Below are 243793 nucleotides of genomic sequence, written 5' to 3'. Positions count from 1 at the left end.
TATAATATACATAATTTATTAGGTTTTAGACAAAGCGGGCGAAGCCGCGGGCGGTAAGCTAGTATTTAATATAGGTATGTGCACGTGAATTATAATTTGTATTAAAGAAAGTAGGTTGTGTTAGTTCCATTTTTTGTAAAATTTAAAAGTTATTTTAAAACTAAAAATCATTAAAATATTTTCAGCCATTTTTGAGTTTTAAACTACATAGTTACATATACATAACTACAATGTCTATTTTATATGTGTATTGTGTAAGATAGTATAACCACGTATAACTATGTAACTTATACAATGTCTTTTTATATGTGTATTGTGTAAGATAGTATAACTATGTAACTACAATGTCTATTTTATACGTGTATTGTGTAAGATATTAGAAAATTGACATAAGCTACTTTTAACACGCTTCTATTAGCTTCACCAGTATGTTTGTGGGTAACCGTATTTTTAGACTTGATTTTGGCTTTATTTTGAACAGACAGATTTAATTCAAACCTTGTACACTTATTAAGGACTAGCTGTTCCCCGTGGTTTCACCAGCATTGCTCCACTCCTATTGGTCTTAGCGTGATGATATATAGCCTATAGCCTTCCTCAATAAATGGGCTCTCTAACACCGAAAGAATTTTTCAAATCGGACCAGTAGTTCCCGAGATTAGCGCGTTCAAACAAACAAACTCTTCAGCTTTATAATATTAGTCTAGATTTGTAACAATCCAAAATTTCATAAGTTTAAGCATGTTTTTTTAGTTTTCTTTTCTACCTTAATTATTACCAGTAAACCATTTACCAGTGAAGAAACAGGTTTTCATTTGTATTATTGTAACTTTTAATGATAATTCACCAGATAATTTTAATACATCATGATTCAGTTATTAATTATGTATTCATATGCTACAGTCAAAACCCTGAACCAGTCAATATCCTTATTGACGGTTATTAAGGTTATTGACTATGGGCGTCGGTTAATATCCTTATTGACTGATTTTATTTGACAAAATCAGTTAATAAGGTTATTGACCGACACCCTTAGGGCGTTTGTCCACTACAAGGAATTTTACGGTCCGGCATTCCGATTTTTTACGGTCCGGTATGGCACGCAATTAATCTAAATACTAGCTTGTGCACTATACGTAATTTTACTGTCCGACATTTTACTTTTCCCTATTCCGGATGGTTTTTTGAGTTTACGAGTCGCTGTAGGTATAATTGTTTTCGAGTGCCCACTTGCTTGGATTTTACTCTTTTTATTGCATATGCCAATTGAAAGCAAGCTCTTGTTTTACTTTCTTTTAGCTAGCAATGAGATTTGAGAAGTCGGTATTGTTATTTTATATACATTGACCAAGCATTGACCTATAATTATTATCTAAGTAAGTGTTGGTAAGTTAAAGTTCAAGTGGGAATAGATTTAGCTCCTCGTCACCGATTAAAATAAATAAGTGAAACACGCATTTTAAATCTCTTACGGAACTTTACTTTTTATTATAACGAAGTAATATAATATTTCACCTTCTATGTTTTTACTCGTTTCTTGTAAAATGCGAAAACAATCATTTATGATAGCATTATACCGCCATACTTCCTTGAACTGTACCGCACTGATCCGAGTAAAGACGGACAGGTGCACAAGCAATTCATCGGTTTTTTCATGCCACACCGGACCGTAAAAAATCGGAATGCCGGACAGTAAAATTCCTTGTAGTGCACAAGCGCCCTTAGTCAATAACCTTATTGACTGATTTAAAGAGCAGACATTCAGTCAATATAGGTTTTAACCAACGCGAACGTACTGAATAGATTTTAACACTTAAATCTTTCTGTAATGGGCAAGTAAAACAATAGCGAGTTTTACTTGCCCATTATATATGCCCAGATAACATATGGATTTAATTAACGCTTTTAAAACTTGTATAGCTTTCTGCCACCTAAGTTGGCGCAAAGCTCTCACTTCATTTCGTCTGTTACCAAAATGATATTGTAAGTAAAAAGGTTGTAGACAGGGTACCAACACTACATGCGATCTTCAGCCGATGCCCACGCGATTTAAACATCAAAGTGAGATGGCACGATTCAACTATCGTGAGCGAGATGGCACGATTCAACTATCGTGAGCGAAAAAGAGACAACTTGAGTAACATATGGCTAATTAGCCACACATTTTGACGTGCCATTTGTGAGGCACTCATACCTATGTACACCTTTTTACTTGTAATATTGTGTTTGTGTAGTGTTTCCATTAATGCCTTAAAAAGTTAAATTACGTGTTCTTTTTTCTATTTTTTTTTCTCAAAACATTTCTCTTATAAAAAAATGTGTACTAATACTATTTATGTATTAAACATACTTAAATAGTATCTATTATAGTAATAATATAATAGTATCTATTAGTCTGTTAAAAAAGAGCACGTCTTTTATGTTATTTATGCTTTTTCTTGTACTGCTTAATATCATCATTTTCATGCATGGCTTTTTTCAGACTACGCACAGCAACATGGATTCATCGGGCACATCATGTAATTATTCTGACAGCGACGAATGCGTCACGACATCGGAACACACGACGACCGACACGAGCATAATCTCAACCGCGTCTGATGCATCCAGTAACAACGACATGTCTGACAGTGACGGTGCAAGTGACAGCAACGGTTTTGACGACAACGAGTCGAACAGTGACTCGTACTCATCTGTCATTGAGTCCAGTTCGAATACAGAATCATCTATCACGTCCGGATCGTACACAGACGTCGATGAAAACGGTAACCTGACGTTGCCCAATGATAATAGTGACTGGGAGGAGATGACGTCAGATGATCTGCCCCGTAGGGTTTCGTACGTGCGTCCCAATGTATTTTCGGGGCTCACAGATTTAATCGGAGTTAAACGTAGATCGCGACGATCGTAAGTCATTTTTTTATTTTTTGTTGCCAAAAGCCTGGTTACATATTATGACTCCTGTCAGTCAGTCCTGACCTGACAGAATTCTCAGTCAGATTTATGACGGCGTTCTAGAAATGTTGTTATTAATAATTTATTAGAAGGACGCTATATTTCCTTTTTTCTATGTTATATAATAAAAACTTACCAAGAGGGATTAAGATCTTGAAAATTGGGTTATATTAGCTTGAAAATGTCTGCTCATAACCATCATATTCTTCAACATCATGATCATAATGCATGACGGTCGAAACTCGACCATCTCTTCCGCTTCCCAATGCACGCATCGCGATGAAACACACATTCGACACCCGCATTGTGATACGGTTACGACGATATGTAGCCGAGCAATAGTGCATCCAACACTATTGATAAATAAGATAAAATGGTCATTAAAAGTTCATGCCGATTGAAAGTCCAATGTAAATGATTACATACATACTTTCTCTTCTTAGAAACTATTTTTTAAAACGTGGATTTTCTTCATTTTTAATACGTTCAAGTCTAATTCTCAAAATAATATTTCAGAGGTGAAGAATCTCCGAGGAAGAAGAAAAGAAAATCTCGAAGAAATGAGGCGTTGTAAGAATTTTTTATTTTAAGTTTGATTTGATACTAACATAATGCGATCTAACAGATAACTCTGAACACCTATGTTCTACATTTTATACTTTCAAATAATTAGAAATAAATCAATTTGTGTCCAGAATGGTGTGGACATGTAAAAAAAAAACATTTTTTTTAACTATATAAAAGAAACTTTGAGCACAATGTCTATTAGATTGGCATTTTATAGTTCTGTTGTTATTTGTGTTTGTGTAATTTACTCCCACCTGACTCTAAAATTTTTAAATAACATTAGGAGGCCCTCTGCAAATGTTCACGGGTATTGGCTACTTAAAATATGAGAGACACATAGAGTACAAGTATATGCCCTCTCTTTCTAAACGTAACCGTAAGCTTACAGTTTATATGTAGATAACTGTATGATTTCTCTGTTGTATTAAATGAAATGAAATGAAAATAAGTTTATTATGGACACAAAAAAAAAGATACAATTTAGTTAAAAAAAAGGAACTTAAAAGATATACGTATGCCATAATTAGGCCAACCACTCAGTGTGTTATCACTGATTTTCAGTGGCCGCCGGATGTCTTATTGACAGTAGATGTATTTCCGTTCAGACTAAGGTATCCAACAATATGCAAGTATAAATATAATTGAATCGATATATATATACTTTATAAATATAATAAGTAAATGAATAATATATAATATATTGTGTATTAAATTAAATTTGTGCACATTTAATATACATAGATAAAAGTCAGCAATAGGTATAATATATTCAGATATTGATACATACATATTTATATTTATATGAAATTTGTATAAGTGAGTGTATTTTGACAAAAAGAAAATTAATCAATAAAGGACAATTGGATGGGGTTAAAATTTCTGATTGCGCTTTTGAATGTCAAGAAGATAAGACTTCAGTTTGTTTTTAAAAGAGAATACGCTTTGTTGGGAACGAATAGGCGGCGGTAGGTCATTCCAGCATTTTGAAGCTTGGTATCTAAAACTCCCCCTAAATGCGGATGTTCTGTGAAGAGGTATTTCTAATAAAGAAGTTGCGTGACGAGTAATTATTTATTTAATAATTAATTTATTGACTGGTGTGTGTATTGTGTGGCCATTTTGTTTTAGTGTACAAAATGCAATGGTAGACTAACAGGCATGTTGTTTTTAGACTTTGGTGGTTCCCTTCTAAATGGTTTGTATTTAATTACAATGGTCAACAATTGATATAATTTATCTGTTTGTGTACCTTAATTTTTTGTTGTTATTTGTATTATAATTTTTAACTAACATTTCACTGCTGTTTGGTGGCAGTTGCGTTTTGACGAAGAGATAGGAGACTATAATGACGCGGGTCAGATGCATGCAGTGACGGGGTACAGATACCTTTCAAATGATATGTCATTCAATAATGTTTACTTATACCTACCTTTTGACTTATACCATTGCTTAGCCCTAATAAATTTTTACAAAATTTATGCAGGTTGGAAATGTTTAATGGACCCTGGAGGGGAAGTAGTGGAAGTAGGGTTCGATTCCCGGTCGGGGCAAGTGAATTTTCTAAAATCTTTAAAGAGTAGTTCCATTTCTTTTAAAAAATAAAGGAATGTTTCATTTCCGCAAACTTTGCTATCTCCAGTATTTCAAGTACTTTCCCTCCAGGGCCCTTTGTAAATTTCCACACTGTATATATGATGATATAATGATGATACGAATAATCGGTCGAATATCCTGCTACAAAAAAGAGCGTGTGTACCGAGCACACGTGTCAGAAGTGAAACTTCCTTGGCAACATTCAAATTTCAAATATACCAAAATCGTCGCCTTACTCCACAACTTGATGGTATTGCCAGGACGCGACCTTGAAATTTTACTCTCAACGCGCCTAAAGAAGTTTACTCCAAAAAATGGTTAATGATACTTGTGACTTTTTTATTTCTTGTGCACTGCGTATCCTTGTCCACCACTCACCAGGTTGTCTGGAAGAGATCGCTGTCTGAGCCATAGGACCGCCTGTTGTGCTCTTTTATTACTTATGTGTATTTGTACTTTACTCTGTGGTGCACAATAAAGAATTTTTGTTTGTTTGTTTGATTGCTCTTCCAGCCGCGAACGTTCCTGGACCCTCGAAGAATGCACCATCTGTACCGAGGTGATCCTCAAGAACCAGGAGGTGATGTCACTGCCGTGTACTCACAACTTTCACTCGGCTTGCATCATGCCGTGGCTTCAGCAGCAGCAGACTTGCCCCAACTGTCGGACCAGCGTCAATTGATCTCCTTGGTAGGTATTGTTAAAGGTATATATTTTATGGGATTTTTTGTCATTTTTTAAATTATATGATAAAGAATCCAAAGTGTAAAACGTTTCCCTATTTTTGAGTCTTTGTTGTCTGTATGTCTGTTCGTCCGTCTGTCACCAATATATTAAAAAAAAGGAAAATTGTCCACTACTGTGACGACACCCATTAGGCCGATGATCTGGAATTCTCGAAATTCTGAAGGATCAAATAAACAAAACAAAATCGTAATTTTTCAATAAAAAAAAAGCCAAATAATATCGGATGAATTCTTTTGGCTCACCTTGTAGTTATTATAATTATAATAAAGTAGATTTCCACCCGCGGCTTCGCCCGCGTTTTCAAAGGAAAACCCGCATAGTTCCCGTTCCCGTGGGATTTCCGGGATAAAACCTATCCTATGTGTTAATCTTAGTTACCCTGCATATGTGTGCTAAATTTCGTTGTAATCGGTTCAGTAGTCTTTGCGTGAAAGAGTAACAAACACACACACATCCTCACAAACTTTCGCATTTATAATATGTATTAGTAGGAAGGATAAAATAAAAAAATGATAATTTACTATCCAATGCTCTAGTAATTTTCTTATTCGGACCAGTAGTCAACAAAATCTTATGTATTAATAGATTTGACGACGCGGTTGGCGCAGTGGTAAGTAACTGCCTACTGAACCGACGGTCCCGGGTTCGATCCCCGGTCAGGGCAAATATTTGTCTGATGAACTCAATTATTTGTTCTTGGGTCTGGGCGTTATCTATATACATATGTATTTATTAAATATTATATCGTCGCCTAGTACCCACAACACAAGCCTTAATTGAGCTTACTGTGGGACTAGGTCGATTTGTGTAATAATGTCCTATAATATTTATTTATTTATTTATTTATCTATGTTTATATACATATAAGTAACTTCAAAACACACGCACATCACCACCCTTAAATATTTTCAAAAATGACAGCATATTAAAATAACTTTTTTTTCTTTTCAGATTTGAAGGTAGAAATCAGCAGGATCTGAATTCGAATTATGGCGGGAAATAAAGATTTTTTTTTACGAAATTGCACCTTAACCCAAAAATGGAGGGAAGAAGACACAATATTTTTTTTTGGGTATATTCATCATAATGAGACAAAATATGTATTTCATAATGTATAAAAAATTAATTGAATCAACTATTTACTATACAATTGATTTAGAGACTTATGGTATTAATTATTATTATCACAAAATTATATATGAAATGAACTAATTATTTTTTTCAATGATTTTTTTTTTAATAAATTTTTGTATGTCGCCACTAGCATTGTAGTTATTTTTTCTATTTAGATGTTATAAGTATGTATTAAATCGCATAAGGATTTTAGAAACTTTTTTTTGAGGAAAATTATAATGTTTGTAATTCGAACCTATTATTTAAATTAAAAACATTTTTTGTAACGCATCAAATTATTTAAAATGATGTCTTTAATTTATTCATGTTTTTTTAATCTGTGGTTAAATGTCAAAGTCGGTTAAATAAATAAGCAATAATAATATTGAAAAAAATGTTTTTATAAGTAAGATAATGAGGCACTTATAAAAATGTAGTACGAATAAGTAGCTTAAAATATTAAAATCCTGTTAGTTTAAGAGTGATCAAAGTTTTTTCAGTTTGTAAAGTTACCTTTGCTTTGTTTGTTTTTTTTATGAATTACTAACTTGTTTCTTTATATTTATTAATTTATTTCTATTTAATATTCAACGTTTTTCTGTGCTCTCTTTTTCAGTTTAATATACAGGGTGTCCCACTATTGGTATACTAAGCACGAAAGAACTTGTAGTTTTTCATACACTGATCTCGAAAAAAATACATACTTAAACAACAAAATTACGTCAAAAATTGTTTGCTAAATTTTTCCTAAAAATCCATGTTTTCTTCTCTAGCATCGCGCAGGCGACATATGTACCGCTTCGCTAATATGAGCATTTTGTCTATGAAAACATAATCTTAAACGATAGCTCACGTGCGGGTGGCAAAACTGGGCGGGTTGCTTGTTAGGGGTGTACACAAAGAGTTTTAAGAATTCATCTATGTGAAAAAAAAACATTAATTTTATAAGTATTTTTTACGTATTCAGCGTATGCAAAACTATAACCTCTATTGAGCTTAGAATACCAACAGTGGGACACCCTATATATACTTTAATCTATACTAATATTATAAAGCTGAAGAGTTTGTTTGTTTGTTTGTTTGTTTGTTTGAACGCACTAATCTCGGGAACTACTGGTCCGATTTGAAAAATTCTTTCGGTGTTAGATAGCCCATTTATCGAGGAAGGTTATAGGCTATATTTCATCATTAATAATCCTCATTCCTTTCTTACTAATACTGTTACTTGACTTCATCTTTATTAGGCAAAGAGTTTTTTGTAGATGTGACTTATAAAAGTTTGAATATCAAAAATGCTGTGATCTTAGCAATATATGGTTTCTTATTGTATATCAACTAGAAATTAGTGAATTTGAATTGTAAATAATACCTATGTTATAGCTATTGAATAAATGATATAGATTTTGAAAGAATTGTTTTATTTTTACCAACCTTTACAAGAATACATAATATACAACATTAATTTTTTATATAATAATAATTAAACACATTCTAATTCAATATCTATACCAATATCAGACCGCCTCCTTGGTTACAGTGGTTGACGCCTGAGCGTAGAACCGAGAGGTCCTGGGTTCGATTCCCGGTGGAGACGAAGGAAAAAAACGTCTCGGTCTGGTAGGACACAGAAGGCTGATCGTGATCACCTACTTGTCCCTAAAGAAAATCGATCAATGAAACAGATGTACACATAATGCATCTGCCCCTTACCCCACTTGGGGACACGGGACTTCACTATACTAATATTATAAAAAGGAAATTTGTATGTATGTTTGTAACGAATAGACTCAATAAGTACTGGATGGATTTGGATGAAACTACAGAAAATTTTTAAACTGTGCTTGGTTCTACATCAGAATAATACACAGTAAGTAAAAGCCTACTGTGTGTGTGTCTGATATAATCATAATATTATGTATTACACATATAGACAGGCCTCCTATGAGGGTAAGGGTGCTTTTCCACCAGAGTTGTGCTATGCTACGTTGGGGATGCGTTTGATATCCACCATTCATATTCATGGATGCAATTAGCTTAGCACTGATAGAAACGTACTCAATTACTAAGATGTGTTTACTGTTTATATGGAAGAATGTGAACTACATGTGAATCCAATAAAAACTCAATCAATAATTGTCGGTAGTTCACAATACATCCAAAAATTAGATTGGGAAAATCTGCCGCCAATAACTGTTGATGGTGTTGTGGTTCCGTACAGTAAGAATGTTAAAAATTTAGGTCTCTGCATTGATCGTTCTCTGTCTTGGAATGAACAGGTAAAGCAGGTCAGTAAGAAAATATATGCCGCATCACATTCGCTTAAACGAATTCGTAACTTTCTTCCAATTCCGACTAAAATTTTGCTGGCTCAATCCCTCCTTCTCCCTATCCTAGATTATGCCGATGTATCCTACCCCGATCTCACGAGCGCTTTCAAAATCTATGCATTAGATTTATATTTGGGTTACGCAAATATGACCATGTATCCGATTATCGTGCTAGACTCAGATGGCTCCCTATCAGATTACGCCGGGATACTCACATACTCCATTTGCTTTATAAAGTTTTGTTTTATCGTAACACTCCCTCATATCTCAAAGATAAATTTCAGTATTTATGTACTCACGGACTGAACCTGCGCTCTCATGAAACTCTATCTCTATGTATTCCTACACACAAATCTTTCTACAATTCTTCATTTACTGTGAAAGCTATTAAACTGTGGAATGATCTCCCTGTCACAATTAGAAAAGCTCAAACTTTCGAGACTTTCAAACGATTACTGAATAATCATTACAATAAAAAGTGAGAACTTATTGTATTTAGGTATATATTTTTATTATGATATTTATTTAATAACTATATGCTTTATGTATATATATATAATATATATATATATATATATGTATGTGTGTATGTATGTTTTTATTTATAATAATTTGTATGTACTTATGTATGTGTATGTGTAGGTATATTGGTTTTTGAATTTGTTTTTTAATTATTAATCTAATATAGCTTTACCACCACCCTCTGTCATGATTTTATGTTTTTTTTTATCTTGTGTTTGGTTGCCTGGAAGAGATGGCTACTAAAGCCGGCATTTGTGCATGTTTCTCTTCTGTATATGTATGTCTTTTTCCTGTTTGTAATGGTGTACAATAAAGCGTTTTCATTCATTCATTCATTCAAGAATGCGTGCTATGGGTGCATCGTATAGCTCGAGCTGCGCATCTTCCTCGCGCAGCTACATAGCATAATATAAATGATCTCATACTTTAACAGCTTAGCTATTAAAATTTTCGCATCATAGATGCATACTGCATAGCATACCTATAGTAGAAAAACACCCTTAATTCCATAATATTTCAATGCTAGCCACAAAGTATACATGTTTAGAAAACTTGTTTGGGAGTGGAGATGTGTGATGTGTTTAGAAAAACAGTCCTATAAAATGCGTAAGGTCTGCATTTTCTCATAATGTTTACAAATAAAAAAACGTTGTATGGTTTTATGAAACCACGGTAAAAGTGAAACTTACGCGACATGCGCTACACAGATCAAAGAGTTTGAGACGATGTAATAAAAGTTTCACTTTAAAATTATATTGAATCAAATGCGTTTCAGAACATTGATCATAATGTACTGGTGCATTTCTTAGTGCATTTTGACCAAACGAACATAGAAAGAGCTAGAGCATTCTTTCGCTTCGTGTTCATCTTTAGTGTAAATGAAAGCTCGTTATATTAAAACATTGCGTAGAATTTTTTCGAACGCACAAAGAACAACGCAAGAATGCTCTACGCCTGTGTACACAATTTGACATAGTGGGTTTAGAATGCGCATTGCGAATTCGCTTGTTCGATCTAAATGCACTGTTATATATGTGTAACTCCTGTTACCTACTTTAATAAATAGGATTAGCATAAAAAACATCAAGGCTGTTCTTTATAATAAAAAAAAACGAATTACTAACCTTGACCCTTAGATTACAAAATAAAATACAGATAGAGCATGTCAATCATTCATCGCCCTTGTCAAAGAAAATACGAAATCAAAAACGAATACGTTCCTCCGCTAGTGCTATAGCGATTCTAGTGTCATGCAATACGTCAAAAGGGGTTTGATATTTTAGTAAAAAATGCTGTCTTGTGATATTAAAACGCTGTAAAACTTGTTCCCGAAAACAAACAAAAAGATAAAACATCGTTTTACAGATTTTCTGTAGATTATTTGGCTTATTTAATTTTGTATACAAATAATAATTTTACAAATACGAAGGAATTCAAAACTTCAACGTATGCTGCCAGTATTTTGAAAATGAATTTGCCATTTTTAGGGGTAAAATGGTTAAAAGATATTCGGGGTAGTGATGTTGGATTTTTCGATCGTGAATGTGATTATTTGTATAGTGCAATAAAAGTTCATGGTCATTATTAGATTATTTTAAAAAGCATTATACATTTTTTGTTACTTTTATAAAAAAGCGTCATTTTCGCTTGCGATTTAATTCATGTGAACTCCATGATGGATATGATGAAAATAAAATGTCCCGCATTCTCGACTAAAAATGTTGTAAACTAAAAATGTGTAAAGATATTCGCATTCATATGTTTTGAAAAATAAAAACTTTTTTTAATGTAATTTATTTAATAAATTTAATGTAATTTATTTAATAAATTTAATGTAATTTATTTAATAAAAATTGAATAAAATTATTTTGTCCATGTATAACTTTAGTAGATAGGTGCTATATGTAACAAAATAATTTTTACAATATTATAAAATAATATCAAAAACCCGAATTTATATTAAAATAAAAATTAAAACATGACTGCTAATTATTTATGTAGCCTACGTCACTACCACCACAGCTACCTTCATAATTCAGATGATTGCAATGACACCTCACAAGTCACAACTCAAAATCGATCCAACAGTTTATACTGCAGGGCGTGTCAAAGAAATATTATACGTACATACCTACACTCGAAAAACATAACCCTCTTTCTTCCGTAGTCGGGCAAAAATTTGGGAAATTTTTCATTATCTGGTAACATAACACGCACACAGAAGCACCGTGTTCGTACAGTGCAGCGGCGAAATGACAGCACACATAGCTTTATGGAAATGACGATAAATCTTTCGGTTTAATTCGGCATCGCTCCATCTGTCTTTTATTTTGTAATCTAAGCCTTGACCATATTTTTTATAACATTATAACTTATAAGCGTTAAAAAATAAACAGGTAGTTAGGTATTTAAATAAAAAACAATTTAACAGAATCAGACTTTATTAATCAAAAGAGTAAATCAAACCAATAATTCCTTATTATTAAATAAAAACAACAAATTAAATTTAACATAAAATAAAACATGCTACAGTGTATAGAAATTTGATATTTAAATTCACAAGTTCACAAAATTTCTGAGTAGATTTTGATCATTGATGGATTTTGACATGACAAAGATATAATTTATGCAAAAAGGTGTAGGTAGATAGTTTATGAATAATTATGATCTTTCCATTAGTGGCAGGTCGAAATGTGGCTAATTAGCCACATTTTAATACAGTTGTCTCATTCGCTCATCAATCGTGCCATCTCACTTTGACGACTGCCTTTTTGAAGATCGAATGTTGTATTGGTAACATAGCTAGGTACATTTTTAACAATATCATTTTTAATTTTTAACATTGATAGAAAATAAATAAGATCCACATAACAGTCTTGCATTCAATAAAATTATAAACTTACACGAAAAAAAACAAATTCTTATTTTATTATAAGTATAACTATTAACTATGTATAATAATTAGTTCATACTATATTTGTTTTTTATTTGTTTCCAATATTCAATGCAATACTTCAACATTATGCTCCATGCGCACGTGGTGAGTCCATGCGTCGATGTTTTGAAATAGCTGTAAAAGATAATTTCTTTTAAAAACATATTAATATGGTCTTACCACAAAACAATTTCTAACTTTAAACTAGGGATTTGTCACTTTAATAGTTGTCTATGTGAAATACAACACAAGTCAATAACTGCGTTAAAAACAACCGACTTCAAACTTGCACTTGCAACATTTACAAATACAGACAAAAATGCTCATAAAATAAAAACTACTGGGCCTATCCGAATAAAATTTTTATGGGACCAATTCGACACCATCCCGCATCGAACAAAAAAAGAATCACGTAAATCGGTTCAGAAACCACGGAGTAATCACTAATCGGTGTACATACATAAAAAAAAAAAAACATACCAGCCGAATTGATAACCTCCTCCTTTTTTTTTGAAGTCGGTTAAAAACCTCTCAGTGCCCAGTGTCCTGTGCCCAGTGTCCTGTGCCCAGTGTCCTGTGCCCAGTGTCCAGTCCCCAGTGCCCAGTGCCCAGTGTCATGTGCCCAGTGCCCAGTGCCCGGTGTCATGTGCCCAGTGCCCAGTGTCCTGTGCCCAGTGTCCTGTGCCCAGTGCCCAGTGTCCAGTCCCCAGTGCCCAGTGCCCAGCGTCATGTGCCCAGTGCCCAGTGCCCAGTGTCATGTGCCCAGTGCCCAGTGCCCGGTGTCATGTGCCCAGTGCCCAGTGTCCTGTGCCCAGTGTCCTGTGCCCAGTGCCCAGTGTCCAGTCCCCAGTGCCCAGTGCCCAGCGTCATGTGCCCAGTGCCCAGTGCCCAGTGTCCAGTCCCCAGTGCCCAGTGTCATGTGCCCAGTGCCCAGTGCCCAGTGCCCAGTGCCCAGTGCCCATTGCCCAGTGCCCAGTGCCCAGTGCCCAGTGCCCAGTGCCCAGTGCCCATTGCCCAGTGCCCAGTGCCCATTGCCCAGTGCCCAGTGCCCAGTGCCCATTGCCCAGTGCCCAGTGCCCAGTGCCCAGTGCCCAGTGCCCAGTGCCCAGTGCCCAGTGCCCAGTGCCCAGTGCCCAGTGCCCAGTGCCCAGTGCCCAGTGCCCACCTCGTGGCAGTACTCGCACGGGTACAGCTGCAAGCCGTGGGCCGCTACATGCCGCCGCAAGTGTTCCGCCGACTGCATGTTCGCGCCGCAAGTGTCGCATATGAGAGACTCGCTGTCGTTAGTGTCTTCTGTGTCTATGGGGGGAGGGTCGCGGGTTTTAGCGCGTTTCGGTTCGCGCGGCTCGTAGTACGGACACGCTGGAAAGGATGATTCGTACATATGAATACGAGACACATATGATATACGAGGACCTATATGTATATTGTATATGGATATCCAATATATTATATGTTTATGATATATATTTTTGTTTTTAATGTCATTGAAATAAATGTTTTTTTCTTTCTTTCAATGCCATTACACAAGCTTCTTGCATTACACACTACAAAACCTTACACTTACACACACACACACATAATATATACACATAAAACGATACAAATAATTATATTTTAACAATAAAATAAAAAATTCCTTTAAACTTTCGGAACTAAACAAATGTCCACAGTCCAAAGCTATATAATTTTAGACATGCACTTTGCACAAACACCATTTAACATAAGTAATATTGATATGACGTAAAGTTATGCGAGCACACACACAAACAAAATCAAATACTCACTGCCATGGCCGACGTGCGTCTTATAAAACGTCACCAAAACTTTATCCAAAGTTTCCGTAACGATCATATGTGCGGGACACGCTTTGCCAGTTTTGTATATCTGCCTTTCAGGTGCCGGACGCTTGCCCTTGCCCTGTTTTGATGGTGTTTTCAACATTTAATAGGCAAACATATAACTTTAAATTTGGTAACACTGAATGGAATTTACAAATTTTACAGAATAGAAACAATCAAGGTCGAATGTTTTCTGCTTTTTCTATATACTAATATTATAAAGAGGAAAGGTTTGTATGTATGTAGGTATGTATGGTTTTCACGCATAAACTGCTGAACCGATTACAATGAAATTTAACACACATATAGAGGGTAACACGGATTAACACATAGGATAGGTTTTATCCCGGAAATCCTACGGGAACGGGAACTATGCGGGTTTTCCTTTGAAAGCGCGGGCGAAGTCGCGGTTGGAAATCTAGTTCTCTATAATTTAAACTACAATATTACCTGGTAAACATAAATGCCAGACTGGCTACACATATAGTGCGACCGAACACCCTCTATAGTCTGCTTGCTGGCTGTAGTCTTGCGAAAGCGGTACTTTGTCTCTTCTTGTATCGCGCTCTTGTATAGCATGAAGTCTAGGAAAATTTGATTTTTTTTTAAATAAAATTAGAGTTTTTGTGGGCTTTAACCATGAACATTCTAAGAGTTCAATATAACAATGCTTTTAGGATGTTTATGGGCCTGCCGCGTTACTGTAGTGCTTCCTTGATGTTTGCATTATATAGAGTAAATGACTTTTATGCAATTATGAGAAAAAAAATTTTTTCTATTAGAGACCGTAAAAATTCAAATATTGTCTTAAAGGTGTTAAATTATTCGGATAATATCATTAGTAAGCATTGGATTTGTAAATTAAGCTGTAGTAATAAATGTATGTAGGTAATAGGTAATTGTAATACTAACACTAGGATAAGATTTTACTAACATTTTATGGGCTATGTAGCCTGAATTAAATTAATTTTATTTATTTATTATTTATTATTTAAATATTAAAATTTCCTATTAGTTAATATGTGTGCAGTGTGTGTGTTTCGCGTGTATTCGTATGCACCTTTTTTGTATACGTATAAATATTGTCGTGTACGTACGTGTGTATGCATCAGCATATTATGTCTATGTTTGTGTATGCGCATGCAAGTGTGTGTGTGTGCGCGTATATAATATGTGCTTTTTTTGTTATATATTGGAATGCGTGTGCGTGAGTGTGTGTATACAAGTGTATACTCTAGTAGATTGTGTGTGTGTGTATAATCACCATCCAAGTGCTGAAATACAGTTGTTCGACTTGTTCAGTCTAATGTGTGCTTGTATGTGCATATAAGTGTTTTGTCGTTAAATGTGGTAATTTGTCCACTTATGTGCCTGTGCGTGTTTTTGCATGTGTATACATGAGAATACATCAGCATGCTTATGTGTGTGTATGTATACTCACCGTCCATAGTGCTGAACTCCAGTTGCTCAACTTGTTCAGTCAAGTTGTGTTTGTGTAGCAAGTGTGCGCTAAAGTTGGCGCCGTAGCTCACTCGCTCAGAGCAAAGTGGGCAAAAGAACGCTTTGCGCTTTTCCACCTATATTGGAATATATTTGATATTTAATATTTATATATACTCAATCCATTAAGATTTTGTTTGTTTCGCAAAATATATTCGAACGATTTAAAAAACATAACTTGCTATTAGAAAATCACATCTTTACTGATACACAAGTCAATAGCAATGCTTCGCCCGCATCAATGATATTTTCTTTTAATCAGTATAAAAAGTAGCCATAGTTACTCCTTATGAAAACAGCTGTTTGTTAGTGATAGTGCTGCCAAAATTGGTTCAGCCGTTACAGAGATTAGCCGGAATAAACAGACAGGCAAAAACTTAGAGCTTTAATACTCTAATGATGAAAATGGGGAAAAATGCGATTTTGGTATATTATGTATGTCTCGGTCTGAAATCTGAACACAGAAGGAATCACCAACTTGTAAGAAAGTAAGTAAATAAATAATAAAGAAAATCGATCAGTGCAACAGATGTACGCATAATTCATCTGCTTACCCCACTAGGTTTCGTCACTTATACCATGTATATGTCGTGGCCATATCGTAGATTTGCTCATTTCATGAAATGGCCAACATAGTTTGATCAGATCGTTAATCGTCAACGTTTCACGATTTGGTCATCGACATTTGGCCAGATCGTATAAAATATCTTAGAGAGTCTATAAAACATTAAAAAATTCAGAATATTTTAAGAACTTGTTTATTGTCATTTAAGTTAGTGCCGCGGTAGCGCCGGCGAATACCAGAAGCGAATGGTTTTTTCAATAGAAAACAGTTAGGTTAGGTTAGGTTAGACTTTAATAAACAACCAGAAGAAGCGAATCGCTTTTTAAAAAAGAAACAAAAATGGTCGCATTTCGTGAAATGGTCATCTACATTTGGCCAGATCGTCGATCTGATGTGGATGCCAAATGTGGATGACCAAATCGTGAAACGTTGACGATTTAACGATCTGGCCAAACTAAATTGGTCATTTCATGAAATGAACAAATCTACGATATGGCAACGACATATACTTCAATATGCATGTAGTAAAAAGCAGTTATTTTAATATTTAAACACAAACAGACTATTATTTCTATACTAGTATATGTACTTATAGATTAAGGATTACCTCAAAACCATGAGCTTTCCACAGGTGAGCATTCAAAACTTGCTTCTGACTGAAGTCTCTGCTACAAATGTGGCATTTCTTACGATCGCGAGACGAATATTTAGGAGTGTGGTCGTTGCAGAGTTTTACTAAGGGGAAAAAAGGAATTATTATCGATAGAGGATTCTATTCCTTTGCGTTTTGACGTTTGTCTCGGCCCTCTGATCATGTATGAAATGGGTTAATACATGCGTGTCACAATAATAAGTAAAATATAATAATTAATAGCCCATTTCAATTACATTTTCAGTCAAAAGTTAATAATTACTCACGTCCATGTTTCATTCTCAGGTGAGTGAAGCAAGCCTTCTTACTGTTGTAAACATTATCACAAAAGTGACAGGCGTACTGTCGGTTTTCGTTCTCCGATACACCGCTGTGACATCTGCCCATGTAAATGTTAATTAATTATAAATCGGAAAAAGTGTTGGATCGCTGGATAAATGCAGGTGAATTTGTTGCCAATTTTTTGCTGCAAAAAAGTCGTTTCGATTTTCGGTAGATAAACATAAAAAATAATTTGTTGCTGCTTACATTGTTCACTGTCACAGTGTACAGAGAAAATCGACAGTTAAGCTGGCGTGGCCAGTGTTATTTTTGGCGCTATTGAAAATAAATCAAAATCGACCTTGCTGATTTTCAGCGATCGGTTTGAGCAACAAAATCGTCATTATAGCAACTAATTAGCAACAAAAAAGCAACACATTCTGGCGTTGTTTTTTTTTTAATTTCGCTGATTTTTCATCGCCAGCTTTACAGACCTCAAATGCTCAGCCAAATGCCACACTTAACGACACTGTCTGTTTTCCAAACGCCTTCTATTCTTCAACCTTCCAGCTACTATTGCTATTCCTTAACTTTCCAGAAGCCTCTACCATTCTAGAACAGCCCAAAGCTATCTCCTAAGCCAATTTTTCAAACTATTTCCTAGATCCCACACTACACCACTATTTTCACTTCCCATTTAGCACACAACGCCACAATTTCAACTATTCCTCCTAACCCACAACGCCACCTGCTCATATGATCAGCCAGATCTCTCAACGAGGCCCCACAATAACCCTACTAAAATGCACAGCCAAGTTTCACACTACGCTAGTAATATTTCCACTTCGAACTATCGCACTATCCATTTTTTCCGCTTTTTCTCTTCCCTATATTAAGCCACATGCTATACTCAGCCATTTTTCACACTTAAACACTTTTTCCACTATCCAGCCACCATACTATGCCACTATTTCCTCTCTCAAGCCACTATTTCCTCTCCCAAGTCACTATTTCCTCTCCAAGCCACTATTTCCTCTCCCAAGCCAGTATTTCCTCTCCCAAGCCAGTATTTCTTCACCCAAGCCTCTTTTTCTTCTCCCCAAAAGCTACCTGCTCAAATGATCAGCCAGATCTCTCAACGAGGCCCCACAGATTCCACACTCCCGTACTCTCCGCCCAGTTTTAGGTTCGAGTCCGTGCACTAAGCGAATGTGATGGTGTATCTCTTCTACTGTATTCATTTGTAAGTCGCAATATATGCAAGTGGTTTCGTCGAGCGCTTCGATCTCGTGTTCTTCGTCGTCGTCTGGAGGGATTAAGATGAATTCTTTTGGTGTTTAAATTATGGTAAAAAGAGAAATGTCGATCATGTCGCGGGATTCATATGCTAAGTCGAACCGTGTCTTTCACCACTGTACTTAAGGAGAAAGACGCGATTCAAACTCAAAATGTTTGAGTTTGAAAAAGATCGAGATTTTTTTTAAATACCTAAGTAACTATTTAAATATATATTTTTTTAATATCTAACTATATAATATGTAGGTAAGTAAATAGTATTTAATGCGATATGAAATTTAAAAATTATTATCTATTATGTATATTTGTGTTTGTTTGTTGCTCTTTCACGCAAATACTACTGAACCGATTATAATGAAATTAAGCACACATATAGAGGAACTTGGATTAACACATAGGATAGGTTATATCTCGGAAATCCCACGGGAACGGAAACTATGCGAGTTTTCTTTGAAAACGCGGGCGAAGCCGCGGGCGGAAATCTAGTTACCCATTACATAACGTAAACTATGCTGAATCGAAATACGCAGCCAAATTCTGATATTTTAATTATGTAGGTAAGTTTTTCTATTTTCTACACAAAATCTAAATAAATCAGTAGTATGGATTCCCGGGTACTGCCTCACTCTATGCTGCCTCACTGTATGGTACGGTGAGGACGTGACTTGATTGAAAACCCCGACTAAAAAAAAAAAAAAAAAAAAGTCAACGCGTAGAAATTTATTACAAATAACAAAATGGAGGTAAGTTATTATTATTATTCTTCTCATTTCCATAATACTCGGGTACCACCAGTAGGACAGTACCCGGATCTTTGGAAGGCTTACGTGGGGACACGGATCCAACACGCAGAGGCCCTTTCGAGAATTTTAATGTGTTGTGGGACACCAGCCGCAGCCTGCCCATGACTGCACTATAGAGATACAGCCCTGGGCAGTCCGCGGCCGATGTAGGACTATTGCAGGGTATGGAAATTTAATGATTGGGCTATGGATTGGGATGCTAAATGGACTGGTACTGAGGACTATGGGAAACTATGGCACCTGCCTTTCTACTAAAAGAAAGTAAAAATATGTTGGCAGGTGGTGACTCGCCCTCTCACTGTATGGGCCCCCGAAATAAGTCGCTGCAATAGTGCGACAAGGGGACAACATATTGTGAGCAGCTAAGGGTGGAGAGGCGTCCCTGGACTTTAAACTACGATCACGCGCTCCCTGAGGGTCCAGCATCACGTGCCCACTCGCCACTTACGCTTCGCATCCACCCTTCGAGCTAAAAGCTCTCGCGACTCCACTCTGGCCGGCCGGTTAAGGCAAGCCAGAGGTGGGGGTCCTGTCCTCGTCAGGCTTCACTCCGACCGGCCGGTGAAGGCGAGCCGGAGATGAAGACAGGGGCCTCCCCCGGGAGCACTCGGTTCCCGCGGGGTCGCTACTCCCCGACACCCCGCCACAAGGTGTCCTGCGGGTTGACTGATTGCACGGGTGGAATATCTATTGTCACGTAGACAATAGATAAGTTATTATTATTATTAATATTATTTTTAATTATTACTTCAGTAAAATCTTTATTTATTTTTATCTTGTTAAACATATTTTTAATTATATATGTTATGTTTCAGGCTTATAAGCAAATAAGCAAAAATGTTTTTCATTATTTTTTTTTTAGGATGGGTGCCACTGATTCGCAGGTTCGCCAGTCCTGGCGAACCTGTGAATGTGCCAGCATCCTAAAAAAAAAATAATGAAAAACATTTTTGCTTATTTGCAAAAATCGAGCGGATGGTCTTATTTTGGGGTCGAGTTTTTAAAATTTTATCGTCGTCGAAAAAATAAATAGACATAATAAGAATATCAAAAGCAAAGAAAAAAAAGTATGAGGATATCAAATATTCGTAAAAAAGGTAAGTAAATATTAATGCATAGGTTTTTATTTTGTAATATAATATGATCATATTTTATGAAGCTTAACTTGAATTTAAACGTCTAATGAAAAAATAAAAACTATTATTAAGAAAAAAATCATTTGACATTTTTTATCTCATATTGTTTGGAAGGTGGAAAGATAAATCAAAAGAATAAATAGTACTTAATATTGTAATAAGCTCGCTAACCGAATACTGGATTGAAAATTAATCCAATAAAACATTCTAAAATATTTACATCATTCTCGAAAAATTAATTGACTTTGATTTTAAAATTAAATATGAATTAGGGTGCACTCACACACATCAGTCACCGTCACGGCACGTCACCGGACAGGATTAAAAAAAAATATGTATCAATAGTTCTAGTATGACTCTGTTCCCACACGACAGTCGCCGGCACGAAATCTATCAGTGACGTCACCGGTCAGGCACGTCAAATAATCTTTCCATACATGTATCATACTTTTATCCCCACTCACCCGGTGCCGTCACGTCTCAGTTCAGTCAGCGTCGTGCTACCGTCAATTGCTACATGTTCTCTAGCGTGACACACGTCTAATCACTGACTAACCTGATGTATGTGTTCAATGATTCAGTCAAACCGGCGACGTGACTGACGGACAACATGACGGTGACTGGTGTTTGTGGATACGTACACGAACCGTCCCCGATCAGTCATCGGTGACTTGACGGTGACTGATGTGTGTGAGTGCACCCTTATACACTTGCCCAAACTACACCTAATACAATTAGTTAAAAAATGTATTTTATATTAATATTTACATTTGAATGCGATAAACCAAAAATATCAATTACTGACATAGAACTTTTGAAATTTTCTTGAAGGTGAAAAAATAAAAAAATAAATAAATAAAAATACATTTTTGCTAACAATAAATAATCAATCAGTAAGTTTAAGATTCATAGATTCATTGAAATTTTTATCGTGTAGTTTAGATCAACTAGCTAAAAATCTTAATGATGATCAGTTTACAGAACTAAAAAGGAACTATCCTAACTCAATCTCTTCCTGTTGGTGGTTTCGAATGGATAGATTATAATACAGATTATAATGTGTCGGATAACTCTGATTTCGGTTCTGTTTTAGAAGTTGATTTGGAATATCCTGATGAACTTCATAATTTGCATTCTGACTTTTCGTTATGTCCTGAAAACATATGTGTGGGTAATACTGAAGAAACTAAATTAGTTCCTAATTTAAATAATAAAAATAAATACATCATTCACTACAGGAATTTAAAACAATGAATTGAAATGGGAATTGGATTAATTAAAGTACATAGAATTTTAAAATTTAAACAGAGTTCTTGGTTAAAGAAATACATAGACTTAAATACTAGTTTGAGAACGTTAGCTACATCAAACTTTGAAAAAGACTTTTTTAAATTAATGAACAATTCTGTCTTCGATATGACTATGGAAAATATTGAAAAAGAGTAAACGTTAAACTACTAACTCACTGGGATAATCGTGGTAAAGTTTTAGGTGCTCAGGATTGGATTGCAAAACCAGAATTCCATAGTTTATCAATATTTTCAGAACATTAATTAGTCGCAATACAATTACGGAAAACAAAATTAATTTATGATAAGCCGATTTATTTAGGATTTTGTATTTTAGATATATCTGAGACCCTTAAGAGTCCCTATCGATTTTAGAGTGATTTTGGCTTGTTTCTGTAATTCTTTAGAAGCTCGTTTAACAAAACTAAATTAGTAACAATGTGTGATGATATCTCAAATTAAAGATTCATTCAATATCTAAAATGCGTTCGAGACAATTTATTGATATTCATTGTCCAGTTTGTTTAATAGCCAATAACCTGAGCGTGTTTCAATTTTTTCCATGCGGGACGTTCGTGTCTTTGTATTTTACACAAAATTAATTAGAAGAAGTTTTCTTATAAAATATACAACAGTAAAGACACTGAGACATCCTAAAATATGTTCGAGGCAATTTAAGTACTTTTATTGAAAAATTCAAAGAAAATCTAAGTTAAAATAACCTTACTTTGATGAAATTTTATGCGTATATGGCGTCGAATTTCTAGTTCTTACAACAGAGTTAAAAAAAATAAAAATACACACTAAATGATAGGTTAATGCTTAAAAATTTGCAATAAAAAAATATATTATATGTTTTATGAAAGAAATGGAATAATTTAAAGTTCTCAAGAAGTATGCTTCGATTTAAGTCAATCAAACACACTATTTTTACACAAAAAATAAATAAAACATCTTTATCATATAATGATACCAATCGATGTATTATGAACAACAACATTGATACATTGGCTTGGGGACATTATAAATTACGCTAAGTGACTTTTTACTATTATTTCTGTGTGTATATACAAAATTTGTACCGCATGTAAAATTATGATATTGCTATAATGTTATATAATAGTTTATTACATATTTAAAATGTATTGTTTGATTGTAACTAATGTAAAATAATTGTAGTTTTTAAGAAATGTTACTGTAGACTATAGTAGTTAAGGTTATAATGTGTGTTATGTTTTAGATTTATGTGTTATGCTTAATGCATTTTATGTATATGTAACTAAAGGAAACATTATAAAATTAAATAAAACAAATTGTATACAATTTACTATTTTTTATTTCCTTACAAACTTCCTATTTAATTACTAAGCTACCACATGAAGAAACCTAATTTTTAAAGCTGTAGTGTTTTGCACTATCTTCCTCCGATATCTCCTTTGTTATGTTGTATACAATATCTTTTATTTGAAGATCTATGTTAGAATCGTTTTTTGTATAATATTTAATGCGAATATCAGCATTTTTCCAATGTTGCGACACCGGGATTTCTTTCAACTTTTTTAAACTATATAAATCAATTTTCACTAGTAGATCAGCATCCTTTCCGTCATCTTTGTCTGTTGAAATATATGAAATGCATCCCTCCTTCACTGAACGTCCAACAATTGAAGATAGTTTCGCCTTTTTCTTTTTCCGCTCAGGCTCTCGAAGAAAAAAGTCATCTAAACGACTGGTCCTCTTATTTTTATTTATTGTTAAGTTAGAAACCTCATCTTCATCCGATAAATCATAATAATTATAGGGCTTGAAACATTTTTCCACATCTTTGAGGTTGTAAGAAGCCTGAAACATAACATATATAATTAAAAATATGTTTAACAAGATAAAAATAAATAAAGATTTTACTGAAGTAATAATTAAAAATAATATTAATAATAATAATAACTTACCTCATTTATACTAGTAGATAAACTAATTACTAAGCTACCACATGAAGAAACCTAATTTTTAAAGCTGTAGTGTTTTGCACTATCTTCCTCCGATATCTCCTTTGTTATGTTGTATACAGGCTCTTGAAGAAAAAAGTCATCTAAACGACTGGTCCTCTTATTTTTATTTATTGTTAAGTTAGAAACCTCATCTTCATCCGATAAATCATAATAATTATAGGGCTTGAAACATTTTTCCACATCTTTGAGGTTGTAAGAAGCCTGAAACATAACATATATAATTAAAAATATGTTTAACAAGATAAAAATAAATAAAGATTTTACTGAAGTAATAATTAAAAATAATATTAATAATAATAATAACTTACCTCCATTTTGTTATTTGTAATAAATTTCTACGCGTTGACCTGTGGTTGAATTCGAAACACAATATACTAAGGATGCGTGCAGGGATATTTATATGATAGATTTGGGAAGGGGCTAGCACGACTTTGGAATCATTATCTTATCTATAAGGATTTCCGAAAAATGAATACATTAACATACTTAGCTAACAACTAATACACAAGACATGACACAACAAACACAAACAAAAACAACGAACATAGTTAAGCAATCACTTATGTACTTATAATTATATTGAGAATAATTTGGGAATCATTATCTTTGGACTTCAGTTTGTAGTGAATATTGCTTAATGTATGCTTAATGCATTTTGTGTATATGTAACTAAGGGAAACATTATATAATTAAATAAAACAAATTGTATGCAATTTACTATTTTTTATTTCCTTACAAACAATAAATATACATATAAAAATATTGCATATATTGGCCGGCCTGCATTTCTAAATAAATACATATAAAAATATTTCATATATTGGGATGACAATATAACATGATGTTAGTTTAGGTTGATGATTGATAGAAATTGGATGAGGTCAAACATGTAAAAATGAATACATTAGACCTGCAAATGAGTCTTCATAGAATACACCCCAGCCTCCAGTATAGCGTGTACCCCTCGAATCGCCTGCCAATGCATATACACATACCTGCATTTATTATATGCAATCTCGACCCTGACTCACAGCCAGGTTCTCATTGGGTAGCTATTCATATCAACCACGAAAGAGTTGGAGAATATTTTGATTCCTTCGGACGTAAACCGATTATAGTAATAGCGGAATTTTTAAGAAGAAATTGTCGCATGTGGGACTATAATACTGCTAGAATTCAGGATATCTATTCCACGTTTTGTGGAGAGTATTGCGTGGTATATTTGTACTACAAGTTCCGAGGCCTGAGATTGGAAGATTTCCTTACAAATTTTTCGTATGACTCACCAAGAAATGATATGACACTTGTTAAATTGTATTGTAGTGTAATGCGGGTGTAAATAAAGAAATAATATATGGAAATAATATGTTTTATTTTCAATCAACTCTTTTACAATCCTTGTCCTGCCGTAACAAAGTTCGATACATCAGATTACCCGGAAAAACAATTAGGTTAGGTTAGACTTTGATAAACAACGCCAGAAGCGAATCGCTTTTTAAAAAAAGCAACAATTAGGTTAGGTTAGGTTAGACTTTGATAAACAACGCACGAGCCGAGCGAGCAAAGCGAGCGTGCCGCGGCAGCGGCCGGCGAGTGCCAGAAGCGAATCGCTTTTTAAAAAAGCAACAATTATAATAATATAGTAGGATAATATATAAATATAGGATTTTAGACGTATTTTTTCTTGAATATAATAATACATCGTTTGGTTAGAATAGCGAGGTAGGTCGTAACAAAGAAGTTTAATACAAAAGCAGTGATAAGCGAGGTGCACAATGAGTAATAGATATGAACGCCGATAGATAATAGGAAAAGGCAAACAACCGGTGGGTCATTAGCGTCCCATTAATGACCCATCGATTAACTCTTATCTAATTGATATTTGATAAGAGTTAATCGATCTGCACACCTCAGCTATCTTTGGAACCGTGCATCCTATCGCTTCGGGAGTGAGTGCTATCGACTCAGCGTGGCCGCTTTAGTGGGAAAAGAGTCCAAACTTTTTTTTTTTTTTAGTCGGGGTTTTCAATCAAGTCACGTCCTCACCGTACCATACAGTGAGGCAGCATAGAGTGAGGCAGTACCCGGGAATCCATACTACTTAAATCGTAACAGTAATAAAAATTTATTCCCTCATATTTCCCATTTAAAAACCACTCCCATTCAAATATTCAATTAATGTTAAGATTTAAAAAACGGTGTTTAAATTAGTACAAGGTTTACTTACGCACATTTTTTTGAGTATATAATATACTAGCTTTCCGCCTGCGGCTTCGCCCGCGTTTTCAAAGAAAAACCCGCATAGTTCCCGTTCCCGTGGGATTTCCGGGATAAAACCTAGCCTATGTTACTCGTGGATAATGTAGCTTTCGAATGGTGAAAGAATTTTTAAAATCGGTCCAGTAGTTTATGAGCCTATTCATTACAATCAAACAAACAAACAAACAAAGTTTTCCTCTTTATAATATTAGTGTAGAAGTGTAGATTATTTAACTGTAAATTCAACACAGCATACATACCTTCCTCATCATTCCCACATCCCGAACTGCGGGAGCCACTCTGTCCTGGCATAGAATCTTCCGCTTCTAAGATTGTCTCATCTAGATATTCCTCATCTAAAAAAATATAAATTGAATTAAATATTTAGTTATAAATAAAAACTAGTTTTAAAATAAATGCAGATGGATAAAATACCGTTATATAACTATAAGACACACGTGAAACTACTTTAGAATCAAACATTCGTCAAACTGAAAGATTATCTTCGAAAGAAATACCATCACAATATAGCCGCCAAACATTATATTATAAACTTATGTATCTAAGTAGTAACAATCAACTAAAAAACCGTTCTCGTAAAGCCCTTCCGTTTCTTTTCCGTTTGGAAATTACGAAAAACGAACGAACATAGTTCAGAATCTTATAAGCCCGGTTAAATATTTTTAATTACTTAATAAGGTGAATTTAGTATAAAAGTCCAAGTTCCTAATTATGTACTAGGTTTGAGCAAAGTAGATTGCAAATCAGATTTTGTTTATTAAGAATAGAAGGTAGGTACATAATATGCAAAGTATAAATATGGAAAACGAAGTATGTACTCACTTTTAATACTCTGCAGCATTCTTATGTTTTCAGTTGTCTGGTTTTTAAAAAATAACGCCTTTTCTAACGTATCCACACAAATAGCACAAATATATTTAAAATCATTTGATACCTGAAAAAAATAAGAGAAAATTATGATTAAATGGCTTGATAAAACAATGCATTTAAAATTTCGTTGAACAACCTTTAAATCGAAACAAGTTTCAAGCATTTGCGCGTAAGTTTCGTCATTGTTTGAATAAATAGCAAATAGGTCGCATAAATCGTTAGTGCTCATGCAACTAATGCAACCTATAAAGTCTTCTTCGTCCTCCATTTTCACCTCCTTACATTGAAGTAAATTAAAATTATACTAAAGAGTTTGTCGGCCGACTGAATTTTACAATGTCGACGGTATTTCAAATTTGGAGCGCTTTTCAATTGTTTAAAAAAATTGTCTTGACCAACTAGAACTTGACAAACGATTTGCAATGCCAAAATTTTTACAAGTATTAAATACATTTTAAAATTGAGAGTAGGCATTACAAAACTTAACTGAATTAGATCTATTTTTAATAATTTCGTTTAATATTATTTACTCCTTTCAAAAATTTTATTCGTCTAGAATATTTTTACAACTAGCAACCACGTTCATTTATATGTCAAACAGCTGATAAAATCGTCAAATGTCATTGTCAATGTGTCATTCCCCCACAGTACAGATTGGGCTAGGTACATCGTTGACTGTGTAAACAAAAACATTAATATTTAAATTCATTTCGGAGCTTCAGCCATTAATTTATTAAACGATGTTGGATTAGAAAGTAGTTCGGGCACTCTGTAGTTCGTCAGTGATTAGTGCTTGTTAATGGCGTAAATACAAAAAAGGAATGTGAATTGTTCGCTTTGTTTAAAATTGTAAATATTTTGATTTTTTTTAAACATGAAGTTAAAAGTGGACAGGGGTCTCCTCCCCGTGAAGATACATTTTTTCTTTTTCTTTGCGGGTAAGTCAGTTTTTTATAGTATTTCTTTATAAGTAATTACGTATTTTAAATTGTAAATTAGAACTTGGCGCGCAATATAATTAATTTAAATAAAATATTTATGTAACTATGATAAGAATAAAAATAAGTGTATAACATGGATGAAAATGGAAATTAATGCAAAACACGTTCTACAAAACTTCTTCTTCTTCAAATAAAATAAAATCTTTATACTAAACAAGTGTTTTAAAATAATTATAGCTTTTGTTGCACTATTTTTAACGTCTATTTAAATAAAAAAATAAGCGCTTTGAAGGCAAATTTATGATCAACTTACATTAGATTATTTTAAAATTTTAGTTATTTTATACATATTAATTATAAATAGATAAGAGTTATCTTGGTCTCTCTTGTGTATCTGAATTCTGAATCCAAGCAGTTATTTACACCTTCTTTTTGCTGCAAATCTATACTAATACAATTATAAAGAGTAAAGGTTTGTAATTATGTATGTATGTAAGTATGGTTTTCACGCATAAACTACTGGACCGATTTCAAAAATTCTTTCTCCATTAGAAAGCTACATCTTCACTGAGCAACATAGGCTATATTGCATTTTCAAAAAAATTTGAGATCCTTACCAAAAATGCAATAATGTAAGGTGTAAAAAATTCCTTAATAAAAATTCTGTCATCGCATGCGCTGCTTAATCTATTCCTTGAAGTACGAGGATGGTTCTTATGAAAAAAAACGTAAACATATAGGTACCACGGGCGAAGCCGGGGCGGACCGCTAGTACCTGATAAATTTCTTGATAAACTGAGCCTTAACTCACATAGAATGAGAATCAAAACCTTCAGTTCTATACTTATACACTATTATCCTTATATATATTAACTCTTGTAATACTTTTATGGAAGACTAGCTGTCCCCCCGGTTTTACCAGCATTGATCTGTTCCTATTGGTCGTGGCTTGATGATATTATAGTCTATAGCCTTCCTCGATAAATGGGCTATCTAACACCAAAATAATTTTTGTAATTGGCATAGTTCCAGAGATAAGCGCGCTCAAACAAACAAACTGTTCAGCTTTATAATATTAGTATAGATACAAAAATCAAAATGCTATCCATTTGCCCCCTAAGAGCAGCCGTACATGGACCGCTTCAAGCAGATTTGACTGACGGCTTGAAGCCGCGACCGTGCGGTGAACTATAGACATTCATCCACTGCCATACACAGACTGTTAGAGCAGTCGCAACTGCTTCAAGCCGTCAACTGCATGGTTTTTAGCGACCGACCGCTCGAGCAGTCCGTGTACGTCGCTCAGCCGTTAACTGCTCGAGCTACCCGTGTATGGCTGCTCTAATATAAGCCAATATAAGTTGTCTATGGATAAATCTGACCGCCTCCTTGGTACAATGGTTGACGCGTGAGCATAGCACCGAGGGGTTCTGGGTTCGATTCCCGGTGGAGACGAAGAAAAAAATATGTCTCGGTCTGGCAGGACACAGAAGGCTGATCGTGATCACCTACTTGTCCCTAAAGAAAGTTGATCAGTGAAACAGATGTATATAATGCATCTGCCCCTTACCCCACTAGGGGACATGGGACTTAACTATGGATAAATCTACCACTATCTCTTAGAAAAGAAATTTCAACTTGACTTACTTTTTATCTATAATTTTATAGAATGGAGTCAATGTCACATTCTTATCAATGTTCTAATGTTTTATTTATCTTTTTATCTAAACTACTACATAATTAGTTGTAGTTATATCTCTTCTGTGCTTTTGTTTGTCACTGAACACCACCTAAATGGCTGAACTGATTATGATGAAAACAAAGTGTGTGTTCATGTTGATTCTACTGTAGTTTAGAATTTAGATTTAAAAAATAGGAATGCGATTGCAATAAAATACTTTTGACTAATCTATACTTCACTACATAGTATAAAACAAAGTCGCTTTCTCTGTCCCTATGTCCCTATATCCCTTTGCACGCTTAAATCTTTGAAACTACGCAACGGATTTTGATGCGGTTTTTTTTAATAGATAGAGTGATTCAAGAGGAAGGTTTATATGTATAATAACATCCATTAAATAGTGGAGAAGTACTGTTATTTTTGAGGTTTCTAATGTGATGTCGTAAAAAATTACATGTTTTCCGCTTACATTGCAAACGCAGGCTGAACCCTACGAGTTTTATCAAAATAATGTACTAAGCGTTGTACACATTGAAAAAGTCCACGATGGTATATGTCTATCTCTTATGGATAACCCACAATAACTTTTTTGTCATTTACTTTTTACGACAAATAATGGTTAATTTTCGAAGCGATTTTAACCAATACATTATTTAATGTTCAATTACATACATTGTTCATTTAATATAGATCTATATGGCCCTTTACACCGTATGATTTAAGTGAATATTTTCGAAGATATTACAGATTTAAAAATTGCGGGACGTAGCGTTTGCGGCGGTACCGGCCGGCCGCCATTGCACCCGTGCGAAGCCGGGGCGGGTCGCTAGTAATATTATAAAGCTGAAGAGTTTGTTTGTTTGAACGCGCTAATCTCAGGAACTGCTGGTCCGATTTGCAAAATTATTTTAATGTTAGATAGCCCATTTATTGAGGCTATAGCCCTATAGGCTAGTTGATCATTACGCTAAGACCAACAGGAGCGGAGCCACGTGGGTGAAACCGCGAAGCGCAGCTAGTTTTGATATAATTCTGTGTATATTTAGTGGGCCTAAGTAAATGTTGAAAATAATATTTACAACCCTAAGTGATAAGGGTGTCCTTTCAGAACAAAGTCTATCAGGTCAGCTAATATAATTAACTAGATGTGCCTCGTGGTTTTACCTGCATTGCTTCATTCCTAGCAATCTTAGCATGATGATAATATATAGCCTATACAGGAACCATGAGTCCGATATAATAAAATCTTTCGGAGTTGGATAGTCCATTTATCGAGGAAGGCTATAAGCTATATATCATCATGCTAAGACCAATAGGAGCAGAGCAATGCGGGTAAAACTGGGGGATGCAGCTGGTATTATAATGTGGGTAAATGATAAAGAAATTCAGGGTCAATGCCCTTTGCTTATCAAAGGCGCATGTTACCATTATTATGAATTATATAAAATTTATTTATTATCGATATACAGTTATAATTGTTTCATACGTATGAATTATATTATTGTGTGTTCTGTAAAAATACTGGAGCTGAAATTATCATATTTTGTGTATGATAAGTTAAATGTTGTTGTTTTTTTTTTTCTCTTTTCATTGCATTTGTTTTTACTTATTAACAATTTTATTTCTTTGTTAAATAATCTCTCTCTCTATATAAAAAAAAATAAAATCTACTAATACTTATATTATGTACATACTTAGATTAAAAAAGATGGTATTCTTTAGGCGCGTTGAGAGTTAAATTTCATTTTGTCATGGCCATTACCGTCAAGCCATGGAGTAAGGTGAAGATTTTGGTATTTTACAATTTTGCCAAAGAAGTTTCACTGACAGGTGTGCTCGGCACACACGCCCTTTTCACCATTTCGTTGGCCTTTTTTTGAACTCATTTTTTACTCATCATAACAACTGATCCTTATCCACGTTAAAATCCATCGAATACGCTACAGCCGTTGCAGCGTGTAAACGAAACACACACGTTTCTCACGAGAATACAGTAAGCGGCTATGTACCGCTAGTTCACGGCCAAGGTCTGCCAAATAGTGACTTCCTGAGTTGTCACATTTAATAAAATAATTGTGTAGTTCTGTATGTATGCGGGTACGTAGTTTAAGGCTTATACATGCGCTAATAACCTTGACCATACTTGACGGATCTCAAACCTCTCCCGCTGCACCTTCTTTTTTCCTCGCATTTTGTATTTAAAAAGATACCAATCAGTGAAACAAAAAATCCTCGTCAGGGACTGTTGTGTAACTGATAATTTATTAAACATAAAATTTTCAGAGCTCTAAGTCAGCAGGTTACGAAGTTTATAGAGTATTTGCGGAAAAATCGATGACCACGGCACATTTTTTTTCTAGAAATCTATTAACTTTGGAAAAAAGTCCTCGCGAGCAATTAAAGATCAAAGACCATCCTATTTTATATATTTTTTTCGGTATTGTGCTTTATGTTGTACCAGACTTTATAGAGGTTGAACATAGTCGAAATTGCCGGGAATTGCCGGGTAACGCCTTAAATGTCTGTAAATCAGAAGTGAAACTTCTTTGGCAAGATTCAAAGATACCAAAATGGTCGCCTTACTCCATAACGTGACGGTATTGCCATGATGTGACCTTGAAATTATACTCTTATCCGCCTAAAGAAGTTTCACTTCAAAAATCTATACTAATATTATAAAGCTGAAGAGTTTGTTTGTTTGTTTGTTTGTTTGAACGCGCTAATCTCGGGAACTACTGGTCCGATTTGAAAAATTCTTTCGGTGTTAGATAGCTCATTTATCGAGGAAGGCTATAGGGTATATATCAACACGCTACGACCAACAGGAGTGGAGCCACTGGGGTGAAACCGCGCGGAGCAGCTAGTATCACATAAAATAGCTTGCATCTGTTTATTAGATAGGTCAAGGTCGATCTTTCGTGGGCTCCCAGGCTATTCATGGAAAATAGTTTTCCGTTTGCTGTTTCACCCGCGGCCGCGTTATCTACAACTGAACAAATTATTTACTGAATCCTTCCTCGAGAACCACACTATAGTCACTATTGTAGAAAACAAAATTTAAAATTGTGAAGGTGTTTTGCTTAGTGTTTTGGAGTTTATAGCGAACAGAGTTACAGACAGATAGAGGCGGCAAGGGACTTTGTTCTACATAATCTTAATACCTATATAATATTTCGGGACAATTTTCACACACGGCACGATCTGATCCCATACTAAGCTTTCGCTTGAGTTTATCTCTATAAGAACCTACCTTGTACTGCCTTTGTACATTAACAAAAAATAGCCGAATTGGTCAAGCTGTTCTCCAGTTTTACACTTAACTTTTGGCGATTATTTTTTAATATATAGCAGGTATTAATACATCTACAGGAGTACATACTATCACCATCATTAAAATACCAAATAAAAAGTTAAAACATACATGTTTACAATTATTGCAGACGAGATCCAGCTATTAAATAATAATAATAACTCCATTGTCTAAAGATTAAGATAACAATTATAGTGTCATTATGTTTATCGGTTTATTATAATGCTAACATTATTGAGATAAAACTGATAATAGGTATGTGTATTTGTTCTTTGGGAAAGTCCGTTTTGAGATGAATTATAAAACATAGTTAGCTGTAAATAATTTTGAACTGAAGCTAATAAGTTTCACGAAATCAAACTGATTCACATTCACAATGATTTTTATTCATGTAAATCAGTTGATAAAGTACAATCTACTGATACAACCAGTAATAGGGAAGCCCATGATGCTAAATGTGGTTTTATTCACGATTTACTCGAGCGTCACGGGATGACGGGAACCTATTAGAATTGGTAGATAAATATATAGCGTATAGCCATAGCGAGAAGAAAAGGTCCTATAATGTTTTCACTTTCAGCGGTGGGGAAGGGTTTTTTGATTTTTCGCGTATTTTATTTAAAGCCTATAGTGATATAGATGTCCTGACAGAATGTTTGTCGATTCATCGAATATTCATCCATACTTAATATTATAAATGCGAAAGTAACTCTGTCTGTCTGTCTGTTACTCAATCACGCCTAAACTACTGAACCAATTTTCATGAAGTTTGGTATGGAGATATTTTGATACCCGATAAAGGACATAGACTACTTTTTATCCCGGGAAAATGACGCAATCCCGGAAATCCCGCGGGAACGGGAACTATGCGGGTTTTTCTTTGATTGCGCGGGCGAAGCCGCGGGCGGAAACCTAGTAGAATATAGAATTAGAAACTCATAATCCAAACGTACATAAAACCTTAAAAGCATGAGCTTCTTTGCAGTTGTGTAAAATCCGTAACAGTTGTGTAAAAAGGTAATTTAAGACAATGTATTGCAAAGTTGTAGACGACATTGAAACGTAAAACTACATAGGTATTGTGTTAAATAATTTATGATTACATAACCATTCTGAGGTTCTACATAATATAAATCTACTTACATAAAATTCTATATTACACTAGCTGCGCCCCGCGGTTTCACCCGCGTATAAAAATGGTCCAGCCATTTCGAAGATGCCATGGAGAAAATACGGGATACCATATCTTTTTGTATTATTATTAGACGGTCGGTTAAACAACTGGGTGGTAATGTCTCTGATAGTCTATTCTCTCTTTGACGTAGGTATAATATTGTAATACTTTTATTTAGAGACTAGCTTTTCGCCCGCGTCTTCGCCCTCGTTTTCAAAGGAAACCCCGCATAGTTCCCGTTCCCGTGGGATTTCCGGGATAAAACCTATCCTATGTGTGAGTGTCCTGTTATCCTGTATATGTGTGCTAAATTTCATTATAATCGGTCCAGTAGTTTATGCGTGAAAAGTGAAAACCATACATACATACATGCATACATACAAACCTTTCCCCTTTATAATATTAGTATAGAAGTATAGATAAGCTAAACAGAACAATTTCCATGTCACTACATCTGACGAATCTAACTTAACTATCATGAGCGTTTTTTGTTGGCAGATTATATGGTATACCAAAATCTTTTTAACTATGGAACCTAGGTAGACCACTTTTATCAATACTCAGTGATTTAAAAAGAAAAAAGACTACACAGACTACAGACAGATAACTCTGAATGATTTCGTATGTATAGCTATATTCTATACTGTGCCCCGTGATTTTACCCGCAGTGCTCCGCTATTGTTGGTCTTAGCGTGAAGATATTATATTGCCTATAACTTTCCTCGATAAATGGGCTATCAACACCATCAAAATATATTTTTGTGAGCTGTCTATTCGCGAGAGTTGCATCAAAATTATTCAATCCATCGCGGCTATCTGTTCAAATAAATAAACATCCAACCTTATCTAACACGTGTAGATCGCATGCTTCTCATATCTACAAGTATATTGTGATTGTAAAATTAATTTATTACTCTGTTTTATTGAAGCGAATTCGCTCGTTATAATTAACAATGTTTGTTTTGAAGCGTAGAAATCTTTGAAACTAGCTGTTCCCCGCGGTTTCACTCGCATTGCTCTGCTCCCGTTGGACTTAGCGTGATGATATATAGCCTATAGCCTTCCTCGATAAATGGGCTGTCTAACACCGAAAGAATTTTTCAAATCGCACCAGTAGTTCCTGAGATTAGCGCGTTCACACAAACAAACTCTTCAGCTTTATAATATTAGTATAGATTATATGAACTAGCAGTTTTCTTGGCTCGAATTGATTCTGAAATGCTATGATATATACATTGATACACAAACATACAAATAATCATGAACGAACTAGACGGCCTGATTTTCGATTGAATAACTGCACCCAATATACAAACAGGCATATTAAACTTCGATACAATCTCTGTTGAAATCGCACAGCTAGTCATACAAAATTCGCTCCGATGCGTATAGCTTGACCGCAACCGCTGTATCGCGCCCTAGGTATGTGCGGTTTCGGCGGGGACCGGGCAAGAAAGAGCACGTTAGAAGTTAGAAAGAAACGGAACGGTCGGTACTCTCACCCGCCCTCGCCGCGCACATCCCTATACAGCCCTACAGCCACTGTGGTCAAGCTATAATAAAGAATTTTTTGTCCACAGCATTGGGACCACTTTTGCCTCAGATGAATGTATTCGGGCGGCAGCTAGGCGTGTCGCCCGGGGTCATGGGCATGGTGACGGCGGTCCTGCCCCTGCTGTGGGCAGCCGCTAAGCCCCTGTTCGGGTACGTCGTGGACTTCTGGCCGGTGAGTAGCCAGGGTTCGGGTGGGTAGACCGTTTGGACCTTAGTGCTTTGGAGTATGAGTGTAGGATCAACAATATTATAAAACAAGTAGTCGTTTCGAATTTGTTGTATGGGAGCCCATGTTTATTTTACTGTTAAGCTATTGCATAGCTTCTATCGCGGGCTTTAAGCGTGGGAACCAAATCCAGAAATTTGGTAACGAAAAACCTCACGCTCCCCACTCCGACGGGCGCGGAGGTGTGGCTTGAAGGCATAGCATGCAATAGCTTTACCGCGGCAGTCACCGAGTGCCACACGTCTTTTTTTATTTTATGTTTGTTGTTAAAACAAAGTAAAAACATATTTACTGACTTTTTCAAATGTCTTACTTTCACGGTTCATGAGATACAGCCTGGTGACAGACGGACGGACGGATGGACAGACAAACAGACAGCGAAGTCTCAGTAATGGAACCTTACTATAGATTTTTTTTAAACCCCTAAAGTGCTAGGTATTGCCAAGTAAAAGGGAGACAAACGCTCTTTATTTTGTATTATTCAAGGCTTTGTGTTTTTTTTTTTTCAATTTCAGAGCCACAGAAAGCTAGTCTTCATGCTACTCATCCTCGTCATGTCGGGATCGTACTGTTGTCTCTGGTGCCTGCCGATGCCAAAAGAAACGAACGTCAGAGTTTTAGAGTCTGTATACAGCCTTAACGACACGATTTTTCTAAAGCCCTACGACGATAAAGAGCAGTTGAACAAATTCAACTGTCATTGGAATTGCTCCACAGATGATAAATTCAATGTGTACCTGTCAAACTCATCGTACATTAGCACTATGTATGTGGACGGAAACGTCGCTAATACATCTTGCTCGCTCTTACACATGCAAGTGAATAGCTTGCGAGAGGGAGACATAACATGTTTGCCAGTTAAGAATTGTAATTTGCTGTGCTATGAAGAGAACTTTAATAGGACTAAAAGGGAAGATTCGGGATTTAATAGTATGAATGTGTCAAGTGGAATTGATAAAGTTGTGGAAAATGAGGGTAGTTTTTATGTCACGGCCACGTTTTGGGCATTCGTCGTTCTGATGTGCGTGGGGACGGTCGCGTTTAATGTTGCTAATTGCATCGGTGATGCTGTGTGCTTTGATGTGTTGGGTGAGTGAAAATTTTTGTTTAATTTAAATATTTTCTGAAAATGTTGTTCTTATTGATAGTGAAATATTCTGTAGTTGTTTGTAAACATCCCTGTATGTATGTTCAGTTTAGTGTATATAAATGTATGTTCAGTCTTCAGGCCCAGTGCGCGGAGAACAGCGTTAGATACTCGATTACTACATTAGCTCGAAACTTCGGTTCAGTATTTGACTAAATAAATCACTATACCTTAGTTTAGGTTAGGTTTGTGACTAAAAACTGACAGATTTTAAATTTGATATTCCAGTGCCCAACCGGGGCTCCCAATACGGCGCCCAGTGCGCGTGGGGCACCTTTATGTAGAATAGATACACTGTAATCGCGTTAGTTCCTAAGCTTCGGCTCAGCATTTGACTAAATAAATGCCTATACCTAAGTTTAGGTTAGGTTTTTGACTAAAAACTGACTAATTTTAAATTTGATATTCCAGGGCTCAGGTCAGGTCAGGTGGAGGTCTCTGGAGGAGGCCTTCATCCTCGCAAACGAGGGTTTCTTATAATAGACTATGTTTACGATGTTAATAACTCAGGCCCCGGAACCACAGACACAATAGATAATCTATTGTGTTTGGGACCGATCGGGCCGCTTGGGGCTCAATGGGTTAAATTATTGTAAAAGATTATAAGTTTTTTGTATTTAACTTTTTGTGAGAAATAAAAGGCTTTTTTATTTATTCCAGGGCCAAACCGGGGCTCCCAATACGGGGCCCAGCGAGCGTGGGGCACCGCCGGGTACGGTATAACCGCTTTACTCGGCGGTTGGCTCATTGACATGTACTCGGGGACATATAAGGATTTCACACCAGCGTTCATTATAGCCCTAGTGGCTACTGTGGTTGATCTGGCCAGTTGTAGGGCCCTGACGGTGAGTCGTATATGTTTAAAAATAATAATCTATACTTCTATACTAATATTATAAAGAGGAAAAGTTTGTAATTATGTAATGATGTATGTATGTATTTGGCACAGACAATCTTTAGACCCTGAGAAAGAACATAGGCTACCTTTTATTGCGAAATATGTACCACGGGCGAAGCCGGGGCGGACCGCTAGTAATAATATTATAAAGAGGAAAGGTTTGTAATTATGTATGTATGTATGTATGATTTTCACGCATAAACTACTGGACCGATTTCAAAAATTCTTTCAATAAAAAAGCTGCATCTTCACTGAGCAACATAGGCTATATTGCATTTTCAAAAAAAAATAGAGATCCATACCAAAAATGCAATAATGTAACCCAAGGTGTATAAAATTCCTTAATAAAAATTCTGTCATTGCGTGCGCTGCGCAATCTATTCCTTGAATTACGAGGATTGTTCGAATAAAAACGTAAACATGTAGGTACCACGGGCGAAGCCGGGGCGGACCGCTAGTGTTTAAAATAAAGTTTAATGGTCCCTCTTCACAATGGGCAGCGTCTTTCTATACTAATATTATAAAGAGGAAAAGTTTGTAAGTATGTATGTATGTATGTATGTATGTATGGTTTTCACGCAAAAACTACTGGACCCATTTCAAAAATTCTTTCACCATTAGAAAGCTGCATCTTTACTGAGCAACATAGGCTATATTGCATTTTCAAAAAAATTAGAGATCCTTACCAAAAATGCAATAATGTAACCCAAGGTGTAAAAAAATCCTCAATAAAACTTCTGTCATCGCGTGCGCTGCGGAATCTATTGAAGATAGAACAAAAAAATGTTCTACGGTATTATAGAATGGATCAATATCTACAAGAAAGTCCGCGATACCATATGTCCATCTTCAGTAGTTATGTTACTACAACAACTTTTTTACGTTTTCAAAGTAAATAGAAGTGCCGACAGTAATCAAACCATGTTATCCATACACATATATTAATCCTTATCCCATTAAATGATGTTTTATTATAGACTGTTTCAATACCAGCAAAATACTTTTTAAATGAAAAGAATTGGATATTCCATTCAAAAGATATAACGAATTTTTAAAAGTGTCAATCTACAGAAAATAGTAGGTATACTGTTCGAACGGTTCGAGCAGGCCGTAGTGCGGGGGTCACGGAGGAATTCTACCAATATGCGTCTTGACGGAACACAGTGGGGTTTTGGTCGGTAGGAATCCGACATAACCCACGGCCCCTCCCCCGGAGGCCGTGGGTATCTATGAAAGATTTCCCCACTAAAACAAAAAAAAAAGGCCGTAGTGCGGGACGGGGTAAAGGTGATTTTCATGTGATTAAAATTTAAACCTATAGTCCGACCTATAGTAGACTTTTCACTGTTACGATATCGCTATCTATGCGGGTGAAACCGCAGGGCACTGCTAGTGTTAATATAAAGCTGAAGAATTTGTTTGTTTGTTTGTTTCAATGCGCTAATCTCAGGAACTACTGGTTCGATTTGAAAAATTCTTTCGGTGTTAGATAGCTCATTTATCGAGGAAGGCTAGAGGATCATCATCATCATCACATATCACGCTTTATAGCCTTGGCAACGGTAACGAAACAGGCATGTCATAGAAATAAAAAGATTAAGAACTTTCTAATTTACGATTTTTTAAGCTATCATGACCCACATGACTAAATCCAAAAAAATATGAATAAAAAATGCTTATCCGATTTTTTCACGGAAAATTAGCATTGCAGTTTATTCGTGCGTGCATTCCATACGCTACTTATTACTGACTATTATTTTACATAAAAAAGTAAGTCTTTTTCACGTATTTTTTTGTTTTTTCACAGCTACCCTCACTATCGAGTCCCGAAGACTCCGGCAAGGCGCTACGGGAAGTGTTGAAAATACCACGAGTTGTTGTTTTTATCATTTTCGCGGTTGTGGCTGGCACTTTTGATAGCTTCATCATTTACTATATGTTTTGGTAAGTACTTTTTTATTGTAATACTGTTGCCCGCAGCTTCGCTTGCGCGGAAAAGAAAAATTTTCATGGTATAAGTTTTCATCCCCTATTTTACCCCTTTAGGGGATGAATTTTCTAAAATCCTTTCTTAGGGGACGCCTACGTTATGACATCTACCTGCATGCCAAATTTCAGCCCGATACGTCCAGTGGTTTGGGCTGTGCGTTGATAGATCACTATATCGGTCACCTTTGAGTTTTATATACACATATATTAGTGTTTATAAGTAAAACTTCTTTAGGCGTGTAGAGAGTAAATTTTAAGGTCGCTAACAATACCGTCACGTCATAGAGTAAGGCGACGATTTTGGTATCTTTGAATCTTGCTAAAGAAGATTCACTTCTGACACGTGTGCTCGGCCCTTTTTTACGTTTTTAGGATTCCGTACTCAAAGGGTAAACGGGACCCTATTACTGAGACTTCGTTGTCTGTCTGTCTATCTATCTTCAGGCTGCATGTCATAAACCCATCAGCTGGAAAGCTGTAATTTTCACAAATGTTGTATTTCCGTTGCCGCTATAACAACAAATACTAAAAATTAAAAAATAAAATATAAGGGACCCCCCATAGTACGGAACCCTTCGTGCGCGAGTCCGACTCGAACTTGACCGGTTTTTTATAATATTTATTCGTATTTTTTCAGGTTTCTGGAAGATCTAGCCGAACAGACGGGATCTATGGCGCAAATAAAACTGATAGAGGGCGCAGTTGTAGCCGCGCAGAGTTTCATCGGCGAATTGTTGTTTTTTTTCTTTTCCGGTAAGTAAACAGAATGAAAATAAAAAATAGGTCAAGCGCGAGTCGGACAAATATCGTCGGTTGCAAAAAAAAGACAAAAAAATGTATTAAAATTTACCCCAAAATACACTTTGGAACAATATCAGCCAGCGGTGAAATCGGATTTTAGTGATAATTTTTTTATATTACTTACTAACTGTGCCCCATGGTTTTACCCGCATTGCTCCGCTCCTGTTGATCTTAATGTGATAATATTATATAGTCTACTAGAGGTCCGCCCCGGCTTCGCCCGTGGTACCTAAATGTTTAAACTATCCTATCTCTCAAGTTGGATCGAACTGCACATGGTGTGCGAATTTTATTATAATCGGTTAAGTGGTTTAGGAGTCCATTGAGGACAAACATTGTGACACGAGATTTATATATATATATATATATATATTAAGATATTTAATTAATTATTTAATAATATTTATTATTATAATTAAAAATTACAGGAAAAATAATAGACCGTTGGGGTTACGGTGCGACGATGACGTTTTCTCTTTTCTGTTACGGAATCAGGATGATATTCATCTCTTTCATACAGCATCCATGGCATTTGGTGTTTATTGAAGTGAGTATATGTAGCTATATAACGTGGTTTTACTCGCGTTTCATGTTATAAAACTATGTCAATTCTAGGATGTAAGTTTACAATGTTATGTGGCGTTGCTTCTTTTATTATCTATATTTTATTGTCTGTGGCGTTCCGAAACGGAATTCAAATAGATTTAATTTTCTCTTACCTCTCTCGACCGTTAATTTTCTCTAGTTAATACGTACCTAAGACCAAGACACAATTTCATTGTCTCATGTTTACCTGTATAGACTGAACTCATTGTGGTGAAACATTGTATAGTATTAACATAATATTGTAATAGTGAAAGATTGATTAAAAGTTTAATCTACAATCTACAACTTTGACGACGCGGTTGGCGCAGTGGTAAAGTAACTGCCTACTGAGCCGACGGTCCCGGGTTCGATCCCCGGTCAGGGCAAATATTTGTGTGATGAACTCAATTATTTGTTCTTGGGTCTGGGTGTTATTATCTATATATGTATTTATTAAATATATATTATATTTATCGTCGCCTAGTACCCACAACACAAGCCTTAACTGAGCTTACTGTGGGACTAGGTCGATTTGTGTAATAATGTCCTATAATATTTATTTATTTATTTATTATTATTATAACTTTCATTTTACATGGGTAACAAAACCCCATAGTTACTTACCCTATTTTAACTATTTTTATTTTTTCATTTTTTAATAAGTAAGTATATAACAATATTTCATAGTTCTATTCTTTAACGCAATATTATTTAAACTAATATTTCTATAAGACTATGCAATGCTTACTTTTCATTCTATACTTTATCAGAGATCCCCAGTCTATTATTTTTTCCAAATACCGAGCAGTATCTTTATCATATTTGTATTATTATCTCTCTCCATAATACACGGGTACCACCAGAAGGAAGATACCCGGTCCTTTGGAAGGCTTACGTGGGGACACAGGTCCAACACGCAGAGGCCCTTTAGAGAATTTAATGTGTTGTGGGACACCAGCCGCAGCCTGCCCATGACTGCACTATAGAGATACAGCCCTGGGCAGTCCGCGGCCAATGTAGGACTATTGCAGAAAAATGGAAATGAACAAAACTGGGTTATGGAAGGGGGTGTTAGATGGACTGGTATATTGGTTCTATGGGGACTATGGACGTCTGCCTTTTCAATATTAAAAATTGAAAATAATGGCAGACGGTGACTCGCCAGTTCGGTCGATGGGCTCCCAAAAAGGTTACCGAGAATGGCAACAAGGGGGCAACATCAGCTGAACGGCTAGGGGTGTAGAGAGGTGCGGCACCGGTTTCACCATCGCGGGCCCGCAGGCCCGGAGCGGGTTTCCCCGCTATTACGCCATTAGACACTTCCACCCCCGAGCATATAGCTCTGGCGGCTCCACTCTGGACGGCCAAAATATTATTTATTTTTTATTATTTATTTATAGATGCACCAACAGTAACTCAATTTGTAACATTATATAAGTAATCGTACATAAAGTCTTAATCTAAATTGGCTACTAATTATAGGTACATACAGCATTACTTGAGAATTGGATTGAATTAAGTATTTAATTTAAATAATTATACACAGAAAAAAAAATGTCAGATATAGAGCAATGTGAAAACAATATTGTCAAAAATAATTATTTAATAATTATTGTACTAGGATATCATACACTACACTATTTTATGTTTCAGTATAGATATTATATATATTCGTTCTATAAAATATATCACTTTGTTTACCATTTTGCAACCCTTTTCTGTATTTTTACGTCATTTTTCTACGGAACCATGTTATATAAATACTTTTGCTAGAGCATCCACTACCTTGCAATACATATTCTAATCCAACTTTTACATAATTAATTCCAGAATTACTTTATTCTCCTAAGCAACACTATACATTTTTCCTTTTTCACCTCTTTTACTCTACTCCAATTCCAGGGTATAATGCAAGGCCATACATACGCGCTATGGCCTATGCTATTCTACAATAGCAGGCTATGTTAACTTCCAATATCCTAACTTTTCTAGGGTCTTAATAAAAACATCTTTTACTCTAATTTCTCTACTTTATACCCCACTATTTATCCTACACACTCTACTATTGACCCTACTCTAATTCCAGGGTATAATGCAAGGCCCCACATACGCGCTATGCTACTCTACAATAGTAGGGTACGCGGCTCACGTAGCACCCGAAGGATATTCGGCTACCGTACAAGGGATCGTGGCGGGAATGGATGATGGCGTTGGTAAGAAATTAGTTTATTTTACAGCTATTTTTAATTAAAAAGAGCGAGTGTGCCGAGCACACGTGTTAGAAGTGAAACCTCTTTGGAGTATGGAAAAAAAATATTAGAATATACAACTTGAACATAGTTATCAATTTTATACCACCTAGAACTAACTTCATGTTTAAATTTAGGTGTCGGTGTGCGCGCGCATCGTAAAAATTCACTCTCATCATTTTTCTCCATCGCGCCAAAGATAGAGATATTTAGATATTTTTTTTTTTATTTTTAAAAGAAGTATAAGTTCAAAAATATATTTTTGGCGGTATAACCATGATACGATCTTGACATTTTACTCTCAACGCGCTAAAAGTTTCACTTCAAAAATTATTATTCAGTTTTACAGCATTAAAGCGAGATTTTTTAAGGAGTAGAAAAACATCGATGACTATGTTAATTTTAATTTAAGTTATGTACCTTATTAGTATTTCTAGTTACTTACCTTACTTATATAAGTTACTTAGGTACCTTAACAGGTTGGTATTTTTAGGTAAGGTTATTTTGTGAGTCTAACTTTAAAAGTTAGATCGTCTTATATTTTATGTTTATTTTTCTTTAAAATTAGGCTAGAATTAAGATTAAAATAGTGTATTTTATTTTGTTTTCTCTAATATATTTTTTCTTGTTTTAATTGTACTTCATTAAAATGAGTATATTTTTGTTTTTTCTATAGGTTTTGCACTGGGATCTCTAGTGGGGGGTCAGTTATACGCGAGTGCGGGGGAGAGGGGCTCGTTCCGTATACTCGCGGGGGTTGCTTTGATTGCATCAGTTTTACACGCGGTTCTGTTCAAGTTCGTTACTAGGAAACGGGGTGAGTTTTTTTTTATTATTTTTAAATATTTATTGTTATAGAATATATTTTATAGCTCTGGGGCCGTATTATGACCTCTTATTTCCAGACAGTTTACGCCGTAAATTGACTGGCAAATTCAATTTATGATCGCAATAACCAATCAGGGTGAATTATGGTATTATATGAATTTGCCAGTCAGTAATCAGTAATACGGCCCCAGCTCTGCTTTTGAAAGTTAAATTTTGAAAAGTTGTTAAGTAATATGTTTTTAATAATTAGGATATTTGGATTAGTTTGGCGAGCTCAAAATTGTTTTTGAATAGATTTAAATATAATAAAAAAATGCCCGCAAAATAAAATGTTAATTACATTTGATTTTGTTGATTTTTTTTTTATTTATTAAAATCTGTTCAGCCGTTGTAAGTGTAATGGTGTAACCAATGACTCTATTATACTAGTAGACGCGGCATACGCCAACATCATTGCACTAAAAAACAGCGTAATTAATACATACCTACTTACTAACGCAATATCACCAATACAGTTGTTCTCTCTTTCACTCTCACGCACGAGACATAATACATGTCTCACTCATGTACTTCGTAATAACAACTGCCGATTAAAATATAAAAAGAACGTCCAGCCACGACGCTGAATGGTGCGTGACTAAGTGAAACTCGGGCACTTAGCTGAGTTTTTTCTTGCCAAAATAGAGAGCGGGTAACGTATCTAGCTTTTTTATATATCATAGGGTGTAACAATAAAATATGCATATGAATTAACAACTAATATTCTTGAATTTATATTTTTGGTTTTATGGCATTCAAATGCTTTTATAAATATAAATTTATAAAGAATAGAAAAAATTCGATCACTCAGCGGGACTCGAACCCGCATCCTTTCGCGCCATTCCGGGGCGGATGCCTGACCAACTCGGCCACTCGTGACCCGCCAGAGCGATCGAATTTATTCTATTCTTTCAGTTTTATGTGTCTGAACTCTGAAGGGACACACCGCGCGCCATCTATTGAGATGATTAACAACCATTTCAGAGTTCCTTGAGAGAACCTTCAGAGTTCAGACACATAAAACTGAAAGAATAGAATAAATTCGATCGCTTAGGCGGGTCACGAGTGGCTGAGTTGGTCAGGCATCCGCCCCGGAATGGCGCGAAAGGATGCGGGTTCGAGTCCCGCCTCGTGATCGAATTTTTTCTATTCTTTATAAATTTATAACTAATATTCTAACAATAAAAAAAACTTCAAATGACTGATTTTCATTTTTTTGTATATTTTCGATAGATCTAGGAATAAAGTATTTCTTATACACTCAAGTGATGAGAAAAAATTTTTTTTAGTAAATGATTATATTTACAATGGCGACATTTTGATAATTAATTTTTTTTTATTTCAGTTGTTAAAAGACAGGATGTGACGCAAGAGGAAGGAGAGAAAATGTTGCCAATTCAACACAATAACTCTATATATAGAGAAACAGTGTTGCCGGCTGAGAAGACTGATAGATAGTGCTGTATCGATATTGATGCGGTTCCCCAATGTGATAGCGTACCTCAATTTTTGAAGGATTTTTTTTAATATACGTATTGTTGAATTTTGAGGTTTTTTCTAGGTTAGGAATGAAGTATTAAAATTTTTGTATTTGTGAAAAAGCAATAACTTTTTGTAAGTATTTTGGCAGTTTTTATAAAAATTGTATAAATAATTAAGATATACGCTATTTTATTTTGTTGGTATTAACTACGAGAAAACATTAAAATTATATCATTGTAAAACATATAAATTATTATTCTAAGAGCTTTCAGATAAATATGTATATAGAATATGTGGCTGTGTGTTGTTTGGTTCACAAATTTCATAGAAAGTTATTACATTTTGATCATATTATTTTCATTAAAATCGGTTCAGCAGTTCAAGAGATACGAACCAAATTATTATTTAAAGTCTGATATGGATTTTTTCCATATTGTTAACCATTGTTACCATATTTGAGGCTTTTTTAAATATTTTTCTTGAAATATCTTAAAGTAACTATTTTTTTTTAATAATAATTTAATTTTTTTTTGATGGAAAAATAGAAGATTTTTAGAGAAAAGAGAATTAAAGATTTCGGTTCTTGGGTCGCGGGTTCAAATCCCGCCAAAATGTGCCCGTTTTCGTTAAGAACAAAAATATTTTAATGCCCTTATAATAATCAATTATTTATTGTATATTTAGTTTTTTTCTGTACCTATTATGTACAATTCTTTGTGCCATGAATTCTTTTATTTTTGTACCGAATTTATTAAGAGGCTTTATTAAAAACAAATTTTAATATTTTAGTTGTTATATTTTGTATTAAAATGGATGTGTTATGTTGGAATGAATAACAGACGGAATTTTATAACTTTCATAATGTTAATACATTTTATATTCAATAAAAGACTTAATAATTTACTTGTTTTATTTATTTATAGATATATGTAATAGAAACTTTAAGCAATCATTGACTAGCTTTCCGCCCGTGTTTTCAAAGTAGAACCCGCATAGTTCCCGTTCCGCTGAGATTTCCGGGATAAAACCTATCCTATGTGTTAATCCAAGTTACCCTCTATATGTGTGCTAAATTTCATTGTTATCGGTGCAGTAGTATTTGCGTGAAAGAGTAACAAACGCAGATACAAACTTTCGCATTTATAATTAAACATTAAATAGGATAGATGGCGCTGGACTACTATAGATTAAAAATTAAAAGTTAAAAACTGTTCATGTTAAAGTCCTATGAAAATTATTTCTTTAAACAAGGCAATTAAATAATATACGAGTACTCTACTACTATCAATGTGAAAGTGAGTTTATTATTTGTCATTCTTCCCTTCGCAAAAGAGATAATATTGTATGGTATGAATTTTATGTGTGCATGATGTCTGACGTCATTACATTGGTTAACGCGTGATCGTAGCACTGAGGGAACCTGGGTTCGATTCCTGGTGGAGAAGAAGAAAAAACCATGTCTCGGTCTGGCAGGACACAGAAGACTGATCACCTACTTGTCCCTAAAGAAAATCGATCAGTGAAACAGATGCATGCATAATGCATCCGCCCGTTACCTCACTAAGGGACTTCACTTTTAGTTAGGAAGCTAGATAGTAATATAGGTTTTTTTTATAGTGGAGAATGTATTCAGGCATACCCAGAGCGCTCGGGGAAAGTACCCTGGGTTATGTCGGACTCAACCTGCAGAGTGCAGGGACCTACCGACTAAACTCCACTGTATTCCGCCGTGCCGCTGTACTGACGGAGCCGCGGGTATTCGGTAGAACCGCATCCGCAGAAAGTAATATAGGTTACGCTAAAACGCAGTAAAACATCTCATGCCTTTGGAAAGATCCATTATGATGCACATTTGATACACTTCGAAATTTATAAATTCCAATAGATGGCGCTGTATTAAAATGATGCATGTATGATTATTACTGCTAATTTTATTGACGGTGCTAGCAAGCCGTGGGCGGAATCAGCGGAATGCTGTAGTAAAATAGCATTGTATTCAACACTTCAACAAAACGACATTAATTAATCTTCATACATGTGTGAACAAGAAAGAAATGAATTACAAAACCTGGTAACCTATCGAAAATTTCTGTTAATCTTAAAACTCCGAAAACGATTGGTAACTTTTAAAAGACAATATGTAATGAATGACAACTTTAAAAAAGCGAGAGCGAGTGTGCCGCGCAAGAAGCTTATAGTGCCGCGGCAGCGGCCAGCGAGTGCCAGACCCGATTCGTAATTGTTTTACTTACCCACTTTAGGTAGGTAGGAGGTTTTTGCGTCAAATCCGATTCAATAAGTTAGGTTTGAGTTTGAGAAACAACATAATTTTTTGAAATATAGAACCGATCTGTATTAAAAAAAATGTGTTTTTAAAAAATCTGGCTTTCGTGCATATGTATTACGGTCATCTGGATTTTGTGCATTTAGATTTCGTGTGTCTGGATTCTGGATGGGCAAACGAAATTCGGAGTTGCGATTTCTTATATGGCAAACAACTAATGAAAAAATGTCCTAACGTTTTCAGGATTATGATACTCGGAATATTAAAATTCGAGATTAAGATAGGTAACCATACACATATGTCTTGTTACGGTATAGAAGTTCAGAGCATATGTACATTTATAGAAGTTGATTTTGTATACTCACTTGGGTAAATCTTATAAACTATCAGGAACTCTAAGGCCATTCTACTAGTCTCCGAGACTTGCAGGATACTTGAATCGCCTGTGCGTATCGCAATTCCAATCCCGTAGGATTTCCGGGATAAAACCTATCCTATGTATTAATCCAAGATCTCTCGTATTAATATTATAATATTATATAGGAATCCTACTAATAGGATAGGATACATTTAAATTCAACCTTATTCCTATGGTTTAAAGTTGAATTTACAAAGCATTTTTATATATGTGTTCGTAAGATGAACATTCATTTATATTGGTGGATCTATTGTATCATATTTAATAACTTTATGGATATAAATAAAACACAATATTTTCAAAATTATTTATTCAAAATGACAACTTATAATAATAATGTTTATCACAAAATAATAACATACACATTTACTTTTCTAGTATAACATGATTGAGAGGAATTATTGTATGTATTAACATAAATGAATGTAACAGCATTTATAGAGAATTCTTATACATAAACACAAGAATCTGAATTTAAATTTAAGAAAAAAATATGTAGTATAGTGGCAAAACTTAAAAAAAAAACAAATTTTATTCCTTTGTTATATAAAAAAATAAATTTCAAAACAAATTTTCTCACCCTTCAATGGCATTAGTTACATTAAAATACAAATTAAACACTACTTTCTTTACTTAAAATATAAAAACTATTGTGCGCTTAAAACACAAAAACACTTTAAAAAACTACTCTTACATCTAACAGTGTTCTTAAAACTAACGACGAATACAAAATATGGACGAAAATAAAAAAAAAACTTTGGCATAACATTCGAACCAAATATGATTTACCCCGGAACGAATACAAACCCTTTAAAAAAATAAACTATGTTTTTTATAAAATACTATAGATACCTAATAAGAAAATTGATATGTAATTTAATTTTTTTTTTTGAGATTCATTTAATTACAAAACCAATACATATTATAATGAAAATATTTAAATTTGTTTTTCTGGTTTGTCAATACAAGAGCAAAAATTTTAAAACGAGAACATCATGCAGAAATTTTATAGATTTACGGCCTTACTTATAAAAAGTTAAACAATGGATAAATTTCTACCATTTTCTACCATAGCTGTGTCCTGCTCTTGCATGAAACGTCAATCATAAAAACAAGACAGGTTATTGCAATAACTAATCCATTGCAAAGCGAATGGGTAACATTTTATTAGTAAGATCGTATATAAATAGACAGATAATAATAATATAATATGAAGAACTCCGTTCTCCTTCTATAAAATGTATAAATAATTTTCTACTTTCTCTTGAAAATATATTAATCAAGCTTAATAAATTCAAAAATATCTTTATTGTTGGAGATATAAACATCGATATTAAACCAGAGAATAATGACCCTAATAGCTCACCTTATCTTGATTTTTTACACGGTCAAGGATTTTTACCCGCTCATTTACTTCCTACAAGGGAAATGAATTGTCTTGACCATATTTTTATGAAATCGGATTATACTGGCACATCTCTCGTCTTTAACACATTTATCACCGACCATAAAGTTGTATTTCTTAACCTAAATTTTAAATCAAATATCAATATAAATAAAAACATACATAAAATTAACTATGAAGGTGCCATTAGTCATTTATATAATACAGACCTCAGTAAAATTCTCGATATAAAAAATCCCCATTTAGCTGCTGAATATCTCACTACTGCAATCATGAACTCCTTAAAAATAAATACCAAAATTATTTCTCTTTCTCGCAGTCAGAAAATTATTAAACCTTGGATAACTATTGGAATGTTACGATGTATACGTACGCGAGACCGCATGCATTTAAAATTAAAAAAGCAGCCTAATAACATGACCCTAAAATTAACATATTTAAGATATCGAAATTTTTGTAATAAAACTTTAAAAAATTTGAAATTAGCATATGAGAGATCGGAATTCTCAAAAGCAAGCAACAACAATAAGTTAATATGGAACAAATTAAAAGAGATAACTAATTGCAAACAAACGAAAACTCCTCCGATTGATTTACTCTCGTGCAACAGTGATCCTAAAATTTCTATTAATAAAGTTAATCACTTCTTTGGTTCGGTTGGGAAAAATCTAGCTGCTAATATTAAACTAAATTCTAATAATAATTTTGGTACTAATTTTCTTGAAAATCAGCAAACTAATCAATCAACATCTATGGTTCTCTTGGAAACAAATGACTTGGAAATCGATGGTATTATAAGTAATTTAAAAGATAGTAGTGCATGTGGTTGGGATGGTATCCCAACCAAGTTCATTAAAAAGGCGAAACACATAATAATTCCTTATTTAACTAATATATTCAATTCATGTATAGCTAAAGGCATATTTCCTAATGTTTTCAAGAAGTCGCTTATTCATCCTGTCTATAAGAGTGGGGACAGAAAAGATGCTAATAATTATAGACCTATCTCTGTGCTCCCTGTCCTTTCGAAAATATTAGAAAAAATTCTTAATAAACAACTTGTTAACTTCTTGGAGAAATATAATCTACTCTCAAACTTCCAATTTGGTTTTCGAAAGGGCAGGTGCACAGAAGATGCAGTTAATCACTTGGTTAATCAAATAGGTAATCATGTCGATAAAAAACAAAAGGTCCTAGGTATCTTTTTAGACTTAAAAAAAGCATTCGACACAGTTTCTGTTCCGATACTTTTGGAGAGGATGGAAAGGTATGGTATTCGTGATGTTCCGTTAAAAATTTTTAAAAACTACCTCGAAAATAGATTTCAGTGTGTTAAAATAAATGATCATCTTAGTGATGACTGTCCTATGTTATTCGGTGTACCGCAGGGAAGTGTGCTCGGCCCAACTCTCTTCTTAATATATATAAACTCTCTCTGTAACTTAAATCTTGCCAATGGCTCAATTATTAGTTTTGCAGATGATACTTCACTTATCTTTCATGGAGAGAGTTGGGCTGAAGCGTGCCTCCACGCGGAGAACGGCATTAGAACTGTTTCAAATTGGTTGCGAAATAGTCTACTCACCTTAAATCTGGAAAAAACTAATTTTATTGCGTTTAGTCCCACTAATTCTTCTCAACCACCTAATGATTTTATATTAAAAGTTCACAACTGTGATACATTCAATTCGAATATATTATGCAATTGTTCTACTATAAAAATGGTTCCACACATTAAATACCTAGGAGTTATAATCGATAACCTTTGTAAATGGAAGCAACATATTGAACTTATAACCACTAGAGTTCGGAAACTGTCGTGGATTTTTAAAAGACTTAGGGTATTACTGGAACACAATATCATATTTATGGTTTACAAAGCTCTTTGCCACTCAATTATCCAATATTGCATTTCGGTATGGGGTGGCACTTTCAAAACGTCGTTAATAATTCTCGAGAGAGCACAAAGAGGCATTCTCAAGGTCATTCTTCATAAACCTTTTAGATATCCAACTGACCAGCTGTATAGGGAAGCTAAAATTCTGAATGTAAGGCAGACATATATATTGCAAATAACACTTAGACAACATAAAATAACACCCCTTTGTGCTGTCTCTTCTGGTAAGAGAAGAAAGGACCTGGTATGCTCTAACCTTATTCCGCGTACTGGTTTCCTTCGTCGCCAATCTTCATACATGAGTATATTTTTATATAAAAAGGTCAATAAAAGCCTTTCTATACACAATCTTACCTTAGTAAAATGTAAAAAGAAGGTTACAGAGTGGTTGCTGACCCAGAATTATTCAGATACTGAACAATACATAGTTCAAATAAAAATTTAGCAAACCTCTATCTATGGCCACTACATCCACTCACGCGCTAACACACTCATACACACATACATTCACACACACACACACTCGTACATACACACACGCTCACACATACATACAAACACGCGCACTCATTCAAACACGCACGCACAACATATGAGTATATCTACTAAACTTGAGTAAAAAAAAATGTATAATTTAAATTTTATTTTGTATAATTTTGTATAAAAATAGCTAAATTACCTAAATCATTATTTAAGTTAATATTATGCTATAGTTCTGTTATTATTGTGTCATTAAGGAAGGTGGACCCCAAAATACAGGCTGTCCTAGTTTGGGGTCCAAATGTTACATGTTTGTACCTAACCCACAAATTGATCAATAAATGATTTTTATTTTTTTATTTTTTTTTTTTTAACTTTACGTAGTTCAGAAACTGAATAATAACTTATATGCTCATCAATTTATCCATGTTGAAATCCTTTTGGGAGTTAAAAACATAAATTTGGTGTCAAATAATAATATTTACAAGTGAAAAATCATTATAACTGTCAACTGTAATATATTTTTTCACTTAAATTTATCAAATTCCAATATTTTTTTTGTATGTTTCCAATACTAATACAGTTTAAAAATCATTCATTAACAGCCTATGTTTGTCCACTGCTGGACATAGGCCTCAGTCATGGCACGCCATTGAGCCCGGTCATTCGCTCGTTGTCGCCAGTTATGCCCAGCAACCCTGCGGATGTCGTCACTCCACCTTGTAGCAGGGCGTCCTACGCTACGTTTGCCGAGCCGCGGTCTCCACTCTAGTACATGTGTGCCCCAGCGGTTGTCCGTTCTGCGGCACATATGACCGGCCCAATCATTAAAAATCATTAACACAGATAAATTGAACGAACTTATAAGAGATAATGTTGCCAGGCTAAACAGGTTTGCAAAGTTTCGGGGTTACCATATGCAAAAAAAAAATAAAAATAAAAAAAATACTGTTTGCTAAGTTGGTCATGAGCTAACGCGTATAGCACCACGCAGGAATTATTGTTTATAAGAACTTAAGAATATGTTTTTTTTCTTCGTTTGTTGACTTTATTAAAAATTGTATGAAATTCTTAAAAAATAATAGACCAATGAAACTCAAACAAAAAAATAAATGGACGCCTCATATAACATTATAAAAGGATTCGAAATTAGTTACGAAAAGGATTATTTATAATGAAAGACTCGAAAGAAGAAAAAATCAAATAAATTATTAATTAATTAATTAATTAAACATTATAAAGCTGAAGAGTTCGTTTGTTTGAACGCGCTTATCTCAAGAATGGTTCCGATTTGAAAAAATATTTTGGCGTTACATAGCCTATAGAGATAGGAAGGCTATAGAGTATATATCATTACGCTAACAGGAGCGGAGCAATGCGGGTAAAACCGCAGGGCACAGCTAGTAGATAATAATTCTAACATTTGGAAAGGTTTTCTTTTACGATTCTTCAATAAACAATCGTCTATCAATCGAAATGTTGAAAACTTTCTAATATATGTCTCAATGTGTTAAAAAATTTGTTAAACTAAAAATACCGATTGTTCACACTCCAAATTTAATTTAGAAACATCAAGTATGGTTACTTTTAAGACCTCGATAAATAGCGATTCTTCGTAATAAAGAAATACGAGATTCATTGCTTTTGTTTTCATTTTTATCTATTTCTTCACTATCTGTATTTTTCATACAGTTTTCGTTAAGTTCCAAACGATTTTCACCATCAATTTTTCCTATATTACTTAGCCTATTTCTAAGTTTTAAAACATCAGATCTATTATCTATAACTTTATCAGAATTTTCTATATTCTTTTTATTACCTAAATTATTACCAGTATTAATTATCGACTGATTACTATCTAAATTCCTATTTTCTAAATTTTCTTTGACATCTACAAAATCGTGAGGTGTCCGTAAACTTTTATATTTACTTAAAATCTCACATCGACGAGCTAAATTAATTTTTTTAACTACTTCAACGTCATTCGATATTTTAAAATCTTTAAATGTATCTGTAATACCTTCAAGATAATTAACGTCATCTTTAAAATTATCTTTATTTATACTATTTCCTTGAACAAAACTATTTTTAGTGTTTATATTGTCAATTTTTGATTCTGTAGGAACACATTTAGGTCGTCTAAGATTTGGAATTGGCAGTGTATTGATGTTTAATGTTTTTTCATCTATGGCATTTGATAACTCACTATCTATACTACTATTTTTAACTACTTTAGGAAGCATTTTAGTAGAATTTTTAACTACTGTATCATTAGTTTTAGCAATATCGCATACACAATATTCTCTAAAATTTGAACTATTTCTAGGTTTTAAGCGATCATTACTATCTTCGCGTATATTATTATTGTAATTAACACTATTTTCTAAGTGATATTCATCATTTTTCAACCTATTTTTATTATTATAAATGAAATCTCTAGTATTTTCACCAAGTTCTTGGTTTTCATCATTAATTACCCCATTTTTGTCATAAACCCTATGTTTTTCACATTTTTCACCGTTATTTGTATTAACCTTTCCCTTTTTATCATATTTTTCTTGATTTTCATCATTTTTTGCCCCGTTTTTTGCACAATCATTAATTTTTTTCCATTTTTCCTCACAATTATCATTATTTTTTGTATTATTTTCCCAAAAATCCCCAAGTTCTTCCCCCCGCGTGGTGCTACAAGCGTCTGGCCCTTGGCCCGCCTAGGCGAACAGCAGGGAAGTGTTCGCGTTAACTATTTCGCAGTAGAACTGATCTTGCTCTATCGGTTTCTTCACCCATGTACCGAGTTGGGCTTGACAGAACGCCTTCATTAGGCAGTTTTTCGCCATCTGTAATTTTTAACATGTTTATTAAAGGAACATATTATAATTTATAGTGTATCACTACATAGTATAAAACAAAGTCACTTTATCTGTCCCTATGTATGCTTAAACCTTTAAAACTGCAACATATATTGATGCGATTTAATAGATAGAGTGATTCAAGAGGAAGGTTTTAGTATATAATTTATTTGGTTTTAGACAAAGCGGGCGAAGCCGCGGGCGGACAGTAAGTAATTATTAGCATAAGTAAGTATTAGCATAGGAGAAGAATAATATGTATTAATAAATTGCTGTTTGAGAGCCAAGTGGCTCAAAGATTAAGTAAAAATATAAGTTATTTTGACACTAAAGACATAAAAAAATCTTATCAAATTCGTACAGTTATTTTTTCCATACGTTTAAAATCAATGATGATACGAAATTTTTTTACCAAAAAAATTCATCAATTTGCTTTTATTAGCTTCACTTGTTTGTAAACTCTTTAGATTCGATTTGACCCACTTTAAACGGACAGATTTAATTCAAACATTCAAACAAATCAAGGATCAACTACAATAGAATATTTTCATGAGTTTTAGGGTGTTTTTTTTTAGTTTTTTTATACGTACCTGATAAGAAGTAGCCAATTCCTTCGCTTCCGCGTACAGAAGGCCGCCGGGATCCTCCAAATACAACGGTTCAGAGTCGTACTGGTTCAGCTGTGGACATTTTATAGCCGTAATCGTGTTTTATTAAAAAACGTAGTAAAAAGTTAAAAAAAAACGACTGCAAAAACCAAGTTTTGTTTCGAAGTATAAGTTATTGTTAAAATCGATCCAGCCGTTCCAGAGACAAACAAACAAGCAGGAAACAATTGTAAAATTTAAACGTTGTATTTAATTTATTTTTACTGCTTAAAAAAATCATATTAATTTGGTTGCCTCAATAGATTTTATAGCCTATAACTCTATACGCTTTATTTTAAAGCATCGTTATTTTAACAACAACAACACTGTAACAACATTGTTAGACACGACAGTATTGTATTTTTTAATCCTATTTTTTCTGTTTCATCAATTGACCAAATTTACCAATTAACCGAACCATTTTTTGACAATTTTTTGTCATTTTTTTACTTTTTATGCCACACAACCCTGGGGGCACATACCTGGGGCAGCACATGTTTTTTTGTTTGTTATTTTTCATGCTAAACTATTACTTCACCAGGTTTTTACCACCTATACCAATCTCGACTTAGACGAACTATTCTTTGGCAATTTTTTGGAATTTTTTTTTTGCCATATTTTTCCTACATAACCTAAGGGGCACATACCTGAGGCAGCACAGGCAGTTTCCTCACAATGTACAGCCATCTTGCGAACATGGCTTGTTTGCACAGCAGCGACGGCTGGTCGTTCTCCAGCTTGCCCGTTATGGCGTTTATTATTTCTGGCTTCTGGAAGGTGGTGGGGTTTTTTTGGTGGGGAGATTAATATTATAATGAATAGATATATACATAAATACTGCTGCTGTTTGTATGAAAGGGCAAAATATATGTTGGACAAAATCGCAAAAATGTTTTGGTTTAATTCTGTTCGATAAGTGAATAAATGAATGAACAAATATAATGATTGAAATAATTACTGAATGAATATTTTGATAAAATTGTCAATGAACAAAATCATATAATTTAATGGGCCCTCTTCACAATGGGCAGCTTGGGTAAGTAGAGGCAATCACGATAGTGCAGAGGGCCTAAATGGCTTTGATCGGCTGTCATTCCAGATGCTTATTCATAATCGCCGTAATGGCGACAATCATCGATGATCATTTGTTGGGCCAACATTACCCATTGTGGAGAGACCCCATAAGGTTTGGTAAGCAAGTGATTTGTAAATAGAGATTTAATAAGGTAAAGCAAGCTGGTTAGCAAGTGAATTAATAAAAGTGTTAATTAATGACATATACATGGACGTATAAAAAAAGACGGACGGTATATCGCCTAAACATTGAGTGAAGCCTAGTAATGGCGGCGAAACATCCATGTGTGTGTGCCATGTTGCCATGGCAACAGCTGTCCTGATGACAATGGCGGCTGTATTTTTTTCTATAAATTTTGCCGTAATCATTTTGTCATTAAAACATAAAAGTAATAACTTGCTTCCCTGTGGAATGTAATCCCTTGTGTTTTGTTATTTAAAATTGTACTCTTGCGACACCATTTAACCACGCAAGACGGCATTTTAAATATTTTTTGTGAAACAGTGACGCAGTTAATCAGTCGGTAGTTCACGACGTAATGACGGCCGACTAGCTTACTATGGTGAGAGTGTGTGCGTGTTTATTGTCTTTACACGATCGCTAGCTTACTATGGTGGCTTCACGTTGTTTGTTCGTAATACGGCGTCCGTCTTTTTTTATACGTCCATGGACATATAATAGATAAATAAGATACAGCGACTTCTCTTCCAGAATAAGTTAATGGAAGAGTGATTGAATTCACAAATGAATTATCAAATGTATGCATAATGTTAGTTATGATATACGTATTTTACCAGCAAATGGATCTTTGTTATTTGTATATTATGGAAAATCAATAAATAAATAATATAGATGATTATTATTCATCAAGTCACAAGAGTGTATACATATATGTGTGTGTGTGTGTGTGTGAATATGCTGGAGAGTCAGTCATCAAATAAATCCTTTAAATAAACAAAATACACGAATAAATAGACAAACAAACAAGTAAAATAAAAAAAATAGTATTCAAACTTAATGGCGGCTCTGAACATCGTACGATCCGATGCGCAGAAAACAATTTTAGGTATTAGCGGGACGTTAGGGACCTGTGCGCACCCGCACTCACACCTGCACTTAACGAACCGCCAGTAAGTTTGAGTCGTACCATAATTGTTATTATTTTCAGAAATAAATGTCTTTAACCGTAAATAAACACAAAGCAAAACTCACCGGCGAAGTAACACACCAGCAAGCTGAAAAAGATGGCGCTTTAGCCGGCATCCTTGACTCCGTGCTCGCGGCGCGGACCAGGTGGGGGGCGTGCAGCGCGTGAGGGGGGGGCAACGCTTTGAGATGGGCTTCGTAGCGGCCGCAGATCGCTCTAAAAGGGGGAAATTTCCTCAAGTTTAGGTAAGATTCTTATCAGTAGTATTTGAAGATAGCGGCCGCAAATTGCTCTGGGCGGAAGGAAGATGCTCAGATTTAAATGGGATTCAGTATATTTAAGAAGGAGGCATTAAAACGGGGTCGGAATCGGGAAAAGAATCGGGCTTTTCAGAGAGTAATGACTGTAGAGTGCTCTGATTGTGGGAGTAAATACTAATAATAGCGGGATTTAGTACTTTTTAGAAGGCAACAACTGTAGGTATGCATTGTAGAAGGTATAGATCGCTCTGGGTGGGAGGAATATGCTCTTGTTTAGGTAAGATTCTTGACAGTAGTAGGCACATTTGAAGTGAGTTTACTAAATTTTAGAAGGAGAGCTTTCAATCCCGGTAAGCAGGATAGAAATTGGCAAAAGACCGGGTCCTTGCCTCCGTGCTTGCGGGCGCGGACCAGGTGGGGGCGTGCAGCTCGTGCGGGGGGAAGGCAAATGTGTAGACACATTCTACGCGTATTGAGCTCATTCATATGCTCATGTTTAGGTAAGATTCTGTATAGCGAAATTGGCTTGGCAGGCCGGGAGGAATGGCAAGGAGGGATTTTAGTATTAGGTGGGACTTTATTGGTCAAAAGACAATACATATAAATATTGAACCTACATAAAAATACTTAAATTAGAACCTTAACCTAAAGAAAAAACAATCTAATACTACTCTCTACATAAAAATAATGCAATAATTGCAGGTGCGCTTTGTAGCTCCCGTGTTATGCTAAGTAAGGAAATATCATAATGATTCATTACATTTTCGAAAGCTACAATCATTACAATATTTCTTTGTAATTTTGGTTTAATCGGTCAAGTATCTAATCTTGGTGGAGTTAGCACTTTAGAAAGGGATACTTACTAATTATAGTTTAATTTTAATCGATTCAGCAGAAGTATCATATCATATCTTCTTCTTCTTCTTCTTATATATAAAAATGAATCGCAAAATGTGTTGGTAAGCGCATAACTCGAGAACGGCTGAACCGATTTCGATAATTCTTTTTTTATTATATTCCTAGAAGTACGAGGATGGTTCTTATGTAGAGAAAACGTAAACATGTACCACGGGCGAAGCCGGGGCGGACCGCTAGTAATCAATTATTTATATATCATATACAACATAGGATTCTACGAGGTTTAAGAGACCAAATGGATAAGTGTATTTATGGCAAAATTTAATCTATACTAATAATATTATAAAGCTGAAGAGTTTGTTTGTTTGAACGCGCTAATCTCGGGAACTACTGGTCCGATTTTAAAAATTCTTTCGGTGTTAGATATCCCATTTATCGAGGAAGGTTATAGGCTATATATCATCACGCTACGACCAAGTACCAACAGGGGTGGAGCCACGGGGGTGAAACCGCGCGGAGCAGCTAGTACATAATATGATGCTACAATTTATCTACGTAAGTCCCCTCTTTCGAGTGACTCCATCTCACACTCAACCGAGCAAAAACAATATATCATCAATACACAACGCAAACCAAGCAGTAATGAACAATTAAATAGAATGTGGGCTAAACTATTTCACACAGTTACATAACCCCTTTCCCCACTATATTGGCGCGAAAATCGAGCCCTATACGTTCTGAATCGTTCGAAGAAGCGCGCGCTAATTTGACAGCGCGCCATTTTTCAACTTTGACATTTCATTTTTTCTTTTTGTTTTTTTTTTCGGTGTTAAAATGCAGAACGCGTTGCCGATCGCCTGTTTCCTCTCTGTTATACGTAAGTACATTTTGTGTGATAAAAGTAAGTTTAAATTCTTTAATGCTGTTTGTATGTAATATTTTTATCTAAATTGTCAATTTTTTTTTAATTTTCGTATTTATTAATGATGAAACTCAGTAATCTAGTTGATCGTAATTTAGTATGAGGAATGCATAAGAAGGAAGGTATAACGGATACATTTCCTACTAACAAGACATCCCGGGTTTGTTCCGCTTGTGTCCTACTATTCATGCCTCGATACGGAAATTATAATCTACTAGCTGCTCCGCGCGGTTTCACCCCCGTGGCTCCACTCCTGTTGCCCGTAGCGTGAAAAAATAAATAAAATAAAAAAAAAAATAAAATAAAGCTGAAGAGTTTGTTTGAACGAGCTAATCTCAGGAACCAATGGTCCGATTTGAAAAATTATTTCGGTGTTAGTGAGCCCATTTATCGAGGAAGGCTATATACAGGGTGTCCCACTTTCGGTATACTAAGCGCAAAGGGACTTGTAGTTTTGCATACGCTGAGTACGTAAAAAATAATTATAAAATTCCAGACGCATTTGTTTTTAAATAGAGGAATTCTTAAAATTCCATGTGTACACCCCCAACAAGCAAACCGCCCAACTTTGCCACCCGCATGTGAGATATCGTTTAAGATTATGTTTTCATAGACAAAATACTCACATTAGCGAAGCGGTATATGCCGGCTGCGCGAAGCTAGAGACGAATAAGTACATGGATTTTAAGGAAAAATTTAGCAAAAAATTTTTCGTGTAATTTTGTTATTTAAGTATTTTTTATGTGATCAGTGTATGCAAAACTACAAGTCCCTTCGCGCTTAGTATACCGAAAGTGGGACACCCTGTATATCATTACGGTAAGACCAACAGGGGCGGAGCCACGCGGGTGAAACCGCGAAGCGCAGCTAGTAATAAATATAAATTAATTATATACAACAAATTAGACGTAGATTTAAAATAATTTGGAAAATCCAAAAGTGCACGCCTCATAGTTTTTTTTTAATAAATATTTATTAATTATTATTTTTGTTTATTTAATAACAATTAAACCACATCGAATCAGACCCTGAAAAATGAAAGGGTTCTATTCCTGAGCATACTCAAGCGTAAGAGAAAAAAAAAGACTCGATTAGTAAAGTATTTCGGTCGCTATCGTGTTAACAAGAAAAAGGATCCGCACATACAGACACACGGACGTCCAAGACAGAACTTTTTTAAACTGTTTTTTAACTAGTTTAAATAACAAAAATGACATCAAAAATATCATGAACGTTAAAAATAGTGTTTTTTCTTAATATGTGTGTGTATGTATTATCTTACAAGTGCAATGTATGATACATAAAGACATTTTAAGTTTGAAAAATCAGATGTTTAGCGCGAAGTGACAGTAGTACCCACCTCAACGCTTCGCTTATGAGGCGTGCAAAAGTAAATTTGCTGATACATAGTATTATGAAATGAGTTTAAAGTAAAATTTCATCATAAAACTTTGCTAATTTTAAGCTTTAGTCAATCGGCGAAAAATAGACATACCTATATTGTGTTTATTAGCGTATATAATACAATGACACTGAAATAATACGGCAAATTCGATATCGTGCTTCCCCTAAGGCCTAAACTAAACAGGATTTTTGAAAGTCGCTGAATTACTCTAAGGATATGTATGGATGTGCTATGACGTATTAGGGCCGGTATCACCAAGTATCGATAGAGTAACTGACAGCCTATTTGACTTTTTTGACGTGTATATTTATTCAGTCATTTTAACTGACAAATAAGCTAAAAAACACAAAGCCAGAAGACGTAAAAAAGCTCAACGCATCCAAAGTTAGTGCTATTGCACACTCCTCGTTACAACTCTACCGCAGAGATGTTTCACAATGACATATGAAGTATGACGTCATCAAAGCCGCAATGGGAACAAACCATTCCGATTTGTTGTAATAGTCCTCCAAAGACACATTTCGGATTTATGAAGTACTAGCTTTCCGCCCGCGGCTTCGCCCGAAGAAGCCCGGCTGAAGAAAAACCCGCATAGTTCCCGTTCCCGTGGGATTTCCGGGATAAAACCTATATTATGTCCTTCCTCGGGTCCCAAGCTATCTCTGTACCAAATTTGAACTAAATCCATGCAGTACTTTTTGATATTAGCCCGGTCATACATACCGACAGACAAACAGAGAAAACTTATAAAAACAATATTTTTGGCTTCAGTATCGATTGTAGATCACGCCCCAAGTATTATTTTTAAAAATATTCAATATACAGTTTCGACTTTCCTACTATTTTATTATATGTATAACTAGCGGTCCGCCCCGGCTTCGCCCGTGGTACATATTTCGCAATAAAAGGTAGCCTATGTTCTTTCTCAGGTTCAAAGATTATCTGTGTCAAATTTCATCAAAATCGGTCCATTAGTTTATGCGTGAAAACCATACATACATACATACAAACCTTTCCTCTTTATAATATTAGTATAGATGTATAAGTGATAGTGATACTATGTAGTGAAGCCGCAATGGGAACAAACCGCTGGTATGTTAGTTCGCATGTATCAGTTATGAAATGGATAATTCTTCGCACCACATCTTTTGTATGCCGTGTGGTGCAACGGTTGCGAATAATGCATTTACATACATACATTCTTGCGATAGCATATTGTTTAATCTAGGCCTAAACTGTATGAAGACTTTGGTTGACTGCAATAAGGCTATTTACTGAACCTTTGGAACTACTGCTACACATTTAATGTGTTGCATTATCTATAGCAATGTTGGATAGTCCATGGACAGTCGATCCTTCTAAATAAAAAGGAAAACACAAATAATGTAGCTGTCAAAAACTTTTAAGAAACCTACATTTAAAAAAAGAGCCTGTGCCAGAAGTGTTTGAAGTGAAACTTTTTTGGCAATTCATAGATACCAAAATCGTCTCCTTACTCTATGACGTGACGGTATTGCAATGACGCGACCTTGAAATTTTACTCTCAACGCGCCTAAAGACGTTACACTTTAATCTTACAATTCAACAAATACAAACACTTCACAAAATCCCTAAGTAATTGCGTTCCTCCAAGTCATTAATTATTGTTCATATAAAAAAATTACTCTAGTAGAAAAATCAAGTTATCCAACGGTAATAGAACAGTGTACTACAATTGCATGCCAACCACTGGACCGTTACGGATATGCAACAGAAATACTAACTTATGCACTATGGGAACTAATTTGTTATGGTCCGAGAGATGGCTGTATTATTATAATGAGTATCTTATTTCTTTATTTTTTTGGGTAATGTCGTGGGTGTGTATTTATTTATTTTAATGCATAATTCTTTTAGTTACTCCTGGATGTTGTAGTAAATAAACTAATGGTCGCGAAGTAGCATGAATTATTAAGTAATTATAAGTTGAAAGTTGTGTGGATCTCATTTTTGAATGAACATGTCGTGTTGCAGGGAGATTAGATCGATATCATTTTTGGCTTAACATTTTGCGTAGCTTAAAAAAATGTAATTCACTTGCATTATTTTAAGAAAAATACTTTTTAACCAAGTAATGGCGGATACAGATACATCTAATTCATTACAATTAGGATGTATTTCAAACAATAAAGGGTACCCAATATAATATTGTATGTATCAGATACCATAAGCTATAAACCTATAAGCTCCTGTACTATAATTCTAATATCAATTCATCGAGCAAAGATCCGATACGCCGGTAACAAAACGTAATGTATTACGAAGCTATTGTATTACAATTACATCTATTACGTGTACGCTAAATGATAGATCAGTTGTTAAAGGTTTCAATTAAAAAATACAGAATTCAAATAAAATGTGAGAAAAAACAATTCAAATTATCAACGAAAAAAACTTAGTTACATTGCGCTGAGAGGCATGCCTTACACCAATATTATAAAACCGAAGTTTGTTTGTTTTGTTATGAAAACGTGTTAATCTCAGGTACTATAAGCACAGAATACATAATACATAGTAGCTAAACGCTACAGAACGGACACTCTCCGCCTCCCGCAAAAATTAAACACTTACCTCACCCCGCACGATCATGATAAAAATGGGCCGCATTTTTCTGCAAGGACGATACGCAACGAAAAATTGACAACATTAATCAAATTGACATAAAGTAATTTTATTATTTTGGATTTGTGATTATCGTTTTTCGTAGAAAATGGTAAGATATTGTGCTGTTTACGGATGTACTTCATCAGAAAAACGCGAATTTTTTTTACGCTAATCACAAATGTGCCAACCATAAAGTGTTAACACACACATTTCAGTCTCTACAGTGTGACTGTCAAAACGATAATTTTGTATGGAGTGTCCGGGGTGTGCTATAAGTTTAAATTGATTTTTTTGAGGGATTCCATTACATGACAGAACAACCAATAGTACTGGAGAAGCAATGTATAATGTTAAAAAAGCGCGAAAAAAAAGTCTACAACAGAGCAGACGATGTTGATTATTGATTTTCTTTTCACTTAATAAAAATTATATCATAGTCTTGTACACAGGTTGACTTTGAAAGAGTGAAGCCGCATGCTTCAGCTAGCGAGCGTCATAAGGTTAATTAAATTTCAAAAATTTTCAATTTCGCTATAAGCTATTGCACATTGTTCCACTTTACTGAGCGATGGAAAATATAGTGATGAAAGCGACACCTTGTGAAAACGAAGCAAAAAAAGTTTAACAACATGTGACATTTAGGACGCTATTTCGTATCATATCGTAGTTCTCAATGATTTTATTTTAGCACTAGCATCGGCCCCGGCGTCGCCCGTGGTACATGTTTACGTTTTCTCTTCATAAGAATTATCCTCGCGCTTCAAGGAATTAAAAAAAATTAACGAAATCGGTTATGCTGTTCACGATATTTGCGCTTACCAACACAATTGGCGATTCATTTTTATTACTTTTATAGATTTGTATAATAAGTAATTAAATAAATTAAAATAGATAAGGTTTATACAAAATATATAAAAAATGCGTTTCGTGAAATCTCTTCAATAGTGTACATGTCATATGTTTAGGAAATTACTCAGAATATTAACAAAGACACAGATTGAAATGCTCTTTGAATAACTTACAAAAAAAACATGTATAAGAAAATACCACGCTAGCTCCTATACTACATTCGCCACAAATCACGATAAATCTTCATTTTCAAATTGGATACACTTGTAACACACGTAATCCTGTATAATATTTACACTGGCTTATATAATATACGATAAAATAATACATCGTTAATTTATAATTATTAATTACTTCCGCGTGCGGCTTCGGCCGCGTTTACCCGCATAGTTTGGGAATTACTGGATAAAACCTATCGTATGTGTCAATTCAAGTTACCCTCTATATGTGTGCACAATTTCATTGTAATCGGTTTAGTAGTATTTTCGTGAAAAAGTAACAAACATACATACACATTACACATACATCCATCCTCACAAACTTTCGCATTTATAATATCAAGTAGGAAGGATTAGTAGAAATTAGGATAGGATTACACCCTGCGGTTTACCCGCGCGCGCAAATGACTTTTTCCTAATGTTGAATATCGTTGTAAAAATAACCTAAGTTACTCACGGACAGACAGACAAAAATTTTAAAAATACTATTGCACGCCTCATAAGCGAAGCGTTGAGGTGGGTACTACTGTCACTTCGCGCAAAACATCTGATTTTTCAAACTTAAAATGTCTTTATGTATCATACATTGCACTTGTCTATACATATAATAAAATCGTAGCAAAGTCAAAACTGTACATTGAATATTTTTTTAAAAGAATACATAATCCATGATCTATAATCGATATAGAAGCCAAAAACATAGTTTTTAGAATTTTTGTCTGTTTGTCTGTTTGTCTGTTTGTCTGTTTGTCTGTATGTTTGTCCAGGCTAATCTCGAAAAGTACTGCATAGATTGACTTCAAATTTTGCATGAATATTACTAACAGGTCGAGTGAGGCTTTTTTAAACATATTATCATGCTATCACCTCCGGGGGAGGAGCTGTGAACCTTTTTTTTTTCTTACGTATTCCGTGTATTACGACAGCGTACAATCTAAAGACTCATGTTTAAATGTTGGTTTCGGGTAAGCCATGCTATTATCTAGCTTTACACAATAAAAACTATGTCATTTACGTAATTTGGGCAGAGAATCAGTTTAATGAATTTATTAGTATACAAATTTGAAACAGCGCCATCTATGAGATTTCGTAAAAATCAAATCAATTTACATGTTAACACTACTGGACACAATGTTAAAAATTAATAATTTAAATATAATTATGTTATTTATTTATTTAACTCTTTAACCCATATCTTCCCTTCCCTATAAGGTGCGCTTATAATTCGTGTGAACTGTGAATATACTACATTTTTAAAAGTGAGGGTAGATGTTTATTATTTTAAGTCAAACTAGACACCATTACAGTTAATCTAATATTGATTGTGTTCATTGGTTACATTTTTAAAAATCTTCGTGTTTTAAAAATTCGATAACGAGGCGGGACTCGAACGAGCATTCTTTAGTGGTCGAATTTTTTCTATTCTTTATAAATTTATTATTTATGAATTTATATTTATAAACAATAATACAAAAAGGTTAGTTCGTTGATAATTATTATTCCTTCATCATTTACATGTTGTAAGTAAAAATATACTTTGACTCTTAATACTTTTGTTCAGTATTTACCTGTATGATTATTGCTTGGTAATTAATATATTTTCATGTCGTATACCTAATTAAAAACATAAGTTTGATGTGAAACTAGCTGGATTTATTTTTACACACTCACAGTCTTATATTTTGTGTTAATGTTAAAATAGTATTAATAGTGTACAAATCATAATATTTTTTCACAATTAAAAATATTTCCTTTTTTTTGATGGTGTTGGCATCGAATTAAACCGCGCTGTCGTTTCGTTCACAAAAAGTGAAGTTATGAGGACCGAATATGTAGCCGCCTCAACTTACGGAAACGAGAGTAACCTGCGTTGTCTGTTAGTTATTGTATAGTCGAATTTAACGTTACATGGAAATTGGAATCTAATTATATGTATACTTATATACTTATATTAAATCTGTAGAGGTCAATTCTGTACATGAAATATATTTCCTAAATAACTATCACGAGGTGATTAGGGATCGACACTGACGCCAAAAATTTTTCCGTCTGTCTGTCTGTATAACCGTTATAGAAACAAAAACTACTCGACGGATTTAAACGAAACTTGGTACAATTATTTTTCATATTCGTGAGCAGAGCAGTAACTCCATTTTTAAGCTTTCGTCGCGTGTGCAACCTACGGGTTAAAGCTACACAGAAATCAAGTATGAAAGAAATGTTCTCCATATTATATAAAAAATATCTCCCGACATCATAAATGTCTATCTTTTATGGTTGAGCTTAGGAGTTCAAAGCTTTCTGATTATATTTGTCTACTAGCTGTGCCCGCGACTTCGTCCGCGTGGAATAGTGACCTATGACCATGGGCTCAGGGCAAGAATAATTGTTTTTATTTTCATGCTTCCACTCCCACGCCCACTCCCAGGCCCACGCCAACGCCTTCCTACACTTCACAATTGGTACCTACCAGATCAAAGCCAGGGTAAGCGCCCCACCCAGCCCCACCGTGGCTACGCCCATGCTGAATTACTACTTAACATACAATTATTGAGTAAATACGTACTACCATAAATAATTAAAAGAATTGTTTTTAAAGTTTCTTACTAAACTGAGCTAAAATACTTACGTACCAACTTATTAAAGAAAATCAAGAAATGAAATGCCTAACCTATACCAAATAGTTACTACATAATATTGTAATTAAAAATTATGATTAGTATATAATATCGAAAATCAAAAAAGAAATGCCTAACTAATTCTACGTAAAATTTATTTTAAACTAGCGGTCCGCCCCGGCTTCGCCCGTGGTACATATTTACGTTTTCTCTACGTAAAAACCATCCTCTTACTTCAAGGAATATAATAAAAAAAGAATTATCGAATTCGGTTCAGCCGTTCTCGAGTTATGCGCTTACCAACACATTTTGCGATCCATTTTTATATATAAAGATTATGTCATATTATTTTTTAGGAACCAGGGGGGGAGAGGAGCAAATTCTATTTCCTTCCTTTCTTAAATGGATGTTTTTAATAATGTATGGTGTAGCCACTGATCAGCTTAATCGATACTCAATTTTTATCAAATCCAGCAACAAATCCAAATTAGATGTTTCCTGTCTCACGCACGTAACTAAAGGCTGAAGAGAGAGAGAGGGAGCACGTAACTAAACCGTTTAATCGAAGAAAAGTGTATAGAAAAAGGAATAAATAATTTCATAAACTTCCCGACGATCTTTAAAAATAAATTATTATATCATTTTTTTCATTCCCACTTTTACCCCTATGTAGGTATAATAAGTGGATGAACCGATTTTGATACAATTTATCTAAGAACCAGCGTCGGAAAATATGCTGCCTAACAAAAAAAAAGCCGCATCTAATTCGGTTTACCTGTTAGCCAGCTACGGTGCCATAGACAGACACACACACACACAGAAATACATAGCAGTCAAACACATAACACCCGTCTTTTTGCGTCGGGGGTTAAAAATATAATACGACATAATTTAAAGGACATTTTATGTGGAAAATTTACCTATTAGAAGTAACCATAATGTTAATTTGACCCCGCCCCCCCCTACTACCTCAGCTTACCCCCAAACCCTTGGGGAATTTTGATATGATCATCTGGACATGTAAAGGAATAACTGTAGCGTATAACAGATAAATTACGTGATATCGTACACTGTACAGTGTACAATAGAATGCCTTAGCAAATGTTCGCCGTGATTACTTATAAATTGTCATAACTTTTTTATTTATGAACCGATTGACATGAATTAAACACTAAATGTTAAATAAAGATTACCACAATACATTAGTGAAAACCGCATCTAAATCGGATAAGCCGTTTCTGAGATTAGCGTGCACAAACATACATACAAACAGACAAAAAAAATTTTAACTACAGTTTTGGGTTCAAGATCGATTTAATAATAACACCTGCTAATTTTTTTCTACATATTTTTATTGTACAGACATCGCTTTTCCACAATTTTATTATATGTATTGATGATGATGATGATTGATGATTATAACACTCTCAGTCCGTTTCAACTTAATTTTTATTCACTCGCATCAGTGCCACCTAAAAAATCTTTATATCGAAATTCGAGCAAAGCTAAGAAAATGAGAAATAAGAGTTCTCAAGGATCGTTAGAGGTAAGAGGCTTACTATTGACCGAAAACAACATGTGTTATGCCGAGAACCTGAAACCGCTTCACAACGAGAATTGCGGCTCACAGCTGACCGCGAACGGCATGTACTATCCTGTGAGACCGAAATCTTCACTGAGAGGGTATAACGTCTCACAGCTGACCGCAAATGGCATATTTTATCTCGATAATCTGAAACTTTTACTCAATATGAAGACCGTTTGACAAATGATAGGGTGCACCATAATATTATTCGATCTCTTGAAGATGAACATGAGCATAAGCAATGACTAGAGTAGGGACGCGAATATTACCATTATTTGAGACAAGATTATTTGAGACAAGTACGATTAATAAGTTTGTTTAATGAAAGATTAAGAATTGAAACTATTTGGTCTCTTGAAACGGACGAATAGCGAGAGGCCCGTCTTACTGTAGACAGATTTCGAGTCTTAATGACTTAGAGGTAAACATAGAAGATCAATCTACGAATTCGGTGGTGGGGTCCGACAAATATAAAAGTGGGTTTGCTTATAACCTCACAATTGATTACAGATCATCTTCTGTATAGGCGATATTAACGTAGTATGTTCTTTTTGTAATGCTTTAAAGAGGAGTAAGGAGTCGGCTTTCGTTTGAAGATACACCAGAACCTTTGAAATCACTACTTTTAGAGCATGTGCAATCTAAACAGTTCTTAGACAATATTCGCTCTTATAGTAGTGCGTTTTAAATGATCCTTTGGTGCTCAACAATTATCAGAGGATCCTTTCATGCTTACTTTTAAGATACAAGGTCAAGTTTATCATTTGATAGGATCCCTTTTGCCTGAAGGCCAACCTAAGTTTCTTCAAATATATTTAGTATTCGACTACAACGAATAGTCGAATACAAGAAATCAATATTTCTCGAATTTAAAATATTACAATTTTTCCTACGGTAGGGCGACGAATGTATTTTCGCATAGTAACGGAGGGGAACTCACGGGGGGTCGAGTGACGCGGGCCACGTACCACAAACATGCTTAGTTTGTTGTACCGAGCGCGAAAGAAAGTCATCGTGTTTTTAGTAAAATTACTATGTAAACTAACGTAATTTAATACTTAGGTACATATTATATAATGATGCGCTCAAACTGTTAATCTACATTTAATTTAGATTATTATTTGAATTACTAAGTAATGTTGAATTTAAATCAAATTCACTCATGTTTTCCTCAGATTTTCGATGTCCTCCGATTTTAAGATTTTCTTATCAGAGTATTCAATTTTAATGTAGTTAATTTTTATAAGAGACAGTTAAGAACATTCAAAAATAAAGTGTCACGTATTTTTTTTAAACGACGAATGACGAAAAACGACGTAATCGCGGACGAAGTCGCGGGCAACAGCTAGTAAGATAATACATACACACACATATTAAGAAAAAACACTATTTTTAACGTTCATGATATTTTTGATGTCATTTTTGTTATTTAAACTAGTTAAAAAACAGTTTAAAAAAGTTCTGTCTTGGACGTCCGTGTGTCTGTATGTGCGGATCCTTTTTCTTGTTAACACGATAGCGACCGAAATACTTTACTAATCGAGTCTTTTTTTTTCTCTTACGCTTGAGTATGCTCAGGAATAGAACCCTTTCATTTTTCAGGGTCTGATTCGATGTGGTTTAATTGTTATTAAATAAACAAAAATAATAATTAATAAATATTTATTAAAAAAAATTATGAGGCGTGCACTTTTGGATTTTCCAATTTATTTTGGTATATTATGTACTGTGTATATGTTACGGGCAATTTGATAAGTCCGGGCACTATTAATAATGGCCGGTCTGTGTTCATAATGCCCTACTTAATTGGGTTATGTGATGCACAAAAGCATGATTTACTATCCCGGTCATTCTGGATAAAGCCCACCCTATTTTGGCCAAAGTAATAAAATAATAAAGCTGATATATTAAAGTTGAAGAGTTTGTTTGTTTGAACGCGATCTCAGGAACTACTGGTCCGATTTGACCAACATTATTTCGGTGTTAGATGGCCCATTTATCGAGGAAGACTATAGGCTATATATCATTACGCTAACCAACAGGAACGAAGCACTGCGGGTGAAACCGCGAAGCACAGGTAGTAATATATGTAATTGTTGTAACTTGTAACCCACAGGTCCACCCGGGGTGCAGTTCGAGAATGCCTTACTCCAGATCACGCCCGTTAACAAGGATAAATGCCCGTATGTGAGAGAGAAGAATGATGTCGGCTTTCAACTATATACAAGGTATGTTATACATATTTATAAAACATCCGTCGGAGCCCCGCTTGGCGGGACTCTTGTTTTTGTGAGCCTAACATAACCCACCCTTTATCCAAACCAAAAATTTCTGATTACGAATTGACGACATATTATAAAATGCCGAGCATTTGTAAATGACAAAATAATACAATTAGCCTGGGGCATATTCCACGGTCTATACAAATCTTATAAAGAGGCCTGACACTCGCCCGGCAAGGCGAAAGAAGCGTGTTCAAATTTTTTATTCTAAAAAAATATTCTCGTTTTTAAAGCATTTGAATGCTATAAAACTAAATATAAAACGAGAAATTTTTTAAACTTTATCCTGAATTGATATGTACAACTTTGGCATCAACATGACGACATCAGGGCAGAGTATATAATATTAGCACATATGTTAGTAAGGATTACTATCACATCGCGTGGTTTAAACCATTAAAATTATCTCCTAACCTTGCAGAAATATTTATTTAATATCTATATAAATTTCATCATTTCTCAGGATATATCGACATACTGATCCAATCTTTAACCTATAATTAAAATTCTTCTTTAAGTTTACAGCGATTAACTTTCTATTGACTAAATTCCATCTTAATCAGTCCTACCTTTTCTGAAGATGAGATATTTCACTGCGGTGAAAAGTAACCTATATTTATTTCTAGCCTCCCTAACTATGTCCTGACATAAAAATCATACCATAAAATTGTTCTGATGCTACGTGACTTAAGAACAAACATGCTGCTGCTTTTTATACCAGTAATTATCATCATCATCACATTCCAGGCACAACCCGAACGAGCCACAGTTCCTGGGCATCGACGACGACGAGAGCCTCTTCGCGTCTAACATCGACTTCCACGATGAAACCGTTATATACTTCCACGCATTCATGGAGACCCCTATGGATGGCAGCGCGTTGTTTGTTAGAGAAGGTAAGAAAGACAAGAAATAAAGAAGGGGAAAGAGAGAAAAAAAATTAAGAGGTTTCTATGTGAAAACGCCATTGCAGGGTCTTCGACTATTTTCATTCCAAATCTATACTAAAATATTATAAAACTAAAGACTTTGTTCGGTTGTACGAGCTAATCTCAGCAACTACGGGGCCGATTTGAAAAATTCTTTCAGTGTTAGATAGCGCATTTATCGAGATAGCATAGCGAGTAAAACCGCGGGGCACAGCTTTCATATAAGTATGAAAGCGTAAAGACAGATAAAATTATGTATTTTTGGTCTTGATCCTAATAATCCAATATAATTGAATGATGCAGAAATAAATAATTTCTTGACACTAAGCATAATTTACTTTGATTCCATGACTGAACCACGGTCTGGTCGATATTTATTTACATTCAAATGAATACAATATTTCGTGGCCGTAATGTTCAAAATCAAACTTAATTACTACGCTCATTAGAAAACTCTGCCTTTGTCTACAGGCAGACTTTTATTCCGGACAGCTTTAAGGTGTGATAGTCTAGTTGTTTATTATACGTCAATGTTGGTAATTATTTTTAGCCCTAATCCACCGTGGCGACACCAACGTGATCATGGTGGACGCCCAGCGTCTTGAAGCCGGTCCCTGGTACTTCACGGCCGCTGCCAACACGTGGTATATCGGCCGTATTGGCGGACAGTTCATTGACTATTTGGTTTCGAGGTTAGTTTTGTATATAGATTTCTTTTTAGAGAATTAAATATAAGGTGAGTTAGGGGTTTATTTTGTTTTGGTATACTGTGAAGAATGATAGCCTATCCTTACGGGAAGAGCTTACTTGCTAATACTCAAAACGCATTGTATTTCTCTTTTGTTTAAATTAACTATCCAAAATTTAAACTTATTATATTATGAAAGTGGTCCTAAATTTAACCAAACTGTCTGTCCTTTTGCTGTTTATCCTGTGCTTTTATAACTGTTTTCTAAACGATTCTGTCTTAATTAAAATCATTGTTATATTTTATTTTAACGTTATTATTATTATGCCTTATAATCAGTATATTATTAATCTCTCTCTTTTTTTTTAGAGGTCTAAAACTAAATCAAACTCATCTTGTGGGCCACAGTCTCGGAGCACATTGTGCCGGTGTAGCTGGACATAGCTTAAAATCAGGTAGGCCTTTCTTACTTACCCTTCATTCTTATATACTATTTTTTACCAATTTACAAGAAAAAAAGTTGTATTGGCAAGAAGCTAAAGAAAAAGCCAAATATCTCCAAAACTGAAGAAAAGTGAAGCCATATGCCCCACGAGTAATAATTTTCACAAATTGAAATGCAGTAAAGTAAAAAACATATAAAATAAAGGCGGGATGAGGTAAACCTCATCGTTTTAAAAAACGGAGTACCCATTAAATCAGTTTTTACAATTTATATAATTTCTTGTTTAAGAAGGCAACCCGACTGTTGCAAAGAAAAATGTAACATCACCTATCTCAGTGAAAGTTCCATTTTAATCGGTCTATACGTATAGAAAACAAAAATTAAAATTACTTATTATACGACTCATTTTAACTAGTTTTTAATATTTTCCACAGGTCGCGTGTCACGCATTACCGGTCTAGACCCAGCGAAGCCTCTGTTCGACAAGATACCGCTCGACCAGAGACTCGACCCTAGCGATGGCGAATTCGTCGATGTGATACACACGGACGCGGGCATTTTTGGTATATAGAATTGCAGATTGTTAGAAGTTGGAATGAGAATAGGTTAAATGATAGTGTACGGAATGTATTATTCTACAAAACAGCTTAAGTAGACAGAGACATCGTCCTAGGCAGTAGACAATTGATAGTAAATCTCAACCAGTCACAAGACTGTCATAAAATTTATTTTTTTCACAAATTATTATCTGTATCTCAAGCATGGAACTATAATATATACTACGTATGGAACCCACACTCCCTAAGAAAAAGTAAAGTCAAAAAATTTGACCTTGAATCTTATCGTTTCCCCTCCGTCTCTTTCTAGTTACGGTGAGTCATAATATATATAGTATGTCTATATTTCCGTGGGGTGAGTATAAATGTAAAAAATTCAGGATATTAAGGAAAAAAATAACGGATACATCAATTTTATTCGTATTAAAATTTTACTATAATACTAGATTTTGCCCGCGACTTCGTCCTCGTTGAAGTCATAAAACATAAAATCCCATTTATCCCGTGGGGATTTCGGAATAGCCTTTCTAAGTGCACCTTTAGGATACTCTAGATATACAGAGTGTGCCAAATTTCATGTCTTTAGGTCCAGTGATTTTAGGCTGTGCGTTGTCTGTCAGTCACTAAGTAACGGGAGAGTTTTATATTTATTGATTGATTGATGGTTGATGATTTATGGCGGAAATAAATTACGTAATTGCATTTATTATTCTAATATAGTTACTGTAGAATTTTTGCAAATAGATAAAAAATAGATGTTCAAGTATTTAACATTGGAAAATTGTAATGTTCCTTTCAGCGATTTTTCATGTTTGCGTCTTCCGTCTTGCATCTTCAGAACACAGGACCGCTATAAATTATGACAACATTTTGCTGTATAATTTGGCGTTACGTCCAGTCATTTGAGGAATTAATGAAGTAAAATATCAATGTGTTTTTATAATATTTATTTATCATTACAATGCCAACTGCCTTTACAAATTTGCAAATTATAAGATAATAACAATAAAAAGTAACGAAATCGGTTCACTGAAAATATTTTTATCATTCCATACCCTTAAGTATTTAAATAGTTTTAAGAGTACTTGAAATATGAGATCGTGGTCTAGCGCTTCCCTATCATACAATAAAAAACAAAATATGATATATTCAGGGTGTAATCGTTAAGTGTGCACAGGTGATTATTCCGTAACTATTGCAGGTATCAAAAAACTTTAAACTGATATCGATATGATACTGATATGATACTTTACCTAATGAGTAAAATAACAATAATAACTTTTTTTAAATATAACAAGAAATATCTAAAAATGTAACTTTAAACCCTCCCATACATTTTATTTCCCGTAACGTATATATTACGTTCCCACTGCTGGGACATGGCCTCCTATGAGGTTACAGCCACATCCACCACACTGGCCAAGTGCGGGTTTAAAATGAATGTTGCATATCTTCACTTTTTCAAAACAGGATATTTTTAATTCTACTATATTTAGCCATGTATTACGTTCCGCTAGATTGGACGGAAACCTGTAAAGAGAAAAGAAGATTATTTGCAAAATATAAAAAAAAAAATGTCATTTAGATACAGATAACAAAAAATTTGTGCTGTTGTCTTGTGCTTCTATTTCAGTAGGTACCATATATGTATGTACTTTGAGTTTTTGATTTTACAATATATCATTATATAAAAGTAGTAAACAACGTTTTTATACCATTAACTTTCACGCCAATTGAACTAACTCAAGTGGAGAAAGACTTCTCCTCATATAAAATACCATACCGAAATATATGTACACAATTTTATAAAGTATGGACACCCTAGTCTAATATTTATTACAATCATGAAACATTTAATAATAAGCAAATAACGATGTTAAATGGAAAAAACCTAATCAAAATTAACATTATAATCACAACTTCGATCTATTATTCCAGATTTAACAACAATTAAAGTAGAAATATTACTAAACTACAATTTTACATGAAGCGTAGTTTATGCATGGTTTTTTGTACTTACGAATGAAATATAATATCACATCCTGGATGCCATTCACTTTTGCAACCGCGCACAATATATTTACAACCATTTCTATTAATTTTGGCTCAGAATAATTCCAAAATACAAGAACAAACTCACGAAATGAACATAAACATCCGCCATTTTGCAGTAAACATTATTTGACACCTAGAATTGGGGCTGCCGCGCAACGATTTTCATAACATAATTCAAAATATGGGAAAAAAATTATGAGCGTGTTCGATAAGCAGTCCATTTTAAAAGTTGTAAACCTTTGTTATTTCAATGGAAAAGCAAACCTGCATGAATCTCGTTTAAATTTCATTTTTTTAGCGGATTTTATTAATGATTTATGTCATATAGACTATTATTACTGACAGTCGATTTTTTAATGCACGTCAATAGGGGAAAAATTTACAATCACGCTGGCTACCCTATGGGGTAAACAGGGGTTACTTGCGGTCATTCTATCAGTTTTTTATTTATTCTTAGGAGTTTGGGTTCCAGTATGACTATAGTTCCATGATCTCAAGTATAATTTGATAGATTAAAACATACAAAATAAATTATATAAATACTTTATTTCATTGTATGGAAAATATATTATTAGCTCTTCGAAATTCCTTCAGATAATTGAATAAGGCTACACCCAAACGTCTTTATTAAATACTAGCTTTCCGCCCGCGGCTTCACCCGCGTTTTCAAAGAAAAACCCGTTCCCGTAGGATTTCCGGGATAAAACCTATCCTATGTCCTTTCTCGGGTATCAAAATATCTCTATACCAAATTTCATGCAAATTGGTTCAGTAGTAAAGGCGTGATTGAGTAACAGACAGACAGACAGAGTTACTTTCGCATTTATAATATTAGTATGGATGTAGTAATTTGGCCTCGTAACCTAGGAAAGATGAAAGAATCCAGAAGACAATTTGCATTACATTTCTACAACAAGTGACTAAACTAAGCACACATTTTTTACAGGCTATAATCGTAACGTTGGTCACGTAGACTTCTACCCCAACGGCGGAGTGAGTCCGCAGCCGGGCTGCGAGCTGGAGGTCGTCGTGCCGCAACAGGAGTTGTTAAATAAATGTATGTATATAACGAACAAGAGATTGTGTGCGCAGCACACGTGTCAGAAGTGAAACTACTTTGGAAAGACTCAAAGACCAAAATTTTTCCCTAACTCCATGACGTGAGGGTATTGCCATGACGCGACCTTAAAATTTTACTCTCAACGCGCCTATAAAAATTTCACTTCAGTATAAACAAAATGTATAATCTATTTTAAAACATTTTTAGAATTATTGACGTGACAACGTCTTATAATTCGATAGAGCCGGCTGCATGCACGAAAAAACATGACTCATGCGGCGTTACCTCGCTCTGAGGCGTTCCATGTGGCTTGAAGTGCATGCGAGAGCGCGGAACGAGTGACAAAGAGGCACAATCGGTCTTAAGACGTTGTCACGTTCAACTATCGTCAGTAAACCGACTTTACAGAAAACCAATTTTTTTAATCGGGAGTAAATTTCTACATACCTATAACAATTGTTTGATTGACTACGTCTAGCCTTTCAGAATTAAATTATTAATAATTTTTACATCCTTAATATCTCCACAGCTTTACGAAAAACGATATAGAATCAAATAATATGTAGGTATATACAATTTTCAGGAGCCCCTTATTAATACAATTAATTACAAAACATTGTAACACTATCAAATCTATAACCTATTCATATTTTGATCCCAAACTAATCCTCAACAGATTTCTGCAGCCACTGGCGTTCATACAGATTCTTCAGCGAGTCAGTGTTACGACCTAAATCGTTTGTCGCATCCAAGTGCAGTTCTTGGAAGGACTTCTCTAAAGGACGATGCGCTAATGCCGAAAGGGCCCATATGGGCTATGGGGTGGATAGGAAGTAGGCATAATTACTATTAAAGCACATTTTTTGGCATGGGGGTGCACAAAAAATTTTGAAATGGATAACACATGTATATTCCTTGTTTTCTTGGAAGATTCACTCTGAGGGTCGCTGTGCTAATGCCAAAAGAACCTATTTTGGTTATGGGGTTGATAGGAAGTAGGCATAATTATTATTAAGGCACATATTTTGGCATGGGGGTGCACAGAAAATTTTGAAATGGATAACACATGTATCTTGCTTGTTTTCTTGGAACAATTACTCTGGAGGGCCGCTGTGCGAATGCCAAAAGAACCTATATGGGCTATGGGGGTGGATAGGAAGTAGGCATAAGTATATTTAGGCACATATATTGCACTAAGAAATTTTTAATAGAACAATAATTGAGTTATAAAAATAATGTATGTATTAGTTCAACCGTCTCGCTCTAACATTAAATGTTTTTGCACGGTTAGAAAGAGATAGAACATCCTCCACAAATTCCATATTGTATAATACACAATTTAAGCTTGCTTTGCATTACAGGTGAAGGAAACGAAGAATCTATACATCTAACTCAGTCGCACACACGAAACCCAACACATACAAACATACAATCCAACTTCAGAACGATACAGGAGATAACAAAACACAAACACACGAAGACATCATCAAACATCAAGAGAATATTCCAGAAACAATATCGAAAGAAACGATCAATACCATTTTTCAACCAATCAGAGGACGGCAATTTCCTATCAAAGTTATTTGGACGTTCCATAAATCCAATTCTATCTATAATGCGAGAAATATCCACTAGTAACGATATATTTAATAAGATTAGAGAAAAACACATTTATACGGCATCACTGCCGGGTTACCAGTTGAAAAAATTCAATTTGGAATTTGGTAAAACCCCCAATATTTTCATGAAACTTTTGGGTCTTGAAGGGGACATTTTAAAGATCGCCAGCGAGAAGTAATGTATGCATAAATGTTTAAAATAAAGTACCTCTTTCCAGTAGATTAACTCCTAACATAACACCTTACCATCTTAAATATCTGTAACTGGTAACAACATTAAAGCACTTATAATTAATTTTAGTTTCAAGGTGCACATTGTAAAACATATCTATCTAACTTCATTCAAAATTCAAGTACTTCACTTATAAATACTTTCATAATTATGTACAATATTATGTAGCATATTAAACATTATACAAAATACAGGTTGAGATATCCTTCTTCTACATTTTAAATCACTACATAGTATAAAACAAAGTCGATTTCCCTGTCCCTATGTCCTTATGTCCCTATGTCCCTTTGTACGCTTAAATCTTTGAAACTACGCAACGGATTTTGATGCGGTTTTTTTTAATAGATAGAGTGATTCAAGAGGAAGGTTTATATGTATAATAACATCCATTAAATAGTGGAGAAGTACTGTTATTTTTGAGGTTTCTAAAGTGATGTCGTAAAAAATTACATTTTTTCCGCTTACATTGCAAACGCAGGCTGAACCCTACGAGTTTTATCAAAATAATGTACTAAGTATTATACACATTGAAAAGGTCTATAGAAAAGTCCGCGATGGTATATGTCTATCTCTTATGGATAACCCACAATAACATTTTTTTGTCATTTACTTTTTACGAAAAATAATGGCTAATTTTCGATGCGATTTTAACCAATACAGCATTAATCCTTAACCAATTAAATACCTTGAATACATTGTTCGTTTAATATAGATCTATATGGCCCTTTACACCATATGAATTAAGTGAATATTTTCGAAGATATTACAGATTTAAAAATTGCGGGACGTAGCGTTTGCGGCGGTACCGGCCGGCCGCCAGGCTATCTATACGAAGTCGGAGGCCGGAGCGGGCCGCTATGTTTTTATATACAACGTTCACAGTTTTTCTGTAGTGTATTTAGTATCAGCATTGCACCCGTGCGAAGCCGGGGCGGGTCGCTAGTAATGTTTTAAAATAAATAACGTAAAAAGATAATAGGTGCTTAATAGTTTTTAACAGCAATACTTTAACAACATAATATAATCACTCAATATAATAATCTTCAAATTTAAAATATGTGTGTGTGTGTGTGTGTAAAAATGTAAAAATATTTTTTCTTTTTTTTTTATTAATATATTGTTTTATTTTCCAGGGCAAGAGGGACATATTTCTTAGTGACGCATCGGCAATCACCCTTCTCAATAGAATGATAGATTAGCAAAAAATATTATTATAATTATAATAGTAAATAAATTTTTAGCCAGTATTATGTTGTTTTATTTCCCTTTGATATCCGACTAATATTATAAATGTAAAGAGTAAGCTTATTAGAAATATTTTGTATTTGTTTGGATGAGCTTATCTCAGTAAGTACTGAACATCTTGTATTCATTAGTCCATTTTTGAAAAAAAGGCTCTGTGGTAGAGTAAAATTTTTTATGGACCCTGTAGTTAAAGTACTTAAAATATGGTTGACAGAAAATTCTGTTCAAAAGAATTATTCCATTATTTTTAAAAAGAAAGAAAACTGAGACTGGGAAAATAGATTTGTAAAATAGTTTGCCACACCCGGGAATCGAACTGACTAAAATTCAATAAAATAGCACAAACTAAAATTCAATAATATTCACTCCCACCCTGTATATAAAATCATGCTACGACCAATAGAAGCGGAGCATTAGGAATCCGCGAATCGACTCGCACGCGAAGGAAGACGCGGGCTCATCTTGTATACATAAATTATCATCATTTGCGTATAACGATTTTCCTTAGCCTAATAAATAATTATAAATAGATCAATAACTGTAAAATATCAATTAATTATTAACTAGTAATTTTTAAGCGTAATCCATACTTATATTATAAATGCGAAAGTAACTCTGTCTGTCTGTCTGTTACTCTATCACGCCTAAACTACTGAACCAATTTGCATGAAATTTGGTATGGAGATATTTTGATACCCGAGAAAGGACATAGGCTACTTCTTTTTCCCGGAAAAATGACGCAATCTCGGAAATCCCACGGGAACGGGAACTATGCGGGTTTTTCTATGACTGCGCGGGCGAAGCCGCGGGCGGAAACCTAGTCCATAATAAATGCGAAAGTAACTCTGTCTGTCTGTTACTCAATCACGCCTAAACTACTGAACCAATTTGCATGAAATTTGGTATGGAGATATTTTGATACCCGAGAAAGGACATAGGCTACCTTTTATTGCGAAATAATATGTACCACGGGCGAAGCCGGGGCGGACCTCTAGTAAGTGCATAATTCACTATCTATTTATCTAGCAAGCCACCGATATCAGTACCGCTGATTATTTACTACTGGCGGTCCGCCCCGGCTTCGCCCGTGGTACATATTTCGCAATAAAAGGTAGCCTATGTTCTTTCTCAGGGTCTAAAGATTATCTGTGCCAAATTTCATCAAAAGCGGTCCAGTAGTTTATGAGCCTATTCATTACAATCAAACAAACAAATAAAGTTTTCCTCTTTATAATATTAGTGTAGACGAATCGGTATCGGTATCGCATCGGCAAAATCATGTATCGCTATATCACTGGTAACTATATTATGCAAAAAAAATGTTTTTGAAGTGAAACTTCTTTACCGGGGTTGGAAAAAATGTAGTGTAAAATTTTTTCGTTACGCGTGACATTTTTCCGTTACGCGCCATCTTTTTCCTATCCCTACCACGCGTGATTCGACGTATTTCTGTTAAGTTGCATATAGTAAATTATTTTTTGAAAAATAAGGTAATAAAGAAGTTTCACTTCTTACGTGTACACTAGTACGTTTTTGTTTTTTATCCACTTAGAGCGGCACTACACGTGCGGATCGAGCAGTTAACGGCTGAGCGACGTACACGGACTGCTCGAGCGGTCGGTCGTTGACTGCTCGAGCTGTCGCTACAAACCGCGCAGTTGACGGCTTGAAGCGGTCGCGACTGCTCGAGCAGTCCGTGTACGGCAGTGAATGAATGTCTATAGTTCACCGCGCGCTCGCGGCTTCAAACAGTCGGTCTCAACTGCTTGAATGGCCGGCTTTACCTGTACATGTGGTCCCGCTGCAGCAGCGAGCCGAGCACCACGGACGTGAGGTACACGGGCTGCAGCAGCTGCGCGAGCAGAGCGCCCTGCAGCAGCAGTATATACACTCACCTGTACATGTGGTCCCGCTGCAGCAGCGAGCCGAGCACCACGGACGTGAGGTACACGGGCTGCAGCAGCTGCGCGAGCAGAGCGCCCTGCAGCCCGGACACGCACCAGCGGGCCAGCTTGTCCGAGCACGACATCGTCAGCAGCCGCTCCCCCTTGATAGTTAATTTATTTTAAAATAAATACAGACAATTTTCACACATGGCACGATCTGATGCCATACATATCATACAATACAGATACATCCAATACAAAAACAGATACATACAATACAAACACAGATACATTCAATACAAACACAGATACATACAATACAAACTCAGATACATCCAATACAAACACAGATACATTCAATACAAACACAGATACATCCAATACAAACACAGATACATTCAATACAAACACAGATACATACAATACAAACAGAGATACATTAAACACCACACACAGGTCAATACAAACACAGATACATTCAATACAAACACAGATAAATACAATACAAAAACAGATACATACAATGCAAAACAGATACATACAATACACACAAAGATACATTAAATACAAACACAGATAAATTCAATACAAACACAGATTCATTCAATACAAACACAGATACATTCAATACAAACACAGGTACATACAATACAAACACAGATACATTCAATACAAACACAGATACATACAATACAAACACAGATACATTCAATACAAACACAGATACATACAATACAAACACAGATACATCCAATACAAACACAGATACATTCAATACAAACACAGATACATACAATACAAACAGAGATACATTCAATACAAACACAGATAAATACAATACAAAAACAGATACATACAATACAAAAACAGATACATACAATACACACACATACATACAATACAAACACAGATACATTCAATACAAACACAGATACATACAATACAAACACAGATACATCCAATACAAACACAGATACATTCAATACAAACACAGATACATCCAATACAAACACAGATACATTCAATACAAACACAGATACATACAATACAAACAGAGATACATTAAACACCACACACAGGTCAATACAAACACAGATACATTCAATACAAACACAGATAAATACAATACAAAAACAGATACATACAATACAAAAACAGATACATACAATACACACAAAGATACATTAAATACAAACACAGATAAATTCAATACAAACACAGATTCATTCAATACAAACACAGATACATTCAATACAAACACAGATACATACAATTCAAACACAGATACATCCAATACAAACACAGATACATTCAATACAAACACAGATACATTCAATACAAACACAGATACATTAAATACAAATACGGATACATTCAATACAAACACAGATAAATTTAATACAAACACAGGTACATACAATACAAACACAGATACATTCAATACAAACACAGATACATACAATACAAACACAGATACATACAATACAAACACAGATACATTCAATACAAACACAGATACATACAATACAAACACAGATACATCCAATAAAAACACAGATGCATTCAATACAAACACAGATACATACAATACAAACAGAGATACATTAAACACCACACAGATCAATACAAACACAGATAAATACAATACAAAAACAGATACATACAATACAAAAACAGATACATACAATACACACAAAGATACATTAAATACAAACACAGATTCATTCAATACAAACACAGATACATTCAATACAAACACAGATACATCCAATACAAACACAGATACATTCAATACAAACACAGATACATTCAATACAAACACGGATACATTCAATACAAACACAGATACATACAATACATCTTTTTTGACATATTTCACACACGGCACGATCTGATCTGACTAAGATTTCGCTTGTGTTACGTAAACCAGATGGCTGATAAACATACATATATATAATTTTAAATAAATACTTATACCCAGGCACAGAGCAAACATCTACGTTCATCACACAAATATTTGCCCTGGATGAGAATCGAACCCACGACCTCTGTCTTGGAAGGCAGGGCCACTACCAACCACGCCAACCGGACAGTCAAATTTTATTTGTAAAAGGGCTTATTACCTTACGGCTTACTGTACAATAATTGTGTCGCCCGCGTAGTCAAAGAAAAACCCGCACAGTTCCCGTTCCCGTGGGATTTCCGATAAACCTATCCTATGTCCTTTCTCAGGTTTCAATCTATCTCTGTTCCAAATTTGAAGTAAATCCATGCAGAGATGAGATTAGCCCGGACATATTATACAGACAAACAGACAAAAATTTTAAAAATTGTATTTTTTGTTTTATCCCGGAAATCCTACTAAACTATGCGGATTTTTTAAGTGAAAACTACTTTAGCGGCGTTGAGCACTTTTTCTGTAATGGGTATAAAATCTTAAACTCGCGTCAGGACACGTGACCTGATCGAAAAAGCGTAAGACGGATACCATTCCAAAATATCAAACATGCTCAACGTTAATAATCAAGTTTTCACTTCTGCCGGCACTCCCGGAGTGCAACCCGTCTTTTTTATTTGACTGCGCAGGTGAAGCCGCGGGCGGAAAGCTAGTTATTAATAATTAAATACGTCAATAACAAGGTACACCATTATCAGTTCATCGTGACAAAAACAAAGAATTATAGAAACAGTTAAAGTACTTATAAGTTATAACTATACAAATGGGAATTTATTATTATAATTTAATGTCAAATTTTAACCCAAAACCATTTTTATACGTAACATTTGATAGTTCATCAAAATTCAACAACGTAACCTTGTTACGGCGGGCTGAAATAATATATTTTTCAAGTGAAAATTCTTTAGGCGCGTTGAGATTAAAATTTCAAATTCGCGTCATGGCAATATCGTCACGTCATGGAGTAAGGCGACGACTTTGGCATCTGTGTATCTCGCCAAAGAAGTTTCACTTCTGACACGTATGCTCCGTATACACGCACTTTTTTTTCTTGAAAACTCGGAAAAAGCCTCGTGCGGAAAGCTAGTAAGAGCGGCCGTACACGGGCAGCTCGAGCAGTTAACGGCTGAGCGACGTAAATGGACTGCTCGAGCGGTCGGTCGTTGACTGCTCGAGCTGTCGCTACAAACCGCGCAGTTGACGGCTTGAAGCGGTCGCGACTGCTTGAGCAGTCCGTGTACGGCAGTGAATGAATGTCCATAGTTCACCGCGCGGCTTCAAGCCGTCGGTCTCAACTGCTTGAAGCGGTCCGTGTACGGCCGCCCTAATACCTATATCTATAGAATACCTGTAAAACTCCATCCCACGTTTGTATCAAGCTTGCATTTTTCACTGGAATTGTTCCTTCCCCAGATTCTATTTTAGTACGCAGCTGGCCGCGAGAGAATCTGTAAAAAAATATATTTATTTTTTAACAAAATACTTATCCGCCTTGAAATTGTCAAATTTAAATGGAAACAACAAGGGAACAGGTTTCAAATTAAAAAAAACACCAATAAATTACAATCGAATCCGTTTATTAAATTGAGTTGACGTGAGATGAGTGTGAGTGTTGAGAGTGAGACGGTCGAATTTCGAACAACCCACTTACGAAATAGAGTTGAAATTCCCACTGCGTAATTAAATAAATTTTGTAACACGCTATGAAATACCGTAAAATTTCATTTCATTTCAATTAATAAAATTTAATTTAGTTAAAAAACTACATAACTCGTAAAACTATTGTGTTTTCCGACCTCGATAAATGTTTACATACAAAGTTTCAAATAAATCTGTCCGTTTATCGTCAAAATCGATTCTAAAGGAGTCGGTTACGTCCAAATATACAGTTGAAGCTAATAATAGCGTTACAAAATGAAATAAATCACGCTTTAAACCCGTCACACCCACCTGTTAGGATGTCTATCCGGTTCCATTTGTTCCTCATGCGGACTGAATATCCTGCCATCACCACACGGCGCTGTACTTATATATAAATGTATCTGTCTGTTCGCCTTTAGCCTGTAACCGGCGTGAGCGAGGGGTATGGGTTCGATGTCCGAGGATTCTATTGGTACTCGCGGCCCTGGAAGATTGAATGAAATTAATCTATTGTAAGAAATAACACGCGAGGCCGGGTTAAATATTAGTTTGAATGTAATAAGAATGTACTGCGATTCTACACAGCTACCTAATTGATGTAGGTAGTTGATAACAAATCGCAGAGAGTCAACGACTATTAGCAAAGTGAGGGTAGTTGGGTCGAACGTCGAACGTCCGAGCCCCTAGGCACGATTCGTACGAATGCGCCCCAAGTCAAAGGAAAGCGGCTTTTTATAGTATTCGACAGCTAAGCATGTTCAGACATGAAATAATGACAACTAACATTGACAACTATTCATCCACAAAAATATTAAATCAAAAATTATGTCTAACACTATATATAAATCCATCAATGAATCGATAATTAAATAAATCATGAACAAATTATTAAATTAATACTAGCAAACCGGGCGAACTCCGTTTCGCCAGAGACGCCTTTTCTTTGCTATAAACCTCACGGAGCCCGAGACATTTCCGAAGAATGCAAAACCGTGGAAATCGGTTCGTTCGTTCTGGAGTTATAGCGTCAGGAAGGAAAACCCGACTTATTTTTATATAATAGATATCAATCGTTACCATCTAACAAGCAATCAATCATTACTTTCTAACAAACATAACATTCAAATATAAATAACTAGCTTTCCACCCGCGGCATCGCCCGCGCAGTCAAAGAAAAACCCGCATAGTTCCCGTTCCCGTGGGATTTCCGGGATAAAACCTATCCTATGTCCCGGGATAAAAAGGAGCCTATGTCCTTTCTCGGGTATCAAAATATCTCTATACCAAATTTCATGCAAATTAGTTCATTAGTTAAGACGTGATTGAGTAACAGACAGACAGACAGAGTTACTTTCGCATTTATAATATTAAGTATGGATAGTAGATATCAATCGTTACCATTTAACAATCAATCAATCAATCATTACTTTCTAACAAACATAACATTATAATATAAATAACTAGCTTTCCGCCCGCGGCTTCGCCCGCTTTGTCTAAAACCTAATAAATTATATGCTAAAACCTTCCTCTTGAATCACTCTATCTATTACAAAAAAGCGCATCAAAATCCGTTGCGTAGTTTTAAAGATTTAAGCATACATAGGGACATAGGGACAGAGAAAGCGACTTTGTTTTATACTATGTAGTGATATTTACTTACTAGGTGAATCTGCATACATCAACAGCTGTGTATATAGATATCTTTGCAAGCAACGCCTGGCTGCAACCTGTAGTACAAAAAAGTATAAGTGCTTTAGCATATTTTGGAATAGTAATAACAATAAATTAAATGTTTTCAAATAAGATTTTTCTGACCAAATTGTATGCAATATGGTTTACAAACACAGATACAAACAATACAAACACAGATACATACAATACAAACAATACAAATGCAGACAATACATTTATTTTTCGACATATTTCACACACGGCACGATCTGATCCCATACTAAGCTTTCGTTTGTGTTATGGAAACCAGATGGCTGATAAATTATAATAATAAATACATATATATTTTTTTAATAAATACTTTTACAGATAATTAACACCAAGACACAGAGCAAACATCTATGTTCATACACAAATATTTACCCCGGGTGGGAATCGAACCCACGACCTCTGACTTGGAAGGCAGGGTCACTACCAACCAAGCCAAGCGGTCAGTCAAAAAATACAAATATAAATGCAATCTATCTCACCTCAGCGTGACAATCATTTACTGCTCGGCCGGATACGGACATTTTATCACCGGACACACACTTCGTGCCGGTTGTCACTGCTATAATCTATAACAAATAAATATAAATAAAACAACTATTTTAATTGAGAGAAACATTATTATTTATTATGAACTTTGTAATATCGATTATTCACAAATCAGTATCGTAAAAGTATTTATTTTAGTATAATTTTTTTAAAAATAAAATGTTAATAAAAATCGTCGCCTTACTCCATGACGTGACGGTTTTGCCATGACGCGACCTTGCAATTTGACTTCCAATGCGCTTAAGCAGTTTCACTTCAACATATACTTTTTGGTATATTTGAAACTTGCCAAAGTAGTTTCACTTCTGACACGTATGCTCGGCACACACGACTCATTTTTTATGACTGACCTTCAAACGACTAGACCGAAAAGTTTTTTATGTCTTCCGATAGATTCAAGCCTGTTTCAGGAATAAACACGAGCAAAACCGCGGGATGCATTAATCTATACTAATATTATAAAGCTGAAGAGTTTGTTTGAACGCGCTAATCTCGGGAACTACTACTACTGGTCCGATTTGAAAAATTCTTTCGGTGTTAGATAGCTCATTTATTGAGGAAGGCTATAGGCTATATATCATCACGCTACGACCAACAGGAGTGGAGCCACGCGGGTGAAACCGCGCGGAGCAGCTAGTAAATATATAAAAACAACAAACCTTAGCGCCTTCCAATTCATTGTCAATAGTCATCACAATGCCGGCCAACACCTTTCGTTTCAAATGTACCGGATCATTTTGCATTAGTTCCGTAAATTTTTCGTTCACCAATCTGTTGAAAAAATAACATTTTCAAACTCAAACATTTATTTATTCAACAAGATTTCTTCTAGAAGCAATTTTGAATCGTCATTACATATTTTTAACATTTACCACCGATTCGGAAAGCAGTAGGTGCCGATTTAAAAAAAAAAGGTGGAGGGTATTAAGGTTGATGTTCCGACCGTCCCTCCATACATTTTTGATTACCTCTAAACACTTAACACAGACACTATTTCTTTAAAACTAATCATTTTATCACTTCTCTATAATGAAATGTGTGCGCGTTCGACCTTTTTAATCAATAATTTACAATATTTACTTAGAAAAACAACAGTAAAATACCGGAAAAATTTGACACTTCTACAGTAGTGTGCGTGACTTTTGCCAAGCGAAACACGACATAAAGCACGACATCTAGCGCATAGACTATATACTTATTACAGATCTAGCGCGTCAATGTCTAAACGAAAGGCGATGTTTAGACATTGACGCGCTAGATGTCGTGCATTCGCGTTCGTTATCTTATGCATAATGAGCATAATTCTAATAAATCAAAGTTCTGTGTAAAAATTGAGTAATTTCATTTCCAATCGTTCAAAGAAAATAACAATAAAATAAAATAAAACTAATGACCTTAGAAACTATGTTTTTTTTTATTTATTACTCATTATTGTTCGTCCGTCGTAGGTCTGTAAACTGTATTGTACACTGAAGGTAAATGGTACTGTAGGTACTTTAGTTCGGCGTCGTCGCTCGTCGGCTTGATATAAAATTACATTCTTGATTTCATTGACACGCGCTATGATTTGCGCGCGGAATTTCTTGTGTTGTGAATTTATTTTTGTATGCTATGCATTTTAATTGATTCAAATTGCAATGTTTCTCTAGTATGCATTTGAGACTATATTGTAAATTGTAATAATTGATCGTGGGTATAGTAATTAATTATTCTAATAACGCAATTAGTAATATATGTATTTTCGGTGGGATTCAAAACAAAAAATTGGCCCGTGATTTTTATGAAATTTCACCACATTGCAAATCACATCAATCATAGTTCATACACATGTATGACGAAAGTGATTAGTATTGTGGCTAACATTGACTCATCAGTTCATCACTGAAACCAGTGATAAATCAGTACCTATATCATATTGTGTTTGAATATTTTTAAACAATGATATAAGTATACAATTATTATAAATCGGTAAACTATCAAAGTAATCACAAACTTGCAAACATTGGTAAAATGTCCAGTAGTTTATGAGCCTATTCATTACAATCAAACAAACAAACAAAGTTTTCCTCTTTATAATATTAGTGTAGACAAACACTATGAATACGATCACGAATGCAAATTCGGGGATTTTCTAATTATTGCTAAATAATAATTGAATTCGTTTTGAAATACTCTATAATTTTTAGTGTATAAATAGACATTTATAATGTGGTGCTCATTTTTTTTGTACTGCTAACGCTATTGTAGGTACCTATTTTCGTTGTTTTATTTCAAGTGAACACGGCCATACAATTTTGTCACGAGCCGCCTATGATTGTAGGTACTTTTGTTAGGCTCCTTCGTCGTCCGCGTCGGCTCGAAAGTTCTTGATTTCATTGTCACGCGCTATGATTTGCGCGCGGATTTTCTTGTGTTGTGAATTTATTTTTGTATTATTATTATTTTTTATTTTTTTTTTATTTTATTGATTCAAATAAAATATTTCACTAGTATGCATTTGAGACTATATTGTATTATGTATAATTTATCGTAGGTATAGTTATTCTTATAACGCAGTTATATTTTCGGTGGGACAATTTGACCCGTGATTTTTCTGAAATATCACCACGTTGCAAATCACATCAATCATACACACGTATGACGAAAGTATAGTGGCTATAATTGACTCATCAGTTCATCACTGAAACCAGTGATAAATCAGTATATCATATTTTATTGTGTTTGAATATTTTTTAAACAACGATATATACAATATTATTATAAATCGGTAAACTACCAAAGTACTTCCGAATTTTCAGACAGACAAACAAGTAGTTTGAACACGCAGTTTTCTTATACTAGTAGCAAAAATCAAAACCATAATATTATGTTTACCTACTATATTTTACTAAAAGTCGAGTGCGTCGAAATCGTAAATAATAATATGTTTTTCACCTTCCTGGTTATTTTCCCATAGTAAATAGTGTTTTAGGTTTGTTGTTGTAGGTAGGAATAATAATAATTATTCTTACATGTTGGTTATGAAATGTATATTGAAATAATTTACTTTTACAAATCATTAGTGATATGAGTTTTGAGTGAAAATGCTTGGATCAGCATAATATTATATGGTACTTCAAATACATGTTTTGATAAAAAAAACAATAGTGTAATACAATAAAACTGCGTTTTATTGTAATCAATGTTGACAATTTTAAATTCCAAAATTATTGATCAATAAAATAGTTTACACCAACAAATATAACTTTTATTTTTATAACAATCGTTCATAATATAAACCGTAGCAGGTGGCGTTTTGAAGTTCTGTCTACTCATACAGAAAAATGGAAAACTTGTTTTTTTTGTAAACAATTTATTACTCATGTTGTTTGGCAACTCGAAGCGTGGTCGTCCGTCGTAGGTACTTTTGTTCGGCGTCGCGTCGTCGTCCGCGTCGGCTTGATATAAAACATTCTTGATTTCATTGACACGCGCTATGATTTGCGCGCGGAATTTCTTGTGTTGTGAATTTATTTTTGTATGCTATGCATTTTAATTGAATCAAATTGCAATATTTCTCTAGTATGCATTTGAGACTATATTGTAATAATTGATCGTGGGTAGGTATAGTAATTAATTATTCTAATAACGCAATTATATTTTCGGTGGGATTCAAAACAAAAAATTGGCCCGTGATTTTTATGAAATTTCACCACATTGCAAATTTTATATTATACAATTACAATTACAATTATTATAAATCGGTAAACTATCAAAGTAATTACAAACTTGCAAAATATGCTTTTCCGAATTTTCAGACAGACACACAATTTTATTAGTTTGTTTTAGCAAAGTAGGTACCTATACCTATACGCTTACGTCGCGCGTCGCGTCGTCGAAAACGGTGCGCCCAGAAACAAACATACCTAATTCAGTTACAATCCTTTTTTTGTTCCGTAATTTATTGTATTTATTCTAATACGATTTTTTTTATTCGTCGGCCAGTTCTACTAGGTATAAAAAGATAAAATTGAAATATAATTATTGTAGCGACAGCCATATTATGTTACTATGTTTTCGTAAATATGTTTTTCACCTTCCTGGTTATTTTCACATAATCTTATTCTTATATATAAAAATGAATCGCAAAATGTGTTGGTAAGCGCATAACTCGAGAACGGCTGAACCGATTTCGATCATTCTTTTTTTATTATATTCCTTGAAGTACGAGGATGGTTTTTATGTAGAGAAAACGTAAATATTATGTACCACGTGCGAAGCCGGGGCGGACCGCTAGTATATATATATATATAAATGAATCGCAAAATGTGTTGGTAAGCGCATAACTCGAGAACGGCTGAACCGATTTCGATAATTCTTTTTTTATTATATTCCTTGAAGTACGAGGATGGTTCTTATGTAGAGAAAACGTAAACATGTACCACGGGCGAAGCCGGGGCGGACCGCTAGTCTAATATAAAAATGAATCGCAAAATGTGTTGGTAAGCGCATAACTCGAGAACGGCTGAACCGATTTCGATAATTCTTTTTTTATTATATCCCTTGAAGTACGAGGATGGTTCTTATAGCTAGAGAGCTAGTTAGTTTAGTTTTAGTGCAGTGGCAGTGTAAATGTTGTTGTTGAGGTTATGTAAATTTAACACTTTAGTTAACTACCAAGATATAAAGAAATGAGGATAGGACACAATAACTATTGGTTGAGGTATTTATAAACTCATAATATACTTTTAAAAAAATCACGTTTTAATAAATTTCTAGAATTAAATTAGAACAGCTGATTCAAAATAGCCTAAAAAATCTTAATAATAATAATTACGCTTCACAGCAAGAAGAAATGTACCATATGTACCCGCACAAAGTCGATATTGTGTTGCCTACCGTTCGACTCAATGGCTAGGGTTGTAACTACCTTTAATAATTATTACCAAACTAATAAACCGAGTGATGCGAAATAACCATAATTCTTTTAGAGTTTGATAAAATGATCAGGCAGGTATTTTCTTTAATCCTCTGAATTCTCGGTTACTAAATTGTATCGTTGAAATTATTCTTAATCGCGTAAATTTAATAAATAATCATATGGAAAACACTTTTCATTTGTTTTTTTACTTTCACGCCCAACTACTATACAATAATTACGTTGTTTCGGTATTTTGACGAGAAAACGCAGGAAACATCCGTTGTATCATTTTAGATAGATTGTATATTTTGTATCTGTAGAATTGAAATCAAAGCTATGTATATGTTGTCTCCATTCTTTTCTTATCGGATTGTTGATCCCAATGCGAATGTGTCACTTAAATTTTATAAAAGACAATTAAGAACATCAAAAATAAAGTGATACGTAAATATTTCACAGTGCAATATATTATGTAATTAATAATAATTATATATTTATGAAAAAATAATTACATCAGATTTAATAATAGCAATTGTTTTGAATGTACATAATATGAATAAATGATTACATCATAATAGTAATAATCACAATTGTTTTATTTCCCATTTGTTGCAACCCTAGCATATTTTCATGTAGCAGCAGAAGTACCTACACTGGCGGCGCGGCGGCATCGTGCGACATCAAAGGCATTCAAACTCAAACTCAAACTCAAACATTTATTTATTCAATTAGACTTCTTATAGAAGCACTTTTGAAACGTCATTACATATTTTAAAATTTACCACCGATTCGGAAAGCAGTATTATAAACTTACCTAGTAGCATTGCCTTACTAGGTAAGTTTATAATGACTCATTTCTTTTATTATATAATTTACGTTTTACTTTTACAGAATCCGATTCAATGGATTATGAAGACGAGTCACACAACGCCATACGATAGTGATGATGAATGAACATTTCAATAAATGCATGCGTGTTTACAAATGTATATTTAGTTTTGTATCATCAAATTTATAAATTTTATTCCATAGTTTTCAAAATTAAATGTAAATGACCATAAAAACATTAATAAAGTAAATCATTGATGTAAGGTCAGGGAACGTAATACATATATACATCTGACCATGTAGAAGCTAAGTCTTGTTGACTGCTGAAGTCTGTAAAGTTTTGTTGTCTGCTGAAGTCTGTACGCAATGAAAATGTCTGCCGTTTCGAAAATAAGTTTTTAAGACCCTAATAAATAAAATATATGAATGGCAGATCTGGTCAAATACTTTCAAAATTGTATTTTTTTCAGCACTTTCATAAGTGTCTGCCAGAATGTTATCCGCGTGATAATGGTCTGCCATTGTTATTTTCCGATAGTAATAATAATCTATTTTCAAATATCAAAATGGCAGACGTGGTCAAATGGTTTCAAAGTTCGCCAAAAATTTCCACCTGTCTTACCTAAGCGCGCGCCCCGTCCACCACTCTGGGCTTAGTGACTCCTCATCTCATGTATAGTAGGTATAGGGGAATCAACACACAAAAATCCAGGTCTGGTCATTTACATACAGGTAGCTTTGCGCTAGCTCTCTAGCTATTACTTCTTATGGAGAGAAAACGTAAACATGTACCACGGGCGAAGCCGGGGCGGACCGCTAGTAAATAATAAAATAATAAATAGTGTATTAGATTTGTTATTGTATCTTGTATACCTACGAATAATTATTCTTACGTCTTGTTGGGAAATGTTCAAATACCTACCTATTGAAATAATTTACTGTTACAAATCATTAGTGTTATTAGTTTTGAGTGAATAGGCATGGATCAGAAATTCAGAATATAATATGCTACTAACTACTCAAATACATACATGTTTACACAACAAACACCACTGACCTCTATAAGTTATAGAGGTCAGTGACCGTCAGTGACAAACACTATGGATACCTACGCTCGCGAATGCAAATTCGGTGATTTACTAATTATTGATACCTAGTCATTGAATTCGTTTTGAAATAGCCTGTACTTTGTAATTTTTAGTGTTATAGACATTTATAAAATGTGGTGCTCATTTTTTTTTTGTAATAAATTATCCTGCTACGCTATTGTATTTTCGTTGTTTTATTTCAAGTGAACACCCATACAATTTTGTCACGAGCCGCCTCTGGCCTCTGGGTGAAATCAACCAGTCAAATGATTTTTGTTCTAATTGTATTTTGGTAGTAGTTTGTTTAGAATTTACATTACCATTGTTTAATTTTTATTTTGTATTTGCAGTAAAATAAAAAGATGAAAAACTTCATTAGGTATATTGTACGACACCTCACTCTGAATCGCGCTAGCGAAATTTTTTCGTTACAGAGCACATATACAACTTTCGGACAATCTTCATTGAGGCCGGCCGGCAAATCGAGTATGTCGAAAAACTTCACTTATTCGATGGAGGTAGTCTACCTTCCTTCCTCCACAGTTGTGGGACCCCGACGTGCATTGAACACGCAGCTTTCTGATACTAGTAGCTAAAATCAAAACCACAGATATGTCTGTGATCAAAACCATAATAATATTTTTACCTATTATTTTACTAAAAGTCGAGTGCATCGAAAATCGAAATCGTAAATATGTTTTTCACCTTCCTGGTTTTTTTTCCATAGTAAATAGTGTTTTTGATTTGTTGTTGTATGAATAATTATTCTTACTTGTTGGTTATGAAATGTATATTGAAATAATTTACTTTTACAAATCATTAGTGATATTAGTTTTGAGTGAAAATGCTTGGATCAGCATAATATCATATTTGCTACTTCAAATACATGTTTTGATAAAAAAAAAACAATAGTGTAATGTAGGTAATAAAATAAAACTGCGTTTTATTGTAGGTAATCAATTTTGACATTATTTATTTCCCAAAATTACAATAAAATAGTTTACGCCAACAAATATAACTTTTATTTTTATAACAATCCTACTTCCTACTAATGCGAAAGTTTGTGAGGATGTGTATGTGTGTGTTTCACGCAAATACTACTGAACCGATTACAATGAAATTTAGCACACATATAGAACGTAACTTGGACACATTGAATAGGTTTTATCCCGGAAACCCCACGGGAACGGGAACTATACGGGTTTTTTTTTGAAAATGCGGGCGGAAAGCTAATCGTTCATAATAATATAAACCGTAGCAGGTGGCGTTTTGAAGTTTTGTCTACCCATAATGTGAAAAGTAAATCGTAATTTAAACATTATTTCAAAATAACATCGAACAATGCGTCGAACACATTCATTTGACATTTCAAATAGAAACTATGACATATGACGTTTGCAAGAGAGATAGATATAGGTATGTGTCAAAACAAAACTTTTACTTTTATTTCTATTTATTCGGTATAATTACAACTTAATAGTGATAAATATGATCATTATAAATACAAATAGGAATTAACAATATCACGAACACGACACAACTAGTATTTTACCGATTCCATACGTAGTCATACATGTTTCAAAAGAAAAACTTTTACTTTTACTATTATTTCAATTTATCTGGTTTAATTAAGACTTAATATTGATACATATGATCATTATAAATACAAATAGGAATTAACAATATAACGAATACGTGGCACAACTAAAATTTTACCGATACCACCCGTGGTCATTCTCCTTTGTGGGTCATTTGTAACAGGATGGCGGTTCTACAGCGAAAAAAGAAAAATGATGGTCAGAACGCTGATACCGAATACCTTAAGATACTGTAATATAAAATATTACTAGATTAGATAAAATATTATAGGTAGTATCTTCACCGTGTGTGACGCGCTTTACATTCACGCCATCTAGAGTTAAATCTTTATCATTTTTGTATACGTCTGTGTGTGTAAACGACCCTGTATGCAATGACAGATGTTATAATGCATTTTTTTACCGAATTGGGTGGATTTTAAGGCAATGATATGACATATTTCAATAAAATATAATATTCAATAACCGCCATGACTATTCCTACGACCTTAATCTTTTCCAATTACGCAAAAACTCAAATAAACTAGAAATGTAGAATTCAGCGCCATCTAGCGGGACATTGGCTGGGAACAGATCGTAGGAATCACCTTAAGTAGATCGTTTTTTTTGTTTTTACCGACTGGGTGAACCGATTTTGATGATTATTCTTTTTATTTATTTATTGATTTAAAAGAGTAGTAGCGGTTAAGTCTATAACGAAATATATTTTTAAGTTTACACTTTTGGTCCGGGTGATGATGATAAAGACATTTCTAAGTTATTTAGTTACACTTACTTATGACATAATATAATCAGCCACCGGCTTCGATGTCTGTCATCATGATATTTCTAAGTTATTTAGTTACACTTTTACTCCTGATGATAATGATGAAGACATTTCTAAGTTATAAACTTATACCAAGTTACTCACTTAGAAATATGATCAGCCAGCGGTTGCGGTATCCCCGAACTACTATTAGCTGTGATATTATCCACCACGGGCTCAGGGGGTGATGATATAATACTGGCCAACGCCGCTTTAGAAGCAGCCAGTTTCGCTTGTTTTTTACTTGAACCTGTAAATTTGTTAAAATAAATATAATAATTTTTTTTTGACAGTAAAAAGATTGCAGGATTTATTCATCACTTTTGTCTGCTTTTTTTGCTTTCTTATTGTAAATTGTGTGTTAAAATAAATATTTTTTGACAGAAAAATGGTTGCAGGATTTATTTGTCAGTTTTGATCTATTTAGCTTACATCTGTAAATTATATTTCGTGTATTATATATTGTTTTGACACAGAAAATATAGATTTAACTAATACCTGTGTATTAGTTACCACGGCATCTCTCTAGATATAACCTCTACATAACGCATAACAACGAATAATAACGAATATAAGAAAAAAAATATCATGAAGAGGAATTTGAATTAAATTTAATGTGAAACTTAACTGTATCGACTGCATCTATTGATCGATAAATTTTTCTATTCTTTACTATAGTTCTAAACTAAATGAAAAATTCCTCTCCTCATATATACACACACACACACAGACAAACACACTCACACAAGCATTGTATCAAGATTAAAAAGCCGTATCTATATTTTTACAAACTTCTGTCTTTTTCTGACAAAAACAGATTGAAGAAGAATTAAGAGAAATTTAATAACCATTTAGAATAAGATATTCACAAATTACACGAATTATTGAAGACATTTTGATTCTAAATAAATTGCGTTTAAAATTCGTTACAAAGAATATAATTTCTAAATAAATGTTTAAAATTATCTTACCATATCCTTCATATGTCATGCCATTAAGTCGACACACCACTTTAAAACGCATACTGTGGTTCAAATTCAGTGTCGCTGAAATAAAAAGACATATTTATAAATTAATTTACATATAAAAAAAGCGCGTGTGCCGAGCACACGTGTCAGAAGTGAAACTTCTTTGGTAAGATTCAAAGATACAAATCAAATCGAATCGTCGCCTTACGCCATGATGCGATGGTATTGCCTTGAAGCTGACTATAAATAAATAAGACTGCCAAATCTTACTGGAGTTTTAAAGCAGTCATATGCTTTTGAAGTGAAACTTCTTTAGGCGCGTTGAGAGTAAAATTTCAAGGTCGCATCATGTTAGTAACAAGTGTGCTTCGCACACACGTTCTTTTTTTGTCTATTTCTTGTTTTTTCAAGCGATTGTGCGAATGCGAACGTGAACGAAGCCGAGTATAAAAGCTAGTTTTAAATATACATATATAGCTTTCCGCCCGCGGCTTCGCCCGCGTTTTCAAAGAAAAACCCGCGTAGTTCCCGTTCCCGTGAAATTTTCGGGATAAAACCTATATGTTAATCCAAGTTACCCTCTGTATGTGTGCTAAATTTCATTATAATCGGTTCAGTAGTATATACGTAAAAGAGTAACAAATATACTCACACACATCCATCCTCACAAACTTTCGCATTTATAATATTATATTACTAGCTTTCCACCCGCGGCATCACCCGCGTATTCAAAGAAAAACCTGCATAGTTCCCGTTCCCGTGGGATTTCTGGGATAAAACCTATCCTATGACCTTTCTCGGGTATCAAAATATCTCTATACCAAATTTCATGCAAATTGGTTCAGTAGTTAAGGCGTGATTGAGTAACAGACAGACAGACAGAGTTACTTTCGTATTTATAATATTAGTATGGATTACTCACTTCTATCAACATCGAGCGTAGATCCATCCCCATATGTAGTAGCGAACTCGATAGTCGGATACATTTCATACAATTTGTTGATCGGACTCTTGTGCGACGGTATGCACGGCTTGGGCGAAAACAGGGACGGCTCTTGAGGGGCTAGAAGATAATTATTTAATAGAAAATTAGTATATTATATATAACTAGCTGTTCCCCGCGGTTTGACCCGCATTGCTCTGCTCCTGTTGGTCTTAGCGTGATGATATCATGAGCCTATCTATAGAGATATAAGGCCATAATACATTTTTAAAAATAAAACGAGAAAAAAGCTTTTTGATATCTGCAATAGGTACGGAATAATCGCTTGTGCACACTTAACGATTACACCCTGTATAATAGTAGAAAAAACTTTAAAAAGAACATTATTATGACAATTACATATAACCAACTCACTTTATTGCCGCGGCTTCACCGTTAACCCGCTTTCTCTAAAACTATATCTATACTATAACATTATAAAGCTGAAGAGTTTGTTTGTTTGAACGCGCTAATCTCGGGAACTACTGGTCCGATTTGAAAAATTATTTCGGTGTTAGATAGCCCATTTATCGAGGAAGGCTATGGGCTATATATCATCACGCTAAGACCAACAGGAGCGGAACACTGTGGGTAAAACCGCACACACAGCTAGTATTGCAATAAATTTTAAACAAAAATTGTAATAAATTGAAATAACTCACATGGTTCCCGTGGAACTATGGGCGCTTTCGGTTTTTCTTCAGCAACCGGTTTCTCCGATTTTTCAGATTTCTCCGATTCTTCCGAATTTTCCGAATTGTCTGATTTTTCCGAATTTTCACATTCTTCTGATTTCTCCGATTTTTGCGATTTGGGTTTCTTCGGTTTTGGCGATTTCCTACCGGTGATGCATTGGAAATCGGATGCTGTAAACAAGATGATACGTTTGGTATCCATGACGATTATAAAAAAATATACTCCTAATAAAAAAATGTCTGAAGCAAAACTCTGCTTACGCGTGTATTAAGCAGAGTTTTGTAAAGAGCAATGATGAACAAACTATACTCACAATATCCTATTTCAAAGTTTATTTAAAAAATGTATGCGTGTACTAGTGTACACACGTAACAAGTGAAACTTCTTTATGACCTTATTTTAAAAAAAATAATTTACTATATGCAACTTTACAGAAATACGTCGAATTACGCGTGGTAGGGATGAGAAAAAGATGGCGCGTAACGAAAAAATGTCACGCGTAGGGTCAACCGGGGCAAATGCAACTATGGGGCTATGGCAACTAGTTATCATAACTAATTTATTAGAGTTGTTGTAATAAATCGCCACCTATGATTCAATAACTCAACGACTAATAAATCTTACAAGTAATAGATGGTGCCCCTACGATGAAAACTATTTGATTGATAGGCCATTGTGTCAAACCGCTATTTTGAAGTTGGTGTGCGTAAAAACAGGTGTCGAGTTTTGCAGACAAAAAAATTGTTTAGGAGTGATTTTTTGCAGGTGTTTTTGATTGGACACGATTATCACAAGCCGTTAAGCTTATTTCATTTATATTTTTAGTGCGTTAGTTGACTCTATTTTGTGTTATTGATGCAGTTACAATTGCCTCATGAAAATTTCACTGTGGGGTTATTGCAACTGTGAGGTTAGTTACAATAGCCCCTTATATTTTTGTATGAAACTAAAAACACTAGTGATGTGACAGTGTCGATATTTTTATTATGTATCCTTCTTGGTAGTCAAAATATACTTTCTTTATGATTAATTAAAGAAGAACCATCGATTATTTCTTCGATATTATACCCAGAGACGGGTTCATAAGTAAAATTCAAATTAGATAAAGCGTGGTTAAAGAATATAAGTAACTAAAACGATAGGTAGGATAGTTCTGTGATTGTTCAAGTAATTTTTAGTAAACGGTTGATTAACTAATAAACGTATTTTGTTTGGTTTACGTTTTTAACAATATTTAACACAAAGAATATTATTTGTTCTGACCAAAAACTAAAATTGACTTAGTAGGTAGTACACTGTTATTTTTTTTTGTTGCGATTTAAAGTGGTAAATCAAAGTAGGTACATGAGTTTCTCCTCTAAATAATGCGGCGCCATCTACGATCGCAACGTTATTGTATAGATAACGTTATTGTATATATATATAGAATAATAAAAATATATCGATGAATAAGTTTTTTGCATTCCCCACACTAATTCTCTAACAAATAGTTGCATTTGCCCCACAATTAGAAAAATAAGATTTTTCCTGAAAACTCGTCCTTGCTACACGGTAATCCAGTTCAAAATCCTATGAATAACATGAAATCTCATAAATATACATATTCTATATTCGTTGTTTTATATGAAATAGAAGAAGAGCTATGGCAGTTAGTTGCATTTACCCCCGACTAGGGGTTAATGTAACTTTTTCTACCAATTTTAGGAAATATTCTCACTACCAGTTATGTATAAGACTACTGTATTGCTTGATTGGTTGAAAATAATCTTGAATAAATACAAAAATCACTAAATGGGTCAAATAAATGACCAAATATAAAAGGAGATAACTGCAACCGATCAAACTTGAAACTTGTTATTTTTTAGTTGCATTTGCCCCGGTTGACTATAACGAAAAAATGTTACACTAATTTTTTTTCCAACCCCGATAAAGAAGTTTCACTTCAAAAAAACTAAACCATCTTAATATAGTCAGAACTTAAACAACAAAATTAAAATGTAAATCGGAAGGCACAAGCTTTCAAATCTATACTAATATTATAAAGCTGAAGAGTTTGTTTGTTTGTTTGAACGCGCTAATCTCGGGAACTACTGGTCCGGACATGGGACTTTACTTTATTATGTCATATACTTACTAAAATCGATGTTCATCTTGACAGGCAAGGGCGACTGCCCCACTTTAATGAGCAAAGCATTTAAACAGGCCCTCGCTGCGTTTGCCCTTGCGTCTCTTTTGCTACTACCGTATCCTTTGAATGTCATGTCCGCTACCTGAAAGTTAATAATTGAAGTGAAAACTTCTGTAGCGGCGTTGAGCACTTTTTCTATAATGGGTATAAAATCTTAAACTCGCGTCAGGACACGTGACCTGATCGAAAAAGCGTAAGACGGATACCATTCCAAAATATCAAACGTTAATAATCAAGTTTTCACTTCTGCCGGCACTCCCGGAGTGCAACCCGTCTTTTTTTTTCTATCTATACCATTTGAACATATTGTAGGTAACAATTATTTTTGTTATATTTTGCAAAAAAAATGTGCTCATATATCGTGTTGTGTACTATATTGTGTTGTATTGTGCAACATATTTTATTGTATTGTGTAGAATTTTGTGTTACACTGTGTCGTATCGTGTATCGTGAAATATATCGTGTTGTATTGTGCAACAAGTTAATTAAATGACTGGCCGGTTGGCTTGGATGGTAGTGGCCCTGCCTTCCAAGCCAGAGGTCGTGGGTTCGATTCCCACCCGGGGCAAATATTTGTGTGATGAACATAGATGTTTGCGCTGTGTCTGGGTGTTAATTATCTATATAAGTATTTATTTAAAATTATATGTATGTTTATCAGCCATCTGGTTTCCATAACACAAGCGAAAGCTAAGTATGGGATCAGATCGTGCCGTGTGTGAAAATTGTCCGAAATATTTATTTATTTATTTATTTATTTATAACATGTTAATTGCTTTTCGGAACTCACTATTGCTGGTGTACATTCATATTATGCTGTATTGTGTACTATATTATGTTGTTATAGTGTGTTGTTAATAACTCATACACTGTGCAATGTGGTTTTTGCGCAACATTGTGTTTAGTACTTCGGATCTCACTTGTTTTTGGTGTACACACATACTGTGTCGTATTGTTTCTTGTATTGTATTGTACAACATATTATTATAAACATATTTTACTACACTATGTAATATATTATGTTGTATTGTGTAACATTTTTTGTTGCATTGTGTAACATTTTGTGTTGTATTGCGTATATCATGTTGTTGTATTATAATACTTACTGTAACAGCAACAGTGAAGTTGGGACAATGTGCCGGTCCCCTATGGTCGAGCAAGTTATACACCACCCTTACACCCAACTCGTTGAGGGCGGACACCGGCGACTTGCCGCCCTGCGCCACCGCTTCGGCAGCTTTTGTTAGCGCCTATTAATTTAAATAAATGCAGAATAAACCATAATTAACTTGAGATCGACTCAAAAATATGAAAAACCAAGAAAAGTAGCCTATCACCCTCGATCCTGAGCTATTTTTTATCCAAATTTCATCCAAATCCGTAAGTTTACGTATGGAAAACACAGAGACAGAAAGAAAAATTCGTTTGTTTGTGCGTACTAATCTCACGAACTACTAGAACAGTATATTTGGCACATCAAAGATCTAAGGAACTAGTGGTACAATGAAGTAAGGGTAATGAGCTGGTCCCCTATGGTCCAGAAAGTTATATACCACCTAAGGGTGGCCAGTTCGTTGAGAGCGGACACCGGCGACTTGCCGCCCTGCGCCACCGCTTCGGCCGCTTTTGTTAGCGCCTATACCATACTCATATTGTTATCGTTGGAACATTCAAAGAAAAATCGAAATCTGGTCATCAATTCGGGAACTACGATGCCACAGACAGACACACACACACACTCAAGTTATAAGACCTCGTGTTTTTTTGGGTGGTTAAAAGAGAAATTACGGGAAAGTAGCCTATAACCTTCGGTCCTTAACTAATAACAATCCAGTTTAATCGAAATCTGTACCGTAGTTTAGACGTAACAGCTTCACACACAAAAAAATATCCAGAGTTTCATGGAATGGTATACTACAATTAAGGCGATTAACACACGGCACCGCGCACCGCGGCGGTTGGCAGTGAATCCCTACGAGGAACGGACCGCTCGACCGCGCGGTCGGGCGGTGTATGTGTGTTTGGTATCAACGGATTTAATAGAAGCCAATGCAACTTGAGAACCACTTCACCGACAACCGCGGCGGCACGCGGCACCGTGTGTTAATCGCCTATAGTACAGATTACGAAGTGTAATAAACACTATTTATTACACTTCGCAATCTGTACTATTTATTACAATTCACATACAATATGAAAACAAGTAACTAAGAAAATATGAATTACCTGTAAATTCCACGTAAAACCAGCATCTAGATGAATGAGAGCCGATCGCTTCGTGGGTGGTCCCTCGCTATCTGTAAAAAGACAAACATATACAGATTACAGAGGGTTTAAAATCATTCAGTATGGAAAAGTCTGATAATACCGGTCAATAACATTCGCATTTCGTTCTTTAACTTTATTTATTTATAGCTATATTATTTACTAGCGGTCCGCCCCGGCTTCGCCAGTGGTACATATTTCACAATAAAAGGTAGCCTATAATGCTCTTTCTTAAGGTCTAAAGATTATCTGTGCCAAATTTCATCAAAATCGGTCCAGTAGTTTATGCGTGAAAACCATACATACATAATTAATCACAAACCTTTCCTCTTTATAACATGTATTAGTATAGATTTATGCCCGCTTTGTCTAAAACCTAATAAATTACATACTAAAACTTTCCTCTTGAATCACTCTATCAATTAAAAAAACACATCAAAATTCGTTACGTAGTTTTAAAGATTTAAGCATACAAACTGACATAGGGAGAGAGAAAGCGACTTTGTTTTATACTATGTAGTGATGTCGCTTCTACCGTGAAGAATCGATAAGCAATACGACCCTTCAAAAATCAAAATACAGTAGCTACAAACTAATATACCAGAATAACACAAGCTATAGAAGTACCTACATGATTTAATGAAACCGCAAAGCCAAAATTGTATCACTAAATAAAAAAAAAATATTATTGTATTTATTTGCCACAAAAGCGAACCCCGCACTAGGTACAACCTGTATCGCGGGGCCATAAAGCGATTACAATGAATATGAAGGTTCAAATAAGGTCCAATGCGTTTAATACAATGCAATGTTTAAAAGTCTACAGTCCAATACAAATTAGACAATTTGTATTATGCCCAAAAATATTAACAAAAAACTTCAATTCTATTTGAAATACGAGATCATCAACACATAAAAATTTAAAAAACAAACACGATGTTTATTAAAAACACGGTATGACTAAGCGTAAAATTGGTGAAAGCAAATATCCACAATGCGCATATTATTATGCTTTAAAACACGTAATTTATATTTTATTTAATAGCATTATCAGTATCTAAAAGGAAAAACATTTTAAAATAACTTACCAATGCTATTTGTGCCACTTGCAATGTCCATATCTTTCAAAAAAATAGTACGATGTTATTTTTCTATGAATTTGAATGTTTTGTAATATCTATTCACTTTAATATATTTGAATATAAAAATGTATTCAAATTATTTAAATTTAAAATATGGAATTTCAATTAAATTATCATTAAATAACAAAAAACAACTATAATTACAGTAAAAAAATGAGTTAGAAATTGGAAATTGGAATACGATTGACAGAATTATGTCATGTAAAATTGTATACTACCCGCAAATATTTTTTATTTATTTTTAGATCCATAGAGCTACCGTATATTAATTAGTAATACATGTTCAAGATTATTTTAATTAATTGATATAAAATAGATATTGATCAAAATAGGTAAAAATAGGTATTATTTCCAAATGGTATATTTCTGTAATATTTTTAAGATATTCTTCTGCATCTATTGTTAAGTACTACAATAGATGCAGCGTTACGTTATAGAGCCTTTCTCAAACAAACAATATTTTTATCAAAAATAGTATTCCAGTCAATAGTATTCAGTACTTATATTTTAATTTTCTTTTCAAGTAAAATCAAGTATTTCTATATCTCATGTGTTATTCGGATGTGTAACCTATATTACTGTAAAGTTTTGCCCAAATCCGTGCAGTAGTTTCTTGTGAAAGTAACAAACATACATTCATCCTCAAAATCTTTCGCATTTAATATTTTTCCCGCGCTTTTGACCGCAATAGTTTTACAAATCCGTGGTTCCTGAGATTCACATTCAAGCAAACAAACAAACTCTTCAGCTTTATAATATTAGTATATATATTATTAATTTAATAATTAATTATATAAATAAAACTCACCATATGTTCTCTTTCTTTCTATCATCTCCTTGTTAGAGTTGCTTATCTAAAGGAAAAACATCATTATAGGAAATTGTTGATAATAATTTCATAATATTATTAATATAGTATCAAAAAGAACGAAAAAAACACGCTAAACACATGAAATTATAGTATTGTCACTGATCCTTGATAAGTGTACAAAGTTTGAATTAAATCTGTCCGTATAAAGTGGGTTAAAATCGAGTCTAAAGTAGTCGGTTACATACAAACCTACAGGTGAAGCCTCGCCCGTGGTACCTACATGTTTAAACTATCCTATCTCTCAAGTTGGATCGAACTGCACATGCTGTGCGAATTTTATTATAATCGGTTAAGTGGTTTAGGAGTCTATTGAGGATAAACATTGTGACACGAGATTTATATATATTAAGATATGTATTACAATATTTTCCATTAATTTATTAACGTTTAGAAAACTCCACAGTGAGTGTGGCCGGGGTGGTGTGGTTTGACCGCCTCCGTGGTTCAGTGGTTGACGCGTGAGCGTAGCACCGAGGGGAGTTCGAATCCCGGTGGAGACGAAGATAAAAAAATGTCTCGGTCTGGCAGGACACAGAAGGCTGATCACCTACTTGTCCCTAAAGAAAATCGATCAGTGAAACAGATGTATAATGCATTTGTCCCTTACCCCACTAGGGGACACGGGACTTCACAGTGTGTGTGGTCTGTCTTTGACCAGGCTTTATTTCCGTAAAAAACAAACACTGACGATTAAAAAAAATATTTATTGAACAATTTGTGGGTTATATAGGTACAAACAAGTCACATGTAACACTGACAATCATAACACAATGTTGATAAAGTTTTGCAATTCGTTAGCAACCTCAGACATGGATACATTAATATTCATAAAACAAAAATAAAAGGCAATGATTTAGGAGAAAGAAACATTGTATACCTAAAAAAATAAATACTTACTGAATGTCCAGGGACGCCAGAACCTGTAAAACAAAATACTGCTATATTTAAAAAAAGACGTGTGGCACGCGGGGACTGTCGCGGTAAAGCTATTGCATGCTATGCCTTCAAGCCACACCTCCGCGCCCGTCGGAGTGGGGAGCGTGAGGTTTTTTCGTTACGGAATTTCTCGATTCGGTCCCCGCGCTCAAGGCCCGCGATAGAAGCTATGCAATAGCTTAAAATATAACAAGTCTGGCAGGACACAGAAGGCTGATCACTTCTTGTCCCTAAAGAAAATCAATCAGTGAAACAGATGTATAATGCATCTGCCCCTTACCCCACTAGGGGACATGGGACTTCACACCCCCAAGCATAGACCCAAGGGGATAAACCCGGGGAAGAAAGTTTGTACCATGAACATTATTTATCTTTTTTACACAGGAAAAGCTGCGGGCGACAGCTAGTAATCAGTAAAATATCCTATCTGTTACTAAGAAAGGTAGAATATAGCTTTGTATGTTTGCAAAAATGTATGAACATTTGATAACATAATAAATTTAACATGAAATAAAGAGACCTTGTTATCTTACAATGCAACTCAATTTAATATGAAAGACTATTGTCCAGGCATTTGACTATTGACCTACAATTCTATAGGACTTAATATTAATTATCACAGATAATATAAAACTAGCGTTACAAATATAGAGGCCTAGCTGAGCCCCGCGGTTTTACCTGCATTGGTCCGCTCCTATCGATCTTAGTGTGATGATAAAACCTATAGTCGCCTATATAGGACCTATAGCCTTCCTTGATAAAAAGGCTATCTAACACATATTTTTTTTTTTTAATCAGACCAGTAGTTCCTGATATTAGCGTGTCAAACAAACAAACTCTTCAGCTTTATAATACTAGTATAGATTTGAAGTAATTTTTTACATTAAATAATTAACATTTATAAACATTAACTTTAAAACTAAAATTTAATAGAATATGTATATGAAAACCACTGTTTACATAGTCATCTTCACTTTGACTATGTGAATCTCAACGTTCAAGGGTTTGCTTGTAACTAAAGATATTACAGTTACAATTGTATGAAACATTTAATTATTTCAATGTTGTTAAGACAACTAGTTATTAAATCATCATTTTAATTAAATTTTTCATAGTGGTTGATTCACAGATGTGATTTTATTCAAATGGTTCATTTTTCCTTGATAACATAGACTATATTTTTTTTTTAAAACCCGATACTAATCAAGGGATGGCGGGAGAGATCGTTATTGGACGATAAAAACATTAATAAATACATAAATTAAAAAATACCTGATGTGACATTGTTCCGGTTCTTCTTATTGTAGAAATAATTTCTAAACATCATTGGGTTCATCTGAGTGGTCCTATAATTATCCTTAAACAAAAAACATACACATTTGTGAATAAAACAACACGAAAAATAATCTGAGAACTCATTTCAACTAATCGTTACCGCGTTACCGCTAGTATGGCTTTAAATTCATAAACTAGGATATTTATATACGTAGATAATAATATGTATTAATTAATCTTAAACTTACTCTGTAATTTTTCATGTTAAATTCTGTGGTTTCTACACAATAGGTTAGAATTTGAAATTTCAATGTATACCAAGGGAAATCACAATGATTAACACAAATAGAAAAAATAAGAAGCAACTTGTAAGTTCTAAATTGTAAACCGCAAGTGTAAACAATGTAATCTACACATCCAAACTAAACAAAGATAATAATATGGTTTTGCCAAAGATTATTGCCAATTTCGTAATTCGTTAATCCAATTTCCGAATTCCGTTTACCAACGGTTTACTGTCACTTTTCTGTCAAAATCTGTCAAAATTCCGCAACATGAGTGACAGAAGTCACGAATGACGCATTGCAGGCTTTCGATTTCTCGTACTAGAAACCGGATCAAAATGGAATGAAAAGAACTTAGAGCATTTTAGTGCTCTAAGAAAAAGAAGGACATATTACATAACATGTTTATGTTTCTGTTGCTTCACCTGTTTATTTGTAACAGACGTGTTTCTATACATATAACTGATTCCTTTAGACTCGATTTTGTCCCACTTTAAACGGACAGATTTGATTCTTTGTACACTTATCAAAGAACAGCGACAATACAATAATTTACAGGTGTTTAAGCGTGCCATTTTTTCTATATTAAATATTTATGTCTAAGCTCGGATTGATCCAGGTTAAGAAGTTATAATAGAAGCACTTAAAAAATGACGCCTTAGTACTTTCAAATGGTGAAGGAATAATTGCTAAAATCGAACCCAATACTATAATAAAACAGTGATTTATTGTATGAACTAGTCGTTCACATCAGCTTCATCTGGGTTAAAAACAAAATAAAACATAGCCTACATAATATGATGATACACAGAAAACATAACATGGTACAGTAGCTCTAGAGATTACCCTCTTCATTCTAAAACTTTGTATAGAATTACCCATAACCCAATAGAATTATTATAACATCTATACAAATATTATAAAGAGGAAAGGTTAGTAATTATGTATTTATGGTTTTCACGCATAAACTACTGGACCGATTTTGATGAAATTTGGCACAGATAATCTTTAGACCCTGAGAAAGAACATAGGCTACCTTTTATTGCGAAATATGTACCACGGGCGAAACCGGGGCGGACCGCTAGTTGAATATAAATTATAATAAGAATTCAAATAGTCAAAAAAAATCTTTATTTTCTTAAAACAAAACTTTGGTTGAATACATGGCACATGAGTATTGTACATAGCTTAAATTAAAATTAAAAACACCTATCAATGAACAATAGTCCATTTAGAAGGTTTCTCACACTGCCCTTTATCTGGGCACAATCTATTAAAAGTTGTTCTACTTCCATGTCCTAGAATCTCTCTCTCCTCCTGTATTCTAAATGTGAAGGTACTTTCATGCGTTCCTATGAAGTATGCTGCGTGTGAACAAATGATTTGATCAATTATAGCGACTCCACCGTCTTTGTATTTGTCTAAATCAGCTTTAGAAGGCACATAATAGTGTATATGATATCCTAACTGCGTTAATTCAAGTTCTAACTGCCGTAATGATGTCATATCTGCGTCTGTAGCTATAAATACTCTATTTATGTATGAATTGAATTGTTTTATTTGCTTGTCTATCTGTTTTGCAGTTCCTTTGATAGATGGGACGTCGTTTTTACGGTATCGCGCGAAGTCCTGCCGTCTCCAGTGAACGCTAGCATAATTGTTACACAATTTTGTGTCGCAGTTCAAGTACTTTGAAATGAATTCTTCGGCCCTTGTAATGAGGTTGTCGCTAAATTTCATGCTTCGTCTACAATCCCAGAACTTCTTTGTTCCATACGTATCATGTAGCGGTATTTCGCCGTGTGCAAACATGACAAATCTGTCAGATGGGTGTAAAGCAATTAGCTCCCATAATTTCGAGATTTTGCCCTGAAAATTCACGCATTCAATCTCGTTTGCTGTCACATTGCTATAGCCCCAAAATCCATCATATGCACACCCACTGCTTATCTCCCATTTATCAGTAAAAACACCGTTTTCAAAAGCGTCAGCAAAATTTTGTAAAACGTAAACACGATCGATTTTTAATGTTTTTCCTTTTGTTTTATCAAATACTTCGTGTAATTCGACGACTGGGGCGAAGGATTTGAGAGAATTAATGTCAAAAAAGTGACTCCAAGACAGAGGAGGGCTTCTTGAAGACTGAGTTCTCCAATGATACAAATTCTTCCAAGGTGGCAAAACTAGTTTCCAATTATCCTTTTTGTTGATTTTATTTGCTTCTGCTAACATTATTGCGAATCTCATGTAAACATCGCGTCTCAAATTGAACCCTTCAGGGGGATTCACGTCGTAAAATATGTATTTATCATCGGAAATATCATGACCACAGGATTTGTCTTCAATACTACAGAAATCTTCAGAATTATGAGCAATAGTTATTGTAGCTAGTAGAAATACAATTTGTAATAATTGAGACATAGTTACACCTTTGATTTATTTCATATTTCATTCAAAAAAAGCGTAAAATAATGTAAATATTTTTATAAACACAAGCTGAAGAAAGACAAACTTTGACAGTATTCTTTTTTTTAAGGTTTTGCCAGATTACAATATTTTGTTATTTCTAAAAGAATAAAGATAATATAAAATAACTCTTTGAGACCTTATTAAAGGCTTATTAGCTATATAAATAAGTTAATGGCATAAAATAATAATAATAATACTGCAAACATTTTTGAGCATTTGAAAACAATTAATATTCGTATAGGAGCTACCAACGTTGACAAGTGAGCATTTTAGTATAGTTGGTTCTTTGATATACTGTTCCTCTTGCTATTTCGGTTAGAGTCCGGGCTGTCTGGCTGGTCGCAGTGGTTGCGTTTTTTAGTGCGCATCTCATCTGCACAGGATAATTTCCTTAATTTAAAGTCATTTTTTAACGCGTAATTTTTAATATTTTACCTTTAGATAGATCCATTAGACATAATTTTTTTATTGCAAGACGTTTTTTTCGTTGTTAAATAGGTGCCAGACGCAATTTTTTATTTCGTTTTTATAAAAAATTCAAATTATTTTAGAATGTCTGTAAATTTCATATTATGTTCTTCAAACATAATATAATCTAAAATTAATTAGCCAGACGCTAATTCGATTGTTAAGTATTAAATAATGTGTATAAATAAAAAAAAGTAATGAAGCATGCAGCTCATCAGCTAGTGTATTTTAACTATGCGACAGGAAATAATTGCAAGAATACAATATTATTTACACTTGTTCTTATAAATAAAAGCTAAAATGAAAAAAAATAAACATAAAAGTGAAAAATAAATTAAAGTTACCATACATTGAAAAGAATGGAATAAAAACTTTATCAATGAAGGTTAAACAATTACATTGTCAAATTTAAAAAGCCATCTTCATAATCATCATCATCATCATCTTTCCTCACACTGTCAGAATTATTTATGTTATCGTCTAAGGAATTGTTATTGTTTTCCAATATTCCATCATCTGTAAACAACTAGAAAGTTTGTTTCAATATTGATGTACACACATACACACACACAACACACACACACCACACCACACACGACACACACACGTGAACACACACACACTCGCATGTTTAAGCTTGTATTGAATTTAACTAAAGTAATTAGCATGAATTTATATAGGTATACTAGCGGTCCGCCCCGGCTTCGCCCGTATGGTACCTACATGTATAAACTATCCTATCTCTCAAGTTGGATCGAACTGCACATGGTGTGCGAATTTTATTATAATCGGTTAAGTGGTTTAGGAGTCCATTGAGGACAAACATTATGACACGAGATTTATGTATATATATTAAGAATTAAGATTAATGAATTAATATTGTTATCATCATCACTACATAGTATAAAACAAAGTCGCTTTCTCTGTCCCTATGTCTCTTTAAATCTTTGAAACTACGCAACGGATTTTGATGTGGTTTTTTTAAATAGATAGAGTGATTCAAGTGGGGGGTTTATATGTATAATAACATCCATTAAATAGTGGAGAAGTACTGTTATTTTTGAGGTTTCTAATGTGATTTCGTAAATAATTATATTTTTTCCACTTACAGTGCAAACGCAGGCACCCTACGAGTTTTATCAAAATAATGTACTAACTATAGTACACATTGAAAAGGTCTACAGAAAAGTCCGTGATGGTATATGTCTATCTCTTATGGATAACCCACAATAACTTTTTTTGTCATTTACTTTTTACGACAAATAATGGCTAATTTTCGAAGCGATTTTAACCAATACAGCATTAATCCTTAACCAATTAAAGACCTTGAATACATTGTTCATTTAATATAGATCTATATGGCCCTTTACACCGTATGATTTAAGTGAATATTTTCGAAGATATTACAGATTTAAAAATTGCGGGACGTAGCGTTTGCGGCGGTACCAGCCGGCCGCCCGGCTATATATTTTATACCCGTGCGAAGCCGGAGCGGGCCGCTATGTTTTTATATTCAACGTTCACAGTTTTTCTGTAGTGTATTTAGTATCAGCATTGCACCTGTGCGAAGCCAGGGCCGGGCGGGTCGCTAGTTAATATTAGATATATATTAGAAAATTTAACTTGTATTGGCAACACTGTATTTTGTCTGTGGTTCTTTTTCTTCTTGTACGCGGTGTGTAATGTGTGGTATTAGGCAATGTGCTATTGGAAACAATATAAATAAGTTTATGTAATCGCTGTTTTCATTTAAACCCATAACTTAATAGTTAAGTAATAAAAAAATTGTTTTGTATAGAAGATTGTTGATGTACCCTAATAGTTTATTTTTTAGCCTAAGGAATAAAATGTACCAATGGAAGGTACTTGTTCCCACAACACAGGGAATCCTAGAGTAGGGACAATTCAATTTCTATGTATCTTATATTTTCGAAAAAAAAAAGTTATTTTTTATTGTTATTTAATTTTCGCGGCCGACCCTTTCTATCTCTCTTGCACTTTAAACTATCTCTCCATATACACAATCATCAAATTGTTATACTTACCTACTTTCACTACGTTTTTATTTGTACGTATTTAATACTTAACAATCGAATTAGCGTCTGGCTAATTAATTTTAGATTATATTATGTTTGAAGAACATAATATGAAATTTACAGACATTCTAAAATAATTTGAATTTTTTATAAAAACGAAATAAAAAATTGCGTCTGGCACCTATTTAACAACGAAAAAAACGTCTTGCAATAAAAAAATTATGTCTGATGGATCTATCTAAAGGCAAAATATTAAAAATTACGCGTTAAAAAATGACTTTAAATTAAGGAAATTATCCTGTGCAGATGAGATGCGCACTAAAAAACGCAACCACTGCGACCAGCCAGACAGCCCGGACTCTAACCGAAATAGCAAGAGGAACAGTATATCAAAAAACCAACTATACTAAAATGACTTTTTTTTTAACGTTAATAGCTCCCGTACCATATATTAATATTGAATATATTTTCAATATGGCAAAGTTTGACAAATTGGTTAATTTATTCAAAATGGCAATACGTCAATTGTGATGTCATTTTTCAATACACCGAATGAATGTGTGATTAAAAATTTTCGGCTTCTATTAAAATTTACCATTATAAATAATATTTATTTGTCTTAACAGTGAAAATGGAGTTAAACGATGTTATAGTTAACCAACCGGTCGTTATAGATAATGTAAAGTAACCGTTTTATTTATTATTTTTATGCCGTATTGGCACACCTCAGAAGTATACTTTTAGGCAGTGTTTTTTGTTGTACAATATATAAAAATTATCTCTTTCTTATTAAGACTTCTAAACAAGGACATATATTTTTATAATACATTTCTGAATTCTTAACAAAGATGAGTCATAACTCATAACAGAAATCGTCTAGGAGTTACGAATTGAATATTAATTTCAGGGTTCCGGAGTTATAAAAGCAGGATTCGCTGGCGACCAAATACCAAAATGCAGATTCCCAAATTAGTAAGTTTTAAAGCACTATATTACTGTATCTGCAATATTAGATGATTTTTTTGTGTGTTATGAAACTCTATAACTACTGGGTCAATATGTATGGCTTTCACTAATAGTATGCTTCTATAACTAGCTGTGCTCCGCGGTTTCACCCGCATTGCTCTGCTCCTGTTGGTCTTAGTGTGATGATATATAGCCTCCCTCGATATATGGGCTATCTAACATGGAAAAAAAAATTAAATTTTTATTATTTTTTTTTTCTAGTATTGGCCGTCCTAAACACATTCGTGTGATGGCCGGAGCCCTAGAGGGCGAACTATTTGTGGGGCCACGGGCGGAAGAGCACAGAGGCCTGCTCAGCATTAAGTACCCCATGGAACATGGTATCGTCACAGATTGGAACGATATGGAACGCGTGTGGAATTATATTTATAGCAAGGTGAGCTTTATTACTTATGAATTTGAATTTTATGGATAACGGTTTTGGAAGTGAAACTTATTTAGGCATTGAGAGTAAAATTTAAAGGTCGACTTATGGCAATGCCGTCACCTTTGAATCTTGCCTTTTTTTTTCACTGTTTTAGTCAGATTCACTTCTGACACGTGCAGCGAATTTCCAAAAAAAAATTGAGTCACGATTCTCAAGTCTGACACTAATAGATGAGCTTTTGTGTATGCATATTACTCGACAAAACCTAATCTATCTCAGTTAAAAACTTGGCTCAAATATATTCGTAATTTAATTACCTATTTTATATATTAAAATAACAATTTCCATGTAACTATCCAAATATTGAAGCTGGCCATCGAAATATCATACTCAAATAGCTACATCCATAGCATTAGCAATAGCATTTGTTGCTGTAATGTTGGAATGAATTTATCTAACAAAGTCTATGCGATTTCGCTCAATTTTTGTACTGAAATAGATTAGGGTTTCGTTAAGTTTTCATACAAAAGCCAAGACATTTCAGTTTCCACTTTCACTAATGTTATATATGCCTTTGCATTTGCTACCTGGCACAAACAATCTTTTTTTAATATTGTAATTTTATTTGTTTTTTCATTTATTCCAGGACCAACTATCAACATTCTCAGAGGAGCACCCGGTTCTGCTCACGGAGGCTCCGCTAAACCCGCGCAGGAATAGAGAGAAGGCCGCGGAGGTTTTCTTTGAGACCTTCAATGTGCCAGCGTTGTTCCTGTCCATGCAGGCTGTGCTTAGTTTGTGAGTGTTTTTAATTATTAATAGCTTTTGTATAAGTTTTTTGTATTTTTGATGCTAATTTTCTGTGTCACACTGTCTCGCTATGAAAAATGGTATTAAGGGGTAATATTTTGTTATTGCTTTAAATAAATTACAAATTGTGTCTTAAGGGCTAGGATATTGTGTCTTATAATTGTGTCTTAGGGGCTAGGATACATTGTAATAAACAGCGGTCTTATAGCTAAATAGCGATTTCTTCCAGACAAGCGGTTGTACGTATATAAATTATTATAAAGCTGAAGAGTTTGTTTGTTTGAACGCGCTAATCTCATCTTGAATTACTGGTCCGATTTGAAAAATTCTTTCAGTGTTAGATAGCCCATTTATCCAGGAAGGCTATAGGCTATAATCTTCACGCTAAGACCAAAAGGAGCGGAGCCACGCGGGTGAAACCGCGGAGCACAGCTAGTAATGAATAAATCGCGTTTAAAATCACAATTTCTTAATGTGTAATAAAATTTTCGACATCACGCATGAACGGTAGGACCGATTTAGATAATTCCTATTTTGATGTGTTCATTATTGTCAAAGGATTATTGTTGAAGGATCTTATGTAAAAAAAACTCAAGAAATTTGCACTAAAAATTAAGAAAATTCGAAAATACCTTATATTTAAATTTCACGGGTTTGCCAATTTTCGCGAAGATAGGACGTCTGTCGGGTCATATAGTTACATTTATACATTTATCCCACAGATACGCAACAGGCCGCACTACAGGTGTGGTTTTAGACTCAGGTGACGGGGTCACCCACTCTGTTCCTATTTACGAAGGGTTCGCTATGCCCCATAGTATCATGCGGGTGGATGTAGCAGGACGTGACGTCACTAGGTATTTGAGGTGAGTAATCTAGAAATATTTAATTATTTTATACATTAATTTTTGAGTTGTTAAGTTGGCTTCACACTGCACAAACCATAAGCGAGCTTGATCGCACCAAAATTTCGGTATTCTAGTGTTACTCTTGCTAACTCGGACGCTGGGCTTGCTGACGGAGCTCTATTTTCATTTTGTATATTCTTATGACTTCGTGTAAAGTCTGGGGTCACCAATTTGCCTTTTGGTTAGTAGTTGTTGAATGAAAGGCAATTAGAAGAATAATATATATTTATAATATGTATATAAATTGTTTTACATTGTTAAGCAAGCAATAGCAAGATTCTTAAAAAAAAACAGATTCAAAGATACCGAAATTGTCGCCTTACTGTATGACGTGACGGTATTGCCATGACGACATTATACATGTGTTTCACTGATCGATTTTCTTTAGGGACAAGTAAGTGATCAGCCTTCTGTGTCTTGCCAGACCGAGACATTTTTATTTTCTCCCCCTCCACCGGGAATCGAACCCAGGACCTCTCGGTGTTACGCTCACGCGTCAACCACTGTACCAAGGAGGCGGTTAAAGCTAATATAAGAATGTTAAAAAGCTCATTTAAAAAAAAACCCTCTTACAGGCTGCTCCTCCGCAAAGAGGGTGTAAACCTCCGTACATCAGCAGAACTAGAAATAGTGAAAGCGATCAAGGAAAGAGCATGCTACCTGTCTCCGAACCCTCTCAAAGAGGAGACCCTGGATTCTGAACGAGCACATTATACACTGCCTGATGGGACTCAGTTGGAGGTAGATATATTTATTGAAGTGAAACTTCTTTATCGGGATAAAAATTTAGTGTAACATTTTTTCGTTACGCGCCATCTTTTTCTTATCCCTACCACGCGTGATTCGACGTATTTCTGTAAAGTTGCATATTATAGTAAATTATTTTTTTAAAAATAAGGTCATCAAGAAGTTTCACTTCTTACGTATGTACACTAGTACACGCACTATTATAATACTTATTGAGAATATCTATGCATCCTAACCTACTTCCTACTAATATTATAAATGCGAAAGTTTGTGAGGATGGATGTATGAGTATTGAGTATGTTTGTTACTCTTTCACGCAAATACTACTGAACCGATTACAATGAAATTAAGCACATATATAGAGGGTAACTTGGATTAACACATATGATAGGTTTTATCCCGGAAAACCCACGGGAACGGGAACTATGCGGGTTTTTGTGAAAACGCGGGCGGAAAGCTAGTATAATAAAATCGTAGGAAAGTCAAATCTGTACATAGAATATTTTTAAAGAATACTTGGGGCGTGAATTTTTGTCTGTTTTTCTGTATGTGCCATAAGGAATACAACTGTGTTTTTAGAGACAGTGTTTTTTCAAGTTTGTTGAGATAAAAGAGAACAAAAATAGCTTTAGATTTTTTTTATGGAGTTCTTTTGGAAACTGACTATTTTCTACAATTATTAATGTCGAAAATGTTGAAAATAAAAGAAATAATCGTATTGTATCAATTTTTATTTGCAATTTTTAAAACTACTTCTAAATAATTATATTTTATTCCTATACACAGATTGGACCAGCGAGGTTCCGTGCGCCAGAAGTTTTATTCCGACCAGATCTTATTGGTGAAGAATGTGAAGGTATGATTATAATTCAACCGTCACTTACACTTACAACTGATTCACTTAAATTTACACAGATAACTTACATTTAAAATTTACAGCTTATATTTAATCAAATAATTTTAAAAGGTGATTTTGAACATTGTAATATATGCAAAGAAATTAAATTCAAACTCAAACATTTATTTATTCAATTAGACTTCTTCGAGAAGCACTTTTGAAACGTCATTACATATTTTTAACATTTACCACCGATTCAGAAAGCAGTATCTACGGAGAAGAACCGGCAACAAACTCCATAGTTGCTCTTTTAAATCATGTTAGTTTTATATATATATATACATATATATATATATATATATATATATAATATGTAACATCATATATTATCATAATATGCCAAAGAACTGTCCTGTGGTCTTTACCCGACAACCCTCCATGGGTTTTTATCGTCCATATATTCCTTAATACTGTAATAGGCTTCGTTTTTTACTCATATTCATATTCCATATTAATACTGTTGCATTACACTTTTTGAAGCGGATTGAATAAAAGAAAATACTTTTCTGTTGCACTTTTGCACTATCACATAATCTTCTTGCATTTCCTTTCCTACCAGCAAATATTTAGTTATAGTAGTAGTAAATAGCAATAAATGTGTAATCTAATATCTAATATATATTATAAAGGCGAAAGTTTGTAAGGATGTATGGATGTATGGATGTTTGTTACTCTTTCACGTAAAAACTACTGAACCGATTACAATGAAATTTAGCACACATATAGAGGGTAACTTGGATTAACACATAGGATAGTTTTTATCCCGGAAATCCCACGGGAACGGGAACTATGCGGGTTTTCCTTTGCAAACGCTGGCGAAGCCGCGGGCAGAAATCTAGTACATTACATAAATATAAAATTTATTAATTTAAAAATAAGAATAGCCCTTTAGGGCTAAGTATTTGTTCTATAGCAGTTTTTTTTTATAACATTTCAAATTAAATATTCCAGGCCTCCACGAAGTCCTAATGTTCGCTATACAAAAGTCTGACATGGATCTGCGCAAAGTTCTCTACCAGAACATAGTGCTGAGCGGCGGTTCGACGCTGTTCCGCGGGTTTGGGGACCGTCTGCTCGCGGAGATCAGGCGTCTGGCACCTAAGGATATGAAGATTAGGGTAAAATACTGTTTAATATGATGTAGGCTGTAAGAAAATGGCATCAAGGGTCTGGTAAGATCCTCTGTTGGTGGAGATGAAGCGTCTGGTACTTAACGATATGAAGATTAGGGTATGTTTTGTATTATCTTGTGATTACAATTATGTCTATTAAAATGGTCTGATGGTAGATATAAGGCGTCTGGTGCCTAAGGATATGAAGATTAGGGTGAGAGTCTGATTAATTAGAAGTGGTCTGTAAAAAGTGGCTTAGTAGTAAAGTAAAGGAGATGAGGTGTCGGGCAAGTAGAAGAGAGATAAATCATATTATTAACATTTAAGAATATGAAAAGTAGGGTAAGGTTTTTATGAATGTGAATAACAGTGTCTGGTAAGATCGTCTGATAGTGGAGATAAGGCGTCTGATAATGTGGATATTAAAAATATGGTACAACTAGCTTGCGCCCACTACTTTGTACGTGCATCCCCGTTTTTCCCCGTTCCCGCAAGACTTTCGGGAAATCTTTTCTTAGCGGATGCCTACGTCCTAACATCTACCTGCATGCCAAATTTCAGCCCGATACGTCCAGTGGTTTGGGTTGTGCGTTGATAGATCACTTTTTCAGTCACCTTTGAGTTTTATATATATAGATTTTGATGAATCGGCTTTAAAAAAGCTGAATTTCTCACATTGTTCTACTTTTCATATTATTTTAATGTTTTCTTTCCAGATCTCAGCACCACAAGAGCGTCTATACTCAACGTGGATCGGGGGTTCGATTCTCGCGTCATTAGACACGTTCAGAAAGATGTGGGTCTCGAAACGAGAGTATGATGAAGAGGGCCACAGGGCTGTGCATCGCAAGACATTCTAATTTATTTTAATGTATTTAAATTATTCGCTATGAATTTAACGCCCGTTTATACGACACGATGTGTCGTGACGATCTTTTGAGTGAATCGTGAGATTGTTGTAGTTTCAATTAAGAAATGTTTTGTAATTATTCATAGATACTGGCATTTAAGGAAATATTTACTAGCTAAGGGTATTTTTTAAATAATAGCTTCTTCTACGCACTGATAATAAAGATTTCCATTGTTGAACGATTTTCAAAAAACAAAAAAACTACGTTCACATTTTTACCACTTCATTTTACATATTAATATTGTACTTATTTTGGTATTGTTAATATTTTTTCATTTGACATGCCTTATATTGAGGTGCTATTTTTACGATATGAAGCTTCAAACACGTATTCATACAATCGTTTTTCTCTGTCACACCTTAAGAATATAGCGTGAGGTAAAGTGAGATAGAGCAAGAATAGATAGCATAGCTCAAATATTTATTTATTCAACTAGACTTCGTTTAGAAACACTTTTGAATCGTCAAAATACACAAAATAAATAATTTACCAGCATATTTCAATGATAAGATAATTTGGCTTAATATTACTAGTTTTTCAATTACAAATACATGAAAAATAGTGTGTTATGGATGTTTCTTTTGACTGTATGCTTATGATATCGTCGAGTATGATTGAAGTATGTTTAAGGAGTCAGTGTTTTATAATATTTCTTCTACATAACAAACTTCTATACTACACTTTGTAGCAGACGGATAGTTCAATCGAAAACATAATTCGAAAGAATATGTGAAAAATATCGTCAACGATAAAAAAGGTCGTAACGACGTCGTATAAACGGGCTCCAAGTCACTTGGTATTGACTGCGGCGTTGCTTACTAGTTATACTAATTATGATAACACGAATAATAGCTTAATAATCGGAAATTAATCAACATTATTAATTTCGTTACAGTTTGAAATAAATAAAATAAAAAAAATATAAAATAGTAACGGTCCGCCCCGGCTTCGACCGTGGTACATGTTTACGTTTTCTCTATAAGAACCATCCTTGTACTTCAAGCAATATTAGAGAATGAATTAACGAAATTGGTTCAGCCTTTCTTGAGATTTGAGGTTAGAAACACGTTTGGCGATTCATTTTTATTATATAAAAGATTAGCTAAGAGTGAAAAAGACAAATTTAAGCATAAAAATGTTTTGAACTGTGACGTAATTTATAAATGTTACAATATCGCAAGGTTGTTATTTCACAGGCAGAGACAACTTAAGAAAACATGTATCATAGACATTTGTATGTCAATTTTTCATAAAAAAAGCATAAAAAGTATTTATATATTGTTACAGATAAAATATAATGTATGTATTATTTAAATTTTTCATACTGAGACGAGATCACGGGAAGTATGTTAATTTAAAACCAAGCTTATCAGTTGTTTGCTAATCTGTGTTTCTTCTGCTAATTTTTAGTCTACAATTATAAATTGTCTCTGTTATTAATTAAATAAGCAGCTATACACTTTTCTTTGCATAAAGACCAATTTTTTAGTTAAGTTCGAATAATGTACGTGCATGTATTTTTAACTGGCAAATTTTTGCTAAAAAAAAGTTAGAATGAATACATTTTTTAATCTGGCAATATTGTTAAAATGAAATAATTAAAATCAATAGTACTAATATATGCACGTAACACATAGATGTATGAAGCTCATAAAGTATTTATTAGAGATTTTTTTATTCCAATTAAATTATTTTTTTCTCTATGATTTTGTTTTATTCTATACGAGCGGTCCGCCCGGTTTCGTCCGTGGTATATCTAAGTTTTCTCTTCATACGAACCAGCCTCGTAGCAGCAGATCCATGATTTAGTATTAAAACCTAGTAAGACTAATTTTTAGCCGACATTTTGCTTAACTTTTTTTGCAAGACAATAAATAGAATTAGAAAATAACAGATTTCAATTTTTGTCTAATCTCCTAAGTACTTCCTAAATATAATTTAATATTAATTAATAATCTTAGATTAATCTAAAACTATTAACAAATTATTTCTAACACGGCAGGCTTATAATAGTAATAAAACATTTTTTTTACAAATTGATTAAAAACAAAATCGTTAAATTAAAAAAAATATTATTTCCCCATCCCTAGTTATAACATCCCAGCCGTGAAATCGATAAGTAAATAAAAATATCTTACATAATAAAACAGCCCATCAAATAAAACTGAGATAACCCGAATAAATAATAAAGATAATTTCAATTGATAAAAAACACGATTGAAGACTGAAGTTAAAGTTATTTCTCCTGTCAAACGCGCCGCAGACTGACGTGTGAAAATGGCGCCAAAAATTCCTGTTATTACTTTTAATAATGGAAAAACAATCCCTATCATGGGATTGGGAACATGGAAGGTAAGTTTTTTTTTATTTTGTTGTCTTAAAAAAGTAATGTCCAGAAATAGGTGAGTATCCGTAGTATTTGTTAGAGTAACAACATGAATAGATGTTTTGACAGATGAGGTTTAAAGTTATTTCAAGGCTTTTTCATTTTTAAAGTTATTTCTGTAGTCAAATGTACAATTTATCGAAATAATATAATATTATGTTAACCATGAAACATAATATGTAGGTATCTAATTATTTCCTCTCGAACAAAAAATATACTACCACAGTTTATTTCCGTTTTTTTGTCATCGATTGGTTGCCTTGAAAACTATTAAAAAGGCCCCCAATAACTGTAAAAATCCATTTCAATTATTGTAGCATAGGTACTTTTAATTTCATTTTGTGGAATATTATTTGTCTAAATTATTAAGTATATATCGTTCCAAATTTATTCAACTAATATGCCGGCGGACCTAGGTCATGACTCATAAGCAACGAAGGTCACTACATACTACATATGAAAAGTAGGTAGTTATTATTAATTATTACTACTTGAAAATTAGCGTTAGGGCATTCGATTTAAGAATTAGGCGCCTATATAAGACTTTATTTATTGGTGGACCCTGTACTTACATACTTACCACAGGTAAGTACATAATTTATATCTAAAGGTTTTGTAATCTAAAGGACTGGCTCAGAGCTCATCGCTAAAGGCTTGCATGCATTATTTACTTCGAGACACCAAAGTGGCACTAATTACGCACGGCAATAGAAATAAACCTTAGAAAATATACACTCAATTCACCCGTATAAACGAAAATCAGCCTGTGTAATGTGCCAATTTCGTAAATAGTTAATACTTAGTTATTGTAATCGTTTGAAATCTGTTTAAACATCACTACATAGTATAAAACAAAGTCGCTTTCTCTGTCCCTATGTCCCGTTGTATGCTTAAATCTTTAAAACTACGCAACGGATTTTGATGCGGTTTTTTTTAATAGATAGAGTGATTCAAGAGGTTTTAGTATATAATTTATTAGGTTTTAGACAAAGCGGGCGAAGCCGCGGGCGGTAACCTATAAATAAATTACCCGCATTATAAATTGATTGAGAAATATATTTACAGATTGTATAAGCTGTAATTAAATCTTGGATAAACTATAGAGGCAATTGTTTAAATCAAGGTTTTTATGCATAACAAAGTTAGTTTGTTGTCCCAGCGCTATGATGCAGATTAATTATTATAAATATTAATTAATACATAAGACGTGTTGAAGGTCATTTGTTGAGATTACAATTATAGTAATCACTACTAGCATTACAATAATTAATACTTAGGTACGAATGAAATTACTGTGCCTGTTATATTTTCACGCCATATCGTGTGTCCCACGTGTGTCCAGTGCCCAGATTACGAAGAAATAGGTATCCATACTAATATTATAAATGCGAAAGTAACTCTGTCTGTCTGTCTGTTACTCAATCACGCCTAAACTACTGAACCAATTTGCATGAAATTTGGTATGGAGATATTTTGATACCCGAGAAAGGACATAGGCTACCTTTTATTGCGAAATATGTACCATGGGTGAAGCCGGGGCGGACCACTAGTATTTTATAAAGGCGACGTTCGTTATTTTCAAATTATACTTTTTAACCGTTCTTAAAAACGACGGAGGTGCCAGTAGGTACACAGGTTGTAGATTTTTTTCTTAAGTTCAATATTTTATGTTATTTTAATTAATAACTTTAAATTACTATAGGAAAAATTCAGTTCAAATTTTACAACTTCTCTAGATAAGATCTGCCATAACCCCATGACTTGTGATAACTTATCTATGGCAAATTTATTACTTTTATCGGTTCATCGTACATGCGAGCGTGAAGTAACGCAAATAAAAAAATAACAATTAGGTATTATCATAATTGTTATTAATTTGTCTTTTGTTTCTATGTTGTACTTTTTTATGGACAATCAATTAACCAAACACGTACGTATGTGATTTGAACTTTCTTATCGAATTCATATAAGTATGTATTTATTTCTTTTTCGATTTACGTAGGTACATACTCAACGAAAAAACTTCCGCACATCGCATATATACACACACCGGCACAATTAGCGGAACAGAAACCGATACGCGAGAACATCGTCTGGGATTTGAACGAATGGCAGCAGGTTCTCTTTACTGATGAGTGCAGAGTTCTTTTAAAACAGATCAATAGGAGACAGCGAATATGGAGACACAGAGGAGAACGCCAAATATAGTCTAATTTTGAACACACAGTGGCTTATGGTGGCGGCTCGATTATGGTTTGGGGAGGGATATGTTTGAGAGCTCGCACGGAGTTAGCGATAGTCACAGGAGGGACCATGACAGCAGATAGATACATCAGAGACATTTAAGAAGAACATTTTGTACCATTTGCCCCATTTATTGATGACGACTTTATTCTAATGGAAGATAATGCTCGTGCTCATAGTGCACAATCGTTACAGACATATCTGAACCACGTAGGTATACCGGTGATGCAGTGGCCAGCAAATTCCCCCGATATGAATCCGATAAAGCATGTCTGGGACTTGCTAAAAAGAAGGGTTAAATCCAGAATGCCACCCCCCACCAATCTGAATGAACTTGGAAACGCATTACTTGAGAAGTGGGAGCGGTTGCCTCAAGAAATCATCGATAACATAATCTGTAGCAAGCCCAGGCGAATGGAAACCGTAATCAGAGCAAGAGGGGGAAACACTCGTTATTAATTTTGCTTTAATTTTATTGCCAAATCATTTAATGCTTACTTTTTTTATTTTTTTGTGATGGTTCATAATCATCTAAAAATTTCACTTATTCCAAATTTCTTTATTTTTCAATAAAAAATAAGGAAGACTTTTCAAAGTCGTTGTTAAAAGATGTTAAACAACTTGTTATTTTGTATCTAATTACATTTTCGTCAAATATATGCGTTATTATCTCATAGTCTCACTTTTTTTTCTGTTCCGCTAATTGTGCCGGTGTGTATATGTATTTTCAGCAATTTTAGTTATTAGAGTTACTCTAGCGAAGTCTTATCGCTCATCTATAGGTTCTTAACTTGTAATATGTATAATAATTGTAATATAGTGTTATGTTATCATTTATCTGTGACTTTGCTTGAATCAGTTGTTGAATGCCTCCTTGGGATGATTAAATAATGCATTATCATTTAATAACCCTTGATTATAATTGTTGTAATGGTTGTAATAATATTAATCTAGCTGTTAAGCTGGCTAGAGTGCTATTGCAGATATGCATCGACTACAGCACTCGGGGATCACCTACGTATTCAAAAGTCCTGAGATTTTAACCGCGTTCAAAGTTCAAGCAAACTATAGCTTTATCAGTTAGGTTTTTAGTCCGAGATTTTAGTCAAGGGAATTGCAGTTTCCAAAAAAATCTTGTTGAACAAGTGTCGAATACAGATTAATAGTTAAAAATTATGAACGTTTAAAAGTTGAACTATATTATATTATATCAAATAGAAACATTTAACACCAGTTATCACAAATATTTTACACGTATTGATTCTACAAGTATTACATTTTGTTTTTAAATTATATTTTAATAAATTTAGAAATGTTACCAATTGCAAGTAACACAGTGGTAACACTAAACACAGGCTGTCAGATAACTGTCAAACGTTTCAAGACATTGGCTTGTCAAAATTAAAAAAAAATATTTGCATGAAAGTGAACGGCGGCCGGTGTTTTCAATATCTTTTATTAGTTATTATTCGAACGGCTGGTAGTGTTACGCGCCGGCTTAATTGAATTATTTATTCATTACATTAAGCGGTTATAATAATGGCAGATAAAGTGCCCTTAGTTAAATTGGAAAATGGTTATGATTGTCCCATTCTTGGGCTTGGAACATGGCAAGTAAGTAATTTATAATTTCCTGCACTTATTGATTACCCTATAAGGCTTTAAATTATAATTTATGTCTATTAAATGATTATTGCGCCCTTAAAAATTTTTTACCAGGTAATAATTGGAATATAATTGCCTTGTATAAGGTTCTCATATATAAATTATATGTAATACAATATTGCCTAGCCAAATTGACTTCACATTTCATAATATAGGAATTAGGAACTACAGTTTCAATTTTTCAGTCTTAAATCAGATTCTTTCAAAAAATTTCCAACTCACACATTTGTTGTTATACATAAATAAATATACGAACTATTTTAATTTAATATTATAACTATGGAGCCAAAAAAACTGGTTGATAAAATCACTGATAGTCTATTTATTTGAAAACTAGATTTCCACCTGCGGATCTGAAAGTAAAACCCGCATAGTTCCCATTCCCGTGGGATTTCCGGGATAAAACCTATCCTATGTGTTAATCCAAGTTACCGTCTATATGTGTGCTAAATTTCATTGTAATTGGTTCAGTAGTTTATGTGTGAAAACCATACATACATACAAACCTTTCCTCTTTATAATATTAGTATAGAAGTATAGATATAGATAAACATTTTGATAATTTTAATTGACAGATAAGCTAAACAAAATATATCCAGAGGTTGAGATACTATAAAATTTACAACAAGACCTAGTAACAATACTTACGACACACATTTTGTTAAATAACAATTTATACAATGGCCTATTAATTAATAAAATTTGCAATGAAAAGCTATATTAATTTTAACTTGTTGAGTGATTGTTTTTAATTGATACTAAGTAGATAGTAAGTAGGTTAAGTACGCATTGGACTCACAACAATAAAGGTTCCATAGAAATAAGTTTAAGAGCAACTACAAAAAAATTGGGTCGCAATTTTTGGCGGTGCCAACCGTAACTATACTTCGATTTTTTAAGATTTTTTAAAGCCTATATAAAATTTTAGATTTTTTTATCAACAACCATGTAACATGTTACTTTGTTGAATAACATGTTTTTTGTCATCAAGGCTCAAATTATTCAACCAATAAAAAATATTAAAAAATCGAAGTATAGGTTGGCACTGCCAAAAATTGCGACCCAATTTTTTTGTAGTTGCTCTTAAACTTATTTCTATGGAACCTTTATTGTTGTGAGTCCAATGCGTACTTAACCTACTTACTATCTACTTAGTATCAATTTATACTATAAAATAAAAAACATACATAAAACGAACAATGTAATATATCTATATTGATAATAAAATCCTCCATAATCCTAAATCAATATAAGAGGTAACAAGCTTAACGTGTCTAGGATTATTGAAACACAGATAACATATCTGTATAAATAGTGTATTTTCTCCATGCAATATCTTTAAATATAGATAATGATTATTTTGATAAGAAAATTCACACAGAACCGATGAACAGATAACCGTTTTAAATAGATGTAGGCAGGAAAATGTAATTTCGCCAAATTTTTTATCATTTGATTATAATCTTCGGTTCTTTATAACTCAGGCCCCGGAATCACAGACACAATAGTAAATCTATTGTGTCGTGGACCAATCGGGCCGTTCGGGGCTCAATGGGTTAAAAGTAGGGATGGATACATGATTTTGCCGATACGATACCGATACCGATATTTGTAGTAATGTATCGGCGATACCGATACCGATACCGATATCGATGGCTTGGTAGAAAAATAAATAGTGAATTATGCATAAAAAGTTACCAACATTTAACAGAGACAACTGTTAATCGTATTCTTTTAAATAAAAATGCCAAATCAAAAAACAACAAAACCATTTATTTTAGTATTATTATTTTACGAAGTCAGTTAAACTTTAAGTAATACACATACAATCAGTACCTAATAAAAGTTTACTATAATATTGGTAGAGTTTTTTCAGAAAACAAAGTGCGCACGCGCGGGCGGCCTCCCGCATCGTTCATTGGGCGCGGATTTTTGAATTATTTGATATCAAAAAAATTGGTTGTTTGTAAAGTAGGTTTACGATCGAGATGTTTACGTGATAACATAATGCCACGCAGTGGCAGCGCTCGAGATGAAACGGGAGATCGGTCTGTCTCTCTCTCGTTATACCTGCGATCGCGCTCGTGAGGTTTTGGTGTGACACAAGTTTATGAACATGTCACCCGACTAAAACGATTTTAAAAACGTTATCACGTTAAAAATTAAAAAAATTCAAAATTATTTATTTCTTTCCTTTACATAAACAAATTTGTGATTGAAACACTCCTAGTAAGCAAATAAAATGCTTGTGTCAGGAGGTTCCGCTCTTCCTTAACACTATTACAGAAACAGAAATAAAACAATATGAATGAATACAATGCAAAAACATAAAAGAAAAGAAAGAATTTAATAAAAAAATATCGGTATCGGTTGATTTATTATCGGCGATACCGATATATCGGCTTGCCGATATATCGGCCGATATATCGGTATCGGTATCGGTATCGTTACATCCCTAGTTAAAAGCATTGTTTTTCCCATTTTTGCAATATTTTTCATCAATATGCTGTGTCTTTTGGCCTTTGCATCTCCTCTCTGTTTAACTGTAGGGCTACCTTTCTCCATAGTACCACAGTAAACAGACACAAACAGTAGTGTAACTCCCATAAAAAAAAGACGGGTTGCACTCCGGGAGTGCCGGCAGAAGTGAAAACTTGATTATTAACGTTGAGCATGAGCGTTGACCATCCGTCTTACGCTTTTTCGATCAGGTCACGTGTCCTGACGCGAGTTTAAGAGTTTATACCCAACTCCGCTAAAGAAGTTTTCACTTCAAAACGTTCGAAACCGCTAGGATGCGCATCAACTTGTATCAACGAGACTCCTAAGCTTACCAGAGGTCTCGTCAATGCGTTTGTTTGTGTGTGTGTGTGTGTGTGTGTTCTTTTTGTAGCGAATTTCGCTACTGTTATTGTGTTTATTGTGATAACACCTCTAACTATGCTTAAATGGTCTAATACTAAAGAATTACAATACCAAACGATTAGGCCATGACACATTTACAGTCGATACAAATTGTTCAGCCGTTTAATTGTTAAACAGAGCGAAAAATTCGCATTTCCTCAGTATAAGTTACTTGATTGATTTGCGTAACTGGATTTATAATTTAAGGCAATTAGAGCAAACTATATTTGTTATGTTGTAAATTGAAGAATATCAACTAGCTGTGTCCCGCGGTTTCACCCGCGTGGCTCAGCTCCTGTTGGTCTTAGCGTGATGATATATAGCCTATAGGCTTCCACTATAAATGGTTAGATATAACACCGAAATAATTTTTCAAATCAGACCAGTAGTTCCTGAGATTAGCGCGTTCAAACAAACAAACAAACTCTTCAGCTTTATAATATTAGTTTAGATTATTGTTATAGCAACATAAGTATTGATAATTAGCAAAATTTATATGTAAAAGAAACATTATTAGGATTAGTTCTGCTCTTATTGGATGGATAGCCTTCCTCGAGCTTTAACATACAGGGATTGTTACAATACAAATGAGTAGTTCCTGAGGTTAGCGCGTTCAACCAAAAAACAAATTTCATGATAATTTTATAGATTAGTTCTCTCAGCTTACGCGGATAGACTCTGAAAAACTAATTTTACTTGGATTAGAACCTTCCTTATCGTTTTTTTTTCAAGGGTCGAGTAGTTTTGATTTTTTCGTAACAAACATATACATATAATAAATCCTTTTTAAGATATAATTATAGATAACTAGCGGTCCGCCCCGGCTTCACCCGTTGTACATGTTTACGTTTTCTCTACATAAGAACCATCCTCGTACTTCAAGGAATATAATAAAAAAAGAATTATCGAAATCGGTTCAGCCGTTCTCGAGTTATGCGCTTACCAACACATTTTGCGATTCATTTTTATATTATATAAAGAAGATTATAGGGAAATGAATATGCATAACATATTAACAGAAGAACTATCATATCATCATTTTATACGATTTTCTCAGTAAAGGTCAGAAAATTATCTCATGGAGACGAAATCTGATACACATTAAAGAAAGTCTAGTAATTCTATATGATGTGAAGAGAGATCTAATGTGGGCCGTAGGCGCCGCTCTTGTTACCCGATTGCGTCATATACAGAGTGTCCCACTATTGGTATACTAAGCTCAAAGGAGGTTACAGCTTGCATACGCTGAGTGCGTAAAAAATACTTATAAAATTCCAGACACTATTTTTTTTTCAAATATATGAATTCATAAAACTCTATGTGTACACCCATAACAAGCAACCCGCCCAGCTTTGCTTACAGCACGTGAGCTATCGTTTAAGATAATGTTTTCATAGACAATATGCTCATATTAGCGAAGCGGTATTTGCCGACTGCGCGAAGCTAGAGAAGAGAACATGGATTTTCAGGAAAAATATAGCAATAATTTTTTGATGTAATTTTGTTGTTTAAGTATTATTTACGTGATTAGTGTATGTAAAACTACAAGCCCCTTCGCGCTTAGTATACCAATAGTGGGACACCCTGTATAGTTAATAGTTATGTTTTTCGACCATATGCATGTATATTGGGTAGGTTTTCAACCGACTTCAAAAAACGAGGACGTCCTGGTTTCGACTGTATTTTTTGGCTTCTTACCTCTTCTTATTCAAATTCTTCAAATCATTCGGCTGGATGCACCGATTTTGATGATTCTGTTTTCATGTACCTATACGTAAATTTGTTGAAATGATGATGGCGTGTCTACCGTCTACAGAGTATACAAATACTTTTAACATACATGAGATATTTTTAAAGAATGAAAAAAATTGATGACGTTGCGGGATTTGAACTCGCGTCTTCCGCGGAAGATGCCTACCTGCATAGGCGGCTATGCCTATGGTGCGGGTTCGACTTCCGTTTCGTGATCGAATTTTACTCTTCTCTTCTCTTCTCTATCCATACTATAATATTATAAATGCGAAAGTACGCATTCTGTCTGTCTGTCTGTTACTCAATCACGCCTAAACTACTGAACCAATTTACATTAAATTTGGTATGGAGATATTTTGATACCCAAGAAAGGACATAGGCTACTTTTTATTGCGAAATATGTACCACGGGCGAAGCCGGGGCGGATAACTAGTTGTATATAAAATTCTCGTGTTACGATGGTAGTTACCATCCGGAACGGTTGGAACGATTTTCATGAAATTTTATGTGCCTATTAGAGAATTTTCCAACATCTATTTTTCATACCACTAGGCCCTAAGGCCTAAGTGATAAGGAGTAAGGCAGAACAACATAGACTGAACATAGACTAGTTAGCTGTCGCGACGATGTCTTATTCATAAAAAAAATCATCTATAAAGCATTTGAATGCTCTAAAAGTAAATATGAAATTAAAGGTAACATGGTATTTCAGTCGAAGCCCGGTGAAGTGACTCAAGCTGTGAAAGATGCCATCGACATTGGATACCGTCACATTGACTGCGCGTTCGTTTACGGGAATGAGAAGGAGGTCGGTGAAGCTATCACTGCCAAAATCAATGAGGGTGTTGTTAAAAGGTGAGTTACTCTTTCTTTTTTCCTTGTCTTACTCTACTCTTTAATTCTTGCTCACTATTCCTATCTACATTGAAGAAGAGTTCGTTTGTTTGAACGCGCTAATCTCAACTACTGGTCCGATTTGAAAATTTCTTTCGGTGTTAGACAGCCCATTTATCGAGGAAGGCTATATAATATATTCAAATTCAAATTCATTTAGTTACAAGAATTTAGTTACAAAAAAGGTGTTATTACAATGTTAAGGCGCTAATACATTCTACCCACTTTCTGGCCGCTGGGTGTGCAAATATTTAAATGGAAATAAGTTAAATTACGGACAAAGCTAGTCGTCCGCTAAACGGATGAATAAAATAAATTAGTCGTCCGATTACCGGATGAATAAAATAATTTAATCGTCCGATAACATCTATTTATCTTGTATAGTTAGGTTATCGGGGTTTCTTTAGAGAACTGCCACACGTATTATAAGTTTTTTGTGGAGGGAGGAGGGGGGAGGAGGGCACTCGTTGATTTTTTTTTTGCGCGTCGACGGAGCCCCGCGAAGCGGGGCTCCTATTTCTGTGTAGTTTTTTTTTAAGAAACCTAACCTAACCTAACCTAACGGCTAACCTAACCTAAACTTGATTTTTTTTTTGCGCGTCGACGGAGCCCCGCTTCGCGGGGCTCCTATTTCTGTGTAGTTTTTTTTTTAAGAAACCTAACCTAACCTAACCTAACCTAAACTTGATTTTTTTTTGCGCGTCGACGGAGCCCCGCTTCGCGGGGCTCCTATTTCTGTGTAGTTTTTTTTTAAGAAACCTAACCTAACCTAACCTAACCTAAACTTGATTTTTTTTGCGCGTCGACGGAGCCCCGCTTCGCGGGGCTCCTATTTCTGTGTAGTTTTTTTTTTAAGAAACCTAACCTAACCTAACCTAAACTTGATTTTTTTTTGCGCGTCGACGGAGCCCCGCTTCGCGGGGCTCCTATTTCTGTGTAGTTTTTTTTTTAAGAAACCTAACCTAACCTAAACTTGATTTTTTTTTCCGCGTCGACGGAGCCCCGCTTCGCGGGGCTCCTATTTCTGTGTAGTTTTTTTTTTAAGAAACCTAACCTAACCTAACCTAACCTAAACTTGATTTTTTTTTGCGCGTCGACGGAGCCCCGCTTCGCGGGGCTCCTATTTCTGTTTAGTTTTTTTTTAAGAAACCTAACCTAACCTAACCTAACGGCAAACCTAACCTAAACTTGATTTTTTTTGCGCGTCGACGGAGCCCCGCTTCGCGGGGCTCCTATTTCTGTGTAGTTTTTTTTTTAAGAAACCTAACCTAACCTAAGCTAACCTAAACTTGATTTTTTTTTTGCGCGTCGAAGGAGCCCCGCTTCGCGGGGCTCCTATTTCTGTGTAGTTTTTTTTTTAAGAAACCTAACCTAACCTAACCTAAACTTGATTTTTTTTTGGGCGTTGACGGAGCCCCGCGAAGCGGGGCTCCTATTTCTGTTTAGTTTTTTTTTTTAAGAAACCTAACCTAACCTAACGGCTAACCTAACCTAAACTTGATTTTTTTTTGCGCGTCGACGGAGCCCCGCTTCGCGGGGCTCCTATTTCTGTGTAGTTTTTTTTTAAGAAACCTAACCTAACCTAACCTAAAGGCTAACCTAACCTAAACCTAACCTAACGAATTAAGGGCGACTATCTCGGCCATTTTTGATTTTAGAGAAAAGTTGTTCCTATAAAACATGCTTATATTAGCGTAATCTTTACGATAAAATAATAATAAATAGGTGTTATAATGACACCAACTCCATCAAAAATTTTCTAAGTCCTGCGCCCCCTTTGCTTTAGTCCAACCCAACTAGCTTTAGTGTTAAAAGGTTATCTATTAATCCGAATAATCGGACGATTAAATTATTTTATTCATCCGGTAATCGGACGATTAAATTATTTTATTCATCCGGTAATCGGACGACTAATTTATTTTATTCATCCGTTTAGCGGACGACTAGACACTTCGTTAAATTACACTACACCAACACTACACAAATTCTTCGCGTCACTAATCACTATTGTTAAACGTCAATATAGTCACGCTAAAACCAATAGGAGCGAAGCAATGCGGGTAAAACCGCAAGGCGCAGCTAGTATATTATAAGTAGCGAAACTATTTGACTAAATATCAAGTTTCCATCACCCCAGGGAGGACCTGTTTATCACCTCTAAGCTGTGGAACACGTTCCACCGACCTGACCTGGTGAAGGGAGCCTTACTGAAGACGCTCGAGAATCTCAATATCAAATACATTGACTTGTATTTGATCCACTGGCCTCAGGGTTATAAGGTATGTACAAATAAGTGAAAAAACGGTTTTTTAAAGGGTTTTATTCCCCTTTTGCGTCATCTGTGATGAAGTGTGGCCATAGTCGATTTTTTTAGTGAGCTATCAAGCAAAATAGTCCAATTATTATCCAAATAAGTCGCAAAAGTGTCAAAGGAAACAATTTTATGTTCTTGTGTACTTTATGTAGATTATAATCTATATTCTATATAATATACAGACTTCGAATAACCTTGTGACGAAAAAAATGCTCTATCTCAAAAAATACTGTTTAGAATTTAAAATGAAATTAATTTTACATTAACCATGATATACGGGGTGTCCCACTTTCGGTATACTAAGCGTAAAGGGACTTGTACTTTTGCATACGCTGAGTACGTAAAAAATACTTATAAAATTCCAGACACATTTTTTTTTCAAATAGAGGAATTCTTAAAATTCCATGTGTACACCCCTAACAAGCAACCTGCCCAACTTTGCCACCCGCACGTGAGCTAACGTTTATGATTGTTTTCATAGACAAAATGCTCACATTACCATTTGATATTTTTCCCCATTTTCCACGATTTTTTCCCCACATTCCACGATTATTTCCCCACATACCACGAATTTTTCCCCGCACATCACGACTTTTTCCCCATTTTCACGCCCTTCTCCCCACATTCCAGGAGGACGGGGAGCTTTTCCCCGCAGATGCGTCCGGTAAGATCCAGTTCTCGGACGTCGACTATGTGGACACTTGGCAAGCGTTGGAGCCCCTTGTTGGTGAGGGTCTCGTGAAGAGTATCGGGGTGTCGAACTTTAACTCGAAGCAAATTGAGAGGTTGTTGAAAAGTGCGAAGATTAAGCCGGTTGTTAATCAGGTTAGTAGAAAAAAGGGATAGTTTTAGTGTTAAATAAAAAAAGGGATTTCATTTAGTAAATAGGGTATATTTTAAATTTTTGGGTAGAATATAAAAAATGGGGATTTTTTTGTGAAAAATGTTTAATAATTAAATGTGTTATGGTGTAAACGTAGAAAAAGGGAGTCTTTTGGGTGGGTAGGTGCTGTTTTAGGTGGTTAAATAAGAGATTTATAAAAATAAATTTCATCTTTAATTCTTATCTTTTCAAGTGTATTTTATTTTTTGAAACTGAACTTTTACTAGAACTTTAAGTGATAGTAACCTATTTTATTGATCGCCTCCTTGGTACAGTGGTTAACGCGTGAGCGTAGCACTGAGGGGTCCTGGGTTCGATTCCCGGTGGAGATGAAGAAAAAAAATGTCTCGGTCTGGCAGGACACAGAAGGCTGATGACCTACTTGTCCCTAAAGAAAATCAGTGAAACAGATGTATAATACATCTACCTCTTACCCCACTTGGGGACATGGGACTTCACTTTCACCTATTTTATTATATTGATGTCTTAAATGCTGCCTTATACAATCGTCAAAGAAAAAAACATTTTTAAAGTGAAACTTTTATTACATCGTCTCAAACTGTTTGGTCTGTGTAGCGCATGTCGCGTGTATCGCGGACCGTCACGCGACATGCGCTACACAAAGCAGTGTTCGGAACCGTTCGAACAGTTTCACTTTTACCGTGGTTTCATAAAACCACACAACATTTTTTTTTCATTCATTTCGAATTTTCCAACTACCCACTATAAACCCACCATTTTAATTAAACTAATTATCATTTCTAACGAAAATTGAACATTATTACAGGTGGAATGTCACCCATACCTGAACCAGCAGCGCCTAATCCAATTCTGCGAAGCCCGAGGCATCAAAATCACGGCTTATTCCCCCCTGGGGTCTCCAGACAGGCCCTGGGCGAAGCCCGAGGAGCCCCAACTCATGGAAGACCCCAAATTAAAGGCAATTGCCACAAGATTAGGCAAAACAGTCGCTCAAGTGTTGATTAGGTAAGTTAAGTTTAGAATTATTTCGTCGCAGTGAAAAGAAATGCATAAAAAATGCCGAGCACACGTGTCAGAAGTGAAACTTCTTTGGCAAAATTCTCAGATACCAAAATCGGCGTACTCCATGACGTGACGGTATTGCCATGATGCGACCTTGAAATTTTACTCTCAACGCACCTAAAGAAGTTTCGCTTGAAAAATAACGTTTTATCGTGAAAAGGCCACCATATGCTGAGTAAAACCGCGGGGCACAGCTTGTTTTATTATATACTAGCTTACCGCCCGCGACTTTGTCCGCTTTGTCTAAAACCTAATAAATTATATACTAAAACCTTCCTCTTGAATCACTCTAAAGTCCGGTCGCGGGGCAGAAAGAATTTCGTACAATGACCTCTTTACCTACTGACAGTGGTCACAAACATTTTTGAATGAAGTGCAGTTTACATGAAATATTTGGAGGAGAAAATGTTTTTTACTAATTTATTAAATAAATGTCCTTTATTCATTTACAATACTTATTCGTTAGTTATATTTTAACTTTTTCAATAACCACGATATATTATATAAAAAAAGTGTGCGTGTACACACATAAGAAATGAAACTTCTTTAATGACCTTATTTTTCAAAAAATAATTTACTATGTACAATTATATTACAGAAATACGTTAGTCTAACACGCGATTTCGACTTAGGCGGATTTTGTTTGGACATAAAGAGTTTGAGGCTTATTCTTATAAATTTTGAATTCACAAAATCATAATTGAACACCTGACACCAATCAAGCAAACACAAACCTTACGCTATCAGGTTAAAGGTTTACAATCCCTAAGGACGGCGGTCATTGCACCTGTGCGAGCAAGACACATTATTTTTATAAGGGAGTGACAGTGACAGGCAATAACAGGTTAATGTACGAAATTCTTCCTGCTCCGCGACCGGACTTTATCTATTAAAAAAAACCGCATCAAAATCCGTTGCGTAGTTTTTAAGATTTAAGCATACAAAAGGACATAGAAAGCGACTTTGTTTTATACTATGTAGTGATTTAATACTATTACATTGTGTTAAGTAGGTTAGTAGGCGGCCTAATAAAGAAAATGCGATTTTAAGCTATAATCAATATAAGTTTCACCTTATTTTGTTAAGCCGTTTAATTAAGCAGGTTAAATAGTGACCTAACATACATACTTGTAAGCCTCTTGTTAAATTGTATTATTATACATCACTACATAGTATAAAACAAAGTCGCTTTCTCTGTCCCTATGTATGCTTAAATCTTTAAAACTACGCAACGGATTTTGATGCGGTTTTTAGGGTTCCGTAGCCAAAATGGCAAAAACGGAACCCTTATAGTTTCGTCATGTCCGTCTGTCCGTCTGTCCGTCTGTCCGTCTGTCACAGCCGATTTACTCGGAAACTATAAGTACTACAGTGATGAAATTTGATGGGAATATGTGTTGTATGAACCGCTACAAAAATATGACACTAAATAGTAAAAAAAAGAATTGGGGGTGGGGCCCCCCATACATGTAACTGAGGGATGAAATTTTTTTTTTCGATGTACATACCCGTGTGGGGTATCAATGGAAAGGTCTTTTAAAATGATATAAAGTTTTCTAAAAAACATTTTTCTTAAAGTGAACGGTTTTTGAGATATCAGCTCTCAAAGTCGTAAAAAGTATGTCCCCCCCCCTCTATTTTTATAACTACGGGGTATAAAATTCTAAAAAAAATAGAGGTGATGCATGCTAATTAACTCTTTCAACGATTTTTGGTTTGATCAAAGTATCTCTTATAGTTTTTGAGATAGGTTGATTTAACTGTAATTTATTATATTTGCTGCTACGGAACCCTTTGTGCGCGAGCCCGACTCGCACTTGGCCGGTTTTATTTAAATAGATAAAGTGATTCAAGAGGAAGGTCTTTTGGTTTTTATAATTTATTAGGTTTTAGACAAAGCGGGCGAAGCCGCGGGCGGTAAGCTAGTAGTATGATAAGTTTATTTATTTTAACACTAGCGGTCCGTCCCGGCTTCGCCCGTGGTACATGCGTGAAAACCATACATACATACATACAAACCTTTCCTCTTTACAATATTAGTATAGACTAGCCCCGCGGTTTCACTCGCATTGCTCCGCTCCTGTTGGTCTTAGCGAGATGATATATAGCCCATAGCCTTCCTCGATAAATGAGCTATTTAACACCGAAATAATTTTTCTAATCGGAATTTTTCTAACGGATAGTAGTTCCTGAGATTAGCGCGTTCCAACAAACAAACTCTTCAGCTTTATAATATACTAGCGGTCCGCCCCGGTTTCGCCCGTGGTACCTACATGTTTAAACTATCCTATCTCTCAAGTTGGATCGAACTGCACATGGTGTGCGAATTTTATTATAATCGGTTAAGTGGTTTAGGAGTCCATTGAGGACAAACATTGTGACACGAGATTTATATATATATTAAGATATATTTTTAATAATTACAGATACCAAATAGACCGCGGAGTGATCGTGATCCCGAAGTCGGTAACGAAGAGTCGCATCGCTAGCAACTTCGCCGTTTTCGACTTTAAACTGTCTGAAGAAGACTTACAACTTATTAACTCTTTCGATTGCAATGGACGATTCGTGCCTATGGCTGCGTGAGTATAAAATAAATAAAACAATTTTTCACACACGACACGATCTGATCCCATACTAAGCTCTCGCTTGTGTTATGGAAACCAGATGGCTGATAAACATAAATACCTACATATATCATTTAAATAAATACTTATATAGATAATTAACACCCAGACACAGAGCAAACATCTATGTTCATCACACAAATATTTACCCCGAGTGGGAATCGAACCCACGACCTCTGACTTGGAAGCATCACCGATGAAGAAACGGCTAGATTGGTTTACTTTAGCTACTTTCATAGCATAATGTCCTATGGAATCCTGCTATGGGGCAGGGCTGCAGATATAGAAACTATATTTATATTACAGAAAAGAGCCATACGCTCTGTATATAATTTGCGTGCTCGAGACTCACTTAGAGATCTCTTTAAGAATACTGGTATCCTTACTGTACCGTCGCAGTATATATTTAATAATATTTTATATGTACATAATAACGCTTACTTACACACAAAAGTAGGAGATAGACATTGTTATGACACAAGAAACAGAAATAAAATTGAAATGCCATTATTCCGGCTAGCTAAAGTTAAAAATTCATTTATGGGCCAAGGTATTCGCTTTTACAACAGAATTCCTCGTAATATTAAAGAGTTTAGTAGTTCTAAATTTAAATATTATATAAAAAATGTACTTGTCAAGAGAGCCTATTACAGTATTAAGGAATATATGGAAGATAAAAACCCATGGAGGGTTGTCGCGTAAAAACCACAGGACAGTTCTTTGGTATATTATGATAATATATTATGATATTACATATTATGTAATTTGTAAAATTGTAAATCTGACATGATTAAAAAGAGCAACTATGGAGTTTCTTGCCGATTCTTCTCCGTAGATACCATGGGCGTAGCCACGGTGGGGCAGGGTGGGGCACTTGCCCCACCCTGGCTCTGACTTGGAAGGTACCCAACCAAATCTAAAAAACTTAATTATCTAGGTACTGACTACAAAACTTAATATCTGTTAAAAAATTCTCACTCGAAAGTTGTCAGCCAACACAAAAAATGCGATCTAAACAAAAAGCTTGCTCTTCTATGTTACATGATTTAAACCACTTTTGGTGCCAGAAAAAGTAGTGTAGTACTGTTACCCCATTCAAAGCTGTTTTTATTTAGCCAAATTCGCACTAAATTTCCCATCCAATTTCACTTTTGTTTTAGGTTAAGTTACTGACCATAAAAGCAAAAAATGCTGACAGATCCAGGTGGAGCTACGCCCGCAATCTTACATAAAAGTTTTTGGCCGATATCTCATAAACTATCCATTTTAAGGCAAAAAATATGGGGAATTTTTGGTAGATAGTAAAATTTTACATGTTTACGATTTATGGCCTATTTAATGATCCGATTAATCGTTTTTAGCAAGTAACTTTTTTTTAAATATTGGATTAGTCAATGAAATGCAAAGGCATTACTATATACATACATATATGCATTATCCATTTATTAAGATTACTTTATTTGAAACTTTTTTTCTAATGCTTTTTGAGTTATATAACGTTTGGCGAAAAATAGAAAATTTCAAGGTATGTATTTTTCGTATATATTTCGTACAACTAAATAATATTGAGTAGTTATTTTATATTCGGATACAAGAATAAAATAAAAGAAAATGGAATGAAAATATTTAAAAAAATGTATTAAAAAATTTTCTTCTATAAGTAAAATAAAAATCAAAAATGTTGCCGTTTCGGAAACGGTGAAAATCCACTTGCATTGGAAATTTCTTCTTCGTTTTCATTACATCACCTGCCAAGTCACCCGCCGAGCGGCGGCATTTCTACATTATACGTAGAACAACTCAAAAAATATGGGCACTCAAAAAAAATTCAAACAAAAGTTGTAGAGAATAAAGTTATCTAAAAACAATGTTCAATGTACATACCTACATGCATTTTATTCATTAATCCAATATTTTAACGAAAAACCGGTTCATTAAATTTATAGGCCATAACCGTAAATACTAGTTTTACAGAAAAGTTTAAAGAGTATAAAAGATGCGAAATTTTTCTTTCTACAAAAAAGTCTAAGTAACTTTTGCCTTTAAGTGGATAGTTTTCGAGATATCGGTCAAAAACTATAAGATTGCGAGCAAAGCTCCACCTGGATCTATCAGCATTTTGTGTTTTCATGGTCAATAAGTGACCATTAACCTAAAACAAACATGAAATTGGATCGGAAGTGGAAGGTTTTGCTTTATTTACTAAGTTATATCTACCATTTGAAATGTTTTATTTTTCCATTTACATAGACATGTTTAGTACCTACCTAGATTTTATGGTAAAAAGGAATCATATTATTTTATTAGAAAGATAAACTATATAATATAGGGATGAAATTTGCAATATAAGCGGCTGTATCTTTTGATTTATTCATTATTATTCCAGCATGATACCACCACGCGTTCTTGAAAAAAAAAAATATTTTTAGACAGATAGACAGAAGGACAACAAAGTCTGTCTGACTGTCAACACACTTTTTCTCAGAAACGCGTGGAGGTATCAAGCTGAAATTTATATCGAATACTCAAGTCTATCGAAAACTATAAGCCAACGCAATCAAAAGATCCATTTTATGCTGCAAATTATCGCAAATTTCGACATTCGCAAGGGAATCAAAACCTACATTGTACTTCCCGTGAACACAGTCTTTAAATTTGGTTAAAACTTAAAAGCAATGCACAGATAAAGGGAAAATTGCTAAAACATACATTTTAGAGTTACAACCTTGGTTACAACATAATAAAAAGTAGGTTTGTTCGGAGCTCTCGGTGCGCGAATCCGACTCGCACTTGGCCGGTTTTTTTTTTGCCCCACCCTGTGCCCATGGCTAGCTACGCCCATGGTAGATACTGCTTTCCGAATCGGTGGTAAATGTTAAAAACATGTACTTAATGACGTTTCAAAAGTGCTTCTAGAAGAAGTCTAATTGAATAAATAAATGTTTGAGTTTGAGTTTGAGTTTGAAGACAGGGTTACTTCTTACTAAGCCAACCGGTCAGTCAAATAATTATCATATATGTATAAATAATTATTATCATGTTATTTGGGTTTTTAACACGCTTTTATTATCTTCACCTGTATGTGTGTATGTTACAGACTCCTTTAGACTCGATTTTGACTTTAAACGGACAGATTCAATTCAAACTTTGTACACTTACCAAGGATCGGTGATAATACAATAATTTCATGAGCTTTAAGCGTATTTTTTAGGTTTTCTAAACTATATTTGTTTTCATAAAGAATTGCGTTGATAATTTTCATTTTTTATTCATCTATTCAAAATTTCTCGTGATAAAATGCCCCTATATGTATTTACTTCAATTTTTGAGTTTTATCTGTAACATATTAACTATATCACAAATATTATCAGAATCAGCAATGATTTAGGTTTGAAAGCATAACGGACAGACAGAATTACTTTTCAAACTTAAATTTACATTAAAATCAATAATATTACTAAAATGCTGAATACTATCCCAACTTCATGCTAATAAGTTTAAGGAAAATTTTAATTTAAAATCAAAATCATAAATTAATTTTAAAATTTACTTTTTATTTTCAGATCCCTCGGCCACAAGTACCATCCATTTGAAAATGATGAATTCTAAGCAGTGCCTTAAGATATGATGTATTTACTTGTAACCAATATTAATGTTTATATCATACGAAATATATATTGTTAAACGTTTTACTGTGTTTTACTTTAGACCTTTCTTCTGTATTTTTATCTTAAGACAAAGATCAATACAAGTTTTTATTTGTTCGTCAATAGTCGAAAATGACGTAACAGTCTCATTGTTTATATGTTTTTAACATTCTAATAGACTATTTATTTTAATGAAAAAGTTACGATTTTGGGTGTTCATATAGAAAAAATTAAAACTGTATTTGTGAAGATGCAAATTATCCATAAAATTACATCAATTCTAATAATAAAATATCGAATTACCAGTTACCAGACAGACATTAATATACTAGGGTAGGGTGCATTTTGATAGAATTATTAAAAGGTTATCTTATCAGCTTCGGCTGATCCTATTTCTATTCTTATTTTCATTATACTGTTTTGTTGGCAAACCATTACTCATAAAGAATGCAGTCACTCATATTAAAATTTTGGTTAGCGGTTCATTTACGCAGCAAAAACAAAGACATTAAATTGCCGGCTAGGCATCGGTAATCAAGTATTTCATGTATCATCACTACATAATTAGTCCGGGATACATCGCCCATTTTTGCAAGTGATTACTATCAAGCTAATTTTTCGTGAGTAGCTTTATTTTGATGAGATGCCCAATAATTTCATGTACAAAACTCTCGATTGTGGTAGCTACCAGAGGAAACAAGGATAAAATATTTTGATTTGATGGTTCTCAAATATTAATTACTAACTGAATGTTTTTTTTTGTTCAATCTCAAGATAATTATCTAAATTATTCGAAAAAATATTTGTCCTACAAAATCTATGGTTTGATCAAAGAGTCCCCCTTTCCAATGTGTATCGATAACGAAGTCATCATAAATGATTACTAACCAGCTGATTTTTTTATTTTCACTTATTTAATACTTATATAATTCAACAGACATATTGTCCTACAAATTGCGTAATAAATATTTGAGAAACGTCAAATCAAAAATTTTTATCCTTGTTACCTCTGTAAGCTACCACAATCGAGAGTTTCGTACATGAAATTATTGGGCATCTCATCAAAATAAAGCTACTCACGAAAAATTAGCTTGATAGTAATCACTTGCAAAAATGGGCGATGTATCCCGGACTAAATATTATAAATAAACGAGCGGTCATTCTGCTGTACATTTCAACGTGCGCTTTTGTATAGAGTGGATGCATTTGTAAAACGCCGTGCTAAGTAAGCGCTTTGCATGTACGCTACCAACTTTTTAGCTGTTGAATCTTGTTTAATGTTTAAATTTCAAATAATCAAGTATAATAACGTCACATCAGCTGTTCCCAGTTGAATATTTCATCTCTTTTCATTCCTTTTTAACACGCTTTTATTAGCTTCACCTGTATGTTTGTATGTAACCGACTCCTTCGCACAGATTCAATCCAAACTTTGTAAACTGGCACAATACAATAATCTTATGAATTTAAGCGTGTTTTTTATTTATCTTTTTAACTATATTAATTTACCTATTCGTGTTTTAACAAAAGTAACATCTCCTAAGTAAAGGTAAGGGTCAAACACAAAAATAAAACAAACTTTAAACATACATCAGTTTAATCGAGTATAAAATTAATTTACAAAATACAAACTCGTACACACAATAAATAACAAATAAACATCACTTTATAAACTTACAAAAATTATATTAAAAAATAATTTAAATACAGCTGCTTTCGTATGCAAAAAATATTATAACCTATTATTATATTAACTAGTGTTGTCAAAAGTAAAAATTAATAACAAAAATACATTTTTAAATCAATTTTACATCAAAAAATACTGGTAACAATTTTGTAAAACGCTAAAAACGTATAATGGTTAGAAAATTAAAATGGCCGACAAAAATTATCACTAAAAATATACATGGTTCCCAATATACAAGAGAAATAAATAATAATAAATTTATTATAACACTAGTTAAATAAAATCTTTGAAGACAGTTTATCAAACATAATATACAAAAAAAGCAGCATTTTGTGTTAAACATCAATTATTATATCTAAAATCATTCCGTCCTTTTCTATCACATCTTTATACCGAAATGATAGAAAGAGACGATACGATATTTGCTAATTTAAAACATTTCGTTATGAATCGTGCCATCTCGCTCTATGCATTATTAGATGACCTGAACTAGAGAAAGACAGCACGACTGTATAGGCCTCAATTGCTCTAAATTTAGCGCTTTTTACACCTTCCGAAACGATTTGTCTCATCAATCTCGGATGTTGTAAATAACGTTATAAATTATATAAATGACGAGATATAAAACTTGCGAATGCGAAGAAAAGGCATGAGTATTTTAAATAAAAAGAGCAACATTTTTTTTCGAGATTAATGTAGAAACAATAAAAAGAATTCAGTTGATTCCATCCTTAAAAATAGAGTAAAAAGCCAGCACTATTTAAATTATTATGATTATAGCATTAAATGCAATTTACAAACAAATATTTGTAAATAGTTCAAGAAAATATAGAACCAACTACAACACGCCTTTGCTTCGCTCTCGCGTACATAGTAGAAGTATCTAAAATATACACATTTAATTAATTGTGATATAACCCAGTAGCTACCTAACGCATTTAATGCTTGACGATAAAAAGCAGTTTATTAACCACGATACGACACGACACGACGCACGACGTATTGTCTTAGATAGTTAGAGAATCGAGTATTTTTGAAGTGAAACTTCTTTAGGCGCGTTGAGAGTAAAATTTCATGGTCGCGTCATGGAGTAAGGTGACGAAGTTTCACTTCTGACACGTGTGCTGGACACACGCCCTTTTTTATGAACAAAAAAAAGTGTGAGTTTTCATTGAAATCCTCTATAGTATAGGAATACAAAGATTGGATAAAATATTGATACTAATATTATAAATGCGAAAATATGTTCATTTGTCCGTCTTGTACATAACAATAAAGCGACATCTCGCGTTATTTATTTAAATGTTCCTTCATTTGTTGGCTATATTGCACGCCTCATAAGCGAAGCGTTGAGGTGGGTACTACTGTCGCTTCGCGCAAAACATCTGATTTTTCAAACTTAAAATGTCTTTATGTATCATACATTGCACTTGTAAGATAATACATACACACACATATTAAGAAAAAACACTATTTTTAACATTCATGATATTTTTGATGTCATTTTTGTTATTTAAACTAGTTAAAAAACAGTTTAAAAAAGTTCTGTCTTGGACGTCCGTGTGTCTGTATGTGCGGATCCTTTTTCTTGTTAACACGATAGCGACCGAAATACTTTACTAATCGAGTCTTTTTTTTTCTCTTACGCTTGAGTATGCTCAGGAATAGAACCCTTTCATTTTTCAGGGTCTGATTCGATGTGGTTTAATTGTTATTAAATAAACAAAAATAATAATTAATAAATATTTATTAAAAAAAAATTATGAGGCGTGCACTTTTGGATTTTCCAAATTATTTATTATTGTACTTGTAAATGCTAGAGAGTACTATGTAGTTGAAAAAAAAAATGCAAAAACCTTTGTCTTTAAAATTGAATATCCAAAAAACTAATTAAAAAAAAACATCAAATTAAACGCACACCTACAAATTCAACCAAATGCACACAAAAAATGCACTTTACACTCTACGTAAAAATGTCGTGGCCGTGTCGTGTCGCACCCGAGACACCTTAACCTACGATAAATATTAAAAATACAGTCTACGATATACAAACGACATATCACCGTCTTCCCATCACTCGAGTCGCATCACATTTGAGCAATCCAAAAATATATTGCTTTATTATAATAATAAATATTAAAAAAGGGGTAACCCCTTATACATATATACAAAGACAAGGAGGGGGGATAAGTTTATTAAAAACTACTTTTCTTTTCTAATGAAAACTTACAGCACAGATTATAATATTATAAACATTTAAATGTCAAAACCTTAAACAGTATACAAACAGTTATGACGAAATATTTTTACACGCTTTATATTAGCTTCACCTGTATGTTTGTAACCGACTTCTTTGGGCGCGATTTTGACCCACTTTAAACGGCCAGATTTCATTCAAACTTTGTAGATTTATTGAGGACCGATGACAATACACTAATTTGATAAAATTTTCTATTTTTTAATTTGGTTTTCTATAAAAAGCGTGTTTTTTAGTTTTTTTAAACTACCTATTATTTTGTGTATGTTACGCTTCAGAAGTTATTATTATGCTATTATATTTTTATTAAAATGAGTCCTTATTTTAAAATGGTTAACTTTTAGTGATGATGATATATTTTGTAACCAAAATCTTTATTAGCGTATATTAAAAGTCTATACCTATAATGATTCTACACTATTAAAGATACTAAGTGGATATGGATACATCATACAACAATAAAAAACCAAATGAAAATGTTAATTTTATTTTGACGTGACAACGTCTTATAATTCGTAAGTTGTTGTAGACTTTGTCACGTCAATAACTTGTTAAATCAATATATTATATAGGTATAGAGTAAATGCTTCGTTCTCAAATGTCGATTTATGAACAGTAGCTTCAGTTTATTTTTTTTAATCAAGGGGATGAATAACACTTCCGGTCGAATCGTATTCGAATTTTCATAAGCAAATTGTTATTAAATACATATATACAGAAAAAAAAAGACGGGTTGCACTGGGGGAGTGCCGGCAGAAGTGAAAACTTGATTATTAACGTTCAGCATGTTTGATATTTTGGAATGGCATCCGTCTTACGCATGGAATATAAAAGCTAAAAAAAAAGTCCGTCTTACGCTTTTTCGATCAGTACCCCTACCATGAGTTGACATAGTTAAATCGTCTGACGTAACTACAATAGTAAACGTGAATAGTTAACGAGATTATTTTCCGTGAATGACGTATCTATCATCGAATAGTTATAAACTATGACATATGTCAAAATTAGAACTCATGGTGCAAAAATTGTATGGTTACTACAGCGAGTGTAGTATAGTTTACTATGCGTTATCTACTGTAGTATACTATAATGCACCTCATGGTAGGCTTTTTAGTTCTAATACGGCACACTAGGGGGCGCTGTACCAAATTTCATACAAACCGCTTACTACAATCGCTAGCGAGTATCGTGTGCGTAAACTCATGGTAGACCTACTGGCCACGTGTCCTGACGCGAGTTTAAGATTTTATACCCAACGCCGCTAAAGAAGTTTTTACTTCAATAAAAATGCGTTCTTAGGTTTCAGTCTTTCACTAGGATTCATAAAAGCATTTTCATAATATATTTTTTATTATTTTACATTTATTCGATGAAAAACTTCCAAAAAAAATTAACTTCATTTGTATTCTGTATATACATGTTATAAAAAATATGATTTTGGATTGCCACTTTGTTTTTTTACGAAAGGTACTTTATCTAAAAAAAAGGATAGAGACAGCATGCGTGTGTATTTATAATGATATGTCATTAAATTGATTATTTAAAATGCGTCGAAAATCTTTAAAAAAAAAACACTGGATTTTTTAAATAAATTGAGCTGTGTACTGTTCATAGAGGATCCAAAGTAAGATCGACATAAGAAAAACTAATTATTGTTACATAATTTCTTTATTTTTTCCCTTGAAAGTCCGTACATTTGGCAAAAAACTTTTTTTGCCAAATGTACACAAATGTACAGTGAGATGAAAATATTATTTTTTATAACCACGACCATATTTTTATTGAAACTGAGCTATGAATTCAGAAACATATTTTCATACAAGAAAGTCGACCTTACTTTTTATCTTAGAATAAAAATCTAAATTAAAAAGAAGCACGGTGTACATTGGTGACATATAATATCATAACACTCATGACGGTCGCGGTTTTGACACGTCAAATTCTGACAGTTGTCAGAATATTTCTGACAGTTGTCAGAATATTCCCGGCAGTTGTCAGAATTCGATTAGAATCGTGACGTACGCTATAGGAACATTAATTTTCTTTCATACAAAATGAATATATAACAGTGCATTTACATCAAACGAGCGAATGCTCATTCTAACCACACTATGTCAAATTATTTTAGTGTAAACAGGCGTAGAGCATTCTTTCGTTGTTCTTAGTGCGTTCGAAAAGATTCTATGCATTGTTCTAATACTGAACAACACTGAATACGAAAGAATGCTCTTGCTCTAGCTCTATGTTCGTTTGATGTGAATGCACCGTAACAAAAATGGCCGATATTACCGACTCCGAGTATTATCGTTAAATATAATATCGAAACGAAGTGATATTACTTTAGATGCAATAAGTTTTCCGCCAACAATCTCTAAATGCATTATATTTTTAAACTCAAATTTCCAACATCCTCGCACCATATTTACAAAACCGTTCATAACGCACTACTACAATAAACAATAACATAAAAAGCTTAAAAAATTCCGAATATATTTTCATCCAAGATCAAATCAATAATTCAAAAAACAACCACTAACTATATATATATTTTTCCAGTACACAACACAAAATTGACTAATCTACATGACATACTGCATATACACATAAAAAATGTACGATTTTTTCGTATGTTTATTACTCGATCCCCCCGTACATAGCGCGAGTGTCCCACGCGTGGGTCTAGGTTCATTCCCGTCGGCGGTAGGCACTAAACTACTCCCCTTTTAATCTCTTACTGAACTCCTCTTGTTGTAACTCCCTCCACTCTTTTTTCGCCTTCATGCGTTTCAATTGGCCGTCCCTAAAAAAGAGAGATATTTTTGTCACGCAATATATAAATTTTGTTTGGTCTGTATCTATTAAGTAGTAAATCCAATTAAAAAAATATATTTTGTATTAAAATCACTATCCGATAAATGGTTTAGAGCAAATGATTAAGTAAAAATACATGACGTGTGGAAATTTAATAAGTTTTTGTATGTTTCAACTTTCAAGTATTTAGATAAGAAACAATCTAAGGAACGTTCTAACTTTGATAAGAACTATACATTTTTTGCAAACCACCTTTTCTATTCGCGATATCTGTCCACTTTTGATGTGTGTGTGTTTTTTTTTGTTTTCTGAGTCTATTTGCGTTGCTGTGTGAATGTATGTGTGTGTCTTTATGTGGGTGTTAGCTGTAGTTAGTGTGCGTGTTAGCGGTAGTGTCAATGTTAGTGTTCGTGTTCTTGTGTGTGTGTTTGTGTTACAACTCACCACATCAGATCAACTAGCCCACCGCGCCTCGCTATAGCCGCTTTAACTCTATTAGCGAAATCAACCGCACTCTCTTGTGAGCCGCGAGTCATGGCCGGCAAGTACCAAACGTCGCACACTATCGCCCAAGAGCTCATCATGTTTAATAAGTAATGGAGCATCCCGTATCGGGAGCTGTTCCAGAACGCGTCGCCGAATCGTGCGTCATATCTGAAAGGGTAGGATTTTATTAAAAATAGAGAAATTGGCACAGTAAGGCGGCATTATTATTCTAAAACGGCCCTCAGCAAGCAAAATGTGACAACAAACGAGGAGCAATTTATATATGTCGCAGTCATCTGGTTGAATATGCTATTTGATTGAATGACTAGCGCGTTCATTGAATACATTTAATAGTAATAGTATATAACGTACTATACATAGGCTGAACATTGACAGACATAACAAAATAATTTTTGTTGTTACTTCATATATGTAACACACCTCATGTCACAATATGTCGTGAGGGTTTCATAAAATCCAAAAACTAATTTTTCGAAGTCGTTCCTTTACTTTTTTCCGAATGATCGTTTGCGGTCTTTGGGCGTAACATTAATCCCTCAGACCCGGAATCACAGACACAATAGAAAATCTATTGTGTCGCGGCCCGATCGGGCCGCTCGGTGGTCAATGGGTTAAATAGTCAATTTATCGTCTATATTATCATCACGCTAAGAAAAACAGGAGTGGAGCCACGCGGGAAAACCGCGGGGTAAAACTAGTAATATATAAATACTAACTTGATAGCCACAGGGTATATAGTGCCGCCGACTTCAAAGCTGCCCTTCTTGAATTGCACCACCGACGTGTTGTTTATGCAGGTGCCTTCGGGAAATATTAGGATCGGCGGATTGTCCACTACGGATATGTGCTCCTTTAGTCTGAAAAAAAAAACAATTTTATGCATGTAAATAAAAATTGGTTATAAATAGAAAAAACACACAAACAAACAATAAAATCTAGACATATTTTGTTTTGCATCAAATATCTGAAGAATTATAGCTTATTTTACGGTTTTTAATAAAAAAGTTATAACATTATCTTGTTTTGAATTTTTGAATATACATAAATGTATTTTTCTTATCATAAAAATTTAGAACCATAACTTCATTTCTAAACTATCAATTCTTTTAAAATACATATCTTCTTATATATAAAAATGAATCGCAAAATGTGTTGGTAAGCGCATAACTCGAGAACGGCTGAACCGATTTCGATAATTCTTTTTTTATTATATTCCTTGAAGTACGAGGATGGTTTTTATGTAGAGAAAACGTAAATATGTACCACGGGCGAAGCCGGGGCGGACCGCTAGTTATGAATAATTTTGTCTAAAACAAAGATTAAAAAAAGCAGGCATTTTTTTAATGATTCTCTACTGCACCGTTGCATGATTTTTATTCAATTTCTTGTGCGCCATTATTTTTTATTCAATAATTGCACACAACAGAATCAACTAAAACACCTGAACACAGTCGGAAACCTAACTAATTCTGATAATCGACTGAAAAAGGCACAAAAATCCATACTTTTCTTCAAAATCAATACACATAAAAGAAAATCTCACCGTCTAGCGACAGCGTGTCTGTCTTTAACCTCCGATCTCTCGAACCAAATGTGGGGCGAAGCCCTAGCCAGGGCCCTTTGCAAGAGCCCTAGGAAGCCATTGTGTCTTTGACCAATCTGTGGATTTTTGGTTATTTTATTTAGTAAAAAAAAGGATACAATCGAAAATCATACTATGCAGTAATAAGTGTTTATAATCACATAAGAATTTCAGAAACTAATTTAAAAGATTGACAGAAACAAAATCAATACGTACACTAATGGGATTCGAACCCATACGTTGCACTATAAATAAAAATAAAACTAATCAGTAACTATTTATGATAAAACAAATAAAAGTTACGTATTTGTAAATACGTACTTGAATTTATTCTCAAATTCATTATTACAATAAAAAAGCTATCTTACATAACCCAAAACTTGTTTCTTTCGAACACGTTTACAACAAATATTAAATTTACAAATAAAATTATTCCCACATAAAAACTCATTACAAATCTTAATTCAACATGCTCCCAGACGTACACAGTATACCCCGTACATCATGCTATGAAAAATGAAAAGTAAAGTCTACATCTTTAAAATTATAAACAGTGGCGTAGCTACCGCGATCATCACCCCTATATGACTCTTTTATGAATTAGTACCAAAAAGATTTTGCTCTGGATTCTCAAAAAATATCCCCATAAATTATATGCAGGATAAACCCAACACGAATTTAATTCGCAAAAATACTTGCCCTCATCTTAATAAAATTCGATTTATTAACCCCAAAACAGTCTCCTATTAAAAAGCAATAAGTCCCCTCTCCCCCTTCAATTTCTATTCACGATAACACATTCTTTCTATGTATTTTGAATGATATAATAAGAATATCATTGGCATTTAGCTCTTTTTGACGTGACAACGTCTTATAATTCGATAGAGCCGGCTGCACGCACGAAAAAAACATGACTCATGCGGCGTTACCTCGCTCTGAGGCGTTCCATGTAAGGCTTGAAGTGCGAGCGAGAGCGCGGAACGAGCGACTAAGAAGCACAATCGGACGTTGTCACGTTCAACTATCGTCAGTAAACCGACTTTACAGACAACCAATTTTTTTTTTATGATGAGATGGTACTCATTATTGGGATTCAACTATTGAAATCCAAACAACCCAGTACGCTACGCCACCGACTATAAACACACACACTCACCAACGAATAACAGCTGTCACACATGAGCACCAACACATCAATCGGGCTCGTGTGATTGGCCACGCAAATCCCGCTCTTCGGTTTATACCTGTCCCCGTTGTGATAAGTTATCACTGCGCTAATACAACGCGACAGAAAGTTGAAGCACATCAGCGACATTGAATTGTTCACACGCTGTTTGAACGCGCCGTCCGGTAGTGTGCCGACTATGGCCGTGCTGACGATCAGCCACCACACCTAGGGGTGATGTATGTGGTGATATATGAACATCAACCCGGTAAACTAATGTATTGACACAGCTTGATATGTGTATTGTGTAGCTTGGTATTCATAGCAAACATTTGTTTAGCAAAGTTGGGCCAACATCGTAGTGAAAAGTTTTTGGAAGAGCAGACATGAAAACAATCTTAGTCAACTGTTGCTCAACATACATTTACCATAAATACCGGGCTTATTAATAACTAAAAATAATATCAGCTGTGACAAAACAACGAGGAGTAAATGATCGTACAGTGACAATTTGATATGACCAGACACGTCACAAAATTTATTATAATAATTTATGTCAAGCCGTGTGATAATGTCACGGAATAATACGCCACATAACAAGTTTATGTCATAAAATGAGCGGCGTCACATTTTATGTCATCTGACACCTGTCACACGAATGTCATGATGGCACAATATGACACGCCACATATGGTACGATTAAAGCGTGTTAAACCATATCATTATGACACGGACACGATACGACGTGTCATATCTGTAATACGTCACGTCACAGAACCATTATAACACACGTCACACATCATACAATAGAGACATACACAACCCAAAAACGTCACATAATAACAAAACAAACAGCGTAGCCCACATCAACCCTCGCGCATAGACAACCCTCTTTAAAGTGGAGAGCGCATAGACAACCCTCCTCATCTAGAGTCTAACCAAAGAGAAACACATGTCCATGCTCAGCACGCTGACGTCGATCGGGCTTGTGTGGTTGGCGACGCAAAAGCCATTAGACGATGGCTTGTATTGCGTATCATGGTAGTAGGCGACGCAAGATACGCTTCGTATTAACATACGGTTCGCCAGCTTGTAGGCGATGCCCCCGAGTGTGCGACGTATTTTGCCGTCCGGAAGTAGGCCAATTAGCGTCATGCTGACTAGTGTAGTGATGACCTGACGTGTTAGGGTTGCGCAAGAGTTGATTTTTGTTAGTCACGAAATATACGGAAAAATAAAGTAGGTGGTATGAAAAAGTAGGTAGGAAAGTAGAAATTACGTAGTTTACTTGGTGGATAGAGGAATACATAAGATACGTAAGTAATATAAGAAGAAGGTAGGTAAGAAGGTACGAAATACGTGGTTTTCTTGCAAGACCTCAGTAATAGGAATACATAAGGTAAGTATGAAATGCAAAATTATCTGGCAAGTGGGTAGGGAGAGAAATGTCACAGGTCATGAACGTAAAATAAGTTGAAATGAGGGTAGGTAGAGAAATTGGTAAGTAAGAAAGGCAAAATTACTAGGAATGGGCAAATTAAGAGGATAGGACAAGAACATATAATTAAGGTAAGGAACACAAAATTATAAAGACGTCGAGAAATAACTAAGGTCAGTAGGAAACGCAAAATTACCCATATTATTTGTAATTTAATAAAATTGTTACCATTTGATAAAATTAAGAAAACAAGAAGATATGCGACTATTAAAAATGCTAAATAACATAAAAGTAATTTTGCGCTTCAACGAGCATACTTAAAATAATTTAAATTAAAATAACATGTAGAATACATTAATATTTTAATTAGATAGTTTATTTTTTTAGAACAATAATTAACATTTATACATATTATGTATTTAAAAGGTCAATTAATAGTCTGGTTGATAAAAATTACACTATTGTGTCTACCAAAAAAATTATCAAAATATAATCATCATTTAAGACATGACATACTAGCTTACCACCCCTGGCTTCCATTTCACGACAAAAAAATTTAATCTTTTCAAATAAAAATTCATCAAATTCGTTTCAGCACTTTCATCATAAAACAGACACATTTTCATATTTCTAATACATATTACTTTCATTAACTTCAAAAATCCATTCCTATACTAAAATAAATAGCACACGTAGTAACCACTACTACTACTAAGTAGTACGACTGCTAAATTGTAGTGATAGTATATACTACTACTTAGGGCAGATATTTCAATCCTTGGTCATTATGTATAAAACTACCATTTTAAAAACGTTTTCTAATTGTCCGTATTTGACAGTTTACGTGACATTTTAATATTATCGTGTAATACTTTATTGGACGGATAAGTTTTAACCAAGCATTGAAAAATCGGCCCTTAGTAGTATAAGTCTTAAAAATGTTACTACTACTAAGTAGTACGACTTTTACTTAGTAGTGGTATAATATAACAATGATTAGTAGTATATTAGCCTACTATCTTACTACTACATACTACTAACTACTATACTACTCACCCCAATAACGAATATGAGTATCCTCAGTGGTAGTAAGAAGAAGTATCGTACAATGAAACCCATGACCCATATTATTGTGAGGCGCCATGTTAGAAATTCGTATTGCCTGTAACAAAAAATATATTATCACTACATAGTATAAAACAAAGTCGCTTTCTCTGTCCCTATTTCCCTATGTCCTTTTGTATGCTTAAATCTTTAAAACTACGCAAAGGATTAGAGTGATTCAAGAGGAAGGTTTTAGTATATATGTAATTTATTAGGTTTTAGACAAAGCGGGCGAAGCCGCGGGCGGTAAGCTAGTACCTAATAATTCAAAAAATATTTCTAAAGTACATATATAATTTACTAGCTGTGCCCCGCGGTTTTACGTTATGATATGGCCTCGGCCCTCCTCGATAAATGGGCTATCTAACACCGAAATAATTTTTCAAATCGGACCAGTAGTTCCCGAGATAAGCGCGGGGCACAGTTAGTTTATAATATTAGGAGAAAGTAGGAGAGGATCTAATTTTAGACTTTTTGTTATATATGCGAACCTTCCCTAGCATTAAACTTATGAAAGAAAATTGAATATTTATCGAACACTTTTTAAATTTAACTATAACGAAAGAACAAAAAAATGTGTGCGTGTACTAGTGTACACACGTAAGAAGTGAAACTTCTTTAAGACCTTATATTTCAAAAAATACTTTACTATATTATGCAACTTTACAGAAATACATCGAATCACGCGTGGTAGGGATAAGAAAAAGATGGCGCGTAACGGAAAAATGTCACGCGTAATTTTTTTCCAACCCCGATAAAGAAGTTTCACTTCAAAAAATTCCAATATTGATCAAGTACGTACATATTTTTTTTTAATATACATACATAAACGAAGTTTTTTTTGTTGTAATAAATAAAACGTAAAACAATTGTTTTGTGACAAAAGAAAAACAATTTAATCGTTTTCACTTAATTTATATTTAAATTCAAGTTTTTATATAAGTGTATAAATGAATATTTAAACATGTATTTGAATAAAATTTTAATTAAAAGTTTTTGTAGAAAATGTTTTTAATGATCTTGATAACAATAATAATATATACATAGTTGTAATTATTATCAAAGCAATTTACACATAATATATTAAAATTAATTTTGTGTATGATCAAAAAATATGTCCATCCTATCCATTCCTACACACACATCCATCCTCACAAACTTTCGCATTTATGATATTAGTAGGAAGGATCCAGGGGTGTAGGTGTGTATGTTTGTTACTCTTTCACGCAAATACTACTGACAAATTTAGCACACATATAGATGGTAACTTGGATAAGCACATAGGATAGGTTTTATCCCGGAAATCCCACGGGAACGGGAACTATACGGGTTTTTCTTTGACTACGCGGGCGAAGCAGAAAAAAACTAGTAATAAATAAATCGCGTTTAAAATCCGTTATTGGTACTTTAGGTCCATTAGGACCACACTCACTGCAAAGTGTGAGAAACGCCGGGATAATAAATAAATATAATTCGCTTATGTTATGGAAACCAGATGGCTAATAAACATACATAATATTATATAATTTTAAATGAATACTTATCTAGATAATTAACACCCAGTCACGGAGCAAACATCTATGTTCATCACACAAATATTTGCCCCGGGTGGGAATCAAACCCACGACCTCTGGCTTGGAAGGCAGGGCCACTACCAACCAAGCCAACGTGTCATGCATAATAAATAAACCGCGTTTAAAATCCGTTAAAATCTTTAATTTCCACATTATTTTCGTACAAAACCCTCACCTATTAGTCCTGGTGAGCAAGTTCCAACTCCTCAACTCTTCGGCCTCGAAGACGGAAGTGACCTGGTCTTCAATGATCGACTCCATGCCAGCCTTGACCAGATCGAGACAGTGGAACACGTGCATTTCGAGGTTGTTCTGGAATATTTGGAGATGATTCATTAAAGTTAATAATATCTACTCCTATATATACATACTTAATATTATAATGCTCAAGAGCTTGTTTGTTTCTTTGAAGGCGCTAAACTCAGGTACTACTTGTCTGATTTGAAAAACTCTTTCGGTGTTAGATAGCCCATTCATCGAGGAAGGCTATCCATACTAATATTATAAATGCGAAAGTAACTCTGTCTGTTTGTCTGTTACTCAATCACGCCTAAACTACTGAACCAATTTGAATGAAATTTGGTATGGAGATATTTTGATACCCGAGAAAGGACATAGGCTACTTTTTACCCCGGGAAAATGACGCAATCTCGGAAATCCCACAGGAACGGGAACTATGCGGGTTTTTCTTTGCCTGCGCGGGCGAAGCCGCGGGCGGCCACCTAGTAGTATATATACTAATATTATATACTATTTATATTTATAATAATGATGATGATCCTTAAAACCCACCTCTGGCTTAATCTGCTCAATCAGCAGACCATTGGGCAGCCTGTCTTGACTCTTACTCCTCTTGTAGTTGAGTTCCGGCGACGGCCCGAGTATCTCCTGCCGTTCTATCACCGTCATTTTTGTGCCTGTAATAGTTTATTTTTATTAATAACAAGTTGTCCCAGCAAACATTGTTCTGCCTTATTTTAATAAAAAAATCTTATCACTTAGGGGTATGAAAAATAGGTGTTGGCCGATCCTCAGATCTACCCAATATGCACAAATAATTTCAAAAGAGTATGGTAAGTAACATAAAAATCTTTCACTTAGGGGTATGAAAAATGGATATTGACCGTTTCTCAGATCTTCCCAATATGCACAAATAATTTCATGGGAATCAGTCCAGCCCTATCAAAGGAGTATGGTTATTAACATTCACAGAATTTTACAAAATTCCAGTTCTGTTCCTTTCCAGTATAGACTGTAAGGCATATACAAGTATTTTCTTTCGTTCCAAAAAAAAAACAAGATAACTAAATTCATCTATGGCAAAAATACACATACATATTCTCAAATAACTTTACAAATAACAAAAGTGGGTTATTTTAACTGTACACACCTGATAAACATACTTAAGCGTAATTTAAATGCAATCTACATGTTTTAGATAAGCACACATACATACATACATGTAACATGTACGTGTGTGTTTAAATTGAAATTACTTTTAGATGTTTTTAACTGAGTGACGTCATAGGCCAGTAGAAATCGACACTAAAAAACCCTAAATTCGCAAAGCACGATGTAGATTTGAATTTTTGGTATGTTGTTTGGATCAGTTAGGGTGATGTAAATCCCAATTTGCAACTTCGAAAAAGTTGTGCTCGCTGCGCACCACGTGATAAACTGCGAAAATTTTGGACTTTTTTCACTTTTTGCTCTAAAAGTCATAAACTATGCGTTTCCGACAAGTATGATTCAGTACATAAATTAAGGTTATTAAATTTGCAACAATTTAAGCCTAACCGCAGCTCTCTAAACCTTATAACGACTAAACTGTGGCCATTCGAAGATGGTTCATTTTTCCGGAAATATTGAAATTTTTAGTTTTGCTCCCGTTTGAACCAAAATATTGGCAAAACCGCTCGTTCTATGAGAAAGTCGTATAATAAAGTTGTAGTGCATTTAATTTTCTTTCATTAGAGCATAGAACAAAGTCTGTGAGACAAATAGTTCACTCACAATATCTGAAAAACAAAAAGAAGGTAGAAATAGATTTTTAAAGAATTGAAACTGAGGGCATATAAAATCATAAAAAGGATAATACTTTTTCATTTGCAGGATAGGTAATTAACAAAATTACAAAGATAATTAAATTTGCAACAATTTAAGCCTAACCGCAGCTCTCTAAACCTTATAACAACTAAGCTGTGGCCTTTCAAAGATAGTCAGTTTTTCCCGAAATTTTCAAATTTTTAGTTTTGCTCCCGTTTGAACCAAAATATTGGCAAAACCGCTCGTTCTATGAGAAGGTCATAAAATAAAGTTGTAGAAAATTTAATTTTGTTAATTACCTATCCTGCAAATGAAAAAGTATTATCCTTTTTATGATTTTATATGCCCTCAGTTTCAATTCTTTAAAAATCTATTTCTACCTTCTTTTTGTTTTTCAGATATTGTGAGTGAACTATTTGTCTCACAGACTTTGTTCTATGCTCTAATGAAAGAAAATTAAATGCACTACAACTTTATTATACGACTTTCTCATAGAACGAGCGGTTTTTGCCAATATTTTGGTTCAAACGGGAGCAAAACTAAAAATTTGAAATTTTCGGGAAAAACTGACTATCTTTGAAAGGCCACAGCTTAGTTGTTATAAGGTTTAGAGAGCTGCGGTTTGGTTTAAATTGTTGCAAATTTAATTAGCTTTGTAATTTTGTTAATTACCTATACTGCAAATGAAAAAGTATTATCCTTTTTATGATTTTATATGCCCTCAGTTTCAATTCTTTAAAAATCTATTTCTACCTTCTTTTTGTTTTTCAGATATTGTGAGTGAACTATTTGTCTCACAGACTTTGTTCTATGCTCTAATGAAAGAAAATTAAATGCACTACAACTTTATTATACGACCTTCTCATAGAACGAGCGGTTTTTGCCAATATTTTGCTTCAAACGGGAGCAAAACTAAAAATTTCAATATTTCGGGAAAAATGAACCATCTTCGAATGGCCACAGTTTAGTCGCTATACGATTTAGAGAGCTTTAATTAGACTTAAATTGTTGCAAATTTAATAACCTTAATTTATGTACTGAATGATACTTGTCGGAAACGCATAGTTTATGACTTTTAGAGCAAAAAGTGAAAAAAGTCCAAAATTTTCGCAGTTTATTATTTGCGTATAATCTTTTTTCCTACTTTCCCAAATTTTGTAATTTTGTTAATTACCTATCCTGCAAATGAAAAAGTATTATTCTTTTTATGATTTTATATGCTCTCAGTTTCAATTCTTTAAAAATCTATTTCTACCTTCTTTTTGTTTTTCAGATATTGTGTGTGAAATATTTGTCTCACAGACTTTGTTCTATGCTCTAATGAAAGAAAATTAAATGCACTACAACTTTATTATACGAACTTCTCATAGAACGAGCGGTTTTTGCCAATATTTTGCTTCAAACGGGAGCAAAACTAAAAATTTCAATATTTCGGGAAAAATGAACCATCTTCGAATGGCCACAGTTTAGTCGTTATAAGGTTTAGAGAGCTGCGGTTAGGCTTAAATTGTTGCAAATTTAATAACCTTAATTTATGTACAGAATCATACTTGTCGGAAACGCATAGTTTATGACTTTTAGAGCAAAAAGTGAAAAAAGTCCAAAATTTTCGCAGTTTATCACGTGGTGCGCAGCGAGCACAACTTTTTCGAAGTTGCAAATTGGGATTTACATCACCCTAACTGATCCAAACAACATACCAAAAATTCAAATCTACATCGTGCTTTGCGAATTTAATGTTAATTTCCACTGGCCTATCAGAATTGCTGACTAGATGGATGTAATCTTGTATGAGGACATCTCAAAACCATATATCCAGCGGGTTTTCAGCGGGTGAATGAATCCCCGTCACTTAACTTTCTCTATTAATTTTTAGTGCGATCCGAACGGCTATTATAATGTAATCCTACTAATATTATAAATTCGAAAGTTTGTGAGGATGGGATGTATGTGTATGTATGTTTAAATAACTCTTTCACGCAAATACTACTGAACCCATTACAAGGAAATTTAGCACACATATAGAGGGTAACCTGAATTAACACATAGAATAGGTTTTATTCGGAAATCGGGTTTCTCTTTGAAAGCGCGGAAAGCTAGATAGACGATCGCCGAACGTCGCGGGCACAGCTATACCATTCAACACGGTAGTATAAGCATTAAGCATGTTATATAACAACCATTACTATACATACTTAACTATATACACGGTCGGTGGTTATTTCAAAATTGTCCGCCGTCTCTTACGAAAGACGTTAAGAGGTTTGCACTACACGCAATCATGATAGAATTACGTACAACCACAGACATGTATGTGCGTACAACCGAGTTTTAGATGTCCAATGTTCACAATCTTGAAAAACGTATAGAAAATTATGTATATTGAAAACCATTTGATATTTAGTTTTATGGCATTCAAATTCTTTTGAAATGATTTTTTTTTGAAGAATAGAAAAAAATTGAACCCGCGTCTCCCGCCTTACCGGGGCAACGCCTAATCTCTCGGCCACCCGGGATCACAGAGGACGGCTTCGTCTGTTTTTTTTTGTTTATTAGGTGCCTCAAAAGTCAAAACTTTCGTCTGAGTAAACCGTTTTTGACTATTCATTTTTTATTAAAAAGCTGGTGCCTCCCATTTGAATTTGATTTAGTTTTGACAATTTGAAAATGGTTTAATTTTTTTGTTAAAAATAAGCATATATTTTGCATATTTGCTATATACAGGAGGTTTTCGTATTATATGAGGATTTTTAAGCTATTGCATAGCTTCTATCGCGGGCCTTGAGCGCGGAGACCGAATCGAGAAATTCCGTAACGAAAAAACCTCACGCTCCCCACTCCGACGGGCTCAGAGGTGTGGCTTGAAGGCGTGCTATGCAATAGCTTTACCGCAGCAGTCCCCGAGTGCCACACGTCTTTTTTTTATTATTCTTTCATCTACCCTCCTAAACTCACCATTCACACCGTTCTCCTTGACGAGCGCGGACGGTGGCCGGTCCGGTTCCGGCGGGCCATCATCCTCGTCCGAACTGTCGTGCCTCTGCAGACGTTTCGCCACTTCAATGTGCTGCCTTCCATACTGGGGAGAGAAATATAATATATCAGTACATAATATATAATTCTGCATTATTTTATACAAGCTGTGCTCCGCGGTTTTACCCGTAGTGCTCCACTGCTGTTGGTCACAGCGAGGTGATATTATACATATAGCCTATAGTCTTCCTCGATAAATGAGATATCTAACACCGCAATAATTTTTCAAATCGGACCAGTAGTTCCTGTGATAAGCGCGTTCAAACAAACAAACTCTTCAGCTTTATAATATTAGTATAGATTTTTAATCGATGTGCTGCCTGCTATACTGAATACAGAGAAATACGACATAACAAAAAAAAAACAATGAATGAAAATTACTGTAAAAATAACCATACTTCATATACTGCTTCGTATTATAGTAATTTATAATGTCAAAAAAACACCATTCTTACCTTAAAGAATGTTGCAAAAAAATAAAAATTATACCCAATACATATTAGAACTATGTAATCGTCCCGGTTCCGCCCGGAATCCGGATAGTCGTCATAGTCTATCCTAAAAGGTGATGGTCACCTTGGTCCAAAAAAAACCCAGAGTCGATTTAGACAAATTGGGTATCAATGGCTTTATTATATTACACAATTTACCCCACCGAAAAATTAATGCCCATATCCATGGGGTATGAGAGTTATAGGCTAAATAACAAGTTACTCATGATTTTTCCATATATACTTTGTTAGCCTATAACTCTCATACCCCATGGATATGGGCATTAATTTTTCGGTGGGGTAAATTGTGCAATATAATAAAGCCATTGATACCCAATTTGTCTAAATCGACTCTGGGTTTTTGGTCCATACATTTTTGGACCATCTCCTTTCCAAATTTTTCTAATTTTATGCCAAGCGGAGACGAATAAAAAGACAATTACGTAAAACAGCATCTACCTCACGTCCTACGGAATCATTTCCGTATACCCCGCAAGAGAAACCATGACCTCACTTTTGGCAAGTCGGTCAAATCCTCAACGCACGCGCAAGTAAACAGACCTATCTATGCACTCGATTGTATCAACAACAGAGTGACCCCACAATATCACAGCTGCAGCGCCAAGTAAATTTCCGTCATTTTCTCTTAGATATTATCAATTTAATTACTTACATATAGATATGTTATTTATTACATACATAGTCCAGTACTTTTGGAACCTATTTTATAAAATTAATTCTGACCATTTAAATTGGGTCAAAAATCAAAATCGAGTCTAAAGATTTCGGTTACATACAAATATACAGGTGAAGCTAATGAAATCGTGTTAAAAAAGAGCGTGTGAGCATACGTGTCAGAAGTGAAACTCCTTTAGCAAGATTCAAAGATACCAAAATCACCTTACTCCATGGACCATGACTTGACGGTATTGCCATGACGCGACCTTGAAATTTTACACTCAACGCGCCTAAAGAAGGTTTAAAAATATAATTTGGAAAATCCAAAAGTGCACGCCTCATAATTTTTTTTAATAAATATTTATTAATTATTATTTTTGTTTATTTAATAACAATTAAACCACATCGAATCAGACCCTGAAAAATGAAAGGGTTCTATTCCTGAGCATACTCAAGCGTAAGAGAAAAAAAAAAGACTCGATTAGTAAAGTATTTCGGTCGCTATCGTGTTAACAAGAAAAAGGATCCGCACATACAGACACACGGACGTCCAAGACAGAACTTTTTTAAACTGTTTTTTAACTAGTTTAAATAACAAAAATGACATCAAAAATATCATGAACGTTAAAAATAGTGTTTTTTCTTAATATGTGTGTGTATGTATTATCTTACAAGTGCAATGTATGATACATAAAGACATTTTAAGTTTGAAAAATCAGATGTTTTGCGCGAAGTGACAGTAGTACCCACCTCAACGCTTCGCTTATGAGGCGTGCAATATTTATTTTATTACTTTAGACATAATGATATATTAGGTACATATTATTTATATATCAGCTGGATTATCGGCTTAATACTGTTACAGTGAAGAGATTAACGTCTAGTTCGATTGTACTTTTGAGTCATCGGTGGCAAGGTCACGAGGATTTTGAAAATACAATTGTATTGTAAATATTGCTTCATATCGGTCAATAAATTATATATAAGACATGTAAAGAATACACTTTTATTACCTAAAATATAGACACAAATTAATTATAATAAAGTAAGAAAACAAAACAACAAAAATTTGTGAGAAAGCAAATAGGTAGGTACTTAACGAAAATTGTTAGGACGAAATATTTTCACTGCAACATTTTAAAAGTCGTAAATTTTATATGGCGCCAAAGAGAGGCTAAATTATTTTTATTTTTTATTTCATTCCGTTATACCAATGAATGCACTTCTTGATATAATGGATTAATCTTACAACACCTTCAAACTAAAATCCACAACAAAAATTCTAAAATAAATATCTACATATAGTTATGCATAGGTACTTACAAAATACACATTTAATATTATAGTATGTACATTGTACGTAGATAAAAAAGGCAACAAAAATATGTAAACAACTCACATCCGATGTTTATCTAAAGTTTTCTTGTAAGTAAATTAATTGTAAATCTTTATCTCTGCATAAAATATGTAAAATAAGTATAAAAAGAGCATTTAAAACATATTCTTACATCAGATAGCTTCATATTATTATTATTTTTTTATTAAGCTATTGCATAGCTTTTATCTCCGACTTTGAGCGCGGCGACCGAATGTAAAAATTCCGTAACGAAAAAACCTAACACCCCCCACTCCAACCGGCACAGCGATGCGAATTGCGATGCTCTGCAATAGCTTTACCGCGGCAGTCCTCGAGTGCCACACGTATTTTTTTAGCATGGAATTCATAATAACACTCAATTCGCAGATCCATTTGTTAGTAAAATTATGCACGTGGTTGTAACATGATAAAAACTCATCTTTGATTATTAGACTACAGGCCCATGTTGAAAAAATTATGGGTCATTTGACCCACCACCTGACCTATCTAGAATGATATAAGAGCATAAAATAATAAGATTCAGCACTATGACGTCACTCGTAAGCTGTCCACCTGAGTGCAGATGAGAATTCGAAAGTTCAGGTAGAGATTTTCTCCCCTTGTCTCCATGATTTTTGTACGGCGTTGCGGAATAATGGCTTAAAAGCAGTATAGAAATAGTATGACACAGATGCCGTACAAAAATGGTGGTCCACAAAGTCGGAATTTATTTTTATTTTTCGACAGTTGCCGGGGTAAATTTGGTCATTTGATTTTGTACGGCATCTGTGTCATACTATTTCTATACTACTTTTAATCAATTATTCCGCAACGCCGTACAAAAATCATGGAGACAAGGGGAGAAAATCTCTACCTGAACCTTCGAATTCTCATCTGCACTCAGGTGGACAGCTTACAAGTGACGTCATAGTGCTGAATCTTATTATTTTATGCTCTTATATCATTCTAGATAGGTCAGGTGGTGGGTCAAATGACCCATAATTTTTTCAACACGGGCCTGTAGTCTATATGTATGAAAATAAAGCGTTAACAATATAAATATATATGAAACGTCAAAGTTCAAAAATCACACACATAAATCATGCAATAGGGCTGTCCACAATAAACGTAATTGTTAAATATTTAATTATAAGTATATTTCGCAAAACAGAAATGTGTTTAAGTTTTGAAGATTACATTTTTGAAGTGAAACTTCGTTAGGCCCGTTGAGAGTAAAATAACAAGGTCGCGTCATGGCAGTATCGTCACGTAATGGCGGTACGGCGACGATTTTGGTATCTTTGTTTCACTATAATTTTTTACGTCTTGAATAAGAATCTCTCGATAACCGACAAAAAAATAGCAACATTTTTCTTATTTAGTTTTATATTATTGTGTACAAAAACCAATCTTACATTATATACATAAGAGTTTATTTTTGCTTAGATTCACATACATCTATGTTTTTATTTTATAAAAAAATACGGGTCGTTCATTGACATGGCCTTGCTAACCTTATATCGTATTCAAATCGGTCAACTACACCTAACTAATATAAAGAGAATTACCTTAAAAAGTAAACATTACATGTATTAAGGCCCTGTAGTATTTTCTAATTTACATTTAATTTTCCTTTACTATATTTAAACCTTAACACCGTCTATTTATAATATTACTAGCTTACCGCCCGCGGCTTCGCCAGCTTTGTCTATAACCTAATAAATTATATACTAAAACCTTCCTCTTGAATCACTCTATCTATTAAAACAAACCGCATCAAAATCCGTTGCGTAGTTTTAAAGATTTAAGCATACAAAGGGACACAGGGAAATAGGGACAGAGAAAGCGACTTTGTTTATACTATGTAGTGATAGTGATAAATAGCTGTGCCCCACGGTTTTACCCGCATTACTCCGCTCCGCGCCTTAGCGTGATGATATATAACCTATAAGCCTTCCTTCGTAAATGGATTAGAATTTAGATAATCCATTGAAGAATTTTTGAAATCGGTCCAGTATTTCTTGATATTAGAATGTATACCCGGGATAAGAAAAAAATATAGCCATGTAATAGGTAAAAACGAAGCGTTCTAATAGTAAAATAATTTTTAATATCGAGCGAGCCGTTCTTGAGTAAAATCGTAAGAAACAAACAAAATAATAAAATTTTCCCTCTTTACAGTGCGAGTTAAAATTAGATCACTCCCTAACTAAAGTGGATATAGCAGTTTCAGAAGGGATAAAAATAAATTCGAACCGATCTTACCGCGCGGCTTCGCCCGCTTTGTCTAAAACCTAATAAAATATATACTAAAACCTTCCTCTTGAATCGTTCTATTTAAAAAAACCGCATCAAAATCCGTTGCGTAGTTTTAAAGATTAAAGCATACATAGGGAGGGACATAGAAAGCGACTTTGTTTTGTACTATGTAGTGATACTGTGTGTATGTTTTAAATATATAAAATAATTACAAACACCAACATTAATACAATTCTTGCATTTTCTTAGTAATTTCCTCCCAAAAAATAAAAAAAGGTCATTTTCAGTAAACGTATTTCTCAAAATAAAGACACAAAGAACATCATTTTTATTAGTAATTAATATTAAAATGTACAATATGTATGTGCATTTCTTATAACAACAACGTTCAAAGTATAAAACAAAATGAACTTTAAACTTGTGGTAGCCCTATCCGCCCGCACCGCGACCGCGCCGTGTCAAAGGTCGTAGGGCTGTGCCGTGGAATTATAATTAATATAATTATTATTAATACACTTAATTAAGATAAGCTTGCGGTTCGCATGGCTATTAATGTGAGCGGAATTTAAACGTAATTAAATAAATACGGCGCACATTCTCTGAGGAAAGCTTAGTTAAGGTTTAGTTACATCTAGATTTCAACCCACACGTTTCAAAGAAAAACCCGCATATTTCCCGTTCCTGGGGATTTTTCGGGATGAAAAGTAGCCTATGTCTCATTCTGATTCTTCAGCTACGTTACATACCAAAATTCATTGTAATCGGTTCATTAGTATTTGCGTTTAAGAGTAACAAACATTCATACATCCATCCTCACAAACTTTCGCATCCTACTTACTTTGAATATTATAAATGCGAAAGTTTGTGAGGATGGATGTATTGCACAGAGCATAGCTATTCTCTGCAATGCTAAACTAGCTAGTTTTTAATAGTACTAGCTTTCCGCCCGCGGCTTCGCCCACGTTTTCAGAAGAAAAACCCTAGTTCCCGTTCCCGTGCGATTTCCGGGATAATACCTATCTCATGTGTTAATCCAAGTTACCCTCTATATGTGTGCTAAATTTCATTGCAATCTGTACAGTAGTATTTGCGTGAAGAGTAACAAACACACACATACACATCCTCACAAACTTTCGCATTTATAATATTAGAAAGAAAGAAGAAAGAAAATCATTTTTATTAGGTACACCACATAGAACATAAATATAACAAAATTTAAAAAAGAAATAACACGTAAAAAAAAAAAATAAAGACTAATGAACAAAAATAATTAAACTAAAACACGAAAAGAAATTAGTGTGGCGACCTAAATGGTGAGGCCCTCAGCATATGTCATGTCGACATGGTCGGCATAACGCTGGTTTTCAGTGCCCCCCACAACACAAAACAGGGCAGAAGCCCAAAGTGTCCCCTAACCGTGACTGTTGCTAAAAGTATACAGAAAAAATAATAAGTATTAAATAGAAACAAAATCATCTACAGAATATTCATATATATACTATAATGGAACATATAAAAATAAAAACATTATAATAATAATAAATAAAAGTAAAGAGATATATATATACTTGAAAATACTTATAAAATAACATTAAATAAATGTATATTAGCCCGATATACAACGCAACTAGTATTAGTAGGAGTTAGGACATCCATACTAATATTATAAATGTGAAAGTAACTCTGTCTGTCTGTCTGTCTGTTACTCAATCACGCCTAAACTACTGAATCAATTTTCATGAAATTTGGTATAGAGATATTTTGATACCCGAGAAAGGACATAGGATAGGTTTTATCCCGGAAATCCCACGGGAACGGGAATTTTGCTGGTTTTTCTTTGACTGCGCGGGCGGTGCCGCGGGTGGAAAGCTAGTAGTAAATGTTATGTGAACCATATTTTTCTAATGTCTCGATATTCTTATAAAAGTACGATACGAATGTATTGTTTACAAATGTAAAATGCAATATTTATTAGTTTTCTAGTTTCCTATGTTTATGTTCACTTCCTTATGTTTACATAACATCTCAATATAAGTGTATCTTAAGGAACTTCAGGGAAATCTTTTCATTCGTAACGTATGCAATTTTTCACGAAAGGAAAAGTGTTTGTGACAACACGTATGATATTCCTATCCATTTGACAACAAAAGCTGTGAAATATGTTTGAAAGATTCTTACATGACACCAGTGTTATTCAATCTTTTAAAATATTTCTATCCATACTAATATTATAAATGCGAAAGTAACTCTGTCTGTCTGTCTGTTACTCAATCACGCCTAAACTACTGAACCAATTTGCATGAAATTTGGTAGGGAGATATTTTGATACCCGAGAAAGGACATAGGCTACCTTTTATTGCGAAATATGTACCACGGGCGAAGCCGGGGCGGACCTCTAGTAGTAGAATATTTACAAAATGTAATTACAACAATCGCAAGCGCATAGAAACAATTACGCTACAATGACCCGATTGGATATCTTATCTGTTATCGGCCATGCAGAGGTTAGTGTGACGTCATCGATTCAGCTGATAACGCCCGGTACAAGGGTTAGTTTGTGCGAAATTAAGAACATAATCATTAAATTATCCAGAAAGTTTTTAAAACAAAAACTGCATTATATTTCTTGTTTATGTGACTAAGATTGAAGACTAGCCGTTTTTGCGGTTTTTACCCGGTTCCGAATAGGATGAAAAATTTTACAACGTTATTTTGAATTGCCAAAGAAAAATATCTTTGTGCTAAAACTATTTTTAAACCAGAATTTAAAAATAACGATTCCAAATTTGTTGACATGATGATACGTACACGATACACATATAACTTCTTTATTTTTTCAAGTGAAACATATTTAGGCGCGTTGAGAGTAAACTTTCAAGGTCGCGTCTGGCACTACCGTACCGTACCGTACCGCACAGGCAGTACCGTCACGTCATTGAGTAAGACGACGATTTTGGTATCTTTGAATCTTGACAAAGAAGTTTCACTTCTGACACGTGTGCTCGACACACACGCTCTTTATTTATTTAAGCATTTCTTTCTCCCAACTCAAACTTGTTTCTATCTACTTAAGGTCTTAAATTTTAAAATCATTATTCTATAATTCTCCAGCTATCGAGAAAGGCAAGGGCAGTAGCAGCTTCGACCAATAAGAGCGGGGGCATCAACGAAAAAAAAATTTTTATGTGGTTTTATGAAACCACGGTAAAAGTGAAACTTTCCGAACACTGCTTTATACCTACTCGGCAGCCGACCGTCACGCGACATGCGCTACACAGACCAAAAAGTTTGAGACGATGTAATAAAAGTTTCACTTTGAAAATTTTGCAAAAATGTGAAAAAATAATCCTTTTCACAGCTAACCATGTTGCGCAGGTCATTATTCTATTCTTTTCCATTTAATAATTTCAATACAGCGCCGAGTATGAAAAAAATATTATTCGTTTGAACATTATCAGTGATATTATTTCATAGATATCTATATTATATCGATGATAGATCGGTGACCTTGTTTAGTAATAAATCAAAAACATAATCACAAATTTTTAACAATCGTCACAAATAAGGTACATTAAAAAAAAAGGAAATTACACAAAAGTGCGTATGAATGTCATTCCCTGTCTGTGGTCATTCCCATTTTTTTTTTAATTTTCCACCCATCGCCGAGTACGATGAGTTTTAAATTTATAGTGACGTGAATTATTTCGGTAGATAGGTACTTGATTTTTTTTTATTATAAAAACAATTTTATATTTATTTCTTACAATTTAATTAAAACACCGATACACCAATGCAAAGATTTACTAGTCTATACAAAAAAAACCTGTTCCTAACCTAATACAATATAGATTATAAGGATTATCGTCTTCAATTATACCATATCATTATTGGATTATAATAATAAACCGTGTTTATTGTTTTTTGGTTTTATTACGATACAAACAAGGCGCGTGACGTTGAGGATTTGTTGAAAAAAAACCTTTGTTACAGAACTGATAATTTCGTACTGTGAGTCATATCATCCGTTGTGTAAACAAGACTTGTATGTCTTTGTTACTACTTACTTCATTGTAGGAAACAAATGTGAGGTAAACCCTATAGTAAGTAGTATTTTAATGGTGCCAACTAAGGGGTGCCAAATTCACAACAACAAAGTCCCTACTATAATAAATGCGAAAGTTTGTGGGGATGGATGTTACTCTTTCACGCAAATACCTACTACTGAATTATGATTACAATTTACAATGAAATTTAACACACATATAGAGGGTATTTTGGATTAACACACAGGATTGGTTTTATCCCGGGAACTATGCGGGTTTTTCTTTTAGAACGCGGGCGAAGCTGCGGGCGGAGAGCTAGTATAAAATAAAATCGCTACGCACTGTCTATCTGTCTGTCTGCTGCGGCACGTTACGTGTATTATTGCGTTTTTTAATAGTTTATTTATTAATTTCGCTGGCGGAAAGGTAATAAACTAATAACGTAGCTGTAGGTACAATCACAATTTTTGTAACCGAATACCTAGTACCCCCGAAACGAATGGTCCGATTTTCATCAAACTTATTTAGGTCATAATTTATGTTTATACCCCTATACGATAAGGTTGGCAGGAAATTTTCCATTTTCCATTCCAAGCAGTAATATTAATAAAAAAGAGCGCGCCAAGCACCCGTCTCAGAAGTGAAACTTTGTCAAGCTTCAAAGATACCAAAATCGTCGCCTCACTCCATGAGGTGACGGTTTCGCCATAACGCGACCTTGAAATTTTACTCTCAAAATTTACAAGCAACAATAAATACCTATTTGACTTAGTACAAAGTACACAATATGCTAAATACGAAAAAGATAAAACTTCCAGCGAAACGTATTGATATCAATAATTACATACAGTTACGCAATTATCAAATAATATACCATGTTAATTAAATAACGAGTATAAATTATTCTAAATTATATTGTACTTGTAAATTTTAAATTGAAAGTGTGCATGCTTATCATACTGAACGGTTGTACTAATTTATATTTTATACTAATATTATAAAGGTGAAGAGTTTGTTTGTTTGTTTGAACGCTCTAATCTCAGAAACTACTGGTCCGATTTGAAAAATTCTTTCGGTGTTAGATAGCCCATTTATCGAGAAAGGTTATAGGCTATATCTATACTAATATTATAAGGCTGAAAAGTTTGTTTGTTTGTTTGAACGCGCTAATCTCAGGAACTACTGGTCGGATTTGAAAAATGCTTTCGGTGTTAGATAGCCCATTTATCGAGAAAGGTTATAGGCTATATACACAGATCGCAGAAAGTGCTACATATCATTACGGTAAGACCAACAGGAGCGCAGCCACGCGGGTGAAACCGCGCGGCGCAGCTTGTTTAGTATATTATTTCTAGTATTTTCTCCATATTCCTTACAAGCTGGTTTTACCCGCATTGATCCGCTGCTATTGGTCTAGAATTCCCTTTAGGCCTTTTTCAATAAATGGAATATCTAACAGTGAAATAATTTTTCAAATCAACTCAATCTTACACATTTTTAAACTCTAGAAAGGTGAAAAGAACTTAATGATGTTGAAATAAAAAAATATATATAAAAATAAACCCTAAAGCACTAAAAATCGATAAAATGCGAAGTCCCATGTCCCCTAGTGGGTTAAGGGGCAGATGCATTATACATCTGTTTCACTGATTGATTTTCTTTAAGGAAAAGTAGGTAGGGATAAGGCTGATCGCCTTATGTTTCCTGCCAGACCGAGAATTTTTTTTTCTTCATCTCACCCGGGAATCGAACCGCGAACCCTTCGGTTTTCCGCTCACGCGTCAACCACAATCGATTCATTAAGTTTATTTAATACTAGGTTTTCGCCCGCGGCTTCGCCCGCGCAGTCAAAGAAAAACCCGCATAGTTCCCGTTCCCGTGGGATTTCCGGGATTGCGTCATTTTCCGGGATAAATAGTAGCCTATGTCCTTTCTCGGGTATCAAAATATCTCCATACCAAATTTCATAAAAATTTGTTCAGTAGTTTAGGCGTGATTGAGTAACAGACAGACAGAGTTACTTTCGCATTTATAATATTAGTATGGATGTATTAAAATATGAAAATAAATACATTGTGACCTAATACAAAACACTATTAAAATTAACCATTGTCATTAGCCATTATTTTTATGTGCATATTAAAAATGAATGATTTATTAGTAAAATCTGAAATAACATCATGTCAGTGCTAAATCTCTATTTAACAATATATGCGATATTAGCTTCACCTGTATGTTAAATCTTATATATAAAATTCTCGTGTCACAATGTTAGTCTGCATACTCCTCCGAAACGGGTGGACCGATTCTCATGAAATTTTCTGTGCATATCGGGTAAGTCTGAGAATCGGCCAACATCTATTTTTCATATGTACCACGGCCGAAGCCGGGGCGGACCGCTAGTGTTTGCATATAAACGACTCCTAAGAGTCGATTTTGACCCATTCCATATGGACTGATTTAATTCAAACTTTGTACACTTATTTTATCTCATTATAGCGTTTTTTTTTTAACAATTTTAATAATTTTTAAATGCATTTGCCAATAATATATAATTTAATAAATTAATGTTTGAGTTCTGGCATTATTTTGAATAGGTATAATTTTTAGGGTTCCGTACCGAATGGGTAAAACGGGACCCTATTACTGAGACTTCGTTGTCTGTCTGTCTCCATGCTGTATCTCATAAACCATGATAGCTAGAAAGCTGAAAATTTCACAAATCATGTATGTATTTCCGTTGCCGCTTTAACAACAAATACTAAAAATTAAAAAAAAAAACATATTAATCCGTCAGTCCTCGGATCACAGACACAATAGAAAATCTATTGTGTCTCGGCCCGATCGGGCCGCTCGGTGGTCAATGGGTTAAGGACCGACTCACACTTTTTTCGAGGTATCTAAAAGCATATAATCAAATTTCAGATGAATGCCAAATATATTCAGTTATTTTAGAGAAAGTGTAACAGTCTTCATAAATGTAAAACCTTTCTAATTTACACAAGTAATTTTATAAAGAAGAAATTACATTAATAATATGTATATCTATCCTCTACCTTAGGTGGCCTGGAAGAAATCGCTTTTAAGCGATAAGGTCACCTTTTGCGCAAAAACAGCTGATTGTAACTTGATAAAATTTGACAAAGGGATAGATTGCAATTTTGATTAAGTTTTTCATAGTGTTAATATGCACTTATATACAAAACTAATATTTTAAATGAGCATTAATTTTAACATTAGTGCCGAGAATTCTTTTCAAATATGACTGGTTTTTGTCATATAAGAACAAGATATGATAATATGTTAATTCATGACATTGCAATCACATTATTGGTCTATTATTTAAAATTGCCATTTCATAAAGGACTGTAATCCATATCATCTTACAACCTCAGTGTCTCTATAACCTTTCAATAAAATAGGTATGTTCCAAAATTTAGTCTTTACTTAATATCCTCTTTTGGTATTTAGTATGCGGTGAATTTTTCATCTGCAGTTTTTAATAGATTATCTGTAAAATCAATTTAAAAACTGAACATTTTTTGGTAATCATTTTTGGTAAGAAATTTTGCGTATCATGACAGTCAGCACATTCTTATTTACGTTTGTAGATGTTATTTATATTAAAATACGTCGTTTCTAAAATAAATGATAAAAATGCGACGTACACGCAATCGTACATTGCAAGAACGTAATCATAACCATTTGAAAACACGTAAAATAGGTGCGGAGCCGGGTCACAATGTAACACAGCAATGTAAACACCAACATTACGAAACAAAGGTAGGCATGTGCGTTTTAAATCTAACGGGTACGTATGTATCATCGATTAATTTTAATTCTTAAAACGAATAATCAATGACACAGGCCATAAATGTGCGGGCGTAAATTTAAGGCTCACCTCGAAAAGTTTAAGCAGAATGTTCACATACAGCCGTCGAACACCCAAAGATTTTCCAATAGATGCCAGAAAAATAACACACAATATTAGAAGTAAGAACGGCGTGTACAATATAGACACGGCTACCGACACGAACGGCATCATTACGGCCATATTGCAAACTGAAAGATGGAATTAGAAAATTCAAATGTCAAATGGTTCCTGTCAGATGATCATGAATGAAAAGCGATCGATTTCTGTGACGTCAGTAGTCATTCTGATTAGTTTTTGTTACCATAGAAAAATATCACAGCTGATTCTTAAAAAAATGTTTTTGAAATCAAATACTTCTATGTTTTTCTTTTCTAATGTGTTTTAAATCATAAGGAATTTACTTTAAGAAAAAAAATCTCTAATTCACCTATTAAAATGCACCTTTTAAGATTTTTAAAATAGCAACATTTTTAGTCTATCAAGTGCAACATTAAAAATAACCTTAAACTTTTTGGTTGTATCAAAAAATTTCGGGAATTACGTAAATCCTCCTTGGATAAATTTCCCATATAATAATTCACCATGTCTGAACTTCCTTACGGACCCCCAGTGCGTGTATCGCCTTTGATCAGGGTAAGGGTTATTTTTCTTATATTATGTAACAGAAAATTTTATCATTCCATTTCCAATATAATAATCCTATTGAATACCGTAAAATTAAAAAGTTAACTTCAATTTTAGAACTTTAATTGTAAACAATTGAAAATGGAATACAATTTAAACAAAACAAAAGTTTAATAGTTTAATTTACAATTACCTATTATTGTTCCATGAAAATTATCATGTACCCAAATATCTAGGTGCAAAATAGGTGTATATTTAAATCTGTTAATTTAAAAGCCCATTTAAACCTATAGGTATTTAAGGAAGCTTTAAAAAAATAAGAATTCAAAAACAAAATCTATATATCGCATATTTTTTAAATTCTACATATTTGTTACTACCTGCCTTTTTAGTACTAACATAAAAACTTAATGCAAGCATTTTTTAACATCATTTTCTACAAAACTACCTTCCTAATAGGAGTATATTTTATTCCACTAAGCTACGCTTAATCAGCTGTTTATAACAAATCATAAAATCAGTCTGTATATTAAATTAAAAATGAAATTTCAGTTCGGCCGCTGGTCATTCCTTGGAGTCGGCATCGTATATGGTGCTTTCCACCAGAACAGACTGTCCAAGAAGGAAGCTAAGATCCGGGAAATTGAAACCAAGGAGAAAGCTATCAGGGATGAAAAGCTGAAACAGGAGAAGGCTCTCGCTGCAGCCGGTAAGTTTATAATTCAAGTACATATGGGTATGAAAAATATTTTTTTTACTCAAAAACTAGCTAACCGCCCGCGGCTTCGCCCGCTTTGTCTAAAACCTAATAAATTATATACCTAATAATAGCTATTCTAAAACCTTCCTCTTGAATCACTCTATCTATTAAAAAAAACCTCATCAAAATCTGTTGCGTAGTTTTAAAGATTTAAGCGCGTCACACACGGTGAAGATACTATTGCATATGCTTTAAGCATACAAAGGGAAATAGGGACAGAGAAAGCGACTTTGTTTTATAATTTATACTATGTAGTCAGTAGTGATAAGTACAGTATGATTCAAACTTAATGGCGACTCGTAACATCGAACAATCTGATGCGCAGAAAACAATTTTAGGTATAAGCGGAAGTTAAGGGACCTGTGCACACCCGCACTTGCACCTAACTTCCGAACCGCCATTAAGTTTGAATCGAACTATACCTATGGATATGAAAAACAGTTCATCATCACTACATAATATTATAAAACAAAATTGCTTTCTCTGTCCTTTGTATGCTTTGTCTAAAACCTAATAAATTATATACTAAAACCTTCCTCTTGAATCACTCTATCTATTAAAAAAAACCTCATCAAAATCCGTTGCGTAGTATTAAAGATTTAAGCATACAAATGGACATAGGGAAATAGGGACAGAGAAAGCTACTTTGTTTTATACTATGTATGTATGTATCTTTAAAACTACACAACGGATTTTGATACGGTTTTTTTAATAGATAGTGATTCAAGAGGAAGGTTTTAGTATATTTTTTATTAGGTTTTAAAGTGAAGCCGCGGGCGGAAAGCTAGTTTAAAATATAAAAAAGAATATGCGCTTCCATATTCTCAATAAAAAAAAATAAAAAATCTCAATAAACATGTGGAAAATAACAAAAATCAAACTGCATTTTTTGGTATAAGCATAAATATTTAATTCTATTTTAAATATATTTTCTTTCTTTTTTCAGCCGAAATGAAGAATCTTGAAGAAATGATCAACAAGAAGGCATAAACTATAGACTAAGGTTAAAGTGTTGCCATACGTCATGTTTTGTGATGGCAAATAAATTCCATCTTTGTAATTATGTTGTATTTATGAAATATAGGTGATATCGAAAATTGTTTTTTTTTTTATTTGCCTATCCTGGGACATTTTTTCTAACTATTACATGTTACTTCGCTCTGTCATGTTAATAATTGTTTGAAATGCCATTACATAATACTAGCTTTCCGCCCGCGTTTTCAATTTCCGGGATAAAACCTATCCTGTGTTAATCCAAGTTACCCTCTATATGTGTGCTTTATTTTCATTGTAATCGGTTCAGTAGTATTTGCGTGAAAGAGTAACAAACACACACACACACATCCTCAAAAACTTTCGCATTTATAAGATAAGTAGGATAGGATAGGATTAGTAGGATTAAAATATATTTTCATGATCAATATTGTTGTAACTAACTATATTTTAACGAATGCTATAAGAAATGACGAATAATGTTCCGTATTTGTATCAAAAAAGCACTTTTTTTCATAAATCTATTGACAATAAATAAACCTTAAATAAACGTTGAAATAATGTCTGATATTTATGGGACAAATTTTGTTTTTCAAATAAAACGCTGGTATAAAAAAAACAGTTTTTTTTTTCAAATAAAACACGGGATGTTTTAACTTTTAATGTATATTGTGTCTATGTATATGATGGTCCGGCGCAACACCGTGCACTCGCTGCAGGTGCCTCGCCGCGTTACGACGTCTCGCGAAGCTGCTGTCGCACACGCCACACTTGTATCTGTATTGTGGTGCTCTATGCCTGTTCTTGTGTATACGCATGAGGGTTACAGATTTGAAACGTGCGGGGCACTGGTCACACTGAAAGGGAAATAGATTATTTATTGATAATTAAAAAATAATCTTGAATTGAGAATTTTCTTCGTTAATTCAAACATTAGTTAAAACATTGTTAGATACTAGAGAGCGTCGAGCGAGAAAATTATTATTTCTAAGAAAGGTAATTAATACCTTGAAATAAATAAGGATCATGGTTCACGAATTTCATTTCAGGGTATCAGTGACGTAATACAAACAACTGGTCTTAAGTCCGAGTGATGTTGTATAAAACATTCATTGAAATTAACACCTTATTACGTGATATTAATGTTCAGTATATATTGTATAGAAAATAGAAAACTCTGCCGAACACACGTGTAAGCAGAGTTTTGCTTCTGACAATTTTCGAGCAGGTTTGAAGCTCTAGGAGTTTTAAGTATAGTAATAACTACTTGACTCTTGAGATTTATAAATAACAAGCTGTACCGCGCGGTTTCACCCGCGTGGCTCCTGTTGGTCTTAGCGTAATGATTTATAGCCTTCCGGCCTTCGTCGATGAATGGGCTATCTAACACCGAATTTTTCAAATCGGACCAGTAGTGCCCGAGATTAGCGCGTTCAAACAAACATACAACAAACAAACAAACTCTTCAGGTTAATAATATGTATTAGTATAGATTACATACATTTTGTATTAAAATATTTTCAACTTACATATTGTAATACTTACTATGAAAATACTCAACAGAAAATAAATAAAAATACCTGAACAGTCTTTTCAGGCAAATGTATAGCTATGTGTTGTAGATAGCTGCTCTTTCTATGGAAGCCGGCGTTACATTCATTGCATACATAGGGCTTTTCACCTGTGTGGAGTCGCTCATGTATCTGTAAATAATTTTAATAAAAAATAAAATTTCTACTGCCTAGGTCCCCCCGCCCTTTTCCTGCAATTAGCAATATTTTTTGTATAAACTGCACTGCATTATTTTTTAATCAACTAGGTATTATCTCTATGCTATTGGTTGCAACTACACGTTTAAAGCTATTTTATTTATTTATTTATACTTTATTGCACACACATAAGAAAGTACAAATACAGAAAGAACATAAAATAGAGAAAGATATGTACAAACGGCGGCCTTATCGCTAGATAGCGATCTCTTCCAGGCTACCGTATGTATGCGTAAGGAGAGATTATTATATTAGCTACTAGCTTCCGCCTGCGAGTCCGTCCGCGCGGATGTCGGTCTTCGCGTGGATGGTTTATTTCTCCATTTTGAGTAACTCTGACAACAACATCTTATAAATATCTATTGGACCCAAATACTGCTAGGCCTATAATAATACCCAACGTGTGTTCGCGGTTCTACAGAACAACGTCTATGGATAAAACTGAAAAATAAAGATTATTTTTTTTCTTCGTATTTTTCCAGGATAAAAAGGATCCTATTTTACGCCCAGGATAATAAGGTATTATTATACCAAGTTTCATCGAAATCGAACCGTTAGTTTTCACGTGATGTCTTCACATACAGACAGACAGACAGACAGACAAAAATTTTTTTAATCACATATTTGGGTTTGGTATCGATCCAGTAACACCCCCTGCTATTTATTTTTTCAATATTTTCAATGTACAGAATTGACCCTTCTACAGATTTATTATATGTATAGATTGGATATCTTAATAGAAGTTTTTCATGGTGTTCATTCAATTTTTGTAACTACACATTACACAATATTTAGCTCGCTTTTCGCCGTAATTAATATAGACGAACGTTTCGCGCGTTGATTTAAATTTTAAAGTGTTTTAAAAATAATTTTGAAAAATAAAAATGATATCCCTACTAATAATATAATACTCTCAACCTCTCAACCGATTTTGATGTAATTTGGCACAGACAATCTTTAGACCCTGAGAAGGAACCTTTTATCAAAATTCAAAGCATCACGCGGGTGAAGCCGCGGGCGGAAGCTAGTTGCTTATAAAAATATACATGGAATTGTGTTATTTTTTGTCGTGAATGCAATAATGTTCTCAATAATAAGTACCTAACAAATTAACATACCTTAACCAATAAATTTATAAAGAATAGAAAAAATTCGATCACGAGGCGGGACTCAAACCCGCATCTTCTCGCGCCATTCCGGGGCGGATGCCTGACCAATTCAGCCACTCGTGACCCGCCAGAGCGATCGAATTTATTCTATTCTTTCAGTTTTATGTGTCTAAGGGACACACAGAAGGAATTTTTTCTATTCTATATAAATTTACATTTATAAAGCATTTGAATGCCATAAAACCTAAATATCAATTTCAATACCTTAACCTGTTCTGCATTAGACGCTTTATAATCACAGTACGAACATTTGTCCGTCTTCTCATAGCCATGTTTTGCTCTACAGTGCATCAGTAGAAGCCGGCGAGTGATAAACTTTTTGCCGCAATGCTGTAATTATGAAATGTTAATAATTATAATGGAGACTAAACATTTTTAAGCTATTGCATAGCTTTTATCTCAGACTTTGAGCGCGGCGACCGAATGTAAAAATTCCGTAACGAAAAAACGTAACACCCCCCACTCCAACCGGCACAGCAATGCGATGCTATGCAATAGCTTTACCGCGGCAGTCCTCGAGTGCCACATGTATCACAGGCTAATTTAATAAATTTAATTTTATACACACCTCGCAAACAACATCGAAACCAGTGTGTATCTTATAATGATTCCGGAGCGACAGTTTCGAAGTCAATATCTTATGGCAATATTCACACTCTATCTCTTCTTTCCCCCTCTCCTTTTTTCTCTTATCTTCTTTGTCCGTTTTACCTTTCAAAGTTCGCACGACATTTTTTTTTCGAACAGCGCTCCGTTTTTTCTTATCAAATATATTATCTGTTTCTTCGATAACAGGTTTTGTATCTGTGCTCATTTCCTTGTGTTCGTTGATTTGAAATGTGTCTAGCGTAATGTTATCGTCAAATTCCTTGAAGTCATCATCGTTGGCGTCAAAAATATCTATCATTGTTACATTTTCGTTTAATTTTATTGTAAATACAGTGGGAAGTGTGTCATTTGGTTGGTAATTTAGTAAAAACTGCTGGATTTCTTCACATTTTCTTCTATATTTAGTGGATTCATTTACAAAACTGATGCAGTTTGAACATATTTCTTGAGGTAGATTATCATTATATTCAACCTGAAGACAATATCGATTAATTCATGGAAAAATTAAAAGAAAAAATACTTTTCTTTACTTTATTGTATGTAAATTATTCCTATAGAACTTAACTATAATTTAAACTGCAATAATAATGAAATGGCAATATAAATACTTTAATTTATGAATTATATTATTTATTTATTTATTTATTCATACTTTATTGCTCTGAAATAACTTAACTAGGAATTTAATCGAATTATAGATTAAAACAAATGGCGGTCTCATCGCTAAATAGCGATTTCTTCCAGACAACCAGAGTACAATTACGCATTGCATACTATTACTTAAATTAAGAATATTTTTTTCAATTCATTACAATTTCGTGCGTCTTTTTGAGTTAAGACTTACAAACAAAAACTATATCCAACTTTTCTTGTTTAATATTTATATACCTATGTTATACTCGATAACTTAAACTTGTGTTAAATATATATACATAAGATACGTACCTTAATTCCTGTAGCAATTAATATAATATTTGTGTATTTTTCACTGTGTTCCGGGTACATAAATATAGGGTATAAGTTTTGACTATTTATACACAATCTGCAGCATTTTAATGGATGCATTCTTATTTTATAATACCTTAGAAACTGTATTCGAATAATTATTAATATGCAACTGTTAAATCTTTTACATTAATATAAAATTAAAAAACTTCTTTTGCATATTTTCATTTTCCAAACAAACATTGGAATTTTTTAAACATTCTCGTTTGACATTGACATATGTATGTCATATTTAATCATTATGATGACGTTTATTAATGTAAGATACGTGTCTATTTGACAAGGTAAGAAAATGACAGAAACGATCTTAGATCATTATGAAACGATAAACCAACATTTAAGCCTATGCATAACTGTATATAATGCATAAAAAAGTAGTTAAGGACAGCATTCATATAAAACATAGCACTCCGCTGCGTACGTACTCTATCTAAACTCACTGCACCGATATTCATTCTGTTTTCACTTGTGGATAGTGTGGCTCGTGAGTTATGTCTAGTTCTAGTATAATATAATAATTCTCTTTCAATTCAAAGTGCCAAAAGTCAGTAATAGATTAGTACATATTTGTTACGGTATGCATCTTTATTTTGGAAGTCTATTTAGAATTCCTTCCGAGTAAGAAGTATAAAAAGAAACAAGAAAACTCAATTAATGTATAACAAAATATTTATTTTTCCTTATAGTAAATATAACAATATTTTAAATACTAATTTGCATAATATTTAATAAGTGAATTGACTTATTAAATACTATGGACAAAATCATAATAATAATTTGTGTACCTAACTACATAATATACCAGTGAATTAAATAAAAAAAATAACTGAAATAAATTCTCGCAGAAATACATTATTAATAAATTAGACATACTTATTTCATAGAACAATACTCCGTATAATAGAAAGGGACCATTCAAGTATTACTTAACACAATTTATACATATAACGATAAAACATAATTTTAAACAGTTAACTAAAGCTGGCTACTCTCGTACCTGCCACAGGGGCATTGGAACGATCTCGGCACAGCAGTCGGAGCAATTTCACCTGTTCTCTAAATTGCCCCTGCTTGCCTATACTCATCACAAAGAGCCAATTATTAAGGGTGCAATTCCAATATTGCCCCTGCTGCTCGTATGTGTGTAGCCGGTTTAAAATTCAGTGCGTTGTCATCTTCTTGATTGAGATTCTGCCATATATAGTTTGATCGATTATTGCGTAAGGAATTGCTTCAATATTACTGTTTCCCTTTAATAAATGTACACGAGATATAAACAACTTAATTTATCTGCACAAATCAAAATACTTCATTTTAAACTAGATGATCAGTGTAATCTAAGCTTCTTTTACTTAAGCTATGGTTCACATAATTCATATTTCTCTATGCACTCTATCAACCAGCCAACTGGCAAAGCTTTAACATGAGCCATGTTATACATTGGTTCATACATGTCCTTAAAAATAATATAGTGAGAGCATATCTCCAACTTCCCACCTTTCTTAGCATGATACGGAACAAGTTTCTCAGCTTCTGGTATCAATTCTGGGTTCGGTACTCTCCGTAGAACTATACCACCTGCGTCTATTATTAGCTTTGTTAACACCGCCTTCGTTAATACTAACGTTTTTGATATTTCGTACTTACTTATAAAATTGTGTAAGTAGAAGTGGCAGCCGTTGAAAATGCCTGGCAATTGCTTGTATCTGTTGTAGCGCGAATTTTTCGGTCCATTATACAGTTTATTTCCGACGCCTTTCACTTCATAATCTTGGAACGGTTCCAGGATTTGTTCCGATGATTTCGTAACCCATTTGGAGGATATCACCCATACACCGTATACAATGGCTTGCAAAACATCCACGCTAGATGTACATACATCGTCATCCACATCCACAATCAAATGAGTGACTTTTGCTGTGAATTTTGTCTCCAAGTGCAAATTAGAATGATGTTTCGTTAATATTTTCAACTTACTAGTCACTGTCCTGAATTGTGACACACAGAACACTCTCATATCTTCGAAATCTAATTCCGAATGTGCATTTGCTATTAAAGTTACATTGAAGCCTTGCGTTTGTAGTAAATTTTCAGCAGCATCAAACAAAATGGCTTTCATGTCTTCTGACGCCAATTGTACTGGAGTTTCGCCTTTGCAGTTCCGTGCGTACAAATCCGCTCCATGTTTAACGAGTTCGGCGGCTATATCCTTACGATTATATCTCACAGCTTCATGCAATGGTGTTTCATTGCTTGGCCCTGGTACGTTAATAAGCGTGTTGAACTGTAAGAGTGCTTTAACAATTTCTAGTTTACCGTTTTGTACTACTTCGTGGAGCGGCGTCCATCCAGCATTATCTTTAGTGTTCGAATTGGCCCCTTGATTTAATAAGTCCAATACTCTATCAATTTTACCCAGTCTACAAGCTACGTGAAGACTCGTTTCACCTTTAGTGTTTTTCTTTTCGATACCTTTTTTCGAGCTTGCAGTTGACGATATTGTTATGTTCAAATCAGATTTACTTTTCGGCTTTTTAAACTCACTATCTGGAGTGTTTTTATTCAGTACTTTCATATTTTCTTTACTTGATTGAACCTCGTCTGTGGCTTTACCGCGCTTTTTTGCGGATACAACTTGTTTTGAATCTTGAGGCCTACAATTTTGGAATATCTTGTCGAGTTCTTTCGCAGATTCTATACAGTTAGCTAAATCATTGCCAGGATATACGGAACAACCTTCTAGAGGCATATTACATGTGGGACATTGTTTTAAGTTTTCAAAATGCTCCGCGCATATGTAATGAAAACAAGCGCTCAGACTTACTGGTTTAACACATAACTTCGAACAAACGCCGCAAGTATAATCTTGTTTGACCGCGTCTAACGCTTTGAGGAATTTGTTTAATTTATCAGGAGACATCTTGCTGCTCATATTTGTGTGTTGAACCACGTTTAAACTAATTTAAACCACCCAACTTCCAAAAAGGTGAGAACAATCAACAAACCAAAATAAAGCCAAATGCTAATAGAGTTAGGCAGCTGAGTGCTGACACTTGACAGTGACAATTCAGGATACATGTCTATTGGAAAAATAATATAAGCAAAGAAAAAAAAAACGAAATTATTTGGACTTTGGTATATTTGATGATTCATGAGACATTTGGCGCAATAATCATGAGCCATGACTGTTTTGTTTTACTGCCTCTTTCGTTTGAAAAATGGCGATGATTTATATGGAAAATTTCACCATTTATATAAGTTGTAACGCAAAACAAAATTATATGAACCTTAGTCGAAAGCAGTCTAAACTAAAGTCTAGGCTGATAAGATAAAAATACAGGTTAAAAAAACGCAAAGTTAAGAATAAGCATTTATATAGATTAATAAAAAGTACAAAATAGCTTATAATATATTGTCGTTGATATTGCAATACGTTCTATGTGATTTTTTTTTACGATTTTTCGCATTTTAATTCTGAACGCATCCGTAAAACGTTCTATGTGAACAGCCAATCAGAACACTCGAATTCAAACTGATGTTCATCATCACCGATCCATTATATTATCATCATCATCCCATTTTTTCATACAGCATATCAGGCAGGCGGTTTGAGCAACTTTTGCGGTGCTTGTGCATTTCTGATTTGGATTCTAAGGGGATGGGCAAAGTCAAACACTTTGCGTATAAAGTGATAGATAATTTTCAAAACTTGAACTATCCTCACAAAGAACTATCACTGGATGAATTTTAGTTACAGTTCCGGGGACGTTTATCTTTTCGACAGTACATCAAGTCGAAAAAAGCAAGATATGGCATAAAATTCTATACATTAACGACTCATGATGGTTATGTCCTGAATTTCATCATTTATGAAGGAAAAAATACAGTGGATGAAGACGGCGATGGATCAAAAACTGCAAAACTGGTCTTCAAATTAATGGAGCCTTATTTGGATAAAGGACATGAGTTATATATGGATAATTTCTACAACAGCGTAGATTTGTCCAAAAAAACTTTTATTTCACAAAACTCACACGATAGGTACCTTACGAAAGGACAGGAAAGGAAATCCGAAGACAATGTTTGGAAAAAAAATTAAAAGAGGAGATCACGTTTGGAGAAGGAAAGGAAATGTCTATGTATCAATGTGGAAAGATAAAAGGGTTGTGTATATGCTAACAACAAAACACCAACCACGTCTAATAATAACTAGAAACAGGTATGGGCAAGCAAAGAAAAAACCAATTGAAGTGAGTGAATATAACAAATTTATGTCTGGCATTGACAAGTCCGACCAAATGATTGCTTATTATTCCACTCCAAAAAAGACAATCAGGTGGTACAAAAAAGTATTTTTTCATTTATTGGACATGATGGTGTGGAATGCGTACTATATGTTCAAAAAGTATTGTAACTCAAACACAACCTTGCTGAGTTTCCGAGAGAGTATAATAAATTCATACCTACAGGTGACTGATAACACTCTAAATGATATACAACAAATGAGACTGGCAAAGACTTCAAGCAGGCGAAAGAAAAAAAACTACTGATAGTCTTCTTCAGACGGTGTCGGAATCTGGACACTGGCCAGAACTCATACCACTGGCTGAGAACGCAAAACGCAATAAAGTATCGGTAAGAAATACCTTAGGAGAAAATAGGATAGGATTAGGATATCTTGGGAGTTTATTATTCTTCTCAATAATTTACAAACAATGAAGCCCTTCACTTAGCTAATAACATCCGAAATCAACATGTAAATTTTGCGAAGCAAATAATGAAAGTGAAATTGGCAGCGCAAACCTTCAGTAATTCGGTAGCGGAGTCAATTGAAATTTGCGCCAAAGATTTAGGATTAGCAGACTTTGATGGTTCGGAAGCAACGGTGAATTTTATAAGAAATATCCACAAAGTCTTTGATATCCTAAACAGCCGAAATTTTCATACGTTCGCGACTCGGACGGAACGCCGGGCCGAAAAAGGGGCGCGAAAAAGAACTGTCACTTGTGACTGGTCTCTTTGTTCGGAAACAATTGGTTTTCCCCTCGGCGGATCGTTTTTGCCCATTGTCCTTTTGTGTCTACTTAAATTATAATTTTGTAAATGAATTGTTAATAAAAGTTATAAGAATCATGAATCTTTATCATTCCGATCTCGGCCAACTTCCGACATCAGAAGTGGGATCGGATCCCCACAGCAACATTGGTACTGGAATATCAAGTCAGCAGCAGTCGCAACCAATTTCAAATGATATGGAAGTTTTCTTGCGAGTGATGCGTAGATTGGTTAATGGCGGAGTGCAAAATCAAACGACGACTCATGAAATACGGTCCTGATGACCCCGAAGCGGATATCGAGAGTTGGTGTAGAATAAATTAGGTGTTGGTAAAACATAAGGATACTAAAGGTATCGACCTACTATTAAGTCTGACGCAAGCACCCCGTGGCCGAGCTGCTACTTGCCTTGCAAAAATGCATCCCGATTGTATAACATGGGAAAATGTAAAAGAACATTTAATTGCTAGGTTTTCAAAACCTTTGCTCATGCAAGATTACTTTGAACGTATTATAACATTTAAAATGAATGACAAAGAGACGGCTGCAGATGCTTGTATGCGCCTTTGGCACCTTATCGAGTCAATACCCGATGCAACTATGAACAACGAGGTTATAACAGGGTTTTATATCGCCATATTATCTCGTCTAGATAATAATATAAAGAAGGAATTAAATTCCAATAATATAAAAAATAAAACCGAATTATGTCGGGCACTGCGGGGTGTATCATTGAAAAGACATGTTGATGATGTGAACACAGTCACTGAAAATAAACGCCCACGCTATATAACCAATCGCAATGCAAGTTTTGTTGGTTTTTGCCATTGTTGTGGAGAACAGGGGCATAAATCCTTTAATTGTAATAAATCTCAAAATTCACAGACATTGAAGCCTCGTTCTGAAGAAAAACGTCTTGTCACCTGCTATTCCTTTCGCAACTTTTTCGCAATGCGTCTGTGTAATGGCCATTTTGCAGTTCCTTGCGAAACAATACTGACAAGGACGCAACTATTTCATCTATCTATGTGCTAGAGTGAGACATATCATAATATGCGAAATCCTGCCATACTACTGACAGATTTTTCGTTGTTTCGCTGCCGCACGCGAATGCGTCGGTGTACTAACGCCTTTAGTACACACGGCACACGCTTTCTTATTGGTTAGTATAGTATCTACCAATGCGAACAAGAGAATATAAGTTCGATATGTCGATTATGTTCACACTTCATACGTATCGTATATTTTGTGTAGAAAAGTTGGCAGTCATTTCATTATAATATTATTATGGTTATATGTCTGTATTCGCTCTGAGAAAGGGAATTATTCAATTTAAGTGAAGAAAAAAGGAAGGTAATTTTCTAAACAGCAAAATTTTGACTACACACTCAGAGTGATTGTTGTCATTGGCAAGTAGGTATATTTATCATTAGCTGTATATTTTATATAACTTATTATTTTTTATCTGTGCAATGAAGAATGAGTCTACATGCAAAGTACATAGTACGAGCAGTCAATTGACTGAATTAGACTTGGATATCACACCCAAAGAGGATATAATCACTACGTTTTAATCACACCTCCCAGAAATATCGCCAAGATCAACAAGCATCGTCAATAAAAATTCAGAGACGCCTGGCTTAAAAATGAAGATTGCTTAGCAAAGTGCCTGAAGACCAGTACAAAGCTAAATGCCGTACATGCAATGTCATAATGAATGCAGAGTTGACTGTGATAAAAAATCATATGACATCGAAAATTCATCTTCGTAAACCTTTAGCATCCCAACAGTTAGTTATACAGCTTGATAAATTGCCGAAAGTAGAATCCATTATTGCCGCAGCTCCACTACAAAAAAATATTTTGAACCTATTTAGAATAGCCTTACAGGCGATTTATACACAGAATACATAAATTTTTGCACCGATATAATAAGACAAAATATTGCACTGCTTCTATTTCCCGAAAATTTCATGACTTAAGCCTTTCTATTTTTAAACCTAGAAAAGATCAGTGCAACAAATGCATTGCGTTTAAACATGGAAATGTAACTGCGGATGAGTATGCCAGCCATATAAAAAAGAAAGAAAGGTCCAGGAAAGAGAAAGATAAAGAATAAGAACACTCTGGAGCTAACACTTTAGTGTACACTATGGATGTACAAGCGGTGTTGTTGTCCTAAAGTGCTACCTATTATAAAACAAAGCTAAAAGTTCATAATTATACCCATTACAATTTGAAAACAAAGGAAGTGTTCTGCTATCTGTGGCATGAGGGCAGTCTAGATAGTAATGTATTTGCATCCATTTTGATCAAACATTTAAAAACTGAGCTGAGTCAAATGCCTCCAGAATCATCTAGTAGAGAGACGGATGTTGCTATCAGAATCGGTCTGTCAAATTGGCAAATGCGTTGCTAGAATTGGCAGACGAAAAAAAGATTAGTATTGAGCAAAAGTTTCTTGAAGTCGGCCATATTCAAATGGTCGACGTCGAAATTTCATGGTTGGAAACTAAAAATACAGACAACTGAAAATTTCAGCGACGATAATGAAGAAGCCACCATTAACCAGCCCGGGCCATCAAAGAGAATTAAAAAATGATAGCTGTACAATTTTTAAACAAAATTAAAATTATATGATTTCTGTAAATATTATTATTTCCGTCGCTTGTAACTTTTGACCTTTAAGACTAACAGAATAATCATGTATGCAAAAAATGTAGGTAATTTTGTCTTCTTTGAACCCCTCATAGACACTTTTGTGATTTAGTAAACAATTGAGAAGTTATTTAAAATATACCTAATTTTAGCACCTTTAATTCAAGATGGCGGCTAGCGCCTGGGTCCGTCAAGGTCGAAAACTTGGATATTTATTAACCTTTCATACCTAAACAATATCCTTTCAAAACATTTTCTACGCCACCTTTTGTAGAGCATAAATACCTACAGACTGGATTAAGTGTTAACAAAAACGCATTTTTCGCCTCTCTTGTAAAGTACGTTTGAGTGGACATAGACCGTATTGCAATATCAACGACGATATGTAACTTGACTAGATTTTCTTCATATTTATAAATCAATGTGTGATTGAAAAGAAATAATTAATATGCATATTAAGCTTGAGCGCGGAGACCGAATCCAGAAATTCCGTAACGAAAAACCTCACGCTCCCCACTCCGACGGGCGCGGAGGTGTGGCTTGAAGGCATAGCATGCAATAGCTTTACCGCGGCAGTCCCCGAGTGCCACACGTCTTTTTTTATTCATTTCTTGCTGACTGACTTCTTCTTCCATCTACATATTATTTCTTTATATTTCTCTTTCTCTTCTACTTAACCATTTCACAATTGTACTCTAACTATCGGCCCGTGTTGATCATCAGGCAGGCCATGTACGCGCCTAGTGTGCGCCCTGACTTTGTTCGGCTTTTCGAAGCGATGGTCACATACCGGACAGAGGTAGCCGTACCTTTTGCCTGTATGTGCGTTGTGTTTGTGTATTTGGAGGAACTTTCTGGATTTTAAACGCTTTGGGCACATATCGCACTGAAAATAAGATATAAAAAAGTTAGTATTATTATTTATTATTGTTGCAGTCCTTGCAAATAAATTAGTTAATATCGAATTTATTAGACAAAAAAAGAGATTACTAACTCCAAATAATCAGCCCAATCACTACTGATCCCATCAGATAAGGAAAAATTTATTAGGAAACTGATAATATATTAAAGAAACCACAAAGAACATATGTATAAGCATTTATGTATAGCGTTTTTATGTATGAATTCTACCTCGCAATTTTTATCCATTACACCTATACTAGTTCATAATAATACAAGATGTATTTTAAATGCAATTTACACATAAAAAACAAGGGTATTCCTAGTTACTGGACATCATTTGAAAAAGCCAAAGACTCAACTGTCTGTCTCACTCTTTTCCAACCACTTCTTAAATAACTCTTTTAGATAGATAATACTTTATTGCACACACACACTATAATACTTTATTGTACTTAGAAAATAGAAAAAGACAAACAGAGACATGTATGTGAAATGGCGGCCTTATAGCGATAAGGCCGCCATTTTACATAGGCAGCGGTCTTTTCCAGACCTCCAATAATTTGAATAAAGTGAGCACAAATTATTGCGTTGGGAAAAATAAACTTTTATTACATATAGCATACAACATTAAATTATCTTTTAAATAACAACCCACCTGAAAGTTCTTCTCCGGCAGATGAATAGCAATATGCTGCACCAGATTGGACCGTCTGTGAAAAGTCGCACCGCAGTGGTCGCAAATGTACGGCCGTTCGCCCGTGTGCCGTCGTTCGTGAATGGTAAGCGCCTCTTTGGTAGCCGAGCTGTACTCGCAGTACGCGCACTTGTGTATGCGGCCGAGCCCGTGGCGGGCGCGCTTGTGTTCTTGCAGCTGGTTGTTGTTGCGACAGCGCTTGCCGCACGACTGGGTGGAGCGTGAATGGTGAACTTTAAAGCCATTTTAATAAATGCAGTCGACTTTTCAGACTACATGTAAAAGTAAGTAGTAAATTATGCCATTGTAATTTATAAGACACTTATAGTAGATAACGATATTCTGGATAAATTCAAACAATCTAATTACCTTAAATGAAAGCGACATAAACCAGAAATCAATGAAAAAAAAACAAGTGTCAAAAGTGAAACGTCTTTGGTAAGATTCAAAGATACCTACTATAATCGTCGCCTTACTCCATACGTGACGGTATTGCCATGACGGAATTTCGAAAATACCTAACACTACTAGTCTAATATGGCGATGTCTAACTACTATGGCGATTTTCCTTATTATACATCTCTATATTTTTGAAGTGAAACTTCTTTATCGGGGTTGGACAAAAATTTAGTGTAACATTTTTGCGTTACGCGTTACGCGTGACGTTTTTGCGTTACGCCGTACGCGTGACATTTTTGCGTTACGCCATACTCGTGACATTTTTAGGTCATAAAGAAGTTTCACTTCTTACGTGTGTACTCTAGTACACGCATACATTTTTACTTTTTAGATTTATTTACACTAAGACAAAAAAGTTCTTACCTCACACACACAATAATTAGTATGAAATCGCATATGTGCTTTGTATGTTGCTTTCATTCTAAACTCTTTGTTACATGTGTTACATTTATATGATGTAGCTGTTGGTATTTTGTCTCTTTTCTTCTTGGTTATTGTGGGTTTCTGGAAAGAAACACATGTGTACTAGCTGCGCCCCGTGGTTTCACCCGCATTGCTCCGCTCCTGTTGGTCTTAGCGTGATGATATATAGCCTATAGCTTTCCTTGATAAATGGGAAATAACACCGAAAGAATTTTTCAAATCGGACCAGTAGTACCTGAGATTAGCGCGTTCAAACAAACAAACTCTTCAGCTTCATAATATTAGTATAGATGTTAAGACCAACAGGAATGGAGGCATGTGGGTAAAATCACACAAACAGCTAGTCATATTATAAAATACCTAAAAATACCTTCAGTAGTATAAAATACCTGTCTAAACTTCTTAGGTTCTTCATAAGGCTCGTAATCAGCATTTTGAAAGTCATCTTGATAATAATCATAAGCGCAATCATTATCAAGTACCTCTACCTCAACTTTTTGCACTTTAGAAGTGAAAATATCACTTCTAGGAATAACTTTATCTGGTTTCATATTTAGTAGTGTCTTTTGTGCTTTGCGACTCGTGTGCCTGAATTTTAATGCAATTTTCATAATGTTTAGGCACTTGGTACACATTTTTTGTGATAACCCATCATTGTATTGAATCTGAAAGATAGTTCAATAATTATTATTTTTAGTGTGATAATTTGAAGTGTTTTAATTTGAAGCCTATACAGTATACACGTTAAAACGCCGTACAACTTTTTATGAGCACAAATACTGCTTCATACTGCAAGGCTTTAGGAAAGAATAATTTCTCGAAATATTTCGATTCTGTGTAAGAAAGTATTTCCATAGAAGGCTAAAAAAATGCAGTAGACTAAAAAATATATAATGTTTAAAAATATTGCTTAAATTTAAAAAATATATGTATATTATATTATTATATGTACTTTTATACCTGTAAGCCAGTTACGAGTTTAAGATCGTCAGATCGTTTTTTCTTCATGTCTCTACTTATGAATATCGGCGTTAGGTTTTCAGTGCTTAAACACGTTCTACAACATTCTTTCTCAGCTGGTTTCTTTTCGATTTGTTGTGTTTTTACTAATCGTCTTCGCCTGGACATTCGATTCATCATTAAGAGAACGGGTAGCATATTGGTTTTCTGACTAAACCGCAAGAGAAATAAGCTGGATTTTGATAGTATGAGATGTTTCAATTATATACAAGTGAATTTAACACCATTATAATAATTATTTATATCACAATTTACGATTCTTGTGGTTAGAATATTATGTTGACAATATTGGCTCTTTGACAGATCATCAATCATATTAAACACAGAGCAAGTATAAAAACAAGAGTCACAAGAGAAGAGTGACAGAAGAACAGAATATAGATAAGCAAAACAAGGCAGTCAAACAGATTCAGAATAGGGATTTGAATAAAAATACAGATAAAATATTTCTATGGAAGTAAATCCATTATAAAATTCTTTGATTCAGTCTTTCCTTTTTATTTTATGGCATAATTTTGATGTCTGGAGACTGATATAAACAATATAAAATTCTGCAGAAGCCATATTTTAGTTTATTTTATATGATCTCGGCATAAATATTATAATAATTAAAATGGTTTTTTTTTTCTTCTCAATGAGACAATTCCTAAAATTATTAGGTACAAAGGAATTATGAAATAAACAACACAAAATATCCCACATCATTTATTTACAAACAAAAAATGTGCGTATTCAAAAATCAATACATAGTATATAACCATTGAGATATACATATGGAGACGACACCGCCTACATCACTTATGTTCCGCTCAACATACGCCATATGGCGTAACTGCACGCTCATTTTTTATTTGTTTTGAAGTGAAACGCATCAAATATGCCTTCGTGTGTGTTGCGATATTGCACAAATAATACAAATAATACGGAAAAGTGCAAAGGAATAACTTTCATCGGTAAGTACCTAACTAGATAATAATTTTTAAAACTATTATCTAGTTAGCAAATATTAAAAGCAAAAAAATGGCGCACAGATTTTGTTCGTGGTGTCTCCTCCATACGTAGTAATATTATCTCAATGTATATAACATTAATTCTACTTACGTATTTTCAAAACATATTGCTTGATTAAATGCATTTGGCAAGGGTTTAAAACTACATCACATTTTCGACGAAAAATATACAGTACATACACACTCCATCAATTAAAAACTACTTGTGTTATAAAATTTACTAATGACCTCTCCACCTATGTTTTAGATTTTTACATAGTTTTGAAATTCAGATTTTCCTTTGAGCACTTTGTTATTTGTGTATTTCCTAATTATTAAAATAAACTTTTTTATTTAGCAACACGTAAAAAAAATTTCTCGCAAAAAATACACGTGACTAGTGTTTACATTTTGAAACGAAAAAAATGTTAATCTCTCTTTTCAATATTCAATTCAATATAATTTTTCATTCAGAACAACTGATGAAAATCCCCTCTTTCAGTTTATCATTCCTCATTATTTGTTTTTATTGATCTTATCATGATTTACCTATGTGACTTGAAAAAACTTCATGATTAAGTATTTCTAAATTACTATTACAAAAAAAAATTTATATAAAGCGCTAAAAACATGTATAATTGTGATTATTTGTGAACTAAATTAAATCTTTGGTAAATAATAAATATCACTGTGACATTAGATTAGGAACTAATTTCTTGAAACCCCTATTGCTCGGGTCTTCAAAGAGACTCTTTACGAAGAATACCTGAAAATAAATTTAAAATTATTATGATACTTATTAACATTTGCATAACTGTTATACTTAAAGAATAGTATAGTGGTTATCAAATTTCGAACACATACTAACACCTATTTAAAATGAGAAAGAATGTCTGTCTGTTACGGTGTCACGCCTAAAATACTAAACCGATTTAGATGAAATTTGAAATAAAAGAATAGAAAAAATTCGATCACGTGGCGGTATTCGTATTCACATCGAATTTTTTCTATTCTTTAAAAAATTATATTTATAAAGCATTTGAATGCCATAAAACCAAAATATCACATTCAATATGATGATGATATTTTTTATTTGTATTTGAAACCGCGAGGCAGTGCAAATATAAAAAAATAATTATTTTAGTCTGTTACGCATTCACAACTAAATGCTTAAAACCATAGAACTGCTATTGATGAAATTTTTAAGCTAGTTATAGTGTAAATGTGTATAGTGTATAAAAACAATACATAATGTTTCTTGCTTCTTACCTGTATAACTCCAATAACGCTCATTAAAAATATTTGTACTATCGACCATTTCAACACTCTGAAACAAAAAGGGGATATTATAGTTGCGCCTATAGTAACATAAATCCTACTAATTTTATAAATGCGAAATTTTGTGAGGATGGATGTTTGTTTCACTTTAACGCAAACACTACAGAACAGATTACAATGAAATTTGATATGTAGATAGCTAAAGATCCAGAATAAGACATAGGCTACTTTTTATCCCGGAAATCTCACAGGAACGGGAACTATGTGGGTTTTTTTTGAAATCGCGGGCGGAAACCTAGTCTACAAGAATACTTTTACTAAGTGCAGTTTCAATTTTTTCTTATATGTCATAATTATCAGGTTAAAGACAATACAAGAACTACGCCCATCCCAAAAGTAATACAAGAACCACACCTATCACACATCTCCTCTGCCAAGTTCCGGTCCCTCGCTTCGTGCGCTGACAACAACTCTTGCAAGCGTCTCGCTGTTGACACGTTGTCTTTGAGTTTTGTGACCGAATCGGATATATCCCGTACACGCATTACGTATGTTTCTGCTGCGTTACCTGGTGTAAGACAAATATTTTTTTAAGTACTTGAAATAAAAAATAAAAAAATATATGTGCGTGTACTAGTGTACACACGTAAGAAGTGAAACTTCTTTATGACCATATTTTTCAAAAAAATAATTTTCTATATGCAACTTTACAGAAATACGTCGAATCACGCGTGGTAGGGATAAGAAAAAGATGGCGCGTAACGGAATAATGTCACGCGTAACGAAAAAATGTTACACTAAATTTTTTTCCAACCCCGATAAAGAAGTTTCACTTCAAAAATCTCTTATCTTCCTTTCAGTAATCAATTATTAAGACTCATAATTACGCTCAAAAGTTGTCCGAAGCAAAACTCTGCCTACACGTCTATTAGGCAGAGTTTCCTTATGAGCTTTTTATAGGACTTAGAACATTACTGCCATGCAGTAAGGTGTTAATTTGAATGAACGCTACATAAAAGCTTTTCTCGGTTCAGAAATTTTTTGACGACCTTTTGATAGTCGATTATTAGATGATTTGAATGAATAGGTACATCTTGCATTTATATGATTAAGGGCCGACGCCGATATGACGAAGTGCAGGGCAGCGCACTTTTCGTTGTGAAACTAATAACGACATTATCCTCATTAAAATAACGTTCAAAAAAGCGCAGCGCGCCACCTTTCGCGTGTGACGTTTCGATGCTCCCCGAAATAAACTGTTGTTATTTAATTATGAATTTTATTTTAATGATGAAAACAATGTCGAAAATAGTTTGACAATTAAAAATGCGCTGTGCTGCACTTCACCACAGAATACATAATAGTAGCTAAACGCTAACTTCACCATATCTGCGCCGGGCGTAAGGCGCATTAAAAAATTCGATTGTGGAGGTGGGTTCGAATCCCGCTTCATAATCAAATATTATTTTAAAAATATTGCATTTTAACGCTATAAAAAAATTTAAAAACTTCACATTTTTTCAAAACTTACCTAATTCCATTTCCTTATCATCATCATAATCTTTACTTTGAGAATCTTCACTATCTATCATCAGATCGAAAAATACCTGTAATGACACAAAATCATGATCAACTATAACAGAAAAAAAATTATCACATCACTACATAGTATAAAACAAAGTCGCTTTCTTGGTCCCTACGTCCCTTTGTATACTTAAATCTTTAAAACTATGCAACGGATTTTGATGCGGATTTTTTTTAATAGATAGAGTGATTCAAGAGAAGGGTTTTAGTATATACTTTATTAGGTTTTAGACAAAGCGGGCGAAGCCACGGGCGGTAAGCTAGTTTTTTATACAAGTAAAGGAAAATGATAGAATACATTAACAACACAACTTTTAATTTAATTTTACCCTTGGATTCTTGTACAATAGCTACTGCATAAATGTATTTTTTGTGAGTGCATAAAACACGAAAAATAATGTGTTAAATTGTAAGCAGCATGTATCAAAACAAAACCTTTAATAGATTCAATTATAATCTAACGGTTTCCACAGTCTTACATTACATACAAATTAAAATAGTATACTCACAGTTTTCTGACTAAAAGTGCTGAACGTGTTATCGAAACAGAATCTATAGTCGCCCTCCAACACTGACGTGTGTCTGTGTGCGTTTTCCGCCTTCTTATAATCTGCCACTATGATCCGTCCCACGGGATCTGCTAATTGAAACGATATGTCCAGTTCTCCTTGGGACGCATCTATTACCTGTAACATTAATAAATCCTAATATAATAACATAATACAGTGTTTTCTAGTGTTTGATTTTAGGCGAGTATTATACATTTAGAAATTAAAGACGTTTTAACAGATTGTAAACACTATTTATTCATATTATTCTTCTGACGTTTCGAACACTTTACAGCGAGCGTGGTCACCACGCGTTAAAAAGTCTTTAATTTCTAAATAACATAATATTACAAATAAGTGATAGACAGTTATCAAGAAAAATTTATTAACTTAACCTTGAACAAATAAATTAAGGGTATAAACTTATATTACTTTCATTATCAAAAAACTACTGATAAGAGACGCAAAATTTAAGCATTTAATTCACTATCGTTATTAATCTCTTTTACTATTTATATAAAATTCTTGTGTCACAATGTTAGCATAATCCTCCGAAACGGCTGGAGCGATTCTCATTAAATTTTGTGTGCATATCGGGTAGGTCTGAGAATCGGCCAACTCGGATGTTATGCCTCTAAGTGATAAGAGTAAGGCAGTGGTAAGGCAGAAGAACGTTTGCCGGGACAATTAGTATATATCCTATCCTACTTCCTACTAATATAATAAATGCGAGGATGTGTGTGTGTGTTTGTTACTCTTTCACGCAAGTACTACTGAACCGATAACAATAAAATTTAGCACACATATAGAGGGTAACTTGGATTAACACATAGGATAGGTTTTATCCCGGAAATCTCACGGGAACGGGAACTATGCGGGTTTTTCTTCGATAACGCGGGCGAAGCCGTGAGCGGAAAGCTAGTTATTTTATAATACTGCACTTACCTGGTATTCTAAATCTATGATTTCATTCATAAGAACTTTATGATAAAAACAGTCTGTTTTCCCTGCTTGTACAGTAAAAGTCATATCTTTTTCGTATGCGAACACGACACTAAAAATTGTAGTCAGGAAAATATACCGCATTGTGATAATATAGCGCAAATGATTTTAAAACTGAAATACAAAAGGTGAGAATGAACCGACACGTTATTTATAGCATCCGTGAGGTTTGTTTGTGTTTATATATAGAGAAAATTAAATAATACCGCCCACTTCGCACAGTTCAATACAAAAATTTTATGACACCGACAGCCGACTGCCGACAAGTGACAAACGAAAGTGACATAAGCGGATGCACCACAGAATGCACTTTACAGCTAGAATCTATAGACAGTAAAAAAAAAAAATTTGTTAAAAATTCTTATATTTCCGATTAAATTTGTACTATTTTTATATTAAAACGTCAGTGTGAATTGAACTCCAAAATCAATAAAATGAAATATTTTCGATTCCGAAAAAATGTATAATATCTGTAATCTGTGGCATATTGCCAATGACAATGACAGAAAGTTATGAATGGAATCCGTTTTTTATTTACCTACCTACGTCATTGATCAGTTATGGATCGTTCTGAGTATGGATCAGTTGTAAATAGTAAATACCTCATAAATCTGTTCTATGTGTAATAAGGATTAGGATTAAATAGTTATTCTAGTGTTAATTAGTTAATTACTAATCAATATGTCGAGTGGAAGTGGCACTAGCGGCGGAGTTGTAAGAAACAGCGCGCTGTCATTCGTTGCGCCTGCGCATCCTGCTAACTCGCAGAGTTCACAGAGCTCTCAGGAACAGATGGAGCAATCCGGTAAATTATTTATGTATTGATATTTCATAGAAACTACTTTGGAAGGAAATATATCTAAATTAACGTAATTTATCGATATTTGATAGTGTTCTTTTATTAATTAATTGTACATGCAGCAAATAAGGACCATAACAGAATTTTTAACTAAAATGAATAATAATATAAAAAAATAATAATTAAAATATTTCAGAACGCCTGATGCCAGCAGGATTGAAAGCGCTGTATGAAGCATGCTCCAAAATATACCCTGACCAGCCGAACCCACTACAAGTTACCACTAGACTTAAGTTTTGGTAAACATTATTTGTATTTTGTATTTACTTTACTAATCAGTTTGAAATGTGCAGCATTTTAAAGTATAGTAAGGGAGAGAGAAAATATTTTATGTTGCTTTTAAGGTTCTTTTGGTCGTTTCTGTTCTTTCAATTTGCTTCAGGAGTGTGCCTCAACACCAAAATGTTAAATTTCTTGTAAATACCATGTGTGTTTAGATAGATCCATGTTTGATGTTTGTCTATCTATCATGCAAAAATAGCAGATCAGTTTTGAATATTATATGGCTCAGAGATAGGCCTTTATAGTCTGAATAGCTTACCACATAGTATTATATTTATGTACCTAACAAATGAGTCTGGCTAAAGATAAATACTTAAAAATAAATAATAATATATTCAATTGAACATCAAACTTTTAAGCAAACTCAAACTCAATCATTTATTTATAAAATTAGACTTCTTATAAAAGCACTTTTGAATCGTCATATTTTAAAACATTTACCACCAATTCGGAAAGCAGTATCTATGGAGAAGAACCGGCAAGAAACTCAAACAAACAAACTCAGAAAGCAGTATTTATTATCATGTTACAATATTTTATTTGATTACTGAAACCTAATATTAAATATTTGAATGTATTCCAGGCTAGGTGGCCATGACCCTCTGGATTACATCAGCATGTACTGGAACCCAGGTAGACCTGATGAGAACATTCCTCCACACTGGCATTATGTGAGGTAAGGGCTGAAATGTTTACATAATACTAGCTTACCGCCCACGGCTTCGCCCGCTTTGTCTAAAACCTAATAAATTATAATATGCTAAAACCTTCCTCTTGAATCACTCAATCTATTGAAAAAAAAACCGTACAAGAATCCGTAACGTAGTTTTAAATATTTAAGCATACTAAGGGCAATAGGGACAGAGAAAGCAACTTTATGCTATGTAGTGATATAGAATTTAGTTCAAATGTGTGATATTGTCAGGGGCGTAGTTACCGCCGTATCTGCCGTATCAATTATACGGGGCCCCCGCGCCAAGGAGGCCCCCAACATGCGCTTTTGTGAGAAATCTTGACCCTTCCTAAGGGCCCCCAAACAAATTTTTATACGGGGCCCCGCCAAGGCACGCTACGCTTCTGGATATTGTGTATTGATAACATTACAGTGTGTGAAATGCTATAGATGGAGGTAAAGCTTCCAAGAAGCTTTTGTAGGGGTCAATCTTCGGAAGTACTGATCTGATCAAGAAAATTATTTTGCCAATAGAAAACTATAATATTCATAAGTGATATAGGTTATTTTTGAATATTGTATCATCCTTTCATTTTAATTCAACTTGATAGTGTTTTTTTTGTACACTGTACATTACATTTGTCACTACTATTGCTACTATATAGTATAACCTTGCCTAATATCTAAGTATTTTCATAATTAAAAAAATATAAGAAACACTTATATTTTTATTCTTTCAGTTTTGGAGTATCAGACCTCCACGGCGACGGCAGAGTACACCCCATACCAGAGCCTGGTGACACTGTATCAGGGTATGGTCTGGAGTTAACTCTGCGGTTAGCTGCGGAGAGGGGTCAAACACCGCCAGTGTGGCCAGCGGCTTTGTTACAAGCCCTGGCTAGATATATTTTTGCTACTGGTAAGTATTTGAATGTTTTTATTCATAAAGTGCCTGTTTTAAATGTGTTTTGTATTTTGTATATTGCTAGAAATATTTCTGTGTATCGCGATGAAACAAATGTTAAATAAAATCACTTATTGAAATGGAAACAAAAAAATATAGACTACTAGCTTCCGCCCGCGGCTTCGCCCGCGGCTTCGCCCGCGTGGTGTTTTGATAAAAGGTAGCCTATGTTCTTTCTCAGGGTCTAAAGATTGTCTGTGCCAAATTTCATCAAAATCGGTTGAGAGGTTTAAGCGGGAAAGCGTAACAGACAGACAGACAGAGTTACTTTCGCATTTATAATATTATTAATATTAATATTAATGCCGTGGTACATGTTTACGTTTTCTCTTCATAGAAACCATCGTCGTACTTCAAGGAGTACATACTATGTATAAAAAAAGAATTATCGAAATCGGTCTAGCCGTTCACACGTGATGCCGTGACAACGCGTAACGGGTTTCCTACAAATATGCCTGGCAGAGATTGCTGTTTAATATAAATAAATATATAATATATTCAGGTAACAAGTTCGTCGCGGGTGATCATGTATCATGGCACGCGGCCCTCGACGGTTCTGAGTCAAGAGTGCGTCATTTGCTTGTGGCTGAAGATCCGCAGTTGAAAAGTGTGGACACACCGCATGGGAGGGTGGCGTTTTTGCAGGTATGTCCTTAGGTATATACTAACTTTATCCTATACTAGCTCCGCGCGGTTTCACCCCCGTGGCTCCACTCCTGTTGGCCGTAGCGTGATGATATATAGCCTTCCTCGATAATTGGGCTATCTAACACCAAAAGAATTTTTCAAATCGGACCAGTAGTTCCCGAGATTAGCGCGTTCAAACAAACAAACAAACTCTTCGGCTTTATAATATTAGTATAGAATATAGATTATAATTTATTACGTATAAGTAATAAATTAATTAGCTTTCCTCCGCGGCTTTGCTCACGTTTAAATTGTAAATATCATTGTTGATTTTACCAGAAGACATTATTTATTATTTTATTTCTAATTATGAATGAATGAATGAATGAATGAATGAATGAAAGCTTTTTTATTGCAAGAAATTTCTTGCAATAAAAAAAGCTATTTCTAATTATACATATCCTTAATTTTATTTGTCACGTTTTGAAAACCCATTCAAATGTCCTGAATGTAATTGAAACTTATTTCAGATGGTGGGTTGTACGACCAGAGAGCTCAGAGCGGCTCAGAGAGGTTCCGGGTTCGAAGTTTTGAAGCTAATTAGTGAAGATCCTAGGTAATAAAACTATAAGGAAAATATTTACTGCTAAACTAGACATAAAAAAATTCGGATTGATTTATTACAGTTTTATCCTTTGATTGCATTTTAGATTATCAGTTACAAAAATAAAAGAATATTTAAGTCTTTCCCCTTAATTGAGTGGTGACGATGATGATGATGAATATACTTTGACATGATTTTTGACAGTCATTATATATCTATACTAATATTATAAATCTGAAGAGTTTGTTTGTTTGAACGCGCTAATCTCAAGAATGACTGGTCCCATTTTTTTCTTGTCAATATGGAAGCGCTTGACCACAATCTCCCCTGATGTTACGCTGAGATGTGGTCTAAGATGGAACGCGCTTCCCTAGAAGGTACCTGTTTACTCTACACTTGAAGAAAACTTGAAACTTTTGAAAAATTATTTCGATGTTGGATAGCCCATTTATCGAGGAAGGCTATAGGCTATATATCATCACGCTACGACCAACAGGAGCGGAGCAATGCGGGTGAAACGCGGAGCGCAGCTGGTTATATATATATATATATATATATATATATATATATATATATATATATATATATGATTATACTAGCTTTCAGCCCGCGGCTTTGCCCGCGCAGTCAAAGAAAAACCCACATAGTTCCCGTTCCCGTGGGATTTCCGGGAACCTATCCTATGTCCCAGGGTAAAAAGTAGCCTATGTCCTTTCTCGGGTATCAAAATGTCTCTAAACCAAATTTCATGCAAATTGGTTCAGTAGTTAAGGCGTGATTGAGTAACAGACAGACAGGCAGAGTTACTTTCGCATTTATAATATTAGTATGGATATATTTTAGTGGGCCTATCATGCTCATAAAGATATTTAACCGTATTCCTAAATGTATACGAAATCAAACATTAACAGCCGTACAAATAAACGAGTTATAACATTTTATGCAAAGAATAAACTAAGAATAAGGAAAAATCATACAAATAAACACGAAATAAATGTAACCTAGTATAACTTCGTAATAAGTATTCATACTAATGCTATTCCGTCCTTATTACGGCTACCACCCTAGTATAAGTCTGACATAACCGAGTTATAACATATCTTTTAGTACATTGTGCTGTGTTTTACAAGTTTTAGAAGCAATTTTCAATCTAAATTTGAGATAATAGCAATGAGAGTAATACGAGAAGTAGGAAAAGTAGGAAAAGTTGAGCAAATTAATAATTTCATTACGTACCTATTGAAATGGAAAATTTTGTATGAAATGTCAAAATATACGAAATTATGAAAAACCCTTTTGATATTTATAATGATTTATTTATTTACAACATGCGCCAAACCATACATACATAAAACTTATTTCTAAACTTATCACAATAATATACACTTTCGTTGAAAATATAAATCTTCTAAGCCTGGAGTTGTATGTTTTGAGTACCAGTTATTTGGCAACTCTCTATCTCAAAGTGGGTTTATCTTCTGTTCTCCAGATATTGGATAGCGTTATCTATCATTTGCTTGCATATTTAATGATATATTTAAATTATTTCCAATAAATATTTAAAAAATAAATAAACAGAACATCGTATGATGAAACTTCACAACAAAATCGACGAAGTCAAACGAGCGTCAGCAAAATGACAGCACCAAGGCTTAACCGTAGACAATTTCAATGTTTTTCATAATTTTGTGAATGAATTGCGACGTTGCCGCCTCGCGCCTATTGCATAGCGTGAGCATAGATACATCGACGTTATTCCAAATTTATTTGTAAGAAATTATGACATCCTTATTCTTTATTTATTCTTATCATATCTATGCATTGCATAAGGTTTAAATAAGCAAGTTTTTATTTGTACGGCTGTTAATGTATATAAAAATAAACTGAAGATATGGTTGATCTTAATTTGTTTTTATAGCATAAAAGAATTCTTTGACCATAAATATTAATTACCTATTATAATTGTATATACCTATAGCCTAACAGCCGTACAAATAAAAACTTGCTTATTCAAACCTTATGCAATGCATAGATATGATAAGAATAAATAAAGAATAAGGATGTCATAATTTCTTACAAATAAATTTGGAATAACGTCGATGTATCTATGCTCACGCTATGCAATAGGCGCGAGGCGGCAACGTCGCAATTCATTCACAAAATTATGAAAAACATTGAAATTGTCTACGGTTAAGCCTTGGTGCTGTCATTTTGCTGACGCTCGTTTGACTTCGTCGATTTTGTTGTGAAGTTTCATCATACGATGTTCTGTTTATTTATTTTTTAAATATTTATTGGAAATAATTTAAATATATCATTAAATATGCAAGCAAATGATAGATAACGCTATCCAATATCTGGAGAACAGAAGATAAACCCACTTTGAGATAGAGAGTTGCCAAATAACTGGTACTCAAAACATACAACTCCAGGCTTAGAAGATTTATATTTTCAACGAAAGTGTATATTATTGTGATAAGTTTAGAAATAAGTTTTATGTATGTATGGTTTGGCGCATGTTGTAAATAAATAAATCATTATAAATATCAAAAGGGTTTTTCATAATTTCGTATATTTTGACATTTCATACAAAATTTTCCATTTCAATAGGTACGTAATGAAATTATTAATTTGCTCAACTTTTCCTACTTTTCCTACTTCTCGTATTACTCTCATTGCTATTATCTCAAATTTAGATTGAAAATTGCTTCTAAAACTTGTAAAACACAGCACAATGTACTAAAAGATATGTTATAACTCGGTTATGTCAGACTTATACTAGGGTGGTAGCCGTAATAAGGACGGAATAGCATTAGTATGAATACTTATTACGAAGTTATACTAGGTTACATTTATTTCGTGTTTATTTGTATGATTTTTCCTTATTCTTAGTTTATTCTTTGCATAAAATGTTATAACTCGTTTATTTGTACGGCTGTTAAAATATAATTATTGTGGAATGATATTTGTCAATTAATTGCAAAGTTATTTAATTTCAATATTTTATTTAATTTAAATTGAGACAGTATTTGCATGCTTTAGACTAAGCAAAACATGATAAACAATCGAAATATTTGATATCTCTCTGTACCATGTTTTAAGCAAATAAATAATAATTTACTTTTATTTATTTTTCTCACCCCCAGATGTGGTGGACCCTGGTTAGTAACGAGGGTATCACGTAGACGATCAGCTCGGCTCACCACCAGCCGGCGGCAGTTGGTGCATTTGGCTGGGGTTTCTGCTAGGGTCAATTGGCAGAAGTATTTACCGGTGAGGATAAATCACTACATAGTACACTATGATCACTCTATCTATTAAAAAAAACCGCATCAAAATCCGTTGCGTAGTTTCAAAGATTTAAGCGTACAAAGGGACATAGGGACAGAGAAAGCGACTTTGTTTTAGAGTCTAAAATTTAGACTATGTAGTGATGAAGTAGGGATAAACAAAGTACGGTACTTATCGCGGATATCAGAAAAAACGTTACTTGTTAGATACGTCATTTTGTTGTTTAAGTAAGTATACTTAATAGTGGAACTGTATTATTGTAAAGTTTCATTCAAATATGTCCAAAATGTTTTAACCAATTTGTTTCAAACATAAAATTATAATAGATATTTATCAAGCTTTTAAATTATTTTAAAAAGATATTTAAGTGTCGGCAAGTCGTAAGTTCTCCATAAAACGGTCTTTAAGTTGTTGTAGAGATTTCCAGAAACTGATTTTTAAGCTATTGCATAGCTTCTATCGCGGGCCTTGAGCGCGGGGACCGAATCCAGAAATTCCGTAACGAAAAAACCTCACGCCTCCCCCCCCCCACGGGGACGGGCGGAGGTGTGGCTTGAAGGCATAGCATGCAATAGCTTTACCGCGGCAGTCCTCGAGTGACACACGTCTTTTTTAATTTTTTTAGTTTAACTCTAAAATTAAATATTTTTTAATTTATTTAAATTCAATTTCAGAGTGAAGAAGAACAATGTTCGCTATCGCCGAGCGTGGAAAGGCAAATAAAGGAGACCTTACAGAGGGGACTTACGTCTATGACTGATAGAGGATCGGAAGTTAAGTGTTTAACCAACTCTGTAAAAAGGAGGGTTATGTTTTATGCCAGTGTTCTTTTTTTATAGAACAACTTTGGTTTCGTTTGATTGGATTTATAAAGTAGCATGTTTTTAAAGTTCTTTATTTTAATTTTGAGATTGTCCGTTCTAAGTTAACGGGTGTGTCAAAGTGCCAAAAAATAAAAATGAAGTGTACAATTTTGGCGCTAAGTTTATAACCTATCGAGTAGAGTATATTTGAGAGAATTTCAAAAAGTAATTTTAATGTTTATTTTACATGCAGTTGCAATTCAATAATGACATTCGAAAATTCTTCAAAATAAAAAAAAATTCGTCGAAATTTCTGCGCCAATTTCAATATTTTTCCTCAAAACCTACCTAGTGGGAAATTAAAGATTTCAAATCAAATGAAACTTCTTTAGGCGCGTTGTGAGTTAAATTTCAAGGTCGCGTTATGGCTATGTCGTCACGTCATGAAGTAACGCGACGATTTTGGTATCTTTGTATCTTGCCAAAGAAGTTTCACTTCTGACACGCTCTTTTTTTGGATATTTATTATTTTGTTTGTATTTTCTTTTGTTTTCAGGTCACAATATGTCAACGGACAGTTTTGAAATGTCAAGTATGGAGCGCGCTTTGCCGCACTTACCTGATATGGTGCAAGTTAGTGTCAAAGTATAATCTTCTTTATATATAAAAATGAATCGCAAAATGTGTTGGTAAGCGCATAACTCGAGAACGGCTGAACCGATTTCGATAATTCTTTTTTTATTATATTCCTTGAAGTACGAGGATGGTTTTTATGTAGAGAAAACGTAAATATGTACCACGGGCGAAGCCGGGGCGGACCGCTAGTTAAATACATAAATAAATAATAAATATTTCAGGACAATTTTCACACACGGCACGATCTGATCCCATACTAAGCTTTCGCTTGTGTTATGGAAACCAGATGGCTGATAAACGTACATATTTTAAATAAATACTTATATAGATATTATGTAACACCCAGACACAGAGCAAACATCTATGTTCATCACACAAATATTTACCCCGGGTGGGAATCGAACCCACTACCTCTGGCTTGGAAAGCAGGGTCACTACCAAGTACCAACGAAGCCAACCGGTCAATCAATTAAATTTAAAGTGTATGTGCGTATTTATGCTTAAGAATGTGTGTATATGCATGTTTTTACACTTTTGTTGTCTCAAATAAGATTATGCTTAAGTGTTTGTTTTTGTGTTTTATTTATTTTATTTTTATTTATTTATAACACTTTACTATGCTAGTTAATAATACAAATTACTTAAAACTAAAACTTATAGCTAAACTAGCACAGAGGGCGGCCTTATCACTAAAGAGTGATTTCTTTTACAATTTTTTATTTGAAACTAGCGGTCCGCCCCGGCTTCGCCCGTGGTACATATTTACGTTTTCTCTACATAAAAACCATCCTCGTACTTCAAGGAATATAATAAAAAAAGAATTATCGAAATCGGTTCAGCCGTTCCCGAGTTATGCGCTTACCAACACATTTTGCGATTCATTTTTATATATAAGAAGATAATAATTTTCTTTGAAATTTCCAGGGCTCATGGAGGGATAGTAGCGTGGAATATTTAGAAGGTGTCCATTTGATGTTGAATAGTGAAGGTGCTAGCCTCCTGCCGTTGGCTATTGAGTGAGTTTATTGCATATCATATTATATTGTACTAGCTTTCCGCCCGCGGCTTCGCCCGCTTTGTCTAAAACCTAATAAATTATATACTAAAACCTTCCTCTTGAATCACTCTATCTATTAAAAAAAAAACACATTAAAATCCGTTGCGTAGTTTTACAGATTTAAGCATACAAAGAGACATTGGGACAGAAAAAGCGACTTTGTTTTATACTATGTAGAGATAATTATCTATTTAAATATCTCAGTAATAGGGTTCCATTTTATCCGTCCCCAAAAAATTCACACTTTCAAGGTCGCGTCATGGCAATACCGGCTCGTCACGGCGACGATTTTATTTTGAATCTTGCCAAAGAAGTTCCACTTCTGACACGTGTGCTCGGCACACACGCTTTTTGTTTTTTCAGCGGTTTAAAAATATTTCGCTTTTTACCAATGTCCGGACATGTATGTCCTTTATTTTTATGGTTGCCTGAAAGAGATTGCTTTTTAGCAATAAGGCATATTGTACACTTTCTAAGTTTATGTGTTCATTTCCTTTCTATTCTTGACAAAAGTACAATGTTGAAATTGATATTTTGGTTTTATGGCATTCAAATGCTTTATAAGTATAAATTTATATAGAATAGAAAATTCGATGCGGCGGGACTCGAACCCGCATCCTTTCGTGCCATTCCGGGGCGGATGCCTGACCCACTCGGCTCGTGACCCGCCAGAGCGATCGAATTTATTCTATTATTTATAAACTAGATTTCCGCCCGCGGCTTCGCCTGCGTTTTCAAAGAAAAACTCGCATAGTTCCCGTTCCCGTGGGATTTCCGGGATAAAACCTAACCTATGTGTTAATCCAAGTTACCCTCTATATGTGTGCTAAATTTCATTGTAATCGGTTCCGAAGTTTTTACGTGAAAGAGTAACAAACATCCATACTTACAAACTTTCGCCTTTATAATAGTAGTAGGATTTATATAAATGTACAATGAAGTATCATGATTTCTTTTTTCAGCGGTCGTGTTCTACACGCCTCCCATTTTACGTGGCGGCAAGGTTGCCGCAGTGTGACAGTATTGCCCCCCACTGTGGGGGGGGCCGTGGTTAGTGATAGCACGCCGTATGCGGTCACTAATAATTGGTTGCAGGTATGTTACATTCATACATACAAAATAAAAACAAAAAAAACATACATACATACACACACACACACGTAATTTCTTTAAAATTTATTTTTACATATGTAATCAAATCTTTGAGTTTGAAATGTGCTCGACAAATTATAATCTCGCAAGTAAGATTAGATTTTTCTTTATGAAAAAATATTATAGATGTACAATATACATCCCTAATTAAGCAAAATACTTCATGACTCAATTTAATTGTGTGAAATACCAAGTTATTTATTTATTTTAATAATTAAAAATCTGTACTAAGTAATATTATAAAGCTCAAGAGTTTTTTTTGTTTGAACGCGCTAATCAAGAACTGCTGGTCCGATTTGAAAAATTCTTTCGGTGTTAGATAGCCCATTTATCAAGGAAGGCTATAGGCTATATATCATCACGCTAAGACCAACAGGAGCGGAAAAATGCGGGTGAAACCGCGGAGCTAATAAATTGTAAATGTAATCTTATGTTCTCTTCCAGATTCTAATACCAAATGAATTAGCGCAAGACATGTCGAAAAAAGTGGCTCCGCTCGCAAATTTAGCAGAATTAGACTCGGAGACAGACGAAGAAGGAACCACGGGCACAACCACAGCACCTACAATACCCTTTACTCTCTCCTGGCCTAGTTATAAGTTAAAAATATCTGTTTTACCTGATACTGAGTTTTTATAAAAAAAAGCGTGTGTGCCGAGCACATGTCGAAGTGAAACTTCTTTGGCAGATTCAACGATACCAAAATCGTTGTTTCCATGATCTGGCAGTATTGCCGTGGCGCTACTTTGAAATTTTGCTCTCAACGAGCCTAATGAAGTTTCATTTCAAAATTTTTAAATATTATAATGCTAATGTATAACACAATATACAGATACAATCAGTAGGGAAACTTCACACAAACGTTCGAAATGGCTCACGCACACAAGCAAGCATGTTTACAAGAACCTCTTAAATCACTCTATCTATTAAAAAAACCGCATCAAAATCCGTTGCGTAGTTTTAAAGATACAAAGGGACATAGGGAAATAGGGACAGAGAAAGCGACTTTGTTTTATACTATGTAGTGATTGTCATAATGCCCCTACGATTCTCGTAAACACGCTTGCTTGTGTGCGTGAGTCATTTCGAACGTTTGTGTGAAGTTTCCCTACTGGTTGTATCTGTATATTGTGTGTATTATGTATTCAAATGTACTAATATCTTAATTTAGTGAAGAATCTGTATTCTGTACCTATGTAAAGAGAAAAGATTTATAGTTTTAATTAGTAGGTACATACTAATATGTAAGATTACTTTTTTATAAGTAAATAACAGAGTACTGTCTGTAATTATATTTTATCCTTTACCAAATATATCTTATGATGATTAAGTGGTTTTTTTTAATAAATATCTTATATATAAAATTCTCGTGTCACAATGTTCGTTACCATATTCCTCCGAAACGGCTGGGGCGATATTTATGAAATTTTGTTTACATATTTGGTAGACCTGAGAATCGGCCAAAATGTTGGCAGTATTTTTATGTAAAATATTTTCCTGAATTAAAGTTCTATAATATGATACTGAAATAAAAATCTGAGATAATTGTTCTATTTCATTTAATCTTTTAGTATGGAAAGGTTTTTATACAATTTGCAATAACTTCGGAAAGTGCGATGCCATCTTTTGGGGATTAAATATAAACTGATTAAAATACGTTTTTACTCGCCAAAGTATAGATGGCGTAGCTTTCTTTAATTAATAAATGTCAGTTTGTTCTAAGTGTTGTTAGAGCGATACTCCGTCCGTCTTTTTTTATACGTCCATGTAACGAACAAACAATTATTTATAGCAAACAATTGAGAACAAACCACGAACTAACGATATGGCATAATAATTTAAAACTAATAAAAAAATTTTTTGCGGGGGCCAAGTTTAGTGAGCTAGGTACGAGAGCTGGCAAGACTAAATTGAAGTCACTGTCAACTGTCAAGTGTCAGGTCATTTTTAGGAGTAAGCGTTCATTGAACGAACTGTTTTAATCGACTGTTTTCTGGCGTCAACAGGTCGACTGATTTACAGTTCAGTTGTGTAAATAGACGTTTAATAGTTGTTTGACTGTCTTTATTTAATACCTAAATAGGTAATTACTGTATACAATTAATTATGTCGGTCCGTAAAAAATCCAGTGTTCTTTGGCACTACTTTGAGAAAGACAATACTACGTTTAAAGCAAAATGCAATGAATGCAAAGACATTTTAAGTTATAAGTCATCAACCGCGAACTTGAAAAGTCATTTGAGGAGGAAACATCCTTCTGTGTATTCGTGGGTGTTTGGAGCTGATGACCAGCCCGTTCTTACATCACAAAGGGAACGAGAAACTCGACCTGATACGGAATTCACTCCAGGTATGTACTTCTTTGACTTCTGCGGTTAGATCGTGCACTAAACTACCGTTGAAATTAGCGCTATTCCGTCTACAACGTAAACTAGTCGAAACTTAAACTGTTTTTAGTTTATCGTGAACGGTAAACTAGTCTCGTTTCGTCGACTGTAAAATCGTCAACGACCCATCACTAGGTCATTTGACCCGAATTTATGAAGTAACAGGTTACAATAATTATTAAAAGTAACAATAAATATTTACATTTACTAAACATGTACTAAACTGATAGTCCTGATAACTACAACTGTAACTACATACTGAAAAATTAAAACATTTTTTTCGCGCTGTATTTTTATTTCTTACTGTGTCATGTGTGATATCTTGGTGATATCCCTAAATGACAACTATCGCCGCCATGTTGATCCAGATTCCAGTATCCACAACGTATCGGTTCGTTGGCACTGTATCGCAACGATTTCAACATAAATTCCGTTAAAATATATTTAGTTATCGATTTAGATCGTGTATATTCTGTGGTGTGTATGTTTTAGTTTACGTGTTTCTTTTGCAAAAAAAAAAAAAACATAACCTATATTATTTGGAGATGAATGCCAAGCCGACAAAGTATAGACGTAATGGTCCTGCATGGAGATATATAACGGAAATAGACGATGAAAATCGGTTTGGTACGTGTTCATTGTGTTCCAAAAGGGTGTCATTTAAATCAACAACAGGAAATTTGAGGCAACACCTGATCAAACAGCATGGCATTGACTTTAGTTCCTTGGCAAATGATTCTGAAATCTATAAAGGTGAGTTTTCTTAAAAAAAAATAACACGTAAAAAGGCACATAAAAGCTCGATATCAAGTGACATCTGTCAACCCGCATTTTGAGAGCGTGCTGGATTATGGCCCGAACTAGGGATGTTCATGTAAAAAAATATCGATTTTGTCGATATAATATTATATCGTAGTGTTCTATCGATACTTTGCGATATATCGTACAAATATATCGATATTTTCGATATATCGTAAGCAATTTGTATTTAACTAGTCTATAATATTGAATATTAGATAAGGTTCAGGTTAATATGAGTAAAACAGAGTGCAGAAACAAATCAATTTTATTTATTTATAAATCCCAATACTTTTTCTCTAGATCTTGCAAAAATAAATTTTTATTTACTCTTTTGGCTTGCAGTCTGCTTCTCTGCTGAGTTAAAACCTGTGCGGTTTTTGAAAAGTCGCTCAGATGGAACAGAGCTAGCCACCATTGTTAAATATTTCAATTTTGTAAACTGTATTAAACAAAACAGACAACTTTTATTTATAGGATAATTTGTACTGAGAACGAAGCGAGTAATCGCAAACCACAGATTAATTAAATATAGAAGAGTTTTTCTGTATCGGATATATTTTACAGAGTATTTCTACGCCCTATTACCGATATAATATCGTTGGCTGTAGCAGCCACTTCGTACAAGTTGCAAAAATTAATCCGCATAACTTTTCTATCACGTTAAAGGTTTGAAGTAACAGGTAAATAACTCGTCCTGATATAATGTAACTACATACTGAAAAATAAAAACATTTTTTTCGCGCTGTATTTTTATTTATTTGTGTCATGTGTGACATCCCTAAATGACAACTATCGCCGCCATGTTGTTATAACATCCAGTATCCACAACGTATCGGTTCGTTGGCACTGTATCGCAACGTTTTCAACATAAATTCCGTTAAAATATATTTAGTTATCGTTTTAGATCGGGTATGTTTTAGTTTACGTGTTTCTTATGCAAAAAAAGTGTAAACTGTAAAATAAGTGCGTGATAATAACATAACCTATATTAGTTATTAAGAGATGAATGCCAAGCCGACAAGGTATAAAGGTCGTAATGGACCTGTATGGAGGTATATAACGGAAATAGACACCGAAAATCGGTTTGGTACGTGTTCCTTGTGTTTGACGAGGCTGTCATTTAAATCAACAACAGGAAATTTGAGGCAACACATGATCAAACGGCACGGCATTGACTTTAGTTCCTTGGAAAATGATTCTGAAATCTATAGAGGTGAGTTTTCTTAAAAAAAATAATACGTAAAGAAGTCACCTATAGGCTATAAGCTCGTTATCAAGCATAAATTATTATCAAGTGACATCTGTCAACCCGCATGGCGCATTTGGCGAGCGTGCTGGATTTTGGCCCGAACCTTCATAGGTGGCGTTCCTGCAATGGGAACATAATATTATATAGGCTGACTTTGATGGAGATGTTGAAATTTTAAAATATATATTGGCCGCTTGTTTCGGCTTCGTCTGGGATAAAAAAAAAGAAAATTATATCTGTATATTAAGTATGTACTTACATTCAATTTTGGTACCAATGAGCTTTTGCTTACCCACCTACGATCGCGATGGTCGATGGCTTCAATAACCGTTTTTACAACATTTTGATACCGGTGCCGATATGATATGATATAGGCACAGTATTACAATATAGAAATAATAATAGGTACTTACATTTTTGAGTTTTAAAATATTTACATACAGTAGTTACCAGTAGGTACTTACATTTTGTAATCTAAGGTACTTACTTAAGAAAAGGATACCTACCTACTAGATTAGCTAAATAAGGGTTATTCATAAGTTTGTAGTTGACGTTCATAGATGGGTACATACTTTATCGATGTACCTATTATAATTTATATTGTACTAGCTTTCCGCCCGCGGCTTCGCCCGCGTTTTCAGAGAAAAACCCGTTCCCGTAGGATTTCCGGGATAAAACCTATCCTATGTCCTTTCTCGGGTATCAAAATATATCTATACCAAATTTCATGCAAATTGGTTCAGTAGTTGAGGCGTGAATCGTGATTGAGTAACAGACAGACCGACAGAGTTACTTTCGCATTTATAATATTAAGTATGGATTGTAACTGTAAGTACATACAACCTCCTTTAAATATATACATAAATATAGGTAATTTTTAATTCTAGATACCTAAGTACTTAAATAATTATTTTTATTATGTCATCAAAATTACGCTCTAACAAATTCATTTTAAATGGTAGTAATCATCGTCAATTTACAGTCTTCGTAAAAATAAAAGTACTGTATATTTTGATGTTGTTCTGGGCACTTAAAAGCATACAACGATACAACACTGCCAGTCAGCATCGCGCCATTCATATAGGTCACGTATATTACGTAAACCGGATTCTTGTATTTATTCTCTGTGTTGTTAAGGCGTTATTGCCATGCGCAGTAAATTGTTTACATTAACTATTCATTCTAGAACATGCTATATGCAAACAGATGCTTTTTAATTTTCTTTCTAAATTCAATGCAATATGGTTCACTTTTGTGTGTGTTACTCAGGATATATTACAAAATATTACGTGAAAGAGACAATGTTATCGTGTTTTCGTTTTAGACTCGGTACAATTTTAAAAGATCGCATCTGTTGAACAGTGTTATAGGAGAATGTTTCCTAATGTACGGAAATATGAGCTATATTTGCGTGGAGGTTCTTTTGTTTTGTTGTAAATAGCGAGATGTTGTTTTCAACGTAAGTGCGGCAACGTCGCACGCCCGGACCGCATATTGATTCGATCTATAAATGGATTTTAGCTTCATCTGGAGTTCAGAATACTGTGGACTATTTTGTGGAAACTTTCTATAACGACATTAATTATGTTAACTGGTTTCAATATTATGATATATATTTAAACGAACGTTCAAAGCTTATTTATGAAGTAATAAGACTATCCGACTAGTCGTATTCTTATTTTTCGTAAATAGGTACTTAGGTAGTTTCTTGTCAAACGTTATTTGTTTCCGCCTCTATGAAAAAATATTTGAAAAGTTTACTAATAAAAGTCTGTAATCCAGAAGCAGCCAATATTATAAGTAAGGGACCTACAGGCTACAACTACTACAAGTGATTTCTAATTGTTATATTTAATTTTAATTTACCTACCATGTTTTAATATACAGAAGCATGCATTGTTATCTTTTTCGATAAGATTAGGATAGATTTCATTACACAGATAGATAGATATACTAGACTAGCTGCTCCGCGCGGTTTCACCCCCGTGGCTCCTCTCCTATTGGTCGTAGTGTGATGATATATAGCCTATAGCCTTTCTCGATAAATGAGCTATCTAACACCGAAAGAATTTTTCAAATCGAACCAGTAGTTCCTGAGATTAGCGCGCTCAAACAAACAAACTCTTCAGCTTTATAATATTATACTAGATAGGTACCTATCTCATAAAATCTATCGACGTCATCATGACTATCTTCAAGTTAAAAATGATGTGCATAACTGCATAGTCACAGAATCTAGGTATATGTACTTTTTTATACTATCTATAATAATTCTATACTAATATTATAAAGCTGAAGAGTTTGTTTGTTTGTTTGAACGCGCTAATCTTGGGAACTACTGGTCCGATTTGAAAGATTCTTTCTGTGTTAGATAGCCCATTTATCGAGGAAGGCTATAGCCTATAGGCTATAATTATATCATCACGCTTAGAACAATAGGAGCGGAGAAATGCGGGTGAAACCGCGGGGAACAGCTAGTAAAATATATAAGTACATAAACCCACGTTTGTTCACGTCTTTTCGAGAAAAAAGTTGGTTCCAACTTCCAAATAGTTTCTCTTTTGGCGCCAAGACTTGCTCAATTAAGCATGACAGACTGGTTTGACAAGTCGAATCGGTAATAAATTGGTATATAGATATCTCGATGGTATATACCTAGGTACTTTTTACTAGTCTAAAATCGTGGACATTATTTTGTCCGCTTATATTTTGTGAGTTATTTCCACGTTATTACAGTGACAGCTGACATAGTCCAGTCTGTGGGGAAATGTAAAAGCCTCTGCTCTACAAAAGGTGGCGTAGAAAATGTTTTGAAACAATATTGTTTAGGTATGAAAGGTTAATAAAAATCCAAGTTCTCGACCTTGACGGACCCAGGCGCTAGCCGCCATCTTGAATTAAAGGTGCTAAAATTAGGTATATTTTAAATAACTTCTCAATTGTTCACTAAATCACAAAAGTGTCTATGAGGGGTTCAAAGAAGACAAAATTATCTACATTTTTTACATACATGATTATTCTGTAAGTCTTAAAGGTAAAAAGTTACGTCCTCATTTTGGAATACCATTGTATTCCACACCGAGCTCTGCTTACAGTTTCTAAATGAATTTTTATTAAAATTTGCGAACTATTTTAAGCACAAATTCAACAAAAAAAGAATAAAATTTTTCATATTTAGGATACTTAGTCATATCTCATACTAAATGTATGGGAGTGTTTGGTGTAAAATTTTTGGATATTTACCGTTTTATTTTTAAAAAGTTATAGTTGTCATTTTACTCATTAGGTAAAGGGCTTCCGATATCAGTATAAAGTTTTTTGATATCTGCAATAGTTACGGAATAATCGCCTGTGCACACTTAACGATTACAGTTTACACCCTGTATATTACGATTCGGAATCTCAACATTATTGAGATTACTACCGCAAGAAACACGTTTTATTTCCGTGTAAGAATCGAAATATCCTTCCCATTGTTTATTGCTATTAGCTGTGACCCGCGGTTTTACCCGCATTTTTCCGCTCCTGTTGGCTAAGCGTGATGATACTCATACGCTCAAATCGCAGATTACAAAATAAAAGCCTCATTTAATTTACTTAGGTATAGGTAACTATTAATAACCTATAGGTAACTATTATGAAGCATTTTTTGACCGATATAGTCTACAGAATATTATATTCTGTAATCTTTGTGATATCAAATAAGATCAAATATTCATTCACTATATTCGCATTATGACGTTGTACAGCCTAAAACATTCTCAGACTTTCGATAGAGCTATGTGCTTTCGGTTCAGTACCTATCACTACCTATACAGCAATAGAGAGAGTCGACAATACTCCAAATCCGCGGGTTAGAGCAAGGCAGCAAATGAACCGGTTGCCCGCCATATTCGCTTCAATGTAATGCCAGTCGGCTCCGAACTATCCGTGATATAGCACCATTCGGATCCGAAAACGGAAATTGAACGGATTTATGTGATATAGTGCGTGTGTGTGTGTTTTGTTATATTGAATACTTAGCAAAGGTTAAAAGTAACCTTTTCAGTTTTCATGTTTGTTGCTCTTAGTTATTATAAATTTATTCAATAATTAAAATTTACTGTCGCTAAAAATGAAGTGCATATTCGTTTAAAAAAATAGCTTCGCGGTCTGCGTGATATACCTAGCTTTAGCTTTAGCATATTAAAAACCGACAAGCGCAGATAACTTTGGAGTGTTATATATATGGTAGTATGGTAGTAACCTGACTCTTCTAGACCGTCTAATTATTCTCTTAACTGGCGTAAAAAAATAGAACAATGCCGCCTAACTTAAACAGTTCATGCTGGTTTTACTTCAGAAAGGATCCGAATAACGAAAACCGCGCTATTTGCGGTATATGTGGAAAGAGTTTATCTCGAAAAGGCGGTGGGACTTCGTGCCTGAAGAATCACTTGCGTTCGATACATCCGAGTGAATATTCGGATATGTGCAACAGGGAAAACAAACCGGATGTTTCTGGTATGTATTCAATGGATTCAACGAATACGATTGGTAGGTAACCAAATAGCACTACTAGAACCTACTATGTAGTATGTACTTAAAAGAGCCTGTGACAGAAGTGAAACTTCTTCGGCAAAATTACCAAAATCGTCGCCTTACTCTATGACGTGACGACATTGCCATAACGCGACCTCGAAATTTTACCTTCAACATGCCTAAAGAAGTTGCACTAAAAAAATACCTACTTTTAAGAATAATATTGTATTGTTTCGATTATGATATGGAGCGCAAGCGCTCCAATAGATCCATGTAGGTACGAAAAAAGTACCTAAGTAAATGCAAGTGAAATCACGGATGGGAAACACTAGTTTTATTAACATGGTATGGCTATTGGTTACTACGTGACTATAGCAGCTTAAAGTAAAACGAATGGATATGAAAAGAGGTAAAAGTGACGTAAAACTCAAGTAGAACTCGTATTTTTTAATTTCAAATAGGCCTAAGCCCTAATTAAAACTTCTCGTCGCTTCTAAAGCATTACGAAAAACGTCAACACTCAGTGAGTGAAAGAGACAGCTATACGAGGGACAATCAAGGTCACAAACGACGCCATGTTATTTGATAAGCATGTGTGATGTGATATGTAACTGTGAATTCACAGCTTTTTATTTACTTATTGTAAAAAATAACGACGGCTTTGTGTTGTGATAAATTGATTTCTTGTAGTTTTCATTTAGTAGTACAGCGCTATAAGACAAATGCAATTGAAGAAATACGTTACGTTATATTTAATAAGCAATAACTGCCAGACGTTTGACAAATAGCAACTATTAACAAGGTTCCAAACTCAGATTCCAAATAAAATACCCTTTACCATTCTTTAAGTAAATAGGTTTTTTGATATCTCGCTTAGTATATCCGGGGATATTATAATTCGACGCCGGACCTGAGCGAGACGCAACGATGTTAGAAGGAGAACACAATAGACGCCATTTTAGTTCACGCTCGATAACTAACAGTACCGGCCGTGATATTTTCAACGTGATCACGGATAACATAGTGAAGTGTTTTCACAGTTAACAGTGATAATATTAATAACAATGGCTAGTATTATTTGGCAATACTTCGAGAAACTAGACCAAACTGACGCCGTTTGCAAGTTATGTGACAAGAAATATTCGTACAGAACGTCAATATCCAATTTAAAGAAGCACTATGGGATACAAACATAAGGATTTGTATCATGCTATTAGCATTAGGCAAAGTACAGAGTGCAAAGGCGAGTTTAATTATAAATAGCAGTAATATATTCTGTCATAGATACGTCTTATTAGTTTTTTATGTAATAAGTGACAGCTGTCAATTTGACATGTAGGTAGCAAACTTTCTATTGGTGTATGCTTTTTGTAGGATAAACAAATATCAAATAATACAACAATACTACGCGCTATTCCCGGTTTTGCACGAGCCAACCTCGAAAAGGTAAAAATTGTTCAATTACAAGTCGGACTTGCGAAAAATAGTTTCGTACTCTCTTCAATTCATGACCGATTCGCAACGGCTGATCCTCCATTTTCTTTTATTTATTTGTTGTTTTAGGGCAACAGAAAATAGAAACACATCATCTGAGATTTTTTTATCCTTGGATACGACGGAAATTCTAAAAAATTGTAAAAAAATTCCCAAACAAAATGTCACATATTATAATCAACGTTAAAATATAAAAAATACCTATTATATCGTTGTTTCATATGGTAAAATAATTTTCAAAATCGGTTCGAAAATTTTCAATTAAAATCAAAATCGGTCTAGCCGTTCCATAGATTAGCCAGAACAGACAGACAAAAAATTTAAAAATTATTATTTTTGGTACCTCCATGTTTGCTGTTTACATAAAAAAAGCTCATTTTAATATTAAAAAAACTCCAATTGTATGATTATAGATGTATTATATTGTAGTCGTTATACTGAACACAAATGCCTACTAGTTCTAACAACTTTAGTTTATCATGTTGACGTGACCAGCCCTCACCTCGCGGCGCGGCAACGTCGCACGAACCAATATGGCCGTCGGTTTCGATGCATTTCTGTTTCTACTTTCGTATCAGCTGATAATTTCTTTGATTTAAATATATGGATTTATCATTTATGATCATGGTATTTAAAACTACTATCAGATACATATACTTGGCTAGGCTGTATTAGTGATTTTTAGTAGTAATTATTATAGCCATGTTCTGGTGAAATTATTTTCAAGGTCAGTTCACAGTTCTAGAGATTTATACCATCAAATAAAAATAAACTTTGGTACCGTTCATGGATGTGTCTAGTTGGTTTTATTATCTTTTAACCTAGGTATCTAGTTACTTATATTAAACTAGCGGTCCGCCCCGGCTTCGCCCGTGGTACATATTTCGCAATAAAATGTTATGTTCTTTCTCAGGGTCTAAAGATTGTCTGTGCCAAATTTCATCAAAATCGGTCCAGTAGTTTATGCGTGAAAAGTGAAAACCATACATTAATTTTTTAATGTCTATGATAAAGTATAAACTGATGCTTAAATTCGACTCATCTCTCAAGCATCGGTGGTTCAGTGGTAGAATGCTCGCCTGCCACGCGGGCGGCCCGGGTTCGATTCCCGGCCGATGCAAATACCTTTTTTTCAATTATTTTTATTCTTCATTCGATTATTAGATAACGTGGAAGTATTCAAATAAATATCAAACGAACAATAAACAAGTTGTAAATGTATTTCTATATTCATGATATTTTTTTATTTTTTACTAGCTGCTCCGCGCGGTTTCACCCCCGTGGCTTCACTCCTGTGGGTTGTAGCGTGATGATATATAGCTTCCTCGATAAATGGGCTATCTAACACCGAAAGAATTTTTCAAATCGGACCAGTAGTTCTCGAGATTAGCGCGTTCAAACAAACAAACAAACTCTTCAGCTTTATAATATTAGTATAGATGAAATACTAGTATACTACCTATAAAATACTAGTTGCGCTCCGCGGATTCACCCGCGTGGCACTCACGTTCACTCGTTGGTCTGAGCTTGATGATATTATAGCCTTCCTCGATAAATGGGCTATCTAACCGAAATAATTTTTCAAATCGTAAATTTTTCAAACCAATAGTTCCTGAGATTACCGCGTTCAAACATTACTTGCATTATGTATTAAGAGAAAATTACTTCGCCATAAATAAGCATAGCCTTAGCACAGAAATTATTAAAGTTTAAGTGCGTATTCAAAAATAAACTTATATGACCTATCCAAATGTGCTACCATAGAGCACAGTGCAGTTATTTCTGTTCAATTAGTCAAGTTCAAATAGGTACCTTGCCCACGCAACGCGCCAAAATGATTCATAGATTAAAAATTGTTCGATACAATTCTTATTATAGGTAGGTTCTTATCTATAGGTTCTTATCTATAGGTAGGTATATATAAAAATGAAACCCGTTTCGTCACGGCATCACGCGTGAACGGGTGGACCGATTTCGATAATTATTTTTTTATTATATTCCTTGAAAGTGCGAGGGTGGTTCTTATGTGGAGAAAACGTCTACCACGGGCGAAGCTGGGGCGGACCGCTAGTTGTAGATATTTTTGTCCCTGGAAAGATGTTTATACGAATAAGTAATATCATTCCTAATCATCGAGATAGAATGTACTACGTACTAGAGAGGCGATCGCTACTACACTCTCTTTAACACGAGCTAGAGGTAAGAATCACAAGTCTCTTTAGTCTGTGTCGGACTGTGCCCCCCGCTTGCCGCGTCAACACGTGTTATTGCTCTGTTCAAAATGCCTTCGTGTTTGCTTAGATATTGTTTTAACAGTTCCCATAATACAAACAAAGCCCGAGGAGTGACTTTTCACCAGTAAGTTTCCTTATTATGAGTAAGTCATGCATTTTACTAATATTGTTATCATTTTGCGAAAAATCACCACGCGTTCTGCGTTTCGCGCCATTTTTCATAGACTAACAGCACAGACGTGACACTATCGATGAGTCTGTTAAAAAAATGTAACTGGATTTTTTTAACTATGTATATACAATATCTACTAGGAAAGATTACCGTGGTGTAGTACCTAAATATTTATACTTTTACCCGACTACGCAAAGTAAAACGGTAGGTTATATTAAGTAATATTTATTTATTTACCTATTTTTATTTATTAAAAAAAGCCTAATCAATAGTTGTTCCAATAGGATTTATAAATTATTATGCACAACAATTACAAATAAACACAACATTCACAGAAACTAATACAGTAAAAGTTCCTTAATCGCGCTTCCTTTATTCGTGTTTTCACTATTCGCGGTTTAAAAAAATGCGACCCAATTTCTATATTCACGACTAAAAATTTTTTTTATTCGCGGATTTAATAAGTACATACATAATAATAAAATTATTCCAATAGGTATCTTACCCAATATCCTTGTCAAATGGACTAATAAGAAAGTAAAATAGATCTTATAACAAGTTTGCCTAAAGTACATAATATTATGTTCTTAAATGATATCGCCGAGGCCTTTGACACAAGCCGCCTTTGTCGCAAGCCACCTCTGCAGCGATTGATGTTTTTGAGAATGTAAATAAACAGAATGGAAGCAACCTTATAACTCAATAAATAAAGTATATTTTTAAATGTAGTTCCGTTTATAGTAAAGTTACAAAAATTGTGATCGAGTAAGGGGGCGTCCATAAATTACGTGAGGTGTTTTTTTAAATTTTCTGCACCTCCCTCCCCCCCTGGTGAGATGTCGTGGGAATTTATTCAACCCCTCCCCCATCCTCGAATCTCGCGTGAGATTTTTCAAAATGTGAGTTTCTTATACGTAAACGCCATCAACATTGAATCATCGTATCCATTTAAATTACATCATGAAGCAAAAACTGATAAAACTATTGATTACTACACAAAACGACAAAAGCTTAATAAATTGATATTATTTAAAGGAAATTAAAATACATAGTTTAATATAAAATCCTCGTTTTATTAATTCCCTAGTATCAGTACCACCAAATAGTACCGAGTAAACAGATTGCACAATGTGTCGCATCTGCACGCATTGCTTAATCTTTGAACTTGAAGCCACGCCTCGCTCGTTCCACACGTACCCCACCACATCGGCCGCGCGCAATGTTTTTGTTTGGAATAACCCCTCTAGTAATATATCTCGATGTTCCTAATGGGGTTTCAGGCTATATCCACCTATATCTCCTAAACTATAAAATTAACTTTTATCAAAAACTGCGTAACTTCTTCCCGAAAATGTAAAAAAGGGGAGGACAATTAGTATTTTGTTTGTCGAACTAACTACTGTGCCGATTTGAAAAATTCTTTCGGGGTTAGATAGCCCATTTATCAAGGAAGGCTATCCTTATTATAATACCATCACGCAAAGACCGACATCAACAGGAACGGAGCACTGCGAGTAAAACCACGTGGCGCAGCTAGTCAACCCAACCAGCTAGTATTTTATCACTACATAGTACATACCCAGTATCACATGAGTAGAAAAACGGAACAGAGGCAAAGCCTCAAAGAACCGTGAACCGCGCGAATCGATTGCACTACTACAAGTACGCGGGGCATGTGTTTGTGTTGTGAACTGTGACCACTAAATACAACAACTGGCCGCTTGTCGCGGTACGCAGCGATTCTGGAAAAAACCGGTTTACGTAGTACGCTTGCACAGACACTAGACAGTTGACAATCTCAGGGTCTGTGCGACGCACGTTGTTTGTTTTGTTAGTTGCAAGTTTGAATATAAAACGTAATATTTTATTGTTAAAAATGGTTCTTTATTGTACTGTGTGTTTGAATAATACTAGAAAAACTAAAAATATATCATACTTCAGCTATCCCAAGGAGTACAATAGGTGAGTAAATATTTTGATTATTGCTTTTTCAAGTAAGTACCTACTTGCGTTTATATTATTAGGTACTTAGGTATTAGGTCCTTCTTTAATAAAAAGAGAATTGTACACGGTGTGTTTTACCTTTCATTATTATTACAAGTTTAGCATTTGTAAGTATGTATTGTAAGTGTGTACATATGTACCTACCTACTACAAGTTACAACCCTGAACCCAGGGTTGGGTTGGGTTCTAGCTACTAGTCGGTCTGTCTTGAAATCTATACTAATATCACAGTATTACAATATTATTTCCTACAGTAAGGAAGCGCCTTTGATGTCGCGCGATGCCGCCGCCAGCGTAGGTACTTACGCTGCCACACGAAAATACGCTAGGGTTGCAACAAATGGGAAATAAAACAATTGTGATTATTAATATTATGATGAAATCATTTATTCATATGTACATTCAAAATAATTGCGATTATTAAATCTGATGTAATTATTTGTTCATAAATATATAATTACAGATATTGCACTGCTAAATATTATTTACGTGGACACTTTATTTTTGGGTGTTCTTAATTGTATATTATAACATTTAACTAAGTAATGCATTCGCATTGGGATGTACAATCTGATTAGAAAATAATGAGGACAACATATACATAGCTTTGATTCTAATTCAACAGATACAATTAATACAATCTTTCTGAAATATTGTTTCCTTCTGGGATTTCAATGTAGATTTACATCCGTAAACGGAACAGTTTGTGCGCGCCATAATACACTCACCGGCACGGAATCTTGGCCACTTCAAATTTCTGCGAAAAATTACACTATTTCTTTTCTACTACAAAATTCAATAAAAATTTAATCAAAACTAGATAATTTAATGTTATTACAAACTTTTAGTAATAATTGGAAGTTTATAATAAGTTCTACCGCGCAGATATGAATTTAACAAGAATTTACGCTTTTTCTGTGAAATTTAAATGATTTCTTCAAAAATGCATAAAAATTAAGAAAAAGCGTTTACATAAAAAAATGAACCTTTTTAATATTGGATGTTTCCTTCTCTTGCCTTAAACACTGTTTGCAACCTTTCTGGCATACTCTAGAAGACATTTTTGATGTCCTCTTGAGCTATAGTGTACCAAACGGCCCCTGCTGTATTTCTAAGCTCATCTACCGTTTGTGCTGGGTTAGAATCGAACTTTATGTTTTTTTTAAGCATGTCCCAGATGTGTTCTATTGGATTAAGATCCGGGATACGAGCTGGCCACTCCAATTTTTCAATAATAACCTCTTGAAGGTACTCTTATACGCATCGTACGACACGCGGATGTGCGTTATAGTGTATTAGTAGAAAATTTTCTTCACTGATAAGCCTGTATTAGGGATGAACATGTTCCTGGAGAATTTACTCGGTGTACCTGATCAAATTTAAGCCATTATCTACGATAAATATCTCCGTGCGAGCATCGAAACTTATACCTCCCCATACCATTATTGACCTTCCATGAAAAATCGCCGTTTGAGTTGTGGTGATGGGTGAAAACCTCTCTTCTGGTATCTTCTATACTGATTCAAGGCTATCAGAAGCTCGTAAAGTGCATTGGCACTAATTTTTGAACACCACTCGAGCGCACTGGCTGTGGGTCCAGTTTTCATGTTCTCGCCCAAAACGAAGACGTGCTTCTCTGTGATGCCTGAGGAGTTCTGGACGGCGTGCTGGTCTGCAAACCTTCAAATTAACTTCCTTTATTAGTCTTCTCACCGATTGTTCACTCACATTTATTATCCTGGTGTTTTGGAGCCGGTGGCGTATCTCAAAAATTGCCAGAAAGCCATTTCTGAGTATATCTTGAACGATAAAGCGGTCTTCTCGAGCTGATGTGCACCTCACGCCTCCACTTCCTGGTCTGCACGTGTAGCTGCCAGTCTCCTGGTATCTTCTCCGTGCCTAGTTCATCGCTGATCGTGGTACGTACTGTACATTAGGTACTTTATGTTGCGGCAGTCATTGGTCTAACATTGTGATGGCCTGTGCAGGTTGTTCAGATGTTAGCGGCATTTTTTATTGTTTGTTATGATCATTGACTACAGCACAACAATAACAATATCATAAAACGGCATAAACGATATCGAAAAAAGTTTAAAACGAACAATTCATAACTTCGGCTTAACCGCACAAATCACAAATTTCGACTATCTCTTAAAAAGTGGTAAAAGATTATTCTCAAACTTATTGATTTCTTAACATAAAATTAAAGAAGTAATATGTTAACATATCTGCATACAAAAAAATCGTGAAAAGCACTTCAAACTTTTTTTATCGGCAAATTTGTAAGTGGCCAAGATTCCGTGCCGGTGAGTGTAGAATATGTAAGTACCTAATACCTATGTATAATAAAATTATTACACAAAAAATACGACTGCGTCGTCCTTTCGCGCTAGGTTAATGCAAACTAAGCGTGTTTGCCTTACGCGGCCCGCGTCGCCCGACCCCCCGCCAGTTCCCATCCGTTTCTCTGCACAAGTACATTCGTTTCCGTACTGTATAGATATTGTAATACTGTGCTAATATTATAAAGCTAAAGAATTTTTTTGTTTGTTTGAACGCGCTAATCTCGAGAACTACTGGGCCGATTTGAAAAATTATTTCGGTGTTAGATAGCCCATTTATCGAGGAAGGTTATAGGCTATATATCATCACGCTACGACCAACAGGGATGGAGCCACGGGGGTGAAACTGCGCGGAGCAGCTAGTTAAATGTATATTTGAAAAGTAGGTATACTATATAGTCTTTGAAATATACCTTTGTCTTTGAACCGACTTCAAAAAAGGAGGAGGTTCAAGCCGACTGTTTTTATGTTTGTTGCGTCATAACTTTCGACTGGATAAACCGATTTTGATGATTCTTTTTATATTCGATGAAATACACTTGTCGTTTGGTTCCATAAAAAATCATTCAGTTTGGCTCTGTAGTTTAAATTATTTTATGAGATTTTTTTGCATTTTGTTTACTGGATGATATAGGTAATTAGCGTACCTATGGATTACACAATTCTATTGCACATGTAAGAAATTTATATACCTATATGAATAAAAAGGATGAAATAAAATTTACCGACTTCAAAAAAAACCACAAAAATTTGTAAAATAACTTTTCTTTCGGAAGTCGGTGGCAAAAAATCCAATTAAATAAAAAACAAAGCCACCGACTTCAGAAAAGTTATTTCATACTTTATTATTATTGAATTGATTTATTTTTTAATTATTTTTGAAGTCGGTTAATACTTATTTTTGAAAAAGTTTTATATAAATAACAGCTTAATGATCTAAAGGGTAAGGGTAAGTGTTCGGTTATCATTGCCATTTAATTTTTGTTTCAGGCGGCAATATTGGCTCAAAGCTGTCGGGCGTGAAGATCTGCTTCTAAAAACTATTGATGATAAAACGAGACAACAATACAGAATATGCGAGGAACACTTCGAAAGTAACTGCATCAAGTTTTCTAAAAATGGAAATGTAAAATATTTGTTTGATTATGCTTTTCCAACACTCAAATTGCCGTCAAACGAAGGTGCAACCTCGAGTTCTATACAAGAAAATGCTTTACCAACGGTTAATTTGCCATCAAATGCTATGAAAATGGAGAATGTATCCGTACAAGAAAATCAGGAAATCCAACTTTCGCCCGCTAGTGAAACACCTTCAAATAACTTTTTAAATAAAATAGTTATTTTGCAAGATTCTCTATTCAGCCATTACAAGGATTTGAATGATGGTAACGTACAATTGGGTTTTTTAATTATACCTCCAGTACCTCTACCATGAGTTGACATAGTTAAATCGTCTGACGTAACTACAATAGTAAACGTGAATTGTTCTTAACTTTCACGAGATTATGTATTTACCGTGAATGACGTATCTATCGTCGAATAGTTATTATAAACTATAATAACATAATTATTAATTATGTCAAAATTAGAACTCATGGTGCAAAAATTGTATGGTTTCTACAGCGAGTGTAGTATAGTTTACTATACGTTATCTACTGTGTGTATTGCACCTCATGGTAGGATTTTTAGTTCCGCTACGGCACACTAGGAGCGCTGTACGAAATTTTATACAAACCGCTTACTACAATCGCTAGCGAGTATCGTGTGCGTAAACTCATGGTAGACCTAACTTTATCGCATTTGTTGAATTGCTCGAGCAAAAGTTTCGCGAATATTTCGATCTTGAAATAAATATTGTCAATATTGGTAATGAAATACTTAAACGTATTGAAGATTGTAAATTTGATATGCCATGTGAGTGTTTCCCGTTACATTCTTTGAAAAAACTATATTTTCGATTCAGAATTTACCACACTATTCAAAGAAACAACAAATTATTAAAAAACAAAAATTATTAAAAGAAAATTATTACAGTAGTTAATTTGTAAAATATTCTATTATACAGAATAATAAAACTATTTAACTTTGTTTAATTTGTCTTAACCTCTTGTGACAACCCTACCAAAATAGGTAACAATTTTGCACGGTCGAGTCTCTGTTCCGTTTTTCTACTCATGCGATAGGTAGTATAAAGTTGCTTTCTCTGTCACTATGTCCCTTTGTATGCTTAAATCTTTAAAACTACGCAACGGATTTTGATGCGGTTTTTTTAATAGATAGAGTAATTCAAGAGGAAGGTATATAATATTTTATTAGGTTTCAGACAAAGCGGGCGAAGCCGCGGACGGTGAGTTAGTTTATTATAAATTATAATTATTGAATAAGTTCCGCATGTTGACACAGTTTGATATAAAAATAAAAGATCTAAAATACGCGAATCTAAAAAAGAATATAAAAATAATTTAGGTCATTACACCGCAGTAGAAATAGAAACAAATCTTTGTAAGAACGCGTTCTTAACGTAATAATGGTGACCTCAATGTGTGCGAATTGTGCGATTGTGTGTGCGATGCTTAGCATTTTATTTTAATCGACTTTAAAAAAGGAGGTTTTAATTTTTTATTTTAACTACTTTTCATCAACTCGGTATTCGTTCGGACGGAGTACTTTACGAATTTTATTACATTTTAATAATTACATAATTTTATCCGACGTCAACAAAAGGGGAGGTTCGACTCAACTGTATAATAATTATTTTTTGCCTTAATTACTGACTGCGAACCGATTTTGATAATTATTTTTTTGTTGAAGGCTGCGGTGCCTGCCATATGGTCATGGACCTGTGGAAATTTGGTTTATTTCCGACAATAAACTGACATTTTTTTTTAACAAAATATTTTAAATAATATTGGGCCAATCTTTGGATTGTACAACGATGCTTCTTACAATTTGCCAGATTTTAGAATTAGTTTACCATACATACCAAAAAAGGAATCATCGCGAAAACCACGGGATAGCTACGAATATCGTCAAATTCTTTACCAAAATAAACGATGACATCACTATCTCGATATACCTACACTTTAAAAACCGCGTAAACATCATGTTTGGCAAACGGCAGTTTTGTGACGTCACGATGACGCGTGTCATAGCGCGTACGAGTGAATTCAAATTGATGGTATTTCCAATACGATTAAATGTCGTAAGATTCACTGACTGTCGTGCAATTATCTATACTAATATTATAAAGCTGAAGAGTTTGTTTGTTTGAACGCGCTAATATCAGGCACTACTGGTCCAATTTGAAAAATTCTTACGGTGTTAGATAGCCCATTCATCGAGAAAGGGAATGTAATCCCGATCCCGCGAGATCTCGTGTAATTTTTCGGGATCAATCCCGACGCATCATAATATGACGAGATCCCGTTCGAGACTGACGGGATTGGGTGGCAGTGGTCAGCGACGCAACACACAACCACTCGGGGCGCACCGCGCAAGCGTGAAGCGGCGCGCTGACTGACGGCTAGACATGGGTAGGTAATGCGTGTAATAGTACAAAAGTAATATCACTTTGACACGTAATGCAACATCACGCATTACGCATCAGTTACAAACATCACTCGCATCACTCACTTTTTTTTTATTTTGTTTTACATTTGCTTGCGTTCATTACAATTATTAACAAACAACATAAAGTACGTGGCCAAGTATGAAGGAAAATCAACTACATTTTTTAAATATTTACTTAAATTGTAATTTTACGGTAATAACTAATAAGTATTGCAGTTATTATTACTATTTTTCAATATGATCTGTAATACTTCAACTTCACATATCACCATAACATTACTCGGTCATCATTTCATTAAAAATCGATCGGGTAATGTGTGATGTTACGGAGTAACATCACTTCCGTGGAAGAGATGCGTGATGTTGCATTACTTTTTGACGTACTGTTTTGCGCATGTCTACTGACGGCCAAAGAATACAGTTTATACATACTATATAAAAAAGAGCTGACGGCTGGCCGCTAGAAAACTATTCCGACTATTTCCGAATATTAGCGACAGGTGACGAGTGGGACCTTAGAGTGGGACAGATAATATAGAACTGTGTCGAGTAAGTGAGAAAGAAGTATATGCGCGCGCAGAGGCAGTCATTTGTGTGTTTAGTGTTTACGTTCGTCATTGTTTTTGGTTGTGCAGCTGTAGTGATTATTTTTTCTTTAATTACGCATTTTTTATTGTTTATGTGAGTTAAATAAACAAAACTATTGGATTCTTATAAGTGTTCGTTTGTTAATACCTTAAAATGTGGACAAATAATCCAGAACAAGCGTACGTGGAGTGCAGTAGCCGTTTACCGGTATGGAGATATTTTAAGAAAGCAGTTAATAATTTGACTGCTCAATGCAACTTGTGTACAGCTGTTCTCAAAACCTCATACGGGTCTACAAAAGGTTTACACGTCCATATGATGTCAATCCATAAAATTGACACTAAATTGAATGCGACAGCCGGAAGAACAAGTACACTTGGTAAGCTGACTGTGTGTAAGACTGAGCGTGTAACCTATGAATTTCAGTCATCTGAATTCAATTTTTTTTTAATTAGACGGGATCCCGAAAATTCCGGGATCCCGCGGGATTGATATTTGCAATTTCGAGTCGGGATTGCATTTCCTACTAGCGTGGCTATATATGTATATATATTATATAATCACGCTAAGACCAACAGGAGCGGAGCAATGCGGGTGAAACCGCGGAGCGCAGCTAGTTGTGACTAAAACTACTGAATATATGTTAGCGTTGATCAGCTGACTCTTTTTTAATATATTTATATTTAACGATTCCAATGCGCTTAACGAAATCTAATTGACTAAATAACTATTTCAAGTTTGTCTAACGAAATAATTTCCACAGATTCCGAGCACAAAAATGCGGCGTCCGACCAATCCGACTCGGAACAGTCTACCACGCTCGACCCAGACAACGAGCTGTGGGGCTTCTTCGACAAGGAGCCCCAGAACAGGGCTAAGTGCACCATGTGTGGTGTTGTGTTGAGACGGGAAACCGATACACTTTACAAGCATTTGAAAGAGACTCACTCGAGGATATCAGAGGTATGGTAACTGTAGTCACTGCTTGTACTAGGCTTGGTCCTTATTTATGTATTTTAAAAGGCTTAGGTACTTACTAGGTACATAAAATTTCATCAGTGGCCGCGAAAGATTATCACGACGCCACTAGCCCATACAAAAGTACCCAAACCCCAAAACCCCAAAAATGGAATTGTTAAAATAATTCAAATTAATTTAAAATATATGTAGATTAGTACTTTCGTAAGTATCACGTATACATTTAAGTATCAATGCACCGCTTAAACAATGTTATTAGTTTTTTGGTTTTGGCACGTCAACAACTTAAATAATACCAAGTTTCCATGTCCTTGATAATTTATAGTGAGATTCTAATGTACGAACATTAGAATGGTATTGATAACAGAAGTAATAACCTTTTTCAGAGATTTTCTTAATTGTATCTAGTTGAGTCCTTCAAAATTCAAATTTTAATCCGAAGCTCAATAAAAATATTGTTCATATTTTTTCATTTCCACACCCTTACAGAACCTAGAATTTAGAGACAACGACGAGAACTACACAGAAGTCATATATCTGGAAGATCCAGTTTCTTTAGATAACACAGAGTCCAAAAAAACTAAATTTGACAACGTGAAAATTGAGGCTCCATCATCGCCAAAGCCAAAACGTCCTAAACGCCGACACAGCTACAAGGAACCGTTACGAGTCAGTAACAGTCAGAATATACCAATGGAGTTTTTGAAAAAGGACAAAATCAGTCCACACGATGAGGAAATTGAAAATTTTGGCAAATACATTACTGGTTTACTAAAAGCAGTACCGAAAGGTACGTGTACGCAACTGCAAATGGATATCGTTAATTTGATAATGACGGCCAAGTTGAAGAGTATGGAGCCAACACCGACGATCACTATAAACGGTACTATTGAAGTACAGAGTGATAAAACAACAGAAGAAGCTGCACCTATGGATGATGATGTGAGTATAAAGAGATTTCTGTCTAGTAAAAAATCATTTTCCTTTTTCTAACCTTTCCCTGTACCATCCTTCATATTTAATTCTAAGTGTATATATGTATAACACTTTTCATACTAAATAGTAAATACTTTTACGTTTGAATTTTTTCTTACCATCATCTTGGTCATTTACTTTGGGAGGTGATTTGATCCCCAGTCGACGTTATAAAAAGTTTCAGTTTGGTCACTTAAAATCAGTTTTACATGAGTTGAAATTTATGAACATAAAAGTCATATTTTAGACACTTATAGATAGAATTAACACTTATAGTTGAAGATTTTGTTTATTCGTTTACTTGGCCACGCTAATCTCAGGAACTAATTGTCCGATTTGTAAAAAATATTTCAGTGTTAGATGCCCATTTATCGAGTAAAGCTATGGGCTATATAACGCTAAGATCAATTAGAGCGGGTAAAACCACGGGGTACAGCTAGTGTTTAGCAAAAGAAAAAGAGTTACTAATGCTTAATTTTCTCTCCAGACGCGGGAGAACGAGGCAGCAGAAACAAATCTAGAAGCTTCCACGACAGAACGAAAACTCGAGTCCAAAAAACCTCCAGATAAAACTAGTTTACTCAAGAAGAGAAAGAGTTTTACCTACACCGAAGACATAAGCACTAAATCGACGGATCATGAAGAAGTTGAAAATTTCGGAAAGTACATAACCTGTATACTAAAAAGTGTATCAAACAGAGACGTTGGGGCCAAACTGCAGATGGATATTGTTAGTCTAATAATGTCTGCGAGGTTAAAAATGGATAAAAGTTCAGTGTTAACTATTAGTGGGACTATAGAAATGAATAAAAATACGGATGCAGTGGGGACTGATGCGTGATGCGATATTAAATGATTTGAGATATTTTGTTGTTTTATTTCTACTTGTTTCTAGCTATTATTGTTACATAGTACCCTATTAAGTTTTGATTTCCGAAAACACTAGATAAAAAATATAAATTAATCAAAATACATATATTGGAGTCAGAAATTAGTAAAATTAATCGTTCATGTTTGTATGTATGTTCATTACATGCCTTTTGGATCGAATTGATGATGAAATGGTAGATGAGAATAATGAGATTTCTAATCGAAAAGTCTAAACTATAAACAAACTAGTGATTTTTCTGTTATTGATCAAATCTTCTTATCTTATATATAAAAATGAATCGCAAAATGTGTTGGTAAGCGCATAACTCGAGAACGGCTGAACCGATTTCGATAATTCTTTTTTTATTATATTCCTTGAAGTACGAGGATGGTTCTTATGTAGTGAAAACGTAAATATGTACCACGGGCGAAGCCGGGGCGGACCGCTAGTATACTAATAAAAAGCTGAAGGGTTTGTTTGGTTGTACACGCTAATCTCAGGAACTACGGGTCCGGTTTGAAATTCAGTCATAGATTATTATTTATCGGGGAAGGTATCATCACGCTAGACAAATAGCGGAGCAATGCGGGTAAAACCGCGGGGCACAGCTAGTATAAAATAAAATGATCACCATATTAGCGCTTGTCTACTACAGCTGGTCAACTTTGACCATAAAAATAGGGTTAGTAGAACATAAAAATTATTATCTAACCAGCATAGTGATAAGAAAGCTGCAAAACGAGGTCACAAGTCGATATGAATAAGCTATATTGGTATAGAATACATTAGTATTCTCTAAATGTGTTGGTACCTCGCTTTGATTTACCAATTTTTGTGACAAGGTTAGTCTTCTTATGAATTGAAAAGTAATGTCGCGTCTTGACTTCTTGATTCTTCTTGAAGGACCAAAAAATTGTCTTTGTAACGATTTTTTTTTCAAGAATTTCATACTAGTTACTTTTATTTGACTTTGTGAAAAATAAATATAATTAGCCCATGATACAGATTTGGTTGTTTTATTTAGGTCTTTATTAAAAAAATGTCTAAATATTAAATTTATACAAATGAAGTGACTAATGTACAACAGCAAATTCGAATCTTTTCCATTAATTGCAATATTAATTATTTATGTTCTTGTTGTAGTCTTGAAAAAACATATAATTTTTTCTATTTCCATCTTCATTTTTTGTCACCGATTTGAACTTACTACCATTGCCCTAAAGTGAAGTCACGTGTCCCTAGTGGGGTAAGGGGCAGATGTATTATGCATTGTATTTTTTTCACTGATCGATTTGCTCTAGGGACAAGTAGGTGATCTGACTTCTGTGTTCTGCCAGACCGAGACATTTTTTTCTTCGTCTGCACCAGGAATCCAACCCAGGACCCCTCGGTTCAACGGTCACCACCATTGCTCCACATCATCAAATATCAAGTCAAATATCACAAATCAAATGTAAAACAAATTCATGACATTGTGTTTCAGAGGCCATTACCGTTCTTGCGTCACGCTATTTATAAATTCCGATAGCCTTAATAAATTTAAGGTTATTGTAATATTGCAAATGTCTTATTTACTACTATAGTTCTTTTCACCTATGATGATTCCTGTGACACTTCATCGTGTTCCGAATTACGTATTTTATGTTTAAAAACGCCAAAATAATTTTAGTGCATAATATTTTTATTTTATGGCGGCATTATTACCAAAAATATAAAAATGAAACATCTTAAACTTATAAATCAAAAGCAGTATTGTTTAGTTTAATATAATGAAAAATAAAATAAAATAACACAAAAATATAATACCTACGCAATTAGCGTACATGAAATGGATCGTTGAAAAATCATAGAGTTGGAAAATCATATAATCGGCGCTCATCTTGTGATCGTTTGTCAATCGAGTCAATCGTCTATACGAGTGCGTCAGCTTTGTATACAAGTTGCATTCTTATATTGATTCTTTACGTGGTATTCTGTTATTGTTACTAATTGTTATTGTTGACTTTATGTTGCTGTTGTTTGCTAAGTTTCCTTAGTTAATTGTTGGCGAAATGCCGAAAAAACTAATTTTGGTACTTTATTCAAATCGATTTCATTTCCATATAAAATATTATCGATTATAGGAAACAATTGATATGATTTCAGTACAGACATCTCTACACGTGTCAAAAATAGACATGCGCAAAACAGTACGTCAAATAGTAATGCAACATCACGCATCTCTTCCACGGAAGTGATATTACTCCGTAAGGGCGTTTGTCCACTACAAGGAATTTTACGGTCCGGCATTCCGATTTTTTACGGTCCGGTATGGCACGCCATTAATCTATATACTAGCTTGTGCACTATACGTAATTTTACTGTCCGACATTTTACTTTTCCCTATTCCGGATGGTTTTTTGTGTCTACGAGTCGCTGTAGGTATAATTGTTTTCGAATGCCCACTTGCTTGGATTTTACTGTTTTTACTGCATATGCCAATTAAAAGCAAGCTCTTGTTTTACTTTCTTTTAGTTGGCAATGAGATTTGAGAAGTCGGTATTGTTATTTTATATACCTACATTGAACAAGCATTGACCTATAATTATTATCTAAGTAAGTGTTGGTAAGTTAAAGTTCAAGTGGGAATAGCTTAATTAGCTCCTCGTCACCGATTAAAATAAATAAGTGAAACACGCATTTTAAATCTCTTACGGAACTTTACTTTTTATTATAACGAAGTAATATAATAATATAATATTTCACATTCTATATTTTTTACTCGTTTCTTGTAAAATACAAAAACAATCATTTATGATAGCATTATACCCCCAAACTTCCTTGAACTGTACCGCACTGATCCGAGTAAAGACGGACAGGTGCACAAGCAATTCATCGGTTTTTTCATGCCACACCGGACCGTAAAAAATCGGAATGCCGGACAGTAAAATTCCTTGTAGTGCACAAGCGCCCTAACATCACACATTACCCGATCGATTTTTAATGAAATGATGACATTAATAATATTATAATGTTTATATTATATTAATGGTGATATGTGAAGTATTACAGATCATAATATTGAAAAATAGCAATAATAACTGCAATACTTATTAGTTATTGCATATCGTAAAATTACAATTTAAGTAAATATTTAAAAAATGTAGTTGATTTTCCTTCATACTTAGCCACGTACTTTATGTTGTTTGTTAATAATTGTAAATTGTAATGAACGCAAACAAATGTAAAACAAAATAAAAAAAAGTGAGTGATGCGAGTGATGTTTGTAACTGATGCGTAATGCGTGATGTTGCATTACGTGTCAAAGTGATATTACTTTTGTACTATTACACGCATTACCTACCCATGTCTAGTCAAAAATCGATGTGTCACAGAAATCATCTTAGGTGGAAAGGACTATAGATTTATTAATCCTAGAATAAAAAAACATCTATTTCACACTAATACACATAAGTACTTAGGAGGTAACTTGGAGGGAACAAAAATGTTGAATGTTAAAATTAAAATAAATAAATAATAAATATTATAGGACATTATTACACAAATCGACCTAGTCCCACAGTAAGCTCAATTAAGGCTTGTGTTGTGGGTACTAGGCGACGATAAATATAATATTTAATAAATACATATATAGATAATAACACCCAGACCCAAGAACAAATAATTGAGTTCATCACACAAATATTTGCCCTGACCGGGGATCGAACCCGGGACCGTCGGCTCAGTAGGCAGTTACTTTACCACTGCGCCAACCGCGTCGTCAATTATTTACTTGTTTGGTTTTAAATCACTAATGAATGTAGCATTTACAATAGCCTGCATTCATTAGTGGTTTTTGTAGCTCAGTGATTTCCAAAGTGGTCCAGGTGGACCCCCAGGGGTCCGTGAGAGTCGAGAGACCCCACGGGAGTCTATTGATTAGAAATCATTCTTTAAAATGAGGACTAATTCTTATAAAAATTTTATTTAAAAAAGAACTTTTTGTTTAACTCAAAAGCTACTCGGCCGATTTCTTATCGTACCGAGTAATAATTCATCCCGGGTTTATCCAAGCATATGTAGCAACTTCTGTTATAATAAATACGTAATAATTACGTAGTTACTATTTACTTATCTGTGGTAATACGTTATTTAGTAATCTATCATTTGTCTAATGAGGTATGACTCAAATGATATCCAAATTAGTTTTATTTTCATACCGATGCTGCAAGTAGGTCATTAGCCTTCTTTACCGTCATGTTAAAATAATCATTATTCATGATCTAGTCAACCGAAATATCTAGACCTAGAAGCTAATGGATGGATGTATAGATAACTAACTTTCTGCCTGCGGCTTTGCCCGCGTTTTCAAAGAAAAACCGTTCCCGTTCCCCTGGGATTTCCGGGATAAAACCTATCCTATGTGTTAACCCAAGTTATGTGTGCTAAATTTCATTGTAATAGGTATTTGCGTGAAAGAGTAACAAACATACACACCTACACATTACACATACATCCATCCTCACAAATTAGTAGATAGTTAGAATCTCCATATTAGTAGATCTATTCTTTAAAATGTATAAAATCGGAAATTCATTGTTGGAACTTGTTTCACAATTTCAACATAATTTTCTTACATTAAATGCACGTAAAAGGAAAAAATATATTATATCCTATAAATTTACGACGTCACGGAAACAAGGAAGTAAACTGTAAAACCAAGAAATATACTTATGCCTCATAATATATATATGTCGTGGTCATATCGTAGATTTGATCATTTCATGATATGAGTGGCCATTTCACGAAATGGTCGCATTTCATGAAATGGCCAACTTGGTTTGATCAGATCGTTAAATCGTCAACGTTTCACGATATGGTCATCCACATTTGGCCAGATCGTATAAAATATATAAAGTCCATAAAACATTAAAAAATTCTGAATATTTTTAGAACTTGTTTATTGTCATATAAGTTAGTGCCACGGCAGTGGCCGGCGAATGCCAGAAGCGAATGGTTTTTGCAATAGAAAACATTTAGGTTAGGTTAGGTTAGACTTTAATAAAGAACGCACGAGCCGAGCGAGCAAAGCGAGCGTGCCGCGGTAGCGGCCGGCGAGTGCCAGAAGCGAATCGCTTTTTAAAAAAAAGGAACAATTATAATAACATAGGATATATAAATATATTTATGTAAAGGATTTTAGACGCATTTTTTTCTCAATATAAGATATCCGCATTTTCCATAGTACTCGAACCTCTTCGTCGTAAATTATTTGCTATGACTTTCTTCTTATTGTAATAAAACGAACTATGAAGTTTTAAATTGCGAATAATAAAATTTTTGCCAGCGGCCGCCATCTTATCACATAAACACAGCGCTTGCAGCGCCTCTACCAATAATTAATGTAACTATTTTACGATATGATCAAATAATTTTGATCATTTCATGAAAAAACCGCGCGTTTAGTTGGCCATATTGAGAAACGATTTCTTATCATTGATCTGCCCAAACCACATCATGATGTGGCCAATAGACATTCGAGCATTTCATGAAATGCGACCATTTCACGAAATGATCGATCATATCATGAAATGAGCAAATCTACGATATGGCCACGACATATATATGTGTCACTCAATGATGAAAATTTTTAAACTTAGTACCTAGTAGCTTTTCGCCCGCGGCTTCGCCCGCGTTTTCAAAGAAAAACCCGTTCCCGTAGGATTTCCGGGATAAAACCTATCCTATGTCCTTTCTCGGGTATCAAAATATCTCTATACCAAATTTCATGCAAATTGGTTCAGTAGTTAAGGCGTGATTGAGTAACAGACAGACAGACAGAGTTACTTTCGCATTTATAATATTAAGTATGGATTACTACTATTACTGACAGTGATTACCAGGCTACCAGCTTTAGCAGTCAACTTAATCATCAAGTAATTAACTGACCATTGTAGTACTAACATATTAGTAAGTAGGTATATGTATATCAATAGTAGTTTATAACATTATAACTAGATAAAAACATTTCAAATTTCAATAGAAATCATCAATTAAACTAACTTTTCTATCTACGTTAATTATTTAGAGAAAATGATGACTAAACGTAAAGTTTCAATGTCAAAATATATCAAACCAGTTACGAAAAGTAAAAATTATGAATAACCTATGCTAGGTACAGATAAAACTGTTTATTATTACAACAAACATGATAAAAAATAAGGTCAGTTAGTCCACGTTAGTATAACCTAAAAATATTGTTTTTAATTACTTAACGAACTGTTTATTTGATAAAATTGTTCTAGCACCATCCATCTAAAATTTGGTTATCTCAACATAACCTTACTTTTTGTACATATTTTAAAATTTAATGTGAATAATATTTGCGTAATGAAATATAGTATCATTTACGTGTTCGTTATTAGACTTTTTAGTAATATTACACGTATGTTTGCAAAATTCTAGTTATTTTTAATATTACGATACTAAAATCACGTCGCACCTGACCACGTGACTAGCAGCGTCATTTGTTGACAAGTTCCTTGTTTTAAATTTTAATGATATTATATCGGCCATTTCGTATAGTTTATGTTTTATTTTAGTTCTGTTAATATTAAAGGGACAAGTGCCAAAGAAACCTTTTGTTTTATAATCTGAGAAAATACATGTATGTACCGTACCTACTTTTTATAAGTGCAATGTGTAAATAATTAATAATGTGGTTTTTTTTCTAATTCTCATGACTTTGAACGTCGTTTCCTTAGGTCGTTTCAATCTAGAAGCAGTAAAAAACTGCCAAGTAGTTATATAAGAGTAGGTATCTAAACTTAATAGAATTAAATTGAATGGCTGTCTAAAAAATAATATAAAACTACAGTCCTTGTTGATTTTGGACTTACAAGTTACATATATGTAACTTGCATTTCTAACAGCAGAAAGTATTTTATAGGTACCTATTGTGCTGGTAGTGAAGTCCCGTGTCCCCAAGTGGGGTATGGGGTAGATGCATTATGCATACATCTGATTTACTGATCGATATTCTTTTAGTGACAAGTGGGTGATCAGCCTTCTATGGCCTGCCAAACTAAGACATTTTTTTAACTTCGTCTCTACCAGGAATCGAACCTAAACCCTTCTATCGATCTACGCTCATGCGTTCCTCATGTACCTAGTAGGCGGTCTATTGTGCACATAAGTTACATCACTGCCAACTGCCATGTATCATTTCTCAAGTTTCTGTTTTTGTCACATTCAAGAATAAAAAAATAAGAAAAATTAGGATAAGTTTTCGTAAGTTTTGTTTAAAAATCATATTGAAAAGATGTACATACAACTGTGTATTTATAAAATGTACAATGTCAAATATGTATTTGTCGTTTGGTCATGGTTATTTTTACAATCTTATTCCGTTCGCAGTACCTACATAGCATTATGTACTGTATACTTTTATATTTTAAATTTTTTAATTTTCCCCGAACTGCTCGGAATTCTAATGTTAAAAAAAAAGTACCAGATTGCTAATACTTATTAGGCAGCCAATGCAAAATGTTCGTTATTTTTAGCTAGTAGGTAACCTAATACAATTGAAGAATACAAAACTGAATATATGTAACTATGTGCTTATAGATTGAAGATGAAACCAAAAGTTTTAAATATACGGTCTACTGATTATTATAAATTGCAAAACCGACTGCAAAAATTGGTACTGCCTTCAAATTGTGCCAAATATATAAACATAATATAGTCTGCCGAACATAACCTAATTCTTAAAAAATGTACATATACTTGTGTTAAAAATAGCATTAAATATTAGAACTACAATATATTATTTACTTGTCTATAGTTATAGGCATGTTATAGGTCAGAAACGGATAACCTATTGTGAATTTTGATAAGCAAAATTGCAGCGTTTATTTATGTTAGTAGATAGCATCGACGACATACTTCAAATACTGTAATTTTATTGATATGAATGGATAAAATATCCAAATTAAATTATCTAGTTAAGTAATTTTTAAAAAAATCATAAAAAGTGAAGTCCCATGTCCCCTAGTGGAGTAAGGGGCAGATGCATTATACATCTGTTTCAATGATCGATTTTTTAGGGACAAGTAGGTGATCAGCCTTCTGTGTCCTGCCAGAGCGAGATATTTTTTTTCATCGTCCCCACCGGGAATCGAACCCAAGACCACTCGGTGCTACGCTAACGCCTGAACCACTGAACCAAGGAACTGCTTCCTTGGTTCAGTGGTTCACGCGTCAGTTAAAAATCATACAATAAATAAAAAAAATTATCGTTGTGAAGCGGGAAATAATCAAATCTATACTAATATTATAAAGCTGAAGAGTTTGTTTGTTTGAACGCGCTAATCTCGGGAAATACTGGTCCGATTTGAAAAATTCTTTCGGTGTTAGATAGCTCATTTGTCAATTAGGGCAATTTTCACGCTACGACCAACAGGAGTGGAGCCACGGGGAGCAGCTAGTAAATGTATAAATGGTATTATCTTAGTAAGTTGCATAGCTGTTATAGGCATGGATATAGGTGTGGATGTTTGAATGAATATTTATTTGTGAAGTTTTATGCAACCATGTGTGTGCCTCAACGTTTGTAGATTAGCTTTTTTAGAGTTCAAATGATAAATTATTTTTATTTAGACAGATATAAATTACCTATTTATCAAGCATTGCATCTGTTTTCTACAAACAAATTTTGTACAAGTTTAGGTGTAATTTTATCACTGTTTACAATAAAAATTACCGACCTATATGAACTTTCCTGTATAACTGAGTAGAATTTGTATGACATACTTTATTTTATGTAAGAATTTAAAAATGTACTGCAACTCAGTGTAGTACAAATTATTTTTAAAGCATAACTTTCTATTTGTATTTTGTATATTGTGATATTTGAATAAACTGTTTTTTACATGAAAATGTGTTTTGTTTTTCAGCCTAAATAATTAAATAGGTAATAGATTGAAATTTTTATGTGTGGAAGCACAGACTAATAATAATATACTACGTATACAAGTGGAAGTTTATGAATGGTGACATAATATGAGTAATTTTGTAATGTACCTACAGTATTCATTTGGTTCAGTTGTGTACCGAATTGCCTTGAAATCTATTTAGCCAAAGCAAAATAATTTTATTATGAACAAGATTTATTTAGTGAAATTGCATAGTTTAATGTTGTGTGGTATAAAGTCAAATTTTCATTAACTTCATACATTTCCTTTCCCATCAGGTTGCCTGGTGGAGATTGCTGCTAAGCAATAAGGCCGCTTCTTGTACAAAAGATGCCTTTCTTTTTGTATTAATGTAATTTTTGTTGTGATTTAGTTTATGCAATAAAGTGTTATAAATAAATAAATTGCATCGTTATTAATGTTGTGTGTTCTGTATGTAAATATGTAGACATTATATTAATAATGATCTATTGCTAGTGTAAGCTTCTATTATTGTGCTATCGATGTGGCAATGTTCATTCAAATTAGTCAAGACATGTTTGTTTTGTGTTAACTTTCATATGAATTGTAAGGACAAGAAATAAACTGCATAAGTGTTGTGGAAATATGTATGTACTAACCAAAGTATACTGAATAAGTGTGTTTTTTCGTAATATTTTTATGTTACTGTGTTTGTATATTAAAATATATTTGTGTATAAAAATCATTACAAAATCATTTAATAATTATT

The 243793-nt window shown here is 34.2% G+C and overlaps 17 protein-coding genes, 1 long non-coding RNA gene, 1 other non-coding gene and 1 pseudogene across 28 annotated transcripts; 10 read left to right on the top strand and 10 right to left on the bottom strand.

Moving 5' to 3' along the window:
- Positions 1-2434: 2434 nt before the first annotated feature.
- LOC149896128 (uncharacterized) lies at positions 2435-7174 on the top strand. The gene is made up of 4 exons (XM_090118255.1): positions 2435-2907; positions 3472-3525; positions 5629-5805; positions 6814-7174. Exons 1-3 carry the CDS (start codon positions 2465-2467, stop codon positions 5795-5797), a joined length of 666 nt encoding a protein of 221 aa, XP_089974381.1. The 5' UTR covers positions 2435-2464; the 3' UTR covers positions 5798-5805; positions 6814-7174.
- Positions 7175-12359: 5185 nt separating this feature from the next.
- LOC149896127 (uncharacterized) lies at positions 12360-27529 on the bottom strand. Its single transcript, XM_090118407.1, has 11 exons — positions 27398-27529; positions 27214-27325; positions 26631-26726; positions 18689-18884; positions 17584-17696; positions 17273-17400; positions 16042-16177; positions 15051-15184; positions 14547-14679; positions 13925-14121; positions 12360-12894 (listed from the first exon to the last, which is right to left on the bottom strand). The coding sequence occupies exons 1-11, from the start codon at positions 27527-27529 to the stop codon at positions 12826-12828; spliced, it is 1446 nt and encodes a 481-aa protein (XP_089974533.1). The 3' UTR covers positions 12360-12825.
- A 377-nt stretch (positions 27530-27906) lies between these two features.
- LOC149896126 (major facilitator superfamily domain-containing protein 6) lies at positions 27907-46280 on the top strand. 2 transcript variants are annotated; one of them, XM_090117793.1, is made up of 10 exons: positions 27907-28199; positions 35948-36093; positions 36663-37236; positions 37955-38139; positions 40000-40136; positions 40819-40934; positions 41411-41529; positions 43654-43780; positions 44493-44633; positions 46029-46280. In XM_090117793.1, exons 1-10 carry the CDS (start codon positions 28136-28138, stop codon positions 46139-46141), a joined length of 1722 nt encoding a protein of 573 aa, XP_089973919.1. In that variant the 5' UTR covers positions 27907-28135; the 3' UTR covers positions 46142-46280. The 2 variants fall into 2 exon arrangements, with proteins under 2 accessions (XP_089973919.1, XP_089973920.1); XM_090117794.1 differs by lacking the exons at positions 43654-43780; positions 44493-44633; positions 46029-46280 and adding an exon at positions 43470-43550.
- Positions 46281-54770: 8490 nt separating this feature from the next.
- On the bottom strand, positions 54771-82712 carry LOC149896123 (double-stranded RNA-specific editase Adar-like). The gene is made up of 5 exons (XM_090118301.1): positions 82625-82712; positions 58436-58586; positions 56796-56918; positions 56092-56181; positions 54771-55489 (listed from the first exon to the last, which is right to left on the bottom strand). The coding sequence occupies exons 1-5, from the start codon at positions 82630-82632 to the stop codon at positions 55361-55363; spliced, it is 501 nt and encodes a 166-aa protein (XP_089974427.1). The 5' UTR covers positions 82633-82712; the 3' UTR covers positions 54771-55360.
- On the top strand, positions 60211-80842 carry LOC149896124 (inactive pancreatic lipase-related protein 1-like). Of its 2 annotated transcripts, XM_090117808.1 has the most exons (9): positions 60211-60365; positions 71845-71956; positions 72758-72906; positions 73490-73631; positions 73997-74082; positions 74507-74635; positions 77631-77741; positions 78421-78577; positions 80729-80842. In XM_090117808.1, the coding sequence occupies exons 1-9, from the start codon at positions 60323-60325 to the stop codon at positions 80784-80786; spliced, it is 987 nt and encodes a 328-aa protein (XP_089973934.1). In that variant the 5' UTR covers positions 60211-60322; the 3' UTR covers positions 80787-80842. The 2 variants fall into 2 exon arrangements, with proteins under 2 accessions (XP_089973934.1, XP_089973935.1); XM_090117809.1 differs by lacking the exon at positions 80729-80842 and having other exon boundaries at positions 78421-78581.
- Positions 75560-77167, bottom strand: LOC149896125 (uncharacterized). Its single transcript, XR_016458344.1, has 2 exons — positions 76650-77167; positions 75560-76159 (listed from the first exon to the last, which is right to left on the bottom strand). It is a non-coding gene; the product is annotated as an uncharacterized LOC149896125 (long non-coding RNA).
- A 4-nt stretch (positions 82713-82716) lies between the features above and the next one.
- Positions 82717-109482, bottom strand: LOC149896122 (double-stranded RNA-specific editase Adar-like). The gene is made up of 17 exons (XM_090118297.1): positions 109383-109482; positions 109132-109216; positions 107821-107843; positions 106861-106906; positions 104872-104942; positions 103752-103895; positions 102592-102727; positions 100424-100627; positions 99702-99842; positions 98783-98857; positions 97917-98061; positions 89252-89363; positions 88526-88612; positions 87985-88051; positions 86634-86808; positions 86032-86131; positions 82717-82887 (listed from the first exon to the last, which is right to left on the bottom strand). Exons 1-17 carry the CDS (start codon positions 109395-109397, stop codon positions 82732-82734), a joined length of 1782 nt encoding a protein of 593 aa, XP_089974423.1. The 5' UTR covers positions 109398-109482; the 3' UTR covers positions 82717-82731.
- A 1050-nt stretch (positions 109483-110532) lies between these two features.
- On the bottom strand, positions 110533-111932 carry O-fut2 (O-fucosyltransferase 2). The gene has a single exon (XM_090118093.1). It carries the CDS (start codon positions 111837-111839, stop codon positions 110631-110633), a length of 1209 nt encoding a protein of 402 aa, XP_089974219.1. The 5' UTR covers positions 111840-111932; the 3' UTR covers positions 110533-110630.
- A 2984-nt stretch (positions 111933-114916) lies between these two features.
- Arp1 (Actin-related protein 1) lies at positions 114917-122873 on the top strand. Its single transcript, XM_090118300.1, has 9 exons — positions 114917-115070; positions 115299-115363; positions 115619-115793; positions 116431-116582; positions 117317-117460; positions 118078-118243; positions 119036-119105; positions 120099-120265; positions 120976-122873. Exons 1-9 carry the CDS (start codon positions 115023-115025, stop codon positions 121117-121119), a joined length of 1131 nt encoding a protein of 376 aa, XP_089974426.1. The 5' UTR covers positions 114917-115022; the 3' UTR covers positions 121120-122873.
- Positions 122874-123392: 519 nt separating this feature from the next.
- LOC149896119 (aldo-keto reductase 1B-like) lies at positions 123393-143572 on the top strand. 2 transcript variants are annotated; one of them, XM_090118303.1, is made up of 7 exons: positions 123393-123522; positions 132834-132976; positions 135153-135294; positions 135960-136154; positions 137000-137199; positions 139683-139838; positions 143447-143572. In XM_090118303.1, exons 1-7 carry the CDS (start codon positions 123448-123450, stop codon positions 143490-143492), a joined length of 957 nt encoding a protein of 318 aa, XP_089974429.1. In that variant the 5' UTR covers positions 123393-123447; the 3' UTR covers positions 143493-143572. The 2 variants fall into 2 exon arrangements, with proteins under 2 accessions (XP_089974429.1, XP_089974430.1); XM_090118304.1 differs by lacking the exon at positions 123393-123522 and adding an exon at positions 127233-127414.
- A 6120-nt stretch (positions 143573-149692) lies between these two features.
- On the bottom strand, positions 149693-175636 carry Gpat4 (Glycerol-3-phosphate acyltransferase 4). Of its 2 annotated transcripts, none has more exons than XM_090118299.1 (10): positions 175464-175636; positions 162657-162780; positions 158448-158572; positions 157831-157967; positions 156034-156139; positions 154479-154715; positions 152336-152451; positions 151509-151649; positions 150730-150939; positions 149693-150274 (listed from the first exon to the last, which is right to left on the bottom strand). In XM_090118299.1, exons 1-10 carry the CDS (start codon positions 175614-175616, stop codon positions 150187-150189), a joined length of 1437 nt encoding a protein of 478 aa, XP_089974425.1. In that variant the 5' UTR covers positions 175617-175636; the 3' UTR covers positions 149693-150186. The 2 variants fall into 2 exon arrangements, with proteins under 2 accessions (XP_089974425.1, XP_089974424.1); XM_090118298.1 differs by lacking the exon at positions 154479-154715 and adding an exon at positions 153531-153767.
- A 266-nt stretch (positions 175637-175902) lies between these two features.
- ATPsynE (ATP synthase, subunit E) lies at positions 175903-177917 on the top strand. Its single transcript, XM_090118145.1, has 3 exons — positions 175903-176069; positions 176613-176769; positions 177767-177917. Exons 1-3 carry the CDS (start codon positions 176019-176021, stop codon positions 177808-177810), a joined length of 252 nt encoding a protein of 83 aa, XP_089974271.1. The 5' UTR covers positions 175903-176018; the 3' UTR covers positions 177811-177917.
- Positions 177918-178472: 555 nt separating this feature from the next.
- On the bottom strand, positions 178473-182519 carry LOC149896116 (uncharacterized). Its single transcript, XM_090118235.1, has 5 exons — positions 182306-182519; positions 181320-181832; positions 180956-181081; positions 179394-179516; positions 178473-178670 (listed from the first exon to the last, which is right to left on the bottom strand). The coding sequence occupies exons 1-5, from the start codon at positions 182423-182425 to the stop codon at positions 178473-178475; spliced, it is 1080 nt and encodes a 359-aa protein (XP_089974361.1). The 5' UTR covers positions 182426-182519.
- A 648-nt stretch (positions 182520-183167) lies between these two features.
- LOC149896115 (BRCA1-associated RING domain protein 1-like) lies at positions 183168-185373 on the bottom strand. Its single transcript, XM_090118266.1, has one exon. It carries the CDS (start codon positions 185295-185297, stop codon positions 183723-183725), a length of 1575 nt encoding a protein of 524 aa, XP_089974392.1. The 5' UTR covers positions 185298-185373; the 3' UTR covers positions 183168-183722.
- A 2124-nt stretch (positions 185374-187497) lies between these two features.
- LOC149896114 (uncharacterized) lies at positions 187498-188455 on the top strand (annotated as a pseudogene).
- A 2249-nt stretch (positions 188456-190704) lies between these two features.
- Positions 190705-193826, bottom strand: LOC149896113 (uncharacterized). The gene is made up of 5 exons (XM_090118038.1): positions 193518-193826; positions 192947-193222; positions 192498-192638; positions 191637-191885; positions 190705-190964 (listed from the first exon to the last, which is right to left on the bottom strand). The coding sequence occupies exons 1-5, from the start codon at positions 193713-193715 to the stop codon at positions 190761-190763; spliced, it is 1068 nt and encodes a 355-aa protein (XP_089974164.1). The 5' UTR covers positions 193716-193826; the 3' UTR covers positions 190705-190760.
- A 1008-nt stretch (positions 193827-194834) lies between these two features.
- On the bottom strand, positions 194835-199228 carry LOC149896112 (transmembrane emp24 domain-containing protein 5-like). The gene is made up of 6 exons (XM_090118111.1): positions 198922-199228; positions 197938-198114; positions 197376-197451; positions 196259-196412; positions 195836-195893; positions 194835-195332 (listed from the first exon to the last, which is right to left on the bottom strand). The coding sequence occupies exons 1-6, from the start codon at positions 199060-199062 to the stop codon at positions 195252-195254; spliced, it is 687 nt and encodes a 228-aa protein (XP_089974237.1). The 5' UTR covers positions 199063-199228; the 3' UTR covers positions 194835-195251.
- A 332-nt stretch (positions 199229-199560) lies between these two features.
- On the top strand, positions 199561-211256 carry Su(fu) (suppressor of fused domain protein). The gene is made up of 12 exons (XM_090118251.1): positions 199561-199783; positions 199974-200076; positions 200703-200795; positions 201533-201711; positions 202259-202401; positions 202914-202999; positions 206134-206260; positions 206953-207052; positions 207638-207714; positions 208642-208733; positions 209737-209869; positions 210371-211256. Exons 1-12 carry the CDS (start codon positions 199660-199662, stop codon positions 210563-210565), a joined length of 1452 nt encoding a protein of 483 aa, XP_089974377.1. The 5' UTR covers positions 199561-199659; the 3' UTR covers positions 210566-211256.
- Positions 211257-211918: 662 nt separating this feature from the next.
- On the top strand, positions 211919-234106 carry LOC149896109 (uncharacterized). Of its 6 annotated transcripts, XM_090118349.1 has the most exons (5): positions 224568-224746; positions 228121-228515; positions 232052-232251; positions 232756-233208; positions 233729-234106. In XM_090118349.1, the coding sequence occupies exons 1-5, from the start codon at positions 224661-224663 to the stop codon at positions 234080-234082; spliced, it is 1488 nt and encodes a 495-aa protein (XP_089974475.1). In that variant the 5' UTR covers positions 224568-224660; the 3' UTR covers positions 234083-234106. The 6 variants fall into 6 exon arrangements, with proteins under 6 accessions (XP_089974476.1, XP_089974479.1, XP_089974478.1 ...); XM_090118350.1 differs by lacking the exons at positions 224568-224746; positions 228121-228515 and adding an exon at positions 211919-212276; XM_090118353.1 differs by lacking the exons at positions 224568-224746; positions 228121-228515 and adding an exon at positions 212699-213066.
- On the top strand, positions 221428-221498 carry TRNAG-GCC (transfer RNA glycine (anticodon GCC)). The gene has a single exon. It is a non-coding gene; the product is annotated as a tRNA-Gly (tRNA).
- Positions 234107-243793: the final 9687 nt, after the last annotated feature.

This window comes from Colias eurytheme, chromosome 29, assembly GCF_061535395.1.
Source record: "Colias eurytheme isolate Ceu_HAF_F1 chromosome 29, ilColEury1 Martin Lab GWU primary, whole genome shotgun sequence".
Classification (NCBI taxonomy): domain Eukaryota; kingdom Metazoa; phylum Arthropoda; class Insecta; order Lepidoptera; family Pieridae; genus Colias; species Colias eurytheme.
Note: the sequence above shows the minus strand (reverse complement) of the source record. Positions and strands in the feature narration are given on the sequence as shown.

Coding starts and splice junctions, on each gene's coding strand:
- Arp1 (XM_090118300.1), top strand. CDS start 115,023: ATGGAGTTAAACGATGTTATAGTTAACCAACCGGTCGTTATAGATAAT. Junction 115,071..115,298: donor AACCGGTCGTTATAGATAAT/GTAAAGTAACCG, acceptor TATTAATTTCAG/GGTTCCGGAGTTATAAAAGC. Junction 115,794..116,430: donor GGAATTATATTTATAGCAAG/GTGAGCTTTATT, acceptor CATTTATTCCAG/GACCAACTATCAACATTCTC.
- LOC149896126 (XM_090117793.1), top strand. CDS start 28,136: ATGAAGTTAAAAGTGGACAGGGGTCTCCTCCCCGTGAAGATACATTTT. Junction 38,140..39,999: donor CCAGTTGTAGGGCCCTGACG/GTGAGTCGTATA, acceptor GTTTTTTCACAG/CTACCCTCACTATCGAGTCC. Junction 40,137..40,818: donor ATCATTTACTATATGTTTTG/GTAAGTACTTTT, acceptor GTATTTTTTCAG/GTTTCTGGAAGATCTAGCCG.
- LOC149896119 (XM_090118303.1), top strand. CDS start 123,448: ATGGCGCCAAAAATTCCTGTTATTACTTTTAATAATGGAAAAACAATC. Junction 137,200..139,682: donor GTCGCTCAAGTGTTGATTAG/GTAAGTTAAGTT, acceptor TAATAATTACAG/ATACCAAATAGACCGCGGAG. Junction 139,839..143,446: donor CGATTCGTGCCTATGGCTGC/GTGAGTATAAAA, acceptor TTTTATTTTCAG/ATCCCTCGGCCACAAGTACC.
- LOC149896116 (XM_090118235.1), bottom strand. CDS start 182,425: ATGCATCCATTAAAATGCTGCAGATTGTGTATAAATAGTCAAAACTTA. Junction 179,517..180,955: donor CTAATGCAGAACAGGTTAAG/GTATTGAAATTG, acceptor AATTATTTACAG/ATACATGAGCGACTCCACAC. Junction 178,671..179,393: donor TGCCTGAAAAGACTGTTCAG/GTATTTTTATTT, acceptor TTTCCCTTTCAG/TGTGACCAGTGCCCCGCACG.
- LOC149896113 (XM_090118038.1), bottom strand. CDS start 193,715: ATGCTACCCGTTCTCTTAATGATGAATCGAATGTCCAGGCGAAGACGA. Junction 193,223..193,517: donor AACTCGTAACTGGCTTACAG/GTATAAAAGTAC, acceptor ACTATCTTTCAG/ATTCAATACAATGATGGGTT. Junction 192,639..192,946: donor AACCTAAGAAGTTTAGACAG/GTATTTTATACT, acceptor GTTTCTTTCCAG/AAACCCACAATAACCAAGAA.
- LOC149896122 (XM_090118297.1), bottom strand. Junction 100,628..102,591: donor CAAGATGAACATCGATTTTA/GTAAGTATATGA, acceptor TCTTGTTTACAG/CATCCGATTTCCAATGCATC. Junction 82,888..86,031: donor CGTGGGATGGAGTTTTACAG/GTATTCTATAGA, acceptor TTAACTATCAAG/GGGGAGCGGCTGCTGACGAT.
- LOC149896112 (XM_090118111.1), bottom strand. CDS start 199,062: ATGCGGTATATTTTCCTGACTACAATTTTTAGTGTCGTGTTCGCATAC. Junction 197,452..197,937: donor GCACTTTTAGTCAGAAAACT/GTGAGTATACTA, acceptor GTGTCATTACAG/GTATTTTTCGATCTGATGAT. Junction 196,413..197,375: donor TGATAAGGAAATGGAATTAG/GTAAGTTTTGAA, acceptor GTCTTACACCAG/GTAACGCAGCAGAAACATAC.
- LOC149896124 (XM_090117808.1), top strand. CDS start 60,323: ATGCAGAACGCGTTGCCGATCGCCTGTTTCCTCTCTGTTATAC. Junction 60,366..71,844: donor CTGTTTCCTCTCTGTTATAC/GTAAGTACATTT, acceptor TGTAACCCACAG/GTCCACCCGGGGTGCAGTTC. Junction 77,742..78,420: donor ACAGGAGTTGTTAAATAAAT/GTATGTATATAA, acceptor AATCCTCAACAG/ATTTCTGCAGCCACTGGCGT.
- LOC149896109 (XM_090118349.1), top strand. CDS start 224,661: ATGGTTCTTTATTGTACTGTGTGTTTGAATAATACTAGAAAAACTAAA. Junction 228,516..232,051: donor TTACAAGGATTTGAATGATG/GTAACGTACAAT, acceptor TAATTTCCACAG/ATTCCGAGCACAAAAATGCG. Junction 232,252..232,755: donor CTCACTCGAGGATATCAGAG/GTATGGTAACTG, acceptor ACACCCTTACAG/AACCTAGAATTTAGAGACAA.
- LOC149896128 (XM_090118255.1), top strand. CDS start 2,465: ATGCATGGCTTTTTTCAGACTACGCACAGCAACATGGATTCATCGGGC. Junction 2,908..3,471: donor AAACGTAGATCGCGACGATC/GTAAGTCATTTT, acceptor ATAATATTTCAG/AGGTGAAGAATCTCCGAGGA. Junction 3,526..5,628: donor TCTCGAAGAAATGAGGCGTT/GTAAGAATTTTT, acceptor TTGCTCTTCCAG/CCGCGAACGTTCCTGGACCC.
- LOC149896123 (XM_090118301.1), bottom strand. Junction 56,919..58,435: donor GCTGGTGTGTTACTTCGCCG/GTGAGTTTTGCT, acceptor ACCACCTTCCAG/AAGCCAGAAATAATAAACGC. Junction 56,182..56,795: donor AACTGCCTGTGCTGCCTCAG/GTATGTGCCCCT, acceptor AAATGTCCACAG/CTGAACCAGTACGACTCTGA.
- ATPsynE (XM_090118145.1), top strand. CDS start 176,019: ATGTCTGAACTTCCTTACGGACCCCCAGTGCGTGTATCGCCTTTGATC. Junction 176,070..176,612: donor GTGTATCGCCTTTGATCAGG/GTAAGGGTTATT, acceptor ATGAAATTTCAG/TTCGGCCGCTGGTCATTCCT. Junction 176,770..177,766: donor GAAGGCTCTCGCTGCAGCCG/GTAAGTTTATAA, acceptor TTCTTTTTTCAG/CCGAAATGAAGAATCTTGAA.
- LOC149896127 (XM_090118407.1), bottom strand. CDS start 27,529: ATGGAGGACGAAGAAGACTTTATAGGTTGCATTAGTTGCATGAGCACT. Junction 18,885..26,630: donor ATGTGGGAATGATGAGGAAG/GTATGTATGCTG, acceptor TAATCCCTCCAG/ACGACGACGAAGAACACGAG. Junction 14,122..14,546: donor GACGCACGTCGGCCATGGCA/GTGAGTATTTGA, acceptor CATCCTTTCCAG/CGTGTCCGTACTACGAGCCG.
- O-fut2 (XM_090118093.1), bottom strand. CDS start 111,839: ATGTCTCAATTATTACAAATTGTATTTCTACTAGCTACAATAACTATT.
- LOC149896115 (XM_090118266.1), bottom strand. CDS start 185,297: ATGAGCAGCAAGATGTCTCCTGATAAATTAAACAAATTCCTCAAAGCG.
- Gpat4 (XM_090118299.1), bottom strand. CDS start 175,616: ATGGCCGTAATGATGCCGTTCGTGTCGGTAGCCGTGTCTATATTGTAC. Junction 154,716..156,033: donor TACTCATATTCGTTATTGGG/GTGAGTAGTATA, acceptor CTAACACGTCAG/GTCATCACTACACTAGTCAG. Junction 151,650..152,335: donor AGACACGCTGTCGCTAGACG/GTGAGATTTTCT, acceptor TTTTTTTTTCAG/ACTAAAGGAGCACATATCCG.